This window comes from Rhinolophus sinicus, linkage group LG05, assembly GCF_036562045.2.
Source record: "Rhinolophus sinicus isolate RSC01 linkage group LG05, ASM3656204v1, whole genome shotgun sequence".
NCBI lineage: Eukaryota > Metazoa > Chordata > Mammalia > Chiroptera > Rhinolophidae > Rhinolophus > Rhinolophus sinicus.
The window spans coordinates 21,728,044-21,949,634 of record NC_133755.1 but is presented as its reverse complement, the minus strand read 5'-3'; the positions used below and the strand labels follow the sequence as shown (position 1 = coordinate 21,949,634).

General features: G+C 39.4%; 1 protein-coding gene and 1 long non-coding RNA gene across 3 annotated transcripts; one reads left to right on the top strand and one right to left on the bottom strand.

Moving 5' to 3' along the window:
• Positions 1-77,456: 77,456 nt before the first annotated feature.
• On the bottom strand, positions 77,457-220,323 carry TTC27 (tetratricopeptide repeat domain 27). Of its 2 annotated transcripts, XM_019741708.2 has the most exons (20): positions 220,050-220,323; positions 218,610-218,787; positions 216,214-216,343; positions 210,957-211,097; positions 206,582-206,684; positions 193,909-194,073; positions 191,857-191,990; positions 184,272-184,384; positions 179,579-179,645; positions 162,293-162,406; positions 145,559-145,654; positions 141,498-141,620; positions 122,990-123,217; positions 109,680-109,778; positions 107,015-107,067; positions 102,513-102,678; positions 85,237-85,434; positions 82,966-83,077; positions 79,022-79,122; positions 77,457-77,778 (listed from the first exon to the last, which is right to left on the bottom strand). In XM_019741708.2, exons 1-20 carry the CDS (start codon positions 220,147-220,149, stop codon positions 77,656-77,658), a joined length of 2,544 nt encoding a protein of 847 aa, XP_019597267.2. In that variant the 5' UTR covers positions 220,150-220,323; the 3' UTR covers positions 77,457-77,655. The 2 variants fall into 2 exon arrangements, with proteins under 2 accessions (XP_019597267.2, XP_074187981.1); XM_074331880.1 differs by lacking the exon at positions 193,909-194,073 and having other exon boundaries at positions 220,050-220,285.
• Positions 220,324-220,511: 188 nt separating this feature from the next.
• On the top strand, positions 220,512-221,333 carry LOC141571815 (uncharacterized). Its single transcript, XR_012496874.1, has 2 exons — positions 220,512-221,031; positions 221,175-221,333. It is a non-coding gene; the product is annotated as an uncharacterized LOC141571815 (long non-coding RNA).
• Positions 221,334-221,591: the final 258 nt, after the last annotated feature.

Below are 221,591 nucleotides of genomic sequence, written 5' to 3'. Positions count from 1 at the left end.
GTTGCTCAACAACAGGCTGGGCCAAATCCCCACGGAGCTCTAGAACTAAAATGGCCATCAGAGTTGCCCCACATTGGGTCAAAGTGATTGTGCCTCGGTAGCCCTACCTGGAGCAGTCACTGGATATAGGCTGCCCTGGGAAGGGTATGTCCTTGGGTGAGAGCTCTGCAGCTCAGGCACTCCTGGAGAGACTGCCTGGTGAAGACTCTCTGCTGACTGCACACCATGAATTGTGCACAGAAATGACATGTGTCACTTGCAGCCCAAGCATTTAATGGTTGCTGCAAGACTCTCCAGAGATCCCTTCCTCTGCAATGACCAGCGATTTCATGATGGTAGCTGCTCTATCAGTTTGGGTCCCACAGGGACAACCGTGAACAGCCCCAACAGATTACAGCCCCTATCATGTGTAATGGAAACGCAATGTGAGCAAGACTTGAATCTGAGTTCTTTAAAGCCACTGAGATTTGGCGGTATTGTTAGCTTTCTTTTTATGAGTCCTCAGTAGCTGCAGAGGCTACACTGGACATAATTACATGTTTTGAAGCAAAGACACCCTTACAATCTTAAAAAACCAGGGAACTGCTTTGAAAGCATCATAATGACTGTTAGCATCATCATCATAGCTAACACTAGCATTTCATGAATTTATTAATTTAATGCTCACAACAACCTATATATGACACAGATATTACTATTATCTGCAGTTTAGAGATAAGGAAACTGAGGCTTATAGAGGTTCATTGACTGGCACAAGGCCAGAGGTGTGCAGACTATAACACACAGGTCAAATTGAGTTCATGAGCTCACGTTTTTGTAAATAAAGTTTTATTAGAACACAACCATGTCCATTCATTACGTAGCATGTTAATTATGGCTGCTTTCATGATACTTGGCAGAGCTGAATAGTTGCATATGGCCTGCAAAGCTGAAAATACTTACCATCTGGACTTTTACAGAAAAAAATTGCCCACTCCCTCTCCTTCCCTCCACCCTCCACTCTACACAAGTCCTGGTTCCAAACCCGGCTTGTCTCCCTCCAGAGACAACACTCATAATTCAGATATAAGTAAACACTTGGAAGGTTAGGGCCTGTAGGCGTGTTATAAACTTTCCCATTTTCATTATCCTAACTGTAGGTTTTTAAATTTAAAACTATTTTCATGACATTTACATCCAACAATAAGACAGACTTAAAATCTTAAAACCGTTCCCCTAAAAAACACCTATAAAATGCTGGCTAAAAGGAAGAGCTGATTGGCAAGAAATTAAGATAAATCTTCAGAGGCCAAAAATGAATTAGAGACCAGAATCCAGATTGAGCTTGGTAAATTCTCATTCAAGCAAGCAGTGGACCCCTAGAGCATTTGCTTGGGGAAGCCGGCAACAAAGTAGTAGAGTGTCAGCATAGACACTTTAGAATGAATCCCCAAAGACCTACATTTCCAGTGAAAAGATGGACTGGAAAGTATTTGCCCTATACAGGAAGACAATAAAGAAAATTTTGTGCCTCAGCTTTGAGTTTGGTTGGAAGAAAAAAAGTCCCTGTATCCTCCACCCACTACCCACCCAGAGCTTATAATCACTAATTATAGGCCTCATGCCTGGTGTTGAAATTCACTTTCTTGCCTATTCTGAAACTATTTTAAGCCAAAGAAATTTAAAATGGTCCCAGACTAGTATTATAGCTTCCCATGCACTTGGCAAAAGTAAATACAAACAGAAGGAATAGTCTCTAAAGTTAAGTCTCATAAAACTCTCACAGATAATGCCCCAACAAAATGAGCTCACAATAAAAATTACAAGATCACTCACAGAGCAAGATAGCATGAGAGAAGAGTTGGCAGAAACATCGAGCAGCTGAATCAGACACACAACGTCTCTAGATGTTAGAATTATCACATAACAGCATATCTTGGCAAACATTCTCTAAAGGGCCAGCTAGTATATACTTTAGGCTTTGCAAGCCATTCAGTCTCTATCAAAAAGACTTAACTTTGCCATTCTAGTGTGAAATCAGACACAGGCACTATGTAAATTAATGGGCTTGGCTGTGTTCCAATAAAACTTTATTTACAAAAATAGGGAGTGTGCCAGATTTGGCCAGCAAGCCATAGTTTAAAAAGTAAGTATGTTTTCAATATTTAAAGAATTTAAAACATAAGCAAGGAATAAAATACTATCATAAATTTCCAAGCAGATTCTTAACTTCTGGAAGAAAAACATGTAGTTGAAATTTTAATGAGTTAACTAGCAGAGTAGAACTAAAAAATATAATTAGTAAATTGAAAGTTGGATATAACAGAATTACTTAGAAAATAGTGCAGGGAGACAAAGAGGAGGAAATTATGAAATATGGAAATTCTGAGTGAGAAGCTCTAACATTAATCGAATCTGAGTTCCAGAGGAATGATTAGAAAGAATGGGAGAGAGACAATATTTGAGAATTTTTATGGTTCCTTACATTAATAAGTTCAAAAAATTCTAAAAAAAAATATTTCCACCCGGACACATCCCAGTGAAATTGCAGAACATTAAAGACAAATTACATAGCTTAAAAACAGCCTGAGAAAAAGACAGCTTACCTGCTTGATATCTGACTTCCTATGGACATTAACAGAATGAAAAGACTGTAGGATAAGTCTCCAAAGTGCTATCAATCTAAAATCATACACTCAGCAAAATTTATAATTCAAGAATGAGAATGAAATAGAGATTGTTTAGATGAGCAAAAACAAGATAATTATTATCAACAAACCTTTAGTAAAGGAACTTCTGAAAGGTATATACTTTAGGAAGAAGAAAAAGGACCATAGAAAGGAAATCTGAGATGTAAGAAAGATGGTAACCAGGTGAGCAAAGAAAATAGTAATCATGTGGATAAATCTAAATGAACATCAGTACTAATAGCAACATCTAATTTGTGAAGTTAAATATATAGGGGGACACACACGGGCTTCTAAAGTGGACATAATACTCTGTTTCTTAAAATAGTAAGGACATAAGTGTTCATGAGTCTGTGTGTGTGTGTGTGTGTGTGTGTGTGTGTGTGTGTGTGTATACATGCTGTATACTCTTTCTATATATGATACATTTCACAAAATATTTTTAATAGAAATAAAATACTGGACAATAATAGCCTGTAAGCTGGAAAGAGTTAAAGCACTCTAAATTTTAGAAAGAGGATAAATATAATAACATTAACCATTACAAAAGTAGAAGTAGACTCTTTAAGTTCCAAACTACTAGAGGAGACAAAAAATGGAATAAGAAAAGAACTTCATAGGACAAATAGAAAGCATGAAAAAGATAGTAAAAATAAATCCAAATATAGCAATAATCACACAAAAAACAATAATGAATTGAACTTGCCAGTTAGAAGACAGTCACTTTTTTAATCCAGCTGTAATCTTCTAAGAAACACACTTAAAACAGAAGTACATCAAATATTTGTGAGTAAAATGATGGGAAAAGCTATATAAGGCAAATGAATTTTTCCAGCAAACAAACAAACAAACCCTTTCTATTTGCTTTCCGGTATAACCTTTGAATCCTCATAGACAATGACATAATAAAACAAAGAGAACAATTAAATGTAAAAAGAGAAATAAGAAAAGAGCAGGGTTCAAAATTCTCTGAAAAATCTAAACAGATGAAAAGATAGTTCCAGGTGTGCTATATCTGTGGAATTCAAGCAAGCATTGGTGAAAATCTGGGATTTAATAGTAAACCAAAAATGAATGCAATTTATCACTACTCCCATTTGAGTCAAATTTCTTGACTTAGAAATGGCATTTACAAAATAATCAGGTAACATTCCAAAATTATTTGCATTTTCAGACAAAGGACAGTGTAATCACTTTTAACTGCGCTAATATCACTCTAAAATTTATGAGACATTAATATAAATATAAGGATTCTAGGGAAAACATGTAAATAAATTTGAAGTGTGAATGGATTTGACTATTTTAAAGCTTCAGAGATAAAAATGTATGTATAAATGTGGATAATTGCCGCATTAAAATAGAGAAAGATTAGAAAGAACCTAAATAAATAACATAGGAATGTTTAAAGTATGAAGCATGTGTATAGTGAAATATTTTCATAACTATTTTAGAGACATGGGGAAATACCTGTGTTATAATTAGCTAGTAAACAAATATATGAGGTCAATTAGGTTCATGAATGCAACCTAGAAAAAGTGCTACATGCCTCATTGCAGAATATCACTACGGTCACCTTTGAAGTACTCCCCTTGGGAAGCTATGCAATGACGCCAGTGCCTAGTCCACCCTTCAAAGCAATTTTGGAACTCTTTTTCTGGAATGGTCATCAGAGCTGTCATCATATTATCCTAGATGTCCTGAATGTCATCAAAATGTCTTCCTTTACTTTCGGGTAAAGAAAGAAGTCATTGGGGGCCAGATCAGGTGAGCAGGGAGAGTGTTCCAATACAGTTATTTGTTTACTGGCTAAAAAATCCCTTACAGACAGTGCCGTGTGAGCTAGTGCAGTGTCATGATGCAAGAGCCATGAATTGTTGACAAAAAATTCAGGTCTTCTAACTTTTTCATGCAGCCTTTTCAGCACTTCCAAAAAGTAAACTTTGTTAACTGTCCAGTTGGTGCAAATTCATAATGAATAATCCCTCTGATATCAAAAAAGGTTAGCAACATGGTTGAAACAAGTTCACAAACTTAATTGTCAGACCTTGTACAAAACTATAATAACAAAATGATTACAAATACATTTAAATGTAGTAACATGTGTCTAGAAGCAGGATTGGAAGGAAAAACAATAGGATATTAAGAGTGGGGACATGAATAATATATATTTTCTACTTTATACTCTATTTTCCAAGTTTTTACAATGAGAACTTTTATAATCAGGTAACAGAATAATTTTATTTTACATCTTTACTATTTTGTGTGTTTGTATATATTATGGTCCAGAATCCCTGTGAATGAAAAAGTGCATGAAAAATAAATTCTGGAAAGAGAAAATATGGCAAGCCTTTAAGAGACTGTTTTAGAGATAGGAAAATTGCTAACCTAATTAGTATATAACTTAATATAAAGTAAGTTCCTCACTTAAAATGTCAAGAATGTGCAACAAAGCCACACCCAGAGGTTGCTATAGCCACGGAGGTATACCCAATTAGGTCTGCATTCACTCTGCTTTCTGAGGTGAGGCAGGAGAAAGAATGCAGGGCTCTAGAATGAGACAACCCCCCACCCCTGTGTGCATCTGTCTTCTCTCTTCCCCCATCAGTTTCTCTTCCCTCTTACAGCTCTCCCCACTTCTTAGCCTCCAGTGTGGTCAACACTCTCAGGCCCTGCTCCTCCTGAGGACGTGGTGCTTTCCTGAACACCTACCTCACCATAAGCTGGAGGACACAATTTGTCTCCCACTGTCCCCTTCGTGCCCAGGACATGCACATGGTAGGTGCCTAATAAAGATTTTGTGGACCAAATGAATGAGTGAATGGAGGCACTTCCTCAGTCTCCTTTGTGGGCTCCTCTTCATCTGCTCACCCTTAAACATGGACATTCTCCAAGTTTTCATGTGCAATTGCTTTTTTGTTTTCATTCTGTACTTTTCCCCTGGATGATCTCTCTTCCCTTTGCTTTAGCTAACACTCATATGAAAATGAGCCCAACTTTATAACTCCACCTCATCTTTTTGCCCTCATCTGTATTTCCAACTGCTTTCAGTTGGACCTACAGACATTCCATATTCTCATCTACAACACGTCATTTTCTTCTCAATCATTCTACCTCCTAAGAGCTCCAACTTCATTAACATCACCACCATCCCTTCAAAAATCCTGGCTTTGGGCTCATAAGAGACGGATATTCCTCCAGATCTCTCTGATGAGCACTGGAATTGCGTCTCTCCTTTCTATCCCATTCCCACTGCCCTGTTCTACTTCTCACCAAGATTATCACCAAACCTTGAGAAGTGTCCTGACTTTGAATCTGCGCTTTCCATGGCTGCTGGGTGTATTTGTTAAATCGCACAACTCATCATGTTCCCATCTTCAAAAACTTGAGATGTTTCCCATTGCCTTCAGAATAAAGCCAAGCACACAAGACTCCTCCCAGTCTGGTTCAATCTCTTTCCTGCTTCCCCATCACATGTCCCCATAGCCACCACTCTGCGATCTGAGTCTCTCTCTCTCTCTCTCTCTCTCTCTCTCTCTCTCTCTCTCTCTCTCTCTCTCCCCTCTCCCCTCCCACCAGTCTTCTGACCAGTGCGACACCTCCCTGACTGCTCACATTTCTCTGCCGCATGGATGCCATTCTCCCACTAGTCTGCCTCTCAAATTGCTCTTCCTCCTCCAAAGCCCATATCCAGTGTCACCTCTTCTGCGAAGCCTTTTCCCAAACCTTCAGTCAGGATTAAGGGCACTCCTCTCTGTGGTCAGATTGCACCTTGATAGCGCCTCCATTAGAGCAAGCTCAAGGTTGTCAGCTGCAGGTGGGTGGACAGAGGGAGACAGGCGGGTGTCCTCAAGAACATGAGCACCAGGAATGTAAGGTTTCCCTTATAGAGTGAACCCATAAAAACAATACATAATGGAAAAGAACAAAAGAATCTGCTAGGTTCACAGGAACCACTCCTGTTACTACCAACAGCTGTAGCATTTAGCCAATGATGTTAATACAGCTGTGGAAAAGCTATGTTAACAGAAGCAGGGGCTGTGAAAGAAGGGTGGGATCCATGGAAGCACAATCTGGTATTTTCCCAACCTTTTCTGGGGAAGGCAATGCTGGGTGAGGTAGGAGGGACATGCGATTCCAGGCACTGTTGCCTGGTGATGGACAGGGCTAGTTTCCTTCTCTGGGCTCACCTTGACCTGAACTAGGTAACTATCCCCGAGCTCCCTGCAGTGTGCCATGCTGATCAGGAAACCTGGTGAGAACTAGCCACTCTTGGGTGAGCACTGCAGTATGTAGAAAGGGCAGCCCCTAGAAATCATTCCGGACCTGAAAGCATTATCCCACACCATACATTTTTAGCCTGTAGGTCAGTCTTTCATTTTGGCATCTGTCGGTCCATCACAAACTTTGTTGTCATGTCCAGGTGAACTTTCTTTTTTTTTTTTTTTTTTCTTTTTTTTTTTTTTAAAGGTGAACTTTCAAATTTCAGTTTCTGGGCTATAAGGTTGAGGGCTGGTCCACCAATCATGGTAGTGTCCCTGGAAGGCAGCCAGACAGCTGTCCCCTCACCACCATCGCCACCCACAGCCAGAAATTAGAGTTAGCCATGCATCGCTGTGTCTCTCCCACAAGTCCAGGGGCTGACAAACTTTTTCTTTTTTTCCTTCCATCACTGTAGACAAACTTTTTCTACAGCTGGTCATACAGTCCATATTTTAGGTTTTGTGGGCCTTACGGTCTCTGTCACAACTACTCAACTTTGTTCTTATAGGAGGTGTTAAAGCAGCCATAGGTAACATGTAAATGAACAGGTGTGGCTGGATTCAAATAAAACATTATTTACAAAAATAACCAGTAAATCAGATTTGGTCTTCTGGATACAGTTGGTCAAGTCCTGAAGCAGACTGTGAGTTTGTTTTTTTGTTTATTTGTTTTTTCAATTGAGATACCCTGTTTCCCCGAAAATAAGACCTAGCCGGACAATCAGCTCTAAAGCATCTTTTGGAACAAAAACTAATACAAGACCGGGTCTTATATAATAAGACCCTTATATTATGGTAAAATAAGACCGTGTCTTATATTAATTTTTGCTCCAAAAGACACATTAGAGCTGATTGTCGGCTAGGTCTTATTTTGGGGGAAACATGGTATAATTGACATATAACATTATATTAGTTTCAGTTGTATAACCTAATATTTAGATATTTGTATATATTGTGAAACAATCACCACAGTAAGTCTAGTTAATATCCATCACCACACATAGTCACAAAATTACTTTTCTTATGATGAGAATTTTTAAGATCTAATCTCTTAGCAACTTTCAAATATACAATACAGTATTATTAAGGATAGTCACCATCCTGTATATTACATCTCATCACTTATTTGATAACTGGAGGTTTGTATCTTTTGACCACTTTCACCCATTCACCCACCCAGACTGTGAGTTGACACGAGCAGTTGCGTGGTTCCTCTTTGGATGCACCCATGCATGCCTAGCACATATGATATGCTCACTGTGTCTATAGAATGGGGCTGAATTCCTTCCTCTTTTATCATCCGCAGGCCTTTGCGTGGTAGGCATCATGGTGAACACAGAACCATGCTACCTAAAGGAATCCTTGAGCTGTCTCCTCTCCAGTGAAGAGCTCCTTCCATAGTATCCTTGGCTCATGATATCTAGTTAATATACTTCTGTGATGCCTCTGCTTTAGTGCTACGATCTGTTTACCCACCTAATGGCTGTTGGGGACTGCATGATGACTGGAAGACTGACACTTCACTCTTGTGTTTACTGCCTCCCAAGAGCCACTCAGTAAAGATTTGCTGTACAATTGATGCTTCAGAGGCAGAGAAGACAAATGACCTACTAAAAGCATACAGTCGCCCTTCAGTGGCTATGAACTCAGCTGTGGCGCTACCAGCCTTCTGTTCATTGGGTTGTATGCGGGCTGCAGCCTACACCTAAAGTGGGCAATGGAGCTCCTGTCAAGTGGCCACTGGAACCTGGGGATCTCGCTGTGGCCTGCGCTCTGGCAAGGCGGGAGGTTCAAAGGAGGCTGGGTGGGTTATCTCCAGTGCTCACATCCATGCTGGATCAGGCTTTAGAATGTGGCATCTGGGAAAAGATACCTCTCTGGACTGTGAGCTCCTAAAGAGCAGACGCTGAGGATTATTCATCTTTGAATCCTAAACATAAAAGAATGCTTCAGACATGGCAGGTGCTCAGTAAAACTCCTGTAGCTTGCCTTGGGAGGCATGTCTGTATCCTGGTTACCTGTATGTGGCCTTGGCAGAGCTTCCAGTGATATCCTAACAGGGGGCTCACCAGATTCCAGAAAGTCTTACCCACAATCCCTCACTCTTCTGTACTACTTTAAAATTTGCAGTCCGTTCACACGGTCTCTCTCTCTTTTAATCCACACTGAAACCCTATGAGGTACAGGAATCTCAAATGTCCCCAAGCCTCACCAACTTGTGAGGTCCCATTAAAATGAAACCTCCATCAGTAGGATGATAAGCCCTCAATCACCACCTAATCCCCCTGCCCATGCCCCCTGCCCATCACCTAAAATCTTCCCCAGTTACTCTGGGTGTCCTAGATACTGTCTCAGGTTAGCTCATAAACAAGCCTGCAACCCCCCTCTGCTCTTCCTTCCCCATAGTCATAGACCCATGGCCCATAAGCCAAGGGAGAACAGCACTTAAATGCTGGTATTTGCTCTGAGCCCACGGGGTGCCACAGATTTGGGGTGGAATTGGGAACAGTGGTTCTACTCCATCTTTGGACAGGACTTTCTCACCTAGGCTTCATGACTTGGCTCCATTCCAAACCCCATTCCATTAAGCCAGGGGTGGGGGTCAGGAACAGGGAAACTTATACCCAGGGTGGGGGCTGAGGACATGGAACACAGATGCCATACTAACCTTCAATGGTCAAGGACACCCAGAAACTCCCTTTTCCTCCAACCGAAAAAGGGAAAATTCTTATACATATTATCACATTCATAAATGGCTTCAGGGAAGGGTCACTTGCCTTCATAACTCATTTCTGCTAAGCCTCAGCCAACCCTGCTATCTAGACATTTTATGATCAAGAAAATTAAGGTTTACACACGATGTAAATACGTGAATAGCAGAAGTGGGGCTTGAACCCGAGTCTGACTTTGAAATCACCCCTCCTTTCACTTCTAAACAATTAATGCTTGATCTTGTCTCCTTGTTGAATTATATCTGATCCATTTTCTACCTTTTAACATGTCAAAGTTAAGCTCTGGCCCATTCTTGATTTCTCCTTTCTCTTCCCACGTGTGATTATTTGGCAGCGCTAAGAAGTGGAAGAGAGGTTCATTGGCTTCGAGAAAAAGTCATTGCCATAGGCAGCTAAAGCAACAGAATATTTTCTTTACAGAAGAAATTTTGGCAGAATCTGGTTGTTTTCTGCAGACATTTTAAGCAACCAAAGTAAGGATCGTGATTGTATTTCCTAACCAGTGAAAGCTGCCTCTGTTCAGCTCATGCTTCCCCCTACTCCTTATGAAGTAGAAAATTTACAACAAAAATAATGGCCTTCATCTTCCCACCCTCTTCACAATGCAATCCCTGACCTTCAGAGCCTCCACCTCGAGTTGGAGCATAACGACTAAATAGGAAAAAGAAATATACACCACAGGAAATAAAGAGTTCGTCATACAAAGCATTACATTCAAGCCATTGTCTCGAATGTTTCAGATAACTCTAGTTTTTAGTTTAGGAAAGAAAATGTGAAACAGAACAATTACATCACAAATGGAACATTTATATAGTTCCTGGGATAGAAAAACATTCAGCAAAGGGAAAGGCTGCATGATTTCAATGAAATCCAGGTGGAATAGCCCTTTCAGCAAATGTCTACACACCAGCCCATAAAAATGATGGAAAAGGCATAAGACAAGAATAAAAGCAACAAAGTGCCAGGTGCTCATCCTGACGAAACCCACATCCTCTCTGAATCGTCCCTTCTAGCATCTCTTACTGTCCACTCTCCTTCTCTTCCTAGGGCTAGAGTCTCTCCTGTGCTTTCTGGGGTTTTCTGTTAATTGTCCTCCTCCCCTCCCCTACCTGGCAACCCAAGTCTCTCCTAGCCCAGGGCTGAGGAGGGCAGCAGGAAGAACAAAATGACCCATACAACTAGTAATAGCAACAACTTCTGAGGCCCTTGCTAAGCATTGAGTGCTAGGTTGGCTGCTTTGCCTGGATTATCTCACTTGATGGTGACAACCCTACACAGTTGGTTCTATAATTGTTCCCATTTCATAATTAGGGAAAATGGGCGTTAGAAAGGTTAAGTACCTTGCCCACCATCACACAGCTAGTTAGTGGCAGAACCAACTCTCAAACTTACTCTAACTCCAAAGTTCACCCTAACCAGTAGTCTATGCATCTCCCCACAATAGCTACTAATTATAGGTACCATTTAATGTATTCATTTATCTTCCCTCAAAATAAATGACAAAAGTTGATGCTATTTTATCCATTTTATATATGAGAAAACAATTGCTACATCAGCTGAGTATATACTACATGCCAGGAAACACGTGTGTGTGCACAGGTGTGCAGGTTTGTTAAAATATGTGTGTGCATAGCTAGGATTATTTTCCATATTTTACACTTGGGGGCCCCGAGACTCAAAATAATTTCCTGGTTGGAAAGTGACAAAATTTGGATTATAACCTAAGTCTATTTGTATCTAGGTTCAAGATACTGACTGTATATCCCACACCACCTACAAACGGGTCTTTTAATAAACCTCAAATTGCAGCCCATAAACACATGCCACCTCCCAGGTCTGCATCTTCAGGTACAGTGTATGAGGCCAGGTGTAAAAAGCATGGATATAGAGACAATTCATAGGGGAGCAAAGGAGACTTGGGGAAGGGGAGGGGAAACAGGTCTGGGAAACTTGGAGATGAAGCACCCTGCTTCCCTGAGGTCCTGCGGGGAAGCCACCAGGACAGGCAGTGGAGGAAACAGGACGTGGACAGGTGGGACACAGTCCTAGCAGGAAGAGGGAAGGCCATGTTGAAGCAGGATGGGGAAGGACTTCCCTCCAGCCCCTTGGGAGTCAGAAGGACAGATAGTCTGCTTTATCTGCTGGGAAGGAGGACAGAGGCCGCCAAACCCTGCAGGCCTCTCCCCTCTCCTCTCCAAAGCCCTCCAATCTCTCCTTCCTAGAACCTCCTCCTCAGCAGGCATAGCCCCTTTCCATGTTCCAGGAACCAAGGGAAAGCTGCTTTTATATCACAATGAGGGCCACATTGCAATCTCTATGAGGCCATTTCTACAAGTTGTGCTCCTGTATCTTTCCTTTTCATATGGTTCTCCATCAAAATCACACTATCAGTGAAATTAAGAAGATTTGCATATCTTCCTCTCCCTGCCAGCTTGTGCAGGGTGCATTCTGTATTTGTTCCTGGAGTGATCATGGCGCACTTTGGCTGTGATCAAAGGAACAACTTTCCATACACATGATTATTAGTAAAAAAGAAAAAAAAAAAAGACTAAGCGGGATGGAGGACTAGGAATTCAGAAGGAAAGTCTCATCCAGGGATAAAGGAGAATGGGAATCAAGGCTCAGAATAGTAGGACAAGCTGCTGGATTGCTGGACCACCATCGCTGGTCCGCCACACCTAATTCTTGGTTGAAAACGAGAGAAACTCATCTGGAAAAACCATTATGTGTTAAGATATCTCTGGGGGCAGCTGGGTGGCTCAGTTGGTTAGAGCGCCGTGCTCATAACACCAATGTTGCCAGTTTGATTCCCACATGGGCTGGGCCAGTGAGCTGCGCTCCCCACAACTAGATTGAAAACAGCGACTTGACTTGGAGCTGATGGGTCCTAGAAAAACACACTGTTCACCAATATTCCCCAATAAAAATTTAAAATATCTTTGATTTTGATTCATAAAAAATGAGAGGCAAAGAAAAGAGAACTTGGAATGTTAACATAAGTACAGCCATTCTCACATAGGTGAGGGCAGGACACCTGCCCCAAATGCAATGCAGCCATTGAAGGAAGTAGCAGGTTCAAAAGACACAGGAAGAAATAGCCTTCCTGTTTATATGAAAAACATACAAAAAGATGGCATAATCCTGCCAGGGCAAGGATGAGGGTTTCTGAAGATGGACCATGTAACCACAAGCAAGCAGTCCTAGGGATAGGGACTTGAACTATCTTTATGTCGGTTGGAGGTCACATTTTGCTAAAATAGAGTCACTTATAAAAGTTTTTAACATTCCTAGCTAACAATTTCAGCTCTCAGAGAGAAGGAGAAACTGCCATTCTAGTTATAATTTTAACCAACAAGAAAGAACTGGTTTCTGTACAGAAATTATAGGGACCTTGGGAAACATGACTACGTCTTTTGGGAGTCCATAATAGCAAGGAAGGGGAGCATTACGTAAATTCTAAAGCAGTGTAATAATGAAGAATTCTAGTGAAAAGGAAAAGGATAAGTGAACTCCTAAGCCAGTGTGGCCACACAGAAAACTTTCTCATGAACGCATGTGTGTTTAAAGGGCACGTTAAGACACTGAGAGACACATACCCAAGAACCAATGCGGAAAAGAAAAACAAAAGGTTTTCAAGAAGGCTACAGCCTCAGCTAACAGAAAAATCCGAGAAACATGAGAGATTAAAAGGGTGTTCCACGAAAGGTTCAGTTCAGAGAAAGACAGAGAATAGGATAGAAGAGGAGAAAGGGGGCGGGGAAGAGGGAGGGAGAAGAGAACAAAAGAAGAAAGATGTCAGAAGGGAAAAAGGAGGAAGAGGAGGAAGAGAAGAAGAAAAAGGAAGTGACAAGTCCAAGAAGACTGTATAATGTAAATAGGCAACAAAAAGTTCAAATTAGCAAATATTCAAATCCCATCTTCTAGGGCAAAAAGAACAGATTTTGAATTCTAAATGTGCAAAGAAGCAAAGAAGACCACAAAAGGAGGAAAATGGAGCCCACAATAAGTTAAGGAGTAAGAAAAATCTAGGCATAATAAATTATCTCAAAGCTCAAGGTACAAATTATATTCCAGAGTGTGAAAAGAATTTGCAGACATAATCTCAGAGTTGAGTTTGAGAAATCATGGAAAATGAGAAAGATGCCAGAAACCTTGGGAAATGTTCTATTTTGTGATATGCTGGAGAAATCCCCAACAGATCCTGAAAATGAAAGATCTATAAACAATATGATTCTCATTGAGGAGAATGAGTCCAACTGGACTCCAAGATGGCAGAACACACCTGCCTTTTTTATGAGGGATGTTGTCAAGCTAGAGTCTGCCAGCAGAAAATGATCATGGTGATTAAGAAGCTGGAAGCCACACCACACAAGAAAGGTTGAGAGGTCTATACAGACCAGAAATCAAATGACTAAGAAGCGTAGCAAAGATTTGAAACGTGATCATCTATAAGAAGCTGTGGAATCATTTTACATTGCTTTAGAAACCAGAAGGAGAACCCATAGTAGAAATTTTAAACAAGCGCATTTTTCCTTAACTTTTGAAAGTATTTTCTGTTCATTCATTCATTCATTTGATGCGAGTTTATTGAGTACCTACTTTGTGCCAGACACTCTGCTAATCACTGAGGCTATATTAAAAAATGGCAAATATTAGTGTATTTTCAAAATGTTCTATTACCCTGTTCAAAAAATATATATGGCTCCTGACTTCATTGGACTTAGAGTGTTATGGAGGAAAACAAACAATAAATAAGTAAACAAGGAACATAATCACAGATTATAGCAAAAGCCAGGAAGGAAAGAATAGGGATGAAGAGTAACAGAGGGTGTTTACTTTAAAGATGGTTTCAGGGAAAACTTCTCTGAGGAGGTGACATTTGTGCTGAGACCCATATGACAACAAGGGTAGAATTATATGAACACTTGGGGGGCAGAGAGAACAGTGAGTGCAAAGGTCCTGAGACTGAAAAGAGCTTGACTAGTTCCTAGCACTGAAAGGAGCCAGGATAGTAACCTTGGTAAGCAAGAAAGATGAAAATGTGTGATCGTGAGATAAGGTTGAAGAGCTAAAAAAGAGTCAGAGAATAAAATGTTCCCATCACAAGGAATTTAAAACGTCTTCTAAGAGATAAGAGAAGCCATTGAAAGTTTTGAGCAGGGCAGTCCATGGTCTGATTGATATATATGTGTTGGTGATTATCCCAGCTGCTGTGCAGTCAATGGGTGCGCACGGGGCCAGAGGGGAAGCAGGGAGAGCCTTCGGGAGGCTACCCTAGTATTTAGATGAGGCTGCAGTATGAATGGAGGGTGTGGAGTCAAGTTGGCAAGAAGTTCATTTGAACATTTTTTAAGGTAACAGAGAACGAATTTACTAATGACAAATAATGGAGTTTGAGGACTAGGAAGAAAAATGACTAGAATGATCCATAAAAGGACTCAGGTAGCAGGCACTGAATGGCCGCCTGAGAGGACACTGTGAAATGGGACCTGGAATTGGGTAGACAAAACAGACAGGAAAGACTAAGGTTCCACTTGACTCCGTGATGACAACAAAACTCCTAAAAATATGTGTCAAGTACCTACTTCATGTTGCAGGTCTACCAAAAGCCTTAGAAAACAGGCTTTGGTTTGGCACAATTCTGAAGCTGTCACTGGTTATAAACTTGATCACAGGCACCAATAAATCATTTCTATGGAAATGTACAGTGGTCCCAGGGAAAATAACAAGAATACAAGCAAAATTATACTTTGCTATACATACGTATATATACACACACACACACACACACACACACACACACACATATATTACATGTACATATAGCTTATAAAATTGTAGACCTTGGTTCATAACTTAAAATATAGAAGGCAGCCATGCTTTCAACGCAGGATACACATTAATACCCAACAGATACAAATACCACAAGTTTTACTAAAGACAGCACAACATTTTCATCATGTTACATCATCAGGAGAAACTCTCTCTTGAAAAAAGAGATTTTTAAAAAGTTAATAACCTTAAGATTTTTTCATGTCAGAATGGATCACCAAAATGAATCCTCCCAATAATCTCACCTTCCATACGTGGAAAAATTCCTACCTTCAGGTATGATAAATATTGGGTACTAACAGCAATGCACATGAGAATTTAATTGTGGCAAGGATTTTTATCTAGAGTATATCAATCTTTAAAAGATAACCAGGCCCAAACCACAGATAACTTTTGAGACTCGATCTGTTGTGTTGTCAGCCGTCTGGCAACAATTAAACATCAGGGTTTAAACTCCAAATCACAAACAGCTTGACCTCAGCCATACCACTCAAGCTGTGTATAGTTAGGCCACCTAAAATATCACAAATTGAATTCAGTTTATGTGGGAACCTCACCCTAGGTCCTTTTCTCATTATTACTTTCATTTGATATTTAATTTTCTTTGTTGGGGAAAAAAAAAAAAAAAGAGGAGGCAAACACAAGCTGCAGTGTTGGCCAGCAGGTGTGATTTTGCATGATTCTTATTCAGGGGCCTAGACTGTGGTTTCAAGTCCAGGGGGGTGTTTTGTCTAACTGTCTGGGCTGTAACTATGTTGTCCCACAAACAATTTGTCACACCATGAGAGTTGCATATTTGGGGACAGATATAGCTCACGCAATATGGCAAAATGTGCTACCCTTGTCAATTATTGTCCTCAGTGGCAGGTAATTTCTTAGACTGGATGTCATGAACTCATCAGAGTTTTGTGTCTATTGAGAGCTAGGTGATAACCTCTACCAGGCAAAGTCAGCCGGGAAGACACGTCTGTTAAAAACCACAAATACAAATGGCCGAAGAACTTTCACACAGTAGCAATTTGGGGAGGGTTCTTTGGAGAAAAAAAAATGTTTGAAAAAAGAAAGATTTTACTAACAGATACAGGTTTTGGCATAGATAACCTTAATGATGTTAAGGTAGGTCTTAAAAATGTCTACTTTTGATTTTTTCCCTCTTAAACGTTTGTTTTATCCAGCTGTACTGGTGAACTGTCTTTATAGAAAAGTGTACAATTTAAAAGATAATGGAGTCGGCCAGTTGAACAAAACATTGCAAAATAATGCAGTGTCAATTAAGCACGGTCTCATAAGAAGGCTTCAGCTCAATCAGGGGCAGGCATGTGTGGAGCTTCTCTTTTTCAAAATCATCCTACTGGCACCCTGCTCATTTTTATCCACAAGAGAAAACCAATTATGAGCTATTGTAAATGTGAGAGAGAAGCCCAGGGAAAAAATATGGGCCTGCCAATGTGGAAAAACAGTGGCGGGCAGAAAAGAGAACTAGAGGAGACTGGTGAAGGGGCCAGAAAGAGAAGGCTGGAAAGATGGAGGGCCAAGTCGAGAAACTTCTAAAAATAATTTTAAAAAAGAGATTCACAGAAAATAAAAGGGAAAGATGGCAGAAAAACAGGCTGGGCCCCTCTGGGCGCTCTCTTTTCCTGAGTTATAAAACTCTCTGCTTTCCCCTTGTCTCGAATCACTGTCCATAAGCACTAGAAACCATGTGTTCTTATTTTCAGTTCTGAAAAGATAAACAACCACGAAAACCATTTTAGGGTAGTTTTAGAACAGAGGAGAGAAAATTTTCTTTGTATGAAATTAATTAGAATATTGGGGAAATAGACCAGCGCTAGGGCGGAGGGGAACCAGCGCTGAGACTTGCTCCCAGGACCACCCCCACCCCACGGCTGGCTTTCAGTCACGGCTGCCTGCATGTGAGCTTTCATCCTCCACAGGAGTCAAGAGCATGTTCACTTTAGAGTTGACTCAACTGAACAAATCTGCACTGAATATGCATAAAAGCCTCTCTACAGATTCAGAGAACGAGGTGGCCTAGGCAGATTTTCTGAGGCAACGCCAACACTTTGATCTTCTAGGGGCTCTGGCATTTGTTCTTGCTGTCTGCACATTCATACGCGCATATCAAAGCTCATAGTAAGATCATGGAACAGCAATCGGAGGCCCCCAAACTTGTCCAAAACTAATAGAGCCGAGATTTACACTTTTGAAATAATAGCATCTCACTAATGCAAGCCAAGAGGCAACCAGCTCACTTGGATTATAAAATACATATTCTATGTGCTGCGGAATAGAGAATAATGTTTTAGAAATGAATCTGAAGTGTCCCAGGCTTGCTGGCCCTTTCGTGCAGTCTTATGGCCCAAGTTATGACGACTCTTAGCCCCCATGTGGACCTTTAGCCATCACCTCCTCAAAGGTTCTCCCCAGTTAACAAAGCAGTTCTCAAGAACAAGGCCCCCTCACTCACTAGCGCTGAGCTCAAGCCACGGTGAGGGGCTGCTGCCCACTCAGGGAGCCTCCCCTACAAGGCCTGGCTGTTCTCTGTGGTGGCATCTCTGAGCCGTTGGAATGCCAGAGCTAGTCCACAGATCAAGGAGGTTAGCATGACCTACATGTGAAATCTTGTAGCCTGGGCCCAGAAGCCACTTGTTTGACCCCAAGCCTCTAAGGCCCTTCATGAACACAGCTCCTGCAGCTGCTGTGCTGAGCTCCTGCACGTGGGGATGTGTTTTCCAACTTGCCAGCTCACCCAATCCTCTCTTTCCTATTACCGTCCTGCTTACATAGCCCTTTCCATTTCTGAGTCCTTCATTAAGCCAGGGGATTGGCTGCTGGTGGAACTGCAAGTATCATAGCAAGTTATGGAGATGGTTTGGGGGAGGTAGGGAGGCTTACTCTCCTCTCAGATCCCACTCTGGGAGGAATTGTCTTCTCCATGGGAGCACCCTCCTCCCAGATTTTTGCAAGACTGATGGCTCACTCTGGGTAAGGCTCAGGGGGTTAAAGGATTCATGATGTATATCTAGATGGAAAGGAGGTGTAGGGGTTGGGAGACATGGCTCTGTGCTTGTCACGATCACCCGACTCCTAGCCTGTCATGGCTGACCGACTTCTAGAGGTCACCTCACCTCTCTAGGCCTTGTCAATAAAACCAGTCTCACTCGGCGGGTATGTTAGGTCCCTTCGAGCTCTAACTGGCCTAAGGATATAATGTTGTGATAGAAAACAAAGTCAATTTTCTACCTTTTGATGAGGAAGATTTATACATTTCAAGGAAGAAATGATAATTTGCTAAGTCAGGAAAATTTTTACAGCCTTTAAAATAGACACGAGAACCTAAGAGAAATGACTACAACCACACAAAAACTTGTACCCGAATGCTCATAGTGGTGTACCTCTTAATAGCCAAAAAAGTGGAAACAACCGAAATGTCCATCATCTGGTGAAAAGGTAAACATAATGCCGTAGATCCATACAATGGAATACCATTTGGCATTAAAAATAATGAAGTACCGAAACATGCTAGAAAATGGATAAACCTTGAAAACATTATGCTAAGTGACACACACATGCACGTGCGCACACACACACACACACACACACACACACACAAACTAGACACAAAAGGCCACATCTTGTATGACTCCATTTATATGATATGTTCAGAAAAAGCAAATCAAAAGAGACAAATTAAATTAGTGGTAGCCAGAAGCTGCAGGAAGGGGGACATGGGGAGTAAATACTAACATGTAAGGGGTTTCTTTTGTTTAATTGTCTAGTGTGGATATGCCTCTTTTGTTTATTCATCATCAGTTGATGGACATTTGTGTTGTTTCTACTTTGGGCCTATTATTAATAATGTTGCTATCACCATTCCTGTACAAGATTTTGTATAAACATATGTCTTCGACTGTCTCAAGCATATACCTAGGAGTGGAATTTCTGGGTCATATGGTAACTTTATGTTTAATTTTTTAAGGAACTGCCAAACTGTTTTCCACAGTGGCTGCACCATTTTATACTCCCAGCAATATATGAGAATTCCAGTCTCCACATCCATGCTAACATTTATTTTCCATGAAAAAAATTTTTATTATAGCATTTAATGGGTGTGAAATGGTATCTCATGTGGTTGGATTTGCATTTCTTGAGTGGCTACTAAGGTAGAGCATCTTATCATGTATTTATTGGTCATTTGTATATAGGAGAAGTGTTTGTTCACATCCTCTGCCCATTTTTTAAATTGGGTTATTTTCCTTTATTGTTGAATTGTTAGAACCCTGTATGTATTCTGAATACTAGGCTCTCATCTGGCATAGGATTTGCAAATATCTTTTCCTTTTCTGTAGGTTGTCTTTTCACTTGCTTGATAGTGTCTTTTGACATACAAAAGTTTTTAATTTTGATGAAAGTCCAATTTATCTTTTTTCCTCTGCTTATTCATACTTTTTTTTTAAATAGTAGGACATCTATTCATATTTATTTATTTATTTATTAAAGATTTTATTGGGGAAGGGGAACAGGACTTTATTGGGGAACAGTGTGTACTTCCAGGCCTTTTCTTTTTCCAAGTCAAGTTGTTGTCCTTTCAATCTTAGTTGTGGGTGCCGTTCAGCTTCAAGTTGTTGTCCTTTCGGTATTAGTTGTGGAGGGCGCAGCTCAGCTCCAGGTCCAGTTGCCGTTTTTCTAGTTGCAGGGGACGCAGCCCACCATCCCTTGAGGGACTCGAGGAATTGAATTGGCAACCTTGTGGTTGAGAGGACACGCTCCAACCAACTGAGCCATCTGGGAGGCAACTCAGCTCAAGGTGCCATGTTCAATCTTAGTTGCAGGGGGCGCTGCCCACCATCCCTTGCAGGACTCGAGGAATTGAACTGGCAACCTTGTGGCTGAGAGCCCACTGGCCCATGTGGGAATCGAACCGGCAGCCTTCGGAGTTAGGAGCATGGAGCTCTAACCACCTGAGCCACTGGGCCGGCCCCTGCTTATTCATACTTTTGATATCATGTTTGAAAAACTATTGCCAATTCCAAGGTCATAAAGATTTACACCTATGTTTTCTTCTCAGAGTTTTATAATTTTAGCCCTTACATTTAGCTCTTTCATTCATTTTGAATTAATTTTCACCTATGGTGTGAGGTAGGGTTCCAGGTTCATTTGTTTGCATATGGATAAGCAGTTGTCCCAGGACCATCTGTTGAGAAAAATATTCTTTCCCCATTGAATGTTTTTGACACTCTGGTTGAAAATCAATTGACCATAGAGGTATGAGTTTATTTCTGGAGTCTCAATTCTATTCCATTGGTCCATATGCCATCGTATGCCAATACTACACTATCTTGATTACAGTAGGTTTTGAAATTGAGGAATATGAGTCTCCAACATTATTCTTCTTTTTCAAGAGTGTTTTGGCTATTCTGGGTTCAAAACTTTTAATACACCTTTCACCCATGTTGTGAATCTGGGTTCTCTCTCTGAAATGCCCCATAAAAAGAAGTAAAGAGAGCAAACAATGTCGTAATACCTTTGCATTTCTACTCTCACTTCTCTGAGTTGGCTATACTACTTGGTCTTAAAATACAAAAGGATCTTTTCTCTTTATCTCTCCACATTTCACTCCACCATCCCCATGAACTTGTACAGTATTTCTCTATTTGCAAAACCCAGAATTTATGTCCATGTAAACATGGTAAAAGGCACCTATATTCCCTTTTTGCCAATGTCATGCTTCCTGGGAAAATTCTGTGATGGTTCTAAAAGGCTGGAATCCCTTAGAGTCTTGTATTTCTCATAAAGAACAAGTGTAGGCCTTTGGCCAATTATTTCCATTTGGGGTTAATGCCTATAAGAAGTTTAACTCTTTCTAGAGAATGAAAACAAACAGCACACAGCAGTTACAAAGTGAAAGCAAGAAGAAAATCAAGCACTTTCCATTTTAAGAGTCAGAGGCAATGCACATTTCTGGAAAAAAATAATTAGCTGTTTCTCTTTTCTTTCACAGTCAAACAAAAATAAAGTTCTTGAACAACGTAGCCTTCGCAGATAAACTGTTATTCGGTCATAGACCCTGGAGACAATTGTGTGATTGACTTAGGTGGTCGGCAGAATGTGAGAAAAACAGAAATGGGTGTTGTTCTCTGTGAACTGATCCTGCAGTCAATACGCCTGTCCTTTTAGCTTCTGATCAGTATAATAAGGGTTTTGACAACTATTACAGAAAAGCCTTAGGCAGCACGGACGATCTGAAATAGGAGCACGAGAAGCACTGGCTGCTCTCTGAAAGTTAGATGTTTCACAGCAATATTGGGGCAATGGTGTTGGTTCTAAGGGCCTTTTCTGCTTTAACTGGCTTCCTTAGGACGTGCTGGAAGGCCTCAGACAGCAGCCACACAAGAGCAAAGCACAGTCCCAGGCAAGTCTGTTGCTTCAACGGCTCCCTAAATCTTTCCATCCTCGACTACAGAACTCCTCCACGAAAGGAAGAAGTCAAGTTCTGAATGCAAGGCCTGTATTTCAAGAGGCACTGAATTTAGGGAGCTGTGAATCCTTTGTCCCTTTTATCCTCCGTAACAGAAACCGCTCTTGAGACATTCTCAGAGATGAAAATAACTTCAGCTGAGGAACACCAATTGGAAGAGACTGGATGTGTTCAGTGGAAGACAAAAAACATTATGAGGTACCACACAGATCTATAAACCCATAAATGCATGGGATAATGGCTTGGGATAAAAAATAGTACAGCTTTAATGTATAAATATATTCTTCAAATACCAAGCCAAGTGCAAACAAAGACTAACATGAGATGGGGAATTTAATATTACCTAATATCCTAGGAAGTGGAAAAAAAAAGGTAACAATGTTACATAGTTGCAACTCCAATTGTAAGGTTAGGATAGATTTAGAGGGGGGGGAGTGTATTTTTAGATTCTGTTTCACAGCATATTCAATAATATGGCAACCATTGAGATCAAATTTGATGACAACTAATGCTGACCAGGAGAAGCAGCAGATGGTGTGATGCTAAACACGTCTTGGGTGTGTCTGATTACTAAAATTTTCTGGACTAGGAAGAAAGGTGAATAGAGATACCGACCAGGACCTATTTCATGGTAACTATGTAGATCTTGGGTTTGCTGCTGTGTCCATGTAAACTTTTCTGCCTGAATTTTTTTTTAAATCCTCTTTCTTCCTCCCAGCTCTGACCATACCACAGTACTTCCTGCAAGTGTGGGGGTGGATTTCCCTCAGAGATGGTGCCCCCCCATCTCTCCATCCTCTTCCCTACTCAGCTTCAGCCTGATCTCCACCCATGAAATTTTTCCTTGGGAGTGTGCCTTTCTTCATCACTTTGAAAAACCACACTTCCGGAGACCAGGTCAAAGAAGTACAACCCCCTAAAAACCAGCCTGCTTGGAAATGACCTTCAACTATGGGTGGCGATCACTGCCCGACACAACATAGCAGATTATTCCTCATCTCCACAAGGGAACATCAGTGTGTAATGGACTAACACCACAGGAAGGTCTACAGAAACCAAGATAAATGTGAACCAAGTACATCCTCACAAGAACCAGAGATTTGCTCTAACGTTACACAGAGAAGGTTCTAGAACATCTCTGTGAATCACTGGCATGTAGTCATGAGGCCTAGGAGGTTTCAATACGGGTGTGTGAAAACACATGGAAGGTCCAGAGCTGTACCGTCCAATACAGTATCCACTCCACCTGTGGCTACTGGGCACTTAAAATGTGGCCAGTGTGACGGAGGCACTGAGTTTTACATTTTATTTAATTTTAATTTTAAAATGGACGCAGTGTAAAATATTTTTCTATTAAACACAAATTAGTTTTGGTATGACTACATCTGATTTTAATGATTATATCATGTAAGCTATTCATGCTGCAATGCACGTCAGCACATACATTATTTCTAGTATTGATTAATAATTCTATAAATATTGTTTACCGGTTGAAACGATAATAGTTTTGATCTGGGGGTTAAATAAAATATTTGTTAAAATTAATTTCACCTCTTTCATTTTAATACCTTAATGTGGCCACTAGAAAGCTTCACATTACGTATGTGGCTGGCATTATATTTTTATTGGATGGTGCTAGCCCATAGGACAACTGGAGATCCTCAAATGCAGAAACAACTGAGCTGTGGCAGACCCTGCCAGGAGAAGAGGTGGAGAGAGGGGTTACATACACTGGTATGGCTTTGGTTTTTATCCAAGGGCTTCATTTCTTTCAAACATGGGAAAACTGAAAATGTTTAAAGTTTGAATTTTGCGTGTGACAATAATGTTTAAAATGCTTATATATTGCCAACTGGCCTTCTGTGCCTAAAATAAATTCTTAAACTAAGGAATAGAATGACTTTTGCATACAATGGTCCACAGCAGCACTGTTTGACCTGCAGCCCCAGACTCTCGGGACAACTTGGAGTTATTGTAAAGGGTCCCCCAATCCATGTGGGCCACACACTGTCTGTAGATTGAATAAATAACCTCTGCCTGATACTGGCACTGCAATTTTTCAAAGGTGTAGTCGTTGCGGTGATGAATAAAATGTAAGTTCACTGTAATGTGTTACTAAGTTCAGAGTAGTTAAGGGGTCATGACATCGTTTGTCAATCAGCGGCTCGCTCCTGGGTCTGGGAAATGTTGGGTCTTTGCCAGCTCATTTGGTGCCTTTGTGCAAATTAGAGGAAGGCATGCCAGGGAGTAAAGTCCTGATTCATCCCAAGGGCATGACCTACACTGACAATATGCTGCTGCCCTGATATATTTTAATATTCAAAAGGTTCTTCACACCTGAAAAGGCTTAACTGTGCCCAACAACTATCAAATGAGAAACAGATGCCTCACCTCCAAGGGGTCCTGCTGTGGCCACTGTCCAGGGTCAGTGTTCATGCTTATCTGGTGAGGTGTGTCCCCTATGGTCTTGGCCAGGTCCACCATTGGCACGCACATCTCTATCCTCATGGGGAATGGAAACAGGAACTTGTGGCCTCATTGCCCAAAAGGTTCTAGAAGGAGCGAAGTAAAGTTGGAAGGAAGTTGGAATCATGATTCTTTGACCTTTAATCCAGGAATTCACAATGGATGAAAAATTATGCTATTGTTTTGAAATGGGTTGGAATTTATTTAAATTTAGAGCAGGGTTTTTCAACTTTGGTACTAGGAACATTTTGTTCATTCTTTGTTGTGGGGCTGTCCTGTGCATTATAGGATGTTTAGCAGAATCCCTGGCTTCTAACCCACTAGATGCCAGTAGCACTCCCCTCCCAGTTGCGATAATCAAAAATGTCTCCAGACCCTACCAAATGTCCCCTGGAGGGTAATATTGGCCCCAGTTGAGAACCACTGACTTAGAATATCAAAACATTATTTTTGGCATTAGCTTATTTTCATAATGTACGTATCACAGCTGCAAGTACAGGGACTTTGAAATCTGACATATCTGAATTCCAATCAGGCCCACACATTACTAGCTGTGTGACCTGGGGCAAGTTACTTAACACGTTGTGTACGGATCACGAGAATCTTCACGAGGGATTTAAACCCCACCGTACACAACGTGTTAACATCTCTGCACCTCAATTTCCTCACCTGTAAAATGAGGCAATAACTGCTGTCCTCATAGAGATGTTGAGAGAATTAAGAAGACAAAGCTCCCAATAGGTGATCAGTAAATAGCAGCTAGTATACTCCCAAGCCCCTTTTTGTACTGGCCTAATACTGGATATCTGGGCATTTACTCTGCCAAGACTGCTTACGGTCTCTGTGTTAGTGTGGCTGCTAAGGACCTGGCAGCCGAAGTCAGAGCCCAGGGTTCACACACCAGGCGTAATATGGAACAAGTTGTTTAACCTCTGAAGACGGTTTTCTCATCTGTTGAGAGAGAGAGAGAAGGAAGGAAGGGAGGGGTGGATGGAAGGAGGGAGAGAAAGAGGAAGAAAGAGAGAGAGAGAGAGAGAGAGAGAGAGAGAGAGAGAGAGAGAGAAAAGAGAGAGAAGGAAAACCTCCCTTGCAGGGCTGAAATGACGATTGCAGAGGCTGAACTTCTTAACCATTATTAGGTGCTACAAATCTGCATGTGAATGCAGGAAAATGCAAAGGAGGATGTTTTATAAAATTGCACAAAATCATGGTCTTTCTCAGCCTTCCTTACCTAGTGGTGCCCCACCCCACCCTGAGGGAATTTGCTGGAACCCCAAAGCCCTCGCACTCCTTTTGTAAACGGGTCATGTCAGTTCCTCCCACCTACCTCTTGGGAATCCTCTTCTTGTTTCTGAAGTTCTCCTTGGTCTCCTCGGGCTGTGCTGTTCCCAGGTCCACTCCGATGACCCCCAGTCTCTTACTGTGGTGAAGCCAGACTTTCTTTCATGTCACAATCATGCTGAAGTGGAGGCAGTGCCCTCCCCTCTCCAGCTTGCGGTCTGATTCAGCCACAGATTCTCTGTTGAGCCTCAATTTCCTCACCTGTTACATGGGGCGGTTCCAGCCTCCCTTTCTCCAGGAAGCCTCGCCTCACTCAAGACCACAGGTGCTTCTCATTTATGCCACGCTGGGCATTTCTCCATCACTGTGATTCCACCTCACTTGCAAACAAATACCTGTTTCTGTTTCTAAACCATGAACTCCATAGATCAAGGACTATAACCTATTCATATTTATTTCCCATAACATACTTCCTGCCACAAGTCAAATCCTCAATAAGGGTTAGTTGAGGGGATGAATGGGGGCGAGTGGGGCATGTGATCACTTTGAACTCTCTGAGCGGGAGAGGGTGGGGTTTTCTTTCCTACTCACCTTTCTCTTGCATCCACTCCTATCCCTGCCCTTTGCTGGTAAAATATCCTTTGTAAGATGAAGCAGAAACTGAAATCTGTGAAGACAATAACTCATGGATGCTATGCAGAAAAGTGGTTAGTATTTGTAAGATAAACATGATTTGAGTTGGGGGGGTGGTTTTTCTGGGGAGAGCCTACTTTACTGCTGCCCCTTCAGACTGAATGCACTTGGCTGAGAACTGAGGGTCCTGGGAGGGGCAGTCAGGGCAAAGGAGATGGTGGGGTGAGAAGGGACATCCCAGTTCGCCTCCAGGGTGGACTCCATAAGGACTGGCAGTGCCCTGCTGGGAAAGGAAGCAAGTATGTGGCACCATCCTTTGCGAGTCTTGTAAGTACCTAAGAGTAAGACGTCTTTTCTCTAAATCCCTGTATCTGGAGCTTCCCACCCTCCCAACGAAATAACTGACATAAGCAAGAGATGACATCCAGCAAACAGGCCAGGCTGATATTATGGTTTATCCGCGGTGGTTTAGAATTACCAGGGGGTCCTTTGGGTTATCTATAAAGAGAAGGTTTTACTGACACTCTCCAATCCAGGAGACTACAGTTACAGCCTTGTTGCACAATTTACAGCTGGGTCCTAACTTGTATGCCTGGGTCCCCAAAATGAGACGGTTTATAACTTCACATGTCCTAACTCACATGCCTGGATCCCCAAAATGAGACGGTTTACGCCTTCACTGTAGGACAACTGGATGAACTAAAGAGCCTCCGTGTCGGTGTCACGGCAAGGACAGCAGAGTAAGAAACGGATCCTAACATGAACTCTGCCGATAATTTGAGTGTTACCTTTTTTAAATCACAGCGTTCCCAGACTTTAATTTTCTGACATGTTCACTGGAACTAGTACTGCTGAGTTACTGAGTTCACTGGGCTGTTGTAGAGATAAAATGAGATGTTAGATTGAAAAGGACATGGAAACTGTTAGGTGCTGTGCACATCCAACATGCCTTTGTTACCAATTTACTAAATAACTAATGTTTGAGAGCTTCTATTCATTCAATGAACTGTATATTAAGTGCCGAACTAAGACAGTTGCCGAAGTGTTGGTGGAGAGCCAAGGGTGGGAAGAGCAAGACAACACGAAAGTGAGAAAGATGTGTTCCTTGCCTCAAGGATCTCCCTCTGTCCCCAGAGAGATCAAAGCACACACAGCAATGTCTCAGGCAGAATGCGTTAAATACCAAAGAAAACAGGTAACGCACTTCTGGAGGGCAGCTTGCTTCTCATTCACAAATGGCAAACACCAAACTCTTAGGAAGCCAGTGGAGGTACATGGGTTTGGGGTAGTAAACTCTATTCTCTACAGTTCATCTTGGGATGTAAGTTGGATCCAACATTAGACTAGTTGAGCACGATGGTTTTGTTCCTGTTTGCAGCACATTGTGACTAGAAGGTCTGACTGGGAAAAAAATAAACCCGTCTGTTAAGTAGAGATGAAAATAAGCAAGATCAAGCCCATCACAGACACACATGACACGACCCACGTGACTTTCAGCAACACTTTTCCAGGCTGAACTCAACATAATAGAGACTGTGCTCAAGAAGGGAACAAAGAAAAAGCCATCTGGGAAAAGGGCAGCAGCTGTTTTCAAAATAGCCTGAGCTTTTCCTCTGAGTCCCAGGGAAGATGGTACAGAAGAGTAAGCCTCATCTTCTCCACTACGTGGTGCTCACTTGGCCCTCATGGCACCCACAGTCCTCGTGACTAACCCGGGGCTGCGGTAAGGTGAGAGGTGGAAGACTCCCAGCATCCTACCACAAGTACTTGGCATAGCCCAGTCATTTCAGATAAGGGCTTTTATCATTTCCCAGTGATCAAAAGTTGACTCCAGGCTTGGACATTTGGGTCAAGAACATTTGTTCCATAAGTTCCTCCCTGAGTTTTCCTTTGCTCAGTTTCAACTTTTAATTTTGATCTAGTCTCCGAAGCCCTAACCCATGCTCCCCGTCTGGTGTGCTCAGGGCCATTTATGGATGGAAGTCCTACGCATCCCTTGGCTGGCTGTCAGTCAAGCAATTATCAGGGACTATTGCATCCTAATCATCAACTGTGGGAATAAAGCTGACCACATCTGTGGTCCTTCCAGCATTCCCTCAATTAGTTCAAGGGAACACCTTTTGTTCTAAAGTAGTATCAGCCTCAGCCTGGACCCAGCCTTCCACATGGCTTTTGAAGCATGCCCCATGGGTCTATGTTATTCTCTTCCTCGTTCTCATTTATATTGCCTGCTCCATAGTTCTTGCCGCTGGAATAGTACCTAGAAAACTGGTAGGGGTTGCACATATTCATATGCACCAAAACCCCAGACTTTTCATTCAAATTGAAAGAAAGAACCTCAATTTTTGCTATATTAGTTTCCTATAGCTGCTGTATCAAATTACCACACACTTGGTGGCTGAACAGTCAGAATCTAAAACCAGCTCACCGGTCCAAAATCAAGGTATCCATAGGAACGCACTCCCCCTGGAGGATCTAAGGGAGAATTCTTTTCCTGGCCTTTTCCAGATTCTAGAGCCGCATTCCTTGCATTCCTTGGCTTTGGGCCCTATGCTCAATCTTCAAAACCAGCAGTGTAGCATCATAGCTCAATGTCACATTTTCTTCTTCTGCGTCCAATATCCCTTTGCTTCCCTCTTATAAGGACACTTGTGATTGAATTTAGGGGCCACCAGATAATCCAGGATAATCTCCCCATTTCAAAAGCCTTAACGTAATCCTATCTGCAATGTCTCCTTTGACCCAGTCTCAGGACCCAGTCTGAGAGAGGTACTACACCCTCCACAGTAGCTCAGGATTGGACGTGTGTGAAGAGCCCCTTCAGGTAGCCCGGACTCCAAAACTGAAAGATACTCCTCTCAGGGACTCTTTTCTTCCAATATTCCTTGCTTCTCCATAACTATACTAGTCACTTATGGACAAGGCAGGATTTTCACAGCTGTATGAAATCCGTATTTCATAATTCTGAACTTACCAACAGTGGGCTGCTTGGAGATTAACATATGATCAGTGAGCATCGGAGAGCTCCACCTGCCTCTCTTCAGAGGCTGAGTTTGTCTGGGCTCCTTGTTTACATCACGGCACATTGCTAAGGACTATGAGCATCGCTTTAAATCAAAGCACAGTGATACATCCACACATGGCATGAGATGCTAATGCAAAATGACTGGTTTATTAGACAAGCTAACAGTTACACATTCAAGTGAATTTGGGCCTTCAATGTTGTACCCATGGGAGATCATACTCGTACACAGATGCAGCTGCCATTGCACAAATCATTTTTTGGAACTCCTCTTTGGGAAGAATCTTCAAAAGCCTGTGGCATACTCTATTTAATAAGCCAGTGGTGGCAAGTCTTCATCCACTGAGAGTGAATTTTATTTTGAAGAAGAACCATGTTATTCAGATCCAAAGGTCATGATCAATTTGTAGGTGAAATAGCTAAATTCTGAAAATAAGGTACATATAAAAGTGCTTTTCCTAAGTTGCTCCAACTGTTTTTAAATGCGCTCCCAAGGTGTTATGTACAATGACCAATTATTGTGAGTAAGATCATAGCCTACCAAAGTGACTTCTTTGAAAAATAATTTATGATTAGTGTTTTATAGGCTATAAAGGGGCTATCACGTACATATTCTATGAAATAGAAAGTGGAAATACTTTTTAACTAATTGTCATTAAATTAAAGAAATATGAGGTTCACAAACTGTGTTTTCACAAGATCTTACATCTGGTAAGTGGCAGAGCCAAGATTCAGGTTTCAGTCTTCAAATCCCAAATCCAGCAGTCTTACCATTAAGCCAGGAAGGCAGTTATATAGCCTTTTGTTTCCACTGTCCCCAACCATGTTCATGGCAGACCTTGCCATTAGATGAAGGCGCCCTTTCCTGCTGAGCTAGATTCAGCCTCAGAATCCCCAATTCATCTCTTCAGGGAGTCAAATCAATGAATTTCTGTTTAAATTCAACTTATTGTGTCTTTTGCATTATACCTTATTGAAGAGGCCAGCACTGATTTGAATATACAATTTCTGATATATTTGTTTAAAAATTAGACTCCTTACTTGATCGCTGCATAATATGCCAGTTAATGTCTTTGGTCTTGGAATTTGTTCCAGGCCATGAAACCTTAGGATTGCTTGGGACATTATATCTCTAGGTGATTAATCATTCATATTCTTCTTCAAAGATCTTCTAAAGAGTTATACAAACCTGCCTACAGAAACAGATACATCTCTGAAGATATTTTTGTCTCCCCAAGCTGTCTCATTATGTCTCCAGTTGGCTCACTGAGGAAGCACAGCCCAACACGAGAGCAGCACCTTATAAAATGGAGTAACTACCTGGCTTCTGGCAAGTTTAGACTGTGCTCGCTTCCATGTGCACATGTTCGTTTAAATTAAGTTGTTTTCTTTTTAAATTTGAGTTTAGCAAAGCAATCTGATAGGTTTGCTGATGATCTTCCTCAGGTCTCGATGGAGGTAGATTTGAATTTTCCAACTGCCAAATACTTATTTTGACTTCAGGCTTTTAACAACAAATTGGTGTTTTTCAAAAGATACCTGGGGACTTCTGCATCAGAATCACCTTGGGAACTTTTTAGTACCCTAGATATTATCTGGTGTCTGATGGTATTTCTCACGAATATGAATTTTGGCTGATTCAAGGTGGTTTAAGAACCACTGCAGGTTCTACTTCCAATTAAAATGTAGACAATTATGAGAAATTGTTGCTCTTGCCAAGGGGAAAAATATATCTGTATCTATATCTATATCCATATCCATATCTATCTTTTTAATTCTTTAAAGCCAGTGAAGAACTATGGACATAAAGAAGGGTAGATGAACTAAATTCATGAGAATGCTGCATACAGAAAAATAAAGCATCTGAGAATATGAAGACAAGTCAATATAAATGATCTACACAGAAACATGAAAGGAAAAAAAGATTAATATTAGAAATTCAGGGGATAATATCAAATAATCTAATATACATGGGATTGGAGTCCCAGAAGGCAAGGAGAGGAAAAACTGGGTAAAAGAATTATTTGAAGATTTATCAAGAAATTTCCAAATTAATAAAAGACATTAAACCACAGATGCAAGAAGTGCAGCAAATCCCAAACTTTATATGAATACAAACATGACTCATAGGCACATTATAGTCACTGAAAATCAAAGACAGAAGAAAAATGTGTAACACAAGCCAGAGGGGGAAAGAGACACTTCATATTTGGGGAAAAGCGGGGAGAAGAGACACAAATGACAGCTGACTTCTGCACAGAAATAATAGAATCCAGAAGATAATGGAATACCATTATTAAAGTGATGAAAGAAACAGTAACAAATGTCAACCTAGAATTTTACATCCAGTGAAAATGCACCTCAAAATGAGGGAGAAATGAAAGACATTGTCAAACAAAATCTGAGAGACTGTGTTACCAACAGATCCAAAGTACAAGGAATAAGCCATGTTATTTACATTACTACAATCTCTAGAGGGTTTTGTAAGCTAAAGGGAAGTCACCCCAGATGGAAGACTGAACCTATAGGAAGGAATGAAAAGCACTGGAAAAAGTAAATATGTGGGTAAATATAAAAGACTATATTTATTATTTTTTTAATTTTTAAAAGATGTTTGAATGTTTACATAAAAATTAATAGCAAATATTGTGGGATTTATAACATACATAGAAGTAAAACACATGACAAAAAGGCACCAAGGAATGGAAGGGTAAAACGAAATTATAGTGTGTTAAGGTTATTGCTTTGTCCATAATCGTATATTATAATATTTATTCAATGCAGACAATGATATATTAAGGTTGCATATTGAAATCACTAGAGCGGCCATTTAAAAAAGTAAAACAAAGAGGCACAGCTAAGAATCAAGAGAGGAGATAAAAGGAATATGAAATAATAATCAATCTAAGAGAAGGCAGGAAAGAAGGAACTAACAACACATGGGACAAATATAAAACAAAGCGAGATGATTCATAAACCAAACCTATCAGAAATTATATCAAATATAGAGACTAAATATTTCAATCAAAAACTAGAGATTTTTAGGGCCGACCCGGTAGCTCAGGCTATTAGAGCTCCTCCATGCTCCTAACTCCAAAGGCTGCCGGTTCGATTCCCACATGGGCCAGTGGTCTCTCAACCACAAAGCTGCCAGTTCGATTCCTCAAGTCCTGCAAGGGATGGTGGGCTCCACCCCCTGCAACTAAAATTGAACAGGCACCTTGAGCTGAGCTGCCGCTGAGCTCCCGGGTGGCTCAGTTGGTTGGAGCGCATCCTCTCAACCACAAGGTTGCCGGTCCTGCACGGGATGGTGGACTGCGCCCCCTGCAACTAGCAAGGGCAACTGGACCTGGAGCTGAGCTGTGCCTTCCACAACTGAGACTGAAAGGACAACTTGACTTGGAAAAAAGTCCTGGAAGTATACACTGTTCCCCAATAAAAGTCCTGTTCCCCTTCCCCAATAAAATCTTAAAAAAAAAAAAAAAAGTAGAGATTTTTAGACAGGCAAAGCAAAAGTGAGTAGGCTGTTTATAAGACATGCACTTTATTCTGCTGTTTTGGGGAGGAATAATGATAGTTTTGTTCAAGTCTTCTCTATCTTCATTTATCTTCTGTATTTTTATGGATTTCCTTTTTTCTATTTGTTTTATCAGTTACTGAGAAAATAGTGTTGCAATCCCCAACTAAAAGTGTCTATTTCTCTATTGTTCTTTAAATTCTGTTTCTGTTTTACCTATTTAAAAGCTCTGTTATTACACATTAAGGATTGTTATGTCCTCTTGATGAATTGACTTCCTTATTATTATGAAACATTCCTCTTTATCTCTGGTAACATTCCTTGTTATGAACTTGACTTTGTCTAATATTGATGTATCTACTCCAGCTTCCTTTTATTTAGTGTTCGACTGCCAAATGTGCTGCCATCTTTTTATTTTAATTTATTCTTTATTTAAAGTGATTTCTTATATACACAGCATACACTAGATCTTGCTTTATTTTAAAAATTCAATCTGACAATATCTGGCTTTTAATTGAAGTATTTAGACATTTACAATTAATATAATTATCTATATGGTTGGATGTAAATCCATCATTTGCTATTTTTCTATTTGTCCCATTTTTACTTTGTATTATTTTTCCTCTTTGTACTTTTTTTTGGGGGGAGGTATCATTGCTGTTCTACCTGCTTGATTATTTTATTTTTATTAAAATTTAAATTTTGCAATAGTTTTAGATTTATAAAACAGTTGCAAAATAGTACAGGGAGTTCTGGTATACCTGATCCCCAGTTTTCCTTACTGTTAACATCTTACATTTATATGATACATTTATTATTACTAATGAACCAATATTGATACATGATTAATTATGGCTCATAGTTTATTCAGCTTTCCTTAGTTTTTACTTAATATCTCTTTTCTGTTTCAGGACCCAATCCAGGATACCATGTTACATTTAGTTGTAATGTCTCCTTAGGCTCCTCGTGGCTCTGACAGTTTCTCAGACTTTCCTTGTTTTGATAACCTGGACAGTTTTGTGGAGTATCAGTCATGTATTTCATAGAATGTCCTTCAATTGGGGTTTGTCTGATATTTTTCTTATGGTTCAACTGGGGTAATGGGTTTTTTGAAAGTAAGACCAAAAAGTGCAATTCTCGTGGCATCATATCAAGGGTACATACTATCCTGATGATTTATTACTGTTGATGTTAACTTTGATCACCTGACTGAGACGGTTTTGTCAGGCTTCTGTACTGTACGATTACTGTCTTCTTCCCACTTTCCATCCTGGACTCTGGGAGGAAGTCATTCTACACAGCCCACACTTACAGGGTAAGGAGTTATATTCCCTCTCCTTGAGAGGAGAGTATCTACACAAATTATTTAGAATTCTTCTGTAGCGGAGATTTGTCTCCAACCCTACTCATTTATTTATTCCATCATTTATATGAGTATAGACTCATATTTTCGGTTATAATCTAGCACTCTACTATATTATTTATTTTATTGCTCAAATTATTCCAGCTTTGGTCATTGGGAACGTTTTCATTTGGCTCCTGTGTCCCTTGGACATACCTCCTCATCATTTCTTTGTTAGCACTTTCTTACTCTCTGGTACTAAAGGCTCCCCCCTTCTATGGCAGCTGCCCAGTCCTAGAATCAGTCATTTCTCCAAGGAGCCTTGGTTCCTTTTCTTGGAGACAGGTTTTAGAAACCAAAATCTGGGCATCCATTGTGCTTGCTGCAACTGAATGTTGTTGCTTCTAGGCCCTCTCATCTGACAGAGCAAGGAAATGTTTGTGGTATACTAACCTGTGCATCTACACATAGCTGCAAATTTTCCTTATGGAACCATCTGGACCTATAGTAAGCCAAACATGAGTTCATACTGATGTCTCCAACACTAATCCAGTAGCGCGTGGTTCATTCTAAACTTCTTCCTTAAGAGCACCGCTTTTAAAAAGTTATTACCTGTTCTGGTCACATCCTCCCTCTTTCCCCTAAACAATCCCACTTAGAAATGTTTCACCTTAGCCTTTATAAGACCCCCATTCCTGGGCCAATATTATACATTTGCTCAGTAAAGTCACTCTCTAGCCTAAAATGTCTTGGCTTAAATATTTAAAATCTGGAAAATCTACACAGTAAAGTACCAGATAACTGCTGTGTTGACTTCTGGTTCTACCATTTGCCTATTGAGTGAGTCTTAGGAGGCACATTTAATTGCTCAGGACCTCAATTTCTTGACCTATAAAAGGGGTACTGGTTTGCTGCAGGGACCAAATATATATGGGGGTAAATATGACTTAATAAAATAAAAAGCACTGAGAATAGACATGGAATTATAGTGACTTTTGATCAATCTCTTAACACCATCCCTGGCATTAGGAGGAAGGTATAAACACTGTTTCATTTAACCCTCAAAATGGAATACTTTTTATTATGCCCATTTTACAAATGAGGAAACTGAGAAATTAAGAGCTTGGTAGTATAGTAGTAATAATAATAAATAGTATTTCCTGAGGGTTTACTATGGGCTTGGCACGTTCTGAGCACTTTCCACATATTCATTAACTTAATCTTCACAGCAACCTAAGGACGAATTCTCTATTTTACAGAAGAAGAAACTGAAGCACAGAACGTATTCCACAGCAAGTAAACGAAAGGGTCGGCATTCAAACCCAGGTCTCTCTCTCTCTCTCTCTCTCTCTCTCTCTCTCTCTCTCCTGATGTCTCTTAACTAGTAAATTAAACCGCCTCTACCATTACTCATTCTTTTGGCAAATATTTATTGAGAATTTACTGCATGTTCTTCATTGGTCTAGGCACTGCCGATCCAGCAGTGAATAAGAAATATTCAGTCAGTGTTACTGTGTTAACATGTAAATGTGTCTCCTACTTAGAACAACCTCTTTCATTTACGACCACTTTTGAGGAGAGATTTTTGTCCATGAGACACTATGCCAGTAGCGCTCTATGAAACACAGTATTACTATATTTTCACTTGGTCGTATTGATTTGCTGGTTGTTTTGTCTCAGAAATCAGAAAACAGTGACTGAAGGTGGATGTGTCCTCCTCGAGAACCAGAGTGGATCTGTTCGCCATTACACACCCCTTTCCCCCTTTCATAGCACCTCCCAGCCTTTGCAACCTCAGCTGTCCTCAGTGGCAGCTGGTTCCAGCAGCTCCTCATTGCAGAGTCAGTTCCTGGGACCCCCTAACGAATATATACTTTCCCAGCCACGACTGGGGTGAAACAGATCCCAAGACACTGTTGCGAATGGATGTGATGCTCGGTGCTGCTGCAGGGTGGGGCTAACAGAGAAGAGGACACATCCAGAAGTCCACCGAGCAGGGCAGCCCGGCCCTGGTGTGCCTGGGGTGGAGCTGCTACTGGAGGCCTTGCTGGGCTGCATCATAGTAAGTCCCTTCATGGCTTACGCCATCCTGAGTGGGGTCTGCGGTGACTTGCGACTATAAGCAGCCTCACTCATACAGGTCCCCCAAAGCCCCTTTGGTTTCAAGAACATGTCTGCCTGGGAATCTTTGCTATAAACCATCCCATTTCCCAGAGGCCCCAGCCAAGGAATTTTTCCACAAACCAATGAAATTCTCAGTCTTTGTGATCAAATGCCCTCTCTCTGCCCTCTTCTTTTCCTTACCTTTATCCCCTTAGACAACTACTCAAAGACACTTGGTACATTGAAATCGCTCTAGCATTACCAAAAGCTGCGAGAAGACACTTGAGAAATAGTGCTTTGAACTAAAGCATGTTTCCTAGTGTTATTGAATAACAGAAAAATAGGACTTACTGAGCCATCTATCCCCACTGCGTCATTCATCGCCTGGCTGCTTTGGTGAGTGCCAAAGTGCTTTTGGGGGCCTCCTGAGCACGTCTTTCCTTTCCATCCCTTTCCTTGATTGCATTCAGAAGGACTAAAAATAAACAAGGCATCTTAATTACTAAAGGTTATTCATAATTTGGTTCAAAGCCTCAAAGCTCGAAAGAATCGGAACAATTTGTCTTCTGAATTCACTCACCATAGTTTTTCAACCAACCAACTTGGTCTTTAGTATTTGTTGAAAATTTTCTTTCACTGTAAGCTGTAGTGTCTCTGGAGCAATGTGATGAGATGGTCCTGCAGGCCGGATGTAACAATTAAGTCTTTTTCAAGAGATGTGCAGATAAGACTGCTTGGGAGTTTTGAAGCAACTTTATTCTAGGAAGCCTAGCCAAATTCCAAATTAACATAATGTTGAAATTTCTTTTGCCTACCCCAGAAGGATGATGTCCCCTGCTTTGTCAGTTCTATAAATTATATTTATTCATTTTTGTCATAGTAGGTCCAGAAAAGTACAGAGAATGACAAAACCAACACCCATTTAGTAGTAGTCATAATGATTTAACAAATGCTAACATTTTGCCGTATCTTTGTCACATATAATTATAATGCTAGATATCGCCATTTGATTCAGGAAATAAATTGTTAAGTTAAACCAATAGTCCCATTTCCATTTTTCTCTTTAAGGGACATTTACAATTAACCTTTCAGTTCTGAGCTTTTTGCAACCATGGCTTTAAAATAGAAGAGATAGGTTCAGGAATTAACCATAAATATTCCAAACAGAAGTTTCAACAGGGCTTCATTTCTACTTGGCATGAGCTGTGGCTGGTGAGGGAGTCAGCGTGGGACATTAGTATGGGATGTTTGGGAAGAGATAAATGTTCTGTAAGCGCTAAAATGGATAGATCTAAAGATGACATGCTTCAGGGAGACTGAAAGTCTAAAGCTGTTCAGGCTGTTTTGTTGAATTCCCTTAATGCATACGTATCCCAAGATTTCGTTTTTCAAGTACCTTCCTTTTAAATAACATCCATACACAATCTGAACTGCAGAAGTTTGGAAACTAAGCTCCTATTTGTCGCCCGATTTAACTCACACAATCACATCTAACCACTGCGGGTCTTGAATAACTTCTCCTTTCTTCCATATATGAACATAATAAAGTTCCCTTCAGCTCCCATGCCTGCCATACAGTTCTGTTGAAATTTCTTTTGAGAGCATTTATAGGTTTTTGTAGCTTTCCCCTGGTTTACAACCATCCTAGAATAAAAGCAGAGTTCAAAAACGGGTTAAGGACAATATGTTGACAGATACACACATATCAAATATATCTTCACTCCCAGGCAAGAACAAGACAAACAAGTTATTGCTTATTGATCTCACTTTAAAGCAAAATCATATATTTTTTTCCTCTTGCTGCTTAATTATTGCATCTTGGAGAAGCTTAGAAAATTAGAAATCAAGTTCTGGAAATAGACAGTGGTAATGGTTACACAATATTGTGCATGTACTTAATGCCACTGAATTGTACATTTGAAAATGATTAAACGGTAAATTGTATGTTATGTATGTTTTACTACAAATTTTTAAAGGTAGATTTTATAAAATATTTAAAGAACAGTTGAATAATAGGTCAAATGAAATTGTAAAAAAACTAACTTTTTATCATGCCTTTTGGGCAAACAGAAAGCACTTTCAGGATTGACAAGATGCAAATCCAGCATTTACAAGTACATGTGTAGTTCTATCTCTCAAACACTCTATAGATTGAGACCCACTCATGCTTTTTGCTTCCTAAACCAGGAAAAGAGCAGGATATCTGATGATTAAAACTATAAGCGATTCCAAATTTCAAATACGGTTTTACTCTGCTTCTGGACAGGACCCTCTACTGTTTTCTCCTAACTCGACATCTCTAGTCACAGTCATCTGGTTACCCAAGTCCACGTGACATTATTTGATATTAAACAAAAATATTATTTTAATCTGCGTGAGGTCATACTTGTTTACTTTGATATGCTTTTCTATTGGCACATTGTGTAGATCAGGTTACTGTGGAAAAGCCCTAACAAAGCGGTATATGCGTTGTAGTAAACATTTAGCATCTGTTTCCAAAACTCCACTAGTCAGGGACTCAAGAAAGGTAATAGGTGACCCCGTTCATTTTATGTTAATGACCAATTGCCTGGGAAATGTGTGCCTTATGTGGCCCAAAATATCTGACCACAACCAAAGAGAAAAACAAGCCATTAGAATTGCTCCTTGACATGGCCTTAGTTTACAACCAGCCAGTATATGATGAAAGTTTATGCTCCTTTTCCACATAAGTTATTTTTCCAACTGAAAATTGCTCCCAGCTGTCCTGACCCAGATGTGTTGGCAGCCCATGCTGTGAGGGCCATTTTACAGGTGACGAAGCCCGCAGACAATAAAGTTTACACAACTTGTATACAGCTGGTCTCCCATAGACCTTTGGATTCCTAACACTGCCCCCTCCAAAAAAAGAGAAAAAAAGTGGTAGGGTCCTGACACTTCACTTGGGGCACAGTTAAAAGGGGGATTTCAGTGCTGCAGGCCCAAGTTTATGTAGGACCCGGACTTACGAAACAAGAGTAAGACGAATTACCCAATGTTCCCCTTTCCCTCCAGCATTTAGCTTGATTTAACTGAAAGTAGCTCTGGACCAGTAAGAAAATGATCAGAAACTGTCCCTAAGATCCGGCTTCCAGGAGAGGTAAGTCGTGATATACCGCTGATCCCACTGAGTTGCCATTCATGTTTTTCGCTTTACGTTGTCCTGTGATAGACTGTACAAATCTTACTCTTTCCTTCACATTTAAATGAAAGGTCATTTACCCTACGTATAAGTTGTTCTAAAATTAGTGCAATATTATATTGCATCAGGAAGTCATAGGATGAAAATCAGGGTGATTATACATCCAGGTTATTTTCAGGACAGTTTTAGGCAGTTTAGCATATATCAGATGCTTCATTAAAAAATACAACGCTATTAACAATAGTGGAACTAAACACACTGGGATGGGGTTAGTAGACCTCCAAGGACATTCCCAGCCTCTACCAGTCTTGAACACTAGTGGTGAGACACGTGCGCAGTAACCTGAGTTCTCACCTTTCCTCCTGGTAAAATCCAAACGATGACCAGCAACATCCTTCTGTCTTCTCCCAGCTGTTGCCTGAGAAGGCGCAACTAACACCACCTTTGAAGAACAGCACGATAAAATACAGTGTGCCCAGCCTCCAGCTCCTAGGCTCTCGGTGGTAATGAGAGGTCCCGCTGCCTGCCACCTGTCACTAGTCCTACTGCAGCCTGGGAGGGCCTGGCCACACGTCAGCAGGATCAGTGTTGGAAAATGTGACAAAGTACAGCGGAGGTGTAGGTGGAATCATGTGCAGGAAGTGGAAGCTGAGTAGCCCCATCCTAGAGGGTCTTGACTGTAGTTTGAAAACTCTTGCTCACGGTGGTTTTGTCATTTTCTCTATTTTTGTCATTTTCTACAACTATTACTTATAGGACTGTTGGGTAACACATTTTTCTTTTGCCATAAACCCTTTTGACAGCTATCGTCTTGAAAAGATCAAGATATATTTTTAGGGAAAAATTTAAATATTGCAGTTGTAGGTGAATGTACAACTTGCATAAAATATTTGTTGACATCTAGCATCCCTTGTGGGGATGTCATAATGATACCACTGGCCACATAAAAACCAGAAAAAACACAAATTTGGTGAAGAAGCATCAACATTTACTCCAAAAATTAGTTGTGGCTTTAAGTAGACCCTGCTCAAAGGTGATGATTTAATGCAGCAGCTGTACAAGGTGTGTTTTCATATCACTCTGTGAGGCTTAATTTTTCATTTAGATACAGTGATGGTTCTTCTAAACTAATTGTTTCAATTTAGTTCAATTCCATATTTTTTTGTGCATGCCTGACAAATGATGTGTTAGCTGCTAATTAGTCTCCTTTGGCAGAAGTAAAACTATGGAAACAGTGATATGACATCAGCTTTATATCAGGGTCATCAAATGTTTCAAACGAGAAATTCGTTGATTCTAATACTGGCTGATATTTAAAAAACAAAATTCATGGCACAAAATTAAACCTTTGGAAAGTTAATTCTGTGAAAAGTGAAAAATCTGATATTATGCTGATTGCTATTATAAATCCAGTTGAAAAGTTCATCATTGAAGAAGAATTTTGTTTTAGAGGTGATAAATTTTGGTGACCAGAATCATGGTAGAAACAATATTGTTACTGAATTAAGAACCTGGGAGCAGAAATGTATTTGGATTGAGTAGTGGAACATATATAACTAGTAGTTTTGTCCAAACAAGCTCTGGTGGTCTACGAATGGAAATGGAAGCTGTGTTTATACACACACACACACACACACACACACACACACAGAGTAATTGAATCACAAAATTCTCCTTCCTGTCTACCAATTGATTTAGAATATCTGAGTCTTTATGATAAACTATTTTGTTAAAATTAACCTAAGTGTCCTACAGTGCTCTGAATTTTAGTTGTATTTTGTTCAAAATTATTTGGAAGTCATCAAAGTATTGAGTGAATGGGATTTTTCTAAATTCTGCTTTTAAGCCTGAAGCTTTTAGAAAATTGCAATTATTGAAAACCAAGCTGACAAACAGGCAGGGTCTAGTGAAAACTGAAAATGCAGAGTCCCTTGTTAAAAAATTAAGAATTTCAAGATGGCAATAGTAGGGCAGAAAACCAAGTGTGGAGCTCTTGTAAGCACTGGGTTCTGTGCTACTGCACAAGTCACAAGCCCATGGAGCCAGCTCTGCAAACAGGAAGACACTGAAATGTATCTTGTAAAAGTGGGGTGGGGTGGGTTACAATGAGTGCTCTAATGAAATATAAGATTTAATTTTGAAATTCTATAATTTTGCCCTGGATGATCTCAACCTGTGAGAAGAATATTTTGATGGAGTTCCTATTTTTATTTAGATAAATTTAGATTCTGTCCCAGAATAGGATGTAATTGAGAAGGGCTACAATTTTGAGTCCTCTAAATTTGGGGAACCATTCAAAAGAATCATAAATACAGACAACTTATTTGACAAGTTATCATAAAAATATTTGTCAAAGAAAGGTGACCTGAAGAGAGGCCAAAAATTACCTGGGAAAATATTTGTACTGAATTATTTACACATTTCAATATTTTTAAAAATTAGAATTGAGACTAGCCATTGTTTAACAGAATTGCTCTCAGCTTACCAAGTACTTGAACATCTGTAGAGAGAGTATTTTCTCAGTTAAATATATTGTGGTTTATAAAGAAGTCAATGGAAATATCAGCAATTTCAAATTTATTAAGCACAAAACACAGACAGTTTTGTGGGGGAAAATTTTTTTAAATAATAAAACTATTGGAAAATGCATTCTACAGAAAATACCATGACAAGTAGGCTAAGAAATTGATTAAAGTACATAAATATGTATCAAGAATATTCTGCTTAAGTTTTTTAACGTTGAGATCATCAGCATAAAGAAAACTTCCAAATTTGCTTTAACGTACACAGATATGTGTTCTTCTAGTTCTTCAAAAGAATTTTATATTTGAAAGTAGTTCCTAAATAGAACCATTTTATGGGTCCACCAATATAAGAAACCAGTTTGTTGGTCAATAAGTAAATCTTTCAGAAAAATTATCATTCTAGTTGTTTTTATGCCCCCTCTCATTGTCAAACTATCTTGATTTGGATGACATATTATATGGTTACCCTGGTAATGAAAACAACAATCACCATTTATTAAGCACCTGGGGTGAGCCCAACACTTTTCAGGCATTAGCTCATCTGACGTGTAAAACAAGCCGGTGAGAGGTAGTGTTGGATCAACCAATTTCACCGCTGAGGAAACTGCCTTAAGGTGGTTTGGCCACTTCTCTAAGGTCACGTCTCTGGGAAAGTATCTGAGCCCAGGCCTCCCGACTCCCAGACCAGTGCACTTTCACCCAGCCATTAGATGAGTTCACTACAGATTCTGCTTGTAAAAGGACAATTGCCCAGTGAAGTTTCCAGGAACGAACCCAGATCTCTGATGTAACTGTCAAAATCCTGCTGCCTCTAACGTGACTAATTTGTGGGGCTCATCACTGCTGATTAGCTCATATCTTCACTTTCTGGCACCGTTAATAAGGGGTAACAGAAAAGTCCATTCAGTCTCCAACATTTTTTAACCACCAACTATATCTGTGCAAGATCCTCTGGGACACAAAGTGAAGTCAGATCTGGCTCCTGTCCCCCAGACCTTGCCCTTGAGTGAGGAGGCAAGGGGTGACATACACCATTTAAGTCTCCTGGGGGAGTTGGATAACTGGCCAGAGAACTTTGCTCCAAACAGACTTAACAAATCAGAAAAACTTATTTTAATTGTTCACCCCAAACTCAAGACATTGAACCAAATATATGTGCTTTACTTTAACACATAACAATCTTTCTATAATGGAAGACATACTATTGTGATGTTTATAGACCAAACTGCACTAATCAAGTTTAGCTATGAACCATAAGGATGTTAATCTACATCCTCTGAGTACTCTGAACCATACTGTGCTATTGAGGTGAGTGCTTTCAAAATTCCATTATGTATTCCATCTCAGAGTGGCTGTGTACAGCAAGAAGGCACAAGACGGAATCTTTCTAGTGGGAGACTCAATAGCTCTTCTTTGGAACTCCCCATGGGACTCAGCTCAGTGTCAGACTTCCTCTAGGCTTCCAGGGATGACTAAACAAGCACAATTGCTTTGTAATATCACGGATACCAACTTGTCCTTGGCGAGCAGGGAAGGGATTTCTTGAAAAGTCATTAAAAGCCTGCCTGCGAAACTCACTTCAAGGCCATCCTTACAGAGGGCAGGATCAGGCAAGATGGGGTTCTTTTATGGGGCTGGCAAATGGAATTTGAGGAAATTCCCTTCCACAGCTATAAGGAAGAGTAGGATCCGTTGCCTTTTTCTCTCTCCCAAATTAGCTCTTCTGAAAGGTGTAAGCAGAAAAGGAAACAGCTTTTTCTGCAGTTATCAAGCCATTCACATATGTCTGGGTTTAATGTGGCTAACATGTGGGGGGAAAGGGAAATCGGTGATTGTTTCCCCTTTTATTGTCCCCCGTCCTCAGAGCCATAATAATTATAGTGACTACAGTAGATGCTGGGACATAGCTGCCCACATTCCTCTGAGGTGCAGAGGCACTGGTCCCCCAGCTTCTGGGAGGGTTAGCTGCTGAAAGCTCCCAGCTGAATCTGTACCTGGCCCTGCCCTTGGCTGAAGGGAGCCACCTTGCCCAAGGTCACAACCCCCCACCCCAAAGAGCAGTGACATAGAGTGACTGGTGAGGGATATAAAGGCCTGCACAACACTAAAGCGCCATTCCAGCTCCTCCTAAGATCAACTGTGGCCTTGTGTTGCAATTCAACTTCTTCCTCTGTCCTATCTTGGTTCCTTCTTAGTTTACAGATGTTGATCCTGTGAGTACTCTCTCTCTCAGTCTACTTCCTGGGTTAGCAGGTAAGGTAAGAGACTGACCAGGGACAGAGCACCTGTGACAGGGCAGGCACTTCATATGCTTTGTGCCTAACCTATGCAACATTACTACCAAGAGGGTATTATTAATTTCATTTTATAGGTGATAAAACTGAGGTTCAGAGAGGTTGTGTTCCTTGCCTAAAATCACACAGCAAGGGAGCCACGTCAACTTTATCGCCAGGCCTTTAACCTTAAATTCCACACAATTTACTGCACGCATGGCACTATGCTGGCTCCAATGATTCTAATCATAGATATTTTTATGAAGTGTAACTTTCATTAAAATAAAAAATATATTTTAAAGATGAATGGAGTATAACTATGAAGAGGTAACGTGAGCGAGCTTCTTTGTGGTGAGAATAAATGAGGTCTGCAGTTTAGTGACTAGCCTTGCACTAATGTCAGCTTCCTGGTTTTGATTTCATACTGTGGTTATGTAAGATATTATCATTGGGGGAAGCTGGGTGACAGGTATAGAGACTTACGCATTGCACTATTTCTGCACCTTCTTTTGAGTCTAAAATTATTTCAAAATAATATGTATAAAAATTTCTAAAGCCAAGAAACAGTAAGACATAAGATTTTCTGATGTCTTTTAAGAAAAATATTCCTCAAAAGGGAACTGAGAAAATATTTCGCAATAATTGCCAAAGAATAATATTAATCAGCTATCAATAAGAATTTAATGTTCATACTTTTCTATGATTCACTGAGGGCTGAGAGAGGTTTTTTCCCCCCTTAAACTAATGATGTGCATTTACTGTGGGCCCTAAGTTCCCTTCCTAATTGTGGCTTCAAATAAAACAACACGCCTGACAATAAACCCTTTCCCCAAAGAAAGTGGAAGAGAATGTACTTATGACACCTCCTCTTTTCACAATGGCTTTCCAAGGTGGATTTCTAGACAGAAACAAGGATGCAATCACAGGAGCCCTGGAAGGCAGGCCTGTGCCTACTGTGCTCTCCCATCAGCCCTCCAGGATGCTGGCCTTCCCACACTCAGCTGGCTTTGGTCTCCCATCACTAGAATCCAAACCCCTAAACCCCAAATGAAGGGATTGTCCAAGCAGCAGCTAGTGTCTCCCCAAGGCTGTGGTCCCCGGAAAGCTGTCCTGGAAGTCAGCCCAGCTCCTCCTCCCCGGTGAATTAGTCTGTCTAATGTGAAGTGATCCTTAGCTCTAAGGGATGAAGTATAGGATGGTAACTGGAGGGGAGGAAGATGATGGGCGGGATGGAGTTGGTACTGGCAGTGGGAGCGCCACAACCTGGAGAGGGGCAGGTGCTGGGAAAGAACGATTCTGGCTTAATCCCATTCATTCAATCTCCTCCCATTTCACCAGGAAAATCTTTAATTAAGTAGTGAGAAACTGCTACGTTCATGATGGCATATACCTGTTTTCTAAAATTCTAATTTTTGCTTATCTTTGGAAACAAGTACTGACAGTTATTTTCCTTAATATACAGTCTCTTTTTAATTCATTTTCAAGAAAATGCCTGCCAAATACCCAAATCTGAATAACCATTATCTGTCTGGCAAGTAAATTCTCTCAAGTAAAAATGGTGTTCCACGGGAAAAGCAGGCAATTCAGCTTGCAACTCTTTGCACAAGTGCTTTTCCTACTTCAGTGTACTTAAGAAGTGCTTTTTGCATATTTCCCATTTTGTCACACAGAAATTTTTAAAAATTCCTGCATTCAAGGGTCAAAATTAACAAATTTTACTGCCTAACCAAAGGCATTCTTAAGTGAACCTGGATTTTTTTTTTTTTTAATGAGTATTTGGTGATAAAGAACCCAAAGTCTAGTAGTACAGTTTGGGGTCGCTGCCTCAGTTTATGCAAAAGCAGCTACAGTCTCACCTACCGCTGCTTTGCACCAGCAGTGCAAACATTAGCACAATGGAAAAAGGAAATAAGGTCATAGGAGGACACCCCAACCCAGGCATTTGCAGACCACACTCGACACAGCTGTGGTACCATGATGGAGGCAGGGATAGTGATGGCGTTTTATAAGGAAAAAATAGGTACACTGGTCCTTTTGGGCTGAGACATGAAAGAGGATTGGAAGTTAGTGTGAGAATAAAAAGAAGATGGTAAATTAGGAAGAAGGAACAGCATGTACAAAGGCTCAGAGGCATAATAGATGTGGTACAAGCAGAGAACCTCCAGTAACTCAGTGTTTGCACTGCACGCAGCTTTTACACCTTTACAGTTCACAATCCAAGAATAAAAATCCACCAACTAGCAGTTAATAGGTACCTGGCATGGTTCTAATCTTTGACACAACCCCAGGGATCTGTGCTATTATATTAGCCCTTTTATATGGAAAATGAAGAGGTTAAATAACTCATACCAGATCCCACAGCAACTAAGTGACACAGCCAGGTCTAAGTATAGATGGCCTGACTCAGAGTCTGCAATGATACAGACAGCCTCTCATGAGGAGAGAGATACTATTTGCTTCCAACTTGGGAAATCCCAATTGGCCAACCTAGGTCACATGCCCATCCCTGGGACCAATCCTGTCAGGGGACACATGCCCACCTCCACTGGGGATGTCTCCAATCACAAAGGACCACACAATGGATACTACAGCAATGAGAATAGATGCTCTACAGCAAGGTTCAATAATATGAATGACGAGTCTTCCTAATAATGTTGGACAGAGGTAGACCCCAAACATCACATCCCGTGTGATTCCATTTGTATAAAGTTCAAAAATAAGCAAAATAATTCTGTGCTGTTATAAGCCAGGATTATGCTCACCCTTATGGAATGGTTGGTGACTAGAGGGGGAAGTGGGGGGAGATGGTAACTTTCTATTTCTTGATTGATCACATTCACTTTGTAACAATTCATTAAACCATTTGCTTGTGCACTTTTCTGCAAGTATTTTTTTTAAGTTTTATTAACTTTTAAATTTTTATTAAGTCTTGTGTAAATAAAATTAAAACTGGGAAAAAAGAGCCACAAAGGAGTTTTATTTAGCCAGCGTGGCAAATGGACTTCTCAGAATGAACAAAAGATCTATGCCCCACATCCTAAAAGATAGTGAAAACCCACGGACGAAGGAGCTTCGTGTTTCAAATGGTTTTAACACACATTTGTTCAAGCTTCACTCATTAGCATTATAAAGCAAAAGGACGGGTCCAGAACACAGAAGCACCCTGTGCCTGTGCCAGCTTTTTCCAATTAGGCTAACTGGGAAGGTTATAGGAGCTCCACCCACCCACTGCCATGGTGGGGACGGTGGGGACGGTGGGGATGGTGGGCACTTGGCAGGGAGGTAGAAGCTGCCGAGCACCACACCTCCCTGTGAGCTTTGCTGCATGTTATAGGTTATAGATGGTTTCTCAACCTTTTAAACCCATGCTCCCTTCTTTAGTAGATGTAAATATCTCACACTTTCCTTTAATGTGATTTGAAATTTCAAAATTAATTAAATATTATGACAAAAAGCAACGCAAAGCCACAGGACAAAGTGCTGCTTTGTTTTCAAGCTGCCTGTGCAGCCCCCATGAAGCCCCAGAGTGCATGCTCTGCCCTCCCCTCTCCTCTCCTCGCCCCCTTGAGAAGCCTCGGTTTATAAATTACAAGCCTTTTCATTTCCTCCAAGGTTTTTGATGAGAGATTTGGGGATGCGGCCACCAGGTGGACGCCACGCTCAGCATTTACGAGCTAGCGGTCTGGCTTCCCAGAGGGATGAGGGACTAAGAAGCAGACGGACCGACTTTGTTTCTAATAAAACCCACAACTCCTTACTTATTAAATAAGCATAATTTAATGGTAATAGCTCATATTTATTGGGTGCTTCCCCTGTGCCACACACAGTGTGAAGTGCTCCCCATGCATTCTGTCGTTCAGTTCTGACCACAACCCCAGGAGAAGGGGAGTGGCATCATTTCTGCTTTATGGCTTTATGAAAACCTAGGCTCAGAGGGACGTGTGACCTGCCCAAGTTCTGACAATGAGGAAGACAAGGATTTGGAATGCAGACCCCAGCCGGCCTGGCCCCAACGTGCATGCACCATCGGCAAGCCATGAACTATTTGGCAGAGCAGGGATTTGAACCCTTGCTGTTGAACTCCAGTAACTCCATGTGTGCACCGCTAATTGTTAAAGTAATTGATCATTGTTTGGGCCCAACTCCTGATCAATGGGTGAAAATGACACCAAGGAACAACCCCCGCCCCAGCCAGAAGGAACTCACTCTGAGAGAGGGCGAGGCCAGATAGGTGACCCCTGACCCCAGTTCTGTGCCAGGACCTTGATTGTCTGGGGATGAACTGTGATGGGGACTCATTTGGTGGGGTCTCTGAGCAGTGCAGCTGGCCTTGGATATTAATGACCTATATGAGTGAAAACCAAATGGCTGCAGCAGCGTTGGGGCCAGGGCTAGAGGGGAAACCATCTACTGTCCCTTTCCCTCCACCCTGGGAAGCTGCCACTGTCCAGCAGAGCCTTACAGCCACACCATGCAAAGCCGTGGACTTGGGCAAAAATCCCATGTGCAGTGAGGTTGACCCAATAGCTCCTGGCCTGCAAATACGGAAAACCTGGATGATGCTTTGGCCAGACAACACTGCGCATGGGCTGTGCCAGGGACCACAAGCCCCACTGTCTAGAGCAGTGTCTAGTCCTTCTGCAGGCCGCTGGGTCTGGCTGGAGCTCTGACTTCAGAGGTGAGACAAGGAGGCTGTCTCAGGGGAGGAAAGAAGGTCATACTAAAATGGCCCAAGTTAGTGGATGGTGGTTCAGAATCCTACTAATTGGATTATTCAGAGAACTATGACCTTCTCCGTGGCCTAAAATAATGACAGGAGATAAACTGTTACCCTATATTTATAAGTGGATCTCTCAAATATCTTAATCCAGCTTGGGAAGGAGAAGCTCCAAGTCAGCTCTTCTGATTCACACAGAGGCCAGGGGTCTCTGCTGCCAAAAGGGCTGGCATGAGACCGCAGCTGCTCCCCCATAAATGAAAGGCCTCATGCACGAATAGGGAGTGAGCTGGTGGCACTCCTCGGGGTCACGGGGAACAGCTCCTCAGACAGGGAGGCCATCAGCCTGCATGGGCCCACCGCCAAGTATTGCTGTTTTTCGTTGCCACTTTGGTCAATGACCCACAACCACACCGCCTTGAGGTTCACCCCAGGCTGCGAACTCACTGCAGAACCCTGGTCCAGATGAGCTCAAGGATCTGCCACCTCTGGATCTTTTCTTCCTTGACGTCTACTTGTTTAGACCCCAAACACAGAAGGGAGGCTTCTAGAACAATAGAGGAGTCCACTTCCTGAACCTAGGGCAGCCATGTGGATTGTCTGGAAGGGTCACTCACAGCCAGGCAGACTGTCCTTTGTGACCCCCCAGAAAACCTGTTACATACTCCTCCGGAAGAGGGTCACGGTTTGCATAGGTCAAGCTAGAACCTAAAAACCAAACACAATTTAACCACGTGCCAGCTTCTTGACACATTTAGAATGAGACTTAAGGAAATAAACATACACAGAAACAACTGGGTCCCACTCACACAGATATTCAGCTGTTATAAACCACTGCCTACAGCTAGCAAATGGAGTCATTCTAGCTCCTTGATTCTCAAAGAGTGGTCCCTCGACCAACAGCTTGGGCCTCACCCACAAATTTGTCAGAAATGCCGAATCATGGGCCCCGCCCAGACCTACACATACAGAATCCACGTTTTTACAAGATCTCCTTGTGGTTTGTGGACACATTAACATGTGAGAAGTGCTGCTCTAACTCACACAGAGTCCTTTTTTCCTGGCCAGACTGTTTTGTTAGACTGACACCACACACATTGTCAGATGCCAGATCCCCGCCCCAGATGGCCACAGATTTCCACAGACAATCCTCCATGCCCGAAAAAAGGGGCCTGCCTGTTTCCTGCTCACCGTGGAAGGTGCCACCTGCTTTCCAAGTTTCCTGCATTCCTTCTTTGTCCCATGCCTTCCCTGCCTACTCCCATTGTACTCATTAGGCCATATGAGCCCTTCTGACAGCCTGAGTATTCAAATTCACCCCACCCTCCCTGCCTGGACATCACAGGAATGTCCACTCTCCCTGGTCTGCAACTTCTAGGTTGATTTATTATTCCCACTTCATCACACTGTACTTCCCTCCCACACTCTGAACTCCGTTGCCCTTCTTTGCAGATTTTTGCTCACACATTTTGACTGCGCTCAACACCCTACAACACACCTCTGCTCTTCCACAGCTCTGCTATCCTTCGACACTGGCTGAAATGCTTTCTCGGGGGCCTTCCCAGCTCAGCAGACACTGCTGCTATGAACTGCCCAGTCAGCGTTTTCTTCCTTGTCACACTTGTCCCTTTCTACCTTCTATTAGAGTTCCTGGTACACACGCCTCCTGTCCCCTGCTCCATGTGAACACATTTAAAGCAGGAATCATGCCTTAATCATCTTTGGGCCTAACAAAAATATTAGCACACAGCTGAGGTGATCAGATAGTCAAACTTTAAACATGGAACATAAAATTCAATCCCCTTTGTTTTTCTAATTTGTATATCTATAAGCACCTCAACTATTGTGACCAGATTTAATATACAGTTAATAAGTTGCCTTTATGGAAAATATCCCCCGCTGTATAGTGATGCGTTAATCCTTAGGCGTCCACTCTCTATAAGCTAAACATTGAATTTGGAGATGAGACAAGCATGTAATATAAGACTAATGGCCTGATGAAAGCGGGAATTAAGAGTTTCTACCTCAGGGAGACCTGGTGAAGTGACTGTGAAGCAGTGAGCCTGTTCCCCTGCACGGCTGATGGACTCCTTTTGTGGCTGTGCAGTGACACATATTCCCATCAGACCTCAGAAGTGAATGTGCTGACTGGGGACTCCTTTTCCCAGACTGATTAAATCTCTGCCAACATCGAAACTGCCACTGACAATTTACAGGCAGCAAAGTGAGGATGAAGGAAGCACACCTACCAGATTCAGCTGCGAGACGTGGAGGGTGGTGAAGATGTGAGAAAAGATGACTTCGTCTTTTTTTTGGTTTGTTTTTTAAAGGAGATTCTTAAGATGCTTACTTCTGTTTTCGAACGATGTTGTAAAACTTTGGTCTTCTCTTAGCAGCAGATCTCCTGGGAAGAGCCAATAAACAAAATACCCTTGATATTTTGTCATTGGAAATTCAGCTAGAAAAACAAAACTCAAGCAGTTTTAGTGTTTGGTCACTGAACAGACTCTGGTTTTGATTATAAACACCAGCAGTTTCAAAGATCTGTTTCTAGATGCCAAATGTATCCGGAGCTGGGGCCGGGAGCCCTGGCAGAGTTTGCTTTAAGAAGCACTGTGAGTGAACCGCGGTGCACCTCCTACCTATAAGCAGCCACTAGCAAATGCACGTTCTGCTTAATTAGTGAGGAACTGTTTCCCTCAAAACTTTAACAGAATTCAAATCAGCTAAATTAACAGCCAGAGACACACCCACAACTAAATTACATTCCACTGTTTCCAATTAAGTTGGAAAACTTGGGTGCGGTAACCACCAACACTACAAATTAGAAATCTTTGCCAAAAATGAACTCCTTCAAGGTTTCTCAGACCATCAACAACCCTTGCTAATAGAATCAGTTCTCTGAATGTGTGCAGAACAATGGAGTTAAGCAAGCCACTTAAAAGCATGAATTTATTCATTGAAACATTTCATACCCAAGGCTGAGCCAGGTATAGGTAAGGCTTGAAATAGGGGCTCAGATGGGAGACCACCACATAAGAAGAAAGCAACATCTCTTGTTTATGGTTTCCATTGCCAACACACTTAAGGAATCACTGGCTGTCTGAAATCAAAGAGAAAAACTATCAGACTGGCCAATCACATTGAACTCTCTGGCTCCTCTGCCATTGCTGGTAGCTTTGGGTCACTGAGGTCAAAACAACTATGATGTCAATATTTATAAAGCAGTTTGCAGAGGCTCTTATGTGCTCCAATCTCTAAGAGAAGCATCATCTTTAAGGAAAAGGATACAATCTCCGTACTTTAGCAAGGGTAGCTTGAGTGTCCATTAGGCAGTTGTCAACAGACCACACACTACAGAATGAATTTGTGGTTTTAGGGGCTCTGGGAAAGCTCTGATGCCCCCACACCCATTCCCTTCCTGTTGGTACGTGTCCAAACTGTGCTATTATAGCTTCATGGTTTTGAACTGAGGTTTCTGTTAAAGACTCCCTCGAGGAGAAACACTGGCTATTATTATCTAAAAGGACTTAAGTAGACCCCAGGTACTATGGAAACTTAAAAAGTGAGAAAGGTACGTTTTCAGACTCTGATCTTGCCATCCAGCCTGTCCCACCCATCCTTCAGTAAAGTTCCTTTCTTCCCACCTTGAGTGACAAGGCTTTGAAATATCTCCTTTTATCACATCATTAAAGATCACATCTCTCGAGTCTTAGGTTTGTACTAAGATGGAAATGGCTGATATAAAATGAATGTGTTACTTCTTCAAAAAACTTTTGTATTTACTAAGATTCAAAGCCTGAACATGGGAAAGCTCCAGCCAAAAAAAGTTTCAGGAAGCAGACAGCAACATGTCAAAAATCATCTGTTCTTTTGCACGAGGTGGACTTTGGTATCCGGTCTCCAAAGATAATTCCCAATAAACACCTGGTATTCTCACTCTTAGGTAGTCCCACAGGCGGGCCTGTGATTTGGAAGAATTTGTGAATAATTGGTATTCATTCTTTTTTAAATGTTTGGTAGAATTCACCAGTGAAGCCATCTAGGCCTGGGCTTTTATTTGTGGGAAGTTGTTTATTATTATTATTATTATTATTATTATTATTATTACTAATTCAATATGTACTTGCAGGTCTATTCAGATTTTCTACTTCGACTTGAATCAGTTTCAGTAGTTTGTGTCTTTCTAGGACTCTATCCATTTCATCTAGGTTCCCTAATTTATTGGCATACGGTTGTTCATTGCATTTCCTTATAATCCTTTTTATTTATGTAAGGTTGGTAATAATATCCTCTCTTTGACTCATTTAGTTTTCTCTCTCTTTTTTTTCTTGGTCAGTCTAGCTAAAAGTTTGTCCATTTCGCTGACCTTTCAAAGAACCAACTTTTGGTTTTGTTGATTTTTTTCTATTGTGTTCTATTTTATATTTCATTAATTCCCACTCTAATCTTTTTTTTTTTAATTAAATTTATTGAGGTGACAATTGTTAGTAAAATTACATAGATTTCAGGTGTACAATTCTGTATTACATCATCTATAAATCCCATTGTGTGTTCATTACCCAGAGTCAGTTCTCTTTCCATCACCATATATTCGATCCCCCTTACCCTCATCTCCCACCCCCCACCCCCCTTACCCTCTGGCAACCACCCACTCTAATCTTTATCACTTTCTTCCTGCTGCTTGCTTTAGGTTAGTTTGCTTTTTTGTTCCCAGTGTCTTAAGGTGGAAAGTTTAGGTTAATAATTTGAGATTTATTTTTTTAAGTATAGGTATTTGCAACTATAATTTTCCCTCTAGCCATAACTTTAGTTTGTCCCATAAGTTTTGCTCTGTTGTTTTCATTTTCATTTATCTCAAAGTATTTTCTAATTTCCCTTATGATTCTTTTTGACCCATTGGTTATTTAGGACTATGTTGTTTAATTTTCATACATTTATTAATTTCCTAAGTTTCTTTCTGTGACTGATTTCTAAATTTATTCCATTGTGGTTAGAGTACATACTTTATATGATGTCATTCCTTTTAGACTTACTGTTTTATAACCTAGTATATGAAATATTCTGGAGAACGTTCCCATGCACTTGAGAATGTATTCTGATGTTGTTAGGTGGAATGTTCTATAGATGTATGTTACATCTAATAGGTTTATAGTGTAGCTCAAGTTTTCTATTTCCCACTGGTCTTCTGTCTAGTTGTTCTGGCCCATGGTTTGATTTAATCAATAGGAAGTGTAATGGCTGGTTTTATAAAATAACTTGACTAGGACACACAGTGTCCAGATATTTGGTCAAACATTCTTCCGAGTGTGTCTGTGAGAGTGTTTCTGGATGAGATTAACATTTGAGTTGGTATTATAAATTGAGTAAATCTGAGTGCCCTCTCCAGTGGGTGAACCTTATCCAATCAGTTGAAGTTCTGTGTAAAACAAAAAGGCTGAGTAAGAGGAAACTGCTTTTGCCTGACTGTTTGAGCTGGGACATTGATATTTTCCTGTCTTTGGACTCAAACTAAAACACTGGCTCTTCTTGGGTCTCAATCCGGTCAACTTTTGGACTGGAACTTACATTATCAGCTCTCCTGGTTCTCAGTCCTTTGGATTCAGTTGGAACTTATACCATGTGCTCTACTGGTTCTCAGACCTTCAAACTCAGACTGGAACTACATCATCAGCTCTTCTGGGTTTCCAGCTTATCAACTATAGATCTTGGGACTTCTCAGACTCCATAATCACATAAGCCAATTCCATATATATATATATGGCGTGTGTATATGTATATATACATGTATATATGTGTGTGTGTGTGTGTGTGTGTATATATGTATATATACATGTATATGTGTGTGTATATGTGTGTATATATACATGTATATGTATATATACATGTATATGTGTGTGTATATGTGTGTATATATACATGTATATGTATATATACATGTATATATGTGTGTGTGTGTGTGTGTGTATGTAAAATGCAGGTATTATATATATATAAAATGTAGTTAGTGGAAGCCATCTTACCACCAGGTAGTTAAAGCCTATCTGAGAAAGGAGCCAACATAGAAGAATAAGGAGGAGAAAAACTAGGTCCTGATAACTTCCTTGAGCCCCTGGATCCAAATGTGCTAAAAGTTTATGCCTAGACTTTAGAGTTGCATGAAACTTCCCCACCAACCATATGGATACACAGATACACTTTTCCTTTCCTTAAACAATCTTAGTTGGGTTTTTCCATAACTTGCAACCAAAAGTCTTACTCCTAATTGAATTAGTAAAAGACTTGAGTTATTTTGAAATTATTCTGATTGAACAGACTGTATTCTATTTAACTGTGGCTTAACTCTGGGACTGAACCGGGCAGGTCATGGCTTTAAAAGCATTACAATAACTTTATGAGCACCTGCCAAGACATACACTGGCTTTAACCCCAAAAGAAAAGGCCCTACAAGGTAAATATCTGTCTGACATGCTGAGATGGACATTTCCATGTAGGAAGTTTATTGGGCAGTGGTCTCTGAAGCATCACCTGTTAGGGAATGAGGGAACAGGATGGGGCAGAGGGAGAGGATGAACAGAGAGGCAGTCACAGCAAAGGCCACAGCAGAGCCCATGGCAGCTCTGGAGCTGGGATCCCTTCGGAATTGCCCTGAATTCAAGTAAGAGTGCTGGGCCTTTGAACCCCTGAATCAGCCCAGGCCATTCTAGGAGAGGGGACTCTTCAGTCCCTCAGCCACGGCAACAACTAGGAAGGGCCTCGCTGTGACGCATCAGCAGTTGGGGGGATGAATAGCTTGGTCAGAAAAGGGGAAACGGGTAACGCACTACAGCTTCCATTACAGTTCTTACTCCTTTCATTGCCTGGATTCCCATCCTAGTCTTTCTAGCTCCCAAGTCCTGGTCATCTCCACTGTATGTCCCTGTTACCACCACTGTCAGGCTGGTAATGAATCCCGAGAAAGCAAAGGCCCTGCTCCTGTGTCTACTTTCAGTGGCAAACATGCTCCCATCACATTCAGAGCTAGAGTTCATCTCTGGAAGATGTATTCTCCCAAGGAAAAAAAAAAAAGACGTAGCTGCTACTGACAAATAGGACAACCTCTCATATTTCCCAGGTAGCCTATTAAGAAAGGGTTCATGTTGGGTAGAACTTGATGGACAAAAGATGAGGGCAAAAAAACCTCATAGAAATCCTTCTAGCTATGCCAAGCACTAATAAACAGTAAGTGTTTTTACACTTTGCCAAATAGCTCGGACCGAATTGAAGGAGGAAAAGTTATTAAAGTTGAAAGAAAATTGGCAAGAAATGTATATGGCCTGAGGCATCTTTGCTCAAGAGTAGAAATGAATGTCCTTCCAATTAAGCATACTTATGATACAGAATGACCCATTTCCCTAATCTTCCCCAGCCCTACCCCAACATTTTCTCTATTTCTCTCTTTCTTCTTTCTTCCCTCGCTCACGCAAACGTAGAATGTGGCATCTTGCTCGGTGCCATGCTGGACATCTACGGCTGTGTCAGCTCCTCCTTCCACTCCCAGTGAGGGATGGGCTGCTTGCCTTCAAAGGTGCACACTTGACCTAGCCCTGCTCTAGAATGTTTTGGTTTGGAACCAAGGAAAGGAGGCAGCTCGTCTTTAATAGTGAAGAGTCAGACGTAAAGCCTGGCCTCTCGGTGGCTATGTTTTCTGCTGTGTAAGAAACAAAAACAAAAATCTGAAACCAGAGTGCAGAAAAAGGAAGAGGAGAAGTAGAGGGCTGGTGGCACCCCTGGCCCCAGGGGTTCCCATACCAACCACTGCTCCATTGGAGATTGGTTATGTGAGTCTTACATTTGTCCCTTTGACCAACCTAGCCAGAGTTATGTCCCTAGAATTCTAATACATCACAGATTCATAAAAATAGGTGGACCTTTAAGGGGATATCTGGTATAGCCCCGTCTCCAGGCAAGAGGAGCCTTAAAATAAAGTGGCTAGCATACTTAAGACTCCCCAGGGAGAGAAACCCCACTTTTTCTTTCATACCCTTTATTCAATAGTTAATTAATTTTAAGATTAAGTATTTTTAAAATTTTCTCTTAGCCACCAGGTCTTTCAAGCTTCCTTTCTAGAATGGAACTCTGATTCTCCATCACCTGAGGGCACGAGGTAGGCTCAGGAAGTACCACTGAAACCTGACAGGCCCTCGTTTCCATGGGTCATGGGGATGAATCTGTTCCTCACGTTCCCTCTCCAGACTGAACTCTCAGGATCTTCCCTTAGAAGACATTCTTATTCAGTGCCTATACTGCCCTAGATAGAACCTCATGGGAGACTGGCAATAAAGTCATTTAATTATCTGATAATAGAAAACAGATCAGCACTGTTATTATAAACAACCTTCTTTTACTTAAACACAGACATTTCATTGTCCTGTGGCTTTCTTCCAAAGACATTTAAACATTCTGCATAAGACCTAAATCCGTCCTTTCTTTTCATACTGTTTTTCCCCTTCTTTTTGGGATCTCTTTGGATAGTTTCATCTTTCTCGAAATGTAGAGCCCAAACCTCAAAATGATATGTGGGAGAGGCCTTGAGCCGTGGCAAGGGGAGTGGGGAGTTATTTCTCAACTCCCATATGCCAGGCCATTAATACATGCCAGTATCAAGTTTGAGTTTAAAATAACATGGTGACCTTTCCTTCTACTCTCCTAGGACTTCCTGAGTCAAAACACGTGCCCAGGGCTCCCTGACAATGCCTCAGGAGATGAATGCCTCCTTGTTCATAAAATGGACATCACAGCTCCGAGCCCACACCCAATATAGTTCTCATGTCTATATGCTAGGACAGGGATCAACCTAGGACCAAAAATGCTGCCATCCTTCTGGAGGTCCACGTAAGGCCCAGGGCTCCTCTGGGACCACTTTGATTTTTGAGGAGATATGCCTGGGAGCGTCTGACAGGTTCCTCATTTTGGGGGGACTAGCCAGAGTTGGAGCAGACCTATTTGGACAGCTGTGATCTCAGGGACATTAATTCATAATTTCCATTCAGTTGGGAAATTTTGATACGTCTTTGAGTATCCTTTCTATGCCAAGAACAGGCCATTCCTTGTTTCAAGGATGGAAGGCTTGGGAAACATGGAAACGATGCAGGTGTCCACAATCCTCCCATCGCCCACTGGTTTCCTCCATCCATAGGGAGGAGGAGGCTCAAAGCTGTCAAGAAGTGGAATTAGATGGCACAGCCAGGAGGGTTTTGAGCAGCCTTTGGCTCAGGCAGCAAGCTGATTAGTATAGGACCGAATCCTGGGAAGTGAAGTCAGCAGAGAATCAGGGGTGGAGTCAGTTTGTTTGGTCCAATTATCAGGTTAAAAATGCTCGAGGCCTGTGGGTATTCGACAACTATTAACAAACCTATAACAACAAGCCCATTTCGGGACACAAGAGAAAAGAACGATGTGGCCAGTGACATTCTCAACCTCCCAAACAATCCTAGTCAAGAAGGGCTGGGAGAAAGACAATCTATTTTAGGAGGGTGGTGGATGACTTTTTTATAAAGGTAATACATTTGATTTCCTACTTACATGATTTATCTAAAGAGCCCTGGGTAGGTGCGGATATGGAACCTTAGGAGCACATTAGCCTGGAAGACAGCCTGGGATGCTGGGGTCTGTGAACTGGGAATTCCTTCCCCTTCCTCACTCTGCCCCTTGCTACTGCTGCTGCCAAGGTCTATGAGCCCTCATCATTTATTATGTGAATTTTCTAAATTTGGGAACACTTTGGGGGGAAATTTTCCACACTTAGAAAGTCATTAACTCTGAGTCTTTCATACACACATTCTCCCATGCCCTTACTTTATACATTGAGAGATTTATTGTTGAAACTGTTCATTCGATGCAGTGGAACTAAGAAGACTCAGGGACCCTCTCCCCAGAGGTTCTGGTCCCTGATGTGGAGAAGGTGCTAAATGCAGACCTAAGGGAGTTTCGCAAGCTCTACTGCAAGTGGCCCTCTCTGCCCCTCTTGCAGGTCATTAGTTGTCACTTTTGGAGGGCGGGATAGATATGGGGGGTGGGCTGCCTTTTCAGAGGTGGAGTAAGTGTTCTCTCCGTGCTTCCACATTTCGGAGCTTGGTTCAAACTCTGAAAGGTTTCTATCCTTCTCTCCATCGGGCCAGGAAAGAGCAAGTCATATAAGCAAGTCACGCACGCAAGTCAAAAGGGGTTTTTAGAAATTTCTTATTTCTCATGAAAAAAGTAAGAAATATTAATTTCAGGGGAAAAAAGATAAGAAAAAGCAAAAACACACAAAATTCCTTCATTTTAGAGAAATTACTATTAATACCTATGAAAGTGTTCATCTTCCCCAACCTTCACCTGTGCCCAAAGAATAATGAAAGTAATAACTCACTCAGGGCTCAGGTGCTGGGTTGCGTGGTTTACATCCACGATTCCACGTACTCAGCACAAGTCTACTGGTCACTCCACTGTGTCCCAGCATGGTGCATGCTCAGAGGGTGGGCTCCAGAGCCAGACCACTGGGGGACCAAGCCCTGCTCTGCTACCCATGGGCTGTGTGATCTCCAGCAAGTCGGTTAGTGCTCTGCGCTCCGGTCTGTACCTGCCAAATGTGGACAATAATAGTTCCAGCATCATATGGGTTGTCCAGATGATAACCTGAGTCAACACATGTGAAACAGTTACTCTTTGCCACCGGTGAGTGCCCAGCTCAGTGGAATCATCCATGATCTCCTTTTTAGAGATACGGAAACGTGTTCAGAGAAGTCAGCAACTTGGCCCAGGTCCCACAAGTATTAAGTGACAAAGCCAGGTGTGAAATGTAAATCTCTTCTGACTCCAGGATTTTTATATCACACACGTGTGTGTGTGTGTGTGTGTGTGTGTGCGTGAGAGAGAGAGAGAGAGAGAGAGAGAGAGAGAGAGATTCCCCCATTGAACGCTCTATTGTAAACATCTTTAGGCCACTGTATAATAAGCACTCCAGCACCTAGATGTACCCAGGACCCAGTCTTAGTCTGCGAGTAGTATGTTGAGGAGCTGGCAAAAGCCTGGCTTCATTCAGAGCTGTGCCACTCACACTCTAATTGCCCCAGGCTCTGGTTAACATGCAGATTCTGAGTCTGGAGGTCAAGTGGGGGCCTGAGACTCTGCATTTCCAACAAATTCCCAAGTGAGGCTGGTTGCTGCTGGTCTGGGAATCACACTGCAGCAAGGCTGTCAAGAATTTTGGCCAGTGAATCTGCTTTCTCCTGCACCTTCCTCCTGCTGACTCTTTTGTTTACACACATTACCTCCAATCTCCCCTCACGTCCTGAGGGTGAGAGTCTGAGTCCATCTACATTGCTCATGACAACCTCAGAGCTCCTGCGGAAGGTTCCCCAGCTGGAGCAGGGGTGGGTCCTCCTGGGAATGCTGAGTCCCCATGTCCCCAGTCAACAGTCTCAGCCCTGGGGGGCTCTGCACAAACACTGCTAGGGCTGCTGCTGATCTGCATTGTCTGAAACACTTCAGGGGCACACTTGTGTTTATGAATCCAAAGAAAACAAATGTTCATTCTGGAGCCAAGCAGAGGGGGTGGTAGGAAGCTTGAGGGCTGTGGGAGGCACCGCTTGATGAAGGGATCGTGTACCTCCCACCAACAGGCCCCGGAGGCGCTGTCCATTCCCAAACCTCTGCAGTCTCGCCGTCATCTCTCACGCCCACAGCAAGACAAATCACTCTTCTCCCTAGTTTTCCATCTGGTGCCATCTGGAAGCCCATCCCTCAGACAGGACATCCTTCAGTATGTAAAGAGGAAGTTACACTTGACCGCTCTGTGGAAATTGCAGGTAGTGGTCAGAGAGTCTGAGACACAAAGTGAGAACTCTGGGTGTGGCAACGCGAAGTAGGTGTTTGTTTATGGGAGTGGAGCAATCTGAACCACCAAAACCCCAAACGTAAAGGAAAATTCTGTCTTAAAAATTCTTTTACTGTGATATTTCCATGGATGTGACCAGCTTTTCACTCAGTAGTTTATCCCAGCGGATACCAGGTAGGTCCTGACAAAACCAGAAATGTGGGGTGTGACACCCTGAGAATTAGGAATTTCTATTTCCTTTCTCCCTCAGGACACCCTTTGTTTCCACAGCAGGCAATACATATGGGTGCTCATTGAGGTTGCTGCTGTTTTCACCCCTTTGCAACCAGCTCCCTCTCTACTGGGAATTTTCCATGTGACATAAATCTCTAAGCCTTGTACAAGCAAAGTATACTACTCATTGTTACCTCAATTAGAACAAGTGAACTCCTTGGAAATTCCCATGGCCTCTGCCAAGACCTTAATGGGGTGGGTTTTAAAAGTTCCGGATTCCCTTCTTTCCATGCCAGCCAAAGGCACCTTTCCCTGGCACAACATCATACACCCCTCAAAATATAAGCCCCCTGGATTGGAGGCCCCCAGAAGCCTGTCTCGTTAGGCCCTGAACTTAGCACAAGACTCAATGTATGAAAATAAGCAGAGCAGCAAGGTTATTTATTAAGCTATGCCTGCCAGTGTTGGGGAAATTTCCTGTTACCAGATATCTGAGAACAGGGTCAGGTCTGGTCCCTCCAGCCTTGTGAGCAGGACACTGACTCAGAATCAGAAATCTGACTGCTGGGGCAGTGCCTGTCCAGTAGGAAGAGGACAGATCGGAGTTCAACTCAGACTTCATGTCAGGTCTGCCCCTCCTGGCCATGTGACCTCTTTGAATCAATGTGTTTTTTTAAATGGGGATAATGATACCTCCCATACCTATTCTCGTGAGGGTAAGATAACATATTTAAAAGTGATTTGCAGGCTGTACAGTGTTGTTACATGCATAAAATCTGGGCTTATTACAAATGAGAATACATAAACACACACACAGTTGTGTTCCAGTAAATATTTAACAACTGGCTTTCTAGAGAGAAAAATACCCGGATTTTTGGCATTAGCCAATTTCTGTGGTGTAAACATTCCCACCATGGCTATTTCAAAGTACCAGCGTGACGTCACCGAATGTTAAGTTGAGAAGAATTCTGTATAATTGACTCTTGTGAGCAGGACTGTGCCTGCTCAAGCAAACCACTGGGTATATGTTTCACCCCCTCAGATACGAAGCACTGAGCACAGTGCCTAGAAAACAGGAGCCCTGACCCCCATTCTCGTTCTGCTCATTACTCAGTAGCCAGAGGTTCTCAGTGGGGAAATGGCAGCCATGCTGTCTACTGAATCGGAACCATTGGGTAGCGCATGGTCTCAGTCTTCCAGGTGATTCTGAGGAACAGCCCTGCTTAGGAAGCCCAGCACCAGACTGCAAACTCCTCGGGAGCAGGACTGTGTTTCTGTTAGTATCCCCGGTTCCAGAACAGGGCCTGACACATTGGATCCTTCTCTAAATAAAGTGATAGCAGCTCATTATCTGTAGCCAAAATGATCCAGAAAGAGGTCAGACCTACAGAGATGTGTAAAGAAAGAGGTCCCTTGCCTACTGACTTTTGCATCTCTGGGTTTCTCTCCCCTCTCCCGCATTCATCCCCGCTGACCCATGTTTCTTCCTTAAGTGCTGCCCATGTGCCCCCATCCCCACCACCCATCCTGCTTCTGCTGATTCCCTTTTCAGTCCTGTGGGGCCTGTGCCCACTCACCACACTTCTGAGTTATCCCCTCTGGACCTTCTGGTCTTGGGGCCCTTTCCTTCTTCCTGTACTGAGAGACCCTTAGGCCAGATGCACCAAACTCAGACGAGGAGCACAGAGTGTGAACACATGCATGCTGTCTCTCCATGGCCTTCTGCAACGGCCTTCTTTGTCTGGTAGTTCTGTCCCTGGGACAGTGTACATACAGAACAGGCCCTCGGTAAAGGGTCTTTGAATTAAAAAAAAAAAGTTACTGGGACAGGACTACAGGAAGGGAGAAGAGGAAGGCACGCTAGGTGAATTAATTACTCCAGGAAAGACCTGAAGTAATTAGTGCTTCCTTGGCTTGAGTACAATAACAAAGGAAAAATGATTTTTAAGCCAAAAATGTTCACACCTCCCTCCATTCATCACTGAAGTTATGTCCCATTTATTTTTATGGTGCTTCTCTGAAGCCTGCATGTCAATATAAACTACCAACTCCCTTGTCTTTCTCAAGGCAACCTGGAGAAAAATGAGGAAGTGGAATTCTCCAAGAATGGAACAAAAATGTCCAAATTGCCTGCTTTAGGTACAAATACAATGACCAAAATTTTCTTAAGCCAAACAGAATAGGCTACTAGGTATAACACTTGATTTACCAGGAGAAGGGGACAGCCTACTTGTAACCACGGTCATTGTAGAAAAATCCAGCCTTAACAGCTACAATAAATGGTCAAGATGGCTGAACTCCTGGGCTGAAAATTAACAGTTCTCCTTGGACACTCAGAACAAGTGTGACTTCCCTGATTTAAAGAAGAAGAGGGAGAGCAGTAGCATTTATGAAGCGCCTAGTACCATATAGTTTTATGAAGGTAGTGTACTCAGCACGTAAGTACCAATCTGCACCCAGCCCTATGAAATATATCTTTTTACCCCATTTGAGCGACGTTGTAAACACGTACACAACCTAAGGAAACTGCCCAAGGACACACCATGAATGAGCAGCAGGGTCAGAACTGCCATGGGTCCCTGGCTGCAGCCTTGGATGTCGATTCCAGATTTAGCTACTGCTATCACTTTCCTGTAGGTCCTCCAAAATTAACCCCAGGAAGAGAGTCATCAAGACCACAAAGGAGGTAAGCCCTCCTCCTTTTCCTTCCTTCTAATGGCTGCTTCATGGAAGTGACGCCCAAGAAGAGAGGGAAAGGAGAAGCAGTATTTAAGGCGGGAGGAGGGACCAGGAACCAGGTAGAAATTCTGAAATTCACAGCGGTTCGGACTTGGAAGGTCTGGTTTGTAGTGGCAATTCATTGTGCCGTCCTTGGAGTCCCTCAGCCCCCATTCATTAGTCCCTCTCAGCCTCAGCTGACCTCTGCCCTGCCACCCCCAGCTAAGGGCCTGAGAGGAAGGGAGTGTGCCTCATTCATCTTAGAACCCCTAGGACTTACTAGACAGCGTTGCTGGCAGAGAGTGAGTGTTAAAAAAACAAATCTTGTTGCAATGGACTTTCTTTTTCCACCTTTGTTCCCAGGGTAAACTTTTGGCATCTTTCAACTAACTGTCACGCGAGGCCTCCCTTCTCCTTGAGGCTAAGTGTCTCCACCAGCATCTCCCCACCCCCCTTGCTTATATGTACTCATGCATAACAGGGTTTAACACTCAAAATTGCAGCAAGAGAATCTGTTTATGTTCTGAGTCAGAACATACATCCTTTAGAGCAGGAACCATTTATTATCGAGTTTTATACCCTAAGCACTTAGCATAGTGCCTGACCCACAGGAAATGCTTATTAAACATCCATTAATTAGGATTGACTCTGGCAAAGGTTAGTGAAAAAGAGAGTTACTAACATCTGAAATTTTAAATACAGTGTCTTCAACTTTGAGAAGAAAGTCCCATGAGGACAAGAGTCAAGTCAATCTTGTTATCAAACAGTAGAAGTGACTTAGCTCCTACACTAGGACTTGTGTATGTTTAGGCATTGAGTAGCCATTCAGAGCATCATTAATTGAGATTCTTCTGGAATCCCCTGTGACTAAACAAGGGGAATGAATATAAACTATGTGATATGATAAATTCACAGCCTTATCAAGAGAAAAACCAACAAGCTGCATCCACTGTGAGGTGAGCTCTGAAGGAGCAAGGACCCTGTAGATGTGTGTCTATGCTGCTCCCTAACCTCCTGCCCAAATCACAGCATTACAGAAAGCAGAGCTAGATGCTGGGGCAGCCGTTTCTTTACTGCAAGACTTCTTAGAGACTTGGATCACCTAATAATGTCCATGGGGGCTCTCCGTGAAGGGACAGGGCACATCTTACTTCCCAGACTTCCTTGGCCATAAAGTCCTTCTTCAGTAGAATTTCTATTAACACCCTCGGGGTAATGCTGCACCACATCTGGGTCTGCTCTTCACTCAGTTCAATTCCACAAACATCAGGGAACACTACCTCACTATGCCCAAGGTCAGGTTCAAGGTGCAGGCAGGGCTACACAGAGAACGATGGACAGTCTCTGCATCATGGACCTCTTGGTCTCACAGGGGAGATCAGGGAAGGCAGAATCAGAAAGGGCAGAAAGCAAACCAGGATGAAGGCCAGCACATGACAACATGACAAGTACCCTAAGCAAGGCCGGAGTGGTGTGGGGGTAGAAAGCGGGGAGACAGGGCACATGGCTTAGGGGTGGACGTGGGATCTGGGAGAAACCTCATGGAGAAGGTAGGCTTCCTGCAGGCCGTCATGAGGTGGTGGAAGGAGGGAGAGCACAGACAGACATGGCGAGGGCTCCAGGGCATTGTGTAATGGGGAGAAAGCCTGGGAAGGTGGTTTGGCGTTACATTATGAACGTCACAGAAAGAGTTTGTATTTCATGCAGAACTCCAGAAGGTCTTTAAGCAGAGGAGTGACATAACTACAGCCACATTTTAGACCTCAGAGGCTTCGTGGTACTTAACCTTATACGATCTCTTAGTTCACAAATACCTCTCTAAAGAGATGAGTGATTCTAACCCAGTATGGTATACAGTGAGAGCATATTGAGTTTAACTTGTATGACGGTCTACCATCTTAGAAATAACAGTGGAAAAGTTTTCCAAAGAAGACATATTTGTAATTATTAGTGAATAGCACAGATTTATGTTATGAAAAGGAAGATGACAGGTAAAATCTGTGTTAGCTATCTATTACTGCATTAAAAATGGCTAAGTTAAACTTAGCAACATAAAGCATACAAATATGTCACAGTTTGGGGGAGACAGGAGTCCAGGGACAGCTGAGCCAGGTCCTGTACCTCAGGGTCTCCCACCAAACTGGAATCAAGGAGTTGGCCAGGGATAGGGTCTCGTCTGAAGGCTCAACTGAGGAAGGATCTGCTTTCAAGAACAAGTTTTTTTGTCAGAATCCAGTTTCTCAAGCACTGCTGGACTGAGGGACTTCCTCAGATGCTTGCTTCCTTTAGGGCTTTGCCAATGTTGGCCCACGGCCACCCTCAAGTTCCTGAGCACATGGAACTCTCCAACATGGCAGCCTCCTTTATCAAAGCCAGCAAGGGAGAGTCTGTTAGTAAGACAGAAGCCACTATGTTAGGTAACCTAATTTGGAAGTGACATCCCTTCAATGTTGCCAATATTTTATTGGTTAGAAACAAATCATAACGAGAAGGAGATTATACAATGCTAATATCAGAAGGCAGAGATCATTGGCGCCATCTTAGAGTCATCCTAGCACAGAGTCGACTTATGAGAAACCCATAACATTTTAATAATTATATCCCAAATGAACCTATAAAACTTGAGATCAGTGTGGGAAACTTTATTTTTGTAGAATGTCACAGTCAAGGATAAATAACACTGTGTCAACTACTGACTCCTTCTCAAGTTGGGATTCTATTGTAAGAACAACCATGGAGGAGAGAAAGTGAATCCCTTACCTCAGTGGACCACTCTCCCACCAGCCGTGCCTTTGTCCTCAGGACTAAGCTCAGCCAGTCTGCTTTCATTCAAGTCCTCAGACTCATGCAGGCTCTGAAAAACGGAAAACACTCTTTTGTTCTATGCAGATGAAATAAGATACCCTGCATTCTCTCTGGCTCATACCCCTTCCTAGGGTTGCCTCTTTCACATAAAGAATGTACCAGCTACATTTCTGAAGATGAGAAACCCAATGCTGTCAGGGATGATTTGTGATTCTTGTGATTCTCAGAGGAAGAAAGGAAAGAGACGGGAGTGTTCATCTGGATGTGTGTAACGGTTAGAGAAGGACAGTAGGATTGACTGGGTCAGGAGACGGCTAATAAAATACAGTGTCTTTGATCTATAGGTCACCAGTTTATTTAGGGTTGCCCTGGGACATTCCCTTGAAATATGTGTTTTTGGAAATCTTCCAGAAAAGCTTAAAACCCTGGGTTATCTTTTTCTTTTTTGTAGTGGGCTGGATTTTGATTTATCATTCCCTATGAAGTCATGGGTGAGATTTCACCTTTATTTGTTCAAAAACCATCCAGGCACACATAAGTGCTCTCCCTGAAAGGGGTGGTATGGGGAGCCTGCCAAGATGTGGCTATCAGGATTCCAATTACAACCTCAAGGGAAATCACCACCCCAGCCAGAGCTGTGAAGTCGAGGGCCTCAGGGCCTTGCTATTCAACTTGGCCATCAGACATCAACAGGGACTTTTTCCATCAAACTACAGAGCCCAGCGGAAATGCCACAGGATATTAAACATGTCAACACCATGCTTTTCAAGAAGAAATGTGAGAAGCTGGCTTTGGTAACCAAGATGGCCACACTCTATCAATGACTCAGTGCTGGCCGGGTTCCCTTTGGTTAGTACCCCACAATTTATCCAGACAGCAATGTGGAAAGGCACAGGGTCTTAACTGTGTTAGACAAAAGAAATAAAGATTTAGAATATAACGTCAAATTATCCACATTTTTGTCTTAGAGTTGTAACATGTTATGTTTTGTTTAAGGAGGTGTTTGGTGAAGAGGAGGTCGATGGAGAGTTAAAGTTACATGAGGTTCAGTTTGGGTTTGCGATGCGAAGTTTCACCTCAAAAAGCAGTATGCTTTCTCAAAAGTCAATTGCATGATTTGCAAGGAAAATTACTCGAAGAGTCAGATCTCCTCCAAAAGAAGGAGAGGCCAAAGAGGTGGAAAGTGTAAAGATCAGGAAAGGGGACAGCAGACAAGTTCACATTAAGAGCGGCTGCACTGTTCCTAGTATTTTAAAGCATTTGAGTATGAAATATAACAAACGTAGTCACAAAAATGTGCAAAACAAAAATGTATAGCTCAAGGATTTGGCACAAGAACCATGTTAATCATGACCCACTTAATACATGATATCGCCAACTGCCCAGAAGCCCTTCATACACCCTCCCAATCATCACCCCTGTGTAACCACTGTTGTGTCTTTTGTGGTGATCACCCCCTGGCTTTCCGTTATAGTTTTGACACCCAAGTAATATCGTTTAGTTTCATCGGCTTTTTGAACTTAGTACTATGTACATGGAAACATGCAGCATGCATTTTTCTTTTTCCCTTTTTTTTTTTTTTACCATGTCTGGCTTTCTCTGCTCAACACAACGTTTGAGATTCAGCAACGTTGTTGCTGTGAGGTGGCTGTAGTCAGTTCATTTTCGCCGAGGCAGATGACTCCATCACATCGCTATCCTATCACTAATGTATCCATTTTTATCATTGGTAGATAGTTGGATTGATTCCCCTGGGGGCTATTATGGATAATGCTGCTCTAAACATTCTCGTGTGAGAGTTTTGGTTAATGTGTGCATGCATTTGTGCTTGGGTACGTATGTTCATCTAGGGGTAAAATTGTTAGGTCACAGGGTGTGTTTTCCAGAATGTTTGTATCAATTTATATTCCTATCAGCAATGTTTAAGAGTTGCTGTTACCCTATATCCTCACTGACACTTGGTCTGCAGTCATTTCAATATTAGCGATACTGTTGAGTATGTGGTCATCTCATTGTGACTTTAATATACATTTCTCTGATGACTGAGCACATTTTATAATTTTATTAGCCATTTGGTTATCCTCTTCTGTGAGATGCTCAGTTTTTCAGTTAGGTTGTTTTTTTCCTGACTTATAATTTTTATTTCTTTTCACATATTCTGAATAAACATCCTTTTTTTGGTTTATGTATGCAAATATCTACTCCCACCTCTTAGCTTTCATTCTGCTTGTCATGGCTTTTGATGAATAATATTCCTAATTTAAATGTAGTCCAACCTAAAAACAAAAATTTCCTGTGGATTAGTGCTTTTGTGTCACATTCAAGAAATCTTTACCTCCCCCAATGTCACAAAGATATTCCCATGTGTTATCTTTTAGAAGCTTCATTGTTTCACATTTAGGCCTACAACTCATTTAGAATTGATTTTTATGCATGGCATGAGGTAAGGGGTCAAAATTCACTTTTTTTCTATATGGATAGCTAAATAACTCAGCACGATTTATTGAAACAATCATCCGTTCTTCACTGTTTGGCAATACCACCTCTGTCATAAATCAAGTGTCTGTATTTGTGTATTTTTGGGTTCTACACTCTGTTTCATTTGGTCTATTTGTCCTTACACCAATATCACACTCTTAATTACTGTTGTGTTGTAAGTCTTGGCATCTGGTAGTGTAAGTCTTCTACTTTGTTCTTCAAGATTGTTTTGTCCTTCTCAGCCCTTAAATTCCCATATACATTTTAGAACCAGATTTTTAATTTCCACAAAAACATCTACTAGAATTTTGATTCTATACTGAATCTATAGATCAATTTAGGGAGAAACAATATCTTCATCTATTTTTTCCAATTCATGAGCATAGTACTACCCACCAGTTATTTTCTTAGGGCTTAATTTTCCTGAAGCTGTTTTAGTTTTCAGTTGAGGTATTTCCCATCTTTAAAATATTATTTCCTAAATATTTGAATTTTTGTGCTATCATAAATGGTATCATTTAATTTGTTTTCCTTTTCAAAATACCTGCAGATTTGTGCATGCGTAAACTGAGAAGTTGACTTTTAAATCTACATGGAAATTCTAAACTTAAAAATCAATAATTGTCATCAATTCTGAAGAATTTTAAGCTGTTAACTCTTGAAAATGCCTCTTCCCCATTCTCTTTAATATTCTTCTGAAATTTTGATTAGACACATTTTTTTCTGGAAATCTAATCTCCATTTCTCCTAACTTCTTTTTTTCCTCCCTTTCTGATATTAACTTGCTGTACTATATCCAGAGCTCTCCTTCCCTTCACTAATTCTCTCTTCAGCTCTAATTTGTTGTTTAACCCAGTGGTTCTCAAAAGAGGGCAATTTTCCCCTCAGGAGATACTTAGCAATGAGCAGAAATGTTGTTTGTCACAACTGGGAGCAGCATCTAGTGAGTGGAGGCCAGAGATAATAGTAAACATTTTTCTTTTTTAAGTATCTTTTCTATATTCTGTGTCTACTAATTCCAACATCTATGGCCTTCGTCAATCTCATTCTGTTGTTTGTTTCAATTGATTCTTACCCATGGTGCCATATCTACTGATGTTTCTGATTTTTTATTGTGAATTCATATTCCTTGGAACCTTTGGGAATAATGCACTGAGGTCTGTTCAAAGTGCATTCCTCCACAGAGGTTTATTCTATCATGTCTGGTGGCACATCAATCTGGGTGTACCAGATATACATTTTGGCTGTCGGCCACACAGGGAGTATGAATTCCAATATAAGAGCAGCCTTACTGTTAGGAATTATTAGATTTTTCTTTTTTCCTTTCCCCCCTTAATCCAGAGCCACAGCTGAGACAAATACCCCATGAACATCCCTCTTTGAAGTGGGGTTTTTGCTGTATTCTACTTTTTATGGAGTATTGCTCTGGATACACAGAGTCCCCAAGCCAACCTACCACCCTGCTGAATTCTAAGCTTCCTTCCCCGCCCCAGGCTCAGCCCATTAATACCTAAGTTTACCTGCCAGGAATTCATAGAATTTCAGGATACACACCACCTTTAGCATTCATTTACCTCTCTTGACTCATGCTTTATGGCCACCAAGAATTCCCCTATTTTGCCACCAATTCAACTATTAATTTAAAAGGAAAATATTTTTTAAATGCTTTATCCAATATATTTAAGTTGTTGGAAAAATGGGTTTCTTTAGATGTCTAGTCAGTCAGATTGCTGGTAATTGAAATTAACATTTATTTTGCTCCCAATGTCTTTTTTAAATTACTATAGTAATTATTCATGATAAAAGTAACAATACTTTAGATAGAGACCTTTAGTATTCAATGCATTTTTTTTTCATTAATCCTTACTGTCAGTCTATGACAAAGTGATACACAAATTATTTTCATTTTATAAAGCTCAATTATGTTCAGTAACTCTCAAACATAGATAAGTATCAGAATCACCTTCGGGGCTTTAAAAACACATTTGTTCAGGGCTAGTGTGTCTGAATCTCCAGGGTTTAAAACAAGATTTTTTTTTTTTGTAAAATTATTTAGATGGTTCTGATTCAAAGCCATGGTTAAAAATCCACCAGACCTTAAAAAAAGGGGGAAAAAAACTACTAGATGACTCAATGAACATAGCTAGGGCTTGAATCCAAGAATTCTGACTCTAATTTATCCCTCTCCCCTCCTCTCTCTGAACTAATTTTGATACCAGTTAAGGTATAGACACTGGACTCAGAAAGATAGAAAACAAAATGCCATATTTCTTATTTTGATGTGTTATCACATTTGGTCCCAAATACTTCTCCTAGCCTAGCTTTTGGATTAATCCATAAAGGAAGACTTTGTGACTATAGAGCAGATGCAGAACTCATCCCATAATTACAAACCCATTACACAGAAGGGGGTGGGCATCTCTTAGACAAGCCTGGGCCTTGACTCAAGTGTGCTCTCATGGAGAACAGTGGTGGGAAAAGAATGCAATTTCACGGGACTGAGGGGACATGTTCACCTAGAGCTGTACTACCCCCGCCTTCGAGACCATACTCAGATCACCCAGGACCCCTGAGTGCCCTGCCCAAAGACCCAAAGCCTACATTATGGGGCTGTGTGGGCCTCTTCCGCAGACCCGTATTCCTGAGGCCACTCTCATCTAGGTCGGAGGGGTAGCTTATCGCTGTTGGTGGTGGGATGACAGACCTGACAGTCGCGCTGTGGTGTCCTCACCGGAGCACACGAGGCCCCTGCAGACCAGGGTAGACTGAGGGAGGGCTGGCTCTCCCTGCAGCCCCCTATTTCGACCGAGACTTCTGAGGTTCTGAGAATTCTAAATTAAAACATGGCCTTCCCAGTCAGTATAAAAGAGTATTTGTCAAGATCAAAGCATAAAACACATTTTATTGAACAGTTTCTTAGCTTGATTTATAACTTTTAATAGTTAAGATACGTGGTATGTGGGTCTCCATTTATCCTCTGGCTGAGTCCCACCAGATTAAGACAGACCTACATCCATGTGTTTTATTGGAAAGCTTAATTAACTCTTTTTTTAAAAAGCCTCTCTCTCTCTCACTCTCTCTCTCTCTGACATATATATTTCATAGTCTAGAAGGATACGCAGAAAAATGTTAACATGTTTATCTTCTACAGGGGTGGGATGTGGGGTGATATCATTTTTTCGCCTTGCTTATTAATATTTTCTAACTTTTTGGCAATGAACATGGGTGGAATTTGTGTAATTTATTAAAGGGGGGAAATGAACATTAATCAGGGCATACCTCCCCCCACACCCCTCTCGGTCCTCCCCCCACAATACCCCTGTGTCCCACTGATTATGTTCAGGAAGATCAACTTAGTATCAGAGCAGACTCCAGCGCTGTTGCTGATACCTATAAAACCTCCGCTGTTCTTTTTGTGTGAAAAAGAACTGCTGAGGCATAAGCAGTTCTCTGGTTTTCTAGCCAGACAGCTGTAAAAATACCAACACAGCTTTTATCAACCCTGGCACCAGACAGCCTATAGGCCAAACTGATTTCGGTAAAGAGAGTGGTGAAGGGCACAGAGCAGATGGGGAAAGTCTGCAGTGCTCTTTCTCAAACCACAGGGTTATGACCCCACGGGGATCATGGAAACTGAAGCCAAGCTGCTCGATGCCCCATCGAGGGACTCCACCAGTCCCCAGGACCCGGAAGACTATCCACAGTGCCCTTTTCTCTTGATCATAGCAAGACACAGTTGCTCACAAAATACTTCACACACATCAACAGACAGGATCCCCACCACAACTCTGTCTGGTCTATAGGGTGGCTATTTGCATTTTATAACTGAGGAAATTGAGGCGCAAAGAGGTTCAGGGGCTCAGGTACGGTCATGGCTAGAAAGTGCTGCGGCTGGGACTTACATCCAGGTCTTCTAACTCCGAGTTCATACTAGTCAGTCAATTCCCCATTTCATCACTTATCTTTCCGTTTCCTAGACATTGTAACCTGAGACATTCTGACAATAGGAACTTGGTTTTCTTTCTCCTTCACATCCTAAAAGTCCATCACATTCTTTCTTTCATCCCTTCCCTGAGCAGCACTGGCAGCCCAGATATAAGGAAAGGTTGCTGCCGAAAGAAAACGCTGACCCAGCAGCACTGCATGTCATCAAGCTCCCAACTGGGGAACATAAGAGGTTGTGTCAATGCCTATTATCCAGTGGTTTCTAAGACATCCTTACTTGTATTTCTACTAAACCTTTTTATTTTCAAAGCACTTCTACATACATCTTCCTGATTGATCTTGGTATAATATCTCTGTCATACGGATCATTGACAGGCTACAGAGAGGTTAAGGACTTCTTCAAGTCCCACAGTAATAGAGTCTTCAAGAAACACTTCTCCGTCTGAAGAGTGTTGTGGAGTAATTTCTGTATGCCTACAGATACGGGTGTTCCTCTGAGCCCTCAGTCTGGAAAAAGTTAGTGATGCATGGGTTAGTTCCTTAACGACGTTAACATGATTTCCTACCCCACCCTCCACCCCCTTCTGGTAATAATACCACAAAACATTAAAAAATGGCTGACACTTACCATTCAGAACACCACTTTAATATCAGTTTCCTGCCTCACAGTCCTTGGCAGGAGTCTCTTTTCATAGATCACAATGATGGCGCAGGGCCAAGAGATGGTGTGGTTGGCTCACAGGTCACTGCAGTTTATAAGAAGTCAGAATAATAAAAAGGAAAGCAGATCTGACATCACTGGCAAGGGAAACATTTCAGTGTTGCACAAACGGACTAATTACAGCGGAATAATGCGGGAGGAGTCCTACAAGGCCTTGTAGAACAAAGCCAAGCCCAAGGAAGAAAACGGCCACATAAAAAGTCCAACCACTCTACCAAGAGTCTGCAAATCTTCTCAAAATTGACATTAACCTCTAATTTGTCCTAAAGTCAAAGGAAAAATCAAAATCTGCTCAAGTGAACTCATTATTAACCACTTTATTAACCGGGGTGAAAGAGGAGGTGCTTTATGATAAAATAATGAGAACACACACACAAATGCATCACGTAATTGGTTTCTAAATTGGCTTTTCGGCAAGCTGCGTATCCAGAGTAAAAAGTACCTCTTTGTCCACTAAGCTATTGCAATTTAAAAAAAGAAAAAAATTTCAAGATAAGCTCAGCTTTATAGTTCACTTGGTGAAAACCTAACGCAGCTACAATTATTCTTAGGCCTTGGTCTGTGAAAGACTCTACAAGAGTTAAAAGGCAAGCCAGCACTACCTTTAGCCCATAAGGGATTACTCTTTTATTAGTATAGTCTTGGGATTAGTGGAAATGTCTGTCTAATGAATGCAGCTACTATATTTGAGCACATGCCTGAATAAGCTACTTGTTGATTGAAACCTATCTATTTATAAGCACTTCTGCACGTTGTGAAAAATCCATCTGTATCACCACAGCATGGCGCCCACCATTTGAATAAAGGCTCTTTGCCACTTCACTGTAAGGCCTGTTGAATGAACAGGCAGAAAGGAAGTGTGTTGCATCCACTTAACAGGTTTTATTCCTCACTCTTGGCCAGTAAAGTAGAGCTACCTTATCTAAACAGTGATCTAGATTGATGTGGATGTTATAAAAACAGAAATGGAAAAAAGGAATACTTTTGTTCAGACTTACCCAGGGTTTTAACCTAGAAGATTTACTATAATTTGGAAAAATGGTCACAAATAACGCAGACTAGCCATATCTCTGCAATGTCGCAATCTTTGAATGTAGCCTGGAAAATAGGTGGATTTACTACACATACTGGGTATCACTTCTTCTTTACATTTCTGTTTATGAATAGCACACTGACAGCATGTCCCATAGAAACAAGAACAGCCAAAGAAAAGAGCCTTCATACACAATTAAAGAAGTCAATGCTTTCAATGTTTGGGGTTCTCGTTACCACACTGAGGCTCCATTTGAGGTAAGAGCAAGCTCCCAGCCCTGAATTGGTACTTCAAAGACCATTCCAGGCTTCTGCAGTTCTGACCCACCACTCTACTCACCAGCCCTTGACACACACCTCATGGCTCTGCTTGCCGGACTCAGCACCAAGTCTCTGAGCTTCCTGAATTGGGGGTTTGGGTGTAGAGAGGGGATTTCTTATCCACTGAGGTTTAACTCTTCTGCAGTTAGGGTCCCCACTTACTATGCTGTTTCTTTGGGGAAAGGCTAATAAGTAATTTATTACAATTTTAAAAAAGACGAACAGAACACAGGCAATTATCAACTAAGACCTCACAGCCTTTCTTTCCTTGAAGAACATTATAAATAATGACAGGCAAACTTTCCAGGTATCCCATTGTTAGAAAGAGAGGACTGACATCAGCTGACCACTGGAAACTTTCCAGGCCCGACATAGCAAGCAGAAGGAATGCAGGCTTTAACACTCTTTGAATTCTGGCTATTTCTCTATCTAGAGTTTGTGATCTTTAGTTTCCTGGTGATTGAATTATTAGTCAATAAAGATTAGAGGATCACACCTTTCATATTTTTCTAGTTGACAAAGCAAAATAGCAATTCTGAACACGAAAGTATTAATACTAGAAAACCAAAGTTGAAATTTATGAAAGATAAGGTATTTGGAAACGGCAAATACTTACATCATAATATAGCAAATATGAAGCACCAAAGACCCTATAGTAAATGACATGAGTATAGCTGTTTAAATAGATACCGTGTTACAGACTTTGAAGGTGGTAAGAGATATTAAGAATTTGATGGAAGGTACTATTACCATCACTCACTTTACAAATAAAGAAATCAAATGATCGGAATGTTAAGTATTAAGTGTGAGGAGGTGGTAGAAATGAGGTTTTGATAAAATCCAAGCTTTTCCTACTTCACCACACATTTTCTTCAATTATGTTAAACATTCACATAGATAAGATGATTAAACATAACTAATAGGTCTATGTCTTACAAAGAAGACACCTAATAGCTCTGTCCTTTGTGAGATCATTCCAAGATAAAAGGGCATAGGGCAGCATCCTGGAGACTTTGGTCCAGCATAGCGTCTGAGAACAGGACTGGAAGGGGATAATCCTTTTGTGACTTGGTGTGTGACAACTCACACTCACTGATGCCTTTCTACCTTGAACCCAAAGGAGAACAAACTGAGAAATAAAAACTTTTAAAACTTGGAAACTCTTCTTCAATCACTTGATTCCGAAATTTTTGCACTTTTCAGTATACGTCTATCTGTTTTCTCTTGGGGTTCACACCTAGGTACTGATAAAGAGTTCATCTTAAAACTTTGCTTTCTCCATCCATCCATCCATCCATCCATCCATCCATCCATCCATCCATCATCCATCATCCATCCATTTATCCACCTATTTCCCCCTGGCTTCCATAAAAGATTTGAGTGGACATTTAATGTTAACTAATGCAACTACCTCATTTTATTGGTCCTTCTCATGGTTATTGTGTTTCTTGTAAGAGAAACTGCTTTGGGACATATATCAACTCTTTTTAGGCTAGTATGATACTAGAAAAGAGAAGCAGGTGGTTAAGGAATGGAGGAAGCACTGGTAAGCATTCATAACCAAAATTCATGATGCAAGTTTTTGAAGACTGTTTTTGTTTTTTTTAATGTTCAGAACTCTTATATTTATGGATTATGTATTTTTAAATTTCCAAAGGCAGTTGAAACTCACAAAGAAACAAGGAATATAAATTATTCACATTTTATAAATAACATGGAAAAAAGCAAGGGTCAAATGACTTATGCATGAACCCAAAATTCGGCAACCCAAGCCAGGACTTAGAATTCCTCACTGTGACTTTTCTAGTAAGATTATTAAGCTCAGCTGCTGCCTTCAACATTTGTTTCCATAGACATTACTAAGAAAGCATTTTACTTTGGCATTTTTGTAATATGGCACCATTTATAGCTGTCTTCACTCATAATAACCTTATTAAACAACCGTCTTTCAGGCTGGCAGTCTACACAACGAGGAGGGTCGGTCTGGTTACTAGTGGCTAATGATTGAAACAAAATTTGAGTTATGTCATTTTTTCTTGCATTTTCTTGATTTAGAAGTTAAACCATGCCCACATTTCTAATTTAGCCAAGCCCTTATCTTTCTGACACAAATACAAAATCTCCAGAAGTGTAAAGGTTTCCATCACTAAATCTATTCTTTTATCACTTTTGGATAAAAGCAGCCAATCTAATGATTCCACAAACACGTACTGTGTGATTTTTTCCTGTTTAGACTAATTTTTTCCAAAGAATGATCTAATTCATTTTAGGCTGAGAGACTAAACCTTATGCTAAAAAGAAAACTCTTTTTGCTGAAATGCTTCAAGAATAACAAAAATACTGAATTCAACTATAACTAATCTTAAAGAAATAGCAAAGTTTTTATTTAATGTACTTCAGGAAGTTCAAACATTTGGAAAATTCACAAAAACCACAATGTTAGCCATAAAAAAGAAATTTATTTTAAAAAATCAGTATCTTGTGTTTCAGATACACAGGTATAAGAGAAATTCCAGAAGGCAAAAACACCTTTTCCAAAAACTGTTGCCAGGACGGTCAATACTGATTTCGAAATTGGTTGCTTACATCTTGAAGCTCTATTACTAAGGCATCCATAGCTGCTATTTCATCAGCTAACTCTCTGGAAATTTCTCCACTTGCCACATCTGTAAAAAGTTGCTGCAACATAAAGAACAATAGCACAACTATCAAAACAATGAAAATCTCTTTAAAATAATAGAGTATAGAATTAAAATTCCCTTTGCATAATAATACCATAACAATATAGTAGCAATGGCAGTCTTTTTCTGTTCATGAACCTGGAAATGTAAAAGCTGCAATAATTAAAGGATGCATCAAACAACATTCCTGAACTTGTAAATTCAAATGGGCTCTGTTCTTCATAATGGTTGCCTTGAAAATTGATTATTCATTGCAATGTCATAGGATGGTTTTTGGATGAATGGATAGTATTCATCCAAACCAAACAAGTCTATTCGCTGTGTATATAAGAAAACAAATATACTTTATATTCAAGTTTGTATAAATCATACCCTTTATGCTAGTTATTTGAAAATTAATTATGGCTTAAGACTCAGAGCCACCAAGATTATAAAGATTTGTTAAAAGTGATAAAAGCCCAGCAAAATAAAACTAAATGAGCCCTCCTCTTGTAAAAGGAATTGCCTTGCGAGGCACATACTTCAATAATGCCACTACAGCTGAAACATGTGGGAATGCCTCTCTAGGACCTGCCTGCTGGGCCCAGGAATCCAGTCTTCAAAAAGTTCCCTTGGTGGATCGCAGGCACCCCACCCCAGCACTGGTCCACAGGCTGGTATGTGTGAACTGATGGCATATGTTTTCATTGTCAAACCGAAGCCACCCATCTACCTTAACAATTTTTGTCAAATCCATATACAACCTACTTAATATTTTTTCCGTAAATCAATTTTTTACATAAATCTTTTTAAAAGGAAACACTTCATCACTACTGTAAATGAAAAATAAGCAGTAATATTCATGAAATTGTAGGTCTGATGTGCAAGTTACACTTTTCCTAATATCCATTGAAATGAATATCAAATCAAAAACTTATCCAAGTGCTACCAGTGGCATATATGCCACACTTTGGGGGAAGTGATAATAAATAGAGGAGCATTGCTTTAATTTAAAGAAAGCATTAAGGACTGGACTGTAAATATTAATTTCTAAGACTCCTAAGTTGCCCACATTTAGGATGGTCTAGCCATTGGGTCAATAATATCTTCACCAGAACAAGTAACTACCCAGAGGCTAATATCTAAAATGTAACGTGGGCCTAACATTACCCCTGATGTAAAAGAAGATTCAAGAGCAGTTAGCTGATACTAAAGACCTTTTTCTATAAGACAATTCTAACTAATTCACATTTCAGTCTCACCTTTGCTTTAGATAACAAGCCCTGTAAATTGAGTCGAACTGAAGAAAGCACTTGCACAGCTTCTTGGGGACTAGATTTGTTTTTACTGCATTTCAGAGCCACTGAAAGATAAATACAGGGAAAACATCCATAAAAATTGGTAACGATAATTCACAGGTACAAAAGAACCCAATTACTTAATTAAGACTTTATAGTAACAAACTAGAACTATTTCTCCATGGCAAGGTTTATTTTGTTGTTGTTGTTGTTGTTGGAAAAAAGATAATACTTATGTTCATAATTCTCCCTTTTTTTCCTTCTTTAAGGATAAAAAGAGGATTTTGAGGAAAACATGATATTTTGGTGAGTTACAGATCATTGGGAAGAGACACCCCCTCCTGCTCCCCGCTTCACATGCACAAACTAATGAAATTAGGCAAAGAGAGGGAAAACCTAATTGAACACAAAGTACCCACAGAAGGTGAAAACAGACACAGCACATCTTGATGTGGTCTCCCACAGCACCGAGTCCCGAATGGGGACTCACAATTGCTGATGACACTAGCTAAAGGAAGTGACATGACGGATATTTAAAGCTCAATTCTTACTGCATTTTCATGCTCAAGGTTTTACATCACCATGTGGAAGAACTGATATCAACAAGCCATGTGCCTGCACTTGGGGAATGTGACCACAACCAGGCTGGGGGACGGAGGGGGGGACCCTGCTGAGCCACACTTGGCATCAGCAGGGCGTGGGGGACAATGAAGTCACTCATCTCCAACTGAGTCTGCCTCCTAAATTCTGGGGAGCCCACTTTCCTAAAACTTGAAATAATGAAGGACGTAATCCTCCCTGGCAGAAGGCCCAGCTATCAACACTTTATAAGAATAAGCGAAGAGCTTTGTAAAAATATAACACCTGGCATTTCTCCACTGATTTGTTCTTGTGTTTGTTCCTCTAAATTAATCTGAGTACAAACAGAACAATAATCAGATCGCATTTGAAAACGATACTACAGACTGCAACACGAATGTCTCCTTAGTGCCCTGGATCCTAGACCAGGGATAGAAAATAGATTTCTTTCTGCACGCAAACTCTGATCAACTGGTAGAGGTTGCCTGTGCCTGGCAAACGAGCTTTGTCATGAATTAATAATATCTTCCGTGGCTGGCAAGAACTAGGTTTGACATTCCTAGTTCACAATAATAATTAGACTTGGACATTTCTCAGCTATGGATTGAAAGGAAGCCTGATAATAACAATGTTAAATTCGTTTTCAAAGGGCACAGTTCACCCAGACATAGTGAGGATTGTGATGTCTGTGTCCCTTAGTAAAGTCGTAACTACCACAGCGGGGCTATTTGGGCTGTTGAATACCTAGTAACTTATATTAGCAACAGTTATGATCCTTTCTTCAATCCTTTATTTTCATTGTGAGAGAAACAAAAATAGAGCAAATAGACAAACATACACTCTGTTAGTCCCCTTCCTCAATCCCATTTCCAAAAGGAATTTGAGACTGAGATAGATAGATAGATAGATAGATAGATACATAGATAGATAGATACATAGATAGATAGATACATAGATAGATAGATACATAGATAGATAGATGAGAGAGAGAGAGAACCTGCTGGTTCAAACAATCCAGAAATCCCAAAGAACAGTGTGCTTCCTCCATGCAGATTGTAGTTAAAATGCATTAACAATTATTTTAAAAGTTCCTGGATTGCAAAGAAGGAACCAACTTTTGCCCGCCCTCTCCCAGAAAACAGAATAGCTGAGATTGTAAATGAATACCCATAGACGATACAAATGGGCACACATGACAACACTGTTATACAAAGTTCTTAAACAGTATGTAGAGACGGCAGTGCCTTAGCAAGCCTTCTGAAGTATGTGGCTACTCTTTTAACAACAGCAATTCAATAGGGAGTAAATCACGTGGGGATTTTGTTTTTTATTTGCTTTTCAGAATTGGGTGAGGTGGAGAATAGTATTGGGGAGAAAGATTAAAAAAGAAAAGAGTAACAGAAATCCAGCTCATCCTTCCACTGAGCACTGGTATACAAAAGCAACAAAGAAAAAGTTAAGATTTATCTTTATAAATCTAAAACATCACTAGAAACTAAGCTGCGCATTCACTCAAATATGCTCATAATGCTCAAATATACACATAATTCAGTAAAGTCAAAGGGGAAGTGAAGAGCATTGATACTTGTTTTTCTCCAAGTATTACCCTGATGGAAAACAGGTGCCAAAAAAAAATTTAAAACCAACCTTAAGATGCAAAATGAAGATTTTTTTCTAGAGCATTTCTTTAACCTGCATATTTATATTTGACAGGTTTAATACCGTCACTTAGTGATTACAGAAAAAAATCTTGGCTTTGACTATTATACAGCCAGCTGTTCACAGAAATGTTTAGGGTTGGCTGGCTGAAGCAGATAACACAAATTCTTCATAGTAAATCACTCCCTGCTGCAATTATGTACATACTACACCTTAGTACAGGTTTCCCCAAATACAGTACTATATCCACAGGGTCCAAAGGCGTTAGGACTGAACTCCATCGTATGAGCCCACCCACCAGGAGGTGGATACAAGCCACATAATTCTAGCTACCCGACCATCCTCCCCACTGGTCTATTACTGTCTCAACCTTTTCTACAATGAATTTCAGCTCTACAGAGTTTAGCACTTCTGCCTTATCTGTCAAGGAGGAGGCGGCCCAGGAAATTGGATATTTATATATATATTTTATTAATGATCTCAAAGGCTGTAAGTAGAATTATTAACTCTAAGCCCATTTCTAACTTGTTTGAATATTCTGTGACTTCTCTAAAGGCAAGTTAAACTTTATCCTTGTTCTTGATTTTTCTCTTTTTAGTTATGAGTCCCTTATCACACAGCTCAGGTGGGGGCAAAAAGGCAAGGGATTAACATTTAAACCATGCATAAGATACTGCTAAGTATTTTTAAAAGCTCGTATTTTTAAATTTATGTTTGTTTTCATTTATTCTTCGTATCTACAATAGGTAGGTATATCCCCATGTTACCCATGAGAGAGCTAAATATGGCTCAGAGAAGTTAAGAAATTTACCCAAAGTCACCCAGCAATACGTGAGGAGCGGGTGCTGGAGCTTAGTGTCCCTGATCAGTCCTCTGCCTTTCTCCTTGTCTCTCACTGGCTCCCTGTTTGCTGTAACTATTAGTTGCAGATGAATTTAGAGGAGACTTTAGGATGGGTTCACAGTCCTTGTGATTCAGTTAACACGGTGTCATCATTATTTTATTTGAACTGCAATCCCAGGGCATCACATCATATTCAAATATAAATATAAAAATGCACTACTAAATTTAACTGGTATATGTTTCATTAGTGCAAATAATTAAAAGCAGCCTTTATCTGGAATGTATTTACCCAAGAGGCATACAACTTTTTATGTAAGGTTACCCATCTCTCAAATATCACCCACTAAACTTCCCAAAGATAGGGATTCGATTATATTTTTTATTTCTTTTGTATATGCTAAAGCTCTTTATATATTGCTAAGTACTCCAGGTATCTATGTAGTTTGATGAACAAATATTTTCATTTATAAAGGAAGAATATGAGTCAAGAAAAGCTAACAGATATACTTAGTAGTTCATAATCAACGCACATAGCCTCTGTGTGAAGTGATGGTTCAATACAGTTGTAAAGGTATTTCACATCTCTGAAGTTTTTAATACTTGTCATTTTTCAAACAGGATTTATCCTCTCCTGTATTTCTTATTCCTCAGAAGTGCCTACTACATAGTAGTTGGTCTATAAATGTTTGCTGAATTAAATACCACAATTTCAACATAATGAAATACTCTGAAATTACTTGTAACGAAAATTTACTTTTGACTTATACATTTTCTTATCAGTAAAGATACATTAAAATCCGCCACGGATGAAACATCATATGAAATACCATGTGCAAGTCCTAAGGCTTTCCGAACCACTTCCTTAAATGATGTAATATCTTTCTCCCAACTATTGGACTGTGTGTCACACTTGTAAGCCTTAGAGAGATACAGGAATGCCTGAGGAAAGAAAAAAAACGACATTCAGAATAACAAGTAGAATTCCCATGTCAAGGTCTGTTTTCTGGAAATCATATGGAACGAATCTGTGTATACAGCACAGTCTTATTCTCATCAAAGAAGAGATAGAGATGCATATCCAACAGTAATAAGCAATTAAAAGAAACCAAATGGATGTATCTGGATTGAGACATTTCCCTCTGAACACAAAAACATAAATGCCCGGTTTGCAAATCTGTAAGAAGTGTACACATTTCCTTACCATTTGTCGCCATCAGCTTAAGAGACCAGTTTAGAGAATGAGGCGTGAACTTGGTGAAACTATGGGATTACTGGTAGGTATGTAAACTCAAAGGAGGTTAAAACACCATCTTTCAGAACCCTATCTGTGTGGATTCTTGAGGGAGAAGTCACAGATCAGAGAATTCAGGGTACCCTTAATAGCATATGGACAAGAGAGCACGTAATTCAAGAAGAAATGGAAGGACAGAAAGTAGGAGTGTGTGCGTGTGAGCATGTGTGCTCTGGGCTGACCAGGCATTGGCAGAGCCAGCTGAGTGGACTGAGGGAGGAGAGGACGGCTAAGGATCCCACAGATTAGCTGTACCGAGGCTAATTCCAAACTCATGTAAGGAGTACATTTGATTTGTTGTGGATGTTTTGAAAAGAACCCAAAACAATTATTCCACCCTTGGAAACGCTGGATGCTCCTTGAAGTTCTACGATAAGAGGCTAAAGGCATAACTGGAGTGTAACTGATGCTGCATTCTTGTGAGAAAAGCGCAGGGCAACCTCTGTCAAGCACTTTATGACCAACTATAAAAGCTCTTCTCCAGTTTTCTTATCTAGTTCCTTTTTCTTTCTTTTTTTTTTTAAATGTTTTTTCTTTAATTTATTGGGGTGACAATTGTTAGTGAAATTACATAGACTTCAGGTGTACAATTCTTTCTATTTTTCATTTTTTATTTTTTTTTTTACGACTGGCATTTATTTATTTATTTTTTATTTTTATTTTTTATTAAATTTATTGGGGTGACAATTGTTAGTAAAATTACATAGATTTCAGGTGTACAATTCTGTATTACATCATCTATAAATCCCATTGTGTGTTCATCACCCAGAGTCAGTTCTCCTTCCATCACCATATATTCGATCCCCCTTACCCTCATCTCCCACCCCCCACCCCCCACCCCTGTTATTTTTTTCATTTTTTAAATTAAATTTATTGGGGGTGACAATGGTTAGTAAAATTACATATATTTCAAGTGCACATTTCTATAACACATCATCTATATTATCACATTGTGTGCTCACCACCCAGTCAGTTCTCCTTCCATCATCATATATTTGATCCCCTTACCTTCTTCTACCACCCCCCTCCCCACTTAACCTCTGGTAACCACTAAACTGTTATCTGTGTCTATGTAGTGTTGTTTCTTTGTTTGTCTTGTTCCTTTGTTGCTTTCAGTTTTATATCCCATATATAAGTGAACATTTATCTGTAAAGATATATGTGCTCCGATGTTCACTGCAGCATTATTTATGGTGGCCAAGACATGGAAACAACCAAAGTGTCCTTTGATAGATGATTGGATAAAGAAGACCTGGTAGGTATACACAATGGAATACTACTCTGCCATAAGAAATGATGAAATACTGCCATTTGCAACAACATGAATGGACCTTGAGATTATTAAGTTAAGTGAAATAAGTCAGACAGAAAAAGTCGAGAATCGTATGACTTCGCTTGTATGTAGATATCTAGTTTCTTTTTCTCTTTCCCTTTCACAGCCCCCTCTTTTGTCCTTGTACCCCATCTATCTTAGTCCTTAGCAATGAGGCTGCAGAAAACGGTGCAGAGTAAGGAGCACCAGCTGTTTGCTGCAGCTCCAGCAGGGAGGCAGGTTAGAGAGACTTGCAGGAAACAACAATTTTATAAGAAAAATTCATGGCAAGAATTAAGATGAATGCTTGCAAGTCTTAACCTGCCCACAACTCAAAGTGCTTATGTTAAAGACTCTGAATCAAAGATGAAAACTTGAGCACATTAATCTTATCTTTCAAATTATTAAACTTTTCCTCCAACCATCAAAAAAGCAGATCCACTACACGTGTATGTTCAAACAAAAGGCAAGAGCCAGGAGGAATAAAAGACTTACCTTTTCATTTTCATCAGGCTTTTCACTCTGCCCACTGCCATATACTTGGGCATACAGCCTCCAGATTTCTCCATCATTTGTCACTCTTGAGGTTACTCTGCCAAGTAATTCCTGCAGTTTTCCTTTGAGGCCGGTTGCGACATCCCCACTTCTGTCAGTCATCCCATCCATCACTGCCTTCACGAGGATTTTAAGGACCTTAAAAAATGCACAGAAGAAAGCAGTAAGCTAGAAACAACCAAACAATAACAAAAATCAAAGGGTTATCATCACAATCATCAATGATGATGGCAATGAAAAACCTTGTGAGACATGTTAGAATATCACCCTTACACTTTTTAAAAATAAAAAGTCAAGGGCCGGCCCAGTGGCTCAGGCGGTTAGAACTCCGTGCTCCTAATTCCGAAGGCTGCCGGTTCAATTCCCACCTGGGCCAGTGGGCTCTCAACCACAAGGCTGCCAGTTCAACGCCTCGAGTTCTGCAAGGGATGGTGGGCTCCGCCCCCTGCAACTAAAATTGAACACGGCACCTTGAGCTGAGCTGCCTCCCGGATGGCTCAGTTGGTTGGAGCGTGAGCTCTCAAACATAAGGTTGCTGGTTCGACTCCCACAAAGGATGGGGGCTGTGCCCCCCGCAACTAACAATGGCAACTGAACCTGGAACTGAGCTGCACCCTCTACAACTAAGACTGAAAGGACAACAACTTGAAGCAGAATGGCATCCTCCATAACTCAGATTGAAAGGACAACAACTTGACTTGGAAAAAAGTCCTGGAAGTACACAGTTCCCCCAATAAAGTCCTGTTCCCCTTCCCAAATAAAAAATTTAAAAAATGAAAAGTCACCCTGAACATTCGCTCTCTGGAATCGCATGCTGTGCCGACCCTGTTTCACAGGGCCCTGTGCTCGGGGCACTCCCCCTTCAGCTCTGAGCTCGCTCTCTCTCGGAATGGTGGGCCCACACCTGCAGCTTCACAGGTATTACCAAGTCTACTTTCAGTGTCGGCGCAGCTCCAGCTAGGCTCCTCGCTAGGCTCCTCTCTGGAGCTCCATGACCATGTACTTCAATACCTACCAGGTATGTCCTCCAACAATTCACACTCCATCTATCCAAGAGCGTGACACAGATCCAAGATCCCACTTCCTTCTCTACTTCTTTACTCTCAGAGCCAATACTCTCAGCATCAACCTAGATCCTGAGCATCAACCTAGATCCGCTTCTCTCCTATCTCAGCCACAGAGACCAATTTGATTCAGCATTCCCAACGAGTCCTAAATCCAGCCTCTGGATTAGATTGCGCCTCATTTTCCACCGGGACTACTGTGGTAACATTCGAACTACTTCAAGAGGTCCTGGCCCTTCCTGACTGCGGAAACACAAACTGCTAATACATTTGCATTAGGCATGTAGGGTACCCAGAAAGTCTCTCTTATCCTTCCAACTACCCCAGCTCAGCTCAACACTTGGCGACTTCTTGGCAATCTTGCTTTCATTACTCTTCACGCTTTCTACCGCAGGTGCTTTGAACGCTGATCGATGGGTTGAGCCTCACTGCAGGTTTTACTGTCATGATGAGGCACATCTGTCATATCTATATTAGACCGTGTAGCAGCTTCCTGGAAGCACAGAAAGTGCAACCTCAATCACACACTCCTGTGACAAGGGAACAGAAAAGACGCCTGGATCCATCCCAACAACCAGCTTGACGAGAGCCCTTTAAGACCTTACCCGTGGGCTGAAGCATTGGCACCTCCCTGCAGCCTGTAGAGATGCTGAATCCTGGAAGGAGATGCTGCCCTACCTTGGATTGTGATTCTGCATTTCTAACAAACTCCCAGCTGATGAGGATGTTGACGGCCCACAGACCACACCTTGAGTTGCAAGGTTCCAAGAGACAGGGTGCCCACATCTTTATTCTTACTCTCAACTTCAGGGACAGGACCTCATTTCATTATCTTGTATCACCAGGGTCTAACACAGTGCCTGGCACATGGCACTGACTCAATAAATACTTGTGCCTGAAAGAAAGGCTGAGTGAACGCATCTCTGCCAGAAAGCGGTGCTAAAAGAAATGCAATCAGTGTGGCACGTTCCTCACGCACTATGATCCCTGCGTGAGACGTGGCCGAGGCAGCGAAGCTCCTCTGGAGCGTGAACACTTGGAATGTGAGTTCAAACTCATGCTCCTAAGTATACACAGTGATAAAAGTGGACAGGAGAACATTCCGTTGTGCTTTTTCTCTCTTGTTTGGATAAGGTACATTAACTCTGCCTATAAATTCACATTACAATCCCACATATGTAGTTTTCAATCTGAAAGTAATGAAATTCACATTACAATCCCACTCATGGTTTTAAGTCTGAAAGTAACAACACGGAAGAAAGTGTCTGAATGTGCACTACACTTGAATTGTTTCAAGTCGTCATTCTAAAAACATTTCAAGAATTACCATGTTTTGAAAGGGATGGTGTATTACAACAGTTACTAACATGTACAAATGAAGCATACTAAATTAATAAAACGCTTTTTTTCTGGGATGTCACTGCTGGCCCAACATCCCATCCCCTCACTGTTGCCTACAGGAGGAGACAATGCAGGAGACAAAACTTTTGGCCTTTTTGCCAAAGAAAGTGAATAAAAGTGGAGCGCTGCATTGACAGAGGAAAAGCTGGCAAAGAGTTGGGCAGGGGGCAGAGAGAGAGGGAGAGGGAGAGAGAGTTTTGATGTGTGTGAAGGGGACTGTAGAAGGGTAGGGAGGTAGGGTATCTGTGTGTTATGGGGGCACGGTAATGGCAAAGGGGACTGCAGGTAGGCAGATGCCAAACACCTACCTAACTCACAGGCAGCTCCCACAGAAAGTGAGACCTTGACTAGGAGGGGAAGCAATGACACATTTGTTCAATGGCCAGCTGGATTTGGAGCTTAGAAGAGAGTTCCATATGGAGGCATAGACAACAGAAGTCGTTCATGGCCACAGCAGATATTGCCTAAGGGGACTGTGTGGGGTAAGAATCAGCCTGAGGATAGAATCCTAAGGAAACATTAAGACAAGCAAAGATGAATGGAGGCCTATGCACTGACAAGACTAAAAAAGACTCCTCAGAGGGGCCGGCCCGGTGGCTCAGGCGGTTAGAGCTCCATGCTCCTAACTCCGAAGGCTGCCGGTTCGATTCCCACATGGGCCAGTGGGCTCTCAACCACAAGGTTGCCAGTTCAATTCCTCGAGTCCCGCAAGGGATGGTGGGCTCTGCCCCCTGCAACTAAGATTGAACACGGCACCTTGAGCTGAGCTGCCTCCCGGATGGCTCAGTTGGTTGGAGCGCGGGCTCTCAACCACAAGGTTGCCAGTTCAATTCCTCGAGTCCCGCAAGGGATGGTGGGCAGTGCCCCCTGCAACTAAAATTGAACACGGCACCTTGAGCTGAGCTCCCGGATGGCTCAGTTGGTTGGAGCCTGTCCTCTCAACCACATGGTTGCCGGTTCGACTCCCGCAAGGGATGGTGGGCTGTGCCCCCTGCAACTAGCAACGGCAACTGGACCTGGAGCTGAGCTGCGCCCTCCACAACTAAGACTGAAAGAACAACAACTTGAAGCTGAACAGAACCCCCCACAACTAAGATTGAAAGGACAACAATTTGACCATTGTTCCCCAATAAAGTCCTGTTCCCCTTCCCCAATAAAATCTTTAAAAAAAAAAAAAAAAAAAAAGACTCCTCAGAAAGGCGGGAGAGAGTGATGTCACAGGTACTAGGGAAGGAGAAAGTAACAAGGAGAGTACATCTACAAAAGATCAGGATGGAAGGTTCCACTGGGTTTGGCAATTACAAGGGTTAGTGATGATCTGGAGCTAAAGCCACACCGAACAAGGAGGGCAGGAGAGATTATGATTTTAGACAAGAGGTTTACAAAGAGAATGAAAACATGAAAACGAAGATAATTATTAACATCATAAAAAAAGCAAAAGCAAAAAAAAAAACCCCAATCATAGTATCCTTGTAATACTCACATTGAATATTATTTGTATAGGCATAGAATGTTAATAGAAAATATTCGTTTAACCAAAAAAATTAATATAAGTATATTGGGAAGAAAAAGAGAAGTATTGGAAATGCTGGTGTAAAAGAGTTAAGTCCTCATGTGCTATAATAGGAAGTCAACTGATAATCTCTAAGTTTGGTTAATAAAAAATAGCAGTATATAACTATTATTATGAAATATGAAAATGTGCAACTGGAAAAAAAAAAACACCAAAGGGTTTCTCCCTTTTGGGGAGAAGGATCTTGAAAAGTGAAAAGGTAGTAGAGCAGGAAATTGCTATATTTAGTTATAAGCCTTCCACTGCTACTTAACTTGTAAAACTGTACGTATGTGTTATTTTAATAAAATAAAAATTTAATTTAAAATACGGCAAAGGCAAGAATAAACACATTCAAAGATTGGCAAAGATGAAATAAAAAATGATGGCAACGTGAATATTCATTTATTCGATATTACTGTACAATTAAATCCTTGGCATATGTGGGTGGAGAGGGGAGGGGTGGGGAGGGCTTTGGGAGGGCTGGTCATGATCTGACTCCTGCTCGCGGGGCTGGTTACACAGGTGTGTTCCCTTTGTGAAAATTCCTATGTTCTGTGCACTTTTCTATATGTACATTATATTTTAATTAAAAAGTTATTTCCTGTAATTAAGAAAGCCCCATGAACTGGAGGGAAAAAAAATAGTTATTAAAATACATTAACAACTGGAGCTAGTATGTAATCTTAAAAAGCTGTTTTAGAGTGGCAACAAAATTATTTTTAAAAAACATAAATTTTATAATTTACTGGCTAATATCACCATTTGCCTCCTGTTAACTAATAAGTGAGAAAAATCACAGTTTCGGTATCCAGACTGATTACAATCACTTTTAACACATATTTAACCCTTCTTTAGGAAATCGGTATTTGGAACGTAAGAGGAGCAAAGGAGGTTGCGACAGAATTTCTTTGACGAAATGAATCACCACGGAGTACAACTTCCTCTTGGGCAGCCCATGAGGTTCACCAGCATCACATACGCCTTGGCATCATCAAAAGTGAAAAAAAAAAATTTAAACAGGTATAAGTGCTTTTATCCACTGGAAATTGGGTAAAAATGAACAAATTGTTACAATTATTGAACCCAGCAGTAAATACTTAAAACTATAAATTACTAAATATGTAATAAGTGGTTGAAGGGTAGAATACTGAAGTTTAAGAATTTACAGATGGAACAATTCTTGGGGAAACAGGATCCAAGACATGACCACTGGGATGGATTGCTCAGCCAGAATTAGGTGAGGACAAAGAACGCTGTCCAAGGTGTTGGATGACCCTCACCAAGTATTCGAGAACAGCCAGATCCAGAGTGGAAGAGGACACATACAGTCAGGGGCCGAGTCCACCATGAATACAGGGGAGTGGCTAGGAAGTGGGTAAGTAGTAGATGTGAGGACAGGTCTTCTTTCTGTATCTCAGAACTCTTACATCAGGAGTCAACATGCACATAAAGAGCTTCGAAAACTGTAAAGCAATACAGTCCTAGAAACTATTGAGATTATCATTGACGCTCAACTCCAAAGTAGACAGCAAAACCTATCACTGGCGCCCTCATTAGGAGTCCCTGTATTTCCTTATGGTTTGAAATAGACCTAAAGAAAAACAGAATCCACCACCTGACCATCAGTCCTTGATAACTCCCTACGAAGGGCCTGGCTAGGGTGGGAAGCAGACAGCAGCAGATTCAGGAGGCAGGCTGGGCCCTCTGCTGTGAGCACGCACCGTGTGACCCTGACTTCACTTAGGTTTCACAGTAACCCTAGGAAGCCGGTACTTTATTACCTCCACTTGACAAAGAAACGGAGGCGCGAGCAGTCAATGAACTTCTTCAAGGTCACACAGCAAGTGAGTTGAGGGGCTGAGTTTTGAGCCCCAGTGACGCCTGACTCCTGGGCTTAATGAGGATGATGAGAAGACAACAATGATGGGAGACAGCGCACACACACACATCTTCCCATGAGCCAGGGGCTCTGGGCACACACGTAGTCCTTCTAACAGTCCCACGAGGAAGGTGCTCATTATTTGCATTGTGCAGATGAAGACAGTGGAGCACAGAGAAGTTAAGTAACTTGCCCATGGTCACACACCTAGGGAAGGAGGAATTGGATTTGAACCAGCAGCCCAGATCCTACATCTAGCTGTCAAGCATTTGTTATGTTAATTTAGAAAGCACAGCTCCTTACTCAGATGCTATTTCTTCCTTTCTTACAGTAAGTTCTTTTACATTGGAAGGATTTCTCTTTTATGAATATGTATGCTAGTAATTTTGATCTTTCCATTACCATTTCTGTACCAAATCTTGAATCAACCAAACTCAGAGAGGCTTTTGTAGTTTTTGTTGTTGTTTTTTTTTAAATTAAAAATTCCAAGATATTAGAGCTAATAACAAATAAAAAGAGAAAATAAAACCCCCAAACACAAGCACTACTAACATTGCAGTAAATTTCTGTCCAATCTTTTTACTATGTGTAAATTTTTTGACATAATACTATGTAAACTGTTTTATCTCACCTTTTTCACTTAACATTATATCACAGAAATGTTTCATGCTTTCATATATTCTTTAAATAGATCATTTTAATGGATTCAAAATAGTTCATGGGGTTGATAGACCACAGTCTATTTAACAATTCCCCTGCACTTAGATAGTTAGGTGTTTCCATGTGCTGCCACTATTATTATTACTACTACTATAAATAACACTTCAATGAATTTCTTTGTGCCTACTGAAGCTTTCCTTAGGCTAGAATACCAAGAACAGGATTATGGACTGAAGGAAAATACACATTTTCAGACTTCGGAGATAAGTTTGATACTTTCTAAAGGGCTAACTCAAATTAGATGCCCGTCAGTCATATGCGTATATGAAGATGTGTCATTTCACTGCATATTACCAACACTAGGCATGTTATTTTTTTTAAATCTTTTATGTTTTGTTCTACTAAAGGCACATACAACTATTATTCTGCATTTTATTTCTTTTATTATTAGTGAACTTAAATCTCTTTCCAAATGGTTGTCGAGCAAATATCTTTCCTTTTTAAGATATTTTTTTCTTAATTTGAATGGAACTCATTATTTTTCCAATGTCAAAACATTTATTGTTAATCTTCATTATGGAGATTATATAGCACACAAGCTGATAGACTAACACACGTCGCTAGCTCCCTTTCCTGAACCCCAACTCTGTATATCGCTTGGAAAAAAAGAGAAAGTTGACAGATCTGAGAAAGTGACAGTGAACACACGAGAACTCCTGGGGAGACAGAAACTGGCTGGGTCCAGGATGGTGGAGAACAGCAGGCCAGGGTGGAAAAGTGGCAATGCTCACCGGAAGGCTAAGAAAAGCTTTTTTGTACCTTTTCCCTTCTACACACTACACTCCATGCCGCTTGCTATCAGCATGAGAGAACGAAACACAACAGTGCCAGTCCAGTGCAAGCCATCGGGGCAAAGGGCCTGGCTAGGGTGGGAAGCAGACAGCAGCAGATCCAGGAGGCCTGGCTGGCCCCCACGGGCTGAGGTTAGATGAGAACTCAGGAAGATGGGCGATGGAAGAGAACGGGGCCTGGCAGAGATAAGGGAGGGGTCCTGAGGGGCCGGGCCACTTTGTGGTGGGGGGAGGGGGCAGAGGCAAAGGGTACCTGATGGGTGAGCTCCCCAATGGCGCAAACTCCCCAGGAAGGGCACAAGGTAGGTCCTGGGCTTTGCGTCAGCCCTTCCCACCAAGCACACATTAGGGGACGAGCCAATATTCCCCGGGAGCATGAGCCAACAGGGACAAAGTCACAGAAGTGCAACCATAATGAAATAAACTGAACAGCCTACGAAACAGAAAAGGTCAGATGGAGGGAAACTGTTAACTTGTTTTCATACTACACATCTGCAGGAAGAAGGAAAACCAAAGGATTGGTGAGATCTCCTGGGTAGCAGTACATATGGGGAAGAAAAACAGTGTGAGGACCGAGGCTGACATCGCTGTCACACAGAAGGAAAGGGGTGGCCAATTCTGCAAAGGACACAAGGAAGCCGCCGCTGGGAAATCCTGGAAGCCCCATGAGGAAAGTGTTTCAAGAGGAAGGAGAGATCCACTATGTGAAACACTGCTGACAGGCTGAGAAGCCTGAGGACTCTCCCCTGGGGGTGACATCACAGACCTCGACAAGAGCACGTTTGTTTGGTTCCGACCATTGAGTGGTAGAGATAAAGCCTGAAGGGCGAAGCTCCAAAGGGGACAGAGCAGGGGAAGTAGAGACCCTGAGGGAAGGTGCTGCTCCTGATGAGCTGGTGCTAAAGAGCAACAGAGAAGTGGGGTGATGCCTGACTGGGGAGGGGCATGGGTGTGCACAGATTACTTATGCAGTTTGCAGACACTGAGAACTTTCAAAAACAACAGCAATAGATAAATGCATTTGGGGATATTTTCCCATTTGTTATGTAACACAAATTATAGAGGTAAATTTTAATCCATGGTGATTATAAGGGAAGGGCCACTTGCTTTTTTATTTGGAAACTAATCCTAGCAGTCTGCTCCAACAATTCTTTGACCTGTTTATTTTCTTGGGCTTCTGGACACCCATGTGGTTTTGAACCCTCTTTTCCAGAGTATGAACATATCCACATACACAACTTTTTTACTTGGTATTTCAGATAACATCACAATAATAAAACCTTCTTAGAAATCCCAACTTGCTCATCCTGGCCTGGGGTTCTAGTTCTAATTTTGTCTCTTCTCCTGTATTTGACTAAGTAAGTTTCTCTCTTTGAAAAGCTCTATCAATTTTTTATCAACTCCCTCCCCATTCTCACTGTCTCTTCCATCACTTCCAGATGTTCAAACCCCTGGTGCTGTTTGCTAAGGGCAAGACCTTCATATGACTTGTGAAGGTCTCTCCGGCCTCTCTTTGTGAACCTGTGTGCATGTCGCCTCGGCTCCCACTATAGCTACAAATGAGGTGTCGGTAGGATCCACTCCCCTACCTTTACGAACCCACTATTCTCAAAGCCACTGCTTTCCCCCGGAAAAGGAGCATGGCAGTTGTGGTGGGTCAAATAGTGTAACCCCCCCAAAAAAAAATTTCATGTCCATATGGAACCTCAAAATGTGATCTTACTTGGAACTAGGGTCTTTGCAGATATAATTAGTTAAATTGAGGTCATACTAGATCAGGGTGGGCCCTAAATCCAATGACTGATGTTCTTATAATAAGAGAAAAGGACACACAGAGACACAGAAAAGGAGGTGAAGCAGGTGAAGAGGGAGCGATGCTGCCACAAGCCAAGGAATGCCAGGAATCACCGGGAGCTGGAAGAGGCAAGGAAGGACTCTTCCCTGGAGCCTTCCACAGCAATGGCCTAGACAATACCCTGATTTCGGACTTCTGGCCTCCAGACTGAATGGAGAGAGGAAATTTCCATTGTTTGAAGATACCAGTTTGTGATCATTTGTTATAGCAGCCCCAGGAAACTAAGTAGAAAGACCAAAACTACATCGAAAACACTGAAATAAACTCTCCCCAAGGCACTTGCCTGGCTTCTACTAATGGTCTTCCAGCTTCAGTTCAGGAAGCACTGAATGAATGGCTGTTACATCACAGCCTGGGCCTACTAAGGATGGTGACCTCCAGCACCCCACACACTGGTCAGAAGTGATTCATTCCTCATGTGTAGACGTTTTGAATATCAAATCTCTTGATCTTTTCCTTAATGGAGTATGGCTTTGTGTCATGATTAAAAATGTTTTCTCCACTCCCAAGCTTATAAAAATATTTACCATACTTTCATGGTTTTACTTTTTCACTAGTGATGACAATGACGATGATAGCAGCTACATTTTAATAGCACTAATTATGTGCCAGGTACTATTCCACGCCCTTTACATACATTATCTCATGTAATCCTCACAACAATCCTGTGAGGCAGGTAGTATTATCATCCCCATTTCATGAAACTAAAGCACAAAGTGGTTAAGGTAACTTGCCCCAGGTCATACAACTCGTGATTGGCAGAGGTGGGCTGTCTAAGCCTAGAATCTATGCTCTTACCTACAACGGAATCCTGCTTCTCAAGGCATTTCAATTTGAGTATTTCATCCATTTGCATTTATTTAGTTTAAGGAGTAAAGCAGAGCTTCAGTTTTTGGTCCCAAATGCTTGGCCAACTATTCCAATACATATTGAAGATCCTTTTCTTGTCCCACAAATTTAAAATGCCATCTTTATCATGTACTAAATTCTCATACCTACTTGAGTCTGTTTCTGAATCCTTTATTCTGTCGCATTTCATTTCTAGCAGATGTTAACTCTTTATATAATAAGGATATTATTATATTTTTATCTTCCTATGTGTTACAAATATTTTTGTCACATATTTTTTTAATGAAGTCATAAAAATTCCTTTAAGCGTTCTTTTCTTGTTTCAAAGTTCAGGAAATTTGGTACATATCCACTTCTATTTCTAATTATTCTATAGGATGAAAAAATATTTAGCATATATTTAGTCCATTTGGAATTCATTTGGTGAATCATAAAATAATCTAAGTATGTTTTTTGAGCCTGGATGCTTGGAGGGATTTCATTTTCATCAGTAGAAACAGCCCTGCAGTCCTTCACACCAATGCCATGCCACTGATTCCACAAATGACGTCTAATCCCTAACCTGCCCCTCGAATTCATTTCAGTGACATGGAACCTGCTTCATTCTCTATCCTCAGCCTACATCTCACCTCCATCATGGACCGTGCTTGGGGGCTGCAGCAAGCAGAGAATGACGGCGTGGAACCACCACTAGCCCCTGAAGACAACTGAAGTTTTCTCACATGAAGGAGCAGTAGTTCTAATGTAAATGCTGAAGAATCTCCCCAAAGAGAGAAGTACAGCTATCCTCTCCCCGCAACACAGACCTTGAAGTCTCACCAAAATCTTGGCTGAAAGCACAAGGCGTTGACCCTTTGAATGCTGGAGGTCTCCAAACCAGGAGAGAATAGGATTGCCCTACGTCCCGTTACAAAAATTTCCCAGAGGGCTCCAGGCCAAGAATGAAGCCATTTCCGCCTCCCCGGCTTGGCTAACACCCTGCTCTACTTGGATTCTCCAAAGGACTTGCTGTTTCCTGTTCTGATAACCCTGACCCTTGGCTTCCCCGAACCTCGTTGATCGGTGAGGTAGGCAGTTTAGCATTTTCTTTTTCACTTCTTCAGAAAAAAAAAAAGTGCTAAGAGTATGGAAAAGGAATACAAAGGCTTTAGGGTAAATAGGCCAAACTCCAGACTTTAAGTCTTGGCTTTCCTACTTCCTAGCTGTGAAACATCGGCCTTTTTAGTTCATCTTGCTGAGCCTCAGATACTTCAGCAGTAAACAGAAATACTTCCTACTTTACAGAGATGTAACCTGGATAAAACACACCCATCCCCTCCCCTCTTTTCTTTCAGGGAACACTGAGCCACCATTTGTTCCAGATTCCCAGTTTGGGTGGAGAGCTGCCCCACTGCACATCAACACCACCTGCCTCCTTCCCCCAAGAAAACCCCAAAGAGAAATCCACGCAGAGAACAACATCAACATAAAAGAATATATAGCAAAATTGAACTGTGGTGACAAAAATCAGAAAGTAGCTGCCTGGTTGAGTGGGGAAGGGTGGTGGTTCGATTGACTGGAAAGGGGCACAAGAGAACGTTCTGTGTAGATGAAAATGTTCCATCTATTCTGCGAAGTGGTTATATAAGAATATGCAATGGTCAAAACACTTCAAACTTACACTTAAACCTGTGCATTTTATAATGTGTAAGCTATACACCAATTTGGGACCTAAACCTTTAATAGCTATAGCTCACATGCACAGTAATATGATGGGGAAATGTGCTTTTTAACACGTATCTTCCCACAGACTTCCAGTCAACACAAAGAAGAAAACAGGCAAGCCGAAATGTGATTACTGCCTTCGATTCCTACCAGCTATATGACTGGTCAAGTTACATAAACTTCCTGGGTCTTACAGTCATCTAGTGTAAAATGGGGACTATTCAGTATTCCTCGTCAAATACTGTATGCCCTGTAAAGGGTTATCCATGCTAAGTTCTAGGAACATAGTAAGTACTCACTATATGTTAATCCCCTTCCTCTTCTGTTTATAAACGGCAAATGTGGTATAATAATGCAACATTTTAATTCTTTTCCCAAAATGCTTTTCCAAAATGCCAAGTTATCAAAGAAGGAAGGTATTGGAAGTGGCCAAGTGAAGTGTGTGCATTTTTGATAACTGTGTACTTCTGGTGACTGTACAATGTGAAATACTATTTTTTATCAAGTTTTATAAGAACACAGAATTTTTGTTACTTTTTTTAAAAGCTATGTTGTTAACACACAGGCTACTTCGTTGTTGTTTTGGGGGGAAGGACATATATTACTAACAAAATGTCTCCAAAGCTGGATTGACGTGGGGGAAAACACCCTTCCCTTCTAGTTTTGAGAACTTCTTCTTGGTTCCTGGGAGGAGGGATCCCTTGATGTTGACACACATCAGCCACCTTGGCACAAACTCTTTGTGGTGTGGAAAACCTAAAATTTGTTTTTATGTTCTTTTCTCCTTATACATAGACTTGATTTTCTTAAACCCAGGGAACTATTAGGACCTGACCCCAAAAACTTGGTTACCAGTATGTAAGGCAAGGTGGACTTTCTAGTGTCACCACTGAGATGGCATCCCTCAAAAGAGCAGCAGTTCCTTTTTTAGATTGTGGATCTACAGATTGACAATTCTGCCATTTTCATTTCACTTCCTGAAAGTTAGGGTCAGCTTGTAAAACGTTGTTAAACAACATGCTGAATGTGAAATGTCAACCCTCACTCTAAACTTTCCCTGTTTAGAGCATCAGATGAAGATTTCATTGGGTTTCATGATGGATTTCTGATTTTCGTAGTCCATTGAAGAAGGGAGTTTGAAAGTTGTTGCATACTGTTAATAACTGTCTGCCCATGTCCTGCCTGAAATACCATAGCTGTTTATGAAAAGTATCTTTAATAAACCTGGATACAGTTTGGCTTGGAAAAAAAAAAAAGAAATGAAAAAAATCAACATTAGAATTTACCATAAAGAAAGAAGCATGAATATATTCAAGGATTTGTCTACAAGGATATTCATGGCATTAATCACAATAGTAGAAACCTGGAAAATTGAACAGGGACTAATTCTGAAGGAATATGAAAATTACTTTTATGGTACATTAATAAAAGTATGTATAATCCACACATGAATATAAATATGTACTATTATAGAAAATCATCCCTGAGTTATAGGAATCTATGCATTCATCAAAATTAAGACAGAGAGAAAAGACAGGAAACGAACAAGGTAGTATATCCACTCATTTTCCTATTACAAATAGTGAAAAGAAAAACAATAATTTGTAACTAATTTACCATGTCTGCATTAAAACGAGTGAATATGTACACACACAAACATACACAGACCAGAAAAAATTAAAATGACAATAATCACATCTGTAAAGTAGAAAAAATAAATAAATAAAGAATTTTAAAGCGAACTAAAATAGAATGGGGTCAGATAGCGTCAAACATAAGGATATCAGAGTTTTTTGGAAAGACACCTGTTGCCGAACTTATAGAGTCAAATTAAGTTCATTTTTTTTAGCCAAGATAAAAATATTCCAGACAATCTATCAATTGTCTCAGTCCACAGCGACTACTTGTAATAAAGCATGATGACAAACAGAAGTATGCAATGAAGCTAAATATGATTCAGCCCATCACTAGCCATCAAGACTTTCTTCCAATGATGATTTAACCACTACGGAGCGATTCTACCACACCTGCCAGAGACTAAGCATTGCCATCATCATTCTATGACACATCTAAAGAGAGCTATTAAGAGGACCTCGAATAAACTGAAAATTATCTTATTGTGGCTCTTTCTCCATCTGAATACAGGGAAGTTCTCTATTATAAAGGTGGTAATTTGACCTGAGCAAGTCTCTGGTTATCTAGTCATTAAGTTCTCAGTACTATTTGCCCAAAACCAAATATAAGGACATTAAGCTAATAGCCATAATATCGGACATTTTCACAGCACATCATGTTTCCCAGAGTGCTTTCTTTCTAAGCACTATTTCTCATAACAGGAACAGTTCTTGCTGCTTCTTTCAGGGACTGCAGGAGGATGTCTCAAGATTCCAAATGCCACACTTGATTGTTTCTAAAAATACTAAAGTTGAAAAAATGAAAAAAACTATAAAATAAAAATGTTAACTTTTATAGAAACTGTTAAACACATCAAAATATTCATGCTCAAATGAATATTGTTGTACTAAAGGTTTGTTTCATAGTCTGAATTTGAGGAACAAAGAAAGAATTAGAGGAAAAAAGAGATTAAATATTAGCTGGCTATGAAATGAAAATAAATCCTAATAATTTTCTCTAGGAAACAATTAAATTTTCACTTACGTTCAGAATGATTTAGGACTTTTTTTTTCTTTTTACAAAAATATGTTCAAAATGCATCTCTAAGAACTGAGGCTGGATAAATTGAAAAAAATGTAATTTTGTGCTATAGGCTCATTCTTTACATTCATTAAGCTTTGCTTCCTTTTCAGTCCATCATTAAAAACTAAAATATGTTGTTATGTGAAAATGAATTATATTAACTGAGAATTGCCCAGAATTCCTCAGAATAAAAATCATTATTTGAGTTCCTTTATTCTTTCTTAGACAAGGCTCCTAAAAGATTTCTAGGCATGTGTTCTTATAATTCCAATGTATTTGATTTGGTATACAACATGCCAAATCAACAACTGAAAGTTTTACCTTTAGAATCAACTAATTATACTCAGCTTATTTTTGCTGGAGTTATCTCCTTGGCACCTACCACTGTGACTACCAATATATTATTCTAAATGTCACCTCTCTCCCCATCCATGTACAGATACTCATATACAACAGTATTATTCTAAACATTTGCAAGAATTTTTTTCATCCTGAGAAAGAATGAGACACCTAAGCTGGGGGTTGTGGGGCAGTGGTAAGAACAAAGGAAAATCTTAAGTAAAATGCTCCAATCTATTTCCAGCTATTGTAATTGCAGGAGCTAGGAATGATCAAAGCTGAACCTATTTTATTAAAAATCATCATCTTCAGTAAAGCCACTATTTCATTTTGTCTTGCCTTTCTTCTGGAATACATACCTCTCAGATATGAGTTAGCAAGACAATTTGGCATACTTAATATACCATCCAAGTTATTAGGTTGATGCAAAAGTAATTGCGGTTTTTGCCATTAACCTTTTAAACCGCAATTACTTTTGCACCAACCTAATAACACTTAATATACCATCCGGGTTAACTAAAATTAGCAATACCCTGATGACTTTATAACTATGATGTAGAAGTAATAGCTTTTCAGAAATAATCTTTGAACAGTTATCATGTTTCATATCATTAATTTCCTTAAAACAAGGGTAGAATATACATACATACATTCTACAGCGAGACACAGCTTATGATAGTACAAATCTATCTCATGGAGCTGTGGTGAGAATTAATTGAGTTAATACATGTCCAGTGCTTAGAATAGTGTCTGGCACACAGCAAGCCCTCACTAAATGGTAGTCATTATTACTTTACCAAGCCCCACTCTGACTTGCTCTATGTGCCTTGGGAAGTAGAGGAGAGTAAATGAGAGATAAGATAGAAAAGTCCCCTCCCTTTGATAATTATGGACTATAACCCACAAAAGTCCATCTCTTATAGAAGGAGAGGGGCCTAGACCCAGTCACTGGGTTCCTTTCAAGTATAAGATGAAATTATATTACCAATCTAAATTATTTCCATTCTCCCTGAGATTTTAGTAGCAGGTTTCAGAATGCTTTCTTAGTAAAAAAGGGTCTTTTTTTAAAATTACAGATGAAGTAAATGAGAGATAAGCACTTTGGACTCCCTGCTCCATCCTCAGTGGTTCAGTAACATACTGAGATCTATTCACAGCCTCCTCAGTGCCCTAAGCCAAGGGGCTAAGTGTAGAAGAGAAAGTACCATCTCAATGGAGAATTCCAGCTCTGGGAACATGACAGGTGCTAGACTGCCAGAGGACTGTGCAAATAGATTTGCTAGGGCTCCTATGCTGTCTAGGATGTAAGAGTCTGCTATGCCTTCATTCACATTTTAATTGATCTTCATATTATATAATTCAAGTCCTTTCTTTCTATAATGGATGGTCAATGTATAATATTTAGAAAGGACAAAAAATATAAGAAAAAGAAAAATAATTGAAGGGGTCAACATAGCTCCAACAAGTAGGTATATGGTGTTAGTTGAAGATACAGATCTTTGAAGTGAATCTCCCAGAATCTGAGCCTTGAAGTAACCTGGCCAATTCTATGGCTGGATTTGCAAGATCACACAGGTCAAGGGCTGGGACTATATATAACACAGGGCCCTGATAAGGTAAATTTTGGAATAGCTGGAGAACAGATAATAAATCATAAGAGTAGTAAAAATTATCATATATTAGATGTTATTTGTTTTTTCAGAATTCCAAAGTCACCATTTTAAACAGCATATAGTGATAATTGCAAATAAAGTCTTACATTTTCATGCCCCCTGACTTTGTAACGTATAAGCTCTCGTACATGTCTTTGTACACTGTCCTCAACCACTGTTAAACCCACAAGGTCTTGTATGTTTAATTCTACTGAATGATAAACAGTGTGTTCATGTCTCTCATATTTTCTGAAAAGATATAGTATTTTTGGTACTGTGTTAGACTCAACCAAGAAGAAGACCATATCATTAAATAGTACAAAGAAAATGTTAGTCTTCATTTCTATGTTGTTCAAACAGTCTGAAAGAGTGCAGTACATGCTGTTCAATGAGTGAATAAGTGTGTATGGGATTTACTACAGCTATGAACATCATTCTATTTAGTTTCTGCAAGCTGACTGTACATATGTAAACCACCATATCAGATTTTTCTGAGTCACAGTAATATGCACAAACATATTTGATATTGGAATGACAGAATTAATATGTAACTAAGAATAATCAACTACAGGAAAAAAACTCTTTTTATATATTAACATGTGTTTAACAAAATTTTCCTGTGTATATCGTGAAGGAAACAATTTATATCATACAAGCAAGTATTAATACCAAATACAAACTGAAATAATAACACAATATGAATATCCTACCTGAACATCTTTGTATTTGTCTCGTAAGTCCAAGAGACGGTGATAAGCTTTAATGGCTTCTGAAAATTCCCCAACGTCAGTGCTAGTAAGAATGTAGTTTTCCCAGATCTGCCAGTGTTCATAGTTGCACTTGAGGGCTTCTTGTAAAGTTCTAAAAGCTTTTACTCTATTGAAGGTCAAATTTGAAAGAGAACAATAATGAATAAATAAACCATAGTGAAATGTATAAAATGTATAAAATCTGTCAGTCCTAATCATTCATGTTAATAAATAGAATTAGAGGCCCAAATCACCTCAAACCACATCAAATCTACCTACAAATTTTTTAAAAATTTAAAAGGAGCAGGAAATTACAAAACAAAAACAGGCAGAAATAAACCAAGAACAGGGAGATGTGAATGAAAACCAACAGGAAATTTTGGAATTGAAAGAGGCATTAAAACAAACAAACAAACAAACAAAAAAACCTCAACAGGTGACAAAACTACATTGCATACAGTCAAAGGAGAGAACTGCTGAACTGGAAGACAATAGTGAGAAATTCACACAGAATTTAGATTAAAAAATAAAAAAGTAATAAAGACACAGAGGACAGAATGAGAGGTAAGGCTCAAACATACATTTGATAGACATTCCAGAGTAAACAAATGCAGAAAATGGCAGGACACTATATTTAAAAAGATAATAGCTGAGCATTTTGCAGAACTGAACAAAGATCTAAATTCTTTGATCAAAAGTATATTTTACATACTGAGCATTATAAATAAAGATAAACCAACACCTAGACATACTGTGTGAAATTGCAGAACATAAAGACAATCCTACAACCTACAAAATAATGATAATTAGAGAACAGCAGATATTTCATTGGAAACAAAAGATGGTAGAAGACTACAGAATACCACGTTTAAAGTGCTGAGTGAAAATAACTGTCAGCCTAAAATTTTACAACCAGCTAAACTTACCACTCCAGAGTAAATGAAAAATCAAACATTTTCAGATATGCAAAGACTAAGAAAGTTTACCAATTACTGAAAGAACTACTATAGGATGCCCTCTTGCAAAAATAAAAGGGAATTCAAAGAGAAACGGAAGAATACAAGAAATGGCAATGGTGAGAACTTTAAATAATTATTGAGAACAAAAATGATTATGAGTTATCTGTATTTTTTTTTAATTAAAAATACATATTTAGACTGTAATTTCTTAAATAAGAAATAATAGTAAACAGACAGTTTTAAAAACATGTGCCTGGAAACTTAAAAATGTACTCTTAAAAGAAAAACTACAGTGGAGAGAAAAAGAAATTCATATTAGAAAGTATAAAATATTTAGGAATTAACCAAAGTACTATATATCACCATTTGTAGGATACGGCTGAAGCAGTATTTAGAGGGAAATTTATGATCTTATAGGCATTGATTATAAAATATAAAAGATGGAAAATAAGTAAAAGATTCAACTTAATTTGGTATAAGAAGAAAACCAAATAAATTTAAGAAAGAAGAAAAGAATAGGGTTAAGAGATAAAATATAATTAAAGAATTAAAATGATCAAGAAAACCAAAAGCTGGCTCTTTGAAAAAAAAAAAAAACTAATGAAACTAAATTCCACTCAGAATGAAAAAAATATGGCACAAATAAGATTAATAATTTTTAGTAAAATCGTAAGAGTGCACCATGAACAAATTATACAAAATGAGTTAGAGAAATAGAAAGTCAAACGAATCCATAAAAAGTAAAACAAGGCTAGGGAGTTTTACAGGCAAGGTGTACCAAACCATCACAGTATCTTGTCTTACACAACCCACTTCAGAAAATAAAGACTGTTTAAAACTTGTTATTGAGGAGGAAATCAACAGAACTTCATGTCACCTATTCTAAAAGTGGAACAGCTCAGGAAACAAAAAGATTCCTAATGCTTTACTCTGCTAGCTGGACAAAGACTACAGTTCCCTTATAGATCATAAATGTTTTATTGGACAATTATAGTCACCTTTTTCAAATGTATGCTATCAATCTCCCTTTCCAACAGTTACTTTGGATTTGCTTTTTAAAGACTACAAGGGCCACCTTCCCTTTCCTGCTGAGCCTCAGTGTTTACAGACCATTCCTCCTTGCTGACCTCAAGGCAAATTTTGGAGGGGATGACAGGGGTTCTTTTGGTCTTCCCAGGACCTTGCTCTCTCGCCCCCTTAAGCATTTGAAAAGAAGTGTGGCCCTGTTATCAGTAACTTTCCCCACAAGTCACTGAACATACAAATCATTTGTTCAATCTCTAATATATCTATGATATCGATCAAAATAACTTCCTTACCATTAGGTCCTTTCAGTCTTTCCATAACAGCCAATTCACTACAGTTTAGTTTTGTATTCTCTAAACAATTTACCTAAAGTTGTTATGGAATGTCCTGATTCATTTTCCCTTAGCCCACCATCCTTCACAGTTGAAAAAGAAAGTACCCTTACTCTACCACTTCTTCAAATTCAGCTATAACTTATTTCTATGGGACTTTTCTTCTTTTTTCCTTTTTCCACTCCACTCCCTGTGTCCACCTTCCACGTAACAGCACTACCTCCAGCAGCGATGAACCTCCAGTCCTCCCACCCACGTGGGATGTGGGGGTAAAGCTATGCTACTGGACACGGACTCCATAAGCAGCAATCCACACCAGAGGATTGTCTTTTTTCCTGTATGTCCTCCCATCCTCTAATCACAATTTCCTGGCCTCAAAATTTCTGCAATGAAGTTCTTTTTTGGTCAGGGGCTTCTTTATAAGGAACTTCAATTCAGAATTCACTTATTAAACCCACAATGGTAGTGATACTGCACTATGAAAGTTATACAGGAAAAGGACTAATTCACCTCTGACTTTACAACCCCACTTTTATACAAAAACCTATGCATGGGGCTGCAGGAAGACAAGAAAGTATCAAAAAGAAGCTGAGGAATGGTATGCAAGAACCCCCTATGAGAGAAAGCAGAATTCTCAGGATTACTGAGCTGGAAGACAAAGCAGAATATCAGGAGACTCACTACATACAAAGTTATCAGGGTTACCGGAAAAACCCACTGAGATCATTCTACAACTATCACAGGGATTTCCCGTGACCTTGCTTTCAATCAATAGGTTCTCTAGTGAGTTTCAACACAATCAGTTGCAATCAAGAACATAATATTATTTTCTGAAGAGAATGGTAGAATAAACAGTACTTTATTTATATAGTCATTCAAGAGCAGAGGAAGCATTTCATGATCTCAACAGAATGTAGATTGAATGATATCTTCAGAAATATCGTGTGTATCCACAAAGAAAAATTAAGTTTGAAAATAAGGCCAAATAAAAACGGAAATATATCCATCCTTCAATTCATTTATTAAAACTCTGGCAACAGCTATCCTTGTCTCTTCCCTTTCCTTCATTTTCTGTAGCCAGTCAATAAGCCCAGTTGGATGTACCCTTTATAAACTGGCATCTGTCCCTTCTTTTTCCAGTCTACTTATCTCCTGCCTGGATTGTTACAACAGCTGCCTTTTAACTGGTTTCTCAGCCCCCCAGTTTCCTCTCTAGTCTGTCTCGCACACTGCCACCAGATAAATCTTCCTTAAAAGCTTCTTTCTTCATGAAATTACCCCCACTGAGATCTCTGGCTTCCTATTGTCAACAGAATAGTCTCAACTTGTTAGTCAGATAATCGGAACACACTGCGATTTGATCTCAACCTACCTGTCCAACCTTATCTCTCACTATAGATTTCACTATAGTTTATAGCTGGACTCTTTTACTTCCTATCTCCTCAAGTGCTGTGTTCACTCCTGTCACTCTACATTTGGTCAAATTCCCCTTGTCTGAAAGGCTCTGTCCCTCTATCCATTCTTCAAATTTTCGCTTGAGTCCAACATTCTCTCAGAACCATTTCTGAACAAGGATCACAGACCTTCTCTCTTCTGAGATCCTCACGGGACTACATGAGTGTCTGGCACAGAATAAGGGTCCTACAAACATCACCTACTATTACTATAGCCCTCTGTATTTCTCACTTAATATTTACATATACTGCTTATATTACTAATCAACTTTTTAAATAATACGGCATAATATTTTATTTTTAAACCTATACGCCCTAAGACATTGTCTCCTGTATTTCTCAGTAATGTCTAGTACACAACAAGCAATCAATAAGAATCAGTTAGTTGAGTTGACCAACTAAAAGGCATACTTGCTTTCATCATGCAATGAAATTTAGGATGCAAAACTTCAGTAGCAAATAAAGATTTCAAATAATGTTTCTTATCTTATTACATATTAAATGTTTTCAAGCAATAAACTACATTTAGAACTCAAGTGGCCACATTACGTCATTCTAACTCAAAGATATGGGTGGGCAAAGGGATAAAGATAAAGAGTAAGATACAATGTTTCAGTGTTCAGTGGAGTTGAAGAAAATCTCATTCATTTATTTTGGAAGCCAAGTTCTTCCTCTTTGTCTGATGCACTTACTTTTGTTTTAATCGGATATAGGAAGTTGATAAATTGTTCCAAGCTTCAGCATTCTGAAACAACAGAGAACCTAGTTATAAACTATTCTCATTTAAGTAAAATAATTGCCACAACCAAAAATATAATTTCCTAGTCCAAGATGCGCTCTTATAATCACAATTTTCAATATGTTTAAAGGTGTATAAGAAAATTAAATAAATTAAACATAACTTTTATAATTTAGAATGAAAAAGGTCACAAAAATAGTTAACAAATAGATTTAATTATTAAAGTAGTAATTTGGAATTTAGTTACGATTTTATTTCCAAATTTAGGTTACAAAATAGTTGGACAGTTTACAACATAATTTACACAACATATAGATTTATTACAAATCCAAGACAATGGAGAGTTTTGTTTTTCCTATCTTAAAAGTCTTTGCTATTTTACCATCTTCCGCCATCATATTGAAGAACAAAGGAGTATGTGTTCTCCAGTGTTATTCCTAAGTATTTTATCAATCAAACATATTTCTTTATCTATTCCTCTATACAATGACAAAAATAAATTAAAGCTTTTATATAAATGTTGCTTCTAACAAGAAGGATATGAATTATGTTCTGCTTTTTATAAAATAAGAGTATATGGTTCTCAAGTTCCATACATACAATTTAAAAATTAAGTGGTAATGGAGCTCTGCTTGCAGACATAACACAGTTAGTACCAGATTAGCCTTATTGCCACAAAAAGCTATAAACTGGACAAAACTTAGAACACAACTGTTTTGAGGAAGTTGGGCAACAGGCAGCACAGGCCTGTGATCCCTGAGACAGAGTAAACAACTGGGGTGTCTAACAATCCACCTAGGCTTCTAGCTAGAGGCACTTTCAGGGCTGAAGCACAGAGAGGCAGAAACCAAACAAAGCACAGCAAGTCCTGCTGAGATGAAGAAGAGGAACTATGAGCTCAGGTGGCTGGAGTTTTCAGGGCATAATGCTCAGGAAGAGAGATCTATGCAGAGAATGAACTCCAGAAGTCAATAAGCATCTCCTTGAGTCCTTGGCTGAATACTAAGCTGTACTTGTGCAGGGCAAAACTTCCTGAGGCCAGACAGAGAACAACAACAGGGAGCTATAAGCTGAATGGAGATTCTGGAGGTCACACACAGTGCTAGCAGTTATTCAAGTTCCAACCAACCAGAGTGGAGAATTCTTATTGATCACACATGGCATTGAGTTCTGCTCCCAAAAGGTTATGCCTTAAGAGATGAGTGATTGCGACCCTAGAATAAGGACAACTACAGACCCGCCCTACCAAAGCTAACCAAATGCCAAAACAAAACTCTGTCTTCCAAGAGAAGACAACAAAACCTTCAACAACATAGCATGCATACACACACACACACACACACACACACACACACAAAGACAGATAATAAAAAGTATTGACAAAGATGTTGAGAAATTGGAAGCCTCACACATTACTGGTGGGAATCTAAAATGGTGCTTTAGAAAACAGTCTGGTAGTTTCTCAAAATTTTGAATATAGAGCTAACATATGACCCAGTAACTCTACTACTAGGTATATCCCCAAGAGAAACAGAAACATGTCCACACAAAAATGTGTAAATGAATGTTCATAGCAGCATAATTCTTAATAATCAAAAAGTGGAAACAGTCCAAATGACCATCTACTGAACAGATAAATAACATATGATATGCCCATACAATGGAATATTATTTGGCCACAAAAAGGAATGAAGTACTGATACATGTGACATGGATGAACCATAAAAACATTAATCTAAGTGAAAGAAGGCAGTCACAAAAGACCATATAGTGTATGATGCCATTTATATGAAATGTGCAGAACAGGCAAATCTATAGAGACAGAATGTACATTCTGGGGCTGGGGCTGGAGGTTAAGGGGTGGGGGGGTGGAATGTGTTTGACAGAAATGGGGAGTGACTGCTAAGAGGTTTTCTTTTATGATAATAAAAATGCTCTAAAATTGATTGTGGTGATAGCTGCACAATTTTGAATATATTGTAAATCACTGAATTGTACACATTAAATAAATAAACTATATGGTATGTGAATTATTTACCGTATCGGTAAAGCTGTTAAACATTAAAAGACTGTTAACATAAAGAACTTTCTAATAATGTAATTAGCATAGACAGCACACGTTAGTGAATGACAAAATATATGTGAAACTGTGAGGTATATTTCCGTGAAGTACGTTTTTAACTAAAAAACTGGTTCATCAAAATTATTTCCTAAATGAAACCATGAATAACTTGGCTATTATGAGAAGAAATTTATTTCTAGATTTATAAATCATATACCTTAAGGTATGACCTTCTGTCAGGTCCTCCAAAACAAAAGGAATTTTATTTTTTTAAACATGAAATAAAAAAATTGAATTCTTTTGCTTTCCATTTGCTCTCTACTTTAATTTTCTGATAAGAACACATAACGTGAGATCTACCCTCTACGAATTTTTAAGTGCAGACAGTATTGTTAACTTGAGGTACACTGTCGTACAGCAGATCTCTAGAACTTTCTCATCCTGCATCACTGGAACAGTGCGCCCATAGGAAGTGCTGTTCTCAACTACAGGACAATTCAAGTAACTGAGAAATATCAAAGAGCTGTAATAAGTAAAGAAGACCAGACCAACTCACATCGGGTTCTAGGGTGACACAACGCTGAAACGCCTTCGCTGAACCTCCATAGTCTTCCAAGGCCAGATAGGCACAGCCGAGAGAAAACCATACCCCAAGCTGCAAAGACCAAAAGTCAGTCATTCAAACACACAGAGACATTTATAGGATGTCATCTGAAAATTATTTAAGATACTATCAACAAACATTCTACTGTAAAGACTGCAGAGCTATACAATAAATACTTGCCTTACATTTTATAGTAGCTTAAATTTGCCTTACATTTTATATTAGCTTAAATTGAGGAAATTTAGCAAGGGGAATACATTTTTCCATATAATTTTCAAAGCTAATATGACACTGAAAGCTTGTGCAATATCATAGCACATCTTTTGCTAAACAAGACCACTCTGTGTTAACCAAACAACATCAATGCAATGGAGAGCTCTGTTTATAAGCCTTGATAATTATAAATGTGGGAATAATCTAACATTTTTACTGAGCATCAAAGTATCAGCAGACTCACAACTAATGAGTGTATCACAAACTTGAGAAGAAAAATGTCTGCTTTCATCTTCAAGTTAGACCACAAGTACTTCTGTAGTGTAACCAAGAGCCCAACTGCCCTATCACGTATCTGCTTAGGCATGCCTTAAAATAATTTATAAAAAGCAGGCTCCGAATCTGGATTACCAAATAGTCTTCAAAATGGAAAGCCTGACTTAAGTCAATAAGATTAGTAAACAGAGAGATTTAGAAAACAGGTAAATTAGGAAGTAGCTATTCAAAGTACAAAAGAATTCTTTACTTCACAGGGTTTCTTTAAAATTCAACAGCCTCTATCAAAAGAAAGATAAGCCTGATAAAAATTCAATGAAATTAGTCAGAAATGCAGCAATTACAGTCAAGTTTGTTTTCCTTTCAGATACAGTCAGCAGGGAGGGCCAGCAGGAGAATGAAGTAAACTTTGTTCCAGACACAGGCAGTGAGCTAGCAGGTAGATGGGGTTGAACACTTTAGGGGGACAAGGAAACGAGGTGCTCAGTTATCTGTCCACCGCCTTCCATAGAGGCTACTACTATCTGACATCCCTCCTCCCCCTGAAATTTAAAAGTTGTTCCATATGGCTAGTTGAAGCTGAAAGTTCTTTAAGCAGATAAAGATTTTTTTGCCAATAATTAGAGATAAGGCTTAGAAAGCAAACATCCTTGGGCAGTTTATAACACTTTGCCTCAAAATTCACAAGAGGCTATAAATAACTGCTATCAGGAGTTTATGGAGAACAGATTTTGTTACAGGGAAAGCTAATGGCTGAAAAGGTGGTGTTTGCGAGTTTGCTGGGAGGAAGGAGAAGCAGAGGTACCAGTAAAGTTAGAAAGTCAATTCCAGCAACTTAAAAATTAGCTCCTTACACTTTGCTTTTGTCTGGTTATAGAATCAAATGAAAAGAGCTCCAACGCACCAAACCACACTTACTAAAAAATATGATGGATATATCCTGAGAGGGCCTAAAGTCTGATGCTAACTGACAAAACCATAACACAAGCTCTCTAACTTCCAACCAAGTTGAAAGTTTCAAAATCTGTGTCTTATATTTCATCAGTTAGAAGGTGCACTTTTTTCCCAACATTTAACATCTCTGAAATAGATGCATCTAAATAACCAATAGCTTTGTCAGAGTTTTATTGGTAGCATTAAGGTGGCACTTCAAATAAATGTGCCTCTTAAAATTGATGGCATCTTATAGCCCATGAATTACGGTAGCAAGTTTATTTGGATCGACGGATACCTCATTCTGGGACAAAATCAAGAACAATGAGAACTGCCCTGGAAGTTCTCAAAATGCATGTGCCCTGCTTGCTTTCTGCATCAGCAGAGAACACACTTCTCACAAAACCGTTTCACGGGTTGTTATAAAAAACAGCGAGTGTAAGTTCAAGATGTAAATAAGGAATTCTATTTTTCAATCCACCTGAAAAGAAAAAGGTTACAAATATCTAAAATTAACAATTATCTTATCACTCTAAAACCAGCTGGATATGAGGTTATTATTTTCATCTAGTATTGAAAACATTAGGATGGGAGATGACTTTGTACACACCCTGTTCTTTGAAATCATGAAAAGGCTTTAAAACAAACTCTAGGATTGTCTAATTGCTTGTGGCTGACCCAGTAAACCACAAATAACGCATTCATACCTTGCTTCTCAATTGAGGGCCTCAGAATTTGGGCAACCAAGGAGAATATTTCATGCCTCTTTTACTTTTTTCATTTTAAACTATCACTTAAACAATTATTACCAATAGTGACTAGCATCTTGATTCACAATGGTCATACTCTCAAGAACACAACATCATAAAAGAAAAAATCAAAAGACGTCTCAAAAAAAACTCTCACATGAGTCCCCAAATTAGTTATATGTACTTGAGTACCACAGAGCTCTGTCATCTGGTCCAATGTGATCAGATACAAATATGTTAGCCTCGTTCCATTTTCTAGTAGCTACATTTAAAAAGTAAAAAGAAACGGGTGAAATTCATTTTAGTAATATATTTTCTTTGACTCTACATATCCAAAGTATTATCATTTCAACATGTTACCAACAGACACAAAATACTGAGATATATTATATTCACTTTTCACACTATAGACATTTTTTTTTCACCTTTGAAATCTGACATGTACCCTACACTTACAGCACATCTCAATTTGGACTAGCCCCTCTTCCAGTGCTCAGCTGCCATAGGTGGCCAGTGAGTACCATACTGGGCAGCAGAGTTCTACACAATTCCTCAGAAACACTGACACAGACCCTGGCATACCTTGCATCCCTCCCTTCTTTCTCCAGCAAAGAAAAAAAACTAGCTCCTCCGGTTGAGACCCTCCCGTGGGTGCCCACCTTTCATATACTGTAGTGGCCCCTGTTCCTCCCGATACAGCAGTAACCAGAATAAGCAGCACTTAATGGGCACCCACTATGTGTGCCAAGCACTGATACCAGAGCTTTCCATACATCACCTCACTTATCCCTCACAGCAGCCTTTCAAGGTGGAAACTATTACCCTCATTAGAGAGATGAGGATGGGGCAGTCAGTCAGCGAGAGGAGACACTGGACCAGTCAGCGTGACTCAGCGCCCACATGTTCCTCGCGGGGCCACACTACGTCCCTCTATGCCCTTCTGTCCCCACAGCCGTCATTAATGGCAGTACCATCCTCCTCGCCGATAAAAAGGGGGGAAGTGCAGTGAACATGTGCTGGGAAAACCCAGAAGATCCACTTTTTAAGAACCAGGGCATATCTATGTTCCCCCACAAAGGCTCTTGCGACTAGGCAAGTGCACAAAGATCAAGCAGACGAATCAGACGCCTTAGAAATCGTAACCATGTTTAGCTGGAAGGAAGAGCTAAAAGGCAAACCTCTTCTCAAAGGAACTGAGCACCAATGGAGAAAGAAGCATGTGATAGAGAGGCGTTGATTGAGATTTCTGTAGGACTTATTTCCAGTACAAACTGAAGGTGGAATAGTTGTTACAGGTGGGGCAATGAGTTTTACAAGCAAACAATCTAGCTTTTTTCTCTGAGGGCGACAACATGAAACACAAAAGCAGGCCAACTATTTATTTTGAATGTGATGATATATATACTTAAAGAATGGTTTTAAATTATTTTTAAAATAATTAACAAAGAACAGGAATGGCTGAGAACATAACACGGTCTCTCTTTTAACTTTCCTCATTAAGCCCCCTAGAGAAACACTGGAATGGAAACATAGATGCCTAGATTCAAGAGGTTTTGCATAACTGCATGATGTTGGCCATATCACTTAACCTCTGAGTCTCAGCTCCCCAACTGTCAAATGGGGGTTGGATTAAGCAAAAAGTCCAAGGCTCCTTCAGACCCCAGATTCTGAAAACCCAGAGGTGACAAGGTTCAAAGGTACATTAGTGCCATCTAGTGGCAAAAGAAGTACACTGACGATACAAATAGAACAGTATTATGATCATGTTTGAAGAGCTAGGAAAGAATCAACTCAATTAGAGGCCTTAGAAATCAATTCAAAAGAGACCAATAGAAAAAACGAGGCATAGAGAGGAAGTAATTTGCCTAAAGCCACACAGCAGTTCCTGGTTCCTGGTGTGCAATATGTGTGATGAAAAGAGTGCCTGCAATACTTATTTAAATCTCAATAATAAAAATGGAAATTAAACAGTTTGCTACTCTGAGGGCTAAGGACAACTAAGCACCACTAGACAATGGGCATGGATTACTTTTACAATTAAAAAGTTAATTTGCACAAGGGTATTTAAAGCACATCTGCAATAGGTACCATTTGCTTATTTTTTTTTTATTTTTTTTTATTAAATTTATCGGGGTGACAATTGTTAGTAAAATTACATAGATTTCAGGTGTATAATTCTGTATTACATCATCTATAAATCCCATTGTGTGTTCATCACCCAGAGTCAGTTCTCCTTCCATCACCATATATTCGATCCCTCTTACCCTCATCTCCCACCCCCCACACCCCAACCCCCTATATAAACCAAAAACAACAAAAGAACAAGACAAACAAATGAGAAACAGAAACTCATAGACACAGATAATAGTTTAGTGGTTGCCATTTGCTTATATATTACAATTTTCTTTTCTAAATTATGAGCCTACTACTCAAATTTCCTTCCTCCTTCAAGGTCTCTGAAAAATGAATAATCAGCTTCACACTTTTTGCTAGCTTTCCTTACAGGATCGACTGTTGGAATTTTTCTGATGTCACATATAATAAGGTTTAGCATATTTTAATCAAATCCTAAGGCCAGCTGCACGCTTCATTCTCTCCTTTCTCCATCCCTGACTCAAACCCATGACCCCAAATGTAGGTAAGTTGTTGAATGTGGTTTCATGACACAGGAAATGACCCAAGCCAAATCCAAGAGTGACATCAATGTTTTTTCATAGTAGCTTTTCCAAAACTGATGTGCGTGCGGTGCTCATATTTTTTAAAAATGTATACCACCAACTCTTCAGTAACCAAACTTCTCATTTAGTAAGTTCTAAGTTCTTTTCCCTAAGGAAACACGAGTCAACCCGCCAGCTTCTCTCTCTGAAGGAACACCATCCTCTATTTCAATGTCTCCCTTTAAAGAATCAACGAAATTTTATATACATTTTTTTCTTTTACCAAACTATTTCATTGTTTAATGCCCTCCTCTTATTCCTTCCTAGATTTGGTTACCATGGTTGTTATATTTGCCCACTCTTTGCAGAGAATTCACAATGTGAGGTAATATAGGTGTTTACGCGTTATCTGCATTTGAGACTCTTCTATTAGATCTATCTCCCTATTTTTAGGCCACAGATGATGGGGCAACAATGATTTCCTATCACCATTACTACCACACGGCAACAGGCAGGATAGGGGAAAAACCACCAGTAACATCTATGACTGAGAACTTACTATGAGCCAAGAAATATGTTAGATACTTGACATATATTAGCCCTAATTTTCCCAGCAGGAACCTGAGATAGGATTATAATCTCCACTATAAATGAGGAAACTGGAGCCCAGAAAAATGAAGTGATTTACCTACGTCATATTCCTTGGGATTGCTGGGGTTCGGAATCCGGGCCACAGCGGCAAAGCTTTGCCTTCCCCAACGCCCCGCAGCCGGAGATACAGCCCAGATGCGATCCCAGGGCCTGTGTTGCTTGGCAGTTATGCACTTCAGACCTTAAGAGTTTCATCTTTTATTGCTTACCAATATGAGAAAGGAAGAACAAAAAAGAATCTCTTTTTTTCCTACATATTATTTGCATATGTTCACCCTGTCTTCTCCTCCACTGAAACGTAGGCTCCAATCTCTTTGAGTCTTCCTACCACAACTAACACAAGTTCACAACAGAAACTCTGTAACTCTATTTTAAATAAAAACATTTTCTTCTTTCAAACACTAAAATGAAAGAGAAAGTCAACCCCTACAAATCAAGGAAGCGTATAAGCTCCCAGTATTATAATATATTGTGGAAGTGTGGTCTGATGTATAGAGTGGGCTGGGTATAGAGTGCTGATGTATAGAGTGCCTCATTTTCTCTAAAAGTCCCCGGTCTCGCACAGACTCACTCACTGGCAAGTGCAGGGTCATCCCCAAACCTCCACGTTACAACTTCACTTTGCTCCTTATGAAAGCTCCAGCGGCTCTTCATTAAAGGAGGAAAAACGTTCAAACCTGACAGTCTGGTACTCAAGGCTTTCTGTACCTTCTAACTTGACCTCAACCAAATCCACCATTGCTTCTAACATAACACAGTCTCTGTTAGAGACAAACAGGGAAAAGGCTAAGAGTAGTTGCTCTGGAACCAGAAAGCCCATGTTCAGATCCCAGCTCCCCATTTCATAAACTGTGGGATCTGGTACAAATTACTTAACCATCTCTTTCTTCATCTGGGAAATGAGGATAAAAATAGGAAGTACCTCAGGGATAGCGCTGAGGATTAAAAACATAAGAAAAATGCTTAGAGCAGTACCTGGCAGTCAGTAAATACTCAATGTTAGCTGCTATTGTTATTATCACAACTGAATAAAGAATAAATAAACAGTCAAAACCCATAGTTACCAAGAAACCTTTGCTCACTACGTGGTTGGTTTTTCCATCTACTAGTCTGCTTTCCTGAAACATGTTTTCCCAATTTTTCCTCCTATCCAAATCCCAACCACTCTGCCTAGTGCATAACATCTCCACACGGCCCTTTCTGACCACTCAGTCCTCATTCCTAACACCATCACAAGGCACCCACAGCATGTTGTGTATTTAGGTCACATACGGTCACCTCTACCTCCGTGTAAACCACAGGAGGGCAAGAGGCCATGCCTTCAGGCAGTTCTTTTGTGGCCCTCTCGATATCTCAAAATGGTTTATAGAGTTTACACTTATATTCTAGCTTAGACTATAGAAGATGCGTAGTAAACAGACATTGCAATTACAATATTAATGCTCTCATCTTCTTTCCAGTCTCATTAGAAATACAGAGGGTGCCAAAAAAATGTAAGATAAGAGATGTTATCTTAAAAATGTGTATACAATTTTTTGGCACCCCCGGTATTATTCCTGTTTCCAGAGCTAATACCTGCACCCCTTCTCCTCCTTCCACTCTTCCCTAAAAGGATATTCCCAAGTGATCTTCCCTCTCTCTTTATAACATTCATTTTCTCCTTCATCCATTGGATTCATTCTCTCCTTTATCCACTGCCTTTAACCATGTCCAGGTGTCCAGTATGTTGAATGTTTTACTTCACTTTTCTGCCCCTGGGTAAAATACTCCACATTTTGACTCTCACCTTTGACATGCTCCTAACATGAACAGTCTATAGATACTGGATCCATTTCCTCACCTGCTGCTCACTCTACAATCTCCTAAAGATGGTTTTGAAGGTCATTAGTGAGCTCCAAATCCAATGACCTCTTCTTAGCCTTCTTTGGACTTTATCACTACATGTGACACTCCACACTGACACTTATTCTTCCTTTAGTTTCCACGAATCCCTTCCTTTGGGTTTCCTCTGTCCTTCTGATCAAAATTCTGGAGTAGTTTGCTTGAATCGTATTTCACTGGTGCTATGTCTTCTACCTTCTTCCAACTGCTGGCAATGACGAAAGTCCAGAATTTTGCCTGGTGTTTTCCAACAAGTTTTTCATTCACTTGCATGGCTTCACCTTACTTCCACAGAAGAGCCCCAGTCTGCAAGCTCACTATTGAGCTTTGTGCGTTTGTGTCCAATGGACTAGCAGCCATTCCTACTTAGATACAGCAACATCTCTTCATAGTCAACATCCAAAATCACATCTCCTTCCCCTGCAAAAGATATTTTCCATTCCTCCTGAATTCTCTATATCTATCAATAAGGGCATTTTCCTTTTTAATCAGACAATTGAGAAAACTGGCACCCTCTTGGATTCCCTCACTCCTGCCAGTCCAATGAGCAAGTCCCAGAAAATTTTCCTTTGTAATGAGGCTTCAACCTGTTCTGTCTTTCTAACCTCACTGCTAAAGCCACTGATCACTCATCGATGATGCTCATTCCTTATTTAAACTTCCTACAACACCACTTTTGTAACATCACTCTCTTATTCAAAACCACCACAGGTTAGATAATCGTGAAGAAAGGCATTTCAGGACCTTCGTAAATTAGTTCTATCCACATCACTTCCCAGCGGAAACTCTCTGCTCTCTGCTGATAGGTTGACACAGCCTAATTCAGTCCCACATCCACGTCTGGTACACAGTAGGATCTCGATAATGCTTAGTTAGGCAACCACAACATGTACTGTTCAAACTGCAACATTTTTGAAAGTGAAACAGAACATTAAAAAATAATTTAATGAACACACAATGTGATATATATATACTAAGTTACATAGGTTTTAAGAACTGTACACTTGAAACCTATGTAACTTAGTATACTAACCATTGTCACCCCAATAAACTTTAATTTTAAAAAATAACTTAAAAGACCTTATTTATTGGCCAACAAATTGTTCATCAACAAACTGGTCTTACTATGTCAGGGACCTATAAGATCAGTCTATCTGAAAATCCTTTTTAAAAGTAAAATTAGTTTTGAAAACTAAAAATATATTTAAAAAATGTAAATGCTGATTATCTGAACATTTAAAAATAATAAAAGGAACATTAATCAAGCTATACATTTATGACATTTGCACATTTCTGCAATATATTAGATTTAAAATTACTTTAATTTTTCTTAGTAGATATTTATATACTTTAATCAGATCCTTAGTCATATCTAATTCTAATACTATGTCATCGATATTTTTTCTGATGAATTTGTAAGTGAATGATAGCTAGCAACCTCAAAAGCATGAATGTTAATGATACACACGTCTTCTGATTCTCTAACAAACGTACCATAGACTATGCATTTAGTTTTGCAGACCATCCCTAATATAAAACCAAACACTTCTATTTTTATACCAATTTGATTTCAGAAAGTCATTATAACACACAAAAGCCATTCAAATATCACTCTCATTTTGCCTAAATTTTATTATTAAACCTAATTGTATGGACATGTGTGTAAAAAAGAGACTACAATGTTTTAAATGCCACTTTTCTAGTTTTCTTTTATTCCAGGACTTAAGGGACACAATAGCATGAGGGAGCGCTCCCTCTTCAGAGACAGTTCAAACTTGAATCCGAGTTACGATGAGTCTATGGTGTTCAGGTTTGCATCTCGCAGTAGTTCTGTGCCACTGGAGCATCCAATGCCTGCACATTTTGGCACGGCTTATGACCTGCCTGAATGGGGTCCATATGACAAACCACAGAATGTCCTACATAACATCTGTACTGTGACGCTGCTTTGAACAATTGTCATTTTTTTGGTCTCGTTATGTAATTAATTCAAAATGATATAATGAAATCACTAAGTCCTATCAAGTCGTTCCCTGCAAATTCCCTCATATCCATCCCTTCTTTCCTACTGTCCCTTCCACACTGATAGCTGTGATGCTAGACTATTGCCACAGTCCTGTAACACTGCCTACATCTAGTATCTCCCAAGGCCACAGTGTTAGCAAAACAACATTCCTAAACTACCTCCATGCTTACCACATTCTTTCATCCAAAATGAGATCAACCCCTCAATGGCTCCTATCTGCCAAATAACACCGAGAGAGTTTAGTCTCCCATTTAAGATCTTTCATAATCTGGTTCCAGTCTAACTTTCCCACTGGAAGTACCCTATTCCCATTGACTGAGAAACTAGCCTATTCACGATCCCTTTTCTCTCTCTCTTCCCTCCTGTTTCTAGGGCTTTGTTCATACTGTTCACCTGCCTGGAATGGCCTCACCACTGCCCTTTCCTTGGCCCATTCAAGTACTATTTGTCCTTCAAAGCCAAGTTCAACATCCTCTCTAATGTCTACCAAAGGCAGAAACCGTCTCTGCGGTCTCTGTATAACTAGTGCTTTCCAAATAACTCACTTGGTATTTCTTTGATGCCTCAGATTATCGGCCAGTTTTGTCCGTGTTCATCTCACTAGATTGTACCAGAGCTACCTGGTGACCTGTGGTTACTGCTTCATCCCTTCGCTCAGTGCTATGTGCACAGCAGGCAATTAGTATACATTTGACTGAATAATTGGTTAAAAGATATTATGTATTCACTCATTCAACAAATATTTATTAAATACCCAATATGTGCTAGGCACTGTGACAGCACTAGGAAAATATAAATGAACCTTAGAGATAAAAATTTCTGCCTGTATGAGACTTACATTCTAGTGGAGGAGAGGCAGAATTTTAAGTAAGCTATACATAATATTAGCTAAGTGCTATGGAAAAAAATAAAGCAGGGACATTTGAGCAGAGACTTGAAGTTATAGAGCAAGGTGTGCAACGATCTGGAAGAACATCCCAGGCAAAGGAAGAGCAAGTGCTAAAATCCTGAGGCAGGAATGTGCCTGAAATATTCAGGGAAGTGCAAAGAGGCTAATGTGGGTACAGTGAGGCGCAGGATGGGAGGGGGAAAGGAAAGAAACAGCCAGGCTGGGGAAAGGCTCGACAGCCATTAAGGAACTCTGACTACTGTCACTAGGTGATGGAGCAGAAGAACAATACGTCTGACTCACATCTGAAAGGATTGATTTGGATGCTCACTGAGAACAGGCAGATGGAGACAAAGAGAGGCTGGAGGACCAGTAAAGAGATAATATGTTAACTTGGTGAAAGATAACGGGATCTGAATCAGAATGGTGGCAGGTGGTAAGAAGTCATCGGATTCTAGATACATTTTGAAGGTAGCTCTGCTGGGATTTCCTGATGGATAGAGGTGCGGCATAGGAGAAAGAGGAATCAAGGACTTGAAGTCCGGATGGGGCAGACCTCGATGGGCAAAGTTTTCAGGAGGGAAAGAACAGTATTTCAGATACTGGAAATGGTAAGTTAGAGTAACAAACGGGGAGATGGAGGAAGCAAGTTAGATACAGGAGTCTAGAGTTCAGGGGAGAAGACTAGACTGAAAATAAACCTTTGGTAGTTGTCAGTGTATAAGAGGTATGAAAAGCTATGGGACTAGATGAAATCAAGGACGTGGGAGTAGACAGAGGTGAGGCCCAAGCATTAAGTCCCAGAGCAGCCCTAGGAAGCCAGCGAAGAGACTGGGAAGGAGTAGCCAGTAAGGCAGGAGGAATATGTTAATGCTAAGATGCTGAGAAGAGACTGTACCTGAGAACACAACTCATGCTGTGAGGTATCTGGCACTGATTTAACTTAGGCTATGGGAGGCGAAGGGAACAAATTTATTTTCCCCACTCTTATGGCAGCTGTGGGTAGGTAAACTTTAGGCAGAGGTTACCAAGATATGCAAGGATATGATACAGTTTTCCGTAAAAGTAAACTTTCAATAACACAATATTGAGTTCTATTTTCTACCAGAAAGTGTCTAGTGATAATAAACTTTGTGCAGGATTTCTCAACCTTGGAACTATAGACATTTTAGGTTGGATAATTCTTTATCATGGGGAGCTGCCTATGCATTCTGGGACGTTTAGCAGCATCCCTGGTCTCTACCCACTAGAGGCAAGTAGTATACCGCCCTCCAATACCACATGTCCCCTGGGGGCAAAATCATCCCCCGTTGAGAACCACTGACTTAGAGCAAGCTGTCAACAAAAAGCAGCTCCTAAGTATACGCATCCTTGCTGCCAAATGAAACTGTCAATTTCTGCTGATATTCTGCACATACACCTGTCCCACTCTCTCCTCCAGGCTTTTTACCAGACTGCAGATTTGGAAGGTTCTCACTGTATTCACTACTAAGAGTGAGCAAAGTAAGCAAGTAGCTCAACCTGTCATAAAAAATGTGCCTCTGGTTTTTCTTCAATTTAAAAGACATGCCCTGTGTCTACCCAGTTCAAAAACAACCACTTCTGTACACTCATGTTCATAGCAGCCTTATTCACAATAACCAAGAAGTAGAAGCAACCCAAGTATCCACTGAAAGGTGAATCAACAAACAAGGTGTGGTCTATACATACAATGGAGTATTATTCAGCCTTAACAAAGAAGGAAAGTCTGCCACATGCTACAACATGGATGAATCTCGAGGACATTATATATGCTAAGTAAAATATGCCAGTCACAAAAGAAAATATACTATATAATTCTACTCCTATGAGGTACTTAAGAGTAGTCGAATTCAGAGACAGAAAGTAGAATGGCTGCCAGGGATGAGAGGGAAGGGGGAATTAGGGAGTTACTGTTTAATGGGCATACAGTTTCAGTTTCGCAAGATTGAAAAAGTGGTGGAGCTGGAGGGTGGTGATGGTTGCACAACAATGTGAATATACTTACCACCACTGAACTGTACACTTAGAAATGGGTAAGATGGTAAATTTTATGTGATATGCTTTTTACTACACACACACACAAAAAAAAGGATGCAGGTTCCAGAGTCAGACCATTTGTGTTGAAATCGTGGCAAAATGCCCAAAGAGGTACCTGGCTCATAGGAAACGAATGGCAAACATCAGTTGCTGATTTTAAATTCGCATTCTAACTATAATTAAAGTCAGTTTACATGTTGGTCAAGAGCCATGGTTGACAGTTATGTGTGCCTTTGAATGGTCAAATGGGAAAGCAGTTATAAAGAAAGTTTGGTTAAACAAAAAAGACTATTTTTGAGAATAAGATCATTTTAATAACTGAATATCATTAAGGACAAAGTAAGGCTGATCTCTTTCTCCTAAACATTAGATCCCTTCCTGTGGATTTATCTTGTCACTTACTTTAAAGATCCAGACTCTTTTTGTATTACTTTTTCAAATCTTTAAAAAAATGCCTTAACATTTAAAATATTTGAGTGTATGTAATATAGACACCTTTTCTTAAAATAACCAATAATCCATTCTACATGTTACCTTATTTATATAACAAGCTTTTCTTTCATTATTGATTTCAGCAATTACTTGAAGAGTCCTACACTGTCTATAATTTTGACTCATTCATTTCTTTCCTAACATACCTTTTCAAAATGGAACCTAATGGCTGTATTTGCCTTAAGGACAGTTAACAGAAAGAAATGACAAAATGAAACAGATAAGCCAATAGGAGAAACACAACAGAAAGTGAATAAGGGGAAACCTACCAGTCCACTTTCTATGACAAGCAAGACATGCATTGGAGACTAAGTTCTTAGCTCTCAAAGACAAGCTCACCAGTCATTAGGACAGAAAACGGGTACTTGTTCAGTAAGAATCAAAATCAAAGACAAACATCAGTGCCAAGAGCAGACGGGGTTTAGGAGGTGTCTGACCTGCATGGGGTTAATCTTCACGGAGCGTTCAAAGCACTCCACGCATTCCTTAAACTCCTTGCTCCGCAGGTGAAGGAGGCCTTTGGAGCGCTGAGCTCGAGCGCTGCGGTGCTGGGACAGCTCCCAGGCTTTGTCATAGGAGGCGTGGTCTCGGAGAACATCCCCAAGCAGGCAGTATAGACTCGGCGTTTCTTTCTTCTCTAGCTCTTGTCTGAGGATTTCTTCTGCCTAGAAATAACAACAGAAATAACTCAATTGTTATTTTTTAGGATACGCACGTCTTTTATCCCACAGAATCCAAGATGTTATTTTCGAAGTTTGAGATGACCTGGTTATTTTTGCCACCTACAACACCGGCTGAATAAGAGGGGAAGAACAGAAAATAAATATGGTACAAGTAGAAGAGAGGAACAAGAAGTAAGAGGTGAATACTGCTTTCCTAGCATCTGGAATCCTTAGGAAAGGCCCTGAGGAGAGGCTCACTTCACGGTATTGGGGGGATGATCTAGCTCCCCACTCTGGCTGTCACGACTGCGACCACTGGTGAGAGCAGCACCTTTAACCAGCGTCAATGAAGAGTGTGTTTTCTGTTTTAAAATGGCATGCTCAGGAAGCCAAGGACTGCGGAGACATTTCTAAAAGAAGGAGGAGGGTACAATTTAATAGGCAGTGTGAATTATAACCACACTGCAGCTTACCTCACAGATAAAACTTGCCAACACAAGACCTATCTGCTTCCAACAGTCCATTCACTTTAGAAATTAAAAACCATACAGTGCACAGGCGTGGGTGTGATTTGCATAGATCCACAATTCAGAGTCACCTCGTCACCCAAGCTAACTCTGTACTTGTTACCACCGCCACTCCACTTCCCCACCCGTCCGTTCCCCTGTTTCTGATCAATCTCACAGAGCAGCAAGCATGGCAGTGGTGCTACTTCTCACCCTCGCGCACAGACACGTTCACACACACAGCAGTGGAGACGCCAAGACGCCAAGACAGCCATGGCCACAGGAAGTAGATAATCAGGAAGCCATCCTGCAGTAGCTGAAATGACCCTTCAAACTCCCTTAAGGAGTTAGCAATCTTAAAGTCTGTACATTTGATTTTCGTTAGGTTGGATATACCTATAATTCTTAAGCAGTCTAATTTTTGTGAAATCTTTTAAAAGATGGCTGTGCTTCCCAAGGTATCTTTGGATGCTGGCTCTTTCTCATCTCTGATACACTATGGGTTATGGAAGCTTTTTACACTTCCTCTGAAACTTGAACCAGAATTTATAAAACAGATTCTAAGGGAAAACAATTCTAGGCCCTAAATAGCCAAAATAAACATGAAGTTTGAAAATATAATCCATGTAATTCGTCTATTCACAGATAATATGTTATTAACGTATCTAACCGTAACTCTGTAAGGTCACCTACATAAATATTAAATATATGTATTTTTACATATATATGCATATGTATTCAACCATATTATGTGTAACAGACTGTAGCCATGCAGGAGTTTTGCTGAAATGATCTCACAGTGTAGATGACAGCATTTCTCTTGCCAGCATGGCACTAAATAAAACTTCAAAGTCACATCCTCCCAGAAATTCTGGAGGCTGATTCTCTTAGTAAGTTCCTTTCTGCTTTAATCAGTTAGAGTGGACTCTGTGCTCTGCAATTAAACAATGACCATAATAGTAACTGAAGTGATTGCAGGCAACATCACCCTGCAGAAAATGAATATTTATGATTGGTTATCTGATTGGGTTGGACCTAAAAAAAAAGAGGATCCAGAGATCACGAGAGGGTAGAACACTGTTAGTCCATGACATTCAGTGAGGAAAGGTTTACTTAAATTATTACCTGTGGTAACTTAGCATTTACCTAATGCAAGGCTTTTGTGCACAGAGTGATAGGACAATGTGAGAGAATACAAAATGGTGAGGTAGGCTGGCTGCTTCTAAATTCACTGGACAGCTCAAAAAAAAGGAAATGACACTCAATATTTTAAATCTTCAAGGTCAGAGAACCAGGGAATTCCTGAAATTACCTAAAAGAATTTCTATTCCTTTATAACTACCAAGCATGGCAGTCAAAAATCAAATGTAGACACTATCCCTGCAGGACTGAAGAATTACTACAGTAGAGGATGAATTAAGTTTCACACAGTTCTGTGTGAAAGTAAAGGCATTTGATTGGGTTAATCAGTATGTTTTAGTCATTCATCTCATTTCCACTACTGCCTTTAGCAACACATCATTTTATTATTTTTTAATAATTGCTCTAAGGCTACTCATGGGCATCTTCAATTTATCAAAGTTCACTTAGAGTTAATATTGTATCACCTCACCTTTTTCACATCACAAGTGGCCCAGTCAAGCCCTTCCTAAATTTCTGTTCCACAGAAACAATGACAGATAAATCAAATGACTGCTGTTGTTTCAAGCCACCTAAGTTTAGACGCAGTTGGTTACATAGCAGTAAGAGCAATAATGGTTGTTTAGAGTAAGAGGGTTATTCTAGTACCAGCTAGCTCATCATGGCCAGGAACAGAAGCAGGCATTGATTCTGAAAGAGTAAGACCCAAGAATTTAAATGGGGACATTTGGGATGATTCAGATAACAGAAATCCCTAAACCCTACTAAGTTTCCTATACCAGCAGACACAAGCCTCCACTGTCTGATAAGACTGGTGCTACCTTGCTTAAATATAATACAATGACTGCAGCTCAGGGAGTTACCTTGCAAGAGAACGCCAATTCTCCTCATACTTGACCCCTTCTATCCCTCACTGCCTCCAGACACATAAACAGACTTTCACACAAAAAGAACTGCAAGACGCCATTAATTTCTAGAGAGAAAATCTTGGGACCACATGGAAAAAGAGTCAAAGAGTGCTAGACCACAGGCAAAGAGGATCATAATTTTAAATCAGCTGAATTTAGATGCTCATCAGAATTTTTTGATTCACAGTGCACACTCAAACATCTGGGGATGGTTCTAAATTATTAGCTCCACTGCTTGACTCTAACATGGCCAAAATTAAAGTTGAGACGCCAGAAATTCCTTGGTGTAATGTAAAGAATCCAACAACTTAGAAAGAAAAGGCTCTTGTTAATTTCTCATTTGCAACCTATTCATTCACCCTTAACTATGTCCCCCGTGAGGACCCAAAGAACACTCCTTTCACCTTGGCTTTGAGAACTACGTTGTATGTGGGAGGACCAGCCTCCTTGAAAAGGGCTGGCAGATGTCCTGTGTAAGCTGGAGGGAGAGTCTGGAGATGAACAAGTGTCCTGATTTCAGTAGGGATGATTATAACACAAGATAATGGAGCTGGGCTGACAGCACTTAACCCCTGGAAGCAAGATGAGCATACTTATTTAAAATAGGCACAGCCAGAGTGATGATGAGACTGGTGCAACTACGGGAGCATGGATCTTAGGTGATGGATGATTCACCATGAAGACTTAGGACCAAGTGACATGGACAACCAACTAAATTCAAACTTGATCAATATAACATTAAGAAGCGGGAGGGGAGGAGGGGAAAGAAGGAAGAAATCTAGGTTTGGAGACCAGGTGTCTGACCTGAGTCACCCATGCTAATGCTAAAACATTGTCTCTCACCCAATTCCTATCCGAGTCACTTCACAGACTCAGAGCCTCTTTAAAAAAAAAAAGTAAATACAAAAGCCAATAGTGTCCATCCACGGTAGGCCTAGTAAGTCTCTGAACCCACTCAGTGGTTACTTCCCTCATTCTCGAATACAGAGTAGCCCTCAGTGAGCGCTACTATGGAATAAAGGGCCAAGTGAAAGCCCCGGAAGCTTCCTCTTCCTATTAAAAGCCACTGCATATCTATGCAAATCACAGAAATGCCACTATCAAAAACTTGAAAGATACCATGAAGTGTGTGTGGGTATATGGGTGTATGGACAGTTTAATCTACCCATTTAAACTAAGCAGAACCCAGATGGATTCTGGAAAATGTCATAGATTATTATAAACTTAATATAATGGTGGCTCTAATTATAGCTACCGTTCCAGACATGACCTCTTTACTAGAGTAAATCACAGTCCGACACTTGGTAAGCAGGTACTGACACAGCAAATACATTTTTCTCTACCCAAAAACCAGACAACCTCAGATGCAGAGGGCTTTCGCCAGCACTAAGAGAAGTACACATTCCTATGTTTCCTTGGAGTTACATGGACTCGATGGCATAATTTAGTCTGCAAGGACCTTGACTGTCTCACCATCCCATGAGAGCTCACCAGTCTGTGACTTTGATGACATCATGCTAATAAAACTCAAGAAACTGAGGCAAAACAATTGTGTGCCAATGTCAATCAAAAACCAATTGGTAATGACCCAGTTCTTAATACCGTAACTTGTTATTAGGAAACTGTTTAATTTATAAAAATTCATTTGATACATTACCCCTAAGGAACTAATGAAATAAATACAATAAGATATGCAAAATAAATGTTTATGTGGTACTAGTTATTTTTGGTGTTACATGCTCTAGGAATGCTTAAGTATCTAAACTGTTTTGGAAGAAACTGTGTTTTCCTAATCAGAAACCCTTCTTTATGTCACACAATCTATAAAATACTCTGAACCTGTTAGTTTGATACTTTACAAATAAGTAAACCCCCAAGTTTAAGGGCTAAACCACTGCACAGCCATATGTCCTAGATTATGATATGTCAACTTGCTTAGGCTGCAAACTGTGTTTCTTAAAATCCCTCTCCCTTCTAATTTCATGTTACAGTGGCCAGAAGGGGAACTTGTTGGGGATTTGAAAGGTAGAAGTAAAGCAACTGCCTTTAATCTTGGAAGGCTGTCGTCGCTAAACATGGAGTCAAGACGCAGAGACGCTCTGAATGTGCCAGCTTGTCCTTGCTCTGTGTTTCTAGTTTATCTATCCCACTGCTGGCCCTGCCATCCAATAGCAACCCCAGGCCCACCATGAGACATTTCACTGTGGACCCAGAGCTGGCAGCTACATATATACAACAGCTTTCCACAGATCTTCCATGAGTTCCTCCTTCAACGGCTGGAAGGACTCGCCTTCTCAGATTCTGCTGTAAAGTCTCACTTACCCACTTGTGCCGATGCATCCAGTGGACTGTAAATGATTTTAACCTGATCCTCATTAACTCCTTCGTCCACACCTTCATTTACCCAACTCTTCTTCCCACATTTGGGTTAGATCTGATTCCTTTAGTAAGCCCCTTATTCCTAAAAATACTCAAAATAGGTCTGCCTCCATAAATAAAACCTGAATGATACAATCTTTTTTTCATTCTCTTTTTAAATTTTATTGGGGAATACTGGGGGACAGAGTGTTTCTCGAGGGCCCATCAGCTCCAAGTCATTGTCCTTCAATCTAGTTGTGGAGGGCGCAGCTCAGCTCCAAGTCCAGTCACCATTTTCAATCTTTAGTTGCAGGGGACAGAGCCCACCATCCCATGCGGGAATTAAACCGGCAGCCCTGTAGTTCAGAGCTCACGCTCTAACCAATTGAGCCATCCGTCCGCCCCCTTTATTTCTTTTTTTCATTTTAAACTCTTTATGCGTCCTTCCATTTGATAGTGATATACAGATTAGTTTTTATCCACTACATTGTTAAATGCATTATCTCACTTAATCCCTATAATAATTCTAAGAGGTAGATACCCATTTTTAAGACAAAGAAATAAAAGTTTAGATTCCTTAGTCAACTGGTCAGTCCCAAACCAAAAGACACTAAATTGAAAAACAGGGCCTTGATTTCAGGTTCAATACTTTTCCTATATTCCACAGGTGGACATTAGCAAAAATGATGGCATAAGGAACCACCACTCTGAAAATTCCCTGCTCCATAAAAGCTACAAGGAAACTGGCAGAAAGTGTTAGAATCAACTTTTTTGGAACTCTGGAAATTAACCAAAGACTTGAAATAATCTAAGGAGTCTTTATTCAAGAAAAATGGCAAAATCTTGGTACAAATAACAAACTCTATGTCATTTGAACTTGCACCATTCTTACGCCCTCTTCTCTGCTCTGCAGTAGCCTTGAAAACAAACAGCAGACAATCATGGTGAAAATTTGAAGCCTGGCAGCCACCAGAGGAACAGAAGGGGTTTGGAGTGCCTCTAAAGTCTCCTTCTCAGAAAACTGTCATTATAGGACCAGTCTGGTGGTTCCCTGGAAGAGCCCACTTGCAAGGATGTTTTTATTTAACCTAACTCTGAGCTTATCCAGTGAAAAACCTTTGTCAAAAAAAATTAGAGACAATTGATTAATTTTGCAGCTGCCTGAGGTGGTAAATAACCGCTGGGGCAAACAACAGGCTAACCAACAAAAAGGAATGAGATATACAGAAGGTCTTTGAAAAACTCCAACACAGTCATGGGTATCTATGCATATACATAAGGCTGTGCACATGTTTGGGAAAGACCCAAGAAGACCCTAAGCTCTTACCTCTCCAGGCTGACCTGGAGGCTTTTTGCAAGCAGTTAGTGAAAGCTAAGGCTGAGCTGTCTGCTGCCTGGCTGAGTATTGAAAACATGCCCCAACACACCCACCCACACACAGCCCATCAGCAAAGACTGGGAGACTTGTTGATTTAGGCATTTAAGGAATTTTCTGTCCCATCATTAGCTGACCATTAAGATAACCAACCTGAGACTTCAGTGGTCACGTAGGACAAAGAACAGAGATTTTACATAATTAGTCAAGAAATACTACCAAACAAACGAAAAAACACATACAGCAACAGCTTGATTTCCAGAACTGCCACATTCCATTATTTTAAGTGTTTAATTTTCAACCCAAAATTACAAAAACATGCAAAGGAACAAGAAAGTCTGGCCGTTACATGGGAAAAAAGAAATCATTAGAAACAATTGCTGAGGATACCCAGATGATAGACTGAACAGACCCTTAAAATCTGCTATTTTAAATAATTCCTAGTACAATGACTAAGAAAATAACTCAAAACAACTGTAAAAGAAATGACAAGGGAATTAAAATGGTATGCTAGAAAATATCCATTAAGTCAAAAAGAAAGCCATAATGGGGAAATAAAAAAGATATAAGACATATAGAAAACAAATAATAAAATGACCAACATACATCTTACATTACCAGTAATTAAATTAAATGTAAAGGGATTAAACACTCCAACCAAAGGCAGATTGGCAGAAAAGATTTTTAAAATGATCCAACTAAATGCTGTCTGCAAGAAACACACTTTAGATTCAGACACACAAACAGGATGAAAGTGAAAAAACAAGTTGAAAGACGATACATCATGTAAACAGAAACCAAAAGAGAGCTGGAGTGGCTATACTAATATTAGACAAAACACACCTTAAGACAAAAATTGTTGACAGAACAAAGAAAGGCATATTTTAATGATAAATGTTCACTCCACCAACAAGATATAATAATCATACTTGTAAGTATTAGGTTGGGGAAAAATAATTAAGGTTTAAAAGGTTAAAAAATTGCAAAAACCACAACGACTTCTGCACGAACCTATATACAATCACTTAACAACAGAGCCCCAAATTACATGAAGCAAAACCCGACAGAGCTGAAGGGAGAAATCCAGAATTCAACAATAATATTTGGAGACTTCTATATCCCACTTTCAACAATGGGTAGAACAACTACACAGAAGATAGAAAGAGAGGACTTGAACAATGCTATGAACCAAGTAGACTAAAGAACGCTCTAAAGAACACACCAACCAACAACAGCAGAATACACGTTCTTCTCAAGTGTTCACAGAACATTCTCCAGGATACACTATATGTTAGACCGTAAAACAAGTTTCAATACATTTGAAAGGACTGAAGTATACAAAGTATGTTCTCCAACCACAATGGGATGAAATTAGAAATCCGTAACAGAAAGAAAATCGGGAAAGTCACTTACGTGGTAATTGAGCACCACACTCCTTAAGAACCAATAGGTCCAAAAAGAAATCACAAGGGAAATTAAAAACACTTTGAGATTTAAAATAAATAAAATAAAATAAAAAATAAAATATATATATATATATATATATATATATATATATATATATATATATATATATAATAAGCCAACACTTATGGGATGCAGTGAAAGCAGTGCTTAGAGGGAAATTTGTAGCTATAAATGCCTATACTGAAAAAGGATAAAGATTTTAAATTAATCATTTAATATTCCACCTCCATAAGAAACTAGAAAAAGAAGAGTAAACTAAACCCAAAGAAGCAAAAGGAAGGAAATAAGAAAGATTAGGGCGTCAATAAATAAAATAGAGACTGGAAAAACAAAAGAAAAAATAAACCAAAAGTTGATTCTTTAGACTCAAACTACCAAAATCAGAAATGAAAGAGGAGAAATTACTACCAAACTTACAGAAATAAAAAAGGATTATAAGGAAAGACTTTAGTCCACAGGTATTCCTACACTAAAGATAGGATCTAAGACTCAGAATATCAGATCATACCCTTAAATCACCTGCAGGATCAGAAAATTCTACAAATATTTATTCTAAGTAGACTGTATAATAGATCATGAAGGTTCTCCAGAGTCAAAAGACATATAACACAGAACTAGTGTCTGCAGTCATTGCAAAGACACAAAATACAAATGAAAGATTAAATAGTAACCAGGGGAACCTTCATATTTGGAAATGCTAAGGTACTGAGGATTTCAAATACTTCCTCAACCAACTCATACCTACCTGAGCTCTTGTAAGAATGAGGAAAATAGAGAGTGGGTGGTATGCAACTTCTCATTACCAAACAAAATCAAATCTAGGTATTTTATCCACTGGAAGATGGGTCTGGAGGGCCAGAGTGGGGCAGCTTTGAGAAAAATTAAGCTTGGCCTGAAACACCTTGCTTGGTGTTCAGGAACTGGCTTCTTCCTTCCACAAATTCCTATTCCATATTTTCCTGTTAGAAGTCAATTATTTCTCCCTGAGATCTTACACCTCTTTGTCCTGCCAAAAGAATTATCTTTCCCAAGGGCAATGCTTGCAGGCAATGTATTTCCTTCCTTCAATTAGTTACATTGCATCCGTCAGTCTCTTCACTATCTCCAAAATGTTCTCCTACATCCTCCACTTACCCACTCAATTTACATAATTTATTACCCAATAAAGAACTACAAAAGATGTGCCCAGTGAACATAAATAAAGCACAAGGGCTTGTAATATCACTTTTGTAATATTACAATATGGGTGGCCAGAAATCTTCACAGAATGCGAAAGCTTTGGTATTTCTGGCTATGGGTTGTAACTTCCCTAGGAAAAATACAGATGTCTAGCCTTACAGGATACAAGAAATTTGTCATCTACATGTGCATTAAATAGGAAAAAATAAATAAACTCCCAAACACACTGTCTTACCTAAATGGGCAACTGGCTGCAAGGAACCCAAGGTGTGTGCAAGAATCATGTCAGCTACAAATTCCAAAGGCCACTGCCTTATCCACACATATGTACATATCTCACATATCTAGGCTATTTCAACAATCTGTTTTACTTTGTAATTGTACATAATTAATTTTTATTCTTAATACAATTTTGTGGCAATGACTACACATAGTGAATCTAAGTATAAAATTAAGTCAGCCAAGACTTAAGCAGAACCTAGTGTGGTTGGAATAAGTTATACTCACATTACCTGAGAAACCTGCACTGCTCACAGCAGGGTCACACACTCAAATGCCCAGATACTCCTGTCAATTATTGAGAATGAATGAAGTAGGCTGGTGAGTGAGCATAAAAAGGAAGGGACCACTGCTCAACTCCAACCAGTTAATAAATAATGTGGGAATTTGGCCCAGTGTTTCCCCATCATTTGATGTTTTAAGAGAAGCCAAGAAATCTAGATTTTTAGATGAAACCACCTGAAAATGTTTATTCTAATCTTTTTCCAAATACCGTGTAAGCCAAACAAATTACCTCTTGCAACTTCAGATTTACAGCATTCAACTCCCATCGTACAGGGGACATCAGTTGCGATTTTTCCTGTTCAACATCCCTTCCCTGATCGTCTAATAACAGAGCCTCTTCCACCTGGTTCAGGTGAGGCCTATCAGAGGTGAGGACACATGATTCAGGCCCTACCATCTTCTGTAGAACCCTTTTGTTAGAGCCATGAGACTTACTACTACACTTTTCTGCCAGAATTACTTGAGCTTCTTGGGTCATCTTGTCTGCCTCATGAAGAGAGCTACAAAGTCTTGAGGACACCAATCCAGCCCCTAAATATAGCTATCATGCCAGGTGTACTAGAATTTTCAGTTGCATGAACCAATAAATTCCCTTTTTTGCCGAAGCTAGTATATGTTGGTTCTCTTACAACCAAAAGAGTAATTAACATATCCCTAGAAAATTGTATCGCATAAACCATTCTATAGACTTTCAACTATAAGCAGATCTGTGAGGATGGAAGTGACTTTAGTCAGAAAGGCAGTTCAAATGCCAGTTCTACTACTTACTGCTTACTAAATGTATGGCTGTGAGCAAGTTAACTACTATTTTGAGCCTGTTCTTCATTTGTACCTTACCTATAAGAATTAGACGTGAAATGTACCTAGTATTTTGTCAGGCACAGTGAGACCTAAAATAATGTGTGTGTTCTTTCTTAACTCCCTCTACTGGAAAGTAAGATGCTTGAGGTTTCACTACTGGGAAGAAGGAAGGAAACTTCAGTTTCCAGGGACACTAAAATTTTCTACAAATAATCACACCAGTCAACTTCGTACAGTTTCTCTGAAGACAGAAGAATTGCTGTTGTCAACTACTAAGTAAACGACTATGTAGCTGAGCCAACAGGATTGTAGAAAGTGAGGTCAGATGGAAAAACTACTGATATTACAAGATTAAAGCCAAATTTTTCCACACGAGGCTAATTTCAACCAAGGACAGTGTGTAGAGTCACACGAGAAGGTCCTAAGTATCTCAGAGAACTACACAAGATACAAACCGAGTGGACTATTGCTTTAATGGACAGCAGAAGCAGAAATATTCATCTGTACATATGATGGCCAAACAGAATTTGGAATCTATACAGACTTCCATCTTAGCATCTGTCATACTAAAATATTCTGCTTGTGTGTCTGTACTATCAGACTATAAGCTTCTTAGAAGTACATTTCATTGCTCACTCTCTTTGGAATAGCATTGCCCAGCACAAAGTAGGTACTCTATATATGTTCGATGAATTCAACTGAAACGAACACTAAAGTCACAAAGGGCTCTAGTTGTATTCTAAGGGTTTTCAGATGCTAACTAGAGACATAAAAGATTCTTCCTAAGTTGTGGTATATATACACAATGGAATACTATTCGGCGGTAAGAAAAGATGATATAGGAACATTTGTGACAACGGATGGGTCTTGAGAGAGTAATGCTGAGTGAAATAAGTCAGACAGAAAAAGCAGAGAACCATGTGATTTCACTGATATGTGGTATATAAACCAAAAGCAACAAAAGAACAAGACAAACAAATGAGAAACAGAAACTCATAGACACAGACAATGGTTTGGTGGTTGCCAGAGGGTAAGGGGGGGTGGGGGGTGGGGGGTGGGAGATGAGGGTAAGGGGGATCGAATATATGGTGATGGAAGAACTGACTCTGGGTGATGAACACACAATGGGATTTATAGATGATGTAATACAGAATTGTATACCTGAAATCTATGTAATTTTACTAACAATTGTCACCTCAATAAATTTAATAAAAAATAAAATAAAAAAAAGATTCTTCCTATTGGGAACAAAAGAAGAATTCCTTTAGATGACATGTTCTGGCTGGTATCAATATTGAATATAACTAAATAAGGACCTATCTAACAACAATTTAGTCCTAGTAAACAGAGAGATCATACAGCAGAACCTGAATTTCACAGGCTCTTCTAACCCAAGTGACCACACCTAGGAAGTAAGTGACTCTTGTTAGGACTAAACACTGAGGAGCAAAACCAATGGCCTGAAAGAACACATGTGTACGCTGCCCTGCCAACGCAGCCTGTGATCAAATGGCCCAGTGTTCAGAGGTAACTGAGAACCTCAGATACATGCAGCACAGGGGTTAATATATTAAAACATATGCCATAGTGGAACTCATTTACATTTATGATGGTGTGTTTTTCTGCAAGTTGTACTATGGGAAATTTGAGGTTTGAGGGAGGGAAGACCCGACCCTAAGCACCACTAGAAATCCAAGAAGCACCCCGTTAGGGACAAGGCCCTGGGTTTTGGATAATGAACGTGGGTGAAAGTTCAGTTCAGTCTCTGGTGAAAAGGGAGATAAAACTATTCAGGAAAACTGTTCATACTTGAGTCAGAGAAAGTATCAAGACAAACCGCCCTTCTTGATTATGATCTGTGACTAGATTTTTGTGAATTAGCTGAAGGAATTAAAAATTCTAATGTGTGATAAGAGTGGCCCTCATCTGACTTTGTATCTGGTCACTACATAGAAATGGGGAACTGGCAGACCAAAAACTGTAAGAAGCCCTCCTCGCAAAGAGTTAAGGGGGAAAATATGAGCTCTAGACCCAGAGATGGTCCTAACTATAAAGAATGTCTTTGAGGACTACCGAAACGGCAGAATTAGGCTTAACAGTTAGAGGTTTGTTCCAAGGGGAAAGAAAAACAGGCAGGCTAAGAATTTAACGGCACACTAACAGTCAGATTCAGAGACCTGACAATAGCTTTAGGCTTAAAAAAAAGGTGTGTGCATGCACGCATCCATGCATGCATGCGTGCGTGCGTGTGTGTGTGTAAGTCAAACAACTTTGGGCATAATTTAATTCTAGTCTTCTTCCCTGAAGCAGAAAGCAGAAATAGATTCTGAGTTTTGCTATTGCAGAGGCTGGTTCTCAAAGGCAGGGAGACTGACCACTAGAAAGGTACTCTATCTACCATCCTTACTACGGCGAATAGGATGACTGGGCAGAGCTAAGAGAGCACACAGCACCGTCTACTCTACGGCTGCCTGGAACAATACTAGCAGAAAGGCAGTTTACTTCTAGTCTAAATTCTTGTTCTATGAGCAGCACCTAAGAGGTGAAAAAGGACAAAACACAGCATCGCAGCTGGTCCCTCCCAACTGGGCTTCTCCTGCGTGGCGGTGCTCAGTCCTCTTCACTCTCTGACTGAGCCAACTCTTCACTAATTGCTTTTCACATTCACGTCTGTGTGACGACACCACGCTCTGGGGCTTCATTTTTCAAAGAGTACTTGCCAACAGAAATACTCCAGGTCCAAGGTAAAACAGAACAATTAAAAACAGGACTAGTTATCTAATTAGCTGATCATCTATTTAGATTACCAACGAATAGAATATTCTCAGTTATTTTGCCTATTTTTCTCACTCAAGTGAGCACAATAGGTTTTAGCTTACAGATGGAACATCTAATTTTTAAGGGATTAACAACAACCGTGACAAAAGGCAGATGTGGGGAAAGCAGGGTGACCTTTATAGAAAAGGAAGGTCTGAGCTCGGATTCCAAAATCTGCCACTTACTAAGGCAAAAACAATTCATACTTTGTAGGTGGTTATAAATATTATATGACAATGACAAAGTAACTATATAAAATTATAGTACATAAGAGGCATGATGTAATAACAGCGTGCTCACAATATCGTTAGCATCTGCTGAACAAGGCTCCCACTTCTATTCCTAATGTTAAAAGGTTAAAATGGGAAGGGAGAGAACTCATAATTTGTTACTGGAGAGCGAATATATGGCAGGGGTTGGAGAGGCACATAAAGTCCACAAGGAGTGTCTACTTGGAGATTTGCTTCAGTGCAATAACTACTCAGTGAACACCTACTAGTCATTCACTCAGCCAATACTTTTAAGTACTTACTACATGGCAGGCCTGTGCTAGGGGTTGGGGAGACCACTGTAAATAACACAGACACAGGCTGCATCTTAAGCAGCTTACAGTTTAGTAGGTGACATAAGCCAGGGATCTTAGGGGCATGCTGGGGTCAGAGGGGCACCCAGAACACCACCACATCTGGGAGGGAGGGGGCAGGGAAAGCTCAATACAGAAAGTAATCACCAAGGAGAAGCCTGAAGAATAAGTAGGAGTTGGCTGAAAGAGGACGAGTTCTAGACATACAAAAGCATATACAAAGTTCAAAGTCTTGAGGTAAAACAATGCTGCAAAATCAAGAAATCACAAGTAGTTTAGTCCCGCTGGAACTCTGGGCACAAGCTGCATGAGCAAGTAAAAAGGGGCGGGGTGGCGGGTGCAGCAGAGAGGCAATGCATTGTGCAATGTAAGTAGTAGCTCAGTCATGTAGTGGTGCGTGTTATTTGATGCATAAAAGACTTCCATTCACACTAACGAGCTCCAACTCAATCTTGGAGACAAAGGGAAGTTACAGAAGAGTGTTGGAACCACACGCCCAGATCTGTCTGTTAGGAAGATCACTCTGGCTGTCGTATGGGAAAAGAACTTGCGGGAAATCTTTTAAACCATATAAAGAAATTATCTTAGAAGAAAAAATCGTCAAAAACCCAAACCAACTGGTAAAAGAATCTCAGCCGTTAACAATGTTAAAAACATTTACTTGCTATTTAAAGGAAAATTTTTTTAAGAGCCCATGGCTACAATGATCTGCAACTGTAGCAAAATGAAAGAAAAGGCTATGTAATCTCAGGTAAACCTTGTTTCCTAGAAACAAGAGAAAACCAGAGAGGTCCCAACCCTTCTCTCTCCATTCTCATCACCCCCACCCCCTACAGGTGCCTTATGCCAGCTCAGTCTTTGTCCTTCATTTAGGGACCAAATTTGCTCAACAAAATAACAATGTGTCCATACACTTGGGGAAACTGCTCTAGTGTGCCAGATAACTTCTAAAAATTAAATGCTAACAGATGAGAACCAGGTCTGATCCCAAGGTCAAGAAAAATTAGTCTTAGCTATTTTGCCAGTGGTCAATAAATAATGAGAATTTCTGTTGGTAGTTTCTAAATTAGAAAATCTGAAGCCCTGCAATAGTGAGGTGCAAACCTGAGCACCAGAACACAATGATTAGAATTAGATACTTTCTGAATTTGCCTTTTAAAAATAAATTATACCATTAAGTACTAAATGCAGTGATTAAAATTTCACAAACTTCTAGTTAAGTCAAAATGTGGTGACAACTATTGGCACATGACCAAATCCTAAAAGAATCTCAGCTGTTTTAGAAATAAAACATTTGCTTCCAACTTGAAGGAAAACTTTTTAGGGTCTATGGTTAAATGGATATGCAAATATAAGAAAAACAGGTAAGGCAAGTCTTTCATGTATGTGACAAATAAAATGCTAAACTCAACCTTTAAAATCAAGATTTTGCAGGATGTTTGGCTGTAACTCACAAAAGACTTAAGACAAAGTAAATAACTCTACACTCCTAAAAATTAAAATATGCACATTTTATAGAGTAATTATAACCATGGAAATTTACCGTTATTACATAAGACATTTCTTACAAGGTCATGTGTAAATTTAAAAAAAAAAATAATACCACCACTACTTTGGGGGACACAGTTAACTCTATTATCTGAAAGGGATGGACTCATTAGATTTTTTTCTTCTGCAGTTAAAGTCTCTACTTCCCATACTTTCTAAAAATAATTAAATAAATTTAACATTTGAAAAGATGCTTTGGGTTACTTGTGATTCACCAATTGGCTTAATTATTTCAAAAATCACTATGTCAAAAACTACCATATTTTTATACACAGTTGTTATTTATCTGTTTACTGACCACTGTAAAAGACTGGCACACCACAGAATGATGTAATGGGAACTACATCAGACTGAGGGGCAAGATATTCATTCATCCATTCATTCCTTTGTTAAAGAAATATCTGAGTACTACTTTAGTGCCAGGCCCTAAATTTTTTTTTAAGTCCCTAAAGAAACATAATACTATATTTCATCAAATTTGAGACGCCATCAATTGTAAGACTAACTCTTAACTAATAAAGAAAAAATGCTTTCAGTTAAATTATGACATAATGCCTTGAATGGATCACATCAGCCTCTCACTGCTTTGATATTTTTTTCAGTCTATTCAAAAAAATTTGGCAATTTTTCCTGCCTTCAATACATTGCTTGACATTTTAAATGGCAACCTTTCTTTACACGCCTCAGTACAAAACACAGCTTCATCCACTTTGGAGTGTCTTCCTTTCTTGGCTCCCACCAAGCACTTAGTTGTTGTTTTTAAAGAATAGTAAATGGAATTGTGATGATTTCTCCGATGGCAAACGTTTACTTTGCTAATATCAAATTTACATTCCTCTACTTTGTTTCTGTCCTTTTCTGTATGTTCAGTAACTTTTTTGTTCCAATGCCAAATCATAAAAGAATCTTTTTGAAGATATTTTAAACAGCTATTACATCCAATATATGTAGTGCTGACACCGTGTACACAGCTCCATTGAAATAATGACATTAAATACAGCTACAATTAAGCTAGTACAGCACAGGTAATGACAACCTGGCCAGACGGCCACCTGACTGACAGCAACTGGAAGGTGCCATCAAGTGTTAATACATTCTAAATTCAGAGATGTTAAAATGTGAAAAAAAATGTCTTACAATCACAGCAGTAACAGCAGCAAACACTCATGGAGCACCATGAGGAAAGCACCATTCTATGTACTTTACATAATTATGTCACGAAAACCTACGAAGTGGTAGATTATGTGTGTCCAGGTGAGAAAGCTGAGGCACTGGGGGGCGTGTGAGTAACCAGCCCGGCTTCACAAAGCTAGCATGCGATAAGGTAGCATCTGAATCCAGGCAGCCTGGGCCTATGCTTTTAACCACTATGCCTTGCAGCCTCTCAAGCTAATAATCAATAACTGGCTTTGTGACCTGAGGCAAATCATTAGAGACTCCTTTCCTTATTTGGAAAAGGAGGAACTGAATGGATAATTTTGACACTATTTCCCAAGATGAAAATATTATAATTACATAATCTCCTACAGTAAAATTTTATTCCCAAATGGGTTTCTCCTTAAGCCGACAAAATTCAAAGACCTTCACTGCCATTAGTGATTAGTGAAAGGAATGTAGCTTTTACTACTAGTCTAAAACAGACAAACTTAAGAAACAGACACACATGTACTTATACCACTATTTCTCTTTTTATGGTGATGGCAAAAGGTTGACTGTAGATACAAGTCTGGTAATTAAGTTTGCAAACTCATCCTAGAAAAAGTGCTGCATACCTCATTGCTGAATATCACTATGGTCACCTCCAAAGTACTCCCCTTAGGAAGCTATGCACCCACACCAGCGCCTAGTCTACCCTTCAAAGCAATTTTGGAACTCTTTCTGGAATGGCCATCAGAGCTGTCATCGCATTACCCTTGATGTCCTAAATGTCATCAAAATGTCTTCCTTTCAATATTTCCCTCATCTTCAAGAAAAGAAAGAAGTCATTGGGGGCCAGATCAGGTGAGTAGGGAGGGTGTTCCAATACAGTTATTTGTTTACTGGCTAAAAATTCCCTCACAGACAGTGCCGTGTGAGCTGGTACATTGTCGTGATGCAAGAGCCATGCATTGTTGGTGAAAAGTTCAGGTCATCTAACTTTTTCATGCAGCCTTTTCAGCACTTCCAAATAGTACACTTAGTTAACTGTTTGTCCAGTTGGTACAAATTCATAATGAATAATCCCTCTGATATCAAAAAAGGTTAGCAACATCATTGCAACAAATTCGTTAACTTAATTGTCAGACCTCGTATAAATTGTCCAATTTGTAGGTTTTACTCTGCTTCTATACTATACTTTTGATAGAAATTTAGTCATTTGAAATGTTAATCCAAAATTAACATATGATTTCAATGTGTCAGTTTTAATATATATTCCCAATGCAGAGCCCCTTACTCCCTTTAAAACTCTGTTCATTTATGAGGAGGGAAAACAACAAAGTAATAACATGCAGATATTGCAACATTTTCCCTCTTGACCCAATTTCAGGTGGACTTAAATGTGCATTACACACTAGCCAACTCTTCTGCCCCAAGGCGGGTCATCACACCATTTGGATTTTCTTCAACAGACCTAGCCTGCTCTCCCTCCTAGGCAACCTTCCTCAGGCCACAGCCTCTGATCATCAGGCCACCCAGTGACTCTTAAGATAATTCCTAATAATGCACTTTGAAGTTGTCCTACAGGAGGACAGTTAGCAAAGGAAAGAGATGAAAATGTGCAGTGCCTTTAAAGCTTTCATTATTCATTCTTAAACATCAAATACTGTATCAATTTTGGCCCGCTTTTCCCTTTTATATACACATACATATGCAGACATAAAATAATCTGCTCCAACAGAAATCAGAGAAAACATTTAAGATTTCTGCAGGAAAAAAAGTGGGGAAAAATGAATAAAAGTGAACTGTTGGCAAAAGCAGGCTTAAAAAACAAAACAAGTGAGAAGACGGTGCAGGACCGAAGGCTCTCGCCAGTACACAGAATTTTGCTGTTACATACCTTCCCATGCTGCCCAGCTCTTTCATAACAAATAACAACATCTTCCCACATTTCCAGCTTCTCAAATATCTGAAGGGCTGAACTGGTACATCCCAACTCAAAGAGTAAACTTGCAAGTTGGCGCTAGAAAAATCAAGTTAAAATAATTAACATCTCTTTATGCAAAGACAGATTCCTACTTCACGTGCAAGTATATCCAATCTGCCATTTGAAAGGTCTGCTTATTGTCATGAATGCATACTTTATACAAGTCAGCCTCAACGAATTAGGAATTTGCAATGATTCAGTACTTACCTTTACTTTAGTTAGCAAGCTTTCTTAATAGGCAGTGAGGAATTAAAAAACAATATAGAATCTCTTCAAAATACTTAATACATCAATTTTTCCCCAAGAACTCAGGAGAACTTAAAAAGCATATTTCTTTTTTACCTAGAGATTCTATAGATGACAATCTCTGATTTGTAAAGCTGAGAGCTAATAAATCAGTTTTTAAAATTCTAGTTAGAATGGCTATTATAAAAAAGATAAGATATAGCATGTGTTAGAACAGATGTGAAGAAGGGAACCTTTGAGCACTGTTAGTGGGAATGTAAACTGGTGCAGCCACTATGGAAAACAGTATAGAGGTTCCTCAAAAAAATTAACAATAGAACTACCTTTTATGATCCAGCAACTCAAATTCTGGGAATTTATCCAAAGGAAACAATATCACTACCTCACAGAGATATCTGCACTCCCCGTTCATTACAGCCTTATTTACATTAGCCAAGACATGGAAATAACCTATCTAATGAAATATTCAGTCATAAAAAAGAAAGAAATCCTGCCATTTGAGACACCATGGATGGACCTTGAGGGGATTACACTAAGTGAAAGTCAGAGAAAGGCAAATACTGTATGATAGCACTTATATGTGGGATCTAAAAAAGTCAAACTCATAGATATAGAGAACAGACTGGTAGTTGCGAGAGGTAGAGGTTTGGGGGTGGGGGAAATGGGTGATGATGGTCAAAAAGGCACAAACTTCCAGTTATAAGTAAATCCTGGGGATAATGTACAGCATAGTGACTAGTGTTAACAATACTGTATTGGATATTTGAAAGTTGCTGAGATAGTAGAAGTTCTTAAAAGTTCTCATCACAAGAAAAAAATTTGTAACGATGTGAGTTGATGGATGTTAACTAAACTTGTGGTGATCATTTCACAATATATAGATATATCAAATCATTACGCTGTACACCTACCACTAATACAATGTTATATGTCAGTTATACCTCAAACTGGAAAAAAACATAAAAGGATATTGAATTCAAATAAATAGATAAATACATAAATAAATAATAAAAACTCCAAACGGTCAATATAAATAACATAAAATCTATTAACATTTGTGTACTTTATTCATGGAGCATCTTTCACTCTTTCTCACTCAGGTCTACTTAGATTCATTTTAAGTCCATTCTAAAAAATCCAGTGATCTTGTTTCCCAAGTCTTGGTAGATAAAAAGAGACAAATACTGGTAAGGTCATTGAAGGTTAAACATATTTAAAAATAAAAATATTGTGGTTTATAAGTGGTCCATCCTGCAGGAATGGAAAAAGGTATCAGAAAGGTTTAAAAGTTCAGGTGATGTTCTTGAGTAAGTTATGGTCTCATAACAGTGCGAATTGTGTTTTGTCTTACATACCCTTTTGCTACTCTTTCAAAATTCAATAGATATTAAGAGTTAAGAAGCTAATGGATATGGAAAATCTGGGACTAACAAAATCAGAAAGTAAAATGAAACAGACCTGAAAATTATGTTAATATTAATATAAATAAAGGGGGTAGTGCAATTTTTTGTATCCCCTGAAAATAGGAGAATTTGGCTATTTTAGGATATTTGACCAGACATTTTCAAAAACTGCACCTAGCACGTGGGAGCTGGAATAAATCTTAGTGCTCACGTAGTTCAGAAGTTTAATACGTGACAAAAGTTATGGCATCTAAGCATATGGCTGGCTAGCAGCAGAGTAAAGACTAATTATCTTTTAATAATAAACTAAGACATTATTTCTTGATCGTTAAAAATAATAAAGATAGGGATACTCTCCATAACGAAAAGAAAAAATGATTTAATTTCTTAATGAAAGAGAATGTTTATCTAACTGCCTAAACATCCTAAAATCCACCACTTCCTAAGCAGATAAAATAAACATTTAGCCTAAATTCTATTTGAATAGTATTTAATTTTTCTAATGCTTCTGTTCAGAAACAGATTAAAAGCTACACCCTGAACAGACATGTTTTGTCCTAATAATAGCTCAGAGTCTGAGACATTTACCTACCACAAACCACACAGTACAAAGCACTTCAGAAATTTCACAGATGAGGGTCAATAATGTGGAAAAAAGTTCCAGTTGTTCAACTTTCTTGATGAAGAAGCTACTCCTTTGAGATCATATAACAAAGCTTTTTAGGTGCCTACATTTTATTGAGACTCATTCAACAGATAATGTGAATTTCAATGTGTAACAAACCCCCGAGTTCCTCCTGTGCTTAAGAATATAAACGCCTCTAAGAAACCTTACAATGGGGATTCTGGATCATGGAATGATCCGTAGGCATTTATAATTCTAAATCCTACCTATGTGCATAATCCATGAGGGAGAGGACAGGAAGCTGGTTAAAATGACAATTGTTACTAAATGATCTAGAAGTTTCTGGATGGCACTATTTTGTTCCACCTAATTTCTCTGCACCATAGCTTCTACACCTGTAAAATGGGGACATTTCACAAAGTTGTTGCAATAAAATAAGATAATGTGTGTGAAATACAAAACAAAACGCGTGCCTCATGCTAAGGATGCAATAAATTTGATTGTTATTGGGGGCTGTAATTACAACCCAATGAAGAGATTTGGAAAGGAGGTAAACTAGACTAAAAGTTGGAAAACTAGAGACCTAGTTTATGAACAGGAGTGTGAGCAACATTGGAAAAGTATACTTAATTGCACTGGGCCTTAACTTTCTTCTCTGTAAAATTAAACCAGGTGTCTAAATTGTCTTTAGTACTATACAAAATAGAAGAACCACACCTATAACATGACAAACCATGGGACAGGAAGCCAGAGTCTCCACTCCAACATGTGGCCTTAAGAGCTACACTAGGTAATCTCATATCCCCAGAAAGAGGAGAGAAGTTAAGGGTATCTCCCAGTATAGAGTATCAAACAAATGGTTTATTTTACTGTTTATAAGTCAGTTGGTTAAAAAATTCATTCTTGGGCCGGCCCGGTGGCTCAGGCCATTAGAGCTCTATGCTCCTAACTCTGAAGGCTGCCGGTTCGATTCCCACATGGGCCAGTGGGCTGTCAACCACAAGGTTGCCGGTTCAACTGCTCAAGTCCCGTAACGGATGGTGGGCTCCGCCCCCTGCAACAGATTGAACACAGCACCTTGAGCTGAGCTGCCACTGAGCTCCCGGATGGCTCAGTTGGTTGGAGTGCGGGCTCTCAACCACAAAGTTGCCAGTTCAATTCCCTGAGTCCCGCAAGGGATGGTGGGCTGCGCCCCCTGCAACTAGAAAATGGCAACTGGACCTGGAGCTGAGCTGCGCTCTCCACAACTAAGACTGAAAGGACAACAACTTGAAGCTGAATGGCACCCTCCACAACTAAGATTGAAAGGACAACAACTTGACTTGGAAAAAAGTCCTGGAAGTTCACACTGTTCCCCAATAAAGTCCTGTTCCCCTTCCCCAATAAAATCTTAAAAAAAAACAAAAAAACAAAGTTCATTCTTTGGCAATAAGTCCTTAAAGGGCTTTCAAATATATAATAAAAGCTTATTTTGAAAATGAAATCGTCTGTTCTCCTATTATTTAATGTCAAGGATTCTGTTTATCTAGTTTTAAATTCTTTTAAAAGTCTAATATCGCAATAGTTGACAATCCCCAGCTACTTCTTTTCACTTAAAGATTTGAAAACAAACATAAATTGAAAATCATCCTTTTCTAATGCATTTACCTTTCAAATGCAAAGTATTTCCTGTACCCAATGACAAACAACAACAATAATACCTGAATGGCCCAGTGAGGTGGTACTTGACAGCAGTAGAATATCTTGAAACGTTCCAACACAGGTGTCGTCTTATCTTCAAATTGGTCTGCAAGAGCCTTAAGAGGACATATAATCAGAATCTATATGCGTGATAACTTTTTAATATAAACAAGATTTTTACTGTAAAAGTTACACAACTGGACATATAAACAATAAAAAAAAGGCACTGTGATAAGATAATGGGATGTGTAAATTATTTCTTGAATTTTTTAAATGTTAAAAAAAAACCTTAAAGTTAATCAACATTTATGTAAACATGTAGATTAAAATCTTATGTACTCTTAAGAAAAAGAGTTCTTAAAACTAAAATTTCCTGTAATAGTTCCTTCAAAGAACTGTCCTTATTATATCAGCCTTTTCACTTTTTCTAAGAAAAACTTCTTTAGTGTATCTACTTCACAGCCTTAAGATCACTTTGACGATGGCACTTTCTAATATAAATCACAGAAAAATTACATGAAGAACGTCATGTAGGATTATTTTCTCAGGAATAAGGTGAAAGCGAAAGGCAGATCTGTTTGATCTGCCCAGAGACTGAGCTCTCTTACTCTTCAGCAACAGAGCTATGAGGCTGGACATTCACTCACGCAAGACCATCCTCAGGTACAGTGGACAGCGGCTGCTGCATGCACAGAACAACCCCTCTGCTGTACTGAAATGCCTACTCTGGTGCGCTCCCGGAAGCTACATCAGGAAGCGGACCCATAAGACCAAGATGGCTGACTCTGGGAAAAGGTACCAGGGCCAACAGCAAAGTCAAAGGCTGGCACTGCCCCGTGGTCAAGCAATCAGCCACCAGAAGAACACACTATTCAGCATCAAGGTGAAGGCAGACAGGCTCTGGAGTTCCTAAGCAAATAACAGGCAGCAGCCCGTTGTCATCATCTTTGCCTGCCTCTTAACGCGTCATTCAGTTTGCAGTAAGTATGCATATTTCCTCTGACACACATTTGGACCGTCTCTGAACTGTGACCGTTTTTGCATAATACAGTAGTAAAATTTTCCTTTTTTGCCGGTTGACTTGTTTTCACAGGCCTATCTTATGAGGATTAGATGGTAACAATATGTTAATTTTCGATGTTAATTAGATGGTAACAATATGTTAATTTTCTGATGCTAAGGGCAGGTGCTGTGGTTCTACAGGAGAATGTCCTTCTGTGTGAGGACGCTGAACCATGTTGGCAACTTATTCTCTAATTCTTCACTACAAATGACAGGCCTACTGTACTTGCAACTTTTCTATAACTTTGAAATTGCTTCAAGTTTTTACAAAATTAATTTTTAAAATTGAAAATCTCAAAAAAAAAGAAAAGTATGAGGTAGCAAGTCCAAACTTACTAAGAAGGGAAAAGACAAGAATCAGCAAAAACTCAAGACAAGACGAGTTTCTGAGCAGGGAAACTGGTCCTAAATTGGGGGATCTCTCTATTATATTAAGTGGGAAATGTATTTGTTTGCCTAAGAATATCCTGTAGAATGAGAGGACACTCATTACATCACTTCTTTGACAATCCAAGATATTATTCAATCAAGTCAGAACAAATTGAGACATAACCACACTCCTAAACCATCTTAGTCAAAATATTTTTAAAGCTTTCTGGCCTTACTTCAGAGAAACTTAATAGCAAAAAGGTTGCATGCTTCTGCCCAAAGCTGTTTAGTTGTAAAAAAGAAAAAAGAGAAGAAAAACTTCTGGCTGAATACATATGGTTACAATACATAAATAAAAGTTTCACTGAATTACTTCATCAAAAGGGGGGAGGCAAATTTTTCTTTTCATCAATTGTTTTTTCTTTCTCTGGGAGGAAAAAAATAATTGATGCTTATTTGATAATAATAAAAAATCCAAAAGCAACATCACAACATTTACTTTTATGAAGTCCTCATTACATGTAAAACTTTTTTTTTTCAAACAAAAACTCATGTTCTTTGCTGTAGTTACCGCATCTAGCTAAAACATATTAAGTGGTCAGTAAATACTTCCTGATTAATAAACAAACAGGTTTATTATGTATTTCAGATACTCTCAGATACTTTTAGATTATCTCAGAGTAAAGTGTCTCTGATACTCTCAGATACTCTCCAGAATGGCAAAGACCACATGAGAGAGAGACAGAGCAGAGAACCAACACCTATTTGAGCCAGAGCCCATGAATAAACCCTGTACAAGTACAGTCATGCTTCACAAGAACTTGATTAGGGCGTATGTATGATAAAAATAAAAATTAAAAACAGAATTCTAACGTCTTTTCACTCCTAAACAGAATATACTTCTTTGCATTTTAAGCAAGGCAACCACCTAAATAAGATTTACCTACCAATATAACTAAAAACATTCAATTAATATACCAAAGAAAGGGAAGATGATATACTGTGTTACTACTTCCCCTACTGGATTCAAAGTACTCTTTGTTATTTGCTAAGTCACTATAAATACAGGGACATAGTTACAGTACATCTCTAGATTTTTCAGAGCAGGATTACTTCTAGCAACTCATTCTGAAATAATTCCATTATATTCAAACAAACTGGCATGGTGAATAATTTCAAATAAACTGGAGTCCCTTACAGGAAAAACAGTGCTGGCAAGTGAAGTGACCTGGATTCTGTTCTAAGTTTATCTCCAACAAGCAAGTCATTTAACCAAATGCCACTCATCTATGGAATGATACTCGAAGTGATCTTTGCACTGCCAACATTTTATGAGTATATGGCTTTATCAAAAGAGTATTTTGTTTTATTTCAAGCATTTGAGGAGGTTTGTTGGTTAGTTTTAGGCACCATCAGCTGAACACAAGTATCATGTATGTTCATTGGAGGCAAACCAAGTACCCAAATAGTCTGGAAGACAACGGTAGGATGGTAACTAGGGGAATGGGACTGAATGGAAGTGAAGTCTCAATTAATACTGTGTGTATTTACATTCATGAACATGGACATAAACAAAGCGCTCAGGGAGAAATTGGCACTTTGCAAGTTTACACATTCCCAGAAATTTAGGTAAATGGCCTCCAAACCAGTATCTTACCCTTTCACTTGCCATTTTCTCTGCCCAGTTTTTAAATTTCATGAATTTCACACCTGAAAGTCATGGGCACTTGGGCATAGTTAAAACTGGAGGTGGTCTTTAAGGAAAGATGGCAATGTCAAAAATGGATGAGGAGTGGGGGAAAGAGAGGGAGAGCGAGAGCGAGAGCGAGAGCGAGAGCGAGAGCGAGAGCGAGAGCGAGAGCGAGAGAGAGAGAGAGAGAGAGAGACAGACCCTAAACCAATTATTGAGAATTGAAAGCAAGACAGAGTGTACTCTAGGAGGGTGACAGAAGAGATGTGGTTAAATGGGAAAGATGACAGGTAGATAGCGAAGAATAGTCTAAGGCTCAGTCCAGAGGTGGAGGAAGACTCAAGTCAAAAAAAGTCTGCTTGTACACCTGAAATCTATGTAATTTTACTAACAATTGTCACCCCAATAAATTAAAAAAAAAAAAAAAAAAGTCCGCCATAGGCGGCAGACGGCCTCTGGACTACAGTACGTCATCCTCCCAGAGTGCCAGCATTTTGAATAAACCTGCTTTTCTTTCCAAAAAAAAGAAGTCAGGCATAACTACTGGGACGCACCAAGATGACTTCATGACATACAGACTACTGCGAGATGAGACTGTTTCCTAGTTTTAAGACACCCCCCCTTTAATGCTGTTTTCTCTCCAAACCCCACCTCCAGGCACTTATAGATGGAGTGTCCTTTGAGCAAATGTCCCTGTGCACACGGATTCCCTAGCCCCGTGCAGTAACAGCTATCACACCTCCCTGGAGCTGCAGCACCACCGTCAGGGGCTATCTCCGTGGAACGGGGAATTAAAGGACACACCCCCAGAAAGAAAGGATGTGTCCTCTCTTTTCAGTGTTCTGTTTTCAGTGGAGAAAGAACTTCCCCAAAAAACCTAAAGATCAAGACTATGTTTTAAAATTAGCACATGGAGATGATTTAATAGAGAAGGACAATTCTGAACAAGGTCTGGTACAATTTAGACTATTTATGTGCTCATATCTAAAAGTATGGCACACATATCTTCAAAAGAACACAGCAAGTCCCTAAGAACCTGCCCTTTCACTGAGGGCTATTCATTCTTGCTGGTATGATATCAAAGTGTTTATCAGCTTTCTGAAGAGCCAAGCACAAATTAGCTGATAATTGAAAAGGTATGATTGATCATACGCCAAATCACCTTGCTTCGTTGTACAATCTGTGTGTGTGTGTGTGTGTGTGTGTGTGTGTGTGTGTGTGTGGGAGGGGGGAAGGACGGTGGGATTTATTATAAAAACATGAACTTAATCAAATATCTCCAACAATTGGGCTGAGCAACTTTCTTTGACAGAAGTCTGCAGTCACTCAGACTGCATTTACAAACAGAGTAAGCTGTCGAGCTAACTGCCACCTCTAACCCCAAGCCCAAGACAATTCCCAGTAGGAACAAAGGGAATGAGAATTAACTTAACACACCTACTAAATATCAACAACACAATGAAACCTATTGTTAACCCAGTTTTACCTCATGTATAGAAAATTTTATTGTGGAGAAATAAAAATGACTTGCCCAAAGTCATAAAGCTGTGAGCCTCTCTGGTTCCAAAGACCAAGTCGACAGCTTCATTAAAACCTGACCTCATAACTACGTGGACAACTATCAGATACTGTGAAAATAAAAAAAGCAGCTTCTTGTGGGAAAAATACCGAGAATTCTATTTCACTGGCTTTTTTCTGTACCTAAATCCTGTAACACGGGAGTCAGATGTGGCCTGGTCAAGAAGATCTTCAATTACTGCTTCCAGACACAGAAAGACTAGTGTGTGGGCTACAGGGGGGCCTGAGTCTACTCACAGGGGCTGGGAGAACCTAGGCATCTTTTTTATGATTCCAGAGCAATGAGATGAACATAAAGGGACAGTCCTCAAAAGCCGAATTGCTTCCGTGTAATCTGCCTGAGAGACCCCTCACCCTTGGCCAAGGAAAGGTGACCTTGTCTGAAATCATTCATTGTTTATGAGAAACGTCTTCCCCCAGCCCACACACACCCCCTCTCCCTATAAAGCCTTCCATTTTGTACAGCTCCTCGGAGCTCCTCTCTGCTGGTTAGATGTAATGCTGCCGCTCAACTCATGAACTGTTGAATAAAGCCAATTTGCTCTTTAGATGTACTCAGCTGAATTCTGTTTTTTAACACTATGAATGTGTGATGGTGAAGCACTGGGGACCACTAGCACAGTTTGGTGCCCCTTGATTCGGGTGAAGGACCAGCAGTGTAACCCCCTGCTTCTTCTGATTCAATCACCACACGAAGAAAGGAAATAATAGCTCAGTATTGTTACGAAGTGAGTTCTGACCTGTGGACATGGAAATATCTGAGGACCGTCCCCCACCAGGGCTCCACAAACCACTGAGAACTGCTGCCTTAGAATACTAGCAGACGAACCACCTCTCATGCCTTCCCCACACCCACCCACCTCCACCTTTCTCCCAAAACTTCTCTGGGACCTTGCTTAGTGTACATATAAGGACATGCTTAGTAGTTCCTGTTTCATTATCTTGTCTTAAAAGATTAGGAAATGAGAACACAAGTCAGCCTGTTTACAATCTGCAAGTATCGTCCGAGTGCGAAGAATAACAAATATTATTAAAACCTAACTGAATGTTTTAAGTCCCTAGCACTGTGTTATCCTTTCAAACAAAAGTTAAAACAGTTAAGTCTAATACTAATTGCACCCTACTTTCCTGAGTAGGTCTCAGTCAGACGCAAAGCCCCTGTGTCCTTCAGCGCTCAATCTCACTGGGCCCAGGTTCTGCAGCCCCCGGGAACACTCCCCTCTGAGGCGCTTTGTGGCGCTCAGTCCCGTTAAACCACAGCACTGGCTTCTGACCCTGTAAATGCCCTTCGGCCTCTGTTCTGTATGTACTTGGGCAGAAAACCAAAAAACACCTGGAGCTACTGAAGATGAACAGCTTACCTCTGCCCAGTCCCATCTTTCCCCAGAGCGGCCACAATCACCACCACCACCACTGGGATCCCCAGTCTGTGAAGGCTGAAGAGCTGTATTTTAATAAGCACCTTGGACGTGGTTCATATGTTTGGGAAATGCTGCATCCGGCTGTTACAGGGTTGCCCAGGATGCTCTCCCAGGGAAAAGTGATGTGTCAATTTGTTCAACATAATCTGACTCTGTCCAAAGAATTTAAGTGTGTCCCTGACTGGAATCTAACTGAAGTTATCGTTTAGTGCCTTTGGAAGTGTGCGTTGAGTGCTTTACTTCATCCCATTAGTAAACTCGTTGGCTATTACATTTTTGGTTTTGTTTTTTTACTTTTCTGAACTATAACTTTCTAGGTTTTTTGACTATCAATAATAAAGTTTGTGTTGTATAATATATCACCTGTCCCACTCTTTTACCCCATTTATCTATGAATTAATCATTGCCTATTTTTTACGAATCTATTATCATGAAACTCACATCCTGGATCCAGCCGATCAACATCCCTCCGGGCAGCCCCCTTTCTTGGCTCCTTAAAGGAAGCCAATTTCACTCAACCATCTCCATGTTCTTTTCCCACACAGTACCGTATCCTGATACTATGTGCATTCCATTGCCCCCCACCCCCCATTCACCGAAATCGAAAGCCTTGAGACACTGAGTTCTGCAACCCAAGCCTTTCTCACAAAAGCCTCTATTCACTTCTTCCTGCCTGTGCTCATTCAACCCCTTTTCTCCAGATGAAGCCAAGTCTTACACTGATATCTTCTGCATTTTTAAAGCAAGTTTTCATAGCTTCCTTGGAACAGGACAGCATGGTGAATAAAAGCATGGACTTCAAAATCCAAGGTAAAATTGGTCTGAATTCTAGCCCAGCTATAAGGCCTTGGGTAAGTCACCTGAGTTTTCTGTCCAGTTTCTTCATCAGTAAAAATGTAGATAATGACTACTTACTAGGATTATTTAGCACCTGGCATACAAGTATTCAGTTAACGGTAGTACCTATACATAGTTCTAAATAAACAGTAGTAACTATAATTATTCTGACAAATAAAAGCACAGCTACAGTCACATGAGCAAATCCTAGTATACTTTTCAATACTCTCAAATGCTGCACAAGGTTATCAATGCAGGTGAAGTACAGAGCTAGAATGGAAGGCACGTTTTCATATCTTGGATATCTGAACAGCTCAATGGCATGACTCAGCATACTATGAAGCATTATAATTATTCCAATGTTTTCAGGTTTTCTATGTAGTGATGACTGCTTTAGTGAGTTATGAAGGATTGGGCCGTTTTCGTTTTTTTGTACCTAAACTTCCCCTCCTGTAATGTGAGGATAATAACAACAGGCAACATTTATTGAAGGTTTACGATGTGCCCGGAACTATTCCAAGTGTTTCACACACATTAATTCATTGAAGCCTTCATCGTCTGTATGAGGTGGATACTCCTGCTGTCTCCATTCTGCAGACAAGGGAAGTGAAGCACAAGAGGCTTAACCTTGACCATAGTACACGATCTCTCTTTCTCTTGGCTTGAGAGGTCTGTGGACAACAGAATCTGGTGTTTTTCTGACAACAGACATTCCGATACTGAAGCAGACAGAGAAAAGCAGAGACATGAGAATGAGGGTAAGAAAAGAAAGAGAAAGACAATCTCTTTGAGCCCCTGAATCCTGCTATCTCTCAGACTGGAATACCCCTAGACTTCCTAGTTATGATAGCCAATAAATGTCCTTTCTTAGAGCCAGTTTGAGTTGGGCTTCTGTTCCTTACAACTAAAAGATTCTTTACTGAGAAGTGTTCTTAAATTTTACTGAAGTAGAAGTATAAAGTCTTTTTTATTTATTTTTATTTATTTTTTATTTTTTGGGGGAAGGGAAACAGGACTTTATTGGGAAACAGTGTGTACTTCCAGGACTTTTTTCCAAGTCAAGTTGTTGTCCTTTCAATCTTAGTTGTGGAGGGTGCCGTTCAGCTTCAAGTTGTTGTTCTTTCAGTCTTAGTTGTGGAGGGCACAGCTCAGCTCCAGGTCCAGTTGCCGTTGCTAGTTGCAGGGGGCGTAGCCCACCATCCCTTGCGGGAGTCAAACTGGCAACCTTGTGGTTGAGAGGACGCACTCCAACCAACTGAGCCATCCAGGAGCTCAGCGGCAGCTCAGCTCAAGGTGCCATGTTCAATCTTAGTTGCGGGACTCAAGGAACTGAACCGGCAACCTTGTGGTTGAGAGCCCACTGGCCCATGTGGGAATCGAACCGGCAGCCTTCGGAGTTAGGAGCATGGAGCTCTAACCGCCTGAGCCACGGGGCCGGCCCTAGAAGTATAGAGTCTTGAAAAGCTCTGAACTTCAATTGTCCATTATAAGCATCTTATATTTAGGACAATAATATTTAAAGCAAGTTTAAAAATCAAATGCAGTTTCTCGAATTTTGAAGCCATACCCATTCGTTAAGTGAGCCAAATATAGCCAAGGGCAGCTTGAATTAAGTTACTGCCTCGTGGACTCTACTCCACTTCCTGGTCCTTCTCCAGTAGCTTCATAGTAGCAGCAGTATATTCTCCATTCACACATGCAATCACACATCAAGGTCAATACCAAGCCTGCCAAGTCTAATGCATGTGAATTTCCTTCTATGAAGAAGACATGTGAAAACATAATAGAGCACATGCATATTCTGAGGCACTAAAACATGGGAGAGAAGTCTTTAATGTAGAACAAATCAGTTTGTAACGTGGAGGAAAAGCTTTGTTTCCTGGTATGTTGAGAAATACAGAGTGAAAATAGTTGCAGTTAAGTAGTTAATTCTTGAACTCCAGTCTCTTATCACTCCTAATGACCTCCAAGGGTCGTGATTTATGCACGCCATTCATTATTTTTTAGGAAACCCTGTAAGGGAACTAAAACCTGACATTTCTTTATCTCTTCCCCCACCCTTGAAAAAATACAACCAATCCAACTGTGAACGACTACCCCGGGGAACTCTGAATAATTAACCTCCCTGTGGCCACGGTGACTGTTCTGTTCCTGTTGGCTTTGGCACTGGGGCTGAAGATTTGGACTGGAATGATATCAAAAGGGCCTGTATCTACAGCTCTCAGATTCCTAAAGTGCCAGAAGAAAATATAATCTTTAAATTAGCCATTAGGCTGGTGCAAAAGTCATTGCAGTTTAAAAAATATTGCAAAATTGATTTTTTTTTTTTTCAAATTCACCATTCAGCACACGTTCATTGAGTGCCTAGTCTGAGAACACAAAAATAAGTAAAATATAGAACCTGACCCCTCAGGAAGCTCACATTCTAGCTGTGAAGACAGAAAGGTTTGCAAATAAAGTATAATATAATTTAATAAATGCTAAAATACAGCTATCACACACATAGGGTCAGTTGACTTTTCAACAAAGGGACCAACCAGTCAGTGGTGAGGAGCAAAGTTAGGTACTTTACAACAGTCTCCATGAGAAATGATGAAGAACCTAAAGTAGCATAACTCATGTATTAGCTTTAGGGTAAAACTGAACTTCAGAAAGTCTTCACTCATAAAACTTAGAAAGAAGATAATACAGGTGAGCCGCCTAGGTCTGCTGAGGTTAACTTCACCTCATGATCAATATTTGGCTGGGGGTTCGGGGGTGGCAGGCAGACATAAACTGTCCCTCACCCCTCTGAGAGTGCGAAGGGGAGCTTCTGGCACTGGCACAGCACGGGGTGGCATCCTCTACAGCTGGACATCTTCCGGGGAAACTGTGGGGCACTGGGCAGCCCTTACCTGCATCTGAGAACATGCCGTGCTGCCTCCAGTTTAGTACAGCTAAATCCTGAGTCCTACCGTTGTGCCATTAGCTTTTCTTGCAGTCATGTCCCCATCCCTTTGAGATGACCACAGTCTTACACAATTACTCTGAAGTTGAGATGATCCTCATAACTCTCTGCCCCAAAGTACTGTACTCCTGCCAAGTGTGCACATGCAGAGGGCAAGTCTGATGTGGTGCCTTGACCTGAGGTCTGGCTTTGGTTTAAGGGCATAAAAGGAGGCCCTATGTTAATACAGTTCATGTAAAGTTAATGTAACTTTTGCATATAATCAATCTCTGTACCCATTATCTGCACAGTTGGATCTGACCCTGCTATCCCATCCTTTAAACATTTTGACATTTTTCATGCCTCTGCTAAACACTCTAAGCCTTTTCAATTTTTTGCAGTCTCCCTGAGCTCAATGACATAAGAATACCTCACAAATTGTTTAGTTCCCTGTTCTATACATACCTCATCTGTTGGGTTGTCACTCTGGTAAGATTCTAATTCAGAGTGTGCAAAGAAATTAAATAAGATATTGCATATATGAAACAAGAAAAGTCCATCAGGAAAAGAATGATCAGAAATATACAGACTTCCTAGAAATTAAAAATAATTATCAAAATAAAATATTCCATGGGGGGACTGAATAAATATTAGGAATTGGGTTAATAATCAAAATGAGTGCTATAGAAGAAAAGGTTCAAGAAATCTCCTATAACATCAAGCAAAAAGACTAAGAGATAGAAAGTGTCAGAAAAAAGTTAAGAGTCATACAGGATAGATCCAGGAAGTTTCACATAAGTCTACTAAAATTCCAGTTGCAGACTGAATTAGAGAAAAGAAACTTAAAAGAAATGAAGGAGAAGTATAATTAAAGAAATAACAGCAGAAAATACCCCTGAACTAGAGACATGATTGTTCACATTTAAAGAACCCAGCAAGTACTCCATAACGAGAGTTATGACAACTAACATTTATTGAGCACTTCCTACCTGAGAGAAATATTAAGCTCTAAATATTAAGTCATATAACCCTCATAATAATTATGTTTATCCCATTTTACACATGAGAAAACTGAGATAGAGAGGTTAGGTAACTTCTCTGAGAGGTACAGGCAGCTGTTATACGGTAGAGCTAGAATCCGAAACCAGGTAGCATGACTCCAGAACCCATGCTCACATTTAGATATATCCAGAATTCTAAGAATGGAAAGAAAATTCTAAAAATTTCAAAAAGAGGATAAAAAGAAATACAGCTTAAAATGGAAGAAAATCAGGGGCTGCCATACTTACCAACAAACCAGGATGCCAGAAGATATTAAAGAAATAACCTCATTTAAAGTCCTAAGGAAAGATGATTTTGAAACAAGAATTCTATACTCAAAAAACCAAATCAAACATTATGATGGAAGAATATTTTCACAAAGACTCAAATTTTACCACCCATGTCCTTCATACGAAAAAGGTGCATGAAAAGGTAATACAGAAAGACAATACGGAAAGCAGAAATAACACCTGAGATAAAAGAAATAGGGGTAGATGACTATGACCTAGAATGAATAAAGAAAGAAAAAAATGGAGACTCCCCTGAACTTTGATTTCTGTGATAGCCTTTTTCAAATAGCAAAAGTTTAGAGACAAAGCATTAGATTTTCTCTTTGTAGAAATGTCTATTCAGGTCTTCTACCCATGTTTTTTTGGTGTTAAATCGTATGAGTTCCTTATATATTTTGGATATTAACGCTTTATTGAAAGTAACATTGGTGAATATCTTCTCCCACTCAGTAGGTTGCCTGTTCATTTTGTTGATGGGTATTTATCCAAAGAAATCCAAAAACACTAACTTGAAAAGATATATGCACCTCTATATTCACTGAAGTGTAATTTACAATAGCAAAGACGTGGAAGCAACCTAAGTTTTCCTCAAGAAACAATCAGGTAAAGAAGATGTGGTACATATATACAATGGAATATTATTCAGCCATAAAAAAAAAAATGAAATCTTACCACTTGTGACGATATAGATGGACCTAGAAGGTATTATGCTAAGTGAAATAAGTCAGACATAGAAAGACAAATACCATTAGATTTCACTTATGTGTGAGATCTAAAAAAAAAATGAAATAAATGAACAAACAAAACAAAAACAGACTCACAGACACTGAGAACAAACTGATGGTTGCCAGGTGGGAGGGGGTTAGAGGGCTGGGTGAAAAAGGTAAAGGGATTAAGAAGTACAAATTGACAGTTACAAAACAGTCATGGGATGTAAAACACAGCATTGGGAATATAGTCAATAATAATGTAATACCGATGTATGGTGCCAAGCAGGTACTAGACTTATCAGGGGTATCACTTTGTAAGTTATATAAATGTCTAATTACGACGCCATACACCTGAAACTAACATAATATTGTCAACTGTAATTAAAAGATTAGCAAGATTATTCTAATAGTAAACAAAATAATCTCACATTAACCCTGAGCTGAGTTTATAAAAAACTAGGTTAAAGCAGTTAATATGACAGAAGACAATGATGATATTTGGTTTGCACAATTTTTTTTGGTTTGGACATAAATAAGATGATTTCTTTGAGTGTTTGTGGTTTCAATTAATTTGCTTCATATTTGAGTTATATGTATAATACACTGCTTTCACCATACTAAAGGAAAGAAGAAAAAGATGTGATCTTATGATAAAATGTTATTATATGGATCTGGATCTGAGAAGGAGGAAGCTGAACGACAGCAGAGAATACTTTATTCTCCACTGGTAAATAGCAGGGTAGAAATAAATATTAGAAAATATAATCTCATTTTAATTCAAGCTGCTTCTGAATAACCATTAAAATAAGCCATGTTTCCATAAACATTAATTTCTTCATCTTCACCACCATCATCGTAGCTCTAAACATGCAAGAATTAAAGAACTACAGCCTAGAATAATTTCCATAAAATAGGGTGTTATTAATGGACTGTCCTCAATTTGAATTCCTTCTTCCTCTGTGGGTCTTATAACATTGATTTATTTACCTTTAGGAATGATGCACTATTTTCTTTTTCAGTTTGGCGTGTCTCATTTAGAAATCCCTTCCAAATCGGCCATCTTTTGGACCTGTCACTGGATCCTTCCCTGTAACCGCCTGTCATTGTGTAAGTTATAGTCCAGACTCTGTCATTATCTAGCCAGGGAAATTGGGGCAAGCCACCTGACCTCATCGCACTTGCATTTCCTGAACTTGTAATAGGACAGGATTAAGCTTTTCCCCAAGAGCTCCTTCTAGCTTATTTTTCTTTCTGCTTTAACAGTTTATCATTTCACCACTTAATATAGCTGAGGAAGGGAAAAGAATTTTACAGAAACGAAAATGGAAAAAATGTTAAAACATTGTTTTATATATACATGTATTCTAAATCATTTGCCTCTTATTCTTCAGGGATGCAGTAACTTCAACACACACAATAATATCAAACTGAATCAGAGGAATTGGCAAAAGTTCAGATTATGAGGTAAATGGCTGAACAAGGGATCAAAAATTAGACAAATTTTACATTCATCTTGTCACCTGATCTAGCTAATTTCCAAAATTTCTGGGTTGGGGAGTGAAAAGACTTTCCTTGAGGTACCTCCCTGTAGAGGCAGAAATAACAAGTCCCTCATTGTGTTCTATAGGTAGAGAGGTGTACAACTCCCTTCGTAATGCAGCATTTGGATGGCAACATAAAGAGACTCCAGATATACTAAGGCCACGACAGGGGCAAAATGCTAGAGCACAGTGATTTGGTTCTTTCTTTAAATCCATTTTCCCCAGACAAAGCACCTCCTTGTTATTTGGTATCAAAAACCATGATCTGCACAATTCAGAGAATGACGCAGGTTTTGAATTAGAAAGGTATACTATACATTTGTAAACAAATTTACTTCTACACTTTCTTAGTTTAATTGCCGCTACAGAAGAAAAATGAATGTGTCAACTTGGTTATTTTATATGTCACAGTTAATGGAATAGGTGATACAAAGCAAATCATTTTTAGGTCAAAATGTCCTTCATTAATAAATGAATGTATTCTTGTGCTCTTTGTATTCAAAAGAACAAAACTTTAAAAAGACATTTAAACTATTTCCCAAACTGAAAAAAAAGTATTATTTATAGTTTCCTTGAACAAGAAATTACACACTTATTTTAATAAAATATGCATAGTTGGTCATGTTAACACTTTGGTCATTTCAACATTTTGTTTTATTGTGAAGTGAATTTTTAATAAATAAAATTCAGCATAATAGGGCAAGTCATCATGAATAACTTGAGAGGTTGATCATGAAACTACCTCTTCCCCTTCTTTATGCTGGATCCAGCTGCAGGAGTGGGGTCAGCAGGTCGCCTCAGGTTGACAGGGCCTCATGGTCATCCTCAGCTACAGAGAGCAGCTGGCCTGCAGTGACACTGCTATATCCTACCACCACCCCTCTTCTCCTCTGGTAACCACCCTTCTGTTGTCTGTGTCTCCACCCTTCTGTTGTCCATGTCTCTGGGTTTGCTTGTTTGTTTTGTTCGTTTGTTGCTTTCAGTTTTATATCCCACATAATGAGTGAAATCATTAGGGTTCTTGTCCTTTTCCGTCTCACTTATTTCACTTAGCATGATAATCTCAAGGGCCATCTATGCTGTGGCAAATGGCAGTATTTCATCTTTTCTTATGGATGAGTAATATTCCATTGTATATATGTATCTTCTTTATCCAATCACCCATGGCAGGACACTTTGGTTGTTTCCATGTCTTGGCTACCCTGTATAATGCTGCAATGAACATAGGGATACACATATCTTTACAAATAAATGTTTTCAAATTTTTCAGGTAGAAATGATATGGGCCAAACGAGTTTCTTAGCTCCCTAGTTCCTGATCTTAATCACCTTTCAAATCAGCTTTTTAATCTTACACAGAAGATTATTCCTACCCTGAGTCATAGGAAGTCCCCTGCTCCCTGCTTGAGACCATTCCAGGCCCAGCTCCTGGGTGAACACCGCCACCTGAATAACTGGATTAACTAGAGGAAAAGACCACAGGCTCCGTACAGCTAAACAGAATTTCCATCACACAGCCACCTTGTGTAGATGGCTTTGGGTCCTGCTTCTTGGGCCAACACTTTTAACTCTGTTTAACCAAAATCTATTTTTCTTTTAGGGGCCTTTGGGATACAGATGATACCCCAGCAAGATTGCCAGTCCCAACCAAGAAGCCAATATGACCTTCCAAGCAGATCTCAGTCTCCCAGGCAGATCTTAAGACCCCTTCCTCTCATCTGAGATCAGATAGGGCGAGAGTTCTGTGAATCCCCCAATAAGTAGGGACAGCTCTACACCCCTGCCCAGCAGGAAGCAGATACAGAAGAAAAGACTTTCTGTCCCTCAACTTCCCATAGAGATTTTATGGGGGTCACATCTCTCAAGGGGAAAACAAGGCAGGCAGTTAGAGATAGGCATGGGGTCCCTGCATTACTGCACAACCCACAGAATGCAACCGCCCAAAAGACCTTCGCTCTCCGCCCAAAAGTTCCCTTTTTCACTGTAATTATCTACCCCTATGAAGAAACAAATGGGCACAAAATACCCAACTAGATTAAACTGGTCACTCATACCTGCACAGTAAAGGCCACAATGACCTTCATTTCACCATATTATACCATCATTATAACATCACGCATATGCCTGGAAGTTCATTAATATCATTATAAGAGACTGAATTCTGGGAAGGAACAAGCGTAGTTTAAAAAGATGAGGTAATAGCCCCTTGTCAATCACAGGTGTCAATCAAGTGGTCCCATGCCCGGAAAAGAACAGCCCATTCTAGAGAAAAAAGGGATGAAAACTCCAAGTCCTCACCAGTCAGTGCCTCTTGAGCCTCGCCTCTGCTCGGGGCCCACTGCAAACACTTTGGAGTGTACTTTCTCTTCTGATAATGCCACCTCGAGCCCCTTTAGCCTTTGAGCCTTTTGAGCCCATCCTTTTACACGGCTGGCTCCAAACTCTTTGGAGTGTACTTTTGCTTCTAATAATGGGCCCTTAAGCCATTCTCTACTGCTAGGGTCTGCTCCTAGTTCTTTGGAGTGTACTATCTCTTCTAATAAACTACTCTTTCACCACTATTTCTGTGTCTCGTTCAATTCCTTGCTTGAGATGCCAAGAACTGCACCGAGAAGGGCCCACTCTCCGGTAACAGATATGCAGAAGAGGGACTGCTGAGTAATACAGTAATTCTAGTTTTAACTTTTTGAGGAAACTCCATACTGTTTTCCATAGCGGCTGTACCAATTTACATTCCCCCCAGCAGTGTTTGAGGGTTCCTTTTTCTTCACAACCTCTCCAACCCTTACTATTTCTTGTCTTAATGATAACCATTCTAACAGGTGTGAGTTGGTATCTCATTATGGTTTTGATTTGCATTTCCCTAATTGCTAGCGAAGTTGAGCATCTTTCCATATAGTATCTGTTGGCTGTTTGTGTGTCTTCTTGAGAAAAGTATTTGTTCAGGTCTCTGCCTATTTTTAAATCGAATTGTTTTTGTTGTTGTTGTTTAGTTGTGTGGACGGAAAATTCCTTGGTGCGGAAGACCCACACATTTGGTATCAGAAGTGTTATGATGAAAGGAACAGTCTTCCTTTAGAGAGGTTTAACACCATGGTCACGGAGCTACTAAGTAGAGCTGGGCTTTGAAGCCAAGCAATCCAATTTTAAAACCTATACTCTAAATTATAACAAAGTGTTTAAGTAAAATGCAAACCTTCTCATCCTTCTAGATTCATAACACACATGCACGCTTATTGGTAGCAATAAACAGTTAAAAGAAAAACAAAAATTGCCACATGAATTCCTACCTGTGTCTGCCTCATCGCCCGTTCCACTCGGCGTGTGCTTCCTCTCTCGAGTTTTGTCCGGAGGATCAAGGTTGATGTCTGAATGGCCCAGTACTTTGCTTGTGAAAGCAAACACTGATGGAAGAGAAAATAAAATGAAATAAAAACCACATAAAGAAGAGATAAGCTGGGTGATCCCACTATAAATAGAACAAAACTAATTCTTCCAAAAATATCAGGATACAGCTGAAGGCAGATTGGAAAATCTCAGTGAAAAATATTAAAACATGTGCTTTCAAATATTCTTATGAAAACTGTGGTCATTACTTAACCTAGTTGATTGATTCTACTGAATAAGTCACTTAAAGAATGAATCAGAATCTTTCCAGTTAATCAAAACAGTAAGCAGATTATATCAATATATCACACCATAGACTAATAAATCTTTTTATCTCACAGATTACAACATATGTGACAAAATAAACCACAGAAAAATAAATGCCATTTTTCTCACATTTGAAATAAATTTTTTAAAACTATCCAAATTCACAAATGAAAACAATTAGAAATCTGGTGCCCTTTCACTTAAAAAAAAACTTAATTAACAGACACAAATGCAATTTAAACTTTAAGTACACAAAATGCTCCCAAAATGAAGTATTTGTTCACTTAAAAGTTAAAGGCATAAAATCTTTTTTTCTATTTGTATTAGAATTACTATTTTAAAATGCACGCAAATGCTTTCTGGCCTTGGTTAGGGTAAGGAATCTTCAATTTTAGTTAAAATGCTTTCCTAGAGAGGGTATCTTGAATAACCTAATGCCAGAGAAGTGACTGCCATCAGTTCAGAGAATGTACTAGAAACCACTGAGCATCTGTAACCTCATGACAACACTGAGGACAGAGCTCTGTGGGACAACGGGGGAAGTCTCCAAGTCAGGCAGAGCTCGGTTAGAATCCCAGGTGTGACCCTGGGACCTAACTGACCTCCCGGGGTCTCTTTCCTCCTCCGTAAACAGCCATTCCCATCTCTCACAGAGCTGTGAGGATGAAGGCAGTGTGAACAGGTGAGGCTTCGCAAAGCCTCCCAGCGTGCCCACACAAAGCACGCGTGGCCCCCTCTCCTGTACTGCTTTCTCTCACCCTTAATAGAAAATCACCTTCCAGAGTGGGCATGGGGGGTGGCACTAACCTCTGATGGGGTTCAGGACACACGACTCCCAAAATACGGTACCTTAGCATATGGAATGTTTTAAGCTGAAGGAGTTTGAGAAAGCAGATGCAGAAAATTACTCTGACCCCTGCCCCGCCCTCAGCCTCCTCCCTGAAACAGGTCATAAAACCCGCCTGTGAGAGGCGCCCTCTCTATAACCAGAAGAAAGGGGCATCCTTATCTCTGAAGACAAATGGACGCTGAGAAGAATCCCAACAAACAAGCCTGACTAAGTACCCCCAGCCTAATCCACGTCCCTCAGACACTCTGACCGCTCATATTCCTCCACGACTGCCCACTCTTCATCAAACCTAGCATAAAAATACTCAGGATTAACTGTTTCTTCAGGTCTTTTCCTTATGAAGGCTCCCATGTCGTGCAAAACTGATATTAAATAAATTTGCGTGCCTTTCTCCTGTTAATCATTCTTGGTGAGTTTAATTTTCAGAGCCAGCCAAGGACCCTAAGAGAGGGGAGGACGACTTTTCCTCCCAGTTTTCCTCCCCCACACCTCCCATCACACTGATCGCTTTAAGAATAACATTGCAGTTCACAGATCAACTCAGGCCTCAGGCTTGTCCGACTTAAAACCCAGCTTTCTGGAGGTGTGCACACCAAAGAGAGGAGACATCTCCCTCGGAAAAACAACAAAGTCAGACTGTGTTCTATGCTGGCACGAGAACAAGAGTTGGCCTGAGACGTTGATGTGAAAGGCAAGCAAAACATTCTCACTAAACAATAAAAGTAAAATGCAGTCTGGCAAGTAGATATCTGAAAAGTTTTAAAGAAAGAACTGACTGGATAATGATATCACTGAAGAATGCATTTATCTTATATCCATTTGGCTGGGAGATATAGACTTGGGAAAGTATTTCGGAAAGGAGTTTACTGCAGATAGGCTATATTTAATATATTTTATAAAACACTGCTGCTCACAGGAATCAATCATAATAGGGGCTATTAGGAAAAGAAAAAGAAAACTGAACAGGAGGTATATGCTCTACAGCTCTACTGACTTATGAAGAAATGATATTTTTAAAAAATGTCCAGTCTAACAGTTCAGCAAGCAAACCCAATGGGGAGAATACCAACCTAACTACCTGCCTCAGCAGCCGGCCAGCCCGGATGGTGAGAACTCAAGCTGTCATCTGTCCAGATGGACCGGGGGAGTTAATCCATAGTCTCTACCATGTCCTCAACGAGGGTTATGGCTCTTAATTCCAATTTTGGACCTGCGAATGTCCACCCCACTGCCTTCCGCTGACTGTCTCACCATTCAGATCTCAGCTTAAATGCCATCTCCTCAGAGACCCTTTCTCAACCACCTACCTAAGTGACGCCATCTCTCCCCAGTGGTTTTCTATCACTGCATCCAGTTTGGAATATTACTCGGCCTTATAACGGAAGGAGGTTCTGGGACACATGGATGAATCCTAAAGACGCTCTGCTCAGTGAAATAAGACAGACACAAAAGGACAAATATTGTATGATTCCACTGATATGGGGTACCTAGAATAGTGAAACTCATAGAGACAGACAGTAGAATGGTGGTTGCCCTGGGCTGGGGGAGGGGGCATGAGAATTACCATTTAATGGGGACAGAGTTTCAGGCCGGGGTGATAAAAATAGTCCTGGAGATGGATGGTGGTGATGATTGCACAACACTGTAAGTGTCCTTCATACCACCGAACACTTAAAAATTGTTAAATGGTAAATTTTATGTTATGCATATTTTACCATAACAAAAAAGTAGCATATATATTATAAAATCATTACTAACAAAGTCCTTAAAAAGACAGAACAACCTTACAGTCAAGCTCAGTGCTGCTAAAAGACTGAAAACAGAAAACAGAAGATAAAATATAACTGTGCCCAAACTAATGTCATTGTATTTTAAAGCCACTAATGGTATTTTGGATGAAATATCCTGTACATATGTTCAACGTCTCCCAATTTTCACAATTTGTTTCCCAAAGGCTGGATTATCTTAGTGTATGAAAAGGTTCTGATATATTTCTATGTAATTAAATTAGAGTGAGCACGATTTTTCATCATCTCATCTTCTATTTCCCACAAAGAATACATTTTTATGAAGATTTACAATATTGCATGTTGCTAATTCTTATAATTTATAATTTGCTTCTAATAATTCACTCATTTCTCAAAAATACTCTGTACATTTCTAAATGTTTTACTCTAGACTGGTCATAAATAACAGAAATTACTAAAAGGCTGATAACTGGAGAGTTAACTTCTTGCTCCGAGGGAAATACGGTAAATACTCAATTGCAAAAGCCTCCATAACAGTGGTTCTTAACCAGGATATTATTCGCCCTCCTCCCTGCAGGGGAGCAAGTTGCCGCCTTTCTGAAGACACAGATATGACAACTCCCTCAGAAGGCAAATTACCCAAAACACAAATTAAGCTGTCACCACTCCACCTAAGATACATGGCAGTGCTCACTCCACCTGCCAGTGCACGGCTTAGCGACTCACACATGAACAGGTATTGATGCTAGTTACCTTCAGGTCTAAAATGCCAGCTAGCTATTGCACTGGCAAACAGAAGCTGTGCACAGCAAGAAGCTTTTCTATTGCACAAATATTCAACTTATTAGAAATCTTCCCAAGTTACAGAAACCCAAATGATGTCCCACTATGATTAAACCATGTCCTTGTAGACTTCAGAGTATCATCTGGCAGCTCCGTTCTGATACTCGGTGAAATGTTCAGACAGCATTAACTTGAAAAAACTGGCTGCCCATTATTACAGCATACTGTTTTATCTCTGTTGTAGAAAAGAACTCCTTACAACCATAATCGTTACATTTCTTTTTCTTTGTGAAGATAAACAAAAACATTCAAAATCACCTGGACACATGGCAAAAGTCTGTTGTGAAAATAAACTGATTGATGCTTTTGTGCTTTTGGCACGAAATTGTCACTTTTTCCATATGGAAATAGTAGGTCATCCTGAATCTTGATGCTTTCTAGTATTGATAGGCTCAAAGAAATAAACTGAGGTTCTTCCCAAGCAAAGCACTGACAGAGAGGATAAGTTTGAAGTTCATAGTTTATCTTCACTTCGACTACAGGGAAGATGTATTCCAACACTTAAATGAACTTAACACATTCACACAAGAAAGCTGAATTAATTTAACAGTCTAAAAGAAATTTTTGACTTTTACATAAGAAATTCTTGTTTGGTTAAAATGTGCTGAGAAAAGGTGCTTTATGAACATTCCTTTTTTTAAAGATACTGTTCTTTCAGAATGAAAGAATGACCATTGCAAGTCATTGGACAATGAATGTGCATGTCTTATGTGACTCTTTCCACACATTTTTCACTTTGATGTGGCAAAGAAATGGCTACTAGATCCAGTATTTCCTTCTGTTAAAGCATTTTACACACATACACACAATGAATTTTCATAAACTGAACAGATCTATGTAACTAGCATCCAGATCAAAAAACATTACCAGCATCCCACTGTCCCCTTGTTCTCTGTCTTGGACACTTCTCTGCCCCTCGGCAAAGAGTAACTCCTATCCTGTCTTCTAACAACATAAATCAGCGTGCATGTTTTCTACTTTACACAAATGTAATCAGAGAATACTCTTGTATCTGGCTTCTTTTGCTAAACATTATGCTTGAAAGAGTCCTTCACATAGTTGTAGAATGTTCGTTTTATTGCTCCATAATATTCCATTGCATAAATATACAATGTATTTAACCATTATACTGCTAATGGGCATTTAGGTAGTTTCCAATTTGGGGCTATTACAAATGTGCTATGAACATTCTAGATGTGCTATCAGAATGTACTGTTAGGCACATTCTAAGACATGTTCTTTAGATGAAGTATTTCTGTTGGGTATATACTTCGGAGTGAAACTGTTAGGCCTCGGAGTATGAATACATTTAGCTTTCATACATACTGCCAATCTTCTAAAAGGGTTGTTCTACTTCACACTCTTATTAGAAACATCAGCAAGTTCTTGTTGTTTCACATCCTTGCATCACTGAATAATGTCTATTTTTTGTGTGTGTCAGCCAATCAGGTGGGTATGTAGCAGTATTCCTTTGTGGTTTAAATCTGTTTTTCTCTAATGACTAATACAGTTGAGTACCTTTGAATATGTTAATGCCCCTTTTAATGCCTCTTTATTAAGTCCCTTTAGAAGTCCTTTGCCTGTTTTTTCTTTTGGGTTGTCAGAATTTTTCTTGATAATTTGTAAGTATTCTTTATATTTTCTGGACACATGTCCTCTGTCTTTTTGTTGGAAGAGGGTAATGTATTATTTATTCTTATTTGACAAACACTTATATAACACACACGATGTGCTAGCAAGGCAGAGTTCAAAGTTATTTAACAATATCAATGGTATCTTTTGATAAAAAGTGCTGCATATTAATAAATTCCAGTTTCTCTTTATTTTTTTGTTTTATAGTTAGAGTTTTATTTCCCTGTTTGTCCTAAAGTCTCAAAGATGTTCTCCTACATTTACCTCTAAAAGCCTGATAGTTCTGCTTTTCACTTTTGCATAATCTATCTGGAATTGATTTTTGCATATATGAGGTATGATCAGACACTACAGTAAATATTTAAATTTAAAGAATGTATTACAGTAAAAGACACATTGCCATTAATCCCCTCAAAATACTCCCCCTCGCTTTGAACTCATTCATCCCATCGTTCTTGCCACTCCCTGAAGCAGTCCTGGAAGTCCTCTTTCATGGATGTCTTTAGTTGCTCTGTCATGGCTGCCTCGATGTCCTTAATCATTTTGACTTTGAGGAAGAGCCAGGAGTCGCCCGGTGTCAGATCCAGTGAATAAGGTGGATGAGGACACACCGTAATGTTTTTATTTGATAGAAAATGTCACACCATAGTGACGTGTGACACGGAGCATTGTCGTGATGGAGGGTGAAGTAAAGACACTCACGAAAGAGGACTTCCAGAACTGCCTCAGAAAGTGGCAAGAATGATGGGATAAATGTGTTCGAAGAGAGGTGAGGTATTTTGAGGGGGATTAATGGTAATGTGTCTTTTACTGTAATAAATTTTTTAATTTAAACATTCCCAGTATGTTCTGATCACACCTCGTATAGTATGAGATAGGGGTTAAGATAGTTTTCTTCTATATGGATACAAATCATCTAACACCGTTTACGGAAAGGCCTACCCAATCCCCATTGCACTACAGTGCCAACTCTGTCATAAATCAGATGAACCGTGTACATATGGATGTTTCTAGACTATCTGTTCCACTGCTTGGCTTGTATTTCCTTATGTCAAAATATCTTAATCCAGTGTTTCTCAAACTTAAAAGTACATAAGAAGAACCTAGAGAGATTGTTAAAACACAGACTCCTTGGCCCCAACCCCAGAGATTATTCAGTTAGGGTGGAGGTGGAGCCAGAGGAATTGCATGTCTCACAAGCTCCCAGGTGCTGCGGATGCTGCATCCAAGGACCCCAGTGTGCTGAGCAGTGTCGTAACAAACACACGCGTCGTTCCATAGTACCTGGCAGAGTAAGTACTGCGCTGTTCTTCTCCAGCACTGCCATAGCTATTCTTAGCCCTCTGCATTTCCATATGAATTTTCAAGTCAGCTTGAGTTCCACAAAACCAAAACATAACAGCAACAAGCAAAAATATCAAACTGCTGGGCCTGTGTCAGGGACTACATTGATTATGCAGGTTAATTTGAGGACTTGAAATTTTAAAATATTAAGTCCTACATGAACATAGCATACCCTAAATCCTATACTTAGGTCTTCATTAATTTCTCTTAATAATGTTTTATAGATTTTACTGTGGAGGTCTTATAAATCTTTTGATAGATTTATTCTCAGGAATTTGATGTTTTTTGGCATTATTGCGGGTATTTTTTTCTCTTTCCTAATATATTTTTTAATTGTGGTAAAACACATACAACATAAAACATATCATCTTAACCAATTTGAAGTGTATAGTTCAGTTATGTTAAGTACATTCACAATGCTGTGCAATCTATCTCCAAAATTCTTTTCACCTTGCAAATGAAACTCTATACCCATTACAACAATTCCCCATTATCCCTACTGCCAGCCCCCTGCAACCACCATGCGACTCTGTTTCTATGAATTTGATTCCTCTAGGTACCTCATATAAGTGGACTCATAGTTACAAATGCTATCTTTTTTAAGTGCATTGATTTCTACCTACAGTCTATTAACTAAAGTAATTTGATAAAATATCAGCTCACTAAATTATGAGTCTGGCTAAAAATCCAGTAAGAAACAGAAGTTTAAGAAATTTGGTGTGCTCACCTAGCAGCACTTTGAGAATTAGGATGATGATAAAGAACGCTGTGCCATTTGCAACCATATACTTGTATATGAGATGGAATTCCCACCATATCGGGGCAGAGACCAGAAACCACCAAATGGAGTGATTCCATTTATTTTCCTGTTTTAAGAAAAGTTTGCTCATTTCTCAAATCTCATTGACCAAATTCTATGAAAGGTGACTTACTGAGTTAGTAGGATTTTACAGGTATACAATTTTTCTATACTCTTTAATATTTCTTTCATTATTATGAATGTTGATGAACTATAGTGATATCTTTTATTTATAGTTACAATGTTTCATTAAGTTAAAGAATCAATCCACTTCAGCACTGTTGATAAGGAGTGTAAGAAGATAATTTTGAGAGCAAAAGGAAGTCTGCTCTGAACGCCATCGTAGGAGCTTATCACTTTAAGATATGCCACCTGAGCTGACGCTAGGTCTCACGCTAAAAAAGGAACTGTAATAATCTAACATCTGAGGAAACTCTGTTAACTGCTTGAAATGAAAAAGTCAGTGCATACCACTTTACCTCACACTAAAAAGTAAATTTTGTATTATGACACTCTCTCTCTATATATATATGCATTATTTTATTTAACTAACAATTTCCCACTATATCCAACATAACTCGTATTCCCAGAAATGTAGCAAAGAAAATTCTGTAACACCATCAAAGAGGATCTGGAATGTTGTTTCTATTGAAAACAAATTTCCTTTCATTCTTATCATGTTTCAAAAAATCTTCTTCCAGAGGTCATGCGGATCCTGTATATAACAGACAGCCAGTCTGCCCCTTTAAACACGGAGCTTTCAGATGGCTGTTTTTCCACACATAAATCGGATGATGCCCACCCAGGTCAGGCTGACCTTACACAGCAAGGAACAAAGACATACTTTAAAAAGCAGCACCATTCCCCTGGCTTAATTATCTATTCTAAAGAGCACTCATTGTTAAAACCAGTACTAAATGACAATAACTTTAAATTCTAAATGTAATCTACAAATTATTCCCCTAAAGTAGAACAGCAGTCTAAATTCCGTATCCTTGCTCTGTAGACCATTTAAAGTCTGTCTCAAATCTATTTCACCCAAGACTCACGACTGCCCTAAACAAATCTTCCAACACAGCTCACTGAACCCAGTAAGCTCACTCCTTCCCATCTCCTTCCTTTGCTCACGCTATCACTCCATCTAAACCCCAGCTGTCTTTCAAGGCCTGACTCAAATCCCCCCTTAGTGAACAAAGCCTTCTTTGACTGCTCCGTCCTAAATATTTTCGTCTTTCATGAGCAGTTAGGGGATTTATTTATCTGCGCTATCAATTTGTAGTTTAAACTGCCTGGTATTGCTAGTTACATTTTCATAAGTTTATCTGATCTTGGCTAAATTAAAAATTCCATGAAGGCAAGTCCTATGCTTTATACTTTTATTTCTCCCACCATATCTAGTAGCATACTTGGCAAATTCTGAGATTCTGGATCTCCTGCTATTACAATGCTTTCAAAGCTCTTTTCTACGCTCTGCGAATTTTCCTATAGAAAGCAGACACCAGAGAGATCAAGCGGTTGGTCATTTGGCTGCCTCAGAAAAGAGAGATCTGCATTCTGGAGATGTCAGTTCATTAGCACTGCCAGGTACACCCTTCACACTGTCATGAAGTGCAGACCTACTTAAAACAAATAAATTATTTTAAAACTGAATTTTTCATCTTTTAACACCATATTCATTCATGTCAGAAAGCCTAAGAGCTTTAGCTTCGATGATGGCAAAAAGCAGAAGCACGAAACCCTGAGTTTGAACGAGACACCTTAATATCAAATGTATTACACCATTTAGCTGTAAGCTCTGTATGTTTCTCCTGTCTGGGGACCATCAGCCCCACTAAAGGGCTTTTCTTTCTTAAAGTTTTTGTCCTTTACTTTACATCAGTGCTCCCCATCATCACTGATTCTGCCGCTCACCGGCCTAATGAAAGTCAACAAGATTCACTTTAAAAGTAAAATGTATGCAATGAAACCAGTACAGTTTATTCTTTAAAATGGTTTATCAAATAACATTTAGACAATCTTGCCATTGCTCAAAATAGTTTTTAGATTTTTTTTTATTATTCGATATATGCAGAAGATTAAGAGTAACTAAAATCTGAACTATAAAATACAGGGTCTGACAATTAAGTTCGCGAAATCATTGCAATGATGTTGCTATCCTTTTTTGGTATCAGAGGGATTATTCATTATGAATTTGTACCAACTGGACAAACAGTTAACCAGTTGTCTTTGTTACTAAAGACAACATGGGGCAAGTCTACTATTTGGAAGTGCTGAAAAGGCTGCATGAGAAAGTTAGACGACCTGAACTTTTCACCAACAATTCATGGCTCTTGCATCACGACAATGCACCAGCTCACATGGTACTATCTGCGAGGGAGTTTTCAGCCAGTAAACAAATAACTGTATTGGAACACTCTCCCTACTCACCTGATCTGGCCCCCAGTGACTTCTTTCTTTACCTGAAGATAAAGGAAATATTGAAAGGAAGACATTTTGATGACATTCAGGACATCAAGGGTAATACGATGACAGCTCTGATGGCCATTTGAGAAAAAGAGTTCCAAAATTGCTTTGAAGGGTGGACTAGGCACTGGCATCGGTGCATGGTTTCCCAAGGGGAGTATTTCAAAGGTGACAGTAGTGATATTCAACAATGAGGCATGTAGCATTTTTTTCTAGTATAAGTTTGCAAACTTAATTGACCTCATATAATAACATAAACACCTGTGAGTCTGTGACTGGTTTTCTAACTTATTATATTTATAAAACTTATCCTGGTTATTGCTCATAGCTATAGGTCATTTATTTTCACTTCACTATTGTATGCTATTTCACAAGGGTGATATATGACTATTTATTTATCGATTCTCCTATCAACAAACTTTTAAAGCGTTTCCAGTTTCTTTGCCGTTACAAACACTGCTAATATTAAACATTCTTATACAGATCTACTGGTGCCGATGAAAGAGCTTCCTAAGTATATTTCTAAGACTGGAATTTCTGGAATACCCTGTGATTCACAACTTCTTGGGTGTTTTACAAGATCTCTCTGGTGTGGATAAGCATAGATTACATTTTTTTTCAATCTTTTTAATTTCAAATCATTTCCAAAAGTTACATTTTTCCTCCAAAACATAAAAGTCTAAGAACAGAAGATTTTCAGGTATCTTTGTGAATCCATCCTGTATTTCCTTAAACATTCGTACACAGCTCTTCCGTATCAGAAAACTACAACTTGTCCCTTAATCCATTATTTGGTGTTTTTGTTGACTCTCCATCATGGTGGCTCGCCTTCTCTTCTGTTGGTTGATATTTAATTGTGAGCTCACTGCTCAATTTTATTTTGGTATTAGAGATGGTGTCTGCTGCCACAGCCAGGCAGCACCAGGAATTTAGGATCACTTCAGACCTTCTCCAGGGTCTTGGCTCAGGGGGGAAGTTCTGAAAGTGCTGTAACTTCAGGTAACTCCATCCCTCACACTGCCTGTCAAAGCCCCAGCACCCTGCCAATCATGTCTGACCCTGACCCCAGCTGCTGATTTCTTTTTGTGTGTCTGTGCATGTATGTATGTACTTAAGTCAGGTGGGAAGACTCTTTAGACATCTTCTCTATATTTTTTGAGACTAGCAATGTCTTAACAAGTGTGTCCTTTCCATGGATTTAATTGTTCTGCAGCAGGTAGGCTCTCAGAGCACCCTGTCTGCCATACTGCCAGGAGTGAAAGCCTCTGATCTCCAGTCCATGGTTCCCCTTCTTTCTTTTATTTTAATCTATGTCTTTAGGTTCACTTTATAACTTCTCCCTATCTCCTCTGTTACTAAAGACAATATGGGGCAAGACACAAGGCTGAAACTCAGTAAGAGACACAGGCAGATTGACAGAAGTTTAACGGTTGCCTGAGCAACCCACTTACATCTTCCACCCAAAACAGGAATGGTTATCTAGCCATGAGGCAATGATAGGCTTTGCTCATTTTCTGTATAGTTTCGTGCCCGAGGGTTCTTTTTTTCCCTTTAACTTTTTATTTTCAAGCTTATTTTCTCTTTCAGAAAAGTTGCAAGACTAATACAAAGAATTCCTGTATACCCTTCACCCAAGTGTTAACATTTGTCCACACAACCAATAGTTTAATCTCCAGGACTGATATAGACACTACGAAAAATGGCATTCACAGATTTAAAATGACTAAATTCTACTATTTTTATATCCATCAACAGAAGTTGCTTGAAATCATATATTAATACCTCATTTTTAGATGTCAATTACTACGCTATTATCTACACACGTTTTCTGCCCTATGAACTCTTAAGATTTTATATTTATCTTCACTATCCCTCTGTTTGTTCTGTATGTTGACTCTTAAGGCTGAGGGGGGAAAATTCAACACACATTCTAATATCCACAATCTGTGTTAGATGCTAAGAGTCAAAACTCACCCCAACTAAAGTCTACACAGTAAGATCTGGGTCAGATCTTAATGAAGTTCGTGAACTCATCCTAGAAAAAGTGCTACATACCTCATTGCTGAGTATCACTACGGTCACCTTCAAAGTACTCCCCTTGGGAAGCTATGCACCAATGCCAGCACCTAGTCCACCGTTCAAAGCAATTTTGGAACTCTTTTTCTGGAATGGCCATCAGAGCTGTCATCGTATTACCCTTGATGTCCTGAATGTCATCAAATGTCCTTTCAATATTTCCTTTATCTTCAGGTAAAGGAAGAAGTCATTGGGGGCCAGATCAGGTGAGTAGGGAGGGTGTTCCAATACAGTTATTTGTTTACTGGCTAAAAACTCCCTAACAGACAGTGCCGTGTGAGTTGGTGCATTGTTGTGATGTAAGAGCCATGAATTGTTGAAAAGTTCAGGTCATCTAACTTTTACACGCAGCCTTTTCATTTTCAGCACTTGCAAACAGTAAACTTGGTTAACTATTTGTCCAGTTGGTACAAATTCATAATGAATAAACCCCTGATATCAAAAAAGGTTAGCAACATCATTGCAACAAGTTTGCGAAGTTAATTGTCAGACCTTGTAGTTTGTGCAGTATTGTTGATGTTTACAATGAGTTTAAATTCAGTACCAGTTACTTCAACATGACTAAAAGTCCACCCACAAATAATCATTAACCTTAAGGCAGTTAACTGTGAAGAAGGAAGTAGCAATTTCCAAAGTAGATGGTGGTAAGAAAAGAGTCTTGTAGGATCCCACAAGTCCTATTACTCATTCTATTCCTGAAATAAGGTATTTACAAGTAACTCAGTTCAACTCCAATCAACAAATATTTATTAAGCCCCTGCTTTTTAACAGTCAATGCACAAATGGATACAAAAAATAACATATACCTTTCTCCTGTTTCTTTAAAAATTACCAAGTAATAACCGAGTAGCTACAAGGTTCATTATCAATGAATGCCTACTAAATTAAAACGTACAGAGTAACATTTTGGGAGACAAATAGTCAAACCAGAAAGAAAATAAAAATCCTGAGCTGTCATACTGACTAGAACATATCATCATGTAATGCTAATACAAACTAAATATCAGAAGTATCTCACAAAGTTATATCGCCTATCTTAAAAAATTAAGATGTGAGTATGCCCTAGAAAATAGGTGATCATTTTAATCTGTAAAAATGGCTAACAAATTACTTTATGTTCATAAATAAGTATTTATTAAATAGCTTTAAATTAATAGCAGAAAGAGAAAATACATACAATATAATGTGCAACTTCCAAAGGTCTTTTTCCATTTTTCATTTACAGAGACCTTGGGGTTTCAGGCAGACAGTCAGAAGGCAGGCTGCCAACATCAATTCACACTTAAGCAACTTTTGCCAGTTAAAACTGAGACACCTGTCTGAATGAACTAAATTGTTCCCATTTTCAACAATGAGAGGAAATTATAAGCATTACTGACCAGGCTCATCTGAAAGGAAATAACGTAGATACCACAGTTAATTTTAAATTATCAGGCCAATACAACATAAAGGTTCTCTTAAACAATATAGGTTATTTTCACTATGACTCATTCAGCTTTCCTGAAATGTGCGGATATAATATCTCAGAAATAGCACTACCTAATGACAACTTTAAAAAGAGGAAAGTATTCCTTTTATGACAAACTTCTGAATTAAAACATTTTCTCAATATATCTCACATATAGTTCAACATGCTGTACTAACGTGAAAACACTGGCAAAATTTTCTGGCAAAAAGAGACTTCACCATCATTTTAGTAAACTTTAAGACAGTTGACTAAAATTAAATGAAATTCAGGACCAATACACCATTCGTCTGTTTGCTCAATAACTATTTACCAAATGTCCAATAACCACAGTCCCTCTCCCTCCAGGGGCTTACAGCCCTCTGGTAGGAGCATTAAGGCTTCTACCATATTTGCTCTTCGATCAGCAAAGGAAGCCACCTGACAGCCTCAGTAGTTGACAACCCCAGTCGCAGGCTACCAACACTGCTGCCAGAGCAGGGAAATGGATGCCCAGCAAGACAGAGAAGGCTGTCTTTCCTCTCGGCTCCTCTCTCCCACATCTATATACCCAATTCCAAACAGGTCTTATGCACTTAAAAAATCCTATTCCTGGAAAACAGGAATATTTCCCTACAAGCCAATGACCAGATGGCCTGGCTCCTCACTGAAGGCTGTGGGTGCACTAGCCTCTAGTTTCACTGAAATACTTTCATAGGCGTTCTGTAATCTCATCCTCAAAACAAGTTTTCAGTGCTCAGGGAGGGGCACACCACTCCTTCCCCCATTTTACAGAAAAGAAAGGTGAAGTAAGTGGTTACCCTTACCACTAGGTGAGGATACACGGGGTGGTACACCAGGTTAAAGTAATGCTACCTAAATTACAGATCTAAGTGGAACAACGCAGCACCACGCTGCAGGACAGAAATAAAGCCTGTCTGGATTTCTAGCATATTTCATTCATTCTTATTCTGCATACATGTGAGCAACAGCTACAAGTAAAGCACTGAAGCACAGTACCAGGCCTTGCGAAGACCCAAAGAACGGAGCCCAGTCTGTAAAACTGGGAGTTTAAAGCCTTATGGGGAAGAGAAGACATACATATAAATACTTATAAGCCCAAATATATTCTTGTTAAAAAAAGAAGCACAGACAAAAATTCAAGAATTCAGAAGTGGGGTAACACCTAAAAGTGTTCCCTCTGGCTTCAAATACTCTTTTGGAGTTATACAGGCTACAAATAAAGGATATTTATATACAGGATATAGAGTTACACAGGATATAACTCTCAATGAAATTCTTCATTAAAACCAGGGGCCACTTCCAATTCATCTTATTATCTGATGTAATATCATGCACAAAGAAGGGATAAGACGAAGCACCGGTAGATAAAAGGAAAAGTTGACGAGGGCTGATTTGGGTTTTTCTGGTATATTGTGTGTGCTCTCTTTGGGATTAGAAAATAGAATGGGGTGTAGAGTCCACAGTACAGAGGCCTCCTAAAAGCCCTCCTCACATGTAAGTTCCTCGCCCTATTTCTTACCAATTAAAGATTTACTTGAGATTAACAAACTCATCTCTTTAGCAGAGTTGGGCCTAGCGCTATGAAGCACTGTCATCAAACAGCTCTCCTCCAAAAAGAGATCAGTCCTCAGGTCAGTCTGATTTGGAAGAGAGCTGGAGGAGGAGAGAGAGCAAAAAAATTATGTATTATAAAGCTCTTGGGGAAAGTACAGCAGTTGAATTTATGACCTTCACTGCAAGCGAGGAGGAATGAGTTAACGTAACGCCACCAGAAGTTATCTGAGTTGATTACTTCAGCAGTACCTCACAACACAGAGGAATAAGAATGGGAAAATAAATTTCTAAAAAAGAAAAGAATTACAAAAGAAAGGTTTTTAAAAAAGGAAGCTATATACCCCCACTCATTTGAAAGCTTAAAAAAATTAACTGTTTGAATGTACATAGAGTATTCTAGTGTCATTTCAGGTAACTGTGGATAACATACATCCCATAATAAACTGCTTATGAGACCAGTCCCTAGAAGATGCTACTACTGACCCGTGAGAAGTCAGGAGGAACACTTCCTATATATGCTACATCTGTTTACCTCCTTCATCAGAAGAAACCCAGGCATTTATCATCTAGACACTTGTCCCCATCCAACTCTGTACTTCCCTACACTTCACCACCATTCCAGACCCCCACATCCTTCCCTGTGCCTCTCTTCATGCAGACCTGAGTTCAAGGTCACCTTCCCCACCACCTTGTCTGAAACAGCCATTTCGGTCCCCATTCTTATTACCTTACCCTGTTTTACACTACCCAGCACACTTCTATTAAACACCTATTTCTCTTTTTGTCTACTGTGTACTTCCCCCACAAGAATGTAAATTGATGAAAACTCCAAGAGGGAAAAGACTGTTTACTGCTATATCCCCAGTGACCAACCAGCACATGCCTGGTATATATTAAGTACTCAACAGATATTAGTTGCATGAATAAATGAGAGGTAAATAATAACTTTCTCATGTATATATTTTTTAAATGTTTGTAACATTTTACTTGTCAAATTCCTGACAGCACATGTAACGAATAAGTAGAGACATTTCCACATAGTAACTTAAACACAGACATGCCATAATGATAAACATCAAAGATTTCTAAGAAGTGGGAAAATAAAAGAGGCGCCCAGAGTATTCAAAGGATTAACATCCAACCAATTCCAAAACGCTATGTAGAAAACAGTAACTTGCAAAAGGTATGCTACAGTACAAAGTAAGCAAGCTTTTCTTTCTACCACATAAAAGTACTTTATTTTTGCCTTATCTGAAAAATAACAAAGGAAGAAAACATCAGAATTCTAACTTGATTCCTAATGATATAAAAATGCCTTTGAAAAAATTATGTATCTTAAGCAATTTGTGTTCATTAAAGATACATGCATATTTTCTTTTTCTCCACAAAGCTAAAAAGATACTGGCTGACCCCTTGCTCTATGACCTTTCTCTTCTTGAAAAGCCCTCTTTGATCTCAAACCCTCAAGCCTCTATTACACCTTTCCTTTTTTATTGCCATTCTTTTCCAACTGTGACCTTTATCAACTTTACTTTCTTACACCCTCGTCCCTCCTTAAGTCTCTGTAATGAGGTGACTACCCATATATTCCACAGAAACTGTCCTAGAGACAAGCAACACGCCCCTAATTATCAAAGCCCACAGCCTCTTCTCCTGACTACTCCATGCTGTTGACAGCTGACAAGCACCCTCACGCTCTTGACACCACCTCCGTCCTTAGCCTCTATGAGCCATGCCCCTTGGTTTCACTCCGAGCTCCCTGAAGTCTTCTACTGTAGCCATCAGTCTTTCAAGAGCTGCATACTTTGGTGGCTTTGGAGTAAAGATATCAACTTTTGCTCTGTCAAGTCATTTAGTCATTTAACATTTATTGAGGACCTATTATGTGTGATGCCCTGGAAACAATGAACAGGAAATACTTGGTCACTGCCCACAAATCCAAGCAAGCACAAAATAAAAATACTACTTATGTTTAAATCAGTAGCAAGATAGATGCAGTTTGCAAACTAAAATGATGAGTTTTTGTTCCCTTATTTACTTAAGCAGCAGTGTTTCAAAACGAACAATCTGAGGCAAGAATATACCAGAGGCAAAATAATTTACAAGGAAAAAAACGAAAATGAAAAGAAAGAAGACATTACTCACCGATGTAAACGCAAGTAGCTCCTCTTCAGTTAACTTATGAACTGGGTTATTCTTTTGGAAATTTGTGCTTTAAATTAAAAAATAATAATAAAAAGTAAATTATTTCTAAAATGCATGTTATAACTAATGAAATATAATTTTTAAAAGGCAAAGTAAACTCATTTTATACGTGAAAGCACGTTTTAATATGATTGCATTATATACAAATGTAGACATAAGTTTGCCAAAGATAAGTACAAAAGTAATAAAACACTGACAAAATGTGGCTGGTGGGCTGGCCAGGTGGCTCAGGTGGTTGGAGTGCCATGCTCCTAAACACAGAGGTTGCCGGTTGGATTCCCACATGGGCCAGTGAGCTGCGCCCTCTCCAGCTAAGTTTGTGAACAACGGCTTTTCCTGGAGGGGGGCTGCTGTGTGCTGCCGTGGGCTACTGTGTGCTGCCAGGTGTGCTGCCAGGAGCGGCTGGTGGCCAGCATGAGTGGCCGGCGGCCATTATGAGTGGCTGGCAGCCAGCGTGAGCAGCCGTGGGCTACCGTGTGTTTCCATGGAGGCAGAAAAAGGGGGCAAAAAATGGTGTGTGTGTGGGGGAATGTGGCTGGTGTACTAAATGTCAACATAATTAATTTAGTAGGAAAAAAATACAGTCTGTGCCACTCCACAAAGAAAATGAAAAGAATTAATATGGCATCAACTCCTGTTTATTAATCTCATGCCAAAAAATTAAAATATTATTACAATCACTTGATAACTTCTTAATTTTTCCCTAAGAAGCAGAATGATGGGAATTCTTAGATCCTGCTGATCCAAGTATGATTTGGCAGCATAATTTTGGAAAACACTTTAACACTATCTTGTAAAGTGAACATTCACATAGCCTGAACTCAGTAATTCCATGCTAGCTACTAGAACCCAGAGAAATTCTTGAACGGGTATACCAGGAATTATATACACAATATCCATGGTAATATTGTAGGTAATAGGAAAGATCTGTTAACAATCCAAATGTCCAAAGGAGACTAATAAATTGTGAAATATTCATCCAATGGAATGCTATACTGCAAAGTAAATTACAGCTACCCATAAAACATGAATGAATCATAGAAACACAATGAGAGAAAAAAGCAAATCACAGAAGACTATGTATAATAAGACACCACTGTCATAAAGCTCAAAAAGGAGCAAAAAGAAGCAATTGACTTCAGAGGTATAAAAAATGTGAGTAAATATATTTTTTGAAAAGGCAAGAAAATGACAAACAAAATTCAAGGGAGCAGCTACCTTTTGAGGAGAGGCAGAAGGAGGAGATGGGCAAGACGCACACAGATTGGGCTGATGATTTTGTAATCTTCTAGTTCTTAAACTGGGTGGTGGGTTCATTTTATTATTACACTGTAGCCACGCAACAGCTTAACCTTTTGTTTCCTTCTACCTGCCCCCATAGAAAGGAGAGTCTATAAGACGATCCTTTCAGGGACTTTGCTAAACCTTTGTGTTTGCACCCTATGCCTCCCTGTTTGGTCCCAGAAAGATGACTGGACAGTCAATGACGAGTAAGATTCCACACGGAAGGAACAACTTAAGCCAGACGCAATCATGGGGACCAACAAGAGAACCTATGGGGTTCACAGAGGTGGGCACAGCCCCCACCTTCCTCAGGCTAAGGAAAGCCTCATTACACTGTATAACTTACATTTATATATTATATAAATTATTTTCTACGTAAATATTACTCACACTAAAAATGAAAATTACCACCCCACAAAATAGTACCACATCCTCATAATTTTCAATATTGGTTGGGGGTTTTATAAGGAGCATAAATATGTATATAATAATTTTAAAATGAACCTATTTTTAGTGTTGGTAACAAAAAAATGAATGGAAGAAGAATGATGAAATCATTTTGTTTAAAAAATATACAACATATACTCAGACATTTCTAGTTTGACTGCACAAAGGAATTACATATCAGTTGGCAAGATGATCCAATTAACCACTAAGGTCCTTTCAGTTCTAAGACTCAGAGGAGTGAACAGGAGCATAAAAGTCCAACCAATGTAAGAACCTCATCCAAAATGGATCAAGATTCATCTCTCACATACAAAATTCCAGTCCTTAATTCAATGCCTAAAGCATACAACAAAAATGAAATATTACAGGCTCATTACAAATAATTACAACGTAATCACTGAATCAGGCCACCATTTACCTTAACTTACTGACTTAGGTTTAGGATAGATTACTAAGCATGCCTGAAAATCAGACTGTTAATTTTTAAAGGAATTACCTACCTTTCCTTACCTATTCTGCTAGTCTGAATTACTGACCGATTGCTATAATCAAAGGAATTCTTCCCACAATGACTTTACATAAAGGCAATCAAGTACACCGAGGTATAAGAGACATGGGGCAAGTTCCAGCATGTGGCCTTCAGGTAAAATCAAACTTAAGCAGGAGGCCAGAGAAGGGCAAGAGTCGAAGGCAAAGGGCAAGAAGCTAGCCGCACTGTTTCATCAATCTACCATCTATAAGAATTCACCTTCCCTGCGTCTGCTTTCCAGACCAATGCATCCTATCCCGATGTCCAAGTCCCCTCTTCACAGGGGTCGGTAATGGCCACGGGGATCACACCGAGAGCAGGCGGTATAACAAAATCACTGTGTACAACCCACATGGCACTCACGTCCTACAAATCATCAATTCACTGATGTAAGCCAGAGGATTACACACTGCACCAGATGCTCCAAGATTTAGAATATAATCAAGTAGTTTCTACCAAACAATGGAAATTTTAACTGCCCATGAAATCCATTCAGCACTTTTCACTGTTCTGTATACTGAGATTCCACCAAGATCGTATTTGGGGGAGAAAAACAGTATTTGAAAACAAGCATTTTCTTGTTTGTTTGTTTGTTTGTTTTTGTCCTCTCCCAACTGTGAAGTCTAACTCAATATAGCTAAAGCTCAACTGACAGAATGTATATATATATGTGATCTGATTTAATTTCCTGATGAATCGACAATTATGAATTTACCAAAATAATATTCTAAGAAACAGCATAAAGGAGAACTCAGAATTAGGGGTCAGTAAAACCTGAATTCAAGCCCTAATTGCTACTTTGTAATTCTGAGCAAGTCATTTAGCCATTTGAACCCTGATTTCCCATTTGAAAAATGGAGAAAAATAACAACCTCTAGGCTTGTTAGAACATTAATGAGGGACAATGTGCAAACACCTGGTATAATTCCTAGCACATAATATTGCTTATAAATGGCTTCTACTTATTTTGTTTGTATACTAAGCATCATTATGAATTGAACAAATGATTTTTCAATAGTAAGCATAAAAGCTGCCACTGGAATCAAATAATGTGATAGGGCAGTAGATTTGGATATAGAAACAGAATTCTATATATGCGACCCCTTTTAAACAAAAGGGGACTATAGAGCTCTAATTCAACTTTTGTATAAGGGAAAACCTACTGTTAGTGTAAAGGAGATAAAAATGCTATGATGTGCACATGAAAGTGTAAGCTCTACTGTGTAAAAAGACAAATATTTTTAAATTGCCTATTATTAATGTAACTGGCCTCAATATTGAAACTTTGTGAAATATACTATTTTGAACATTACTAAATCTCCAGCTAAGAAATGGGATATTTATATAGTCTAAAAAAGTACCTGCCTAAATAATATTAATTACAAAGGTAAAGAAGAACAACTCTGCATGGAAGAAGCCTGGCAAACACCACTGGAATCATGTGATCAAAGTTAATCTCACCAGTCGTAAGACAAATCAAAACTGCTAGGATGCAGTAAGAACCACAAAACTTCCCTTCTCTGATATCTCTGCTAATGATGCATAATGTGAATCTAATCATAATTTTTTTTAAATCAGACAAATTCAAACTGATGGAAAGTCTACAAAAATACCTGGGTTTAAAGTTTCAAAAGTGTCAAGATCACGAAAGTCAAGCAAAACGGAGTAACTATTCCAGATTGACAGAAACTAAAGAGACATAATAACTAAATATAACACATATATTCTAGACTGTTTCCTGCGCTACCAAGGAGATTTTAGGACATGTGGCAAAAGTTGAATGGGGTCTGAGTATTAAATGATAGTAAAGTATGAACGTTGTGGCTATGTATTATACAAAAATACCCTGCGTATTGGAAACACATACTAAAGTATTCAGGGGTGATAGAGTATCATGTTGGAAAATGATTCTCAAAAGTTCTTTGCAATGCCTTGCACTTGCAACAGTTTTCCAAATTTGAAATTATTTCAAAAGAGAAAATAACATAAAAATAAAAAGAAAAACTATTTCCACCGTAAGTTTCTATAGTATTAAAAAATAATTCTATCCTTTGAAATGTAAATATCCTCAGCAGTCAAAAGAGCCATTCTCACTTATCCTAAACGCTTTATTAAGAGTCTATTCCCAGCTAAGGCTAAACAAAGAAATTCTATTCATTGAAAGAAGGGAAGGATAAGTATCCCAACTCACTGGTGATTCCTGAGATTCCTAATCGCTAACCTTTAATTGGTTGCCCAACTCCTCCCAAACTTCATAGGTAGTACAAGGTAACCTCTTCATTCAGAACTCTGGGGACCTCCTGAATAAAGATTTCCCCAACACAAGAGAATCAACGCGAGAGGTGTTCAAAGTATACAAGTCAGTCAACGTACCAGATTCCAAGGATAACAGCAAGCTCTTCAGCACACAGGTCGGGCATCTGAAACTGTTCACAATCTGCCAACTTTATCTCATTTAGAACAGTATCATCATTGAGCTCAAGATTCTGGTGGAATACAAAAGAAAATATTTAGACCAAAAATTAAATGTGATTCATTCAACAGACTGTATGCAACTGACTGCTAGGGACGGATTAATGACCTTTTTAAAATTACACAATGTCTCACGTGGTCAATAGGCTTTCTTGTGAAACACGTATTTGGGGACAATTTACTGTATAGAAATGGAGGATGTGCCATCTGTACCTCAGGAATGTACTGACAGTACCAATAATAAGGAATAATAGTTACATTAATTGAGCCTACTATGCAGAAGCCCCTTTGCTGATGCACCAGGATTCAAAACCAGATCTTTCTTCTCTGCCTTTAAATTCTAATCTAAAACATCAACTCCCAACTCTGTTTCTCAACAGCATCTGGAATAGCCAATACATTTTGAAAAATAATAAAATCTGAAGACTTCGAGGATTTGATAGAATATTTGATTTTAAGAATAACTACAAATCCAAGGCAGTGTGGTACTGGCCGGAAGACAGACATGTTTGTAGACGAATGAAACAGAATACAGTCCAAAATTTCAGACCCACATTATGTTGTCAAATGATTTTCAACAAAGATGCACGGGTGATTCAACATTGGAAAGGCTTTTCAATAAATGATTTTGGAACAATTGGATACCCATTTAGGGAAAAAACGACTCTCACACCATCTCATACCATATACAAAGATTAAATCAAAATTAATCATATACCTTAATGTAGAAGCTAACAGTAAAAAAAACTTCTAGGAGAAATCCTATGAGAAAAGCTTTGCAACTTTGGGGTAGGCAGAGAGTCCTTAATTAGGACACAAAAAAACCTGAGCCATCAGAGAAAAACTTAATAAATCGGATTTCATCAGATTAAAAACTTCCTCTTTGGAAACACTGTTAAGAAAATGAATCTGGGTGGTGAACACACAACGTGAGATACAGATAATGTATTACAGAATTGTACACCTGAAATGTATGTAACTTTACTAACAATTGTTGCCCCAATAAACTTTAATTTAAAGAGAAAAAAAAATGAAAAGCCAAGCTACAGACTCAAAGAATATATTTACAAAACAAGTATCTGAAAAGGGGCTTGTATCAGAATATGGAGAATACTTAAAACTCAGTAAGACGAGGATAAACAACCCAATATAAAAACAGACAAAAGATTTGTACGGATACTTCATAAAAGAAAATACACAAATAGCGAATCAGCACACAAAAAGTCCTGGACAATGGTAGTCAACAGGGAAATATTAATTAAAATTTAAGACTAACAATACTAAACGTTGACAAGGATCTGGTAGAAATGGCAAATGGTACCACCACAGAAAACAGTTTGCCAGTTTCTTGTAATAAACATCCATTTACCATGTGAGCTATCCATGCCACATTTAAGTAGTTACCCATGAGAAATGAAAACATATGTCTCCACAAAGACATGTATATAAATGTTCATTTATATACAGTTTTACCTGCAATAGCCCCAAACTGGAAACAATCCAATGTCTGTCGATAGATAGGTAGTTAGGTAGGTAGGTAGGTAGGTAGGTAGGTAGGTAGGTAGGTGGATGGATGGATGGATGGATGGATGGATGGATGGATGGATGGATGGATAGATAGATAGATAGATAGATAGATAGATAGATAGATAGATAGATAGATAGATAGATAGATAGATAGATAGATGACAGATAGATGACAGATAGATATAGATAGATGATACATAGATTGATCTTATATTCATCCAATGGAATTCTAATCAGCAGTAAAAAGAAGCTATTGACACATGCAACCACACAGATACATTCTGAGGAAAAGAGACCAGACAAAAGAGTACATACTGTATCACGTTGCGTACGGCGGGGTTTAAATCCCTCGTGAAGATTCTCGTGATCCGTACGCAACGTGTTAAGATTCCATTCATATGAAATTCTAGAAAAGGCAACTATCTGTAGTCACAGAAAGCAGATCAATAATTATGTAGGGCCAGACTGGTGGGGGATTAACTACAAAGGGGCATTGTGGAACTCTTAGAGTAATGGCTATATCTTGACTATAATGGCTGGATGTGTGTGTTTGTCAAATCTCATCAAACTGTGCAATTAAATGGGTCAATTTTTCTACACGTAAGTTACATTTCAATAAAATTGTTTTTTAATGAATTAAAAAATAAATCACCAACATGGGGAATATAATCAACAATGTTGTAAAGATTTTGTGGGGTATCCGATGGACACTTGTCTTATTAGGGAGACCACTTCATGGACGGTATAGATGCCTGACCACTGTGCTATACACCTGAAGCTGAAGCTGAATAATAATGAATGTCAACTGTAACTTAATATATATATAGTCACAGGATGTGGAGCACAGCACAGGGAATAGTCAGAGGAATTGTAATAGCTATGTACAATGTCAGAGGGGTAATAGATTGGGGGAGAGGGGTTATCACTTTGTGAGGGATGAAATGTCTAACTATTACATTGTTTTGTACACCTGAAACTAATAAAAAATAAAATAAAATAAATCACCATGAGCTACCACTACACACTCACTAGAATGGCAAAATTAAAAAGACTGACAATATCAAATATTGGCAAGGATGTACAGCAACAGTGCATTGACGGTGGAAATGTAACATGGTACATCCACTTTGGAAAACAGTCTGGCAGTTTCTCACATGTTAAAAATACACTTACCACATAACCCAGCCTTTCCATCCCTAGATATTTACCCATGAGAATTAAAAACAGATGTCCACACAAAGACTTACACAAAACTATTCCAAGCAGCTTTATTCATAATAGCAAAAAACTAGAAGCAGCTCAATTGTTCACCAACAGGTGAATGGATAACTTAGCAATAAACAGGAGCCAACTATTGGTATCAAAATATTGATGAATATCAAAACATTATGCTAAGTGAAAGAAACCAGACACAGAAGAGTCATACTATATGATTCTATTTATTTGAAAGTCTAGAGAAGAAACAGCTCTCATCTGTGACAAAAAGCAGATCAGTGGGAGGGAAATTGATTGCAAAGGAGTATTGTGGACTTAATGGCATAATGGAAATGGTTCTACATTCTTATTATGGTGTTAGTTACATGGGTCTAGCAAAACTCATCAAACTGCACATTTAAACTAAGTGTAATTTATTTTATGCAAATTTTTCCTCAAAAAGCTTGACAAATTTTTTTTCTAATTCAATGAAAGTAACTTAAAGCAAGGAAGACATCAGGAGTAAAAAGGAGCTGGGTAGAGCTCCCACCCCCTTCAGCTTCAGAAGGCTGGAAATTATCTATGACTAAAAGGCCTACCTCTAAACTGGTCATCCCTTAACTGGTAAGTAATAATCTGCCCAAAGGAACAGTTTTCCTTGTTTATGCTCAAATTCATCCTAAGTGTAGGCCCAGCTCTAGCTACAAGATTTCAAGAAAGAGCACAACAATCTCCAACAACTGTTGATGGGAGCCACACATAACTTTGGGCGGCTGCTCAGCCTCCATTGAAAAAACGAGCCCCTTCCTCCTGGACCCAGCACCCTTCAAAGGCAAGACTGACAGGAGCACAGCACACCCTGGCGGCCATCCATTTTCCATACAGGCCTTGCGTAATTTTAAAAATAGACATATAATTACAAATTTTCTAATAGCCACAGTTAAAAAAGTAAAAAAAAAGAAAAAAAAAACAGAAAAGAAGATTAAATGACTTAACCTAATACATTTATAACATGTATCAATAGATTATTATTAATTAGATACTATACATTCTTTTTATACACAGTCAATGAAATCTGGTGACTTTCACACTTCACCACATCTCAGTATGGACCAGCCAACTCTCAAGTGATTGCAATCACGTGTGGCTGATGGCTACCACATCGGACAGCTCAGCTCAGCTCTAGAGTGTCTCAGAACTCTCACCTTTGTACACATCCTAAGAGTGTTGCATCAACCTGCTTGTAATACCCAACGATTAGTAACACATTTGCAGAGGGCCTTTCCAAACTAATCTGATCCTTTAACAAAGTGGAATGTGGGAAAAGCCAATGGGGAAACTAAGAATATAATAACTCTCCCAGGCTGTCACCCAAGCTACACAGTGATGATGTGACAGGAACCCTAGTCTCTTCCTCCCAACCCGGGACTCCTTCGCCTCCATCACAGGAGACCTGAGACACGTCAGTGTTAGCAATGGGACATTATTTATTTGCCAGTGACAAACAGGTGATCAAAACAGTTCTGATCTTCAGACAAGATTCTCTATGTTCCTATTCAGCTCTTTTTGAAATCAAAATACGTGTACCAGTACCAGGTTGCCAGTACCAACTCATACAACTGTTTTACAAGCCCCAAATTTAAAATATTTTTCTACTTTAGTCCCATTTGAACCTCATAATATTCTACTGAATCAAGAAATTTGCTACAGTCTTTCAGAACTATTCAAGTGATACTTATGATATTGTCATTGTGCACGTAAGATAGATTTTTTTTTTTAGTGTTGCCCTTGCTGTGTAATAAACTCTGTATCTAGTTTACCTAGCAAACGCCTGAAATTTCGGTAGTGTAGGTTTTTTGTACATAACCTTGTACAATCTTGCAACAGAGGCCAACCACCTAAGACATATACCTGGAGTCTCTTGTATTATAGAATTTTTCTTGTTCTGCATATCCCTGACATTACAGCTGACAAAAACAAAAACTGGTATTTCAGATCTGTTTTCTGAAATCTTTTAAGCTAGAATCACATGCAAGAATTAACTTTGCATCTACTAATTTTGACACCTTTTAGACCTGTCCGAAAGTGTGCTGTGTTGAAGCAGCAAACCAATGAGTATTACATTTTGGATATTTGGTTCTATCTTTAACACCGTCCTGGTGTATTCATTGATACCATCAAATATATGACATTGTTGTAGTATGTGTCATTTTGTCATCTTTATTTCCCTTTGTATTGATTTTAAGCATTGAAATAAATTGCTGTATTATGCTTAATGTAAAAAAAAAAAGACAAAGCACATAATTTATCTCCAATATGTGGGACACACCACATTCAGCATTCAGTGTATATTTCTTATCAGTCATGCTGATCACGTTTTTGTGTTTTCTGTGAATACATATTTTAATTTATTCTCCTTCCTCACCTCCCCCATACAAGTGAACAATAAAGAACAAAGGCTCTGCTTTTGATTTGCACATTGGGGTTGCTCATGATTAACTGTTGACTATTAAACCCTGAAATCCAATAGCTTTAGTCTATGTTATTCCCCATGATAACAGATTGAAAATCTGGGAAGGCCCAAAGGGAAATACTATGCTCCTCACTGGCAATAAAATTACTGCATTTCGGGCCGAGCCGGTGACTCAGGTGGTTAGAGCTCCATGCTCCTAACTCCAAAGGCTGCCAGTTCGATTCCCACATGGGCCAGTGGGCTCTCAACCACAAGGTTGCTGGTTCGACTCCCGCAAGGGATGGTGGGCTGCGCCACCCCTGCAACTACAGCAACTGGACCTGGAGCTGAGCTGCGCCCTCCACAACTAAGACTGAAAGGACAACAACTTGAAGCTGAATGGCACCCTCCACAACTAAAATTGACACACTGTTCCCCAATAAAGTCCTGTTACCCTTCCCCAATTAAAAAAAAAGAAAGCCTTAAAAAAAAGTTATTCTTAAAAAAAATAAAATTACTGCATTTCCTCAACTCTACGATATATGTTTTTATATTATAACATTTCTAATGAAGATCTATTTTGTAATCACTACAATTGGTATAATTAGTGCTCCTTTCTTTCCTGGTGAGCAACTGTTAAACAGATGGTTTATTTTATAATCTAATAGTGCGTATGACATAAGGAAATATGGCAATATAACTAATTAAATAAGCAATTCTATCTTCCATCCATGAATATAAACTGTTTCTATATAATCCATACCTACCTGTATCACATAATTTGTAATTCTACCTTCAAGTAGTCATTAATGAAAACCATAAAATTATCTGAATGTATTTTATTTCAAATATGAATGAGCAAATAAATTCTGTATTAAAATGTACATCATTTTTATATATTCCTCATAATCATCATCATATCATGTTTATCATCACAGGAGACAATTTTCAATAGGACTCCAAATAAAAGAGAACAAACAACAGATTGCTGATTTAAATGTTTGGATTGCAGAATTAAATCTCTTCTTAGTGATGCTGTGCTATGGCCTAAAGGCTTAGGACAGTTAATCTAAGACTTAGGGAGGGACTTGGGTTACATCAAACAGTTGAAGAAAGAGGGCCCAGTATATACGAAAAGGAAACGGAGGCTAGACGCAGTTACCAGCCCAGCTTCCTCGTCAGCATCAACACAGCAGTACAAACATGAATCCAACTGTGGCTGTACCAACTTCAGGAAGTGTAGGCTGTGCCCTGTGTAGTCTCATCCCTAAATTTCTACATTTTTCCCTCCCTCCCTTCCTTCTTTCCTTCCTTCTTCTCTCCCTCCCTCCCTCCTTCCCTCCCTTTTTTCTTTCCTCTCTCCCTTCCTCCCTCTCTCTCTCTCTCAATCTCTCCCTCCCTTCCTTCTCCCCTTTAGAATCAATAGCTGTTCCTCCCGGAAGTTATCACAAAGCAAACAGAGGACTGGAGTAAGCCCAGGAGGTATGTAACATCCCATCAAAGGCCTTCCTCGGGGATCCTGACTGCTGCCATCCCTAGCCCCCTTGGCATTATTTTCAGTTTGGAATAGAATTTAGTGTTCAATGCACCCAAGGTAAATTTGTTTGCAAGCTCTGGAATGAACAGTAGCAAAACATGGGCTTCAAAGACAAAAACATCAACCAGAGAACAACCAAAAAGTTGGTTTAGGGTCTTTGGGATACAAAAGTATAAATGCTAATGGCCTCCATGGAAGCAGATGAAAAGGCCTGTAAGTAGGTAAACTGACCAAGAGCCATAAATTCAAGTTACGGGAAAAGACAGCATTAGCCAGATCAAGAAAAATTTACTAAGCCAGGAACTAGCCCAATAATGACAGAATAATAAGACAGATCAGAAAACTAGTAAAAATGATTTCTGATCATCTGTTTATATATTTGGAAGAAGCTCAAGACATTTTAAGTCTCTTAATGTTCAAAAATATCCACAGAAAGCAAAATTAAGGCAACAAATATGGTAGTAACTAGAAAAATTATTCTCTACTCAGTCTGCCTTTTGCATTTCTTCAAGGTGGGGGGGGCGGAACACACATCATTAACTGCATTATTAACTCATGTTTACCAAAGACTAGAAGACCACCACCATTTTATCTCTATGTAAGGGTAAAAAAGGCTTAAACATGGGTTCCTCCCTCACACCCCAGCCACCTTGAAAAAGCTCAAGAAGGGACAAAAATGAAGACTCTTCCCACCCCCTTCAGTGTTTCTACGAAACTCACCTATGGAACCTGGTTAGACTTAGACACTAATTTATGCAACGCACGATCCTACTCACCCTGGTTAAATGTTCCTGAGGCGTCGGGGCTGGACTGAATTCACAGTTTGGAAAGACATTCCCTTCCCTTCTTACATCTAGAATAAGTTGTGCCACGTAATTCTCCTGAAATCGTGTCCTTTTTCCCAAAGCACCTGAAAAACACATAAAAGTCTGTTAATTGATTTGTCAATCAGACCTACTGTGCCGTCATAAAGAGCCATATTTTCAGAGTGCTTTAGAATTTGTAAGGTGTTCTCTCCCTTTCATATAAGAGAAACCTGAGGCCAACTGATGATTTTTAAATGCCTTACACAGTTATAAAGCCAGTAAGCTGTGGGGCCAGAACTCAAACCCAGTATTTCTGTCACCAGATTCTATATACTTACTTTTCCATCAAACTACCTATTCCCTCAAAAGAGAAACTCATTAAGTGTCACAGGTAGAAGAAATCATATCATCTCCATGTAACATGAAAAAGTGGAGATTCCGAGTAAGATCACGGGGCTTCTCAGTCCCACAGCCAGAGCTTAAGGACAGCGCTTCTCTCACAGCATCTGGCTTCATGTCACACCACAGTGTTTTTCATTTTGTATCTGAAATAACTTGCTGCAGAATAGCTTTAAGAGAAGCAAAAGTTCTAACATCCGTTCTCTGGCAAGAGTCAGATTACAAAGGCCCTTGATTACAAAGACCAGTCTAAGAAGTCTGGATTTTATCCTGCAGTGAGTCTGGCTCCATGTTATACATCAACCTTTTAAACACATTACACTAATCGCTACTGAGATGGTCTAACACTGCTTACTTTATAGTAAGGCTACAGCTGAATGGAAAAAAAAAATCTGATTCTCATTTTATACTTGTGCGCACCACATTTGTACTTTTAAGTTCTTCACTCTTAACTTGGACAAAATTAGGAATAACGAGCTAGTAAACACACTAACAGTTAAAGCTGACCATCCAGATCACTGTGCTATTAGCTTGTTAGTAGTTCCAAAAGTCTCCTAGGAGGACCACGACATCCAAAAACATAATCTGTGAAAGTAACCTCACAAGGTATATTATTTGCAACTATATTTTCAAATACAGACAAGACTCCAACTTACACATGGCGATTGTTCCAAAAGTTGTAAACTTGGTACTTAGTAATTTTTCCTACACAAATAATAGAATAAAAGATGGCTAACAGCTAGACCAGGCCACAAACTCATATGTAACTCATAAGATATCTGAAGGATTTTATTATATAACTCGCTAAGAAACATGGAGTTTGGGGGCTGAGAAAGAGCCTTAGAGATAATCTAGACCTCGCCTAAGGAGGACATACAGGTTCAATCATTTCAACACTCACGGACAGGAAGTCACTGCCTGGTATGCTGAGCTCAGGTTCAACAGGTATAAATGGTGTGACCAGCTGATGATGTCTGACTTTCATTAATGGATTCAATAATGAAAGCCAATTATATTGTGAGACACCAGAGACAGAGCAATACATTAAAAGAAATCATTGTTTCTTATTTGGTATTCAGGAGAAACAGAGGTTTTAGGAGACATTTTGTCATTTATTTCTTCACTTAACAAATGTTTACTGAGTACCTACTATATGCCAGATAGTGTTCTAAGACATTGAGGGAACATCTAAATAAAGCAGTCAAAAATTTCTGTTCGGAAGGAATACAAAAAAGGCAGGATGGACGCCACGGTGGATATTTATAAGAGAGCACAACTGAGAAAGGCCAAACTAAAGTTGGGACTCCGGAGGGGTCTTAAAGGGCCACATCCACAACGAAATAGTCAGAAGTTCCCTCGCATACTGCCAGGCTGCTATACATTACTACATGTGTCTACCTACATTAGAAAATAAAGGGGCATTTCCAGGAATAAAGGAACTATATAGTTTCAAATTTGTTGTCAAACTAAATTTTTAAGATAAAATCTTTAAAATCTATTTTTGTAAAGAACAAGACATAGAAAACCAAATATAACCACACAATACAGCCAAACTGCCAATGTATCTGGTAGCTTTATCATAAAAATAAATCAATTATCCACAAAAGGTGAAAAAAGTCTTACCTGTCAATTCAATTTGTAACTTGCTGGTATCTTTAGCAATACTGAACTGATCTTTTGCTTTTTTATATTCGTAATAATATAAATACATATATGCACATTCCAGATGGAATTGAATAGCCAAACATTGACCTGAATCATCTACAAACAGATTCTCTAGCTTCATTACTGCAAGACAAAAGATGAAACATTAAAAACTATGATGAGAATTACATTAACGAGTTTGAATTATATTAACGAGTATCTGTGAAGTACATACTACATTGACCTTACTCTTAAAAGAATTTTACATCTGGAAGATGAAGAACACACATATAGTAACAGTTCAGAGTTAGCATTCCCTGAGCACTTATACTCGTATGTTCCAAGCATGAAGCTAAGGACATTATATACATTACCTCCCTTATTCTACACAATCCTAGGAAACATGATTCATAACCCTGCTCTTTCATATTTTAGAGTGCTTGTCTTAATCGTGCTGTAAAAAAAAAATACGGCAACACAATGGGTTGATGATACAAAACACCAAATGAATCCACAAAGAACTAAACAACACAGTAAATCTGATTGCCCTCATAAAGAATGTAGACTTTCTTGTTTAAAAGGAGAAACAGATAAATATCCATATGTATCTAAGGCAATGTGAGTAACAAATAGAGAATGAATGAATACTGGCTTGGCAGTCACATTCTAATTTATTTCTCTAACTACCGGACATGAAAAGATGGGAGGATAGGGCTGACCCGGTGGCTCAGGTTGTTGGCGCGCTGTGTTCCTAACGCCGAGGTCGCCTGTTCAATAACCACATGGGCCACATGCGCCCTCTACAGCTAAGATTGTGAACAACAGCTCTCCCTGGAGCTGGGCTGCTGTGAGTTGCCGTGAGAGCCCACCAGTGACCGACTGCCTCAGCCAGTGTGGGGAAGAAGCGGGGGAGCTCATAATACCAGCATGGGCCAGGGAGCTGTGTCCTACACAACTAGACTGAGAAACAATGGCTTGAACCGGAGTGGGGTGGGGGGAGCCGGAAGAAGGGGGGGAAAAAAAGATGGAAGGATAACCTAGTATCACAGTATCTGAAATAAAATGATTTGTCAACATTAATTATATGTAATGTCTAACCACCATGCTATATACCTGAAATTAATATGAAATAATACTGAATGTCAACTGTAATTGGGGAAAAAAATTAATTGTATGTAATTAAAGGGGCTATACACCAAGATACAGGGGGTGTCTAACAGGTCACTTCATCCATCCCTCTACAACAGCCTTGACAAACAATCCCTCACAAATGTTTTCAGTAATGGGTTCATCAGCATTTCACAAAACAGGCCATAAGAATAAATGCCTAATGAACGAAGAGAAAACGAACTTCCTAAGTCCAAAGACTGAGAATCCATTATCTATCCTTCAAGCTGAAAGGGAAAGAAAATTTACTGAATACCTCCGCTGCCCAGCCGTGGCCATTTTACATTCTGTCTTATCTAATTCTCACAGTGAAGTCTCTCAGGTTGGCACTGTCCCCACTTAATTCATTAGAAAACTGCACTCAGACAGCTTACTGACTAATCACCTCAGTTGTTCAGTGGCAAAGCCAGGATTTAAATCCAAGCTCCTTGGAAAAATGGGGAGAGGGATTTGGCAAAGAAGAACTAAGGTCAAAGATATAGAGGTGAAGACATAAAAACCAATCTGCTTTATCACCTAGTAACCTGGCAAAGACACCGATAGCTAAGAAACAGACAGCCTTTGTCTGACTGTGAACTAAAATTAAAATGAGTCTGAAAAAGAAAGATAGTGTTTGTCTAAGGACTACCAGCCTGTTAGAAAGATTCTCTGGACTCAAATAAAAAGTCAAGATGTACATGTCTTACAGCAAATGGCAAGACAGGCAGGCAAACATAAAGTGCACAGTGAATAGCCTGCAGTAGGTCTCCTCCACGCAAACCACACTTAAGAAAAGCTGGATCTGCTGATAATGCTCTTAATGAGCATTCGTATATTACATCCTTAATGTAATATATTCTAAGGGCAAGGAAAGCTGCAAAGAAATCTTGAGCCTTATTCAGTGATCTTATTGTTAGTAGGAATGCTGGTATTGTTTTGAAAAATTTTTATATACGAGTAGGCTGCAAAGCAATAAGTAATTACGTTTATATTGTTAGGAACCAAATTTTCAGTTTAAGAAAAGAACAATACAAATATAAAATCAAAGATATAAACACATTGCAAGGTTAAATTTTTTAACAGCTTTATTGAGATAATTCACATGTATACCATTCATCAATTTAAAGCGTACAGTCAATGGCTTTTAGTATATTCAAAGAAATGTGCAACTATTAGCATAGCCAATTTTAGAACATTTTCATCACCTCAAAAATAAATCCCATACCCTTTAGCTATCACTCTCTTCTTCGCCATCCCTCCCACAGCACTAAACAACTACTAACCTACTTTCTGACTGTAGATTTGCCTATTCTGGACATTTCACATAAATGAAATCATATAATATGTGATCTTTTGTGACTGGTGTCTATAACTTAGCGTGATGTTTTCAAGATTTATCTGTGCTGTAATATGGATCAGTACTTCATTTCTTTTTCTGGCTAAATAATATTACAATGGAATCCATTTTATGGATATACAACATTTTGTTTATCCATTATCAGTCGGGCATTCAAATTGTTTCCATCTTTTGGCTATCATGAATAAGGCTGCTATAAACATTCACATACAAGGTTTTGTGTGAACCTGTTTTCATTTCTGTTAGGTATATAGACCTAGAAGTTGGATTGCTGGGTCAGATGGTAATTCTGTGCTTCACTGTTTAAGGAACTGCCCAACTGTCTTCCAAAGTGGTGATATCATTTTCCATTCCCACCTGTAGTGTATGAGGGTTCCAATTTCTCCACATCCTCAACCATATTTGTCGTTATCTGACTTTTTAATTTATAGCTGTCCTTGTGCGTGTAAACTGCCATCTCATTGTGGTTTCACTTCTCTAATGACTAATGATATCGAACATCTTTTCATGTGCTATTGTTCATTTGGATATCTTCTATAGAGAAATGTCTATTCAGATCCTTTGCCCATTTTTCAAATGGGTCATTTATCTTTTTAATTACTGTGTTATCAGAGATCTTTATATATTCTAGATACAAGTCCCTTATTAGACATATGATTTGCAAATGTTTTCTCCCAATCTGTGGACTGTCTTTTCATTTTCTTGATAGTATCTTTTAAAACCCAAGTTTTTAAATTTTGACGAAGTCTAATTTATCTATTTTTGTCTTTTGTTGCTCATTGTTTTGGTGTCGTATCTAAGAATCCGTTGCCAAACGAGGTCATGAAGATTGACGCCTATATTTTCTCCTAAGAATTTTATACTTTTAGCTCTTCCTTTAGGTGTCTGACCTATTTCAATTTAACTTTTGTGTATTGTATGTAGCCCCAGCATCATTGTTGAAAAGACTATTCTTTCCCCCATTGAAACATTTTATATGTAGAATAAAGCAAGTAATTATGCTCACATTATTAGGAACAAGATTTTCCTTTTAAGAAAAGAAGGGTAAAATAGCAATCAAGGATAGAAACACTTTGCAAGGTTACATTGTAACTGGAGCTCCTTGGTCAGGGTCAGGGGCTTCAGGCATGTTTGCTGGGGCCTGGTCCTGGCTGGTGACTCAACCATTGTGTTTGCTAGAAACAAGTCTCAAAAGGGGCCTCATCTGGAGTGCTTGCAGAATTTGGGGACACAAGCTATGCGTTCATCAAAATCAGATGTAGCGGCTTGACAGAGACTCAGCCAGCATGTCTGCAAAGCCCAGGCTCACCCAGAGGTTTGCTGGGGCTGGGGATCAGTCAGAGACTAGACCGGTATGTTTGGGGTTGGGGTCTCAACGGGTGTGTTTGACAGGGCCAGGGACTTGCCCTGCATCCAACAGAACCAGGTCAAGGACTAAGCTGTGTGTCCCATGAGGCCAGAGCCAAGGGAGGAGCCTGCAGACTCGAGGGTAGAGTCAAAAGGACAGTCTACCAGGCTGGGAGTCTGATTACACAGGGGAAGATTGTACCTCTATTGAGGATAACGGGAGCCTGGGTTTTCACTGTCAGAGACGGGAGTTACACATTTGGAAGAGCGAAGACTAGAATAAACCTGGCGATAATGAACTGGAATTGAAGATGACGTAAATTCATTGTTCTAATATATAGACATAGATGTACATATGTATGTCTATACGCCCATATACATACTTTCTAGCTATGTCTGTTGAAAGGCCTTAAAAGAAACCAGAGCTCCTTGGAGAAATGACTGAGTCCAGGGCTGGAGCAAGGAAATACAAAATGAGGCTAAAACATCTTGTGTCAGAAAACAAAGAAGTGCTCAAAGATATGTCAAAACAGCATAGAAGCCAGCTTGAACAACCTCCCACTGGCCAAACCTGGAATAGTTTGAGCATCAAAATGATAGGTAGTAAAAAAAAAAAAAAAAAAAAAAAAAAAATGATAGGTAGTAACAAGTTATAATCCATTGAATGAATTAGGAATCCACGGGTCCATACTAATTATCAATATATAAATGCATAAATTCAAAGTTAGGTGAAGAATAGGAGACTTCTCTAAGTACCTCGCCATATAACACTAATTAATTATAAAGAGTAATAGCCAAAAACTAGAAGTAATCCAAATTTCCATCAACAAATGAATGGGTAAACAAACTGTGCTATTTCCCTATAATGGAAATAAAAGGAATGAACCAGCAACCTTGTTGAGAGCTCGCACTCTAACCAACTATTAATCAGCAATTAAAAGGGATGAACTATTGTTATGTGTCACTATATGGATGAATCAAAATAATCATGTTGTGTGAAAGAAGCCGGGGAAAAACAAGAGTACTGACTCTATGAATCCATTTTCATTCAATTCTAGGAAATGCAAACTAATGTACAGTGATGGACAGATCAGTAGCTGCCTGAGGAGGCTGGAGGAGAGATGAGGAAGGAGGAGAAGAGAGAAAGTGACTCCCAAGAGGCACAAGGCAACTTTCGGGGACAAAGGATATGCTCATTACCTCCACTGTGGTGATGCTTTTGTGGGTATAAACTTATGTCCAAACTTTGCAAATTGTACACTAATTATATCTATTTTACTGTATGTCAATTATAGCTTAACGAAGCTGTTTTAATTTTTTTTTTAATTTAAAAAGAAAATGGGTAACTCTATAGTGAAGAAGACTGGCAAATGCCACCTTAATCAAGTAACCAAAGTTACTCATCGATAGTGAGACAAAATGAAATTGTGTACTATCAGATAGGATGTAATGAAAAAAACAACATAACTTCTGTGATATTTCCAGATTGAAAGAAACTAAAGGGATATGGCAACTAAGCGAAAACTTGATACTGGATTGGATCATTTTAGACATTTTTGGGACAACTAGCAAATCTTGAATGGTAGTAATAAAATAGTAGTAATGTATCACTGCTAATTTCCTAATTTGGATGGTTGTGTTGTGGTTGTATAGGAAAAACACAATAAAGTATGCAGGGGTGATGGGGCATCACATCAGCCACTTATTTTAAATGGTTTGGGACAGGGAGTTCTTTATACTGTACTTGCAACTAGAAGTGCTTGTGTTTCCATTTTTTTAATCCTAAACTATTAGTAATTAAAGAAAAATAATTAAGAATATATATTGCCTTTCTTGCCTGAAGTATATTCTAGGGTTATCAAATAGCCCTACTTGATGAGGATGAATTCTTCTTTAAAAAATAATTCCAGGGGTGGCCGGATGGCTTAGTTAGTTAGAGCTCAAGCTCTTAACAACACGGTTGCCATTCGATTCCCACATGGGCCAGTGAGCTGCACCCTCCACAACTAGATTGAAGGCAATGATGAGCTGCCGGTGGGGCGGCTGGATGGCTCAGTTGGTTAGAGCGTGAGCTCTCAATAACAAGGTTGCTGGTTCAATTCCCGAATGGGATGATGGACTGCGCCCCCGGCAACTAAGATTGAAAACAGCAACCCGACTTGGAGCTGAGCTGCGCCCTCCACAACTAGATTGAAGGACAACAACTTGACTTGAGCTGATGGGCCCCGGAAAAACACACTGTTCCCCAATAAAAATTTTTAAAAATAATAATAATTATTCCAGGGGGGAAAAGTACAAGAAATAACTGAATTATAAAATTACTAGGTAAATGCTTAAGATTAATAAGAAGATTGCATTTTCTTGGCCAAATGTACCCTGGTGTTCTCAGTAAAATGCCAATCAAATGGAAATTTCATAAAATTCTCAATAGCTGGGTGGAGGGTATCTAATATAAGCCGTAAAGACCAGAAAGGTACACAGCCTGTCAAGTCTAAACAGGAAAGTGCTAGCCAACTCCAACTCATTTCCCCTGGAAAAAACTCGCTTCTACCCCATACTTCTCAAGTTTTGTTTCCTACTGCTGCCTCCTATGGTTTTTCCAGCCTTCTCCTGCCTCTCTCCCCCCCTTCCCAACTATTTCCCTCTCTTGCATCCCATAACTTCTAATCAATATCTACTGAATGATTATATATAGTCTTAGAATTGTGCTAGATCCTACAACAAGGTTTAAGCCTTGCTCTCTCCTTAGAAGGGGATGGGGAGGGGTGAGAAAAGCTAGAAAGAAAAGACATATAATCATTAGTCAATACACAGTTAATTTGATTTGAAATTATGTAGTATTGGCCATAAGTACCAAAGAGGGGAAATCCACAGGGGTAGGATGGTTGAATAAACATTGCCATAAGGGCTGGGCCTTGAAAGATGGGTAGAATTTGGCTATAACTTCACCTCTAGACTGTAAGGTTCACAAAAACAAGGGTCCACATGTGTCTTGTTCACTGCTGTATGCCTAGCACCTATCATAGTTAGTGTGCAATAAACATCCTTGGAGGGAACAGATATTCAACAACCCTTTGATGGCTCTCACCAACAAGATGGAAATCAATGTCCTAGCGATCTAGCTCTTACCCACCCATTCAGCTGACATACAGCTCTTCACACACTGCTCCAGCCACTCCCAATGACTGAAATTCCCAAACACACAAAGGAGCTTCACGTCTCTGTACTCCTCTCTCTGTATATGTTATATACCCTTTCCTACTTCTCCACCTAATCAATTCTTACTCACTCTGCAAAAGTCAGTGCAAGCATCAGCCAATTTGTGAAGCCTTCGCCGATCTCTCAAGTTTAGACTAATTACATCCTTTCCTTCATCCCTTCCTCTTTATGCTCTTTTTTCCTACCTGTATCTTAGCCCCTACCCCACTGAGTTCACGGATATCTCCAGCACCTAGCACAGTGACTCAAACATGGCAACATCCAAAACAATTTTTTTTTATTAAATATCAAATTCGGCAAGCAATAGAAAGTCAAAGATAAAATGGGGAATAATCAAAGATAGCTCCTAGTAAAAAAAAAAAAATGACATCATGAAATTGATATTTAGAAAAACCAATCCAGCACTGATGTACAGAGAGAAGGAACGAAGGCCAAGAAAGCGCCCACAAGTGAGGTGCAACCCTTCAGACACGAAGAGATAATGATGGCAGCCTTAAGTAACTGAAGGGCTGGCCATGCAGTAGGAAGGACAGACCTAGCCTGTCATTCTCTGTTGCTCAACAGCAGTGCTGTCCAATAAAACATTCTGTGATGAGGTAAACTGCTATAGCTGCACTGTCCAACATGGCAGCCATGAACTACACGTGGCTTCTGAGCACCTGAAATGTGGCTAGTGAAACTGAAGTTTTCATTTCACTTATTTTACTTTATTGAAATTTAAATAGTCACATGTGGCTAGTGGCCACTATACTGGATAAGCAGCTCTAGCGAGCAACTGTGGCAGAATACCAGATATTTTTAATTAATAAAAGGAATCACTTTATAGCAATTACGGATCCTACCACGGAAAGGGCTCCCTCTCAAAAATCATCTTGGAAAGGGCTCAAGGAAGGAGGAGATCACTTTTTTGGACACAATTATCCAGTAGATTCCAGCATTAGAATAGATGGAACGATGGCCCTACAAAGGATCACATTATTTTATACCTAGAAAGTCTCCCAAGAGAACCTTGGTTTGGAAGTTAGATAAGTTACCTGAGGAAACACACGGACTAAATGACAGAATAGGAACCACATGACAGATCTTAAAACACTATGGTCTGTTAATTGTCTTGATTGTGGTAATGTCACATGTGCATGCGTATGTAAAATGTCATCAATTGTACACTTTAAACAGGTCTTAATATAGGTTAATTATACTTCAAAAAAGTTATTTTCTAAAAAAGCACACTATACCCTCTTATGTCAACTCTTCAGTTTCATCTCATAAGAGTAATTATGAGAATTAAATTATTTAAAGATTTAGAACAGTGCTTGGCATGGAGTAAGCACTACAGAAATGTTAACTGCATTATTGTTATTAGATACTAGAATTCTGCCCTACCGACCAGTTTGGAGAAATGTAATGGAAAGAAGAATGAACAGGATTTGGAGTAAGAAGCTCCAGATCACAGTTCTGGCTCTTGGACAATCGCTCTGATTCTCAATTCTTTGTAAATGAGTTAGCCAGACAAGAGAATCTCTACAGGGTCTTTCCAAATGAAGGATTTCAGAAGTGGACTAGGATGAAAGTTGTAGAAATGGAAAAGAAGGAGGGATTTGGGGACCTTAGGGAAGAACTGATAAGAGTTAAGAACTGGCTGCTAGATATGCAGAATGATAGAAAACAACAAATCAACTACGAACACAAAGTTCTGAGCTTTGGATGACACAAGGTTTCAATACCAAGAGGAGCATGTTGACCCAACAGAAGTACATTTATTATTTTAACAAATTAGTAGGTACTCTATGGAAATGCATATTCATGACCTTCTGGATCAAAATGTCAACATTTAAAACACATGCTAAAACCAAAATCTCTTCTCACGAGATTATGTTAATGCGATGTTAAAACAAATATGGATAGTTATAATTAGGTTATCATATTTAGCATATTTAATAATATTCATTCCAAAGTAGCCAACTATAAAAAAAAAATCAGTGCAGACATCAGTAACCAAGAGAACAACTCTTTTGATGTGGCAACGATCTAACCCGAGTCACAGAAATGTGGAAGATGTCACAACGGAATTCTCAGACAAAGCATTTTAACCTATTTTCTCTTAGATGGTGACTTCTCCTTGAGCTTATCTTCAAATAGCTAAACCACAATATCACATCTCATGCACTCCATGAACACATTTTCAGTATCGGATCCTACAATAAATGGTCATGTACCCTAAGGCAGTATTTAGAGAATCACGGTTTTCTGACTGTGACCTCAGAAGTGTGTGTTCCATGATGCTGAGGGACGACATACTTTTCAAGATGCTAACTTACTCCCTTCATAGATGTGATCAGTGCAGCAAAGTTATGCTGGCATTCTGATGGGCTGCATGCCACTACACTGTACTGATGTAACACATTCCTGGACAAAAACACCAAGTTGTTCATAAAATTGTTGTTCTGTCTCATAGGCTAAAAAAAAAAATCCTGCCAACTTTTTGATGATCCTTCAAGGGCAACATTTCAAATATAATATTCTTCTCTGGACACTGAATAGTATTTCAGCTATAACTGACTGCTTGGTCAAGATTTGGGTCAAATCCCAGAACAAAACACTTCTTTAAAATAAAATTGTTTATGAAATGTTGCACTTTAAGACTATCTGCAGACCTATTTAGACATAGCCAAAATGGACCAATTTATGACTAGATAAAATAAAAAATGTCGTTGATTAGCCTAGAACAGCAACATAAAAAATTCTTAGTTGCAAGGCAAAGCACATAATATGCTGAACTACACTGCAGAAAGGAACTGAGACCACTTGGGGAATGAATCACTTAAAAGAGTCATATTTTCCACATCTCTTAGTTAACCCTTCCTGTTTGGAAACTTAATTTTACTTCTTTGAATAGAATTCTCTCTAAAACACACCATTATGGTTCCTACCTTTTAAAATAGCACATAAGGATGGTATTTTTTCTTTTCTTAATAAAAGGTCATCATTATAAATATTAGTCAGAGATGTGGTAAAGATGTAACCGTTCATGCAGATTTATATAATATGGTATGAAGGGGAAAAAACATGACTTTTCCTACAGCTCTTGCATCAAACTTGATTTCCTTTAAAAAAAAACAAAAAACTGCCAGTGACACCTTGTTTTTTGTTCATTTCCATAGAAGTATAATAAAGTATAGGAACCTGTATAATATTATATGCAGTATAATGTAATTAACTTTTTTCAAACTTAAATAGTGGGCTAAATCCTGATGCCATCCTCCTCCAAATGCTTTCACTATCCTCTGGAAAAATCCACTTTTTTCCCCATTACTATCAATGATGTTCAGCTCATCCTCGGCTTTCAAAACTTTAGTCAATTTCATAAACTAGAAGCTTATCCCCACTCTTATTTCTCCCTTGAACTAAGTTTGTTTATAGAGTGTATCTCACTTAATTACAAATATACCGGCGGTGCCAAAAAAATGTATACACGACTTGTACTCATCTTTTGTTATCAGTATATATTTATATGTATTTATTTATATACAATTTAACTTTTTTTTTTCCTTTCTGAAAATATGCATACATTTTTTGGCACCCTCTGTATGCAATGGCATGAATGGGGGAAGACTTAGTGTGCACACATTTTTCATTTTACTGAAAATAGAAAGAGGACAAGCCATGTCTGCTAAATGGGACATTAGGTCTCAATTTTCTCCATGTCCCACTTTATAATTCATTTTACAGAGAACTCTACACCTCGCCAATGCTATTAAAAGATGATTCAAAGTCCCATATGGTGTCTGGGTAGGATCAATTTTCTCATAGCTTTTATAATATTTCACCTTTCTGAAAAACTCTTATACAGGAATTAGCTCAGATAAAAATTGCAATCAAGATGGAGAACAAAAGGAGGGACTTCTACAACTTCTTCCCTAAAAAGCACATGCAGAAGGAGCTCAGTAAACATTAGCTATCACTATTCAACAAACATGTGCTAAATATTTACTATTTTCTAGGTACTATGATAAGTAGAAACAAGTGTAAAAAAAAACAAAGAAATCAGCCCTCAAGGAGCTCACAACCTAGAGAGTTGCTTCTAGTCTAAGTGAAAATATAGATGGTTCAGTGGCTAAATTTGCTCATAAAAAACTTTTGTAATCGAAAAGCATTAAACCAGACTCCTGCAGGCAAACGGATAGACTGTTTTTCAGTTCTGTTACTTAAGAAAGATCATTGTATAGAAAAGTAATATTCTTTTACTAAGAAAATTAAATTTCTTGCATTTAATAAAACAACTGATCTGCTATTATATACAAATATATTTAAATTACGTGGCATAATAATTTTCTTTTTAATATATAAAGTTGAAGGTCAGAATAAAGATTTTTATATATACGAAGTTTGGTCTAAAATGCCTTGCTTGTTCCAAAGCCTTAAGTTATCTAAAATCCTGAAAAAATATAAACTAAGTCCTAATATAAAAAACATAAATGATTCAATTACTATACAGACTGAATATTTCCCTTACTGTCTCTTTTGGAATCATGTATAGATGTTCATTCTATCTAATATTAGTATATGTTTATGTATTTCTGTCCTAGAACAAAATAAAAATTGAGAAATTAGTTTCCACTGATCACCTAGCTTAGTAATTTTATTACTGCACAAATTAATGTCCCCTGTGGTGTACTTGGACCTACCTTACTATACAGATGTAGCCTTGAAGGAAACAGACTCCAGAAAGGTACAGGAGCTTCTCACAATTACACAAGGACACACAAAATAGTTATTTTATGCCTGTGTGAACGCGCTACCTCCGCGAAGTACCGATCACCGCTTCTCCACCCAGAGCCATGGTAATCACCACTCCCCCCAACTCTTACACACACACACACATACATATTCACTCCATACTCTTGTATGTGAAAGGAGTGTGGACTTTGAAACACATACACCTAAAGTCAAATTCCTTCTCTGTAACTCAGAAGTTCATTACCAAGTCCAAGCCCATTTGTGTTTAAGTATTCTTTCAATACAAAAGAATATGGTTTGGTTTTATTTTGTTTGGCAACTTTTGCCAAGAATAATTGTTCCAGGAGCCCAGGGAAACCAAATGTGAAGGCACTGAAGATTTTAGCTCCTTTTCCAAATGCTTCCCTAGGAAACACAAGGGGCATCTGCAACAAAGGCAGTGGGAGGCATTTACATGGGTGTGGTTTACAGTTACTTGGTAAACTTTTCATTTATATTTTGGGCACTTTCCTATATGTACATTATATGTTACAGTAAAAAATAATAAAATACTAAAATACCTTTAAGCAATTTGTGATAAAAATCATGGTGACCTGCACAGAACAAATCATTCTTTCTAAGTAGGTAATATAAATGATAGTGGTTTCTTTTTTAAAAACTCAAAGGTAAAAAAAATTTCTATAATCTGACATCCTAATAATTTGTAACATTCTACCTCCAGAAAAAGAGCAAAACAGCCTCAAATAAAGTCACTATTATCTATCAAAAAATAAGCTAAAAGGAATGTGTCGGCCAAGAAATTAAAATGGAGCTACCTGCCACATCAAACAAAAACCCGCGACATACCTTGATCAATACAATCTCCAGCAAGAGCAAAAAGCTGAGGTGAGCGTTCCTCAAGCAACTGCTGATGAATATTCACACATCTCAAAGTCCACCATGGCAAGCTCTAGAAAAGACAGCACCATGTAAGTTGAAATAAAAGGACCCTTTGGAAAAAAAATTTACATGAAATTGAAATTAATTTTTAGAATTTTTAATACTTGTGAAATTGAACTTATTCCATACGCTTACCCATCCACTGCTATGTCTTCAGTAATAATACCCAAAGCTGCTTCTGTCTTCCACAAGAATAACCCCTCCCTTCTATTCTCTCAAAGCCTGTCTTGCTAGCCCAGTGGGCTCCCTGATGCCATTCTGAACTCACCATCTCCTCCTTTAAACTGTCTCCTGCAAACTCCCAGCTCTATTGCGACACTGTCAGCACCAGAACCCAAGTACCAAGAGAACCTCCTGTGGGGTGACACGTCCCCTCGTCTGCACTTCCAGCACATTATCTGTACCTCCCTTTGCAAACACATTCCACTGTAGTCATGTATGGCACCACAAGCTTTCAGTGTCATCTGCCCTCCAGCCAATAAGATGAAAAATCATGTCTTACTCATCTCTGCATCCTCCTGAAAGCAATGTATTTTGCACAAACTACAAAGTAAGAAATGCCTTGGATTCAGATATTCCCCAAAACTGGGAAGATTGCTTCCACATGTTTGTGAAACCTCTTCCGTGAAGCTTTGTCCCACTAGCGCAGCACCCACTGGTCTCTCACTTCTGAACTCCTACACTGTTCCTAGAAGTTGGCACCACATTGTTTTTCAGGTCTCTCACTCTACCTGGTCCATTCATTTTTTGAGGGTAGAGACTGCATTGCCTTGACTAACGCACAGGCTAAGAACACAGTCACTTTCTCTCTTCTCTGATACCTGTTCTTACTTGTTCAATACATCCTTATTTAAAAAAAGAAAAACACTGAACAACAAGCCAGTAAGTACAGAAGCAAACAGTCTCTCTCCTGCTGCCTCAAGGCCGTCCTCCTTCCCCAGAAAAATCCATGACAAAGGTTCATATTTTTCTAACTCTTCCTCTATGCATGTGCGTGTGTGAACAGTTAGACAATAAGTATTTTGATAGACTCATTAAAGTATCAAGTATGATCATGCATTGGATCTAATTAAAACTATGTGATGTTGAATTATACTGCATGAAGGTTAAGAAATTAATTTTCCTTTTTTTAAAAAGCAATCCCTTCTACCGTGTTTCCCCGAAAATAAGACCTAGCCAGGCCATCAGCTCTAATGCATCTTTTGAAGCAAAAATTAATATAAGACCCAGTCTTATTTTACTATAAGACCAGGTATAACATAACATAGCATAATACTGGGTCTTATTTTACTATAAGACTGGGTATAATATAATACTGGGTCTTATATTAATTTTTGCTCCGAAAGACACATTAGAGCTGATGGTCTAGATAGGTCTTATTTTCGGGAAAACACAGTAATAGGAGATCATGCTTAATTACCAAAAGCATTATTTTACTTGAACTTCTGCATTTGATTAAGGGGTAAATCTGCCTGGTTCCCTTCTAAACTGCTACACATAACTGCCTCAGCAATGATGCAATCACAAATGAATTTTGACTCTATGACAAAATCATTTCTAATTATTAATGCTGTTTACAGTCCATGTAAGTAAAGGTAGAATTATCTAACAGAAAGAAGTTTCACATCATCTTTAATTTAATTCCCTGAGGTGTTGCCTCATTCTTTTACTATCAGCAAAGCTAATGAAGTCAGTCTTCATATCAATTATCTGTCCCTTATCTGCTGTCAGCAATAAGTGAGTCAGGTTTGGCAGTGTATTCTTTCCTTTTCTAGACATGGGAACTTAGATAGATCCAAAGAGATTGCCCTTTTAAGAAAACATACGACGTAAGATGCTGAACTCTTAAAAATCAGATCCGTAAACTAATTCTTAACCCAAAGTCCTTCCATAGAAGGGGGAGTGTGAAACAAATAAAGCATAGCCTATTTTCTACTAGAAAAATAAAAACATCTTTTTCTATTTGTCAACAATTGCTTAATAGAAAATTTGAGGCATTAGTTAAAAAAAAAAAAAAAAAAGGAAACTTGCAGCCTTGCTTTTAGATGGTCTCTAGATCCTGTCTCCTGATTTTCGAACTTATTATAGAATGTCCTGACTGAGAAGTCACACTTGTCAACAACCTCCTAGAAGGGAAGAAGCATCGGTGCACTCAAAGGGCACCCAATAAACTTATTCCATTTTATAAATAAGTAAACTGATATTCAGAGAAATTAACTAGCATAAGGTCACACAGGTGTTCAGTGGCTGAGCCAGACAGACTCTGGTCTGATTTCAAAGTCAAGACTCTTTTCACTCAACATTTACATATCACTAATACTAGTCTACATACTTCACAGATCAGAGGGTGGGGGAACATCATCATTTACTGTCCCACAAAAAATCATAATAAACAATTTGATACATTTCTTAGGAGCCAACTTATTCAAAATTAATTTAAAAGATTGAAATTAACTTGGATAAGTATGTGATGCTTCATCATTTTATCTTCATTCATCAAAGAAGTCACTTTAACATCATCATTTAGAGCATGATATATTCAAGACCCAAAGGAAAAAAAAACTGTAATGTGTCAATTGAAAGGCAAGATTTCAGCAAAGTATGATCTTTGTGTGGTGATGTAGAATAAGCAAACAGGGTTTTAAGCTGAAGTCAAAAGTTGTTTAGCATCTACCAAGAATTTCAGGTAACTATCTCTCCAACCCCACCACGTACGACTTCCACAACCAGCCGTTCACAGCTTAACTTGTTCTCCTAAATTGTTGACAGTACGTGTGTATCTTTATTCAAATGATGCTTGACATACTTGTTGATGAACATCTTCCACCAACAAAACTTAAAACTGTATCACTCACTCATTGATGACCATTAGTCTCACCAGAAAGAAAATAACACCATCTGGCAGCCTCATGCCTCAATGATACTTTCTTTGGAGCCAAGTATGAGTTGGTCTATTAGGACCATTTAAATCAGATCAAGTTGGGGCAATTTTTTTTATTCAAACTAATGTCGCTGAAAAAAATAAAAGATAAGACCTTATACCTGCCAGGACATGTTGAAACCCATCTACTAAAAACCCTTCTCATGCAACGGAATCCAGATAAATCCTATCTCTCATGAGAGTTGCTAATACAGATATCACTTCCCTTCTTAACTCTTCTCTGTCTAAATTTAAATACTGACGAAAGTAAGTCCTCATACAGTACAAACCAAGTCTACATTTTGCCCATAGAAATATTGTGTTTCTTAAAATTTTCCTGCCAACACTTAGAAATTAGGAGGTTCACATGAACTTTAGATTTGCTTTGGCAACATAGAGTCTGTGTCCCCAAGTTGCAACAACCAGAACAGGAATAAGCAAGCTCCACCCTGTCGGCCAACTTCAGACCACCCCCTGTTTTTGTACAGCCCAAGAAGAAAGAATAGTTTTCACATTTTTAACTCATAAAAAAAAAAAAAAGAATACGTTTTGTGATATGTGAAAAACATATGAAATTGAAATTTCAGTGTCCATAAATACAGCTTTATTGGTACAACACAGTCACACCCATGCCTTCACATGTCGACAGCTGCTTTAACACAACAATGCAGGGTTAACAGTTAGACAGAATAGTTAGAACAGACTGCACAAACCACAGCTGACACCTCCCCCAAACCTCCAAAGACGGCCCTTATATTTTCAGCCCTTATATTTTCCTCGTGGTTGTTGTCACCTCCTACTGCCTATTAGCTTTCTGTGAGTATGAGGGCTTCTTCTCACTAATTTACATGACCTAAAGAAACCATGTAACAGATACTCAACAAATGCTCTACTCAATCCAACCCAAATAATGAAACAAAGTCAGATGTGAGCCAGGAAACAGTAATTAAGATCCACTGCAATAGTGCTAAAATTCTGCCTATTGCTCATTGTCCTTACATGAAATTCATACAAGATTATGAAGGATGTTTTTAAACCTATGTGTAAGATTCAGGGAATGAACATTTATACACATGCATACATACATACACACATATACTCAATCTTATTAAATTTTATTAATTAATAAGATTAATCTTATTATACCTTATCAATCTTATATAATCTCATTTTATACCAGATAAATCTCATGAGAGGAGAAAGGTTTTGCTTATTTTCATCAGATTTTAAAATTAAGCACCTAGAAGACAACTTAGAGAACAGAAGTATCAAGATAATGTCACCATCACACTAAAGTCTGATGCTAATCAGCACCAAGGTCACATCTGGGTATGACTGTTCCGGCGCCTTTTCTTCCCTCACCTGAATAGCTGTCAGTTTATGTTTTACATTCACTAGGATAACTCGTGCTAACAGCAGCAGTATAGGCTTCGAGGTCAGGCTGTAGATTGATTCACCATCTAGAATGAGCAGACTCAGAACAACTGCATCCAGTCCTTTGCCCTGGGAAAAAACAAGAGAAATTGTAAGCTCTAAGATGATATAATTTAACAAAATTGTATTAATCTTTATATGTCTCATTATAATGCATATTTTCCAGTTACTCCAGCTTGAACAAAGGCACTGATCTATTACACAGCAATTGGCACTGGACAGACTCCTAACGTTATAAATGCCCTTAGAGATCTATATATCCAGCCTGCCCTGACAGATAGCCATCCATCTGCTTGTACTTTAGAGGAACAGGGAACTCAAGACAATGCTAGTATTGAAGAGGGATCATGACTTTATAGATTTACTTATAACAAATACCGTCTCAATAAAAAGCATCCCTATGTTAAAGTATTTATGTTAAATACTGACACCTCACAAATGCTTCACTAGCTGGCAAATGTCATTACAAAACATGTCTGCTCCATCATGACTATCAGGCCAAACAACAAGGTCACACATAGCAAATGCTGAGGAGGCACACACCATGGAACAGTGGGAACAGAAAGCTGCAAAAAAGGGATGCCTGTGAAAAATCCACTCCTCAACTAAACACAGACTTTATACTCTGGACAAGGCATCTGTGTTTCTAAAATGTGGACTGCATCATGTTGACAGCTGCCACAGAACACCGCAGGAGTGCTTAGCTGTTAGGAATATGGGCTCTCATCTCACAAACACAGGATGGTGTCCTTTTTCTGCTTCTTATTAGTTTGTGGGCATAGATCAATTTTGTAACTGAAGCCTCAGTTTCATCAATTATAAAATGAAATAACAGAATCTGTACCTCACAGAGTTCTTATAAGGATTAAATTAAACTGAGAAGTGTAGTAGAGGAGTAAAGATTTAACATGAACGACAACTACCAAACCATACATGAAGCTTACTATGATCTGCTATCTTCGCCATGGGCAGATTAAAAAAACAAAACTTTAATAATTAAGGAACTATTTTGAAGTTATTACAACTGCCTCAATTTTAGAAGTGAGGAAACGGATGCAAAAAAGTTCATCACAATGAAGTGAGTGTCTGAACAGAGATTACAGCCCATGTTTTCTGACTCCTGAACCAGTGTTCTTCCCACCACCCCGCGCAGCCTGCCCCACAGATCTCTCTCCTGCTTCCTGCCCCTCAGCAAGGTCAAGGCTGTGCTGAGCACAGGGAAGGCCTACGGACAGGGCATGGGCCACTTCTAGCCTTCTCACTGACACACGAGACTGCACTGGTGCGGGTGACACATGGACACCACAAGAGGACCTGGTTTGGAGAACCGCACTGTGAGCTCAGTCTGGCCGCAAAGAATCCGGTATCTTGTCAGAACCTCCACGTGGAGGTACTGAGGACCCACGTGAAGATACTAACTTCGGAACTCAAGAGAAGAAATTGGGAGGGTCACATGAACCTCTCAACCTAATGTGCCCAATGGGACCTGCAGTTTTACTGAATCATCTGGTCATTGGGATGAACACAACGATCTTTATTTCCTAAAATCCAGATATGACATGCCTTTAAGAAAAATAATTCTTATTCTAGTCATATTGAGAAATATGTCTACCTGTTTTAGCACAAATTTTGATTATTATCTTCTAAATGAAATCCCTAAAGATAAACAGCAAACAATTTAGTAGGGCAAAAAAATTTAAAAATTTTACAAAGAGACAGCCCATAATACACTACCTGAAAATTATTACCTCTGATACTCACAGCCAGGGCTTGGTCACTAAACCTCCTCTTCTTCAACTCAAAGCTGTCTGGAGATGGTATTAACAAGGCCAATAAAATAAATAAGTGACTAAATGAATAAACCAGTAAATAAATAAATGTCCTAGTGTTGCTCTTGGATCTTCATGAAAAAATTAAATGCTTATCTATCTCTGCTTAAATAAATCAGCCTCTGCCTGATTTATAACACTGATCTTTATAACACTGATCTTTCAATTGAGTTCTAAATGTGCTTCCAGAGGTTTTGAAAATGATCCATTTTTAAAGAGGGTTGTTTATATTTTCAATAAAAACTGACAAAGCAAAGGTTACAACTCCCTGAAGAACAATTCCTCAGTCAAGAGAGCATCAGACAGATAAAAACAAATATTTAACAGCATAATAGTGAAAAAATTCAACATCTGGAAGCCTGAGATAAACTTTATATAAAATCAGATTACTAAGAGATCACCCTTGATGTGTGAGCAGTGACCCACTGCTCAGACATGGCCTTTCAGTGCTATTCCTCTGGGGCTGATTAGCACCAGAGGTCACAAACAGTGCTGACATGCCAAGGCCATACGTCAGAAGCAGGGAAGATTAACTTGGCTTTGGTGACTATACTCCATGACCATAAATATCTGTGCCTCACAAGAACTAAGAAAAATGAATCAGCACAGGAAAATGAAAACTAGAAAATACTTCCCTGTTTAAAAACTTCAACTCCATCTCCCAAATCCTCAGATTGCTGGGAAAGAGTATAAATTGTATAATCCTCTTAATAACAACCTGGCATTACCAAGCGAAGGTGAGCATGCATGTACCCTGGGGCACAGCAACTCTACTCACACACGTAACTACAGCAGAACGTCCCCACTTGGTGCTGGGAAGGGTTCACAAGTATGCTGAAATATTGGTCCCGTCTGCCCTCGGGGAGTCCAACTGTAGCCTGGGGCCAGTAAAACTAGCCTCCTCCATATAGCACACTGCACCAAACAAGTACTGTCACTTTTTAAGCATGCTGTGCTTTGAAACTACTGTAATTATTTCCAGAAGACGTGTTCCTAATAGCAGTGTACGTAATATATTGCAAAAACAAATGGAAACAATCCATATCGCCATCAAGAGTAGAAGAGAGAAATAAATTGTTGTACAGTCATACAACTGGAATACCATACAACAGTAAAAATAAATAATGGTATAATTTCAAAAATATACCATTGAGTAAAGCAAATCACAGAAGAATATATAATTGGTTTCATTTATATAAAGTTCAAAACCTGGCAGAATAGTATGCTTTCTAGGGATACACAGAGCGGTGCTAAAACTATGGAGAAAAGCAATGGCGGAGTGATTCATGAGACAGGCGGGCCGGGTATGCTCTCAGGAAGCACATGCAGAGGACTTTCTAAGGCAGTATTTCCCAACCTTTTCCAAGTCAGGGCACATGTAGAAGATGGTATGATTTGGAGTGCACGCCAGGTAGCGAGAAGGCTGCCAAGCCAGAAGAGACCAGTTCAAAGGCTCTCGGCGGCCCCAGCTCCACATAGCCACCTCAATGCCCGGGGTTCCACAGCCGGGGAACAGCGGCCAGGAAGCTCTGTTCTACCAAGCCAGTATTTTTCTCTCTCTCAGTGGGATGGTGGGAACAAAGGATTTTATTATTTAACTGTACACATTTTATATGCTTTATTTGAAAGACTGAGGTAATTCTAATTAAACAAAAAACTTAACACCAAGGCATTAGTCAAAGTTTTCTACAATGTGGCCTGAATCCCATCAAGTCTGACCTTTTAAAGCATCCCTTTCCCACAAATATCACACTCTTCTGCCCTCTAAACCTCTGCTCATGTGGCTGCACCTAGAATGTATTTCCTCCTCTTCTCTACCTCTCCATTTCCTCACCACCCTGCAGGTTCTGGCTCAGGGTCCACTCTCAACTAAGAGGGCTTCTCTGACAAAGTTCACGTCCTACAAATCTCTTCGTTAATTTCAATATCTCTGAGTCTCTCGTGTAACCCAGTTCTGTACTGCTTTGAATTGTTGCCTGACTTTACAGGTGCTTCTAAACTAGTATAGCAGAACGAGTACTGGATTTGGACCCAGAAAATATGGATTCCAATGCCCCAGCTATAAAACCTTTCACCACTTCCAGCTTCAAACTTTTCATCAATAGAATCCCTCAAATCAATATAACACATATTAATTAAGTACCACTTAAATCTCATATCAGTGCTCAGTAAATATTATGACTTTGATTGTTTGGTGGATTTCTAAGCTACACTATAGGGCCGCAGAAGCCAGAAACTGTTTCATACACACAGGAGAGGGAATAAGATGTTTCATGTAAGTAAATGTCTACATAATTCAAGCATATCTCTTTAAGTGCCTTAATTGTTGGGATTTTATTTTAACTATATTGGCTGAAAACCTTTGTAAAGTATAGATTAAATTCCCTTCTTAGCCATAAAATACAGACGATCTTTTAATCTGATTTAGGGTCAGCATTATGAATTTCAATTATTCTATTGTGATAAAATATAGTCACTCACTAAACTGATGTATACAGAGCTAATTCTTTTGGCTTTCAGATCATGGCTGCTTTTATACTTCTTCTCTTTCCAATCTACCATCAAATTATTAATACTTATCTCTAATAACTCCATTCCCCTTTCATTTGTTATTTCTAATTCTGAGAAACCAGGTAACAGTACATAGGTCCCTTTTGTTGCATAAGCTTTGGATGCTATGGGGCCCTTTTTCCAGACTGAGAGATGAACAGCTATGTACAAGACCTGTGAGTTAGCTAGATAATTCAAAATTTCCATATTTCTTTTTAGAGCATGTCCTTCCTACTCACCAAGCCTTGTGCTACGCGCTCAAAAACTCTTGAGAACTTCAAGCTGCAAGCTCTACTGATCATGTACTGATGCAGCTCAATAGTATTATCTTCGTATATGGATAATGAGAACTGTTATCACCATGGAGACCTCTGTGCCAGACACTTTAAGAAAGCATTTGTAATATAAAGGAAATCACCCCTGGGAACTGTTCTTAAGCTCAGCAGCAAAACTTACCTGCAACAAAATTAACAGATTTCTAGATTTGCTGCTTTGCCAGATCTTTATGTAACTGCGGTGATATATGTAACTGAATGAACGGTACAGCTACCTGTCCTTAAAAAAACAAAAAGCAGCTCACCAAGCTCCATTAAATGGAGGTGTCTGAAGAGGAGATTCAGACTGGCAATGAAAGTTCTAGAAATATTTGAAAATTTGATCAAGGAATAAACATTCTTAGTAGGTTTTGTACAAGCTATAAAGTCATGTTTCGTTCCTACCAACTATTAATTCCACTTTATAAAGACAAGTTCCTGAAGAACAAATAACACAATAATAACTACAGATGACATTTCCAAGAAGCGTACCTCACTGAATCGCTGTAACAAAACAGATGGCAAAAAATCCTGAGGCTGTAAATCTACAAGAGGTCCCGTCCAGTTACTCTGAACAAAAAGCTGCAAACTGCTCACTCCAATCAGGAATATCAGCTGTTGTCTGCATAGAAGAAAAGTTAAAGAAATAAACATGAACCACTATCACTGCATAACCACATACATACTATTTCATTTCAGTTTTATTAAGAAAAATGGTAAGATATCAACTAACATTTATTGAGATTACTGAAGAATATTACCAAAAAAAAATCTTTCAGAAACCTAAGTAATTTAGGTCTGCAATGTCCAACATTATAACCGTGAGCCACATACGGCTTTTTAAAATTTAATTAGAATTAAACAAAATTTCCAATTCAGTCCCTCAGTCACAACTGTCCATATTTCAAGTACTCAAGAACCAAATGTGACTAGTGGCCACCGTTGTGGACATTTTCATCATCACAGAAAGTTCTCGTGAACAGCGCTATTCAGATCTTAATCAGGCACCTGTAACTTCTCTTGCATTCGGTTTAACAGCTCTGACATTGCCAGAACATGTATGTTAAACTGATTTTATACAAAAGAAAAACTGACAACAAAAAGTTGTTGTTAAACAACATTTTACTAATAACTGTACTGTAACAAAAAGACCCCAAGAAATTTCACTTGAACCTATTTTTTCAATCCTGATTTGGCTTATGACAAGGGGGTGAGTAAACATTTTCGATAAAGGGACAGATATTAAATACTTTAGGCATTGCAGGTCACATGTGTTTCTTTCTTACAACCCTTTAAAAATGTAAACACCATTCTTAGCCATTTTGCCCACCAGCCATAATTTGCCAAGCCCTGGAGTAAGACAAAAATAGGTGTGGATTCAACTCTAACAAATAACAGCCAGAGAAACTTGAAGTTTCGTGAAGAGAAAGTAAAAGTTTTTTCTCCCTATGTCCCCTAGGTAATCTTCCTCAAAAGCAACAGTCTTTAAGGGAAAAAAAAAAAAAAATCAAACCTACAAGCCTTTGATAGACAGAATATAAAGCTCTGGATGCAATGCAACTGAAAGCAAAGAATGAGCAGCACTAGAGAAAACAAGTGATAAATGAGCCTGTTTGTAGTTAGAAGTTAGGAAACTTGGGAAGAACAGGTGTGAAGCAAGATCTTAAAGCCTTAATATAACTGTCACAACTAAATATCAAAATCCTTAAGATGAATGTATTGGCTCTGTGCGAGGTCAGAGGGATAGTGGATAGGGGCGGGGGGTTCACACAGTGTGAGGGATATAAATGATAAACGTCTAAGTTTTGCTTTGTCTTGTGCACCTGAAACTAATAAAATTTTTTAAAAAATCCTTAAGATGAATGGCAACTACATTTCATTTTCAAATTCCTCAAAATGAGGCATCTGAAATATCTCTTCTCAGCTCTATGTGACTAGCTGGAATTCTGCTTACCAGTGAATAACACATTTGTGTGTACGTGTGTGTATTCGAATGGGCACCACAAAGCTCGTTGCTATGATACCACACACACTTCAGACAGCAAAATAAGAATCAAGGATCACACTGCAGGAATGTAAACTACTAGTAAACCAGAAAAATTAAAAGGAATTAAATTAAAAATTAAATTAAAAATTAAAAAAAATTAAAAGGATACTAATTTTCAAAATAAAATAAAATGCCTACAGTAACATTCTTTTGTGAACTCAAATTGTGTCTTATTCCTCTTCACAACCTCAACATCTAGCAAGTAGTTGGTTTACTTGTTGAAGAACTAAATGAAGCCATTCCCTAGAAATAAGTTAAAACAAAGTTCCATGCATTTTAAAGACAGTTAAAACTTAACATGGATGCCACAGATAGTAAAGAAAGAAGTTTATTAACAAATTTACAACAAAATATAAACTATTAAAAGACTTAAATTTCACTGCTATGTAACTATCCATTACTTAAACTTTAATGGAAGAAGGTAAACCAAGGGTTCCGTAATAAAAACATTAAGTTCTCTGATCTCTAGAAAGACAATAATCTAAACCATAATAACAGTAGCTGCAAGTATTACTCAGGAATCTAGAAATAGTGAGATGGATAGTGTATGCTTTCCAGTTAAAAGGAAATAAGGTCTAAAGTCTTGCCTATGGCTAAAAACTATCAGACCTAAGCATTTGGAAACTCAGTGGGTTAGCAGTTACCACTCAATTATATGTTCATTTCATACACAAAACCCTTATATTTTATATCCTTTATCATTCTGATGGTCCTCTGGACAGAAGTTCTTACATGGATTATACAGTACATTATGAGTCCTGACTAAATGTAAAGCCAGGTTTTTCAACAACTGTTAAAATCAGTGCCTTATATTGTCAAGGCAGTATTAAATGTAGTCTACCTTTTGGTTTTGTCCAAATCTGTTGAGTAATCCAGGAATGTTAATATCTGTTTCTCTAGGTAGCTGTCAATCTTTTCTTCAGTCATCATTGTTGAATTAAAAATATTTTGAGTCAATGAATTTAAGAATATGGCCTCGTAGTTCCCTTCTAGCAGCAATTGTAGGAAAGATCCAGTCTCTGTAATACAAAAAATTAGTACAATAATCCAAAAGAACAATTTTTTCGTACTGTAAAGGATAACACTATTAGGTACATCTACCATTTTAGTATGTAAAAAAAATAATATATACTTCGAATGCTTGCTATACATTAATCACAAAGCACTGAACAAATTCCCACCGTTCTACAAACATCACTGCTAGTATTAGCAGCTCATCCATACCATGAGCAGCAGTAAGGTGGAAGTTAGACCCAGGAATAATATTCCTCATTACTAAGTATTCCCACCCTTCTCCTGGGAATTCAAAAAGATTCCTACTGACAACAGAAAAGAATGCGTAGTTAAGGTTCTAAGACCTTTCACAGTTTGGCTCTTCCTAACCCCACCATACTCCCCAATGAAAAGCTGGTTTACACCAGAGGGTAAGGGGGGTGGGAGGTGGGAGATGAGGGTAAGGGGGATCAAATATACGGTGATGGAATGAGAACTGACTCTGGGTGGTGACAATGGGATTTATAGATGATGTAATACAGAATTGTACACCTGAAATCTATGTAATTTTACTAACAATTGTCACCCCAATAAATTTAAAAAAAAAAAGAAAAACTGGTTTACTCATTGCTCCCTTAATATCCCACGCACATTCCATGAAACTTTTCCAGACCACCAGACTTCAAAAACTACCTCCTGAAGCACCTATTGTGTACACATACACACCACGCACACACAGCACTTATATAGTGTCCTAAATTATTATTTCTTTTTCAGCTCCGGCTTAAATCCCACAACCAGATGTGCCTATATCCCACTAGTAAATGTGCCTTTATCTCTTCGGTAAACGTGCAATGTTCACAAGCATTACATCTTTGCTGCCTCGTTTCAGCTTTTCTGCTTACCAGCTGTGCGACCTTGAATAAATTACTTAACCAATCAGTACTTAAATGTCTTCATCTGCAAAATGGGATTAAAAGTAGCACCTTATGTGTCTATTATAATGACTAAACGACTAAATAAATGTTAAGGGCTTAGAAAAGTAACTGACATTGCCACTGTTATTATTACTGTACTGAATCTGGGCGGTGACAAGTTTGGGGTAATGACAAGCAAGGAGCCTGTGGACCACACCCACCAAGGATGCAACAACCCACAGCCTTAAGAAATCAGCAAGATTTTGGTAGGAAAAAAAAAAACAAGGAGAGATGAGAATCCAGCCGCTGCCACCCCTTCTCCTCACAGCCCTCACGCTGACCTAAATCCCTGGGAGGTGCGCCTCCCTCACCTGAGTCTGCGACTCCCTCCTGCTTCCATTGCTGCCGCTCAGTCTCAGTGGAGAAGCCCCTCAAAACTGCCAACTCCGGGGTCCACATCATCCCGGTCATCGGTCCAGCCAAAACGGGCTGCCAAAAGGGTCAACAAAAAAAAGTGAAAGGAGGAGGGTCCAAAGACGCGAAGATCTAGTGGCTACAGTTCTTTTGGATACACCCACAGCTCTAGAATCCCATGTGCGGATATCGGCCCAAGGGAGCGGCCATGACAGCAGCGCGGGGCACCCTGGGAGAAACACACACACTGCGCCGGTTTCCCCCTAGGAAACCAATCCAAGACCTTGGTACTGAGCATGCCCAGTGGAGATGCCCCGCCCTGAGCGGGGAAAGGACGGGATTGGAGCGCGCGGTTGCGGCGAGCGGTAGATGACGTAAAGGGCGTGGAATCCTTGTGTACCGCCCACCCACGACTGGCGTTAACATGCTTCTCAAAGCGGCGCCGACTGCGGTTTCCTAGGAGAGTCTACCGCTTTGATTTCTAAACCTTTTGGGTCAGAACTGTCCTGACTACCTGATGAAAGCCGTGATCCTTCCCGCAAAATGCACGTGGGCCCTCACTACCAACATTTGGGTACCATTTCAAGAAGTTAGAGATCCTCTGCTGCGGAATCCGTGAACCCTAGGTTAAGAGAATAGGTCTTTATTCTTTGAATGAATTGAAGTGTATACGTCAAATATCTGCTTTTGACTCTGCCACCACATAAATCATGACCCTGTGGGACTTCTGGTCCGGCCGCTGGTGCAGGGAAGTTTTCGGAGGATCGACTGAAAGCTGCAGACGCGTGCCACCCTGCGTGCGTGCGGCTGAGCACAGGGCTAGGACCTTAGTCACACGTCCTTGAATCCTTACTAGCAGCACTGCTAGGTGGAAACCAAGACTCTGGGAGCCAGGACATGCCAGGGTGGGAACTGCCCCGTGGGCTTGCAGCCTGCACTGTGAGTATGGGGAAAGCTGCAGGGTAACACTGACCAGACAGGAATTTTGAAGGAATTAAGGGCCATAGATCTCTGGAAGAGCTTAGCGCAGGACCCAGTTCCAAGCAGAAAGCTAACAATTCTTACTTCACTTTCTTCCTCAGTCCTCAGAGCCATTCCAGACTATGGAGGGAAGAAGTGCCCAGCTCGGCGGCTGCCAGCAGATGGCAAAGGAAGCCAGACCTGAGCTGAGTGAAGAGGCCCTAGGATGTCTTCTCATTGAAAAGTCATTAAATGCTATTTGTGCAGGGAATGATATTTGATCAGTGTGTCCATTTGTGTGTGTTTTAAGCACAAAATTCAGCACTGTGGAAACTATCTGAGAGTTATTAGAGATCAATAGTTGTAAAACACACTGACCACTGACTGCTACACCGAGTTCCTTACTTGCATGTAGAGCCTCATTGAACTTGGTGCTTTCACTGTAATTCAAGATTTGTTTGTTTTAAATGTGGTATGCTAAACAATGATAGTAATTAAGTCTATTAATTTCCCTTTGGGCAAAATGGACTCCAGTCATA

Excerpts from the sequence above, each read along its gene's own strand:
- TTC27 (XM_019741708.2), bottom strand. The coding sequence starts at position 220,149 with ATGACCGGGATGATGTGGACCCCGGAGTTGGCAGTTTTGAGGGGCTTC. Across the intron at positions 162,407-179,578 it reads AGCTACTTGCGTTTACATCG|TGTTTGCTTTCACAAGCAAA; the intron begins GTGAGTAATGTC and ends CTCTTCCATCAG. Across the intron at positions 145,655-162,292 it reads GGGCGATGAGGCAGACACAG|GCTCTTGCAGACCAATTTGA; the intron begins GTAGGAATTCAT and ends TGTCCTCTTAAG.